Here is a 288,358-nt window from a genome sequence, read left to right as displayed (position 1 = left end):
GGGTTGTCCTTTCGGAATTAGGACCAGATGAGCTGAAGTGTAGCTTCTAGGGAGATAACCGCCTGAGAAAAAATCTTTAACCGCCTCCCACACATCGGTTCCCACAATGTCCCAGCAAGCTATGAAAAAATACCAAGAGAAACCGTCGGGGCCAGGAGCACTGTCCAAAGAGAGATCCAAAACTGCTTTCTTCACTTCAGTCAATGATGGGGATGCCACTAAAAGCATGTTATCCTCCTTGGAAATTAATTGAGGGATGCTGTCTAACAGGTCTTCATCATTCTGGATGCCTTGTGATGAAAAAATCTCAGCAAAATATCTCACAGCTTCATCCGCCACCCCCGCATCACCCTTAACCCAAGAGTCATTGCCATCTTTTATTTGATCCACACCTTTGTATCATCTCTTGGCATTAACCAAAGCATGAAAATTTTTTGTGTCTTTCAAACATTTCACTCTGGATTTTTGCCTCCAGGATATTTCCTCCTGCAAAAGAACATCATGGAGATTCTTCTTAGCTTCAGCAAGGATCCCCCTTGTGATGTTAGTTGGATCTTGATCAAAAGTAATCTTCGCACTGCTCACCCCATCCTCCGCATTACGAATATTTTGGTGTGTGTTTCCAAAAACTGACCTATTCCCGGTACGAAGATGAGCACGAAGGATTTTTAATTTGGAGTAAAGAATATGGAGGAGAGAACTGAATACCGGAGTCAACCAGCATTTACTGACAGTGACCATGAATTCTGGATGGGATAACCACATTTGCTGGAATTTGAATGATGAAACCCTAGCTGCAGCCTACGAAGAGTATTCTAGGAGAATAGGAGAATGATCTGAGCAGGATCTATTAAGATGCTCCATCTGAGACACCAAAAAGTCTGTGGCCCATTGGTTGTTAAACAAAAACCGATCTAATCTTGCCAAAATTTGCTACCTTCCTGATTGTTTGTCCAGGTGAACGAGCTTCCATTAAAACCCCCATAAAAAAGACCTGCTACATTCACAAAGTTACCAAAGTCTTTCAAAGAAGAAGAACAAGCCAATCTCCCACCAATTTTCTCAGAAGGGCTAAGGATTGCATTAAAATCACCCCCAATGGCCCAAGGTAAGTCATTGGAGGCTGCATCCTCTAAAAGCTAGCCCAGAGGTTCTTACGATCTCCTGTAGAACAAAAAGCATGCCAAAAAGTATTGAGAACTCTAACTGAAGGTTGCCCGAAACATTCCAAAGAAATATATTGGAGATGATTTTTCACCACTGTGACTTGAACCTCACTTTTCCAAAAAACCCAAATTCTATCACCATTATCCGCTCCATTAGAACATACATAATTCATTCCAAGTTTTTGCATGATTCTTAAAGCTTTGACAAAGTGAACTTTTGGCTCGGCTATAGCCACAACATCCACCTTAGAGGTAGAAAGAATGAACTTCAAATGCCTAATGGAAGGCTTATTCCCCAACCCCTGAATATTTCAATAGAAGACAATCATGAAAACTATTGAGAGGTAGATTAAGCAGTCCCCATGGACTTTGTTACCTGACGTGAATTCTTAAAACTATGCTTCTCAGATTGCTTTGTTTTTCCACAAGCAGATTTTCCATTTGAGCTTTCTTGTTGTTCCACTACATCGTTTGTTTAATGCCTTTTATCATGTATTATATTTGGTCTATCATGTGTCGTGTTGTGCTGGTACCCAGGTGCTAGATGGTATGGGATGTTGATGCACCCGGAATACCTCTCAATACGATAGTGTCATATATTCATTCACGGATTGGGGTTGTACAGTGTGATACTAGGTGGATTATGTGTATTGTACGTGGAACTGAGATGGGTACATTAAAAGCGATTAGGGGACCGATGATGTGTTCCAGTACCGTGATCACCTTAGTGATTAACCCAATCTGGGGATTGATGATGTGTTCCAGTACCGTGGTTTGGGATTAATAGAGTTTTGTGTCTCAGCAAGGGATCTGGGGATCGAGGGTATGCTCTAGTACTATAACTTGGGATTATTGAAGGTTTTTTGGGAGACTGACGATGTGTTCCGAGACATCGTTATCATTGGTGGTATGGGACACCAATGATGTTTGCTCATTATGTTCGGCTTGCTGTCAATCAATTGTATGTTTGTGTGTGTGATTCAATTTTCTACTCATTGGGCTTAGTGGAGCTCACCCCTTGTAGAACCATCTTTTTAGAATGTGTTATAGGTAGTACTATACTAAAAGGCGATGGAGGACTTGGTAGAGGATGCGGATACGAAAGTTAGACTATGGCTGTTGATACTTTAAATGCTTTCTTTATTTCTTGTTGCATTTGTTAATACATTTTGATGTAGTGTTCCCTTCATTTCCCTGTATCCTCAAATCATCTTTTAATGTAATGATTTTTAGATTAAGTAATTTACTCAAGGATAATCTTTTATATATGTAATATCACTGTAGTTATCCCCTAAATGAGAATCAATGATATTTATTATAAGTCTTCCACTACTCTGATAGTAGTTCTGATTCTCGTTTGTGTGACTGTGGGGTAAGCCACAGTGTCTGTGATCCTAGAGGCGATTTAGGATGATGGTAAGCATCCTAGTTACATCAAAACCCTAGGGTGGGGTGTCACACCCCAAACCACCCCTTGGGAGGATTAGGTAGGTGACCCGACTTGCACGGTAGCAATCCGCCAAACACCAAGGATCCAAAAGCTGTTAATACCATTCACAAACAGCTTAGGTATGGCCAAAGAGTGCCACTGAGATTCGAAGTTTCTTAGGTTTGGTCGGGTATTACCACTGGTTTATTGAGAATTTCTTGCGCATCTCGGCACCCATGACAAAACTTACAAAGAAGGGAGTCAAATTTGAATGGAATGAAGCATGCGAGAAAAGTTTTCAAGAATTGAGAAACCGATTGGTGACAGCTCCAGTCTTGACCATTCCGGATGGCACCGGAGGAACAGTGGTGTATACTGATGCATCCAAGACAGGATTGGGTGGCGTCCTGATGCAGAAAGGTAAAGTAGTCGCCTAAGCCTCCAGACAATTAAAGGAACACGAAAAGACCTGCCCCACTCATGACTTAGAGTTGGCAGCGGTGGTCTTCGTGTTAAAGATATGGCGGCATTAGCTATATGGTGAAAAGAGTGAAATCTTCAGCGATCATAAAAGTCTGAAGTATTTCTTCACCCAGAAGGAGCTAAACATGAGACAGAGGCGGTGGTTAGAATTGGTGAAAGATTATGACTGTGAAATCCAGTACCACCCTGTTAAGGCCAACGTTGTTGCTGATGCGTTAAGCAGAAAATCTCAGACTGCATCTCTTGCTTCCTTAGTCGTAAGCGAGTAGTTGGTAGAAGAAGCTCAAAAGTTTGATCTAAAACTCATGATCGAAGGAACGGCTATACAATTAGCCGCTATGGATCTACAACCATTGATACGAGAAGAGGTAATTGCGAAGCAACCATTGGACCCCGAGCTGGTCAAGATTATTTGGGAAGTACAACAAGGAGTCCATAAGGACCCAGATTTTTCTTTGGCCTATGATGGTGCATTGAAGTTTCAAGACAGATTGTGCGTGTGTCACACCCCTATCCCGACAAGGGATAAAATACAATATCAGGGTATGATTGGGGTGACACGCGTCATCCCACCTCACCGCCAGGATCTCGATGCAGTGGCCAACTCACAGTCATAAACCAATATTACAATACAATAATATCAGAGTGCGAAAGATAAAGGAATATTACATTTCCAACGATCATAAAATAAGCGGAAGCGTTTACAGTAGTTACCTCATGTTCACACGGCTAAGTGATACATAAATAGTTTGGATGGATATCCTGAATGACCATAGCATAACTACCCCAAAACAAGTATAATAATAAATATTTATACAAGGCACGTGGCCTCAAAAAAAAAACAAAAGAAGGGAACAAGTCCCAAGTATCAATACAGCCCGTAGGCACAATCATCATGGGCAACCATCGCCATGATCCTCAGTCACGGTCTCTGGCTCCACAGTAATCATCTGCATCAAAATCTAAAAAGAATGTGTACACGGGGGTTAGCTCCACCGAGCTAGTGAGAGAGAAAAGGGGATGCACAATTCACACAATCACAAATAGTCCATGGTGCATGCTATTATTAATTCATTTACCACCTAACACACAATGCTAAGTCAATGGGTATATGCTACTGCAATAACTCGGGAAGACATTGTGGATCCTTCCATTCTCACCACAATGCAACCTCAATTATTACTATGGAGCCCGCGCCGGTCGTAGTCATCACCACCCAGAGGCAGACCCCGATAACCATTACTACCCCTGGCCTGGCCTCTCTAACTCTCCACAGGCAAGGGTGCTCTGGCTACCCAACACCTAAACCCCTGTTGGTAAGGGTCGTAGCATAGGGAACTGAGCCTAACCACAGATATACTACATGAATCCTATCGTGTTGAGAGGTACATCCGGGTGTGTCAACGTCCCATTCCATCTAACCCCCGGGTACCAGCACAACACGGCGCATACAGGTAAGAATGAGATGCAATATACAATTCCACGTAATCCGGGGGTTCCGGTGCCAGTACTTCCCGGCACCGTAACCCAACACAAATCCATATCATCCAAATCATCATCATCGAATAAGAATAAATGCAAATATGCAATCATGCTTGAATGATAATGTCACAATATAATTCATAAATGCATGAATAAGCAATAGTAAACAAGCTCAAACAGTCACCCAAACCCACTCACCAATTACTTCAAATGGAATTTGTATAAGCGCAACGATTCCCGCTCAAAATCACCCCATTGCACATATGTTGGCGCCTATGGAAGTGAATAAGAGTGTGAGAGAGTGTAGGGGAGGCCTCATAGAGAAACCCCACCGTTTACATAAGTTATAAGCCTTAAAAACTGCATCGGAGGCAACGTCGGACTCAGCAGGCTTGCCTCCGACCTTGCCTCCGACCTTCCCTGCAGGCTCAGGACACATCGGAGGCAAACATCGGACTCACGCAGTCTTGCCTCCGATGCAACCCAAGCGTGATTTCAAGGTCTTTAAAAGCCCAGGGTTGTCCCATTTGGTTCTCTAAGCCTCAAGGGACAAGGGAGGGGTGTCTTGGAGTCTATTTGGGTCTTAGAAACACCCAACATTCAAAGATTTAAGGGGTTTAAAGGATCAAAAGCTCAAAAATCCAGATTTGGGGTTTTCTTTGGTGGTTGAAGCTTTAGAATCAAATAGATTCAGCAAGAGGTCAAAATAGAGGTCTTTATAGGATTGTAATGAAAGTAGGAAAGCATCCTACAAGGGGAAACTACACATGACTCGAGCTAACCCTTTGGGTTTCAAAAGAAATCCCCATCTTGGGGCTGCAACCAACGAACCACCCAAGCTCAAACGAGCAAGGGGGAAGAGAGAAAAAGGGGGGAAAAGGGCACTTGGCTTACCTGGTTTGAGGTACACACGATGTACCCTCTTTAAAGCTCCAAACCCAGCAACCGTTTCCTTCTTCTTCTTCCCTTCCTTCTCCTTCTTCTCCTCCTTGCTGCCTCCTCTCTTCAAAGCTCTCCTCTCCTTTCACGATTTGGTTAGGAAAGAGAAAGAAAAAGAAAGACTAAGGAATAGTCTTACCCCTCTCTCTCATATAGAAAATCACTTTTAATGGCCTGTTTGGATAAGGCCTCATAAGTGTAACCTAGGGTCTATTTGGGTAGGGTCAAACATGGCAGGACACCCATAGCACCTTAGCCATAGGGTCTCACCCACAAGAGTCCTTGTCAGCAGCATTGGATGCAGGGTCGGAGGCAGCCAGTAACCTTGCATCCGATGCGAGTAGGAAGGTGGTTCCCACCATAAGAGGTCAGGGCCTTTGGACCACACTTCGAGGGCTTTGAGAGGGCAGTAAGCACACAATAAAATTTGGTCAACTACTTACCCCTGACACGTCAAGGGGCAACCTCCATGGTCCCGACTAGTTTCCACAGGCAACCTCGTACTATGGTCAATATAGCTGGGTTTGACCACCAGTGAGAACAACTCACCGGCATACGTGGTAGTGATAACTACACGTCACGGGGAAGAATTAATAATTAATTATACTCCCGGGGTGCGGGTATAACATTCTCCCCACCTTACAAGAAATTTCGTCCCCAAAATTTGAGGCAGCTAGGGTCTCAAGTGATAAGGGCTGTTGGATAACAACATCCCAAGTCACCCACATCTTAAACTAAGTCAAAGGTCGGGTCAAGATGAGGCAGTGCCTACATGTCACAGCAAGTCAGGTTCCACAATTCTCTTTTCCTTACAGGGTCACATTACCACCGGGGTGTGGTTCACAATAACCCTAGGAAAACAGGGTTCCAACTACTAAGTTAAGTCTCAAGGAACAAAGGTTCCCTAGATCTTCCAGATCGGGTGATACCACTCTAGCCTTCAGTACTCTGGTCATTCTTGGGTTACAGGATTTAACCTGTCCATGACCCAACATAGGGTTTACATTCTGAAGGCTTTCACATCTGGTTGTCTCATTACCTAACCCAACTTTCGAATGATTTAGAATATTGATGGAATCTCCTATTGTTCACTCCCAGTACGGAGGGAACGCATTTGGTGATCCATTACTCCATTCATATCTGTCGTTGGAGAAGGTCTTGTTACATCCCTCAGTTTTAGCTTTCACAACCTTTAAACCTACTACACAGTTATCCCACAAGGAAGAGTCCACATCAGTCCTCTTTCGAGAACCAATAACCTTTTAATAGTTTTGGTCCAAGTCAACTCTTCAAGCAAGTCTCAATAAATTAACCTACTCGGTCATTAAATTCATTATTCATTACCCTAAGGTTTGGTCAACCAAGGTCAGGGCTCCAACTAGTTTCACAGCAAGGTCGAGGTAAGTCATACTTGTAGTACCAGAGAATCACTCTAGTCACACAAGTCCAAGGTTCTAAGGGATATCTATATATATATATATATATATATATATATATATATTTATCACACCAATATGTAGGCATAGATTCAATAATTACATTCAAATCCCTATGGACATATCTGTCATCTAGGTCAATCCACCAGAACAAGAAGTTCTCAGGTACGGTTCGCTAAGTCCTTTCTTTGGAAAGTCGAATCACGGTGTAGGACTTTCTCTATGAGTCTAAACAAGGTTTGGATGGACCAAGTAAAGTCCAAATAGAGTCATCACTAGCTTGAGGTGTTATGAGTGACTTCCAAATACACGTGACCTTCATGGCTTACTCAAATAAACAGCCCAAACCAGCCTATTACTTTCCTTTCCTAGTACCTACCCACAGGTTTAGATTCTACGCACCCCATTAAGGGTCTCTACCCGCATAGATTTAGGTTTCCCTATCCATAAGGTTTGAGTCCTTACATTCATAGGGTCTAAGGATCTTCATCCTCAAGGTAACTTTTATCCTTTCATGTAAGAGAGGAGTCACAGCGATTACCAATGCCTGCTAGTTCTTATTAGCGGGCCCAGTCGGGTACAAGTCGTAACCTCTTTCAATTTAAAAGTATTAACTAGACTTAAGTGGTCCCCACAAATGGGTCACACAACAGGGGTGGTCGATCTAGGGTATAGGCACATGATCATCACATATAGGCGTGGTCAAAAGGTCTCCAAAATAGGCTCAAAATCTTAAAAGAAATCGGGTGGACTCACAAGCGACGTCAGCATTCCGGGTGCGTTCGTGACTCCTTCGTGACAATATGTAGAGCGGATTAACGGGCGGATGTGGAATGTAAATCCGTTCATTCGTCCGGTCTCAGAAGTCTCAAAGGCAGAGAGAGTTGAAGTCAAACGGATCTACGAATGGATGCATGAGTGTGGATCTGTTCGTTGATCCGCACAGTTTTAAAATGATAATTTCGAGTTTTGTGCGGAGCGGATTCACGACAAGTGGATCCGTTCGTTCGTTTGTTCGTAGAATTTTAACAAAACAGAGCCACGAGTTTTAAAACTCATTTTTGGCTCCAAAGAAAAGGACATAACCGCAGGGAGAAAAAGCTCTACAGGGACTTTCGTTCAAGCTCCCCTTAGGTGATTTTCTTGTAATCTTAAGCCTCAAGGTTCAACTCTTACTTGTTCATGATATGACTTTCTTCTCATTCCTACTTTCTCTTTCTTGGATTTGGGATGAATCATCTCAAGTTGTGATCATGTCTTGATTTTGCTTGTAATCCCATGGCCATGTACACCAAATTCATATCAAACCGATTGGTCGGAACTAGGGTTTTTAGGTGTAAATCAAGCCCTATTTGATCGATGACACTAAGTTGTTGGATCCTTGTTTGATTATTGCATCTTTTATAAATTTTCAAGTCTTTGCAAGCATTTTAGAGATTGTTGCTATGTTTATTAAGTCTAGTTGAATTTTACTAGGATTATGTTCAGGTTTTGATTGTGGTAAAGTTCTCAATTCACAATATTCTGGGAAAACTCTCCAAGTTCAAATCTAATTCTTTTACATGCCATAAAATCTCATAGAAAATTATCACATTGTCTTATCTTCAAACATATTTTCTTGTATACATGATTGTTGATAAAATCCTTAAAATCTTTCCTCTTCTCTTTTGCCATATTTGATTCGGTCTTACTAGATAGGGCTTAGCTTACATTCTCTGAGTTGTCACAAACCATATTTACTTGTTTCCTAAGATTCAAACTTCCAACCACAAAATCTGAAAATTTTCTTTGAAGTTCAAGGCATGCTCCATGATTGAATAAACCTATTTCTTCCTTGAACCCATTGTTTTGTATAAAATATTACTTTCTAGGCATAATATGGCCATTAACCTCTATCATGTATGATTGCATTCACATAGTGGCCATGCATTCCCTTTTTCCCCAACTTCTTAGATCACAATTTGATAAAAAAATCAGAAATTTCTAGCCTAAGAATCCTGCTGTAATTTAATTTGCTTTGAAAGGGAAAATCAAGGGCTAGGTTTTAAACCTCATAACCTTACATTGATCATCTACTCAGGCCTTAGCATTCAAGGTATTAATTTGCTATCTACTTGGCTTTTGGCTGCAGGTTAAAACAATCAATGGCTCCAAGAACACGACGTGCATGCGTTGAACAAATTGCACCAACTGTCCTAGATCCACTATGGTTCCAAAAGATAGAGGACCAAGAGCTTTACCGAGACTACTTCCGCTTCAGAAATATAATGGAAGGGCGGGATGTAGTGTTGGATGATCTCAAGCTTACAAGGTGGGGCAGAGATTTGAGGCATTGGGGTGGACCAATATTCTCAACCTTCCTGAACCATACTACTTGAAACTCATTCGCCATTTCTATACAAATCTGGACACCGAGAACCCGGGCATACAAAATTATCGGGTTGTCTCATATGTCAAGGGGGTTCCTATAGCCTTCACTGCAGCACAGTTGGTCGGCGTTATCAACATGTCCATTGGAGGAGCAAAGACCTATTGTTCACCTAGAAGGAATCCCTATACCTTCATCAGGTGGGAGGTATTGACATTCAGACGACCATCAGGCGGCTGAACCTGCGAGTGGTGGAAGGCTTCGATAAGGTCACGAAGCAACTCTTCGACCAGACTCGGCGCCTAGAGGGTATCGAGAGAGGGGTAGATGACATCAACACCTTTCTTGGTCGCGATGGTGGCGGTGGTGCAAATGACTATCCCAACTTTCTCTCAACAAATTGAAGTTATCCCGGATCAGTTCTTCTAGTTCTTGTCTTAGGATGAACAACTGGGAACTTTTAGAAATGGTAGACTTGTATATTTAATTTGAGATAACCATAATCAAAAGTTTCGAATTGGAACAAATGGGGTCTTGCGTTCTGAGTTGGGAAAGGCACAGTTATGCCCAAACAGAGAATCTGGAACAATTATGGTGTTTAGATTGGTATCTCTTGATTGAGCAGGATGGAGTCATATGTTTTTGTTGGAATGGATGAAATCATGAATGTTGAAATGGGAAGGATATGATTGCCTCCCAAGAAGATTTGGAACAATTAGATATTTGTAATTAATCTTATAAGTATCTCGATGTATTTGCTTAATTCTCTCTTGTTTAAATCATTGTTGATATTTGTACTTGGTTATGATTGATTCATTATTGTTTATGAATTTTAACATATAGTTGCTCATTTATGACCTACTTAAGACTCAACTAAGCAATTACTTAGTTGTAGCTTAACAGCCTATGGTTCAAGTCCTAAGTTTCATGTTGCCTATTATCTTCTAAGTTCTTGTTTCACCACAATCAGTCTTCTCCTATGTCTGCACATAATCATTTATGTTCTTGAAGATTTTTAGTTTAGAACCTAATTGTGGAGAGTAAATTAAGAGTCCGCGAGACTATGGTTGGTGCAGAGCATCATTGCTCTGATACCATGTTGTCACACCCCTATCCCGACAAGGGATAAAATACAATATCAGGGTATGATTGGGGTGACACGCGTCATCCCACCTCACCGCCAGGATCTCGATGCAGTGGCCAACTCACAGTCATAAACCAATATTACAATACAATAATATCAGAGTGCGAAAGATAAAGGAATATTACATTTCCAACGATCATAAAATAAGCGGAAGCGTTTACAGTAGTTACCTCATGTTCACACGGCTAAGTGATACATAAATAGTTTGGATGGACATCCTGAATGACCATAGCATAACTACCCCAAAACAAGTATAATAATAAATATTTATACAAGGCACGTGGCCCCAAAAAAAAAACAAAAGAAGGGAACAAGTCCCAAGTATCAATACAGCCCGTAGGCACAATCATCATGGGCAACCATCGCCATGATCCTCAGTCACGGTCTCTGGCTCCACAGTAATCATCTGCATCAAAATCTAAAAAGAATGTGTACACGGGGGTTAGCTCCACCGAGCTAGTGAGAGAGAAAAGGGGATGCACAATCACACAATCACAAATAGTCCATGGTGCATGCTATTATTAATTCATTTACCACCTAACACACAATGCTAAGTCAATGGGTATATGCTACTGCAATAACTCGGGAAGACATTGTGGATCCTTCCATTCTCACCACAATGCAACCTCAATTATTACTATGGAGCCCGCGCCGGTCGTAGTCATCACCACCCAGAGGCAGACCCCGATAACCATTACTACCCCTGGCCTGGCCTCTCTAACTCTCCACAGGCAGCAGGTGCTCTGGCTACCCAACACCTAAACCCCTGTTGGTAAGGGTCGTAGCATAGGGAACTGAGCCTAACCACAGATATACTACATGAATCCTATCGTGTTGAGAGGTACATCCGGGTGTGTCAACGTCCCATTCCATCTAACCCCCAGGTACCAGCACAACACGGCGCATACAGGTAAGAATGAGATGCAATATACAATTCCACGTAATCCGGGGGTTCCGGTTCCAGTACTTCCCGACACCGTAACCCAACACAAATCCATATCATCCAAATCATCATCATCGAATAAGAATAAATGCAAATATGCAATCATGCTTGAATGATAATGTCACAATATAATTCATAAATGCATGAATAAGCAATAGTAAACAAGCTCAAACAGTCACCCAAACCCACTCACCAATTACTTCAAATGGAATTTGTATAAGCGCAACGATTCCCGCTCAAAATCACCCCATTGCACATATGTTGGCGCCTATGGAAGTGAATAAGAGTGTGAGAGAGTGTAGGGGAGGCCTCATAGAGAAACCCCACCGTTTACATAAGTTATAAGCCTTAAAAACTGCATCGGAGGCAACGTCGGACTCAGCAGGCTTGCCTCCGACCTTGCCTCCGACCTTCCCTGCAGGCTCAGGACACATCGGAGGCAAACATCGGACTCACGCAGTCTTGCCTCCGATGCAACCCAAGCGTGATTTCAAGGTCTTTAAAAGCCCAGGGTTGTCCCATTTGGTTCTCTAAGCCTCAAGGGACAAGGGAGGGGTGTCTTGGAGTCTATTTGGGTCTTAGAAACACCCAACATTCAAAGATTTAAGGGGTTTAAAGGATCAAAAGCTCAAAAATCCAGATTTGGGGTTTTCTTTGGTGGTTGAAGCTTTAGAATCAAATAGATTCAGCAAGAGGTCAAAATAGAGGTCTTTATAGGATTGTAATGAAAGTAGGAAAGCATCCTACAAGGGGAAACTACACATGACTCGAGCTAACCCTTTGGGTTTCAAAAGAAATCCCCATCTTGGGGCTGCAACCAACGAACCACCCAAGCTCAAACGAGCAAGGGGGAAGAGAGAAAAATGGGGGAAAAGGGCACTTGGCTTACCTGGTTTGAGGTACACACGATGTACCCTCTTTAAAGCTCCAAACCCAGCAACCGTTTCCTTCTTCTTCTTCCCTTCCTTCTCCTTCTTCTCCTCCTTGCTGCCTCCTCTCTTCAAAGCTCTCCTCTCCTTTCACGATTTGGTTAGGAAAGAGAAAGAAAAAGAAAGACTAAGGAATAGTCTTACCCCTCTCTCTCATATAGAAAATCACTTTTAATGGCCTGTTTGGATAAGGCCTCATAAGTGTAACCTAGGGTCTATTTGGGTAGGGTCAAACATGGCAGGACACCCATAGCACCTTAGCCATAGGGTCTCACCCACAAGAGTCCTTGTCGGCAGCATTGGATGCAGGGTCGGAGGCAGCCAGTAACCTTGCATCCGATGCGAGTAGGAAGGTGGTTCCCACCATAAGAGGTCAGGGCCTTTGGACCACACTTCGAGGGCTTTGAGAGGGCAGTAAGCACACAATAAAATTTGGTCAACTACCTACCCCTGACACATCAAGGGGCAACCTCCATGGTCCCGACTAGTTTCCACAGGCAACCTCGTACTATGGTCAATATAGCTGGGTTTGACCACCAGTGAGAACAACTCACCGGCATACGTGGTAGTGATAACTACACGTCACGGGGAAGAATTAATAATTAATTATACTCTCGGGGTGCGGGTATAACAGCGTGCCTGATGATTATGATGTCCAAGACTGAATCCTTAAAGAGGCGCACAACTCACCCTATATAATTCACCCCGAAAGTACGAAGATGTACAAGGATTTGAAGAAGTATTACTGGTGGATGGGAATGAAAGAGACCATAGCAATATACGTGTCCAAGTGCCTCACCTGTCAACAGATAAAAGCAGAGAGACACCGACCATATGGATTATTGCAACCACTTTCCATACCTGAATGGAAGTGGGAAAGGATCACTATGGATTTCGTGACAAATCTGCCCAACACTAGGAAGGGCATGAATGCGATTTGGGTGATCATGGACGGACTAACAAAGGCAGCTCACTTCGTACCAATCAAGATAAGTTATTCTATGGAGAAGCTCACCCAACTATATATAGAAAATATAGTCGACTTACACGACGTGCCTGTCAGTATTGTGTCTGACAGAGATCCTTGGTTTACCTCAAGGTTTTGAAGGAGTTTACAAAAGGCATTGGGATCTCAACTGAATCTTAGTACAACTTTCCATCCGTAGACGGACGAACAGTCAGAAAGAACTATTCAGACTCTGGAGGATTTGCTCCGAGCCTGTGTTTTGGAAATGAACAATAGTTGGGATGCTCACATACCTCTAGTGGAATTTGCATACAATAACAGTTATCACTCCACCATTGGCATGGCACCATTTGAAGCTCTTTATGGACAGAAATGTCGAACTCCACTATATTGGGATGAAGTTGGTGAACGGAAATATCTCAGACCAGAAATGATACAAGCAACCTGTGACAAGGTGGATATCATAAGAGAGAAGATTAAGGCAGCCCAGTTAAGATAGAAAAGTTATGCGGATAATCGAAGGAAAGACATTGAATTTGAAGTCGGAGGAAAAGTGTTCCTTTGAGTGTCTCTGACTAAAGGATAGCTACGTTTCAACAAGAAGGGCAAGTTGAGCCCAAGATTCATCGGTCCTTTTGAAATTCTTAACAAAGTGGGACCCGTAGCATACCAACTGGCATTACCACCATCCTTGTTGGGCGTCCACGATGTTTTCCATGTGTCGATACTAAGAAAGTACATCAACAACTTGACACATGTACTATCAACTGAACCTGAACAGTTGGACGTGGATATGACCTACGAAGAGCAACCTACGAAGATATTGGATAGAAAGGAGCATAACCTCCGCAACCGCACGGTCGCCTTTGTGAAGGTTCAATGGGGGAAATAACCCGATAGAAGAAGCTTCATGGGAGCATGAAGAGGAAATGAAAGAAAGGTATCCCCAACTCTTCAAATTGCAAGGTAAGCAAATTTTGAGGACGAAATTTTTGTAAGGTGGGGAGCAATGTCAAACCCTGCCCCTGACTGACTGGAATTTTGGTTGAAGGACAGGAACCCCTGACCAGGCAACCAAGTACACTGTGGAGTGTCACTCCAATGATTTGGATTGATGAAGAAACCCTGTGCATGTCTTCCTACATACCTGTCAGAAGATGGATAGTTGATCCCTGCAACTGCACAGCTCACAGTATAATGTACTGCCTGGATCCTAGGTAATCTCTCTCCTCTCCATAATTATGGGACCCACCTCTAGAAATGTGTGTAAAAGGCTCTAATTGGCATATGGGGACAATGCCCTAACCATGGGTCAAACCCCTGTGCAAGCCCACTGAGATTCAGCCTTGCTGAAATCTCTGGGTGATGCAGACAAAGCCCAGAGACATTGCCTAGAGTGCAAAATAGCATATTTAAAGGATTTTAAATTATGGGGACCACTCATATTGGACATCGGCACCCTCCATAGGTTGAGGGGAGTCTGAGGAACCACCTCATACCCCTGGACCACTGTGGACCCCACCAGTGTGCTCAAAATCACTGAGAATCAATCTAAAAACTCATTTTGAAAAAGGGCCTTAACCAGCTTAATAGGCCTTAGTCAGGCTGGGCCTATAAATAGATGTACCTCAGCTCATTTTAGAGCTCTTGGTACTGCTCTAATCGTGGGAGAGAAAAAGAAGAGAGAAAAGAAAGAAAAGAGAGGAAGAAGGAAGGGAGGAGAAGCACCCCTAGACCCCTGGGATCAAATTTTGTGTCTCCTCAGCTCTGCTCAGGTATAAACATATGTGAACATACCTGCTGCCCTCTTTGATTCATGTATTTTTGATGAGTTTCTGCTCTTTGGTAGCCCAGAACAGCTGGGAACTGCCAAGGACTGCTCCAGATCTGCCATGCAAGTATGAAGCATGGAAGATCTGGGGATTTCATGTAATTTTACAGGTTTGTTATGCTGGTCTTGGAATCGAAACCTGGCTGTGCATAGCTGCACTGCCCAGTTTCACTGTTAATTGGCTATTTAGAGCCCTGGAGGCAAGCCCTGGCTACATGGGATCTAGCCCTAGGTGGCAACAGCCCTAGATTACCATTTGATATGTAAATCCAGCCTTGGATGTGGCAAAAATCCAGATCTGCAACTAAAGAGAACCCTGTGACACTATTTACTGGGCTGTCTGGGCAGCCTCTGGTAGCCAAGTGGTGGGTCCAGTGGAAAATCCACATGGACCAAAGTGAAGATCACCACTGGGGTCACCTAACACCCTAACATGCATAGGGGAAGGATTTGATCACTGCCCAAAACTAGCAACCTTGGAAACTCAGCCAAATCTCATTTTGAAATCTCTGGGCGATGTACCCAACGCCCAGAGACATCGCCCAGTGAATGAATTACTGTTGTTTTGATGTTCTGACTTGGGGAACCTCATCCATTGGCCATGGTACTATGTGGGAAGGTGTAAAATGACCTAAATGCCCCTTCCCACATTTGTCCATATGAGGGAATGATTGGGAACCCAAGTGGGCAAAGCAGGACTTGGAAACCCTGCCTATGATTGGTCCTGCAGTACTATCAAGTTGAGGACAGCATTGTAAGCCTATTGTGACCTAGGGTCAGGTGCTAATACTATAAATGACCATTTTACCCTAGGCCACCATCTCTGGATGATGCACCGGGACATAGACCCAAGGCCCAGTGCAAGGCCCGGAGAATTCCAAGTGAAGATCAACTATACACCGGGTCAACCCAGTGAGCTTAGATCAACCCTAGGACCTCCAAAGATAGATTGGAATATTAAAATGATAATTTCTTATTTATATCTAGGATTTGATCCCGCGCTCGAGGCCTACAACCAGGCTGCAGTTGGAACTGAATTTGCAACCGAGTTCTTAGAACCAGACCCAGGTGAGTGAAGTATTATCATATATGTATGTGTAACTATGTTACTATGCCGGCAGTTAAGAATCTTAAATTATAAATGCTATGTTATCCAATTTTATTCAATTACTCAAATTACTACATATTGACTGTCTGTTGATCAACATTGTGAATCTTATCTGATGATTGTGAATGTTAGATTAGATGCCGTAGTTGGCTTGGAAATGAGGCCGGTGGTAGCCCGTAATATGGGATACGGTTGACAGCGCTCGACTCATACGATGCCATATAGACATGGGGCTAGAGTTTCATCACCAGTGCTACGTACCCTTGCCAACAGGGGTTAAGGTGTTGGATGCCTGTGAGGGTGACCATATGTATATTTGAGAAAATGAAAGAAATATGTTTGCACTGGAATGGTGAATATGGGCAATAAGCCATAAAAGAAAAGAAAAGAGAAAAGGGATGGATTGCCCCATAGGTTAATCATAGAGGGCTGGTCGGGCTGACCTTGGTGAATGGATACGGGAGCTGACTGGTCCTCTTTGACAACTCAATGGGTGTATCGCGGGAAGGGGTAACCAAGCCCATACCAGGGATACATGTATTGGGGTTTGTAGTAGCACTAACCTGACTTAGTTGTATTGCTAGGTGGATAATAATTAATTTGGACTTGCATATCATGTAGGATTATGTGGATTGTGGTTGCACGTGCATGCATGATGATATGTTCCGCTCACGAGCTCAGTGGGGCTCACACGCTATTATACATTGTTTTTCTTTAGATGATTTTGCAGATCGATGCCGCTGTGGCATGGAGGCTCATTATGAGGAGGAGAGCCCTGGTTATTATCATGATATTGGTGTGGACCCCGACGGAGGTCGTGCCAATGATGCGTGCATTCTCGGTGGTCATTGATGAAGACCAGTGAAGAGTGTACCTGATGCTTTTTGTCTTGGGGACTCCTTTTTGTTTTTGATAGGAGTTTATTCCCGTCTTGCTTGTGGTGAAGTTTTAGTTTTCTTTTCTTTTTGGGGTTGAGTTATCTCATCCTGTATATATATGTATGTATGTATTTCTGTCTTTCAGCTTTCGCCAGCTTGTTTCTCTTTATGGGTTGTATCTAGGTGGGAATGTTTCAGAACACTTTGTATATATATGTATATCACCTCATTCCCGTATTGCTACGCTTTCTCTTTGAATATTATAATTTTAGTTTATCTGTAGCACTCTGATCTTACCTATAGTAATGTGATGAATGTGGGTCCGTGAATGTATTAACTGCTTCTAGATCCGTGGGATTTGGCAGATTGCCGTTATGCAATTCGGGTCACCTACCTAATCCTCCCAGGGGTGGTTTGGGGTGTGACAGAGCTTGGTATCAGAGCGTGAGGCTCTTCTTACATTCACGGAGTGCAGATTAGGGTTAATAAGCTACCAACATTAAAACATGTAATAATTAAAAGCTACACGGGAGGAAGATGCAATAAAAGATGCACAATTTCCATTAAATTTAAAGTCAACTGTGGCTGAGCCACTACATAAGTTTGATTGAAAGTATTACTTCAAATATTCATATAAGCTGATGAAAAAAAAAACTACATACATCTCGAACAAAAAAAAGTACATAAGCTAAAAAAAGAGATATGTTTGAACCACGTAGCATTGAGTCAGATGATGGCTGGAAGAACTACTCCGGCCGAGGCAAGTCGCCCGATGGAGGCTGTGTCTAAACCACGTAGCACTGAGATTAGTTGCTATTTCAGTTCCAGCTGCGGTCTGGCGGTGAACCTCGAGCGCAGGATCAAATCCTAAGTATAAATAAAAAATATGTCATTTAATATGCCAAACTATTTTTGGATGTCGCAATGTTGATCTAGGCTCATTGGTTTGACTCGGTGCACAATCGGACATCGCTTGGAATTCTCTGGGCCTTGCACTGGGCTTTAGGTCTAAGTCCCGTGCATCATCCGGAGAATGTGATCTAGGGGCAGAATGGTAATTTACCACTATAGTACATGATTCTTAGGTCACAACAACCTTACAACACAGTCCCTAAGTTAGCAGTGCTGCAGGACCAACACAGGCAGGGTTTCCAAGCCCTGCGGGCCCACTTGGGTACCCATGGTGTTCAGAATTATGGACAGATGTGAGGAGGGGTATTTTGGTCATTTACCACCTCCTTACACTGTTTACAGTCCATATGTGGAGGTCCCAAACTTAGATCTGCCCTATCAGCCATTTTAATTCTCTGGGTGATATCTCTGGGTGATGTGTGCATCGCCCAGTCCTATCACCCAGAGCCTATTTAGAACGTGAATAGGCTCCAATTCCAAGGTTTTGCACCATAGGCAGTGCCTTGATCAACCCTACATGCATGTTAGGTCAGTGTGGACCCCATGTGGTGTGGTTTGCACTGATCCACTTGGATTTTGACCTAGGCCCACCTCTTGGCTGCCAGGAGCTACCCAGACAACCTAGTGAATAATAACCCAGCTAAGTTCCAGCTGCTGGTCACGATTTGGGTTGCATGCAAGGCTGTTCCTACGTACGTGGAGTAGGTTGGTCTAGGGCTGCTGCAACACATGGCTAAGTTGGATGCAACCTGTGTGCACAGATCTGAGCCCAGACTGCCTGTTCTTGGTGCAATAGTGCAGTATAGTTTGGCACATGCATGGATTTCAGTCTTAGGAATAAAACAGCAGCAAAACTTCATAAACAAAGCTCAGATCCTTAATGCAATCGGTTTGCATGTTGGATTTGAAGCAGCACATGGCAGCCCGTTAGTGTTTTGGGCAGACCATGACCAAAAATACATCAAAACTGTAGGGATCCTTGGAGAAAAATGATAAACAGCAGCAAGGCATTATTTTGGTATAGTTTTTATACCTTAGCTGATTGAGATATGGCTACAGGAGCTGAGCTTGATGCACAGGTATGCCTTTCCCCCTCTCTTCTCCTTCTCTTCCTCTCTTTTCTCACTTCTTTCTCTCCCACGGTTTCAGTAGCAACTAGAGCTCTAAAATAAGCTGGGGTCCTCTATTTATAGGCCAGCCCTCTACTAAGGCCTGTTTGGCTGCTTAGGCCACTTTTCAAAATGTGTTTTTAAACTAATTCTCAGTCATTCCGGGCACTCTGGTGGGGTCCATAGGGGTCCAAGGGTATGAGGTGGTTCCTTAGACTCCTTTCAACCTATGGAGGGTGCCCATGGCCAGTATGGGTGGTCCCCACACATCTGCAGATTAAAATATTGATTTTTCCCACTCTGGGCGATGTCTCTGGGTGATGTGTGCATCGCCCAGTGCATCACCCAGAGAATACAACAAAGCTGTTTCTCAATGGGGCTTGCATAGGGGTTTGGCCCAGGGTCTTGGCCTTACACCTACACCTCACCCAGGGTCTAATGCACCAATTTTTAGGTGTGGGCCCCACATTTATGGGGAGGAGAGAGAATACTTGGAGTCCATGCAATACATTATGCTGTGGGCAGTGCAACTGCAAGGGTCTGCAATCCATCTTCTGACAGGTATGTAGGAGGACATCCTCGGGGGTTCTCCATTAAATTTAGTCACTGGAGTGATACTCCATAGTGTGCTTGGATGCCATGTCAGGGGTTCCTGTCCTTCATTCAAATTCCCAGCCTGTTAGGGGTAGGCTTGACATTTCTCCCCACCTTACAAAAATTTTGTCCTTGAAATTTACTTACCTTGTAGCTCGAAGAGTTGGGGACACTTTTCTTGCATTTCCTCTTCGCGTTCCCACGATGCTTCCTCTATGGAACTGTTTCCCCATCGAACCTTAACGAATACAACCGTGCGGTTACGGAGGTTATGTTCTTTTCTGTCCAATATCTCCGTAGGCTGTTCTTCAAAGGTCATATCCACGTCTAACTGTTCAGGTTCGGCTGAGAGTACATGTGCCGGGTTGTTGATGTACTTTCTTAACATCGACACATGAAAAACATCATGGCCGCCTTGCAAGGATGGCGGTAATGCCAGTTGGTATGCTATGGGTCCCACTCTGTTGAGGATCTCATAGGGACCAATGAATCTTGGGCTTAGCTTGCCCTTCTTGTTGAAACGTAGCAATCCCTTCATTGAAGACACTCGGAGGAATACCTTCTCTCTAACTCTAAATTCAATTTTCTTCCTCCGATGATTAGCATAACTCTTCTGTCTTGATTGGGCCACTTTAATCTTCTCTCTAATGATATACATCTTCTTATAGGTTGCCTGTATCATCTCGGGCCCAAGATACTTCCATTCTCCTACTTCGTTCCAATACAACGGGGTCCGGCACTTTCGATAATAAAGTGCTTCATACGGTGCCATGCCAATGGTGGAGTGGTAGCTATTGTTGTATGCAAATTCCACCAAAGGTATGTGGGCGTCCCAACTGTCATTCATTTCCAATATATAGGCTCTAAGCATGTCCTCCAGAGTCTGGATTGTTCTTTTGGACTGTCCGTCTATTTGAGGATGGAAAGCCATACTGAGATTTAGCTGAGACCCTCATGCCTTCTGTAGACTTCTCCAAAACCTTGAGGTAAATCAAGGATCCCTATCAGATATAATGCTGATAGGCACATCATGTAAGCGGACTATATTCTCAATATATAGTTGGGCGAGCTTCTCCATCGAATAGTTTATTATGATGGGGATGAAGTGAGCTGCCTTCGTCAGTCCGTCTACAGTCACCCAGATTGCATTCATCCCTTTCCTGGTGTTGGGTAGATTTGTCACAAAATCCATGGTAATTCTTTCCCATTTCCATTCAGGTATAGGGAGTGGCTGCAACAATCCATACGATCGATGTCTCTCTGCCTTTATTTTCTGGCAGGTGAGGCATTCGGACACGTATATTGCTATAGTCTCCTTCATCCCAATCCACCAATAGTACTTCTTCAGATCTTTGTACATCTCCGTGCTTCTAAGGCGGATTGAATAGGGTGAGTTGTGTGCCTTTCTAAGGATTCAGTCTTGTACCTCATAATCATCAGGCACGCATAGTCTATCTCTGAACTTCAATGCCCCATCATGGGCCAATGAAAAGTCTAGGTCCTTGTGGACACCATGCTGTACTTCCCAAATTATCTTGGCTAATTCAGGGTCAAGAGGTTGCTTCTCAACTATCTCTGTTAGTTATTGATGGTTGTATATCCATAGCTACTAACTGCAAAGCCATTCCTTCGATCATAAGTTCTAAATCAAACTTCCGGGCTTCTTCTAACAACTGCTCGCTTACAACCAAGGAAGCGAGGGATGTAGTCTGAGATTTCCTGCTTAACGCATCCGCTGCAACATTGGCCTTGCCAGGGTGGTACTGGATCTCGCAATCATAATCTTTCACCAATTCTAACCACCATCTTTGTCTCATATTCAGCTCCTTTTGGGTGAAGAAATTCTTTAGACTCTTGTGATCGCTGAAGATTTTTCTCTTTTCACCTTATAGGTAATGTCACCATATCTTCAACGCGAAGGCTATCGCTGCCAACTCTAAGGCATGAGTGGGGTAGTTCTTTTCATGTTCCTTTAGTTATCTTGACCATAGGCGACCACTTTATCTTTCTGCATTAAGACGCCACCCAATCCTATTCTGGATGCATCGGCGTATACCACCATTCCTCCAGTGCCATCCGAAATGGTCAAAACTGGTGCCCTCACTAACCGGTTTCTCAACTCTTGGAAACTTTTCTCGTAAGCCTCATTCCATACAAACTTTGTGCCCTTCTTCGTTAGCTTCGTCATGGGCGCCGAGATGCGCGAGAAATTCTCAATAAACCGGCGGTAATATCCGACCAAACCCAAGAAACTTTGGATCTCAGTGGCATTCTTTGGGGTCTCCCACTCGAGAACGGCCTTTACTTTACCTGGGTCTACCTTGATGCCGTCCTTGGTAACGATATGCCCTAGGAATCCAATTTGGTGAAGCCAAAATTCACACTTGCTGAACTTGGCATACAACTGGTGTTCCCGCAACCGTTGCAACACGAAGGTAAAGTGTCGAGCGTGTTCTTCTTCACTCTTGGAGTACACCAGAATGTCGTTAATAAATATGATGATGAACTTATCCAACACGTCATGGAATACTCTATTCATCATGTCCATGAACGCTGTCGGGGCGTTAGTTAACCCGAACGATAATACTAGGAATTCATAATGTTTGTATCGAGTTCTAAATGTCATTTTATGAATATCGCCACTCTTGATCTTCAACTGGTGGTATCCAGACCTAAGATCGATCTTGGAGAATACTCTTGCTCCCTATAGTTGATCAAATAGGTCATCAATGCGTGGCAACAGGTATCAATTCTTGATTGTCAGTTTATTTAATTCACAATAGTCGATATACAACCGCATGCTACCATCCTTCTTCTTCATGAATAGCACGGGTGCTCCCCAAGGAGACACGCTAGGTCGTATAAAACCTTTCTTCAGCAAGTCTTGTAGTTGGGCCTGCAGTTCTTTCAACCCGATAGGTGCCATTCGATATGGTGCCTTGGATACCAATGCTGCACCAGGGGTCAGATCAATCGCAAACTCTGTCTCGCGATCAGGCGGTAGCTGGGTCAGATCTTCTGGAAAAACATCAGGAAATTATTTGACGATGTCAAGTTCCTCCAAGGGCTTTATCTTTGCCTCAGTGTCCATCACAGTGGCCAAAAAGCCTTGACATCCTTCACCCAGCAACTTCCGTGCCTGGAGGGCGGATAAGGTTATTCTCCTATGCTTCCTGATCGGCTCACTTTGGTAGGTGTAAACTGACCCATCATCTAACTTGAATATAATCTTCTTCTCTGCACACATGACGTTTGCTCTATAGGCAGATAGCCAATCCATGCCTAATATTACGTCAAAGTCCTTCATATCAAACTTTATCAGACGTGCAGTCAGGTTCTCCCCATAAATCTCTACTTGACAAGGGTCATAAACTTCCTTCAGGCTCACAACACTACCCATCGGCGTGCTGACTACTAAATCGTGCCCGATGTCCCTCAGTTGGTCAATCTTCCTACTCGCAAAGGTAGTAGAAACGAAAGAGTGGGATGCGCACGAGTTGAACAGTACTCACGCGGGAATGGTTGAGACAGGGTACCTAGGGTTTTGTATATAGTTTAGGTTACACATATACATAGGTTATTCCCTACAATTTAGTAGTGTTTCATGGACTTACCTATCATTACATCGGGGTTCGCCTCCGCTTCTTCCTTTGTCAGTGCGAACACCTTTCCTCGCTTTCGATTGTCCCATGGCTGAAAAGGTCTAGCGTAGGACTGATTTGGTGAGTAATTATTGTATCTGCGGTGCCTGCATTCTCTAGCCATGTGCCCTTCTTTGTTGCACACGTAGCACTTATTGGGCAGAACAGCCGGTGTTGAGGCTTGGCTCACTTGGCTTGTAGCTGGTCGGGTTGGCGAAGCTACCGTTGTTGCTTGACTCGTAGTTGGTTGACTAGGTCGACTATAAGTGGGGCAGAAAGGGTTTTGACCCACATCTGGCCTACGGTACGGAGTCGGATTGGGGCTTAAACTAGTTCCTCAAAAAACCTTATTCAGCCAACTAATGTTCAGCTAGTTATTTGGCCTCTTGCCCAATCCAGGAGACGTTGTAGCTTTCTCTTTTTCCTTCTCCTTCAATCCATCCTCCATAGTCTTTGCCTTGTTGACCATCTGAGCATAATCCCGAATGTCCATAATTGATAAGACTAACCCGATTTCAGGTTTAAGTCCCTTCTCAAACTTCTTCGTCTTACTGACTTCCCCTTTCAGGTGCTCTGGGGCGAAGTGGAACAGATCTTTGAACCGTTGCTGATAGTCCAGCACTGACTTGGTTCCTTGCACAAGCGCAAAGAACTCAGCTTCCTTTCTGTCCCTAAAGCTCTTAGGGAAGTAGTTCTTGAAGAAAACCTCTTTAAACTGCTCCCACGTAGGATTCGGATGAGCGGCTTCCAAATTTGGCTTAGTAGCCTTCCACCAGGCTTCAGCCTTGTTCTGTAGCTGATAACCCTCACATATCAGCTTTTGCGCATCCGTACATTTAAGTACATCAAATGCCTTCTCTAGGGCGCTAATCCACCATTCCGGCTACATGGCCTCTGAGTTCAACTTGGAGAACATGGGTGGCTGAAGTTTCTTGAATCTCTCCATCACCTTTGCTGTGGAGTTTTCTGTTAGGTGTTGAGGTACAGGTGGTGGAAAGAGTACGGGCTGGTTGGGTGGTGGAGGTGGTACTGCACGCTCTTGCATCATGGCCTCAAATTGCATAGACTTTTGGCCCAGCAATTCTTATTGTTGTTGCATGGTCCACATCATGGTGGTCATAAAGGCATTCACCTCACCGGCTGCTATACCTGACTGAGGTGCTGCAGCAATGGCTTGAGCAGCCATTGGTGGCCTCGGCGAAGTAGCCGACGCTTCAGAATTTTGAGCTTCGGTCCCTTTTAGCAGCTCAACCTTTGGAATAATTTGAGGGCATCTTCCTCGTCGACCACCTCGATTAGTTCTTGTGTTGACCATGGCTGCTTTTCTAGAAAAAGCAACTCTTTCAATAATCCAACACTTCTTACCGTGGTCAACAGACAGATCCTTGTTAACACATGTACATTCCTATTCCACATTCCTAGTGAAATCATGTAGTCATCCCAACAAGGTGTGTTTTATTTGCTTATTTATTCTGTTCTTGTTCTTTTTATTTTTTTTATGTCATGTTATGCATGATATTATCTTGAATTTTTTAATTTTTAAATAGTAACCTTCCTGGTGAAAACAGTCTGCACGTAAAGATAGGCTATGTCACCTCTAACCTCGTCTGCTAGGGATAGGTAAACGGCTCGACCCACGGGTCCACTAGTGTCTGCAAGGGCTAAGTAAACTACCAACTGGTTCTCAGCATGGGCTTGTATCTCATGTATCCGGATCAGTTTCCTCCTCAGTTGCCTAATGTATCGCATGTTGCTGGGGTCTCCAAGCCCGAACAACACAGTAAGGTCCTGCTATGAAGAAGTTCTAAGCATCAGGCCACTATGGTCACTTAATGTAAAAAATTAACTACAACCCCAAAGGTAAATTAAATAGTAGGGACAGGAAGATAAATAGGTTGGCTCGAGGTATCTTAGTACCTATAGGGTTCAACTTTCACTTGATAACCTAACGGAACCTATTCTTGGTTGAGCTAGGTTGTGGGTATGATGAGACCTACGCTCCCCAAAATCCCATAAATACGTAATACAACATACCTACATACCTATGTTCGAGTTTGCATAGCATAACTCAACCACGGTTTGTACACACATGGCAATAGGCACATAATATTTAATATTTAAGTACACTCTATTTATTTATAGATATATACATTTTTACTTATTCTCAAGCATCTACGTAAAAGAGAGAAAATCCTAAAACCCCTATGCCTTTTATTTCACTTTGACAGCCCACTTGTATTGTCTTGTTTAGCCAAAATGCACGTTATTATTTAATTATTTAATTTAAAATTTTATTATTATTATATTATTTCTTTTTATATTCACATATTTGTTTAGTTTGGGTTTCTATGTCTATTATGCTATTTCTAGGTGAAACCCACATGTCCATATGTTCCTATGTAAAAATAGCAAAAACCTGCAGAAATTCATTCTCTGGGTGTTGTCTCTGGGCGTTGGACACATCGCCCAGTGCTATCACCCAGAGAATCGGGGCCCAGTATATAACAGTTCGAGATAAGTCCTTTTCACTCCATTTGCTTTCTACAGCCTTCCAAACACCTAGGGCAGTGCTCCAAGGCCTAGTGTGACCTCTTCCACACCAAGTCCACCCATTTTCACTGGTCCCCCGCGATCCTACACGATCTAGGGTAAGTTTCTTTGGATTTTTCTCTTGTTTTAGGTTGCTGTCCACGTTTTTCCTTTCTTTGGCTCAAATTTTACAGCTTTTTCTTGCCCTAACTTCTTTTATTCTTTCCTTTTTATAGCACCATGTCCACGAGACATAGCACGGCAAAGAAATCCGTAGCACAAAAGAGGCTGCGGTCCGATTCCGAGCATTCCTCGTCCTCTTCTGTGCCACCTACCTCATCGGGAGAGGATTCTTCCTCCAAGGAGCCAGTTTTCGACCGATTCTTATTTTCTAGGTATGAGCACTCCAAAGACTGGGTCAAGTTCAGTTCCAAAAGCATAGTGAATGGGAGATTGGTGAAGGTGGATGACTTCCACCAATACAGTTTGTATTCTAGGTTTAACACCCTAGGCTGGGCATCCATGTTGTCACCCACCGAGCCATGTTACCTGAACTTGGTTCGGTATTTCTACTGTAACCTAGTGCCATCTGGGGCACGGGAGTTTGGGTTGGAGAGTAGAATAAAGGGCGTGGACATTAGAATCACCACTGCCATCTTGGCAGAGATCCTTGGGTTGCCTGACACAGGTGAGAGATGTTACTACAAGCCCAGGGTGGATATCTCAGATATGTTTTCCTTGGAGACTAGGGGAAGGGTCTTCAAGGCCTTGGTTGGTTCGGAGAGGGTTCCTGAATCTGAGGCTAACTATAAGCCTAGTGCGAGGATTATCAGTAGATGTATTTCATATAACATCTACCCAAAGGGCGGGAATAGGGGGAGTATTTCTATGTTGAGGGCCTACATTAGCTACTGTCTACTGGGAGCCGGTAAGGGGGGTCCAGTGATCAACCTCCCATAGCTACTACTACAGGGCATGTTGTACCATGCCCAAAACCCTTCTGATGGGAACTTACCGTATGGGAAGTTCCTAACCTTGGTGTTTAGACATTTTGGTGTTCCTCTGGATGGAGAGTACATGGATAGGGATAGGTCTAGACCTATCAGTAAGACCGCGATCCTGAAGATGAAGGTGCACAAGGGGAACCTGAAGGCGATCCAGAGGAGGGAGATCTGATGGAGCAGGGACAAGAGCAGGGAGTTTACCTAGAGGAGCAGGGCGACTTAAAGGGGATTGGAGCGCAGTTCACTGACTTGCCCTTGTATGAGGCGACCAGTGCCACCATTTCACAAGTGCCAGAGTCCTACGAGTGGTCTGACATGATGTCGCAGTTCCAGGGCCTCCGCACCCAACTCACCGACATATCTACTAGGATGGATTGGGGCTTCTCATCCCTGGAGAGTAGAGTGGGATCAGTAGAGTGACACCTGGACTTCTGGGACACATACTATCGCGTCGACTCACGACAAACTCAGCCTCCATCGAGCAACTTACCTCCACCAAAGTAGCATTCCAGCTCGAGCTTCTTTATGTTCAGTCCGACTTATCTGATCTAGTTCTGAATTTTGTCTCTTTTTATTTTTATTTTTATCATGGCTTATGTACTAGTTTTTTTTTTATCCTAGCAGTTGTAATTTGGAAGTAGTACTTCCACTAAAAGCTTATGTAGTGGCTTCGGCCATAGTTAACCTTTTTATTAATGTAAATATGCATTGTCTTTTAATTACATTTACCTCCTGTGTTGCTTTTAATTATAGCATGTTTTATTATTGGTAATTTATTATTCCTATTCTGCCATCTGTGAATGTAGAAAAAGCTTCACGCTCTGATACCAAGCTCTGTCACACCCTAAACCACCCCCTGGGAGGATTAGGTAGGTGACCCGAATTGCATAACAGCAATCCGCCAAATCCCACGGATCTAGAAGTGGTTAATACACTCACAGACACACATCCATAACATTACCACAAGTAAAATCAAAGTGCTACAAATAATCTACATTTATAAAGGAAGAAAGAAGAAAGCGTAGGGATACGGGAAATGATTTTTATATACATAAGTAAAGTTGTTCATTTCCCCCATACAACCCACAAATAGAACAGTAATATCTAACTTATACATAAGCAGAAATAAAAGTAAATATGTACAGGGTGAGATAACTCAACCCCAAAAAGAAGAAAACTAAAAACTAGAAGCAAGAACGGGGATAAACTCCTGACAAAGTAAAAAAAGAGTCCCCAAGACAAAAAGCATCAAGAGCACCCTTTATGGATCATCTTCAGTAACCACTGAGAATGCTCGCATCAATAGCACGACCTCCTTTGGGGTCCATACCAATATCGTCATAACTACCATGGCTCTCCTCCGTGTAATGAGCCTCCACGCCACAGTGGCATCCACCTATACAATCATCTAATAGAAAAGCATATATAATAGAGTGTGAGCCCCACTGAGCCTGTGAGTAAAATATATCATCATGCATGCATATGCAACCACATTCCACATGATCCTACAGGATATGCAGGTCCAGTTATTTATTAGCCACCTATCAATACAACTAAGGCAGGTTAGTGCTACTACAATCCCCAAAACATATATCCCTGGTGCTGGCTTTTAACCCCTTCTCATGATACACCCATTGAGTTATCGGAGAGGACCAATCAGCTCCAGCATTCACACCCTTGGACAGCCCGACCAGCCCTCTGTGATTAACCTGTGAGTTAACCGTCTCTTTTTTTTTTCTCTTTTCTTTTCTTTTTTTCTTGTTTGGCTTATAGCCATAATTCACCTTTTAGGTGTTATAATATTTCTTTTCTTCCCGGCGTATCGCTCGAGGTTTTACGGTCGCTCTCACAGGCATCCAACACCTTAACCCCTGTTGGTAAGGGTGCGTAGCATAGGTGATGAAACTCTATCCCCATGTCTATATGGCATCGTATGAGTTAGGCGGTGTCAACCGTATCCCATTCTACGAGCTACCACAGGCCTCATTTCTAAGCCGGCTATGGCATCTAGTCTAGCATTCACATTCATCATGAAGTATTCAAGCAGAATTGATCAACAGTCACACAGTGTGTAATAGTTATAAGATTCGAATTTGATCTTGTAACACAGTATCATTATTATAGGAATTTAAATTTCAGCATATTATTATATTACATGTACATACACGATAACATTTCACTCACCTGGGTCTGGTTTTATGAGATCAGTTGTTGTTTCAGTTCCAGCTGCGGTCTGGTAGTGTACCTCGAGCATGAGATCAAATCCTAAGTATAAATCAGAAATATGTCATTTAGTATTCCAAACTATTTTTGGATGTCCTAGTGTTGATCTAGGCTCACTGGTTTGACTCGGTGCACAGTCGAACATCACTTGGAATTCTCTGGGCCTTGCACTGGGCTTTAGGTCTAAGTCCCGGTGCATCATCTGGAGAATGTGGTCTAGGGGCAGAATGGTAGTTTACCATAGTAGTACATGATTCTTAGGTCACAACAGCCTTACAACACAGTCCCTAAGTCAGCAGTGCTGCAGGACCAACACAGGCAAAGTTTCCAAGCCCTGCGAGGCCCACTTGGGTACCCAAGGTGTTCAAAATTATGGACAGATGTGAGGAGGGGTATTTTGGTCATTTACCACCTCCTTACACTGTTTATAGTCATATGTGGAGGTCCCAAACTTAGATCTGCAATATCAGCCATTTTAATTCTCTGGGTGATGTGTGCATCGCCCAGTGCTATCACCCAGAGCCTGTTTAGAATGTGAACAGGCTCCAATTCCAAGGTTTTGCACCATAGGCAATGCCTTGATCGACCCTACATGCATGTTAGGTCATTGTGGACCCCATGTGGTGTGGTTTGCACTGGTCCACTTGGATTTTGACCTGGGCCCACCTCTTGGCTGCCAGGAGCTGCCCAGACAACCCAGTAAATAGTAACCCAGCTGAGTTCCAGCTGCTGGTCACGATTTAGGTTGCATGCAAGGCTGTTCCTACGTGGTGTAGGGTGGTCTAGGGCTACTGCAACACATGGCTAAGCTGGATGCAGGCTATGTGCACAGATCTGAGCCCAGACTATCTGTTATTGGTGCAATAGTGCAATGCAGTTTGGCACATGCATGGATTTCAGTCTTAGGAACAAAACAACAGCAAAACTTCATAAACAAAGCTCAGATCCTCCATGCAATCGATTTTCATGTTGGATCTGAAGCAGCACATGGCAGCCCCTTAGTGTTTTGGGCAGACCATGACCAAAAATACATCAAAACTGCAGGGATCCATGGAGAAAAATGATAAACATCAGCATGGCAGTATTTTGGTATAATTTTTATACCTTGGCTGACTGAGATATGGCTGTAGGAGCTGAGCTTGATGCATAGGTATGCCTTTCCCCCTCTCTTCTCCTTCTTCCTTCTTCTTCTCCTTCTCTTCCTCTCTTTTCTCTCTTCTTTCTCTCCCACTCTGGTGGGGTCCACAGGGGTCAAAGGGTATGAGGTGGTTCCCTAGACTCCCTTCAACCTGTGGAGGGTGCCCATGGCCAGTATGGGTGGTCCCCATACATCTGCAGATTAAAATACTGATTTTTCCCACTCTGGGCGATGTCTCTGGGTGATGTGTGCATCGCCCAGAGAATACAATAAAGTTGTTTCTCAATGGGGCTTGCATAGGGGTTTGGCCCAGGGTCTTGGCCTTACACCTACACCTCACCCAGGGTCTAATGCACCTATTTTTAGGTGTGGGCCCCACATTTATGGGAGGAGAGAGAATACCTGGAGTCCATGCAGTACATTATGCTGTGGATAGTGTAACTGCAAGGGTCTGCAATCCATCTTCTGACAGGTATGTAGCAATCCGCCAAACTCCAAGGATCCAAAAGCTGTTAATACCATTCACAAACACACACACCCCTAAAAATGGATAAAGATAGAGACACAGAGTGCAACGGCAGCTAATATTTACAATAAACCATCAAAATAAAAATATTTACAATATTGATCTTGTACTTATTCACTCACCACAATCACCGGCAATCCCAACTCTTCCAACCAAAAGCTTTACAAAACAAACGAAAGGGGCAAGACAACCTGGGCCTCGAATAAAGCTGTACAAAAGGGGATTGATTAGTAGATTCCTATCTACATCAAAAGAATCCCAAGGTTGGACGAAAGTCAGTTACCCGCCCTTCAAGGGCCATCTTCAACAATCACTGAAAACAACCGCACCAGAGGAATGACCTCCGACCGGGTCCAAACCCACACAGTCATAACAAGCATGGCTCTCCTGCTCGAGATGAGCCTCCCCGCTATCATAACATCCACTTGCAATATCATCTAACAAAAAGACATATACAAGAGTGTGAGCTCCACCGAGGCCGTGAATGAAACATAACCATGCATGCACATGCAGGCTCAACCAAATGAGTCCTGCATGCAATGCAGTCCATTTTATTAATTGGCCACCTAACGTCATAACTAAGGTAGGTAAAAGTGCTACTACAATCCCCGATACATGTATCCCTGGTGAGGGCTTCTAACCCCTTCCCACGATACACCCATTGAGTTGTCGGAGAGGACCAGTCAACTCCCGCATCAATCACCAAGGTCAGCCCGACCAATCCTCTAGGATTAGTTTGTGAAATCAACCTTCACCATTCTGGTATAACATTTCTTTCTTTGGCATTCAGCCACATAATCACCTTTTTGGTATAACACAATTCTATTCCTTTTTCTCTTTGATATAAGTTCTCCCACAGACATCCAACACCTTAACCCTATTGTCAAGGGTTCGTAGCACTGGTGATGATACTCTAGCCCAATGCATTCTATATGGCATAGTATGAGTTGGGTGGTGTCAACTGCATCTCATTCTACGGACTACCATAGGCTTCATTTCTAAGCCGGCTACGACATCTAATCTTGCAATTCCACATACAAGCATCATCATCTATTCTCAATGTTCATCATATGAGAATTCAGTATTTAGAAAAAACATAAAGCAATTAAAGTAATTGAAGATAGTAAATATTGTTGTCGTAGTTGTCATCACCCATTATTCATGTTACACCTACACTTGTGGTGTAATTCCACTCACCTTGCAATAGTCCCGCTTGTTCTACTGTCAACTCGATTATGGCTAGTATCCGACACTGCACTTTGAGCTCAGGGTCAAAACCTAAGTTAACCGGACCATTAAAATATATCAAACATGGTTCAAATGCAAGTTACTATCCTAGGGTTGGTCTAGGTTTAGTTGGATTCAGCTTTGAATACATAAGTATTATTTCTAATTCTCTAGGACTTGCACTAGGCCTTTGGGTCAAACTCCCAATGCATCATCCAGAGATGCAGAGCTCATCCTTTATGAGTTTTTATAGCAAGGTTTTCCTAAACATAGCCCTATCCATCCCATAAAATAGTACCAAGGTTCCCAGTTCATGTTGGGCTAGTCTGTGTGTGGGTTCCTGGCTCTGTGGGGTCCACTTGAGCATCTACGGTGTGGATGACAGTAGGGATTAATGGGATAGGGTTATCAGGTCATTTACTCGCTCTCCAAACTATTCTGGACCTATTGGTGCTGGTCCAAAAGGCTAGAAGTAGATCTGAGCTCAAAAGACATCACTGGGTGTTTGGGTCGATCGCCCAGTGCATCGCTCAGTACCTGTTAAGCACGAGTTTTGGCTCCAAAACCAGAATTTGGCTGCTGGTTTGGCCAAGATTTCGACCATGGATGATCTCAGGGGGACTATAACACTTAAATGGAGCTAAATGGAATGAGATTAAGGGATTCAAGGTTTGGTGAATCATTTGGGAGTTGGTTTGGGTTCTGACATCACAGAGAATGGCCAGACATGGCTGTGATCAAGCTTTGAATTCAAAATTTACAACATGTAGAGCATGGATTACCTATGTACATCTAAAACAGACTTTGTTTTAAGCTAAAACATGAAGAAAGTCACATGCATGTTAGGATCTAAGCTTACACTGCATGATCTAAGTGTTAATACCATGGTTTGGCTTATCACCATGGCTGAATCCTATTTCTTTCTTTATAACAGATTTCAAATCCCATTTAGATGGTTAGATCATGCATATAATGTACATGCATGCATGATCCAAAGCTTCCCTAAGCACCTAGGTGTTGTTCTTAGCATTACTAGTTAAAAAACTCAACTTATAATCATATGGACAGCAATATTTTACACTATATAAGCTGTGTTTTATTACCTTCAAGTTATGGAGATGCTCAAATCCAAACCCAAATCAGGTTCTCTACTCCTTCTTCCTCTTTCTTTTCTTTCCTTCTCTTCTTCTTCCTTCTCCCTCCCTTGCTTTCTTTCTCTTTACTGCTGGAAACAGTAGAAACGAAATAAGAGGATTGGGCCCTCCTATTTATAGGTCCCATGGCCTTAAGGCCCATTTGGCCCTGCTGTCCCCTCTTTCAAAATGCATTTTTAACTACATTCTGGCCCATTTCAGCTACATAGGTGGGGCCCACATGGTTCCAAAGATGGGTATTGGTTTCTAAAATCCCCATCTACCTCTAGGGGTGTTTACAATCAATATGCATTGTTCCCATTTGTTTGGAATCCAAAATACAGGTTTCAGCCACTCTGTGCATTTCACTGGGCATTTGGGTCAATCGCCCAGTGCATCGCCCAGAGAATGAATCTCTGTTGTTTTTGTTGTGGCCTTGCACAAGGGTTGAGGCTTCCACTTGGGCACCTCACCAATACCATTTCCAAGGCAAAATGAACATTTGAATGGGCATGGCCCCCATGTACTTATCAGAGAAAGAGATTACCTGGAGTTGGAGCTATACATCGGGCTGTGGGCTGAGCAGCTGCATGGGTCTGCAACCCATCTCCTCACAGGCAACATAGATGACATCCTTGGGGGTTCTCCATTGAGTTTAACCACAGGGGTGACACACCACAATGTGCTTGGGTGGTTGGTCTCAGGCTTATATCCTTCAAGTAAAGATCCTGTCAGTTTGGGGCAGGTTTAACATTCTCCCCACCTTACAAAAATTTTATCCCCGAAATTGGCTTACCTAGTAGCTTGAAGATTTGAGGATATTTATCTTGCCTTTCTTCCTTGCGTTCCCATGATGCTTCCTTTGTTGGGCAGTTTCCCCATCGAACCTTAACGAATACGATTGTGCGGTTACGGAGTTTATGCTCCTTTCTATCTAGTATCTTCGTCGGCTGTTCCTCATAGGTTATATCAGCATCCAGCTGCTCAGGTTTGGCCGAGAGCACATGTGTCGGGTTGTTGATATATCTCCTTAGCATCGACACATGGAAGACATCATGGACAGCTTGTAAGGATGGCGGTAGGGCCAGTCAATAAGCTACTGGTCCAATCCTCTTCAGGACTTCATATAGGTCGATATATCTTGGGCTCAGTTTACCCCTCTTGTTAAAACGCAGTAACCCCTTTTGTTGGAGAACCTTGAAGAAATACCTTGTCATCGACTCCAAATTCAATGTCCTTCCTTCGATTGTCGGCATAACTCTTCTGTCTGGACTGAGCCGCTCTGATATTTTCCCTGATCACGTCTACCTTTTCACAAGTTACTTGTATCCTCTCAGGGCCTAGATACTTTTGTTCTCCAACTTTATCCCAGTATAATGGTGTGCGGCACTTTCGGCCATATAAAGCTTCATATGGTGCCATGCCGATGGTGGAGTGGTAGCTGTTATTGTAAGCAAATTCCACTAAGGGAATGTGGGCATCCCAACTATCCTCATTTCTAATATGCAGGCTCTGAGCATATCTTCCAGAGTCTGAATGGTTCTTTCTGATTGTCCGTCCGTTTGGGGATGGAAAGCCGTGCTGAGATTTAGTCTGCTTACATTGAGATAAACACTGAGAATATAGTTCGCCCAACTATACACTGAGAATAAACTATTCGATGGAAAAGCTCACTTCATTCCCATCAGAATAAACTATTCGATGGAAAAGCTCGCCCAACTATACACTGAGAATATAGTCCGCTTACATGGTGTGTCTGTCAGCGTTGTATCTGATAGGGATCCCCGATTTACTTCAAGAATTTGGAAAAGTCTGCAGAAGGCACTGCGATCTCAACTAAATCTCAGCACGGCTTTCCATCTGCAGACGAACGGACAGTCTGAAAGAACAATCCAGACTTTGGAGGATATGCTCAGAGCCTGTATATTGGAAATGAACGATAGTTGGGATGGTGTTACAAAGGTTGAGAGAGAAGAAGTTGTATGCTAAGTTTAGCAAATGTGAATTTTGGCTCACATAAGTTGCCTTCTTGGGTCATGTAGTATCAGCCAAAGGAATCAAAGTTCACCCAGGGAAGGTGAAGGCAGTAATGGAATGGGAAGCTCCCAAGAATGCGGGGGAAATTTGTAGTTTTTGGGATTGGCTGGTTACTATAGACATTTTATCGAAAACTTCTCACAAATATCAACCCCCATGACCAAGTTGACTCGAAAGGGAGTGAAGTTTGTCCAATGAATGTGAGAAGAGTTTTCAAGAGTTGAAAAAGAAGTTGAGCACAACTCTAGTTCTAACCTTACCTGATGGCACTGGGGGAATGACTGTCTATAGTGATGCCTCAAGATTGAGATTGGAATGTGTATTGATGTAGAATGAAAAGGTGGTGGCCTATGCATTGAGGTAATTGAAAGACTATGAGAAGAACTACACTACTCAAGACCTTGAGTTGGCGGCAGTTGTTTTTGCACTAAAGATATGGTGCCGCTATCTATATGGTGAGAAGAGTGAGATTTATAGTGACCATAAGAGCCTAAATACTTCTTCACACAAAAGGAGTTAAACATGAGGCAGAGGCGGTGGCTAGAATTGATGAAGGACTATGACTGTATGATCCACTACCACCCCAATAAGGCAAATATGGTAGCAGATGCTCTTAGCCAGAAATCTCAGACGGTATCTTTAGCGGCATTGACTTCGTGCAAGCAGTTGGTTGAAGAAGCACGATGGATGGATTTGGAGATATTGATTAATTATACCATTGCATCCTTAGCAACTCTCATGGTATAACCAACTTTGATCGAGAGAATCAAGGAGGCCCAACCCATTGATCCTGAGCTACAAGCGTTGATGGATAGAGTTCGGACAAGTGATCAGCCGGATTCAGACTTCACTATATCTGAGGATGGTATACTTAGATTCTGGGGCAGGATTTGTTTACCCAGTGATGAGGAGTTGAGGAAAGAAGTGTTGAGCATGGCCCATAGTTCACCATACTCAGTGCATCCTGGTAGCACCAAGATGTACACAGATTTAAAAAGGAACTATTGCCGAGACCCAAGATTCACATCGAGGTTTTGGGAAGGCTTTCAGAAGGCCATGAGCTCTTTGTTTACCCTCAGAACGATGGGCAGTCGGAGTGTATAATTAAAAAATTGGAAGATATGCTTAGGACATGTGCCATCAACATGCAAGGGTGTTGGGATGAACATATTTTGCTCATCGAATTAGCCTACAACAACAGCAACCAAGCATCCATTGGCATGGTACCATTCGAGGCTCAATATGGTAGATGATATTGTACGCCACTATATTAGGATGAGGTAGGTGAGTGGCATATATTGGGACCAGAAATGATTCAGGGCACTTGTGAGAAGGTGGATTTGATACGAGAGCGTATTAAGGTGGTTTGAGATAGAAGAGCTATGCCGATGTCCGACAGAAGGATTTAGAGTTTGCAGTTGGAGATAAGGTCTTCTTTCGTGTGACACCCACCAAAGGGGTGATGAGATTTGGAAAGAAAGGGAAATTGAGTCCAAGATTCATTGGACCATATCAGATCTTGGCACGCATTGGACAGGTGGCTTATAGGTTGGCACTACCTCTCACCTTAGTAGGGGTACACAATGTGTTCCACGTGTCCATGTTAAGGAAGTATGTTTTTGATCCAACCCATGTGCTATTTCAAAAATTGCCAGAGCTCACAAAAGTTCTAACCTATGAGGAAACCAATTGTAGTTTTAAATCATAAGGTACTTCACCTCCACAACTGTCCTATCCCTTATGTGAAGGTGAAGTGGAGCAACCATTCCGATAAGGAAGCATCTTGGGAGGCAGAAGTTTCTGGAATTCTTCAGCCTATCAGGTACATAAAGTTGGAAAAACTCCTAACTGATAACTCAAACAAGGTGGCCCAAATTAGAAAGTCCTAACAGATGATATTATATCGACCTAGTTCTTCGGCACTTTATAAAATAGACGCAACTTGGGCCCACCCTTAACATTAAAATGCAAACACGCGGTCCTCTATTGGTCAGAAATATGTGCACCATTTTCCGGTTGACTATGTAGGCATTGCCTCTATCACAGCCACCTTGCAATGGTTATGCGGGCATCACCTTACTTTGTCAATCGTATGGTGAGAAGAAATTGACCAAAGGGGAGTACGATATTCGCACTTCTATGGAGATGATGGAACCTTGAAGTTCTATTGGTAACCGAAGAACTATGGTAAGATAATACTATCTGTTGTAGGAGTTCCAAGTTGGACCTCAAACAATAGTTACGTTAGTTGTGTCGTTCCTAAGTTCCAAAACTATGTCCCTACATGATGCATGCTGAAATATGCAAGGCTGAAAAAAATGGGTCCCCTTGATAAGGAGCACCAGTATACCCGTCACAATTGTGTCCGTAGGTACGGTGGCACTTCCTCTTTATATACCACTTTAGGGAACAACTTGATCAAATCAGTTGAAATGTACCGTAATGCCTTTTGGGGTACACCTAAATGTATGTCCCAAAGATCATTAGGTAGCACTTCAATCAATTAGATAAGTTGAAAACTAAAGTGGTACGATAACAAGGTTTGTGATGCCAATGAGGCCGGCCCAAATCTTCATAAGGGACCCTGGCAGTGACACCACGGGGGTATAGAAGCAGACCATGCAGTGAACGTGTGTGGAAAAGTGCGCAATATGGAAAAATAAATTAACATAGCTAGCCCTAAATAGAGATTTGTTTTGCAAAAAAGGGTTTAATTAGGAGATTGACAAATCCCCAGTGAAGTTGCCATTGTAGAGACACAGTCCCCAAAATCCAATGGGCGCATCCATTAAGTCTAAAGAAATAGTCTGGGATCGTACCGCATGGTCATATGCGATGCAAAAGGGTTTGCCTATGAAATGGGCTACTCTGATGCCATAAGACGGCCCATCGAGCCAAAGAAGGGGAAGCCGCCACCTAGGTTAGAGGGCCTAGGCCCAAAAAGTGTCTCTCTTCTTTTAGAGGAGAGAAGACTAGTGACTCGAGAATGGATAAGGCACTTTGATTGTTCCCAGAACTCTGGGTGGGTGTCAAGTTACAAGTTGGGAAGGTATTAGGCACCCAACCTGCCCGATCAAAAGGTCAGTCTCCCTATTGTTGCTAGACCCTAAACTATTCTCCAAAATAAGGCACTTTTCCTAGGCTAGATATATGCTATGGTAATGTGTTGTCCTAGGCCAAATTGCTATGTTTTTCTATCCTATCATTTGAGGGCAATAAAGTAAAGATAACGACAGATTATAAGCTAGACTACCGAAAATAGGCTAAAGAGAGGACACATCAAATATACAATATATAATTGTAAGACAAGAATCATAAATAATGTATGTGATATAGGACGATAGGCCGGTCAAGGATACATTTAGCCATCTCTGGATGACTAGTTGAAAGGGCATTGGGTACCCAAATCCATACACTCAACTCCCAACGTGGTACCACATACTAATCTATACATCTTCGCTCGGGGCCTTGGTTTGGAAGGCTATAACTCCCCACACTCACGATTTGACCTAACTTGGGTTGGACAAACTGGATACAACTAAGAGGGACTCGAATTGGAGACAAAATACAAAAAAAAAAAAAAGATTTGAAAAGAGAAACCCAACTCGTATGGACAAGTTGGGAATGTACGGCCCTAGGGGAGTCCGTATATTGGACTAGCCAATATAGGATGACTGGAACATAGAATGTAACTCAACCTTATCATAATGCAGCTCAGCGTACAGACCAACTCCGAATGGGAAGACATGCATCAAAAGAGATGATTTTAGAAAAGAAAATCGATTGGGTTCAGGCTTGAACCCCATCACTTTGTTGGCTTGTTCGAAAGCCAAAATTGGATGTAGACTCGAATGTTGATGGGGGGCTTGATAGAAGCCTCATGGCATGATTCAGGGATTCGATATCCCTAGGTCTTATGAGCTTGACTTGAGATACAATTCGACTAAAAGGGATTTCCTAGGGCCGATTGATATAAGCCAAGTGGTTTGGATCGAAGATCAAGGATGATCTCAACCATTCACCGATGGCTATGAAAAGAAAACAATTTTTGACATCAAAAATTATTTTTGGGTTTTATCGAAAACAATTTAAGAATACAAAATTCAAAAAGAGAAAAGAAAAGAATTTAAAACAAATTCTGATGGGCCTGACTGGGCCTCAATTGAACAAAAGACAGACCTGACTTGGGGGCTGGCCCCTAAATGGATTATGACAAATCTCTGATGGGCCTGACTAGGCCTCGATCGATTAAAAGTAAATTTGGTTTAGGGATTGGATCCCAAATGGATTATAACAAAAATCTGATGGGCCTAACTGGGCCTCGATCGATTAAAGGTAAATCTGGTTTGGGGATTGGACCCCAAATGGATTATAGCAGAATGTCAAATGGGCCTGAGGCCAGGAAATTGACACTTTGTAATGATGTCTGACTCGAAATATATATTACTGTATTGGGCCTAATCAACAACATGGATCAAAAGTCGATTGATGGTCTTGGTAACCAATGATGGGCCTAGTCAAAATGAGCTAGAATCAACGGGGAATTATAATGACTCAGAATGGGCCTAAAAGCTAGGCCAAACCTGGGCCAATGACCTTGACAATTCATAACAGATTTAATTGAAATGGGCCGATAGCGAGCTGGCCTTGAAATTAGATTGGGAAGCATTTATGTCGAAAAATGGCCCTTGGGGAGGGTGACCTAGTCTAGATTGGTTTGAACCCTCCACGCATCCCGAAGAAACTAGTTAAGATTTTATCCAATTGTAATTATGGGTCCGATGCTTGAATTAATTAAGCCCATTGATCCAGAATCACAAATCATAGCTTCGATCAAAGCAATTTGATGATAATAGCCCAAAATCTGATTTTTTTGGTACTAAAACCATATGCTGCTACCACACCAAAATGATTCGATGGTGATGGATACAGATCTGAGTTATCTTGTACTCATATGATGCCACATAAAAAATGATTCAATTAATAATGGACTCAAGTCTGAATTAAGATGTTAAAATCATATGATGCCACATAAAAAAAAATGACTCAGATTGAACAGTAAAACAAGGTCCATAAGGAAAACCACTGCAGGGGGTAGGGATCATGCTCAGGACAAAATGTAGATTTAGGGTACGTTTGGTAATGGTCTGAACAAAGAACATCCATTTTTGACTAGAAACGTTCTTTGGTGTTTCTGGTCTGGAACAGTGTTTTGGGACCGAAAATGAACATTTGGTAACGGTCTCAAGAACGTGTTCAAAACAAAAATGGTGTTTGGTAAAACCTGTTCTTCCCTATTTGATATTAATTACAATAATACCATCCGTACCAAAAAATACATGTCTCTCTTACATAGAAAACATAAATTAAAAATATCTCATAAATTTTCATATTTAATATAAATTAAAATATCTAATAAATAACCAACCTTAACATAAATTAAAATAATTAAATTTGAAATTACAACTTTAACAACCTAAAACTTGTTTCTTCAAGTCTAACTTGGTAAGACCTTCAAGGATGCCTTTGAACATCTTGGCATGATTCTCTGAGGATGTGATTGCACTCTTGCAATAATCTTTCAGAAATTTTGATGTTGGTGTAGCGCATACAGCTGTTGAGCTTGAGGGACAAACCCTTTAGACATTAGTCTGTTGGCTAGAAGATGAGGTCATGCCTTTTTTTATCCATTGGAAAAATCCACAGTCGCGATTATCACTCTGTAAATACATGTAAGTTACGAGGATCATCTATAATATATAAATCAATGGGAAAATAGGTAAAATAAATTTTAAAAAATGATTACATGGCAAGACCAACTTTGATTTTCTTTTTGATTCTGATGAAGTAGCCATAATATCTGAATAACACATGAATTATGTGTAACAAACATTATGAAAGAAAAAAGCAATTGAGAAGTTTAAATAGCTATAACACATGGATTGCATAGGTGTTTCTGCATTGTTGGAGACTTCAACCACTTTCCCATTCATGTTCTTGTATTTAACTTATAATCAATATACGAAGTTAGAATTCTTTAGCATTTTTTTTAATTCAATTTCATAAAAAGAAAAGAGAAATACAAAATTAATGACTTGGTTTAGTTGTTCAAGAAATCAATCATAAACATACCCACAGATCATACAAAATCCATAAAATCTATACCTAAAATAGAGACAGAGACAGTCATAGAACCGGTGTAAAAGAAAATTAGTAATTGGTTCTAATTGCAAATGAACTTGGTGTAAAAGATCCATTAACATCTCATAGTAAGAACCAAGTGCATTTACCTGGACTAATTTGGTTGAATATCTCACTGCAGTAGTACTGTAATCAAGGATTGATTGATGTGAGTGTGTGTGTGTTTGAGAGAGAAGAGAGAGAGAGTCTAAATGGGTAAAAACTCCACACACTGGTTAAGAGATGAGATTGGTAGCTATATCACAACAGATCAAGTAAATCCCAACAAGTTCATGCAGGGAGAAATGCTTATTGGTAGCTATATCACAACAGAAAACCCAACATAGGCAAAATAAATAGGTAATCTTTTGAATAGCAGCAGTTCTACACAGATCACACAAAATCCATAAAATCAGAAACCTAAAAAATATATATATATATATTAGAGAGAGAGAGAGAGAGAGAGAGAGAGAGAGAGAGAGAGAGAGAGAGAGACCCCTAAAATCCCTAACATCCATACCTAAAAATCAAATTTAGGTAACAGTAGCTAACAAGGAAATCCCTAAAACCCATACCTAAAAATCAAATTTGCTCAAGAAATCTCTAAACTCCATACCTTTTCGGTTAAATCCTTCTAATTATAGGGATGGTGATCCAATTCCTGAGACACAATGGGAGACAAAATAAAGATATTGTCAGATCTTCATACTACAGGGACTACCACGCTAGAGAGAGAGAGAGATTGAGACAGAGAGTGAGAGAGAGTGCATGAGAGAGCAAAGGTGATCTTGTCCCCACTTGTACCACTATGGGTTGGCATGCTTGTATTGATTATCGAAAGTTGAACTAGATCACCCGCAAAGACCACTTTCCTCTGCTCTTCATTGATCAGATTTTAGAGAAATTGGCTGGGTAGAGCTACTTTTGTTTGCTTGATGGTCATTCGGGATACAATCAAGTCCCTATTTGTCCGAGTGACCAAGAGAAAATGACCTTCACTTGCCCCTTTGGTACATTTGCATTCAGATGCATGCTCTTTGGGTTGTGCAATGCTTTGCCCACCTTTCAAAGGTGCATGATGGCAATCTTTTCTAACATGATTGCCCAATCTTTAGAGGTTTTATGGATGATTTCTCTATCTTTGGGTCATCTTTCAATGAGTGTCTCCACCGGTTATCTCAGGTTCTTAAACGGTGTGTGGAGACCAACCTCATTCTTAGTTGGGAGAAGAGCCATTTCATAGTTCAAAAGGGTATTGTCCTTGGCCACATTGTTTTTGCATGAGGCATTGAGGTTGACCCGACCAAGGTTGATTTGATTGCTAAGTTACTCCCTCCCACTTCTGTTCGGCAGGTCCGTTCCTTTTTGGGCTTTCTATAGGCATTTTATCAAAGACGTTAGCTTGATGTCTAGGCCCTTGTGAAGTCTGCTTGCAAAGGATGCCTCTTTTATCTTTAATGATAAATACCTTCATGCTTTCCATACCCTTCGTGATTCATTGTGTAAAGCACCCATTATGAGGTCACCTGATTAGTCTCTCCCCTTAGAGATCATGTGTGATGCATCCGATTATACTGTTGGTGTTGTTTTAGGCCAAAGAGTTGATGGAAAGCCTGTTGTAGTTTACTATGTTAGTAAGACCCTCTCTGATGCTCAGATGAATTACACCACTATTGAGAAGGAGTTACTAGCAGTAGTTTTTGCCCTTGATAATTTTAGATCATATCTTTTGGGCTCGAAGGTGATTGCCCATTCGGATCACCCAGCTCTTCGGCATCTCCTATCCAAGGGTGACGCTAAGCCGAGGCTCATCCGATGGATTCTCCTCCTTCAAGAGTTTGACCTGGAAATTCAAGATAAGAAAGGGTCAGAAAATGTTGTCGCAGACCATTTATCTTGTATTCCCATTGATCCTTCCACTTCTGAGTTGGCTCGGGAAACCTTTCCCGATGAGTAGTTATTTGTTGTATCTTCTAAACCGGCTCCTTGGTATGCTTACATTGTTAACTACTTTGCTAGTAGGAAGATTCCTTCTGATTGGGATAAATTATTTAAGGATCGCTTCTTCTCATCACTAAAGGATTACTATTGGGAGAATCCTGAGTTGTTTCAATACTGATCGGATCAGGTCATTAGACGTTGTGTCCCTGAGAGTGAGTTCTAGAGTATATTATCTTTTTGTCATACTCTCGCCTGTGGGGGACACTTTAGTGGTAATAGGACTACAACCAAGGTGCTGTAGAGTGGCTTCTATTGGCTTACTTTGTTTTAGGATGAGCATGTTTTCTATAAAACGTGTGTTAGATGCCAACAAGTTGGTAATCTTTCCCAATGAGACATGATGCCCCTCAATCCTATTTTGGTCGTTGAGATTTTTTATGTTTGGGGGATTGATTTCATGGGCCCATTTCCTGCTTTGTTTGGTCATGAGTACATCCTAGTGGCAGTTGACTATGTTTCGAAATGGGTTGAGGCTAAAGCAACCAGAACCAATGACCATAAGGTTGTTATGTCTTTTGTTCGGAATCACATTTTTAGCCGCTTTGGTTTCCCTAGAGCTATCATCAATGACGGTGGCTTTCATTTCAAGCATTGGAGAGTTGGAGCCTTGTTGAAAAAGTACTCCATCACTCACAAGGTTGCTACTCCCTACGATCCACAAACATCTGGTCAAGTGAAGGTTTCTAACTAAGAGATAAAGCGAATCTTGGAGAAGATGGTTAGACTTGACCGTAAGGATTGGTCTACTTGCCTAGATGACGCTTTATGGGCTTACTGGACAGTTTATAAAACTCCTATTGGTATGTCTCCATATCGATTAGTTTTTGGTAAAGCCTGTCATCTCCCAGTTGAGTTGGAGCATCGGGCATTTTGGCCTATCAAGACATTTAATTTTGACATGTCCGAAGCTGGCTCTACTCGTCGTTGCTAGTTATCTGAATTGGATGAATTGCGCAATGATGCTTATGACAACTCACGCCTCTATAAGGACCGGACTCAAGCTTTTCATGCTAAACATATAGTTCAAAAGTCCTTTGAGCCCAATCAACGAGTGTGGTTATTTAACTCCAAGTTGCGCTTATTCCCTGGAGAGCTTACATCTCGGTGGTATGGCCCTTTTGTGGTAGTGAATGTTTCCCCTCATGGTGTTGTGGAGGTTTGTAACCCTCAAACTGGGCATATCTTTAAAGTTAATGGTCAACGACTGAAGCCGTATGTGGATGGCCTTGCTGATGGCCAACTTATTGAGTCTTTGGAGTTACGTGATTTGATCCTTAACTCTCCGTGAGCCTCATTTTTAGTTTGGCTGAAGACTCTAAACTTAGCGATTTGTGGGAGGCAACCCACCATTTTCCTTTAGACCTTTGTTTTCTTGTGGTTGTTTTTTTTTTTTTAGGTAGTTGTTACAGATTGATGGATGCACTACTTTGCCGTATCTTGATGATTGCTACTATTGGGTATTTTCCCTCCATTATCCTTGTTCTTTATTTTCTGCATGCATTCAGGCCACTGCATAATTTAAGTGTTGGGGAGGGGGTGTGAGCTTGATTGGCAGATGTTTATTTTGGCTTTTGGTAATAGTTACATGTCTTTTTGTTACTTTGATGCGAAGCGCGGGAGAGAGAGACTTAGGAACCCTAATCTGAAGTAATGAAAATCCTATTGAGAGGAAGGTAGCTAGTGTGTATCTTGAGGTGGGATTTGACTCAAACAATAAGAGACACATCTTGTCTGAATGGACGGACCACCTGTCTGTCTTGTGATTCCTTGAGCTTTTGGTTAGGAGCTGAGACCAAGTTTTGGCATGACATAAAATAAATAAATAAATAAATAAAGAAATAAAGAAAGAAGATAATAAAAGTAAGGGTTGAATTCCTTGGAGCTAGATAGGGCACTCCGCCTCAAGAAATGAGGTGACTTGATCGACACTCCTTGGGATGAAACTTCTATAAAAGAACTCTAGCATCACTATCCTTGTGGATATATGCACGAAGGAAAGCTACCAAGTAACTCGGGTGTCTTATATAGTGACCCTGCATGGCATTTGAGGAAGAGTAGTGGAGTAACAAATGGAGTTCAGTGACTCAACAAAAAAAAAAAAAAAAAAAAAAGAGAAGAGAAAGAAAGAAATGTCATTGCCTTGGTACAATTGTATGGTAAAAAATGCTCTGAAACTTAAGTCCTTGGTTCCCTTCACATCTTGAGTGGTTTTACCTTAGGTGAGGTGGTGTTTGGAAGCTATGAGGATATTCCCTAATTAAGATGCATACTTGTTGCTAGAATCAATACTAGGTAATAAGAGCTCAAGTGTGGGGGTACCTTTGCCGTCTTGATCTTAAGTAGATTACCTTGGTTTCGGATTTGGTGTGTGCTTCATACCCTTTGTCAAAGTTTAAATTTGCAATATTTTTGGAATCATGAAATTTGTATATTTATTCATTGCAAACACTCACGAGACACAACTTGTCCACTAGGGGTAACCTAGGGGTTTAAAGGCTTGTTGCACATGCTAAGTGCAACCGTGATTCCTACGAGAGTGAGTTAGGGTTTTTGTTTTCTTTATTTTCTTTTTGCTCGAGGGCTAGAAAAATCTAAGTGTGGGGGTATTTGATGAGCACATTTATGTGTAAAAATTTTCATTTAATTCTACATTTTTATCTGCTTAGAATGGAGCTATTCGGGTACTTTTTTGTATTTTCAAGGTATAGGGGTATTTTTGGCATATTGAAAATATTGGACGACAAGTGCATTTTCGGAGTCTAAGCTGAGAAAACCAAGTTAGAGGAGTTCAATGCTACTCAAGTCCGGCCCAATGAAGACCTCTTGTATTTTTGAGTTCAGGGGGTGGTCCCACCTAGCTCCACCGAATTTGATCTCAAGGGTATATTGATCATTTTGCATGAGGATCATGCAAGCAAAGTCAAGCTTAATTTTGTGGGTCAGATGTAGTTTTAGAAGTTTTGGAGGAGAAAAATGTAAAAAAGGAATAATTTTAAGTGTAAGGGCAAAAAGGGGAATTGGAGTTTGAAGAGAAGAGAAGCCACGTGCTGCCCACATTCTCCTATATCTCCTAAAACTTCTCTCTAAAATCTCTCTTTATTTTATCTCTCCCACCTCCTCCACGTGCTCTCGCCTTCCCATCTCTCCTGCTTCTCTCAATTCTCTTTTCTCTCTCTCTCCTATTTCTTCTCTCATTCCTAAAATCTCTCTGTCCTAATTAATATTTCTCCCTCCATATCTCTCTCCTATTCCTTTTAAACTCCTTCCACGTGATCTTTCTCCTATCTCTTTTCCTTAAATCCCATTCCTTTCCTAATTGCTACCCACGACTCTCTCCCCTCTCTCCTAAAAATCCAAAAATCCCATCACCACTTTCTCTCTTTGATGTTATCCCATTTCCCTCACAAACTCTCTCTCTCTTGATTTTCTCTCCATCTCTCATGCTCTCTCTTTTCTTTTTCCATTATTATTTCCTTTTAAGGGGGGGGCTAGACCCTTCCATTGTTCCAGAATTTTTTTTGGCTTCCAATTCCTTTCTCCTCTACAGGTTTTTCTGGACATCATTGCGCAGAGATCAACACCATCATTAGTTGCCACACCATCGTTTCTACAGCCTCTGCCTCCATCAACATTGCATCACCATTCACCTGTGCATTGTGTTCCATGGAAGATTGTCATCACCATTGCTGTCCCCTGTCTCTTAGAGCCTTGAGCGGTTAAGTATTCTCTATCTTTAGGTGTAGATGAACTAATGGTAGTTGTTGTTTAAAATCTGGTTTGCATTCTTAATTGCTTGATGTTGAGACTCCATCCCTACTTGGATGATTTTTAATTGATGCACTTAGTTGAAGAATTTTGATTCTGTGATTCATTATTCTTTCATTTGAGCAATAGTATTCTTTTCTTATGTGGTTGTACCAATGATGGATTATACCTGAACGAACTAATCGTACCAAGCCCTTAAGTAAAGGATGACAGTACTCGTCAAGATAATCCATACCTAGGAGGAACCCTACATTTTGTGGTATTATTAGACCTGTGATTGCAATAAATTGAAGCATGCATCAAAAATGAATAATAATTCCATTGCGATTTCGCACCCTAAAGATAGCCTTCTTCCCATAACTTCATATCCTCGTTAATTTAGTTTTGTTTCTTTTATTATTAGCTTAATTCAGATTTATTGCGATTTAAATTCCACCACTTCCATCTTATTATCTTAGTTAATTCAGCCTTCCAGTTCCCTGTAGTTCGATCCCTTTCTTACCACTATATTGCTAGTTGTGGTTTTAGGGTTTATTTTTTATCACTTAACGATACGATCACTGGACAATGAGAAGATGAAAGGAGGTCAAAATATTCTCACCTATTCGAATCCCCAGACACACCAAATTTTGAAGAAGAAATTTCTTGTAAGGTTGGGGGACCGCCAAAAATACACCCTAATTTTTTGGGTTAATTTGAATTTCATTGGTAGGTGTTGCAATGTTGCCAACTGTTGACACCTGTGACCTTGGGTCGTGGTAGTCAAGGGGAAGGCTTGAAAAAAAGGATGGGAATCACGCCTTGACGAGTAATGAGACCACTCAAAGGTATGTTTTTAATCCTAAATATCATGTGTATATGCCCTCTTTGAAGTCCTCGAAGTGTGGGACAAAGCCAGGGGCATTTAGGGTGAAAACAACCCACTTTGCTAGGATGGTTTTTCATACGGTTCCTGGTGCTGAGAGAAACCGGCCGTAAAACCACCTAGGCTAAAACGACTGCAAAGGGGTTGTTTTGTTATGGGGCCCACTTGCCTCATAATTTGGGCAAAGAGTTGTTGTCCTCGAATGTGGTGGATCCCATCCCCAACTTTCCATACCATGTGGGGTTCAGTTGTTGGGCCCACGTTGTCTATCTTGGTTTTTAAATGATTTTAAACCCTTTATGGCCTAACCAAATGGGCGTTTTTAAGTTATATAAACCCATAAGCTCTATAGTTCATTTCATTTTCTCCTCCAACCTAAAACCGTGGTAGAGAGTGAGGAGAAGAAGAGGAAGAAGGGGAAGAAAGGAGGAGGGAAAGGGAAGCTACCTCTTGCTGTCCTCCTCCCTTGAAGCTCATGTCATCCTCCTCTCTTGAAGGCCAAGCCAAGAGAGGAAGCTGCAGAAGGAAAGGAAGAAGGAGAAGAAGAAAAGAAACGAAAAGAAGAGAAGGAAAGAGATCACAGGGGCTCACCTAGCCCTAGTTCCTACTCCCTCCATTGGTGAGTATTCTTCCCACCTCTCCTTCTCAATTTCTCTATTTTAGTTCTAGGGTTTTGGTTTTTGGGGGAAAAACCCAAGTTGAGGTGGGTAATCCAGGTAAGACCATGGATGCCTTGATTCTTGGTGCCATTTGGGTTAATAGGACCCCAATGAACCTTAGAAGCTTTCCCCTCAAACCCTTAAAGCCTTAGAATCAAAGAAAAAATGAATTTTTGGAGGTCGAGATCTCAAATTTTCGGAGTTTGAGTCAGGTGGCTTTTCACTCGGTTTCAGTCTGGTAAAACCTCATAAAAAATTGTAGGGCTCAGATGTCACGCCCCTATCCCGATGTAAGATATTTTGCCACAATAGGGGGTGACTAGGACAACACGTGTCATCCCAATACCTACCAGGATCACAGATACAGTGTCCGGAGCCACAGTCCACCCTGTCATCACATATTGATAACAGAAAGAGACGTATCAAAGCGGAATAAGTCATCCCAATTACAGAGTTAGCGGAAGTGAAATTATAGAGCATAGGTTCTGTAATGATAACACATAGTACACTTTTAATATTTGTAACCATTCAATCTCTCCTTATAAATAAACATATAATTTATACATGAATATGGAATGAAGATAGAAATTAAATAGTAAATAATTGCCCCAAGTGCACCAATCTTAGGTGTACATCTACATCCAAGTCACAGCTACTGGTTCCACCTGATTCGCATCCAACGATGCTCATCAAGAGTAGTACCTCCTGTATAACAACTAAAAAGGGGTTGCGCAACGGGGTTAACTACACTAGCTAGTGAGGGAGCAAGGGGAATGCACATACATCATACAATCAATATCAAGCAGAATGATGCATGCTAATGTTAGATTCATTTTCCACCTAGCACACAATTCTATCGGTCAAGTGTATGCTACTGTGATAACTCGAGAGACACTGAGGGTCACTTATCCTATCACCCTAGTGAAACCTCAATTATCATGAGGGGACCTACACCGGTAGAAGCTATCATGACCACCGAGTGGCAGACCCCGATAGCCATCACTACCCCTGACTTGGCCTCTCCTACCTCCACAGCCATCAGGTGCTCCGACTATCCAACACATAAACCCCTGTTGGCAAGGGTCATAGCATAGGGGAACAAGCATCCTAACCACAGATATACTATATGCAAGTCCTATCGTCCTGAGAGGTATTCTTGATGCATCAACGTCCCATTCCATCTAGTACCGGGGTACCAGCACGGCACGGCACATACAAATTAGGATGGCATATAACAATTTTTATAATTAAATAAATTAGGATTTTGGTACCGGCGCACCCGACACCGTAGCCCGATACAATGGTAAGAATACTATCACATTCATAACAGTTGACATTTGAATAATAATGCAATGCGCACAATGCTTATAACTATACAATAGCATGCTTAAGATATATTCAAACCCAACAAAGTCACCTAGAACCCACTCACCTAACACGGGTGTCACCGTGTGTGGTTGAGATGAATCTCACCTGGGCTTCCCGCTATCCATCGAGTTGGGCAGCCTAAGAATACAAAAATAATCATTAAAGCATGTATAGGTGGGTCCGATGCTAGGCCCCCAAGGTTAAAATCAAGTTTCAGCCAAGACAGCACGAGCGGACTCACGGACGGTTTCAGCAGAGGTGAGTTCGTCCCTGACTCTGTTCAGGCCAAAAGTAAAAATAGATCTAGTGGATCCACAAACGAAACTCCTTATTTGGATCCGATCGTGCGTCCGTTCAACCTCTGAGACACACCCGAGAGCGAGCGGAGCCACGGGCGGATGTGCTTCCTTAGCCCGCCCATGTATCCAGTCAATCCTTGAGACATACCCGAGAGTGAACAGCCTTCGGGCGGATGCAACAGACTTGAGTCCATTCCTTCATCCGTCCAGGCCAATTCACAGAGATTACACTGGGCGAACTCGTGGACGGTACCACGATTGGTGGATCCGATCATGCATCCGCCGACAATCTAGCCCGAGATTTCAAAGGGCTTTTGCTCCAGCTTTAAGCTTGGAGCTCCCTTGGCTCTCAAGGTCATGGAGGGGGTGTCTAAGCCTCCCTAGGGTCATTAGAGCCTAGGTTCACCTCTTGGATCCAAGATCCTACAAGGGTTTGGTCTCAATTGGTCCAAGGGTTAGGGGTTAGGTTTCAAAGTTCAAAACCAAAGCTTCACCAACCACGGCTGCAATGCATCAAAATTAGGTCTCAAATGGGGTTTAGTCTGCATTATTAGGACTCCCAAATTAGGGCCAAGCATCACCTTGAGTCCCAAGTGGAACCCTAGGTTAGCCCTAGCTCAAGAAACTATCAAAATACAAAAATGGAAATGGAGAGAGATATACCAAGCTTGGAGTCTTACCTTGGTGAGATTCTCCTTCCAACCATCCTCTCCATCTCTTTTCCTTCACCTTCTTCTTCCCCCTTAGTCCGGTCATCAAGAGAAGGAGATATGGGGCAGCTAGCCATTTTGGCATAGCTCCCATCTTCTTCCCTTCTCCTCCTATTCCTCTCCTACTTCTACTTCTTCTTCTTCCTTCCTCCTTCTCCTCCTTTCCTTGTCTCTTCTCCTCCACAGTTTGCTTGGGAGGGGGAGAGATAAGTGAATGAGAGGGGTTTTCTTATCTTTAAGGGGTTAAATGGGCCTTAGGTTGTGTTTGGTTAGGGGTCCTTAGAATGTAGTTAAGCCCTTGGGCTTTAAATGGGTTTTAGTTAGGTCTTAGGGCTTGTTTGGCCCAAGTCTTAGACCATTAGGTCCATTTGGTTAGTTGGGTCTTGTTTGGGTTGCACCCTAAGTCCATAGGACCTAATTGTCCCTTAAGGTCTATTTGGTTTAGGTTAGGATATATAAAATCCATTTATTCTTTAAGGTCGGCCTTGTGGGCCCACTTCATGGTTCAATTAACCATCTAATGGTGAGGGTAGGGGTCCATATGGTCCAAAGATCCAATTATAGTGTCTGGGATATGGGGATGTGGGTCCCACAAGAAGAATTACCAAAAGGGCAAGTAACAGCACAGGCGGATCCTCGAGCCGATTCAATTTGAGTGAGTCCATTAGTGACTCCAGTGCTGCTGTCAAGGCCCAAACTTCAAGAAAAGTTGCGGGCTTTGGCCCACACTTCTAGGACTTCGAGGGGGGTACTTAATATAATATTTTAAGTCTGAGGTTACAGGTGTTGGCCAGTGCCACCGTGGCATTGCCCCTTGGGTAAAGGTCTAAACTGCCCCAGGTATAAGGGTATATTTGGGTGCGGGTGTAACATCCCCCCAACCTTATAAAAATTTTATCCTTGAAATTTGAGGCAACTCGGTCTCAAGGGTGAGAACTTGTTGGATAAACAACATCTCAATTACCCACTACTTGGACTAATTTAAAGGTAGGGTCAAAATAAGGCAGTGCCTATCTGACACAATAGGTCAAGTTCTAAACTTCCTTTTCCTTATAGGGCACATTACCACAGAAGGTATGGTTCACAATAACCCTGGGCTCCATTAAGTTAAGGGTCGGTGGTAATATTCCAATGGGTAACATAAGGTTGCACACACTAAACTAAGCCATCAGGAACAGAAAGTTCCCTAGATCTTCCAGATCAGGTGATACCACTCAAGCCTTCACTATTTTGGTTACTCTTGGGTTACAGGACTGAATCTATCTAGTCCGCAACATAGGGTTTACATTTGAGTGCCTTCATTTCTGGTTATCTCATTACCTAACCCAACTTTAGAATGATTTGGAATATTGGTGGAATCTCCTATTGTTCACTCCCAGTACAGAGGGGACGCATTTGGTGATCCATTACCCCATTCATATCTATTGTTGGAGAAGGTGTTGTTACATCATTCAGTTTCAGCTTTCACAGCCTTTAAACGTACTGCATAGTTATCCCGCAGGGAAAAGTCCATATCAGTCCTCTTTCGAGAACCAAACAATTCTTTAATAGTCTTCGGTCCAAGTCAATTTCTTTTAAGTAGGTTCCAAAATTAATCTATCCGGTCGTCATTAAACTCATTTCCTAATAACTTAGGGTTTAGTTAACTAGGGTCGGGGCTCAAACTAGCTACCATGATAAGGTCAAACTAAGGTCACACTGGTGGCTCAGAGGAACTAATCTAGCCACACATCAGGGTTCAAGGGATATACTTATATATTTATTTTCACACCAATCATAGGTATAAATTTAATAATTACATTCATATCCCTATGGATATATCTGTCATCTAGGTCAATCCACAAGAACAAAAGTCCTCAAGTACGGTTTGCTAAATCTTTTTGGAGGGTCAACTCACGGTGTAGGACTCCCTCTATGAGTCTATACAAGGTTTGGATGAACCAAGTAAAGTGCAAATAGAGTCGTCACTAACTTAAGGTATCATGAATGACCACCAAACACCTGTGGCCTTTATGGCTCATTTAAATGAACCAGTCTAAGCCAGTCCATTACTTTCCTTTCTTAATACCTACCCACAAGTTTAGGCTTCCTATCCATAAGGTTTGGGTCCTTCAAATCACATGATCTAATGATCTCTATCCCCAAGAGTAACTCTCCTCCCTTTTAGGTAAGAGGGGAGTCACGACGGTCATCAATGCCTACCATTTCTTATTAGTTGGCCCAGTCGTCGGGTACAAGTTCTAATCTCCTTCAGTTCAAGGTATTGACTGGACTTAGGTGGCCCCCACAATTAGACCACGCAACAAGGGTGTTCAATCTAGGGCATAGGCACAAAATCAACACATATGGGGGTGGTCGAAAAGTCTCAAAAGTCTAGGGTCAAAACTCTAAAAGAAAATTGGGCAGACTCACGAGCGGTATCAGCACTCTGGTTCCGTTCGTGGTTCCTCCGCAAGATAAGGAGAGCGGACTAATGGGCGGATGCGGAATGTTAATCCATTCTCAGAAGGTCGACAGTCGAGGGGATTTGAATCAAACGGATCTACGGACGGACTCATGGATGTGGATCTGTTCGTTGATCCGATCAGTTTGGAATAACAAGTTTTTTCAAATTTGTGCAGGGCGGATTAATGGGCAGAATCACGATAAGTGGGTCCGTTCGTTCATCCATTTGTAGAATTTTAACAAAAATAGAGCCGTGAGTTTAAAACTCACTTTTGGCTCCAAGAGGAAACAACCGCAGAGGGGGGGGGAAAGCTCTACAGGGTTTACTTGGGTGGATTCCTTGCAAATCTCAAGCCTCAAAGATCACTCCTCACTTAATCAGGGTAAGATTTCTCTTCTCTTTTCTCCTGTCCATTCTCTTTTTCTTCTCATTGTAGGATTTTGCTTGTGTCTTTTCATATTCTCTTTCCTTTCTTCTTGGATTTGTGATGAATCATTCCAAGTGTGTGATCCTGTCTTGATTTTGTCTGCACTTTCATGGCCATGTACACCAAGTCCATGCCAAAATCGATTTAGGCTAAGATTTTTGGATTTCGATCAAACTCTATTGATCAATGCCACTATAGGGGCGGATTCTTACTTGTTCATTGCATCTTTGATAGATTTCAGAAGTCTTTGCAAGCAATTTAGAAATTGTTTATTATATTTAGTTAATTTACTTGGATTGGTTCTAAATTTTGATTGGATAAACTCTTCAAATCCTTCATGCTTTAGGAAAACCCGTCAAGTCCATGTTTTATCCATTGTATGCATCTAAATTTCATAGATATCATTCCATTGTCTTATCCTCAAGTACATACTCATATTCATATTGTTGTTAATAATTCCTGAGTACTTATCCCCTTTTTCTTCAAGTAAATTAGTTCTTGTCTCTTATTGGGGTACTTCATTTAATCACTTGCCTGTTTGGCGTCGGTTGGGATATAAGATAATCAAAAGCACACATTGTTTACATCAACCTCACTTCTTCACACCCACACACTAGGGATTTCATATAAACTTCATGTGCAAATTTATCTTATCTCTTTCCCTTTATTCCTAACACATCTCCAATGGTATCCATATCATACATTACATACATAGTATTATTATTTTTTGATCTTCATCATGTATAGTCTTCTCTTCAACCATTTCCATATTATATAGACATTTTACTTCTCTAATTCTATTTTTCAATCATATGCCATTATTCCAATTTGGCTTACGTTTGTTATGTAGGTGACTAGCCATGGCTTCCAAAAGAAAGAGGGACCTTGCCATTGTGCCTTCCATCCTTATCGCCTACAATGTACACCGATTTACATCAGAAAAGACTGAAGGCATCTTTAGAGAGCACTTGATAACAGAAAGATTCCTGTGGAGAGGGATGTGACAGTAGAGGAGTTACTGGCATACAAGGTGGGTGCCAGGTTTAAGAGTATGGAATGGAGCAACATGTTGGTTCAACACGAGCTTTATTACCCCACCTTGGTCAGGGAATTTTACTCTAACCTATTACTGGTTAAGGGAGAGGATGATGAGTTCAGGCTGACTTCCCTGGTGAAGGGAGTTGTCATTAGCTTCACAGCAGTGGAATTGGGAATTCTTCTTGATATTTCTTTAGAGGGTAAGAAGGTGTATTATCCCCCAGGCAGTCATCCAGACAAGTGTTTACATCCAGATGAGGGCAGGGAGTTATTTAAGGTTCTAACAAATGACAAATATAAAGAAAATATTGATTTGTCCAAGTTTCCTCCTTCTTAGCGGGTTCTCATCTTCATTGCCAGGACCAATCTGACTCCTTCTAAGGGACACATCACTCTTCCTCCTTTGATGTCTACAGTCCTAGCCCATTCTTTGTACACTCGCCAACTTATTTGCCTGCCCTATGTGATCATGCAGCACATGGCTCGTGCAGTACTGAATCTTGCTTGCAATAACACTCTGCCCTATGGTCGGCTGCTCACTAGGATCTACTTGTTCTTTGGGGTTGATCTGGACCTTGAGCCCAAGGAATCAAGCACTGAGGAGCCTATTGGGTTCAATGCACTGCAAAAGATGAACTTGTACTATGATTATGACAGTGCAGGGGAGCAAGTTCAGTACGGGGATGGTAGAGGGGCCAGAGATGATGAGGATGACAGTGATGATGACCTCGAGTTCATGGGTTCTGAACCATCTGCAGCAGGATCTTCAGGTGCACTAGGGGGAGGGAGTGACATCTTGATGGCCATCAGGCGGCTGAGCCTGAGGGTGGTGGATGGCTTCGATGGAGTCAAAAAGCAACTCATTGCTCAAGCTTGGTGTCTTGAGGCCATAGAGCGAGGAGTAGATGACATCAATGCCTTCCTTTGTCGCAGTGGTGGCGACAGTGCAGATGACTAGCCCAGTTCTTTCCTCCAACAAATTAAAGTTGTTTTATCAGTTCTTTTGGCTTCTTGCATTTGATAGACAGTTGTGGAACTATCTTCTTATTTTGCTTTGCCTTTAGCTTTCTTGCATTTCTCTTTTCTTTCTTTTGATCAGTTGGTTTGAACAATCTGGGAACCTTTGGAATTAATGAATGTATATATTGATCTTAGGTGGTTAAAATCAGGTGTTTTGGGTCGAAACAGGTGAAATCTGATATTTTGGGTTGGAGAGGGCACAGTTATGCCCAAACAGGAATTCGGTACAATCATGGTTGGATTTGCATAATTTGAATTGGACAGGATAGAATCATAGGTGTTAAATTGTGATGGACATAGTTGGCTTTAGGAAGGGTTTAGAACCATTGGACTAGTTATATTTAGCTTTATATATATATATATATATATATATATATATATATATATATATATATACATATATTTATATTTTGTTTAATTCCCTCTTTTAGATCATTGTTCATAATTGTGGGTTGGTTGTATTTAATTCATTATCGATCAGGGATATTCAATTGTAATTATCCAATCTTTATCCAATTAACACCCAACAAACAATTTCATATTTATATCCACAGCCTACATTTCAAGTACAAAATTTTCATGTTGCCTATTATCTTCTAGGTTCTTGTTTCACCACAATCAGTCTTCTCCCTATGTCTGCACACAATCATTTATGTTTCTTGAGATTTTTAATTTAGAACCTAATTTGTGGAGAGTAAATCAAGAGGTTAAGTCCAGACTGTGGTTGGTGCAGAGCATCATTGCTCTGATACCACTTTGTCACGCCCCCATCCCGATGCAAGATATTTTATCATAATAGGGGATAACTGGGACAACACGTGTCATCCCAATACCTACCAGGATCACAGATACAGTGTCCCGAACCATAGTGCACCCTATCATCACATATTGATAACAGAAAGGGATGTATCAAAGCGAATAAGTCATCCCAATTACAGAGTTACGGGAAGCGAAATTAAATTAAATCATGTGAAATTATAGAGCATCGGTTCTCTAATGATAACACATAGTACACTTTCAATATTTGTAACCATTCAATCTCTCCTTATAAATAAACATATAATTTATACATGATTATGGAATGAAGACAGAAATTAAATAGTAAATAATTACCCCAAGGGCACCAATCTTGGGTGTACATCTACATCCAAGTCACAGCTACCGGCTCCACTTGATTCGCATCCAACGGTGCTCATCAAGAGTAGTACCTCCTGCATAACAACTAAAAAGGGGTTGTGCAATGGGGTTAGCTACACTATCTAGTGAGGGAGCAACGGGAATGCACATACATCATACAATCAATATCAAGCAGAATGATGCACGCTAATGTTAGATTCATTTTCTACCTAGCACATAATTCTATCGGTCAAGTGTATGCTACTATGATAACTTGGGAGACACTGAGGGTCACTTATCCTATCGCCCTAGTAAAACCTTAATTATCACGAGGAGACCTATGCCGGTAGAAGCCATCATGACCACCTAGTGGCAGACCCAGATAGCCATCACTACCCCTGACCTGGCGTCTCCCGCTTCCACAGCCATCAGGTGCTTCGACTATTCAACACATAAACCTCTGTTGGCAAGGGTCGTAGCATAGGGGAACAAGCATCCTAACCACAGATATACTATATGCAAGTCCTATCGTCCCGAGAGGTATTCCGAGTGCATCAACGTCTCATTCTATCTAGTACCCGGGAACCAGCACGGCACGACACATACAGATCTGGATGGCATATAATAATTTTCATAATTAAATAAATTGAGGTTCTGGTACCGGCGCACCCGGCATCATAGCCCGATACAATGGTGAGAATACTATCACATTCATAACAGTTCACATTTGAATAATAATACAATGCGCACAATGCTTATAACTATATAATAGCATGCTTAAGATTGTCAATATATATATTTTCAAACCCAACAAAGTCACCCAGAACCCACTCACCTAACACCGGTGTCACCGTGTGTGGTTGACATGAATCTCACCTGGGCTTCCTGCAATCCATCGAGCTGGGTAGCCTAAGAATATAAAAATAATCATTAAAGCATGTATAAGTGGGTCCAATGCTAGGCCCCCAAGGTTAAATAAAGTTTCAGCCAAGATAGCACGAGCGGACTCACAGACAATTTCAATAGAGGTGAGTCCATCCTTGACTCCGTTCAGGCCAAAAGTAAAAACAGAGCGAGCATATCCATAGATAGAACTCCTTATTTGGATCCGGTCGTGCATCTGTTCAACCTCTGAGACACACCCGAGAGTGAACGGACCCACGGGCGGATGTGCTTCCTTAGTCCACCCCTGCATCCGGTCGTGCATCTGTTCAACCTCTGAGACACACCCGAGAGTGAGCGGACCCACGGGCGGATGTGCTTCCTTAGTCCACCCCTGTATCCGGTCGATCCCTGAGACATACCCGAGAGTGAACTGCCTTTGGGTTGATGTAACAGACTTGAGTCTGTTCCTTCATCCGTCTAGGCCAATTCACAGAGATTACACTGGGCGGACTCGTGGACGGTACCATGATTGGTGGACCCGGTCGTGCATCCATTGGTAATCTAGCCCGAGATTTCAAAGGGCTTTTGCTCCAGCTTGAAGCTTGGAGCTCCCTTGGCTCTCAAGGTCATGGAGGGGGTGTTTAAGCCTCCCTAGGGTCACTAGAGCCTAGGTTCACCTCTTGGATCCAAGATCCTACAAGGGTTTGGTCTCAATTGGTCTAAGGGTTAGGTTTCAAGGTTCAAAACCAAAGCTTCACCAACCATGGCTACAATGTAACACAATTAGGTCTCAAATGGGGTTTGGTGTGCATTATTAGGACTCCCAAATTAGGGCCAAGCATCACCTTGAGTCCCAAGTGGAACCCTAGGTTAGCCCTAGCTCAAGAAACCATCAAAATACAAAAATGGAAATGGAGAGAGAGATACCAAGCTTGGAGTCTTACCTTAGTGAGATTCTCCTTCCAACCATCCTCTCCATCTCTTCTCCTTCACTTTCTTCTTCCCCCTTAGTCCGGTCATCAAGAGAAGGAGATGTGGGGCAGCTAGCCATTTTGGCATGGCTCCCATCTTCGTCCCTTCCCCTCCTATTCCTCTCCTACTTTTACTTCTTCTTCCTTCCTCCTTCTCCTCCTTTCCTTGTCTCTTCTCCTCCACGGTTTGCTTGGGAGGGGGAGAGATAAGTGAATGCGAAGGGTTTTCTTATCTTTAAGGGGTTAAATGGGCCTTAGGTTGTGTTTGGTTAGGGGTCCTTAGAATGTAGTTAAGCCCTTGGGCTTTAAATGGGTTTTAGTTAGGTCTTAGGGCTTGTTTGGCCCAAGTCTTAGACCATTAGGTCCATTTGGTTAGTTGGGTCTTGTTTGGATTGCACCCTAAGTCCATAAGACCTAATTGCCCCTTAAGGTCTGTTTGGTTTAGGTGAGGGTATATAAAACCCATTTATTCTTTAAGTTAGGCCTTATGGGCCCACTTCATGGTCCAATTAACCATCTAATGATAAGGGTAGGGGTCCATATGGTCCAAATGTCCAATTATAGTGTCCGGGACATGGGGATGTGGGTCCCACAGGAAGAATTACCAAAAGGGCAAGTAATAGCACGGGCAGATCCTCAAGCAGATTCAATTCGAGTGAGTCCGTTTGTGACTTCGGTGCTGCTGTCAAGGCCCAAACTTCAAGAAAAGTTGCAGGGCTTTGGCCCACACTTCTAGGACTTCGAGGGGGTACTTAATATAATATTTTAAGTCTGAGGTTACAGGTGTTGGCCAGTGCCACCGTGGCATTATCCCTTGGGTAAAGGTCTAAACTGCCTCGGGGTATAAGGGTATATTTGGGGTGCGGGTGTAACATCAAAAGCCTCTGATGAGAGCGGTTTTTCACCTAGTTTCTTAGACCTATGCCCGCTGTTTTGGTCATAACTTTGTCTATACATATTGTGTTGATGCAATTCAAGTTGCATTGTAAACTAGACTTAAAAGGCTACATTTTTATGAAGCAATGTCAAACCTGCCCCTGACTGACTGGGATGTTGAGTGAAGGATAGGAACTAGTGACCAGTCACCTAAACACACTGTGGAGCATCACTCCAGTGGTTGAACTCAATAGAGAACCCCCGAGGATGTCATGCTATATGCCTATTAGGAGATGGGTTGTAGACCCATGTAACTGTACTGCTTACAGCCTGATGTATAGCTTAAACTTCAGGTACTCTCTCTCCTACCCAAATATGTGGGGCCCACACCTGTTCAGATGTGTGTTAAACCTTGGAAGAGGTGTTGGTGTAATGTCCAAGCCATAGGCCAAGCACCTGTGCAAGCCCAAGGCCAAAACAACTATGATGTATTCTCTGGGCGATGCACTAGGCGATTGCCCAGAGGCCCAGAGAATCCCCCAGAGTGGCTGAAACTGTTCATTTGGACTCCAGACATCTAGGAACCACCCATATAGACCATGAACACCCTCTAGGGGTAAATGGAATTTTAGGAACCATTACCCACCCCTAGAACCATGTGGACCCCACCAGTGCAGCCAGAATGGCCCAGAATGCACTTAAATATGCATTCTTGAGAAATGGAACCTAAGGCCAAACAGACCTTAGTCAGCCTGGCACTATAAATAGAGGGGACTGGCTCCTATTTCGTCCTTATTACTGTAGCTGAAATAGAAAGAGAGAAAGAGAAGGAGAAGGAAGAAGAAGAGAAGGAAAGGGAAGAGAGAAGAAGGAAGGGGGGACCTATGCTGCATATTGGGCACTGATTCAGTTGCATACAAACTCTAGGTAATAAGCTCAACTACTGTATGCTGCTGTTCCCCATGTTTGATCCCTGATCTTTGCTCTGGGTGATGTGTCTCTGGCCTGTAATGCCTAGAACATCACTGGGATGTCTTGGGAAGCATCATATCTAGCATGCATAACCATTGCATGCATGATATGGTCATAAAATATCAAGATATGCTGTTGTTTCTGCAGCTGAGGCTGAAGTCAATCTCTGTTCTTGACTTCATTGCATAGTTGCACCCAGAACAGGCAGTTTGGGCATGGATCTCTGCATGCAAGGTGATCTTTGAATATCTTATCATAGGATTAGTATCATACTATGTAAATACACGTAAAACAAGCCCTGCATGCAGCGCAAGCTGAATCCATGAGCTTGAGCTCAGTCTGGACAACTGTTCTCTGTGCCGTCAGAGCACCCCCTAGATCCCAAATGGGAAAACCAAACCCAAATCTGATTAGACCAATGAAATCTACCCTAATTATGGTCTATGATAATTCCCTTAGCATCCCTGCTCGAGATCATGGCAGCCCCTGCTGCAAAATCCATGAAAATCAGCCCAAACTGGTGTTAAACAGGCTCTGGGCGATGTCAATCGCCCAGTGAAACGCCCAGAGATATCAATTGGGCTCAGTTTGTGTTCTGCCTTTTTGGACCCTCACCAGTTGACTTTGGGTAGTGTGATGGGGTAGTAAATGACCAAAATGCTCCTCTCCACTTGTCCTTGCTGTCATCCATACCCTGGATGCTCAAGTGGGCCTCACAGGATGCCCAAGATTGGTTTTAGCTGGGCTGTTGACCTTGGCATTGGTTTGAGTGGTTGTTGGGACCATGTATTGGCAGATTATGCTGTTGATGTACCAAGTCAGGTAAATCTCATATCTTTGGATGATGCACCGGGAGATAGACCTGAAAACCTAGTGCAAGACCCAGGGAAATTCCAAGTAACACTAGTGTAAATACAAAGTTAGTCCAATTAAGCCTAGACCAACTCTAGGACATTAATGTAACTTTAAATATTAATTGATATACTTTTATGATCTGATAAATTAGGTTTTGATCCCGCCCTCGAGGTGCACAGTCAGATACCAACCAGGACCGAACCGACAGCTGAACCAATAGGTCTAGAATAAGGTGAGTGAAATTACACCGTGTGTGTAAATGCAACATGGCTAACAAGTCAAGAAAGTTATAACCATACTATATACTCTGTTTATTTATTTCAAATACTGTATGTTTTGTTAAGAAATGCTTGGCCGGTGAATACTGTGAATGAATAATGAATGTTTGTATGTGAATTGCTAGACTAGATGCCATAGTCGGCTTGGAAATGAGGCCTGTAGTAGCCCGTAGACCCGTAGAATGGGATGCGGTTGACACCACCCGACTCAAGCTATGCCATATAGAAGCATTGGGCTAGAGTATCATCGCTTGTGCTACACACCCTTGTCAATAGGGGTTAAGGTGCTAGATGCCTGCGAGAGTGACCATATGAAAGAGAAAAAGAAAAAAAATGAAAAGAGAAAAGCAAATAGAAATGTTATGCACGAAAAGGGTGGTTATGGGGCTATAAGCCGGAAAAAGAAATATGATATGTCAAAAGAGGATGGATGCCTCACAGGTTAATCCTAGAGGGCTGGTCGGGTTGACCTTGGTGACTGATGCAGGAGCTGATCGGTCCTCTCCGACAGCTTAATGGGTGTATCGTGGGAAGGGGTTAAAAGCCCGCACTAGGGATACATGTATTGGGGATTGTAGTAGCACTTACCCGCCTTAGTTGTGATGTTAGGTGGCTAATAAATAAAATGAACTGCACTTCATGTAGGACTCATATGGTTGTGCTTGCATGTGCATGCATGGTGATATTTCATTCACGGGCTCGGTGGAGCTCACACTTTGTTGTATATGTTTTGTTAGATGATCCTGCAGATGGATGTCACTGTGGCGGGGAGGCTTGTCTCCCAGAGATAGGCTATGGTTGTTATGACGATATTGGTATGGACCCGGACGAAGGTCATACCGCTGGTATAAGTATTTTTTGTGGTAGCTGAGGAAGACCCGTGAGGGGTGCAGCTGACTTTGTTTTACTGTGGCACTCCTTTATGTTTTTGTTGGAGTTTCCCTCTTTTGTACAGCTTTGTTTTAGGGCTCGGGATGCCTTGCCCTATTTATATTCTTTTGTAGAGCTGTGTCGAATAGAGTTAGGATTGCAGATGTTCTGAGAAGAGAGAGTGAAATAAAAACAATGCTTTTGTATATATTTGTCTTCTTTTATTTTCTTTCAAGTTTAATGTAAATATAGCTTTTCGCAACACTCTGTGTTTTACATCTTGTATTATTGTGGATGTGTGTGTCTATGAATGGACTAACAACTTCTAGATCCTTGGGATTTTGCGGATTGCTATAGTGTAATTCGGGTCACCTACCTAATCCTCCCAGGGGGTGGTTTGGGGTGTGACAAGCAACCTTTGACCCAATCAGTGAGGAAGGACCTATAAAGTGGGACCAAACCTTGCTGATGTGTTTTGACGGCAATGTTAGGACTGAAATCATTTACCCCAGTGACCTTGCTTCTTCGTGGTTGTTTTGGTAGGCTTTTGAAGGTTTTAATGGGGTTACCTACAACCGATAATGACTGCTAAATATAGTAATTAGGTGACCTAAGGTGGTGCTAAGGGCTACCCCTTGATGCCCAAACTATCTCCCTTAACCCTATTTGGAAGCCTAGGGTTGCAACCACTTAAACCCTAGTTTTGGATCCATCCTTGGTTCCACCCTTAAATCCTTGATTCATTGGGTTGAATATGTTGGTAGTAACCTATAAGACCCTAGGACACTTCCCCTCTTATCCCTAGAGTCTTTGAGTCCAAGGGGGGGTGGATTTTGAGGTTAAGACCTCAAGATCTTGGAGCTGGAACTGGGCAGTTTTACCCCCAGCTGCATACTCTGGTAAAATCGCAAGGCCTAAAAACTCCTGTCCAAGATGGTTTCTCATACAGTTTTAGGTACTATGAGAAACCGGCCAAGAAACTGCCTCAACCCTGAAAGCCCTACTCTTGGGCAGTTCAAAGGGTACCTTTTTGGACCTCCCCTACTATCATTTAATACTTATCTCATGCTTTCCTAGGCATTAAAACACCTACGAACCATAACTTTGGATTACGAATTATATTGTGAGTGGGGATTGGATCTTGTTTTATTTTGAGTGTTCTATGTTTAAATGTTATGCTTGATGCATTCATGTTATATGATGTACTTCATGCACAAATAAATGTTTGCATTACTTATCTATGAATGTGTTCATGCGTGTGATAATTGATGACTATGCATTGCAAATATGGTTGTAAATGAATGAGATGGTATAATGTGGTTTGTTTAATGCCTTTTTTTTTGTTTTTATAACCCGAATATTCTTTGGGACCCGAGCAGGCCCCTAGAATTTTATTAAAGATAAAAAAGAATCAATAAAGAGAGTACAAGGGGGGGACTAACCCGCCTTACCCCAGCCTAAAAAAACAATGGTACACAATCGCTCACCGACCAAACTCGCTCCCATACAAAAGATCCCCATAAAAAAAGAATTACTTCCTCAGAATCGGGATTCCAATCGAGTCCTCTCGGGTGATGCGGAGGAGACTTGAAGGAAGATTATTTTCCCTTTTTTTTGGTAAGTGAAGGAAGATTATTTTCTAGTCTAAACAGAGTGCTAACTGCCAATGTGCAAGCATAATTTTCCATTCAATCCGCCGCCCTATTGCCCTCCCTAAAAGTAAATGCAATTCGCTACCAGAGAGCATCAATCAAACGCTCAATGTCATTGAACCAGTACCACAACTTCCAAATGTTGCATCTCCCTATGGTAACACAATGCACCGTAAATGCCGAATTAGAACTCACATTGAACTCTCAAAATCCTATCTCTGTGAAATGCTGGAGACCATCTCTCAAAGCTCTAAATTTTGCAATAGAGTTTGTACATTGTCCATAGAAATTGGCGAAGGCTACTAAAACACCCCCTTCTTGGTTCCTTATCACTCCTCCTCCACCCCCTACCCCTAGGTTCCCCTTGCATGTCCCATCAGCATTTAGCTTTACCGCATTGAAGGGGGGGATACCAGAAGACCGTAATAGGCGGTTTTTGACGTGTGGGGGGGGGGGGGAGTGTGAGCAAGGTTAAAAATTTAAAGAATCAAATTTTCTCTTAGAGATGGCTGTTTAGAGTACGAGCCAAAATATGGAACTTTTTTCACCCAATTTTTTATCGACTCTATGATCAAGTAAGCCGAACAAGGTTCCCCATCGTGTCTTCTATAGTTTCTTTCCTTCCAAAGTTCCCAAATAATGAAAGATGGAATTAAGCCTACAATAATCCCACATAAATTCCTTCCATTGGTGTGACTTTGCCAGAACAGTAACCTACTCCTCACATCCTGCCAATGAATTATTTCTAAATAAAAAATTCTTGAGAAGAATCCCCATACCATTGTCATAGTTTTCCCCTCCACCAAATAGTGAGAAGTTGATTCGTAAGTTGGGTTGCCACAACAATGACATTTAGACACTATGAGGATGCCCAACACCTTTAAAGCATCGTTTGTGGAAATTCTACCACTCATGATTTGCTATGTGAAAAACCAGTCTTAGTGGGTAACGTCCAATTCCAGCACCACCTAGAGAAAGGCTTGATCTCAGATCGAATTCGAATTTTATTCAAAACTGATTTGATGGAGAATTTTCCATTACTAGTCATAGTCCACACAAGATTGTCCTCCTTGTTAGATAAACAGAAAGGATTCCCAAGAATATCATCTTGCACTGCCCGGGAATCAATCTAGGCAAAATAGTCTTGATTCCATGAACCATCACCATTCAAAATATCACTAACCCGAGTGTCTAGATCAAGATTAAAACCTTCATTAACAAAGTCAATAAGTGGTCCCCATCCCGACCAGTTATCCAGTCAAAATAGAATCTCACCCTTACCATAGCCATTGTGAGTTAGATATGAGGATTTCTTTGTCTAGAAGTGCTCTTCTCCAAGAAACTGAGCCTACACTTCTCACCCTGACAAAGGAGATGTGCTCATGTTTAAATTACTTTGCTTAAAAGAAAAAACACCAAAGAGAGTTTTCAGTCATAATTCTCCATAGCCCTTTTAATCTCAACGCTCTACTAATATCTTAAAGGAAGCAAATACCCAAACCTCCCTCTACTTCTGGTCGAGTGACTTTGTTCCACCCCACCCAGTGATGGCGTTTTCCCCACTCTGATTGACCCCACAAAAAGTCAACACAAATGGAGTTGAATTTTTTAATCACAGCCTTGGGGAGATCCAACGTGGATATGATATGAATGGGCATCGATGAGAGAACATGCTTCAATAAAATAACTCCCCCTCCCGCAGACAGTAATTTGCCTTTCCATCTTGCCACTTTAAAGTGCATTTTTGCCAAAAAGTCATCAAAAAAATTAATGTGGAGCCTACCTGCATATAATGGGGTACCTAGGTAAGTGATCGACAGTTCTTTCCTGGTGAATCTAGTAACTCTTTCCACCATCCAACATTTGGCTTCATCAGCTTTATTACCAACCACAAAATAGCTCTTCTACTTGTTAACAAGCTACCTGGAAACATCTTCATATCTGCTAATTAACCCAATAATCTGCTTTAAAGAGTTTTTTTAAGAATTTCGAGAAAATAATTATGTTGTCAATGAAGAAACGGTGGGAGATTCCTGGGCATCCCTTGGGGAGGTGGAAGTATTCGGCTCTCTCCTCTAGAAAAAGACTACTAAGATCTCTACTAAGAAACTCCTCAAAAATTATAAATAAAGATGGAGACATAGGATCTCCTTGCTGAACTCCCTTGGTAGATTTGTAGAAGCCTGTGGTCCCCCATTCAAAACAATGGAAAAAGAAATTTTCCATGGTTTTTTTTAATAAGATTGATCCACTGTATTGAAAAACCAAAATTTTCCAGCACTTTATACAAAAATCCCCACTCAAGCCGATCATACGCCTTGGCCATGTCCAGCTTAAGGATTAAGTTCCTACCTCTCGTTTTCCTGTTTATATCTTGCGCCACCTCTTGCACAAGGGAAATATTATCATGGTTGCTACGGCCTTGAACAAAACCTTATTGTTCCTCTGAAATGATGACAGGAAGAAGAGATGCCAGGTGAGTAGATAAAACTTTAGCAATAATTTTATAGGAAAATTGCAAAGACTAATGGGACGAAAATCAGACATTACCTCTGGGTTGTCCTTTCGGAATTAGGACTAGATGAGCTGAAGTGTAGCTTCTAGGGAGATAACCGCCCAAGAAAAAATCTTTAACCGCCTCCCACACATCGGTTCCCATAATGTCCCAGCAAGCTGTGAAAAAATGCCAAGAGAAATCGTCGGGGCCAGGAGCACCGTCCAAAGAGAGATCCAAAACTGCTTTCTTCACTTCAGTCAATGATGGGGATGCCAATAAAAGCATGTTATCCTCCTTGGAAATTAATTAAGGGATGCTGTCTAACAGGTCTTCATCATTCTGGATGCCTTGTGATGAAAAAATCTTATCAAAATATCTCACAGCTTCATCCGCCACCCCTGCATCACCCGTAACCCAAGAGTCATTGCCATCTTTTATTTGATCCACACCTTTGTATCATCGCCTGGCATTAACCAAAGCATGAAAATTTTTTGTATCTTTCAAACATTTCACTCTGGATTTTTGCCTCCAGGATATTTCCTCCTGCAAAAGAACATCATGGAGATTTTTCTTAGCTTCAGCAAGGATCCCCCTTGTGATGTCAGTTGGATCTTGATCAAAAGTAATCTTCGCATTGCTCACCCTATCCTTCGCATTGCGAATATTTTGGTGTATGTTTCCAAAAACTGACCTATTCGAAGTATGAAGATGAGCACGAAGGATTTTTAATTTGGAGTAAAGAATATGGAGGAGAGAACTAAATACCGGAGTCGACTAGCACTTACTGACAGTGACCATGAATTCTAGATGGGATGACCACATTTGCTGGAATTTGAATGATGAAACCCTAGCTACAGCCTACGAAGAGTATTCTGGGAGAATAGGAGAATGATCTGAGCAGGATCTATTAAGATGCTCCACCCAAGACACCGAAAAGTCTGTGGCCCACTGGTTGTTAAACAAAAACCGATCTAATCTTGCCAAAATTTGCCACCTTCCTGATTGTTTGTCCAAGTGAATGAGCTTCCATTAAAACCCCCATAAAAAAGACTTGCTACATTCACAAAGTTACCAAAGTCTTTTAAAGAAGAAGAACAAGCCAATCTCCCACCAATTTCTTAGAAGGGCTAAGGATTGCATTAAAATCACCCCCAATGGCCCAAGGTAAGTCATTGGAGGCTGCATCCTCTAAAAGCTAGCCCAGAGGTTCTTATGATCTCCTGTAGAACAAAAAGCATGCCAAAAAGTATTGAGAACTCTAACTGAAGGTTGCCCAAAACATTCCAAAGAAATATATTGGAGATGATTTTTCACCACTATGACTTGAACCTCATTTTTCCAAAAAACCCAAATTCTATCACCATTATCCGCTCCATTAGAACATACATAATTCATTCCAAGTTTTTGCATGATTCTTAAAGCTTTGACAAACTGAATTTTTGGCTCAACTATAGCCACAACATCCACCTTAGAGGTAGAAAGAATGGACTTCAAATGCCTAATGGAAGGCTTATTCCCCAACCCCTGAATATTTCAATAGAAGACAATCATGAAAACTATTGAGCGGTAGATTAAGCAGTCCCCATGGACTTTGTTACCTGACGCGAATTCTCCACACTACGCTTCTCGGATTGCTTTGTTTTTCCACAAGCAGATTTTCCATTTGAGCTTTCTCATTGTTCCACTACATCGTTTGTTTAATGCCTTTTATCATGTATTATATTTGGTCTGTCATGTGTCGTGTCGTGCTGGTACCCGGGTGCTAGATGGTATGGGACGTTGATGCACCCGGAATATCTCTCAATACGATAGTGTCATATATTAATTCACGGATTGGGGTTGTACAATGTGATACTAGGTGGATTATGTGTATTGTACGTGGAAATGAGATGGGAAAGTTAAAAGAGATTCGGGGACCGATGATGTGTTCTAGTACCGTGATCACCTTAGTGATTAACCCAATCCGGGGATCGATGATGTGTTTCAGTACCGTGGTTTGGGATTAATAGAGTTTTATGTTTCAGCAAGGGATCTGGGGATCGAGGGTATGCTCTAGTACTGTAACTTGGGATTATCGAAGGTTTTTTGGGAGACTGACGATGTGTTCCGAGACATCGTTATCATTGGTGGTATGGGACGCCAATGATGTTTGCTCATCATGTTCAGCTTGCGGTCAATCAATTGTATGTTTGTGTGTGATTCAATTTTCTGCTCATTGGGCTTAGTGGAGCTCATCCCTTTTAGAACCATCTTTTTAGAATGTGTTGCAGGTAGTACTATACTAAAAGGCAATGGAGGACTTGGTAGAGGATGCAGATACGAAAGCTAGACTATGACTGTTGATACTTTAAATGCTTTCTTTATTTCTTGTTGCATTTGTTAATGCATTTTGATGTAGTGTTCCCTTCATTTCCCTGTATCCTCAAATCATCTTTTAATGTAATGATTTTTAGATTAAGTAATTTACTCAAGGATAATCTTTTATATATGTAATATCACTATAGTTATCCCCTAAATGAGAATCAACGATATTTATTATAAGTCTTCCGCTACTCTGATAGTAGTTCTGATTCTCGTTTGTGTGACTATGGGGTAAGCCACAGTGCTCGTGATCCTAGAGGCGATTTAGGATGATGGTAAGCATCCTAGTTACATCAAAACAGGTTGGGGTGTCACACCCCAAACCACCCCCTGGGAGGATTAGGTAGGTGACCCGAATTACACGATAGCAATCCACCAAACCCCAAGGAACCAAAAGCTGTTAATACCATTCATAAACACACACACCCCTAAAAATGGATAAAGATAGAGACATAGAGTGTTGCGGAAGCTAATATTTACAAAAAACCATCAAAATAAAAATATTTAGAACATTGCTCTTGTACTTGTTCACTCACCACAATCACCGGCAGTCCCAACTGTCACACCCCAAACCACCCCCTGGGAGGATTAGGTAGGTGACCCAAATTGCATAATGGCAATCCGCCAAATCCCACGGATCTAGAAGCGGTTAATATACTCATAGACACACATCCATAACATTACCACAAGTAAAATCATAGTGCTGCAGATAATCTACATTTATAAAGGAAGAAAGAAGAAAGTGTAGCGATATGGAAAATGATTGTTATATATACATAAGTAAAGTTGTTCAGTTCCCCCATACAACCCATAGACAAAATAGTAAGATCTAACTTATATATAAGCAAAAATAAAAGTAAATATGTACAGGGCGAGATAACTCAACCCCAAAAAGAAGAAAACTAGAAACTAGAAGCAAGAATGGGGATAAACTCCTGACAAAGTCAAAAAGGAGTCCCCAAGACAAAAAGCATCAAGAGCACCCTTCACGGGTCATCTTCAGTAAGCACTAAAAATGCTCGAACCAACGGCACGACCTCTGTCGGGGCCCATACCAATATCATCATAACCACCATGGCTCTCCTCCACGTAATGAGCCTCCGTGCCACTGTGGCATCCACCTGTACAATCATCTAATAGAAAAGCATATATAATAGAGTGTGAGCCCCACTGAGCCCGTGAGTAAAACATATCATCATGCATGCATATGCAACCACATTCCACATGATCCCACATGATATGCAGGTCCATTTATTTATTAGACACCTATCAATACAACAAAGGCAGATTAGTGCTACTATAATCCCCAATACATGTATCCCTAGTGCGGGCTTTTAACCCCTTTCCGCGATACACCCATTGAGTTGTTGGAGAGGACCAATCAGCTCCTGCATTCATACCGTGGGTTAGCCCGACCAGCCCTCTGTGATTAACCTATGAGGTAACCGTCTCTTTTTTTTTTTCCCTTTTCTTTTCTTTTTTTCTTGTTTGGCTTATAGCCATAATTCACCTTTTCAGTGTTATAATATTTCTTTTCTTCCCGGCGTATCGCTCGAGGTTTTATGGTCGCTCTCACAGGCATCCAACACCTTAACCCCTATTGGTAAGGGTGCGTAGCACGGGTGATGAAACTCTAACCCCATGTCTATATGGCATCGTATGAGTCAGGCTGTGTCAACCGTATCCCATTCTATGGGCTACCACAGGCCTCATTTCCAAGTCGGCTACGGCATCTAGTCTAGCATTCACATTCATCATGAAGTATTCAAGCAGAATTGATCAATAGTCACACAGTCTGTAATAGTTATAAGATTTGAATTTGATCATATAACATAGTATCATTATTATAGGAATTTAAATTTCAGAATATTATTACGTTACACGTACATACACTATAACTGTCAAATCCTGCCCCTGACTGACTGGAATTTTTGTTGAAGGACAGGAACCCCTGACCAAGAAACCAAGTACACTGTGGAGTATCACTCCAGTGATTTGGATTGATGAAGAAACCCTGTGCATGTCTTCCTACATACCTATCAGAAGATGGATAGCTGATCCCTACAACTGCACAGCTCACAGTATAATGTACTGCCTGGATCCCAGGTAATCTCTCTCCTCTCCATAACTATGGGACCCACCTCTAGAAATGTGTGTAAAAGGCTCTAATTGGCATATGGGGACAATGCCCTAACCATGGGTCAAGCCCCTGTGCAAGCCCACTGAGATTCAGCCTTGTTGAAATCTCTAGGCGATGCAGACAAGCCCAGAGACATCGCCTAGAGTGCAAAACAACATACTTAAATGAATTTAAATTATGGGGACGACTCATATTGGACATGGGCACCCTCCATAGGTTGAGGGGAGTCTGAGGGACCACCTCATACCCCTGGACCACTGTGGACCCCACCAGTGTGCCCAAAATCACTGAGAATCAGTCTAAAAACTCATTTTGAAAAAGGGCCTTAACCAGCCAAACAGGCCTTAGTTAGGCTGGGCCTATAAATAGATGTACCTCAGCTCATTTTAGAACTCTTGGTACTGCTCTAATCGTGGAAGAGAAAAAGAAGAGAGAAAAGAGAGGAAGAAGAAGAAGAAAAGGGAAGAAGGAAGGGAGGAGAAGCACCCCTACACCTCTGGGATCAGATTTCATGCCTCCTCAGCTCTGCTCAGGTATAAACATAAATGCACATACCTGCTGCCCTCTTTGATTCATGTATTTTTGATGAGTTTATGCTCTTTGGCAGCCCAGAACAGCTGGGAACTGCCAAGGACTGCTCCAGATCTGCCATGCAAGTATGAAGCATGGAAGATCTATGGATTTCATGTAATTTTACAGGTCTGTTATGCTGGTCTTGGAACCAAAACCTGGCTGTACATAGCTGCACTCCCAGTTTCACTGTTAATTGGCTATTTGGAGCCCTGGATGCAAGCCCTAGCTGCATGGGACCTAGTCCTAGGTGGTAACAGACCTAGATTACCATTTCATATGTAAATCCAGCCTTACATGTGGTAAAAATCCAGATCTGCAACTGAAGAGAACCCTGTGACACTATTTACTAGGCTGTCTGGGCAGCCTCTGGCAGCCAAGTGGTGGGCCCAGTGGAAAATCCACATGGACCAAAGTGAAGATCTCCCCTGGGGTCACCTAATACCCTAACATGCATAGGGGAAGGATTTGATCACTGCCCATAACCAGCAACCTTGGAAACTCAGCCAAATTTCGTTTTGAAATCTCTGGGCGATGCACCCAACGCCCAGAGACATCGCCCAGTGAATGAATTGCTGCTGTTTTGATGTTCTGACTTGGGGAACTTCATCCATTAGCCATGGTACTATGTGGGAAGGTGGAAAATGACCTAAATGCCCCTCCCCACATCTATCCATACGAGGGAATGCTTGGGAACCCAAGTGGGCGCTATAGGACTTGGAAACCCTACCTATGATTGGTCCTACAGTACTATCAAGTTGAGCACAGCACTGTAAGCCTATTGTAACTTAGGGTCAGGTACTAATACTGTAAATGGCCATTTTACCCTAGGACACCATCTCTGGATGGTGCACTGGGACATAGACCCAAGGCCCAGTGCAAGGCCCGGAGAATTCCAAGTGAAGACCAATTGTACACCTGGTCAACCCAGCGAGCTTAGATCAACCCTAGGACCTCCAAAGATAGATTGGAATATTAAAATGACAATTTCTGATTTATATCTAGGATTTGATCCAGCGCTCGAGGCCTACAACCAGACTGCAGTTGGAACTGAATTTGCAACCGAGTTCTTAGAACTAGACCCAGGTGAGTGAAGTATTATCATATATTTATGTGTAACTGTGTTACTATGCTGGCAGTTAAGAATATTAAATTATAAATGTTGTGTTATCCAATTTTATTCAATTACTCAAATTACTACATATTGACTGTCTGTTGATCAACATTGTGAATCTTATCTGATGATTGTGAATGTTAGACTAAATGCCATAGTCGGCTTGGAAATGAGGCCGGTGGTAGCCCGTAGTATGGGATACGGTTGACACCCGCCCGACTCATACTATGCCATATAGACATGGGGCTAGAGTTTCATCACCAGTGCTACGCGCCCTTGCCAACAGGGGTTAAGGTGTTGGATGCCTGTGAGGGTGACCATATGTATATTTGAGAAAAGAAAAGAAATGAAAAGAAAAGAAATACATTTGCACCGGAATGGTGAATATGGGCTATAAGCTAGAAAAGAAAAGAAAAGAGAAAAGGGATGGATTGCCCCACAGGTTAATCACAGAGGGCTAGTCAGGCTGACCTTGGTGAATGGATGCGGGAGCTGACTGGTCCTCTCCGACAACTCAATGGGTGTATCGTGGGAAGGGGTAACCAAGCCCATATCAGGGATACATGTATTGGGGATTATAGTAGCACTAACTTGACTTAGTTGTATTGCTAGATGGCTAATATTTAATTTGGACTTGCATATCATGTAGGATCATGTGGATTGTGGTTGCACGTGCATGCATGATGATATGTTCCGATCACGAGCTCAGTGGGGCTCACACTCTGTTATACATTGGTTTTCTTTAGATGATTTTGCAGATCGATGCTGCTGTGGCATGGAGGCTCATTACGAGGAGGAGAGCCCTGGTTATTATGATGATATTGGTGTGGACCTCGATGGAGGTTGTGCGAATGATGCATGCATTCTCGGTGGTCATTAATGAAGACCAGTGAAGAGTGTACCTGATGCTTTTTATCTTGGGGACTGCTTTTTGTTTTTGATAGGAGTTTATCCCCATCTTGCTTGTGGTGCAATTTTAGTTTTCTTTTCTTTTTGGGGTTGAGTTATCTCACCCTGTATATATATATCTATGTATGTATTTCTGTCTTTAAGCTTTCGCCAGCTTGTTTCTCTTTGTGGGTTGTATCTGGGTGGGAACGTTTCAGAACACTTTGTATATATATGTATATCACCTCATTCCCGTATTGCTACACTTTCTCTTTGAATATTATAATTTTATTTTATCTGCAGCACTCTGATCTTACCTGTAGTAATGTGATGAATGTGGGTCCGTGAATGTATTAACTGCTTCTAGTAATGTGATGAATGTGGGTCACCTACCTAATCCTCCCAGGGGGTGGTTTGGCGGATTGCCGTTACATAATTCGGGTCACCTACCTAATCCTCCCAGGGGGTGTGACAAAGCTTGGTATCAGAGCCTGAGGCTATTCTTACATTCACAGAGTACAAATTAGGGTTAATAAGCTACCAACATTAAAACATGTAATAATTAAAAGCTACAGGGGAGGTAGATGTAATTAAATAAAAGATGCACAATTTCCATTAAATTTAAAGTCAATTGTGGCTAAGCCACTACATAAGTTTGATTGAATGTATTACTTCAAATATTCATATAAGCTGACGGAAAAAAAAACTACATACATCTCGAACAAAAAAAAGTACATAAGCTAAAAAAAGAGATATGTCTGAAACCACCCCCTGGGAGGGTTAGGTAGGTGACCAGGAGCTGCCCAAACAGCCCAATGAATAATAACCCAGCTGAGTTCCAGCTGCTGGTCACGATTTGGGTTGCATGCAAGGCTATTCCTACGTATGTGGAGTAGGGTGGTCTAGGGCTGTTGCAACACATGGCTAAGCTGGATGCAGCCTGTGTGCACAGATCTGAGCCCATACTGCTTATTCTTGGTGTAATAGTGCAGTGTAGTTTGGCACATGCATGGATTTCAGTCTTAGGAATAAAATAGCAGCAAAACTTCATAAACAAAGCTCAAATCCTCATTGCAATCGGTTTGCATGTTGGATTTGAAGCAGCACATGGCAGCTCCTTAGTGTTTTGGGCAGACCATGACAAAAAATACATCAAAACTGTAGGGATCCAAGGAGAAAAATGATAAATAGCAGCAAGGCAGTATTTTGGTATAGTTTTTATACCTTAGCTGACTGAGATATGGCTGCAGGAGCTGAGCTTGATGCACAGGTATGCCTTTCCCCCTCTCTTCTCCTTCTTCCTTCTTCTTGTCCTTCTCTTCCTCTCTTTTCTCTCTTCTTTCTCTCCCACGGTTTTAGTAGCAACTAGAGCTCTAAAATAAGCTGGGGTCCTCTATTTATAGGCCAGCCCTCTACTAAGGCCTGTTTGGCTGCTTAGGCCACTTTTCAAAATGTGTTTTTAGACTGATTCTTAGTCATTCCGGGCACTCTGGTGGGGTCCATAGGGGTCCAAGGGTATGAGGTGGTTCCTTAGACTCCTTTCAACCTGTGGAGGGTGCCCATGGCCAGTATGGGTGGTCCCCACACATCTACAGAGTAAAATACTGATTTTTCCCACTCTGGGCGATGTCTCTGGGTGATGTGTGCATTGCCCAGTGCATTACCCAGAGAATACAACAAAGTTGTTTCTCAATGGGGCTTGCATAGGGGTTTGGCCCAGGGTCTTGGCCTTACACCTACACCTCACCTAGGGTCTAATGCACCTATTTTTAGGTGTGGGCCCCACATTTATGGGGAGGAGAGAGAATACCTGGAGTCCATGCAGTACATTATGTTGTGGGCAGTGCAACTGCAAGGGTCTGCAATCCATCTTCTGACAGGTATGTAGGAGGACATCCTCAGGGGTTCTCCATTAAATTTAGTCATTGGAGTGATACTACACAGTGTGCTTAGATGCCATGTCAGGGGTTCCTGTCCTTCATTCAAATTCCCAGCCAGTTAGGGGTAGGTTTGACATTTCTCCCCACCTTACAAAAATTTTGTCCTCGAAATTTGCTTACCTTATAGCTCGAAGAGTTGGGGATACTTTTCCTGCATTTCCTCTTCACGTTCCCACGATGCTTCCTTTATGGAACTGTTTCCCCATCGAACCTTGATGAATGCAACCGTGTGGTTACGGAGGTTATGTTCTTTTCTGTCCAATATCTCTGTAGGCTGTTCTTCATAGGTCATATCCACGTCTAACTGTTCAGGTTCGATTGAGAGTACATGTGCTAGGTTGTTGATGTACTTTCTTAACATCGACACATGGAAAACATCATGGACGCCTTGCAAGGATGGCGGTAATGCCAGCTAGTATGCTATGGGTCCCACTCTATTGAGGATCTCATAGGGACCAATGAATCTTGGGCTTTATTTGCCGTTCTTGTTGAAACGTAGCAATCCCTTCGTTGGAGATACTCGGAGGAATACCTTCTCTCCGACTCTAAAGTCAATTTTCTTCCTCCGATGATTAGCATAACTCTTCTATCTTGATTGGGCCACTTTAATCTTCTCTCTAATGATATACATCTTCTTATAGGTTGCCTATATCATCTCGGGCCCAAGATACTTCCATTCTCCTACTTCATTCCAATAGAACGGGGTCCGGCACTTCCGAAAATAAAGTGCTTCATATGGTGCCGTGCCAATGGTGGAGTGGTAGCTATTGTTGTATGAAAATTCCACCAAAGGTATCTGGGCGTCCCAACTATCAGTCATTTCCAATATATAGGCTCTAAGCATGTCCTCCAGAGTCTGGATTGTTCTTTTGGACTGTCCGTCTGTTTGTGGATGGAAAGCCGTATTGAGATTTAGCCGAGACCCCAGTGCCTTTTGTAGACTTCTCCAAAACCTTGAGGTAAATTGAGGATCCCTATCAGATACAATCCTGACAGGCATGTCGTGTAAGCAGACTATATTCTCAATATATAGTTGGGTGAGCTTCTCCATCGAATAGTTTATTATGATGGGGATGAAGTGAGCTGCCTTCGTCAGTCCCTCTATAGTTACCCAGATTGCATTCATCCCTTTCCTAGTGTTGGGTAGATTTGTCACAAAATCCATGGTAATTCTTTCCCATTTCCATTCAGGTATAGGGAGTGGCTGCAATAATCTATACAGTCGGTGTCTCTCTGCCTTTATTTGCTGGCAGGTGAGGCATTCGGACACGTATATTGCTATGGTCTCCTTCATCCCAATCCACCAATAGTACTTCTTCAGATCTTTGTACATCTTCATGCTTCTAAGGTGGATTGAATAGGATGAGTTGTGTGCCTCTCTAAGGATTCGGTCTTATACCACGCAATCATCTGGTACCCACAGTCTATCTCTGAACTTCAATGCCCCGTCATGGGCCAGTGAAAAGTCTGGGTCCTTGTGGACACCATGCTCTACTTCCCAAATTATCTTGGCCAATTCAGGATCAAGAGGTTGCTTCTCAATTATCTCTGTTAGGTATCGACGGTATTATATCCATAGCTGCTAACTGCATAGCCATTCCTTCGATCACGAGTTCTAAATCAAACTTCCGGGCTTCTTCTAACAACTGCTCGCTTACAACCAAGGAAGCAAGGGATGCAGTTTGAGATTTCCTGCCTAACGCATCCGCTATAACATTGGCCTTGCCAGGGTGGTACTGGATCTCGCAATCATAATCTTTCACCAATTCTAACCGCCGTCTTTGTCTCATATTCAGCTCCTTTTGGGTGAAGAAATACTTCAGACTCTTGTGATCGCTAAAGATTTTGCTCTTTTCACCATATAGGTAATGTCGCCATATCTTTAACGTGAAGGCTACCGCTGCCAACTCTAAGTCATAAGTGGGGTAGTTCTTTTCGTGTTCCTTCAGTTATCTTGAGGCATAGGTGACCACTTTACCTTTCTGCATTAAGACGCCACCCAATCCTATTCTGGATGCGTCGGTGTATACCACCATTCCTCCAGTGCCATCCGGAATGGTCAAAACTGGTGCCGTCACTAACCGGTTTCTCAACTCTTGGAAACTTTTCTCACAAGCCTCATTCCATACAAACTTTGCGCCCTTCTTTGTTAGCTTTGCCATGGGCGCCGAGATGCGCGAGAAATTCTTAATAAATCGACGGTAATATCCGGCCATACCCAAGAAACTTCAGATCTCAGTAGCATTCTTTGGGGTCTCCCACTTGAGAACGGCCTTTACTTTACCTGGGTCTATCTTGATGCCGTCCTTGGTGACGATATGCCCTAGGAATCCAATTTGGTGAAGCTAAAATTCACACTTGCTGAACTTGGCATACAGCTGGTGTTCCCGCAACCGCTGCAACACGAAGGTAAGGTGTTGAGCGTGCTCTTCTTCACTCTTGGAGTACACCAGAATATCTTTAATAAATATGATGATGAACTTATCCAACACGTCATGGAATACTCTATTCATCATGTCCATGAATGCTGTTGGGGCGTTAGTTAACCTGAACGATTATACTAGGAATTCATAATGTCCGTATCAAGTTCTAAACGCCGTTTTATGAATATCGCCACTCTTGATCTTCAACTGGTGCTATCCAGACCTAAGATCGATCTTGGAGAATACTCTTGCTCCCTATAGTTGATCAAATAGGTCATCAATGCGCGGCAATGGGTATCGATTCTTGATTGTCAGTTTATTTAATTAACGATAGTCGATATACAGCCGCATGCTACCATCCTTCTTCTTCACGAATAGCACGGGTGCTCCCCAAGGAGACACGCTAGGTCGTATAAAACCTTTCTTCAGCAAGTCTTGTAGTTGGACCTGCAGTTCTTTCAACTCGATAGGTGCCATTCGATATGGTGCCTTGGATACCGGTGTTGCACCAGGGGTCAGATCTATAGCGAACTCCGTCTCGCAATCAGGCGGTAGCTGGGTCAGATCTTCTGGAAAAACATCAGGAAATTCTTTGACGATGTCAAGTTCCTCCAAGGGCTTTATCTTTGCCTCGGTGTCCATCACAGTGGCCAAAAAGCCTTGACATCCTTCACCCAACAACTTCCGTACCTGGAGGGCGGATAAGGTTATTCTCCTATGCTTCCTCATCGGCTCACTTTGGTAGGTGTAAATCGACCCATCATCTAACCTGAATATAATCTTCTTCTCTGCACACATGACGTTTGCTCCATAGGCGGATAGCCAATCCATGCCTATTATTACGTCAAAGTCCTTCATATCAAACTTTATCAAACGTGCAATCAGCTTCTGGTGAGTAATTGTTGTATCTACGGTGCCTGCATTCTCTGGCCATGTGCCCTTCTTTGTTGCACATGTAGCACTTACTGGGCAGAACAGCCAGTGTTGAGGCTTGGGTCACTTGGCTTGTAGCTGGTCGGGCTGGCGAAGCTGCCGTTATTACTTGACTCGTAGTTGGTTGAGTAGGTCAACTATAAGTGGGGCGGAAAGTGTTTTGACCCACATCTGGCCTACAGTAAAGAGTCGGATTAGGGCTTGAACTAGTTCCTCGGAAAACCTTATTCAGCCAACTAATGTTCTGGTAGTTATTTGGCCTCTTGCCCAATCCGGGCGACGTTGTAGCTTTCTCTTTTTCCTTCTCCTTCAATCTATCCTCCATAGTCTTTGCCTTGTCGACCATCTGAGCATAATCCCGAATGTCCATAATTGACAAGACTGACCCAATTTCAGTCTTAGGAACAAAACAGCAGCAAAACTTCATAAACAAAGCTCAGATCCTCCATGCAATCGATTTGCATGTTGGATTTGAAGCAGCACATGGCAGCCCCTTAGTGTTTTGGGCAGACCATGACCAAAAATACATCAAAACTGCAGGGATCCATGGAGAAAAATGATAAACATCAGCAAGGCAGTATTTTGGTATAATTTTTATACCTTAGCTGACTGAGATATGGCTATAGGAGCTGAGCTTGATGCACAGGTATGCCTTTCCCCCTCTCTTCTCCTTCTTCCTTTTTCTTCTCCTTCTCTTCCTCTCTTTTCTCTCTTCTTTCTCTCCCACGGTTTCAGTAGGAACTAGAGCTCTAAAATGGGCTGGGGTCCTCTATTTATAGGCCAACCCTCTGCTAAGGCCTGTTTGGCTACTTAGGCCACTTCTCAAAATGAGTTCTCAGTCATTCCGGGCACTCTGGTGGGGTCCACAGGGGTCCAAGGGTATGAGGTGGTTCCCTAGACTCCCTTCAACCTGTGGAGGGTGCCCATGGCCAGTATGGGTGGTCCCCACACATCTGCAGATTAAAATACTGATTTTTCCCACTCTGGGTGATGTGTGCATCGCCCAGTGCATCACCCAGAGAATATAGCAAAGTTGTTTCTCAATAGGGCTTGCATAGGGGTTTGGCCCAGGGTCTTGGCCTTACACCTACACCTCACCCAGGGTCTAATGCACCTATTTTTAGATGTGGGCCCCACATTTTTGGGAGGAGAGAGAATACCTGGAGTCTATGCAGTACATTATGCTGTGGATAGTGCAACTGCAAGGGTCTGCAATCCATCTTCTGACAAGTATGTAGCAATCCGCCAAACCCCAAGGATCCAAAAGCTGTTAATACCATTCACAAACACACACACCCCTAAAAATGGATAAAGATAGTGACACAGAGTGCAGCGAAAGCTAATATTTACAACATTGCTCTTGTACTTATTCACTCACCACAATCACCGGCAGTCCCAACTCTTCCAACCAAAAGCTTTACAAAACAAACAAAAGGGGTAAGACAACCTGGGCCTTGAATAAAGCTATACAAAAGGGGATTGGTTAGTAGATTCCTATCTATAACAAAAGAATCCCAAGGTTGGATGAAAGTCAGTTACCCGCCCTTCAAGGGCCATCTTCAACAATCACTGAAAACAACCGCTCCAGAGGAATGACCTCCGACCGGGTCCAAACCCACACAGTCATAACAAGCATGGCCCTCCTGCTCGAGATGAGCCTCCCTGCTATCATAACATCCACCTACAACATCATCCAACAAAAAGACATATACAAGAGTGTGAGCTCCACCGAGGCCATGAATGAAACATAACCATGCATGCACATGCAAACGCAACCAAATGAGTCCTACATGCAATGCAGTCCATTTTATTAATTGGCCACCTAACATCACAACTAAGGTAGGTAAAAGTGCTACTACAATCCTCGATACATGTATCCCTAGTCTGGGCTTCTAACCCCTTCCCACGATACACCCATTGAGTTGTCGGAGAGGACCAGTCAACTCCCGCATCAATCACCAAGGTCAGCCCGACCAACCCTCTAGGATTAGTCTGTGAAATCATCCTTCACCATTCTGGTATAACATTTCTTTCTCTGGCATTCAGCCACATAATCACCTTTTCGGTGTAACACAATTCTATTCCTTTTTCTCTTTGATATAAGTTCTCCCACAGACATCCAACACCTTAACCCCTGTTGGCAACGGTTCGTAGCACTGCTGATGATACTCTAGCCCAATGCATTCTATATGGCATAGTATGAGTCGGGTGGTGTCAACTGCATCTCATTCTACGGGCTACTACAGGCTTCATTTCCAAGCCGGCTATGACATCTAATCTTGCAATTCCACATACAAGCATCATCATCCATTCCCAATGTTCATCAGATGAGAATTCAGCATTTAGACAGAACATAAAGCAATTAAAGTATTTGAAGATAGTAAATATTGTTGTCATAGTTGTCATCACCCATTATTCATGTTACACCTACACCCGTGGTGTAATTCCACTTACCTTGCAATAGTCCCGCTTGCTCTGCTGTCAACTCGGTTATGGTTGGTATCAAACACTGCACTTCGAGCTCAAGGTCAAAACCTAAGTTAACCGGACCGTTAAAATATATCAAACATGGTTCAAATGCAAGTTACTGTCCTAGGGTTGGTCTAGGTTTAGTTGGATTCAGCTTTGAATACATAAGTATTATTTATAATTCTCTAGGACTTGCACTGGGCCTTCGGGTCAAACTCCCAATGCATCATCCAGAGATGCAGAGCTCATCCTTTATGAGTTTTTATAGCAAGGTTTGCCTAAACATAGCCCTATCAATCCCATAAAATAGTACCAAGGTTCCCAGTTCATGTTGGGCTAGTCTATGTGTGGGTTCTTGTCTCTGTGGGGTCCACTTGAGCATCTACGGTGTGGATGACAGCAGGGATTAATGGGGTAGGGTTATCAGGTCATTTACATGCTCTCAAAACTATTCTAGACCTATTGGTGCTGGTCCAAAAGGTTGGAGGTAGATCTGAGCTCAAAAGACATCACTGGGCGTTTGGGTCAATCACCAAGTGCCTGTTAAGCACGTGTTTTGGCTCCAAAACCAGAATTTGGCTACTAGTTTAGCCAAGATTTTGACCATGGATGATCTCAGGGGGACTATAACACTTAAATGGAGCTAAATGGAATGAGATTAAGGGATTCAAGGTTTGGTGAATCATTTGGGAGTTGGTTTGGGTTCTGACATCACAGAGAATGGCTAGACATGGCTGTGATCAAGCTTTGAATTCAAAATTTACAACATGTAGAGCATGGATTACCTGTGTACATCTAAGACAGACTTTGTTTTAAGCTAAAACATGAAGAAAGTCACATGCATGTTAGGATCTAAGCTTACACTACATGATCTAAGTGTTAATACCATGGTTTGGCTTATCACCATGGCTGAATCCTATTTCTTTCTTTATAACAGATTTCAAATCCCATTTAGATGGTTAGATCATGCATGTAATGTACATGCATGCATGATCCAAAGCTTCCCTAAGCACCTAGGTGTTGTTCTTAGCATTACTAGTTAAAAAACTCAACTTATAATCATATGGACAGCAATATTTTACACTACATAAGCTGTGTTTTATTACCTTCAAGTTATGGAGATGCTCAAATCCAAACCCAAATCAGGTTCTCTACTTCTTCTTCCTCTTTCTTCTCTTTCGTTCTCTTCTTCTTCCTTCTCCCTCTCTTTCTTTCTTTCTCTTTACTGCTGGAAACAGTAGAAAAGAAATAAGAGGGATGGGCCCTCCTATTTATAGGTCCCATGGCCTTAAGGTCCATTTGGCCCTGCTGTCCCCTCTTTCAAAATGCATTTTAACTACATTCTGGCCCATTTCAGCTACATAGGTGGGGCCCACATGGTTCCAAAGATGGGTATTGGTTTCTAAAATTCCCATCTACCTCTAGGGGTGTTTACAATCAATATGCATTGTTCCCATTTGTTTGGAATCCAAAATATAGGTTTCAGCCACTCTGTGCGTTTTACTGTGTGTTTGGGTCAATCGTCCAGTGCATTGCCCAGAGAATGGATCTCTGTTGTTTTTGCTGTGGCCATGCACAAGGGTTGAGGCTTCCACTTGGGCACCTCACTAATACCATTTCCAAGGCAAAATGAACATCTGAATGTGCATGGCCCCCATGTACTTATCAGAGAAAGAGATTACCTGGAGTGGGAGCTATACATCGGGCTGTGGGCTGAGCAGCTGCATGGGTCTGCAACCCATCTCCTCACAGGCAACATAGATGACATCTTTGGGGGTTCTCCATTGAGTTTAACCATAGGGGTGACACACCATAATGTGCTTGGGTGGTTGGTCTCAGGCTTATATCCTTCAAGTAAAGTTCCAGTCAGTTTGGGGCAGGTTTAACATTCTCCCCACCTTACAAAAATTTTGCCCCCGAATTGGCTTACCTAGTAGCTCGAAGATTTGAGGATATTTATCTTGCATTTCTTCCTTGTGTTCCCATGATGCTTCCTTTATTGGGCAATTTCCCCATCGAACCTTAAGGAATGCGATTGTGCAGTTACAGAGTTTATGCTCCTTTCTATCTAGTATCTCCGTCGACTGTTCCTCATAGGTTATATCAGCATCCAGCTGCTCAGGTTTGGCCGAGAGCGCATGTGTCGGGTTGTTGATATATCTCCTTAGCATCAACACATGGAATACATCATGGACACCTTGTAAGGATGGCGGTAAGGCCAGCCGATAAGCTACTGGTCCAATCCTCTTCAGGACTCATATGGGTCGATATATCTTGGGCTCAGTTTACCCCTCTTGTTAAAACGCAGTAACCCCTTTTGTTGAAGAAACTCGAAGAAATACCTTCTCACCGACTCCAAATTCAATGTCCTTCCTTCGATTGTTGGCATAACTCTTCGGTCTGGACTGAGCCGCTCTGATCTTTTCCCTGATCACATCTACCTTTTCACAAGTTACTTGTATCCTCTCGGGGCCTAGATACTTTCGTTCTCCAACTTCGTCCCAGTATAACGGTGTGCGGCACTTTCTGCCATATAAAGCTTCATATGGTGCCATGCCGATGGTGGAGTGGTAGCTGTTATTGTAAGAAAATTCCACCAAGGGAATGTGGGCATCCCAATTGTCCTTCATTTCTAATATGCAGGCTCTGAGCATATCTTCTAGAGTCTGAATGGTTCTTTCTGATTGTCCGTCCGTCTGGGGATGGAAAGTCGTGCTGAGATTTAGCTGGGATCCCAGTGCCTGCTACAGACTCTTCCAAAATCTTGACGTGAATCGGGGGTCCCTGTCCGACATGATGCTGACGGGTACACAATTCAGGCGAATCACATTCTCAACGTAAAGCTGGGTGAGCTTTTCCAATGAAGAAGTTATCTTGATGGGAATAGAGTGAGCTGCCTTTATTAACCCATCAACTATCACCCAGATTGCACTTATTCCTTTTCTGGTGTTGGGTAAGTTGGTCACGAAGTCTATGGTAATCCTTTCCCATTTTTATTTTGGAATAGGAAGTGGTTGCAATAATCCATAAGGTCTGTGTCTCTCCGCCTTTATCTGCTAGCAGGTGAGGCATTCAGACACATACAATGCTATGGTTTGCTTCATTCCGATCCACGAATAGTACTTCTTTAGATCTTTATACATTTTGGTGCTTCCAGGGTGTATTGAATAAGGTGAATTGCGCATCATGGCCGCGAACTGTGTAGACATTTGGCCCAACAACTCCTGTTATTGCTGCATGGTTCGCATCAAGGTAGTCATGATGGTGTTCACCTCTCCAGCTGCCATACATGGCTGGGGTGCAGCTAGGGCAGCTACTGGTACTGAATTTGGGATGACTCGGGGTAGCCTCAGTGAAGTAACCGACACTTCAAAGTTTTGAGCTTCGGCTCTATCCGGTAGCTTAACTTCTGGAATGAATCGAGGGCCTCTTCCACGGCGACCACCCCGGTTGGATCTTATGTTGACCATGATTGATTTCTGAAAGGAACTTTGTGTTCAATATCTCCACACCTCTTGGCGAGGGAAAGTTATAGTTCAGCTGAAGCATGTAGGCTATCATTTCTATACTTTTAAGGATAACATTCCTCTAGGTTGCAGTTTGTTGGCAATTTCATATATCAAAGAAGTTTTATGACATGGAGGATCATATAAGATGACTGAACAAGTTTTATTTTTATTTTTAGGAAGAACAACTATTTGGTCATACCTGTATCTAGCAAGCGAGTTGCTCCAATCTCTTTCCCATTAGATAGGCCTGTATGTGCAGGTACCCTAGGTCACTCCTAACCCGTCTACTAATGCAAGGTAAATGACGCGGTCCTCCGCGCGACTAGTGTCAGCAAGTGCCAGGTATACAACTAAGTGCTTTTCTACCTGGGATTTAATTCTTTAGATCCGAGCTAGTCTCTTTCTTAACCACCTAATGTAAAGCATGTTGTTGGGTTCTTCCAAGCCCGAACAACACAATCAAACCTTGCCACGGAGAAATTTTGGGCATTAGACTCCTAAGATTGCCTTAATTTGGTGAACATACTTAACACTACATGAACTTAAACAATATGATCATGAATCTTAAATGGAATACTCGAGGACATACACAGAACAATAGTACTCTACAGAATCTAACATAGCATTCAGGTACGGGCATGTGTAGAGAATGAAACTAACCATACCCTTCTATATTTTCTATATTAAACAATGAACCAGGTTAGGCCACTGACAAGATATGTTCCTAATGCAAGTGAAGTGATATTGGTGGGGGTTAATTTTTCTATAAATGACGTAGGTGCCCCTAGCCATAACATTCCTATTTATCTATATTTGAATTTCAACACACATCACTCATACACAAGTTCATACACCCATGCTTATATACATTGTTTATGTATTGGCACTTATACACACAATAGGTTTCCCTTTTTAAAATTTATCTTGCATTAATATGCTTATTATATATATATATATATATATATATATATATATTATTTATTATATTTTTTTCATATGTTTTTTTTAAAAAAAATACCCATAATGACCATTTAAGTGTCTTAGAGGGTCCATAATACACTTTTGGTCCAAATTATTATAAGCCCAATCACCAAAATCTCATTTCTTGCTGTCAGCCATTCTCTGGGCGTTTAGCTCAATCGCCCAGTGCATCGCCCAGAGAATTGGGTGTTGCTTTTTATACAGTTCAAGACTCATTTCTGTTATTCCTTTCTTCAATTTTAGAGCTCTGGACCTCCTAGGCAGCATCCAAAGGAGTTTGTAGGCTAACCCCCCATCATTCCAAGGCATTCCCTCACCATTTCTTCCCACACACTCGTGCCCTAGGTAAGTTCCAATGGATTTCTCCTCTTCTTTATTCATTTCTATTTTTTTTTTTTTAATTTCAGTTTGCAAAACCTAATCTCTCTATTCTCTTTTCTCTTTGCTATGTTGCAACAATGTCTACTAGTGGGAAGCACAATACGGCAAGGAAAGCGGTGGCCCGCAAGCGTCTATGGTCTGATCCGTCACCGCCATCACCATCGATCGTGCCATCTCCTCTTTCTAGAGATGATTCTTCATCTGAAGACCACGAGTTTGACCAATATTGATTCTCACGTTATGAGCATGCACGTGATTAGGAGAGGTTCTCTTCTAAAAACATTGTGAATGGAAGGGTGGTGCAAGTGGAAGACTTCCACCAGTTCAAACTTTTTACGAGGTTCAATGCCCTAGGTTGGGCACCGATGCTATCTCCAACTCTTCCTTGCTATCCAAATCTGGTTTGGTACTTCTATTGCAATCTTGTACCAGCTTCTAGGGTACAAGGCTTCGGACTTGAGAGTAGAGTGAAAGGGGTGGACATGAAGTTCACTCCAGCTATTTTGGCAGAGATTCTGGGGATACCTGATAGTGGCGATAGATGCTATTACAAGCCCAGGGTAGACATCTCAGATCAGTTCTCACTGGACACTAGGAGGATGGTGTTTAAGGCTCTTACAGGATTTGAAAGGACTCCAAAATCTGAGGGGACTACAAGCCTACAGCTAGGATTCTGACTATGTGCATCTCCTACAACATCTGTCCCAAAGGTGGGAATTGGGGCAGCATGTCTATGCTACGGGCATACATCACTTACTATTTGATGAGGCCAGGCAAGGGGGTCCGATGATCAACCTACCCTATCTACTTATGCAGGTTATGCTCTACCATGCCTAGAACCCTACTAATGGGAACCTGCCATATGGGAGATGTCTTACCCAGGTCTTTGTGCATTTTGGAGTTTCCCTTAGTGGGGAATATGAGGGAGGTGATGGTTTGAAGCCTATCAGTAAGACCTCCATCAAGAAGACGAAGATTCTGGGTGAGCCTGAGAGCACCTCAGAGTATGAGGGTGAGGATGAAGAGATAGAGGAGCGAGATGAGGTAGCTGAGGGAGCTAGAGATGGTGTGATCAGGAGGGCGATCCAATGGATCCAGCCACACAGTTCGGTGATCTCCCCGCTTATGATCCTACAGAGGCTTCTGGTTTGCAGGTACCACCTCCAACATCTGAGACGTATGGTTGGGTGGATATGATGGCACAGTTCAGAGGCTTACATACCCAGCTTGCCCAAATGTCGTCGAGGATGGACCATGGTTTTACTTCCCTGGAGGGGAGAGTGGATTCTATTGAGCAGCGCCTAGACTTCTGCGACTCCTATTACCAGGTTAACTCGTGTTAGGCTCAGCCTCCACGGAGCGGTGATCCACCTCAAGAGTAGTTTCTCCAGTTCTGGTGCTTTAGATCTGGGAATCCATGTCTTACTTACCAGCTCTACTTTATGTATTTTTTTTTCTAGTCCTGCTTTATGCAGTTTCCTATTATTAGTCCCATTTCTTTTCCTACTAAGTTGTAACTGGAAGTAGTACTTCCAACAGAAACAAGATGTATTGGCCTTCACCAAATTTTGGAACTTATAGAATCTTGTTTTACTAGTGTTATGTCAATCCTTATGGTGCATTATCTATAATTTATCTCATGTTTGTTAAATTTTCTATTTAGTTAGCTTTCTATTATTTGTTATCCTATTCCGCTGTTTGTGAATGTAGAAAGAGCTTCTCGCTCTAATACCAAGCTCTGTCACACCCTAAACCACTCCCTAGGAGGATTAGGTAGGTGACCCGAATTGCATGGTAGCAATCCGCCAAACACCAAGGATCCAGAAGCTGTTAATACCATTCACAAACACACACACCCCTAACAATGGATAAAGATAGAGACACAGAGTGTTGCAGAAGCTAATATTTAAAATCAACCATCAAAATAAAAATATATACAACATAGCTCTTATACTTGTTCACTCACCACAATCACTAGCAGTCCCAATTCTTCCAACCAAAAGCTTTACAAAACAAACAAAAGGGGCAAGACAACTTGGGCCCTGAATAATGCTATACAAAAGGGGATCGGTTAGTAGATTCTATCTACATAAAAAGAATCCCAAGGTTAGAAGAAAGTCAACTGCCCGCCCTTCAAGGACCATCTTTAACAATCGTTGAAAACACTCGCACCAGAGGAATGACCTCCGACTGGGTCCAAATGCACATAATCATAACAAGCATGGCCCTCCTGCTCGAGATGAGCCTCCCCGCTATCATAACATCTAACAAAAAGACATACACAAGAGTGTGAGCTCCACCGAGCCTGTGAATGAAACATAACCATGCATGCACATGCAAGTACAACCAAATTAGTCCCACATGCAATGCAGTCCATTTTATTAATTAGCCACCTAACATCACAACTAAGGCAGGTAAAAGTACTACTACAATCCTCAATACATGTATTCTTGGTGCGGGCTTCTAACTGCTTCCCGCAATACACCCATTGAGTTATCGGAGAGGACCAGTCAACTCCCGCATCAATCACCAAGGTCAGCCCGACCAACCCTCTAGGATTAGTCTGTGAAATCACCCTTCACCATTCCGGTATAACATTTCTTTCTCTGGCATTCAGCCACATAATCACCTTTTCGGTGTAACACAATTCTATTCCTTTTTTTCTTTTCCTTTTTCTCTTTGATATAGGTTCTCCCACAGACATCTAAAACCTTAACCCCTGTTGGCAAGGGTTCGTTGATGATACTCTAGCCCAATACATTCTATATGGCATAGTATGAGTAGGGTGATGTCAATCGCATCCCATTCTACGGGCTACCACTGACCTCATTTGCAAGCCGACTACGGCATCTAATCTAGCAATTCCACATATAAGCATCATCATCCATTCCCAATGTTCATCAGATGAGAATTCAGTATTTAGATAAAACATAAAGCAATTAAAGTAATTGAAGAGAGTAAATATTGTTGTTGTAGTTGTCATGAGCCATTAGTCATGTTACACCTACACCCTTGGTGTAATTCCACTCACCTTGCACTAGTCCCGCTTGCTCTACTGTTAGCTTGGTCCTGGCCGATATCTGACACTGCACTTTGAGCTAGGGGTCAAAACCCAAGTTTACCAGACCATTAAAATATGTCAAACATGGTTCAAATTCAAGTTACTATCCTAGGGTTGGTCTAGGTTTAGTTGGATTTAGCTTTGAATACACAAGTATAATTTATAATTATCTAGGACTTGCACTAGGACTTCATGTCAAACTCTCAGTGCATCATCCAAAGGTGCAGAGCTCATCCTTTATGAGTTTTTACAGCAAGATTTGCCTAAACATAGCCCTATCAATCCCATAAATAGTACCAAGGTTCCCAGTTCATGTTGGGCTAGTCTGTGTGTGGGTTCTTGGCTCTGTGGGGTCCACTTGAGCATCCGAGGTGTGGATGACAGCAGGGATTAATGGGGTAGGGTTATCCGGTCATTTATATGCTCTCCAAACTATTCTAGACCTGTTGGTGCTGGTCCAAAAGGCTGGAAGTAGATTTGAGCTCAAAAGACATCACTGGGCATTTGACTGCGCATTTGGGTCAATCGCCCAGTGCCTGTTAAACATGAGTTTTGGCTCCAAAACCAGAATTTGGTTGTTGGTGGCCAAGATTTCGGCCATGGATGATCTCAGGGGGGCTATAACACTTAAATGGAGCTAAATGAAATGGGATTAAGGGATTCAAGGTTTGGTGAATCATTTGGGAGTTGGTTTGGGTTCTGACATCACAGAGAATGGCCAGACCTGGTTGTGATCAAGCTTTGAATTCGAAAATTACAGCATGTAGTCTGTGTACATCTAAAACCGACTTGGTTTTAAGCTAAAACATGAAGAAAGTCACATGCATGTTAGGATCTAAGCTTACACTGTATGATCTAAGCGTTAATACCATGGTTTGGCTTATCACCATGGCTGAATCCTATTTCTTTCTATATAACAGATTTCACATCCCATTTAGAAGGTTAGATCATGCATGAAATGTACATGCATGCATCATCAAGTTCTCTACTCCTTCCTCTTTCTTCTCTTTCCTTCTCTTCTTCTTTCTCCCTCTCTTTCTTTCTTTCTCTTAACTGTTGGAAATAGTAGAAACGAAATAAGAGGGCCGGGCCCTCCTATTTATAGGTCCCATGTCCTTAAGGCCCATTTGGCCCTGTTGTCCCCTCTTTCAAAATGCATTTTTATATGCATTCTGGCCCATTTCAGCTACATAGGTGGGGCCCCACATGGTTCCAAAGATGGGTATTGGTTTCTAAAATTCCCATCTACCTCTAGGGGGTGTTTACAATCAATATGCATTGTTCCCATTTGTTTGGAATCCAAAATATAGGTTTCAGCCACTCTGGGCGTTTGGGTCTATCGCTCAGAGAATGGATCTCTGCTGTTTTTATTGTAGCCTTGCACAAGGGTCGAGGCTTCCACTTGAGCACCTCACCAATACCATTTCCAAGGAATGTTTGAATGGGCATGGCCCCCATGTACTTATTAGAGAGAGATTACCTGGAGTTGGAGTTGTACATCAGGCAGTGAGCTGAGCAGTTGCATGGGTCTGCAACCGATCTCCTCACTGGCAACATGGATGACATCCTTGGCGGTTCTCCACTGAATTTAACCATAGGGGTGACACACCACAATGTGCTTGAGTGGCTGGTCTTAGGCTCATATCCTTCAAGCAAAGTTCCAGGCAGTTTGGGGCAGGTTTAATATGGGGTTTGGGGTGTGACAATCATTTTGACCAACTATACAACCTCAGCGTAGCCTTGAGCTTTATGAGCTACTAAAGTAGAGTCGATTGAAGGCCTCAATCTATCTTCAAACTTTCTTGCTTTTGCATCATCAATTCTCAGGTGTTCAGGAATAAAGAAGAAAAGTTGTTCGAATTTCTACTGATATTCTATAACCGACTTAGGTCCTTATGTTACACCCGCACCCAAAATATACCCATACACCCCAGGGTAATTTAGACATTTACCAAAGGGTAATGCCATGGTGGCAATGGTCAACATTAATGACCTTGAACCTAGTATTTTATTATAGGTGTCCCCTTAAAGTCTTGGGAGTACGGGTCAAAGCCCCGTAACTTTCCTTGAAGTTTGGGCCCTGACAACAACACCGGAGTCACGAACGGACTCACTCGAACTGAATCCGCTCGAGGATCCGCCCGTGCTGTTATCTACCTTTTTGGTTTATTTTTCTATGGGACCCACATTCCCATGTCCCGGACACTATAATCAAACCCTTGGATCAGATGGACCCCCACCCTTACCTTCTTTTGCATTTTGAACCTTGTATGTGGGCCCACAAGTCCCAAATATGATTTTAATGAGTTTTAGTGTAAAAGGCCTAAACCAAATAAGACTTAAGACCTTAGCACTTGAGGTTTAATGAGAAACCAAACGGACCTTAAGGCCCATGTTTTATTTAAAAAAAAAAACTAGCTTTAGATGTATTTCTTGTTAAATGAACTTTTAAGCTACCCTACCCAAACAAGCCTTAAGTTATAACTAAGAGACCCTAGCCAAACAAGCCCAAGACTAAAACATACTTTTGGGCCTTAAGCTAGGCCAAACATACCCTAACTAATTGGACCTAAGAACCTTAGCCAAACTGGCCCCAAGGCCCATCTTGAGTTAAAATAGGTTTTGGGATTTAAGGACCTAGGCAAACAGGCCCTAAGGTCCATTAGAGTTATTTATGGGTATGAGCTCTTTAGCTCATTCCCATTTCTCCCAATTTCTGAAACCGTAGAAGAGAGAAAAGAAGAAGAAGAAGAAGAAGGAGGAGGAGGAAGGGGGAAAGGGAACTCCCTCACTCACACTCTCTCCCTCCCCTCTTGCTGTTCGGATAAAGAAAGAAGAAAAGGAAGGAAAAGAAGGGAGAAGGAGAAGAAGCAAAGGAAAGAAAAGAAGAGGAGAAGTAGAAGGAAGGAGGTTAAAGAAGGCTCACCTAGCCTTGGACCTTGTTCTCCACTGGAGGTGAGTGAACCTTCCATCTCTCTCTCTCTATTTCTCTATTTATTAGCTTAGGGTTTTGGATTTTGGGATTGGGGATGACCTTGGATTCCACTTGGAATTCAATGCCCTTGTGTGGGGTTTGTTCTTGGTCCCTTTGGGATGCCTTTGCACACCTTTGCACCTCTATTTGAAGTGCCATTGAACCAAACCTTGAAAACCTAGGGATTTCACCCCAAAACCCAAGTTTAGGTTGAGGAATTGGATATAAACCATATATGGATTAATTCTTTATGCCATTAGGGTTATTAGGACCCTAATGAGCCTTAGAAGTCATCCCTACAAGCCCTTGAAGCCATTGGGGGCTTTGGGAACCAATTTAGATGATGTTCGGAGTTGAAAAACTCATTCCTGCTGCGAGCGGACTAAGCGACGGACTCTGAATTGTTCATCCGTCCGTGGATCTGCCCTTCTCAGGTGTGTCTCAGGGTTTGAACGGATGCACGGGTAAACTCACACAAGTGAATCCGTTGGTGAATCCGCGTGCCTGCAATTTACAGCATGACTGTTGTTCAGTATTTTGACCATAACTTTGTCTATACATATCGTATCGACACATTTTAAGTTGTGTTGTAAAATAGACTCAAAGGGATACATTTTATATGAAGGAATCATGGACCCAATACGAATAAAAGACCCTCAAAAGCGGTCCCAAACCCAGCTGATATATTTTGATAGCAACTTAGGAACATGATTGTAATCCGATAACCTCGCCCACATTATGGCTGCTTGTGTAAGACTTAATAAATCTTATTGGAGTTTAATTACCACCTAAAATGCTCCCTAAATATATTAATTAATTGGCCTAATGAGCTACCAAGGTCTACCCTTGATGCCCTCAAAACCCCCTTGCTGTCCTAAGGGACTTGTGACCTCACCCTAGAATTAGAAAATCCTAAAGTGATTGCCAACCTGTGAATCCCAAGACTAATGCTTAGAATAGGCCTTGGTGGTCTTGTTGGACCTTGAAGTGATCCTTTTAGGATCCTAAAATCCATCACACCTATAGGGGTGAAGGTTGAAAGTGATTGAATTAGGGAGTTGTGTTGTATTTAGTCAAACTTAACAATAATAACACTTGGGGAAAACCTTAGAGTTGGATCCAATCCCTTGAATCCTCTAAGTACTATAAAGGGCTAGATGTTTAGGACCTCCAATGAAGGACTGAACTCACCTCCCCAACCCTAAGACCTCTATAGTTCCATGGATGAAGGGCTAGAGGTGGAGATCTTCGCAGCTTTCAAAGGATTGGCGACGGACGAACGATTGGACTCACTGTCGTGTATCCGCCCGTTAGTCAGTTCAGTCTAACCTAGCTATGTAGCCTGGGGCGGAGCCATGAGCAAACCCACTTAGTGAATCCATCTGTAGCTCAGGTCACTCTTGGGAAAATCTCAGGGTTTGGATGGATGCACAAGTGGATCCATGTTCCACATCCGCCCGTGAGCCCGTTCCATATGTTTTCAAAGTTTGGCCTAGACGGATCCACAACCGGACTCACCTGGCTGCCTCCGTTCCTGCATCCACCCTTACTGTCTTGACCCAAACTTTAATTAAATTGTTGGGACCCCTCATGGGACCTACCTATACACTTTTAACAATATTCTCACGCATGCTCAGACTTTGTAACTGGTACGGGAGTACGTGCACCAAGGTAAATCTTACCGAACACATCGAACGATATCCAAATTATTGTGAGTGGGTTTTGGGTGATGTTTGGGCTTGTGATATATATATATATATATATATTATTATATAGATCATATAATTGTGTTATGCTGCATCCATTCTTAACATGTTGCATCCTTGGATATAAACTATGTTGGATATGAATTGATGAATTGTGGATATGTTGCTTTACTTCATTATATTGGGTTACGGTGCCGGGTATGCCGGTGTCAAAACCCTGAGATTATTATTATTATTATATTCATTGCTTGCCATCCTGGTCTATATACGCCGTGCCGTGTTGGTACCCGGGTACTAGATGGAATGGGACATTGATGCACCCGAAATACCTCTCGGGACAATAAGATTTGTATGTAGTGTATCAGTGGCTAGGATTTATGTTCCCTTATGCTACGACCCTTACCAACAGGGGTTTATGTGTTGGATAGTTTGAGCACCTAATGTCTGTGGAGGCGGAAGAGGCCAGGTCAGGGATAGTGATGGCTATCGGGGTCTGCCACTGGGTGGTCATGATGGCTTCTATCGGTGTAAGTCCCTTCGTGATAATTGAGGTTTCACTGGGGCGATAGGATAAGTGACCCTCAGTGTCTCCCAAGTTATCACAGTAGCATATACCATGACTTAGATTGTTTGTTAGGTGAAAAATCTATTAACATTTACATGTATCATGGACTATATGTGAATTGTATGTTTTTGTATTCCCCATCCTCTCACTGGGCTCAGTGGAACTTAACCCCGTTACGCAACCCCTTTTTAGCTATATATAGATGATGAATGTTGGTGATCCTTTTAATGTGGACTGATCGGAGCCCGTGATTTTGGACCTTGATGATAGCGTACACTCATGGTCTGCGCCATTGGGGCACAATTATATCTTTTTATTTTATTCATCATGAGTATTGTATATATTTGGTAGTATTTCTACTGTTTCAATTTTTAGTTAATCCTTTTGGGTCAAAATGTAAAACATTAAACTATCTATCACGGAGACTTAAATCATTTGTATTTGTAACGCTTCCGCTCATTTCTGATCCTTTGGAATGAAATATTCCTCTACTTTCTGCGTTATGATATTACAGTAATTTAATATTAGTGTAAGACTGTGCGTTGGTCACTGCATCGAGATCCTGGTAGTGGTTAGGATGTTGGTAAGCATCCTATCATAGCCCTTTTATAGTATTTTATCCTTTATTGGGATGGGGGTGTGACAGAGTGGTATCAGAGCTGTGATGCTCTGCACCAATCACAGTCTAGCGGAGACCCTTGATTTATTCTACACAATTAGGTTCAAAACTTAAAAGCTTTCAAAACAATAAGTTGATAAGTACACAACCTAGGTAGAAGACTAGTTAGGAGTGAAAACCGATAACATCGATAATAAACAAGTAACAAGGCACAATAATGAAGAAACAACTATTCGGTCATAATTTCAGCTGAATTTCTTGAGCTCTTACATAAATGGGGAAAGAAATAAACTACTTCTACTTGAACTAAACTAAACTAAAGAGCATAAAATGTAAGAAAACATAAAAGAACTATAGACCCTAAGCTTAGGATTCTATGTCACTGTTACTGCCATTTTTTGTGTTTGAATGTAGATTTTTGGATGGTTGATCAGACGATTTTATAATCTATTTGCAACTTGCACTTCAACCATCCAAGCCTACTGTGGAATTTTTGACTAGCTTTCTTTGGCCAATCCAATTCTAACTCATATTATGTTTTCCCATCACTTATGACTTGTCATGCATGCATATGTGTGTGGGAACTCATTAACTTAAACTCCTTTTTTATACTTTGATGTTTTGAGGTAATTATGTTGAGGGTGGCAAATGAGCAGGTACTTGAAATGGTCTATACCCCGTACTAGTGGGAATCGTTCCCCTCCCTATGATGAGGCCGTGGACTCCTCAGGTGCGGTTCTGTTAGAGACACCTCCTGTTCAAAATGATGCGGAGGTTACCGCAATGCTGGGGAACACGTTGCAAGCTATGCTACAAGATCAGCAAGCTATGCAACAAGAACAAAACTTATTCATGCAAACCCTGAATGCCCTGCTTCAAGCAATAGTAGGGGAAAGGCAGCAAGTGCCCCCATCGCAGGTGCCACCACCTGTACCTCCCTTGGAACCTGCTACCACTGGTGCACAGGGCAATCCACCCCCTACACCTGCTACACAACCCTCCCTCATTGCTCATGATGTCACCATTATAGTGAATGATATGATGAGAAGTTTCCTTCGACGCCAAGATGATATTTTGAAGGACATGTTCTTAGATATGCTAAAAGACCTTCAACAACGTCAAGAACTATTCATGAATGAGGTAACTATTGCAGTACAACATAAGCAGCAACAGTTCATGGCTAGTCTGAATGCACAGTTTCACACTGCACAGCGGGTACAAGCTATACCAGGGACTCCTCCAGTGCCCGATACGTATCCTGTACCTAATAAGTCTGAGAAGGATGAACAAGGGGAGGAATACGTAACTCAGCCAAGATCTGGAAAGAGACCTACAAGTCCACAGGAACCAATAGGACCCAACAAGAATTTTAAAGGGGCCTACCCTGGTTCAACTCCGGTGCAGCCCAGGAGACGGAATGCAACTCCACATGATCGATCATCATGATCTACCAATACCCCTCAGGCTTGTGATCCGAATATTACTTGCTACGGATGCAGCGAGCGGGGGCATATGCTTAGGAATTTCCCATACCGTAAGGCCAAGTACATGTCGTATCTGAATGTCTTGTATCCCAAGGAGTCACAACAGGACAGTGGATCCTAAGGCAACGTCTCACCATGATTCTAGAGTGGACAGAGTCACCATTGAGCATAGTGACAGGTATCTTATTCTTAATGCCTGGCATGCATTGTTTTCTTCACATTGCTAACATGACTTTAAGATGAAGTTCATTGTGTCAGGTACCATATGTTCATACCTATTACATGCATATGCTCTATTTTTGTTTAGAACTTTGAACTCAATTTTAGTTGCCGACCGTTGCTGTAGGAATTCCTTAGTGCTTAGCCTACTGTCGGTGAGAGACTCACCAAAGGACTTATTATATAGTCTAACGATTAGAAGGGGGGTTGTTCTTTTCTTTTCTTTTGTTTTCTTATGGCCTTAGTGAGTGGCCCCGGTTTCTTTGGGAGATATCTGTAGTGTTGAGATTTGCCCTGAATACCCTTGGGTGTGCTTATTCTTAGCCTTGTTTGACCCTAAGTATCACTTAGGAGTATCAGATGGAGATTTCGGTATCAGCCCTGAGCGATCCTTGGGAGAGCGGCTTGGATCTTGCCTAAGCTTAAGTATCACTCGGGATTATTAGATGGAGATCTCGGCGTCGGCCCTGAGTGACCTCATGAGAGCTGATTCTTGAATCTTGCCTGAGCCTGAGTACCACTTGAGAGTGTTAGATGGAGATTTTGGTCTCAGCCCTGAGTGATCCTTGGGAGAGCGGCTTGGATCTTGCCTGAGCCTGAGTACCACTCAGGAGTATTAGATGGAGATTTCGGTGTCAGCTCTGAGCGACCTCATGAGAGCTGATTCTTAAATCTTGCCTGACCCCGAGCACTGCTTAAGATTGTTAGATGGAGATTTCGGTATTAGCCCTGAGTGTACCTCAAGAGAGCTGATTCTTAAATCTTGCCTGACCTTGAGCATCACTTAGGTGAGTCGATCGAGTTTGAGCATCGGCCCCATGCGTCCCTTTGGGAGTGCTATTCTTAGAACTCATTAGTGACCATACTGGAAGTACTGGGGGTGGTCTTGAGTGCTCTAGAGTGAGCATGTGGCACTCGTGTCACTTGGGAGTGCCATTCCTAGGACTTATCGGTAACCCTACGGGAAATGCTGGGAATGACTTGGTATATAGGCCTCGTCCATGGACCTTGTCCTGTAGGATCCCAGATGTGTGTCTAAATTTCAGAGGGGTGGTGAAAGACTATAAGGTGTAGTGAAGAGTTAATATGGTTGTTCACCCACAACCGAAGGATGGTTAGGAGAGGTAGTCTAGACCAGAGGTAAAGAAGTCGGTAACAGCTTTTGGGATGGAAGTTGGTGTAGAATATTCTGTCGGGAGTTGGTCTTGTAGTCTTGCATGGTTGAATGACTTTGAAAAATGGAACTGAAGGATTTGACAGAATTTTACTCAACTATAGTTATGAGTGGAGTAATGGGTCACCAATACGTTCCCTCCGTATTGGGAGTGAACAAATAGGAGATTCCATCAATATTCCAATTAATTCTAAAGTTGAGTTAAGTATTGGAGAATCAGAAGTGAGAGTCTTTAGAGCAAAAGCCTTGTAAGAAAAGGGTAGTATAGACTTATACCTTACAACCCAAAACCTCAGGAATATAGACATTGGGCGTGTCACATAGAGATAGTTAAATCTGTTGATTCTCGAGGATTATTCAAAGTCGATCCTCCCAGATCCCTAGATATGTTGAACATAGATCAATCAAACTCAGAGAATTTTAGACCACCGGTGTAAGGATGGTTATCATTAAAGAGAGGATTTTGGACTGTTGAAAGAAGGTACCGCTAGATCATTTACAACTTTAATGGTACAATCATCATTGATGGAGAAGATCAGAGAAGCCTGACCGACTGATGCGGCATTACTAAAGTCGATAGATGTATTTGAGAAGAGAAATAGTAGGAGCGAAGCCAAAGTGTACGGGTGGGTACTGTTACCATCCTTGATAGGTAATTATGATGTGTTCTATATACCGATGTCGAGAAAGTACACTCCCAGCCCGACGCTTGTCTTAACTGGTGAGCCGCATTAGCTTGTCGTTGACTTGACAATGAAGAGTTATATCCCTACAAGAAGGGAGGACCTGGAGTTTGCCGTAGGAGACGATGTGTTACTTCAGGTATCACCAACCAAATGGGTGATGAGGTTCAGTAAGAATGAGAGTTGAGAAGATCATCAACCAAAGACGTAAAGGTTGGCACTACCTTTAATTGGCAGGAGTCCATGATGTATTCCATACATTGATACTGAGGAGGTACATCCTAGACTCAGCTAATGTTTGATTTGGGAATGACCTGAACTTGTCGCCGTCTTGACCTATGGTGAGGACCTGAAGAGAACCTGGGGTGCAACAAGCTCAGTCTCCACAACCATACTATCTCATTATGAAGGTACCGTGGAGTAAGCATCTTGATCAAGGAGCATCTGGGTGACGAGAAGATGAAAGGTAGTCGGAGTATCCTCATCTATTCGGAACCCCAGACATGTCAAATTTCGAGGACGAAATTTTTTATAAGGTTGGGGGGATGTTACACCGCACCCAAAAAATATCCTTGCACCCCGGGGTAATTTAGACCTTTACCAAAGGGTAATGCCATAGTGGCAATGGTCAACATTAATGACCTTGAACCTAGTATTTTATTATAGGTGTCCCCTTAAAGTCTTGGGAGTATGGGTCAAAGCCCCATAACTTTTCTTGAAGTTTGGGCCCTGACAGCAGCAACGGAGTCACGAACTCACTCACTCAAACTGAATTCGCTCGAGAATCCGCCCGTGCTGTTACCTGCCCTTTTGGTTTATTTTCCTGTGGGACCCACATTCCCATGTCCCGGACACTATAATCAAACCCTTGGACCAGATGGACCCCCACCCTTGCCTTCTTTTGTATTTTGAACCTTGTATGTGGGCCCACAAGGCCCAAATATGATTTTAATGAGTTTTAGTGTAAAAGGCCTAAACCAAATAAGACTTAAGACCTTTAGCACTTGAGGTTTAATGAGAAATCAAACGGACCTTCAGGCCCATGTTTTATTTTAAAAAACTAGCTTTAGATGTATTTCTTGTTAAATGCACTTTTAAGCTACCCTACCCAAACAAGCCTTAAGTTATAACTAAGAGACCCTAGCCAAACAAGCCCTAGACTAAAACACACTTTTGAGCCTTAAGCTAGGCCAAACATACCCTAACTAATTGGACCTAAGAACCTTAGCCAAACTGGTCCCAAGGCCCATCTTGAGTTAAAATAGGTTTTGGGATTTAAGGACCAAGGCAAATAGGCCCTAAGGCCCATTAGAGTTATTTATGGGTATGAGCTCTTTAGCTCATTCCCATTTCTCCCAATTGCTGAAACCGTAGAAGAGAGAAAAGAAGAAGAAGAAGAAGAAGAAGAAGAAGAAGAAGGAGGAGGAGGAAGGGGGAAAGGGAACTCCCTCACTCACACTCTCTCCCTCCCCTCTTGCTGTCCGGATAAAGAAAGAAGAAAAGGAAGGAAAAGAAGGGAGAAGGAGAAGAATAAAAGGAAAGAAAAGAAGAGGAGAAGTAGAAGGAATGAGGTTAAAGAAGGCTCACCTAGCCTTGGATCTTGTTCTCCATTGGAGGTGAGTGAACCTTCCATCTCTCCCTCTCTATTTCTCTATTTATTAGCTTAGGGTTTTGGATTTTTGGATTGGGGTTGACCTTGAAGTCCACTTGGGACTCAATGCCTTTGTGTGGGGTTTGTTCTTGGTCCCTTTGGGATGCCTTTGCACACCTTTGCACTTCTATTTGAAGTGCCATTGAACCAAACCTTGAAAACCTAGGGATTTCACCCAAAAATCCAAGTTTGGTTGAGGAATTGGATATAGACCATAGATGGCTTAATGCTTTGTGCCATTAGGGTTATTAGGACCCTAATGAGCCTTAGAAGTCATCCCTTCAAGCCCTTGAAGCCAATGGGGGCCTTGGGAACCAATTTGGATGAAGTTCGGAGTTGAAAAACTCATTCCTGCTGCGAGCGAACTCAGTGTCGGACTCTAAATCGTGCATCTGCCCATGGATCCGCCCTTCTTGGGTGTGTCTCGGGTGTGTCTCATGGTTTGAACGGATGCACGGGCGGACTCACACAAGTGGATATGTTCATGAATCCGCCCATAGTTTACAGCATGAATGCTATTCAGTATTTTGACCATAACTTTGTGTATATATATCGTATCGATGTAATTCAACTTGAGTTGTAAAATAGACTCAAAGGGATACATTTTATATAACGGAGACATGGACCCAATCCAAACAAAAGACCCTCAAAAGTGATCCCAAACCCAGATGATATATTTTGACAGTAACTTAGGAACATGATTGTAATCCAGTAACCTCACCCACATTGTGGCTGCTTGTGTAAGACTTAATAAATCTTATTGGGGATTAATTAACACCTAAAGTGCTCCCTAAATATATTAATTAATTGGCCTATTGGGGTACCAAGGTCTACCCTTGATGCCCTTGCTGTCCTAAGGGACTTGTGACCTCACCCTAGAATTAGAAAATCCTAAAGTGATTCCCACCCCGTGAATCCCAAGACTAATGCTTAGACTAGGCCTTGGTGGTCTTATTGGACCTCGAAGTGATCCTTTTAGGGTCCTAAAAGCCATAACACCTATAGGGGTGAAGGTTGAAAGTGATTGAATAAGGAAGTTGTGTTGTATTTTGTCAAACTTAACAATAATAACACTTGGGAAGACCTTAGAGTTGGATCCAATCCCTTGAATCCTCTAAGTACTATAAAGGGCTAGATGTTTAGGACCTCCAACGAAGGACTAAACTCACCTCCCCAACCTTAGGACCTCTATAGTTCCATGGATGAAGGGCTGGAGGTGGTGATCTTCACAGCTTTCAAAGGATTGGCGACGGACGAACGACCGGACTCATTGTCATGTATCCGCCTGTTAGTCCGTTCAGTCTAACCTAGCTGTTTAGCCTAGGGCGGAGCCACGAGCGGACCCACTTAGTGAATCCGTCAGTAGCTCAAGTCGCTCTCAAGAAAATCTCAAGGTTTGGACGGATGCACGAGCGGATCCATGTTCCACATCCGCCCGTGAGTCCGTTCCATATGTTTTTAGAGTTTGGCCTGGACGGATCCACGATCGGACTCACCTGGCTGCCTCCGTTCCAGCATCTGCCCTTGCTGTCTTGACCCAAACTTTAATTAAATTATTGGGACCTCTCATGGTGTCACACCCCGGCCTGGTTCATAAGGGCCAAGTGTGCCAGGATGTCCTTGACATCCAACCAAGACCACCATGCAATTCTCTATTCGCAATTTCAGTCACAATATAATTAAATCAAGAGCAGCGGAAGCAATTTAATATGAAATAAGACAGTAATTAAAGGAAACTAGTGATAATAGTTGTATTGATATATATATGAACATGCTTTTACATCAGGGTTACATAGTTAGTTCATAGAAGGTGCAACACTAACTAAGCCAAAAGGGTTATATCCATAAGTGCTACAAAAAGTAATATAAACAAAAGGAAGGGAGGAGCCTGATTAGTCTGGGAGATCAAGAGAATGAGCAGTCGTCGCAGGAGCACGAAGCATCATGCTCCACTAGAACATAAGGACTAGCTCCGCGATCAATAGGAGAATCCTGAACAGTAGGAGTCCCCAAAGGAGCACAAACAGCAGCGATAGTCTCATTTGTAAAAATAGAGTGATCACGAGGGGTGAGCTCTCAACTGAGCCCAATAAGGGAATGCATGCAAACATATCACAGCAATTATGATGAATGTCCTAAGTAGCATGTCCTAACATGGATACTAAGTCACATGTGGTATAAGTACTACTGTAGTAGATGCTAACCTCGAAGAGAACCTGCCAGGAAAGCATGACACAAGGCAGCTAACCCAACAGACCCCCAATTACCAACCGAAAAACATGACACCAGGCAATTCCAGACATCGGTCACCCAAGCGAAACCATTCTACCACGGTGAGGACCCGCTAGGAAAGCATATGACCAGGCAGTTAACCCAACAGACCCTCAATGACCAACCCTACTGTTTGTTCCCACAGCGGAGTACTCACACTAACATGGGACAGTGAATGGTACCCCGGCATACCCTTCAGCTGTACCACGGGTTGTCCAACACCTTACCCCCTGTTGGTAAGGGGCGTAGTACTAGGTTATGATAAAACAACCTAGCCCAATGCAATCTATGCATGGTAACACATGTATGTATAGCTAAATTTAATTAGAACAGTATTTTTCCAATAATAGAAATTAGTAACAAGTAATATCAGTGTAAATGCAAGATGCTAGTGCAACCTAAATCACATGCAGATTCTAATGCAGTAAGTAAAAGCTAATAAACTATATGAACAGGATAATTTCGATGATGTATGATATGACATTCAGAACAAAAACAAATTAGGATGATAAACACTCCAAAATTAAAGTTAGAATTCCCTTACCTGTCTCTGTAGGTAAGGTCTAAATGATTACCCTCCAAAATAGCCCAAAGAAATGCAGACAAACCAAAGCAAGAACAGACCGAAACATCCCTATCAGCAGAAAATTGGCAATGTTTGGAGGTTAGAGCATAGCCAGAGATCAGTCAAAGGCATCAGGGGTATTTTGGTCACAAATGGCTGAACCGGCTGAACCGACTGTCCGGTTCAAGGGCAAAATTGGGGGTTTTACTTTAAATGGGCAGATCTTAACATGCACAGTCCCAATTTTTTATTTCAGATAATAATTAAGGTGGGTCATTTCACTAATTTGTTGAATTTCAGATCTAAATACTTAAATTAGGGATTTAGGTTAATTGCTTCTCAAATTAATGATTTAGGTTTATAAATTGGTTCATGGAACCTGAAATTGGGTTCAGCAGAGAAACAACCCTGAAATTTCAGGTATAACTGACTAAAATTGACCTAATTTCAGGTTGTGTAAGTGAATTTCCTATGGTATAAGCTTAAGTCAGCAGGCTTTAATGGCAGCAACATATAGGTTGCAATCTTGGGGAAAATTAGGGAAGAAATAGGCAAGAAGAGATGGGGACTGCAAGAATCAAGGCTTACCTAGATATGTAGCAGCAAGGATTGGAAGTGCAACCTTCAATTTCAGCTCCAAACTTCTCAAATGAGGATTTCCAGCTTCAACTAAGACCCAATTCGATGCTTCCCAAGTCTGGTTCTCCTTTCCTTTCTTCCCTTCTCTATTTTCTCCCCAAAATTCTCTTAAGACTGAAGTTTCGATTCTCCTTATATCTAGGTAGGATTGAGAAATAGAAATAGTAAAAGGGGTTATGTATATATATCACTTAAGCACTAAGGGGTAGGATAGTAATTTGAGTCATAAATATTTCTAAAACTGATTTCTAACTTCTTACACTAATGAATAGTGAAGCTGGTTTCTATTTATAGTGGTTAAGTTACTTAAGGCATGTTTGGTCTTTTAATGTAAAATCAGCTTTTAAAACTAATTTTTAAAATTGTTTTTAACCAGAATTTTGTACTTATTACCTTAATCTAACTATAGGATGATGTCATATGACATCATGGGTAAACTGGGTACGGGTAATTACCTGGAATTGAAATCTCCACTGGGGATGTGGGTCCTACAGGGATAAAATGACCAGAATACCCCTAAAAGTATAATTGGTCATATAATCGGCATACGAATACACAAATAAGTTCATACTTACAATAAGTTAGTTAAGGGATAGGTTCTGCATCCCCTCCCGGTAGCATATCTGACACAGGTAGCTCAGATGCGGAACCCCACCAGGGTTCTCTGACTCTAGAAGGGCAGGTTGAGAAGACTCCTCCCCAGAATCCTCCATAGGTGTGTCAGATGGTTGGTCTAGTACCTCGACCGATGCAGCCCATAACATTGAAGCAAGCATCGACACAGGACTGGAACCTAAAATCACACAAGTTCCAAGAATTTAAATTTATTATGGATTTTACACATGGGACCCACCTATACACTTCTAACAATATTTTCACACATCCTCAGACTTCGTAACTGGTACAGGAGTGCATGCACCAAAGCAAATCTTACCGAACACATCGAACGATATCCGAATTATTGTGAGTGGATTTTGGGTGATGTTTGGGCTTGTTATATATATATATATTTCTTTGACAAGTTTTTTGATATTTTGAATGGCAGTAGTTTGGTCAGTTGTCCAAGGAGTAGGGTTTTTTTCAAGTCTATACTATAAATTTTTACAGATATGATTTGGGGAATGAAATCTCGTACATAGTTGAGACTTCCCAAAAATCTTTGGAGCTTTTTTTTGTCAAGAATTTGATCAGGGAAATTGTCTGCAAAAGCAATTGATCTTTCAATCTGGATAACTTGGCCCTGAAAGATATAGTGTCCTAGAAAGCGGATCTTTGTTTGGAACAATTCCATTTTCTTTTGAGAGAAGACTAAGCCACTAATCTTCATACTGTGATAGAAGCTTTTTAAATGTTTGAAGTGTTGTTCAATGGATGTTGAAAATATTAGGACATCATCGATGTAGACTATTATAAAATTGCCAAACGGATTTAGAATGTCATTCATAAAGTGCTAGAAGGAGAGAGATATTGAGGCCTTCTTTGTGGAGAGGTTTAATGGCCACTTGGATGAGTCCTATATGGATATAATTGTAATATTTTTTAAGTTTGTTAAGATTTGAGGGGTCTAGAAGTTGGATCTCTTCCATATCAGGAGAATAATTGATAGTTTGTTCAACAGTTTTAATAGTTTCACAAAAATTGTACCAATCTTATTTGTAGACTTCTTTGGTAGGGACTTTAGGTATATATTATATTAAAGGAGATCTTGAATTACAAACATGAAACAAAGAGAACTTGATGCAAGCATAGGACTTGAAACTTGGATGGACACCAGAGGGGTAACTTACAAGTATGAGGATGAACACTTGAAAGCTTGAGATAAAAGCTTATGGAACTTGGGACGAACACTTGGATAATATTACAAACACTTGATTCTTGTTGGAGGCATTCGAGTACTTGAATTACAAAATTAAAATTTGAAAATTAAAATTTGCAGAGGATCTACTTAGATCCTTTTGGTGTATGAAGAACTTTGAAGAGATGAGTTGTAGAGGATCTGCCTTCGTTTCTCTCCTAAATTCCCCTCCCCTTTGTTTTGAGACGAAGAGGGCTTTATATAGAGAACTTGTTGCTCTTCAACGAAAAAGAAATCTTATCCGGAAGCAATCTTGGACAGAGAGCACATGGGCTTGTCGGTTGCTTTTGACTTCTGAGGCCAGTGGAGCCTACACGCCGAAAGAAGAGATGGAAACTTTTGACTTTCGAGGTAAAAGGCACTGAAAGTAAATTTGGATTGGAGTGTTACAGTAAAATTGACTTTTTTACTATTTATCATTGTGTCGACGGAGATTTGAGCTGTGGATCTTGGAGAATCTTCAAAAACCGCACCGAGGCATTCCAAGTGTAAAAACACTATTTTCCTCATTGGTTTGGTTTAGAGAAATCACTGTATTAGAATGGGCCCAGTGGTGGCTTGACTATCTATGATCAGAGATAGTGGCTGAGACACGTCTTTAGAAATCAGCCGCGTGTCAATTGCTGAGCCATTTGTTTGTTGTCGTCATGGCTGACGATTTTCCAAAATCAGGGCTTGGAAACTAGCTCTTGGGTTGATGACTTCTTGGATGTTTGGCCTATCTGGCCCATGGACCTTCTAGTGGATCTTGCAGAAGAGGAGGAAAATTGTTGGCTTATAAAGTCTAGCCCTTCATCAGGATCTTGGGCAAATTGCCCTTCATGGAGGTGAGGTGTGATGGACCCAATGCTGGATCTTGCATCATCTTCATCATCCTCTTCAGTGTCCAGCGCTGCAAGCTGGGCCTCAATCTCAGCCTATTTGGCCTTAAGTTGAAGGCGCTTACTGTCTCTAGATTTGTCGGATAAAGTAATTTGGGGTTTAGGTTTGATTGTGGTTAAGGCTTTGATAAAAGTCTCTTTGGAACACTTGCTGAGGTCACATTTGTCCCACCATTTTACTTTGAATCCTCTGATAAATATAGGGATAGAGTATTCAAGAGTTTTATCCTATTCAATGGCATACTCCCAATACATAATCCATGTCAGACGACATTGGATAAAGAAACGGAGGAGGTCTGGCTGTTCAGGGATCTGTTTAGTATGTTGGCAAAAAATGTGAAAGGCTTCAAACACTGGATCTGGAAGGATATCAATAATTGGCCTAAAGCCGGCCCACCATCTGGGGAACCAATGGGGAATTGGACTAGAAAACTTACAGTCAAAACAAAAGAACTAGGAATGTTGATTCTTACTATTTTGGTAGAAGAATGCATGGTGCCAAGCATCCATGTAGTCAAAATAATGATAGTCTTGGGGTTGGTAATTTTGTGAGAATCTTTTTGTAGTGAGAGGGTGAGTAGCCCAATCTTTTGGGCTAAGGATTTGAAGGATTGTTACGGAAGTATGGGAGACTAAAAGGGGATCATTTTTATCAAAGTTCTGTTTTCTACGAACAGAGTCCGTATCAACAAGGATAAATTCATAGAACTCTTGGGTTTTGGTATTATTTGGGGAATAGAAATGCCAGCCTTGGTAGAAAACTCTTTGGGCAACATCAAGAGGAGATTTACATCCTTTGGTGAATTGTTCATCAAGGGTAAAAAGGTCTTGGTAAAAGGATTTTTGGACATATTGGCTTCGAGGAATATTTTGAGAGGGGGCTGGTTTGGAAACTGTAGTGGAAGAACTTGGTCGAGTAATGGATTGTGATGATCTGGTAGCTGGGACTAGTTGGGTCAAACTGGTTGCTACAATTTGGCTGAAAGGAATATGTGGGGTGACTTATTTGGAAGGAGAGACTTTGATCAATTGGTTAGAAGGGGCAGACTTTGCATAGGAATCTTTGGATTTGACTGTGGGTTTAGGAGGCTCCTTAGGAGCCATAATGAGAGAAATGATGTTTGGGCCCTACAGGAATTCACGAGTGAGGAAATCAGGAATGGAATTCATATCTTCTTTTATATAAGTTATGTCAAAATCAAAACTGGATAAAAGTGCTTGCCAACGAGCAAAAATCTGTTTGGAAGCAATATTTTGAACATCATTTTTTAAAACTTGTTTTGCTGCACTACAATCAACTCGAACAAGAAATTTTTTATTTAATAAATCTCCTTGAAATTTTTGGATGCAAAGAACGACGGATAAAACTTCCTTTTTAATAGTGCTACAATTTTGTTGAGCATGATTCCATAAACCAGAAGTGTATTGGACAAGTTGTTTTTTATCATCCTGGACCTGTTTAAGTATACCCCCATAGCCTAATTCTGAAGCATCAGTTTCGACTATCTTGAATAAGGTAGGATCAGCAAGGTGGAGACAAGGGATTTCTTTGACAAGTTTTTTGATATGTTGAATGGCAGTAGTTTGGTCAGTTGTCCAAGGAGTAGGGTTTTTTTTAAGTCTATAATATAAATTTTTGTAGATATGACTGATTTGGGGACTGAAATCTCGTACATAGTTGAGACTTCCCAAAAATCTTTGGAGCTGTTTTTTCTCAAGAATTTGATCAGAGAATTTGTCTGCAAAAGCAATTGATCTTTCAATCGGGATAATTTGGCCCTGAAAGATATAGTGTCCTAGAAAAAGGATCTTTGTTTGGAACAATTCCATTTTCTTTTGAGAGAGTACTAAGCCACTAATCTTCATAGTGTGATAGAAGCTTTTTAAATGTTTGAAGTGTTGTTCAATGGATGTGGAAAATATTAGGACATCATCGATGTAGACTATTATAAAATTACAAACGGGTTTAGAATGTCATTCATAATGTTTTGGAATTTGCTGGGAGCATTTTTTAGGCCGAACGGCATGACATTCCATTCATAATGGCCAAATGGTGTAGTAAAAGTTGTTTTATACCGGTTGTCTTTGTGGATTTGGACTTGCCAGAATCCGGACTTCATGTCAAATTTGAAAAATATAGTAGCTTGGTAAAGTTTTTCGAGCAGGTCTTTCTTATTAGGTATAGGATATCGAATCCATTGTAGAGCATCATTTAGGGGTTTATAATTCACGACTAACCTAGGAGTTCCTCTTTCAATTTCAGCATTTTTATTGACATAAAAGGCTGCACAATTCTAGGGAGATTTGCTTTTTTTGATTAATTTTTTGTCAAGGAGGTCTTGTATTTCTTTTTTACAAGTTTCTTGGAGTTCTTGGTCCATTTGAATAGGTCTTGCTTTGGTAGGGATGTTTTTCTCAATAAAATTTGGTTCATAAGGCAACCTAACAATATGTTTTTGTCGAAACCAAAAAGCATCAGGAAATTCGGAACAAAGGTCTTTTTCAAATCGTTCTTTGATATTAGATATTTGTTTTTGTACGTCTTTGTCGTAGAGTTTTTGTTCAACGTGTCTATGTGCTACTTCTTGTTTTAGGTAATTAAGATGCTTTTGTTTGGTATTGATTAAATTAATAGTTGGTTGTGTGGAAAGAGCAACAGATTTGAGAAGGTCAATTTGTTTTGTTTGGGCTGGTTCTAAGAATCCAAAATTAACTTGTCTTCTTAAGATTTGGGTTGAAATTCCTTGGTTGGTTATTGTAAAAGGCTTACTGAGTTCGAGGAATGGTTGTCCTAAGATTAAATTCAGGAGTTTTGGCCTGTTCAATGGCATACTCCCAATACATAATCCATGCCAGACGACATTGGATAAAGAAATGGAGGAGGTCTGGCTGTTCAGGGATCTGTTCAGTATGTTGGCAAGAAATGTGAAAGGCTTCAAACACTGGATCTGGAAGGATATCAATAATTGGTCCAAAGCTTGCCCACCATCTGGGGAACCAATGGGGAATTGGACTAGAAAACTTATAGTCAAAACAAAAGAACCAGGAATGTTGGTTATTACTATTTTGGAAGAAGAATGCATGGTGCCAAGCATCCATGTAGTCAAAATAATGATAGTCTTGGGGTTGGTAATTTTGTGAGAATCTTTTTGTAGTGAGAGGGTGAGTAGCCCAATCTTTTGGGCTAAGGATTTGAAGGATTGTTACAGAAGTATGGGAGACTAAAAGGGGGTCATTTTTATCAAAATTCTATTTTATACGAACAAAGTCTGTATCAACAAGGATAAATTCATAGAACTCTTGGGTTTTGGTGTTATTTGGGGAATAGAAATGCCAGCCTTGGTAGAAAACTCTTTGGGCAACTTCAAGAGGAGATTTACATCCTTTGGTGAATTTTTCATCAAGGGTAAAAAGGTCTTGGTAAAAGGATTTTTGGACATATTGGCTTTGAGGAATATTTTGAGAGGGGGCTGGTTTGGAAACTGTAGTGGAAGAACTTGGTCGAGTAAATCCCATGTCTCCATCTTGCTGATCCTACCTTATTCAAGATAGTCGAAACTGATGCTTCAGAATTAGGCTATGGGGGTATACTTAAACAGGTCCAGGCTGATAAAGAACAACTTGTCCAGTACACTTCTAGTTTATGGAATCATGCTCAACAAAATTACAGCACTATTAAAAAGGAAGTTTTATCCATCGTTCTTTGCATCCAAAAATTTCAAGGAGATTTATTAAATAAAAAATTTCTTGTTCGAGTTGATTGTAGTGCAGCAAAACAAGTTTTAAAAAATGATGTTCAAAATATTGCTTCCAAACAGATTTTTGCTCGTTGGCAAGCACTTTTATCCAGTTTTGATTTTGACATAACTTATATAAAAGGAGATATGAATTCTATTTCTGATTTCCTCACTCGTGAATTCCTGCAGGGCCCAAAAACCATTTCTGTCATTATGGCTCCTAAGGAGCCTCCTAAACCCACAGTCAAATCCAAAGATTCCTATCCAAAGTCTGCCCCTTCTAACCAATTGATCAAAGTCTCTCCTTCCAAACAAGCCACCCCACATATTCCTTTCAGCCAAATTGTAGCAACCAGTTCTACCCAACTAGTCCCAGCTACCAGTCCTGGTTAACCTACTGGTATTAGAGCCAAGTCCTATTTCGCCGATGACTGATTATTAATCCTATTCCTCTTTTTCCATCCTTTTTTTACCATCCTCTGGGAGTTGCGTCGGGGAGTTCAGTTGCTTTCTGGAGCCGTGTAGGGCAGATGAGTGTAAGTCCCGCTATCGATTGTTAGCACTGAATCACCCTTCACCCTTTGGTGGATGAAAGTGTGTTTCTATATGGGGGGATAATACCGATAACCATGAGTCAACTAAATAGGTCTATGTCTTCGCGACTTGTAGGCAAACTTAGTTCGTACAATAACATCATCAGTAATGAAGTTTTCACGGGTGACCTTGACCAGTCCCTCCAAAATTAGCAAATGCCTAAAGTCCCTACCAAAGAAGTCTACAAACAAGATTGGTACAATTTTTGTGAAACTATTAAAACTATTGAACAAACTGTCAATTATTCTCCTGATATGGAAGAGATCCAACTTCTAGACCCCTCAAATCTTAACAAACTTAAAAAAGATTTCAATTATATCCATATAGGACTCATCCAAGTGGCCATTAAACCTCTTCACAGAGAAGGCCTCAATATCTCTCTCCTTCTAGCAGTCAGAGACCAAAGATTTATAGACTTTGAAGACTCTCTTTTATGAATGCTAGAAACAAGTCTTTGTAAAGGACCAGTCTATTTCAACTATTACCCTGATATCAATCTCCCTCTTAGTGATGCCAACCTTCTTGATGCCTTAAAAGTTAACATTAACACAAGTGGTTATAAAATGAAGAAGGGATCTATCCCCATTGCAATAGTTCACCGCATCCAGTATAAAACCATAAAGACCATAAGATCCAGAGCCCTTAAGAGAACCACTAAAGGCCAGAGTACATTTATAGAAACTGACTTCGTTCATTCTCGAACCATCCCACCAAAAACCATCAGTTGGAAAGATGTTAAGTTTCCACCCAAATGGTGTCTTCAGTGTCCTTGTCCTAAACCACCCATTGAACCTCATTCTGAAGTCGAGTCCATAAACCAAAGCCATGATGGAACTGTTACAATCACTTTCCAACAAAACAAAGACAAAGCAAAACCTAACCTTGAGGAATTTGAAAACCTCAGCCAGGTACCTAGCCATGCTTCAACATCCAATGCATCTGCTTCTACCTTAGCCAGTCTACATCTAGAAAACCAAAGGTTACATGAACAATTGAAGACTTTCAAACCATTAGGATTACAGACACACAGTAATGTTGCCCAAGGATTTTATGAAAATCAATCTAGCCCTCATAACCCAACCTCACCAACACAAACTGATATACAACATGATGCACGTGTTAGTGTCATCTCTTTAGAAGACTTCCAAATTGATAAACCAAGACTCCGGCAAGATTTTGCTCTCCCCAAGAACAAAGAAAAAAGAGATTGGTTTTGTAGTTATTTCTCTGAAACACAGCAACAGCAGATTAAAAATCTTTGGTATGAGAAAATGAATGCTATTAAAACCAATATCATGTTCTTCACATATCAAGATATTTATACAAGTAATAGAAATATTAATTATCCTTTTACAAACATTAGTGTGAATAAAAAGTCTTCCGTACCTACACTACGGCAGAAGATAAGACCATTGAATCAATCCACGCTCCAACCTCAAACATAAAACTGAAGGTCAATAATGGTGAAATTCTTGCAACACCTTTCAGGTCTATTGAAGGAGTAAATGATGGATCAAAAAAGGTTATTGAACAAGTAAATTATACAAACCAATATTTACAAACTATAGGAAACCAGCTTGTCCGAATAGAAAATCTTGTCCAGAAAGATTTCCATACTGAGTCCCCGTCTGATACAAATAAAAATTCCTCAACAACTACATTGTTCAAACCCTTTACCATATCAAATAAAAGTCTAAAAAATCTCAACACCATAGAAGGAAAAAATTTCTTAGACCAAGTTTCCACAAGACTATCTTCTTTAGTTATCCCTGACACACCCCAAAAGGAATCACAGGGCAGCACTGTTGCTACCATACAACAACAATCTTCCTCTAAAACTTCAAGTGATGATGAGGAACATGTTAATGCCATAACCAGCTCCTACATGTCCCCAAACTACTATCCCAGACCTACTTACCCAGATCTCCAACTTGAAAATAGGAAAGACTTCTCCCAAGCAAATTATCAAAGCGGCATCATCTGTGAATGGAACATAGATGGAATGTCTGATTACAATTTAGCCAATAAACTTCAAGAAATGACCATGGTCAGTAATGCCCATCGTATCAAAGAAATACCTGACCAAGCCGTTGCAGAAATACTTATTTCTGGATTTACTGGTCAACTCAAGGGATGGTGGGATAATGTTCTTAGCCCAGTAGAAAAAGAATCAATATTAAATGCAATACAAATTACTGAAATAGGCCTTCCTATCATAGTCCATAATCAACCAATAGGAGATGCTGTTAATACTCTTATTTTCAGTATCACTAAGTATTTCCTAGGAGATCCTATCAGACTCAAGGATAGGTCCTCCGAACAATTATCAAATCTCAAATGTCAAAAACTCCATGATTTCAAATGGTATAAAGACACGTTTATGACAAAAGTCTTAACTAGAGAAGATGCAAATCTTCCACGTTGAAAAGAAAAATTTATCACAGGACTTCCCAGTCTGTTTTCTAAAAAATTAAAACAAAAACTAAGAGATGAAAACAATGGCGATATTCCTTATCAAAACCTTACATATGGAGATCTTATAAGTCTAGTTCACAAAGAAGGACTAGCCTTGTGTACAGACATTAGGCTCAGAAAACAAATTAGAAAAGAATCTAAATCCTACAAAAAAGAGCTAGGAGGATTTTGTGAACAATTTGGGCTTGCATCCAAAGAAACTTCACATAAAAGGCATAAAACCCATCGCCATATTAGAAAATCTAGACATAGGTTTTACAAGAAAGAGCAAACGCCAAAGAAAGATTCTGATAATAAGAGCAATCTAAAAAATCATTCCAAAAACCAAAACCCACTCAAAAACCTGGATGTTACAATTGTGGTAAACCAGGACACATTGCCAAATACTGCAGGCTTGCCAAAAAGATAAATTCTCTAATTATGCCTGATGATACTAAAATCCAACTTTTAGCAGAAATCAAATTTGACTCAGAAACTGAACCTGAAGACAATGAAATTAATCAAGTAGAATCAGACAATGAAGAAAAAATCTCCCCTTGCACCTGTAGCCAAGGAATATTTTGCGATAATTGTAACGATTCTGAAGATTCCAAATCTATTAACATGATCCACACAAGTCTAGGAATGAAGACTTTTGATAAGCCAGAAGTTCTTAATTTTGTTGATCAAATCAAAGATAAGAATACCAAAAAACTATATCTTCAACATACCCAAGAACTTATACAGCAATTATCAACAACTAATACCCAAACTAAAGCCACTTCTTATGATATCAAACAAATTTATAAGAGATTTGGAAAAACTCCCATTACCTCGTAAACTTCTGATCATACACGAATGACAAACCTTGAAGCAACCACTAATTATCTTAAAACTGAAATTAAAAATATCAAAGCCGGCATAGCAAAACTGAAGAAAATTCAACAATCCATTGAGATAGGAGAAGAAGAACCACAAACGAACAATGAAACAAACAATGGAAAGGAATTCATTGATATTATCAACAAGGTTTCCTGCCAACAATGGTATGTAAATATAACACTTGTAATATCTTCTTCCCATAAAATAAGCACTGTTGCATTAATAGATTTAGGAGCCCAATTAAACTGTATATTAGAAGGATTAGTCCCTACACAATATTTTGAAAAATCAACACAAAAACTTACAGGAGCAAATGGATCTAGACTTAATGTCAATTATAAACTCTCTAACATCTACAACTGTAACCAAGGAACCTATCTTAAACATGTCTTTATCTTAGTAAAAGATCTAAATACTGAAGTAATCTTAGGACAACCATTCCTCGAACTCATTAAGCCTTTTACAATAACCAACCAAGGAATTTCAACCCAAATCTTAGGAAGACAAGTTAATTTTGAATTCTTAGAACCAGCCCAAACAAAACAAATTGACCTTCTCAAATTTGTTGCTCTTTCCACACAATCGACTGTTAATTTAATCAATAGCAAACAAAAGCATCTTAATTACCTAAAACAAGAAGTAGCACATAGATACGTTGAACAAAAACTCTGCAACAAAGACGTACAAAAACAAATATCTAATATCAAAGAATGATTTGAAAAAGACCTTTGTTCCGAATTTCCTGATGCTTTTTCGTTTCGACAAAAACATATTGTTAGGTTGCCTTATGAACCAGATTTTATTGAGAAAAACATCCCTACCAAAGCAAGACCTATTCAAATGAACCAAGAACTCCAAGAAACTTGTAAAAAAGAAATACAAGACCTCCTTGACAAAAAATTAATCAGTAAAAGCAAATCTCCCTGGAGTTGTGCAGCCTTTTATGTCAATAAAAATGCTGAAATTGAAAGAGGAACTCCTAGGTTAGTCATCAATTATAAACCCCTAAATGATGCTCTACAATGGATTTGATATCCTATACCTAATAAGAAAGACCTGCTTCAAAAACTTTACCAAGCTACTATATTTTCCAAATTTGACATGAAGTCCGGATTCTGGCATGTCCAAATCCATAAAGACGATAGGTATAAAATAGCTTTTACTACACCATTTGGCCATTATGAATGGAATGTCATGCCGTTCGGCTTAAAAAATGCTCCCAGCAAATTCCAAAACATTATGAATGACATTCTAAATCCGTTTGGCAATTTGATAATAGTCTACATTAATGATGTCCTAATATTTTCCATATCCATTAAACAACACTTCAAACATTTAAAAAACTTCTATCACACTATGATGATTAGTGGCTTAGTCCTCTCTCAAAAGAAAATGGAATTGTTCCAAACAAAGATCCGCTTTCTAGGACACTATATCTTTCAGAGCCAAATTATCCCGATTGAAAGATCAATTGCTTTTGCAGACAAATTCCCTGATCAAATTCTTGACAAAAAACAGCTCCAAAGATTTTTGGGAAGTCTCAACTATGTACGAGATTTCATTCCCCAAATCAGTCATATCTACAAAAATTTATATTATAGACTTAAGAAAAACCCTACTCCTTGGACAACTGCCCAAATTACTGCTGTTCAAATTATCAAAAAACTTGTTAAAGAAATCCCCTGTCTCCATCTTGTTGATCCTGCCTTATTCAGGATAGTCGAAACTGATGCTTCAGAATTAGGCTATGGGGGTATACTTAAACAGGTACAGGATGATAAAGAACAACTTGTCCAGTATACTTCTGGTTTATGGAATCATGCTTAACAAAATTACAGCACTATTAAAAAGGAAGTTTTATTCGTCGTTCTTTACATCCAAAAATTTCAAGGAGATTTATTAAATAAAAAATTTCTTGTTCGAGTTGATTGTAGTGCAGCAAAGTAAGTTTTAAAAAATGATGTTCAAAACATTGCTTCCAAACAGATTTTTGCTCGTTGGCATTCCTGATTTCCTCACTCGTGAATTCCTGCAGGGCCCAAAAACCATTTCTGTCATTATGGCTCCTAAGGAGCCTCCTAAACCCACAGTCAAATCCAAAGATTCCTATGCAAAGTCTGCCCCTTCTAACCAATTGATCAAAGTCTCTCCTTCCAAACAAGTCACCCCACATATTCCTTTCAGCCAAATTATAGCAACTAGTTCTACCCAACTAGTCCCAGCTACCAGATCCTCACAATCCATTACTCGACCAAGTTCTTCCACTATAGTTTCCAAACCAACCCCCTCTCAAAATATTCCTCGAAGCCAGTATATCCAAAAATCCTTTTACCAAGACCTTTTTACCCTTGATGAACAATTCACCAAAGGGTGTAAATCTCCTCTTGAAGTTGCCCAAAGAGTTTTCTACCAAGGCTGGCATTTCTATTCCCCAAATAATACCAAAACCAAGGAGTTCTATGAGTTTATCCTTGTTGATACGGACTATGTTCGTATAAAATAGAACTTTGATAAAAATGACCCCCTTTTAGTCTCCCATACTTCCGTAACAATCCTTTAAATCCATAGCCCAAAAGATTGGGGTACTCACCCTCTCACTACAAAAAGATTCTCACAAAATTACCAACCCCAAGACTATCATTATTTTGACCACATGGATGCTTGGCACCATGCATTCTTCTACCAAAATAGTAAGAATCAACATTCCTGGTTCTTTTATTTTAACTATAAGTTTTCTAGTCCAATTCTCCATTGTTTCCCCAGATGGTGGGTCGGGTTTGGGCCAATTATTGAAATCCTTCCAGATCCAGTGTTTAAAGCCTTTCACATTTTTTGCCAACATACTGAACAGATCCCTGAACAGCCAGACCTCCTCCGTTTCTTTATCCAATGTCGTCTGGTATGGATTATGTATTGGGAGTATGCCATTGAACAGGCCGAAACTCTTGAATACTCTATCCCTATACTTATCAAAGGATTCAAAGTAAAATGGTGGGACAAATGTAACCTCAGCAAGTGTTCCAAAGAGACTCTTATCAAAGCCTTAACCACAATCAAACCTAAACCCAAATTACTTTATCCGACAAATCTAGCGATAGTGAGCGCCTTCAACTTAAGGCCAAACAGGCTGAGATTGAGGCCCAACTTGCAGCGCTGGACACTGAAGAGGATGATGAAGATGATGCAAGATCCAGCATTGGGTCCATCACACCTCACCTCCATGAAGGGAAATTTGCCCAAGATCCTGATGAAGGGCTAGACTTTATAAGCCAACAATTTTCCTCCTCTTCTGCAAGATCCACTAGAAGGTCTATGGGCCAGATAGGCCAAACATCCAAGAAGTCATCAACCCAAGGGCTAGTTTCCAAGCCCTGATTTTGGAAAATCGTCAGCCATGACGACAATAAACAAATGGCTCAGCAATTGACACGCGGCTGATTTCTAAAGACGTGTCTCAGCCACTATCTGATCATAGATAGTCAAGCCACCACTGGGCCCATTCTAATACAGTGATTTCTCTAAACCAAACCAATGTGAAAAATAGTGTTTTTACACGTGGAATGCATCGGTGTGGTTTTTGAAGATTCTCCAAGATCCACGGCTCAAATCTCCACCAACACAATGATGAATAGTAAAAAAGTCAATTTTACTGTAACACTCCAGTCTAAATTTACTTTCGGTGCCTTTTGCCTCAAAAGTCAAAAGTTTCCATCTCTTCTTTCGGCGTGTAGGCTCCACTAGCCTCAGAAGTCAAAAGCAACCGACAAGCCCATGTGCTCTCTGTCCAAGATTCCTTTCAGATAAGATTTCTTATTCATTGAAGAGCAACAAGTTCTCTATATAAAGCCCTCTTCATCCCAAAACAAAGGGGAGGAGAATTTAGGAGAGAAACAAAGGCAGATCCTCTACAACTCATCTCTTCAAAGTTCTTCATACACCAAAAGGATCTAAGTAGATCCTCTGCAAATTTTCATTTTGTAATTCAAGTACTCGAATGCCTGCAACAAGAATCAAGTGTTTGTAATATTATCCAAGTGTTCGTCCCAAGTTCCATAAGCTTTTATCTCAAGCTTTCAAGTGTTCGTCCTCATACTTGTAAGTTACCCCTCTGGTGTCCATCCAAGTTTCAAGTCCTATGCTTGCATCAAGTTCTCTTTGTTTCATGTTTGTAATTTAAGATCTCCTTTAATATAATATATCAAATTTTCTTATTTTAATATCTCATATCTACTTGGCCGGCTCAGCCGCCTATTCAAATCACAGCGGAAGACTACCTGCGAAACAGTAGATCGCTAAGGGTTACCCCCTCTGAGTGTGAAAAAGGATCCATCTCTGGATCATCAGCACCTGCTTTGCACACAGGACACTTTTACAATATTTCATTTCTGTATAATTTTATTGAGCATATCCTGGTTAACCTACTGATTATATATATATATAGATCAGATAATTGTGTTTATACTGCATCCATTCTTAACATGTTGCATCCTTGCATATAAACTATGTTGGATATGAATTGATGAATTATGGATATGTTGCTTTACTTTATTATATTGGGTTACAGTGCCGGGTATGCCGATGTCAAAACTCAGAGATTATTATTATTATTATATTCATTACTTGACATCCTGGTCTGTATGCGCCGTGCCGTGCTAGTACCCGGGTACTAGATGGAACGGGACGTTGATGCACCTGGAATACCTCTCGGGACGATAGGATTTGCGTGTAGTATATTTGTGGCTAGGATTTATGTTCCCTTATGCTATGACCCTTGCCAACAGGGGTTTATGTGTTGGATAGTCTGAGCACCTGATGTCTGTGGAGGCGGGAGAGGCCAGGTTAGGGGTAGTGATGGCTATCGGGGTCTGCCACTGGGTGCTCATGATGGCTTCTACCAGCGTAGGTCCCCTCGTGATAATTGTGGTTTCACTGGGGTGATAGGATAAGTGACCCTCAGTGTCTCCCGAGTTATCACAGTAGCCTATACCATGACTTCGATTGTTTGTTAGGTGGATAATCTATTAACATTTACATGCATCATGGACTATGTGTGAATTGTATGTTTATGCATTCTCTGTTTGAGTTTAAAATAATACCGTAAGCGTACTGATCAATCGTAGCTACGGGTCAAACACGAGGAGGTCAACCTTGAATAAATTTTCACTTTTAATTAACGCGAAGTGTACAACTTACTAAATATGGAAACAACCTATGTATGAAAACTATCGATTATGGAAACTAGCAAATATAGAAGCAACTAAATTACCAAAGATAACAAATTAAAAATAGAAACTAGGGCAACCGCTAAGGGAATGGATGAATTAAAAGTAAGAAAGTCACTTGGGAATGGGTTCCACCATGAGAATTAGGGCAGATCAATGACTAGCATATTAGGGCAAAGCATGCATACGGCCTAGGTCTATAAGAAATGCGGCACGGCTCATATACGGCTAACATATCCTATGAAAATAGTGCTCATACAACATACAATGTAAACAAAAAAAAATTCATGAACATAATGGTGTCACAATGGATACGGCTAACGAATATGTATATAGTTCCCCTTGGAATGACATACAAGCTGTGGGTGGTCATCCATTGTAAGTCCAATATTGATCATGTCCATTAATCACATAAACAATGCTAGCCATCAATTTTTCCTTCTCTCATGTTTTCACCCACTCCCAAGAGGAGAGGTTTAGCTAGCCATGAAAGCAATGAAGAGGGAAGAAAGGATTGATGGAGAAAAAGACATAGAAATTACTAAAACTAAAATTTATAAGAAGAAGAACTTAGCTAATTAAGGAGGTTGCACAATCCAATGAAGATGACTCTGTCACTCTAGCCCATCACTTGAATTCGCTGCACCCCGATAACGAAGAACAAATTACAAAAGTGCTTAAATAAAATTACACATATGATCTTAGGGGAAGGGAGATAAAATTCTTTTTTAACAATAAGAAGAACAAAATAATAGAATGGAAAAAAATTGCAGAACTTGAAGAAAATAGAATGGCTTTGAATTGAATCTTCAAATCTTCAATAACTCCACAAACTTGAATGTCGATTATAGCCCCACTCAGAAATCAGAATTGCTTAATAGACAAAGAGACTAGAACATAAAAGAATAAAACCAAAAAAACTAAAGAAGTAGAAAAACCAGATGGGAGAGAAAAAGCTTCCGTCCGTTTCTCCTCTCCCCTTTTATATCTTTTTCCTAAGATAAAAGGGCAAGAAGAAAAATAAAAAAAAAGCTAAAGAAGAACCACCCAAATCGTGGTTGAATCCCACCCTAAATACAACTCTCCCCTTTGTTCTAAAATACAAAGATAAACTAAAATTCCTAGAACTTATAAACCTAACCTATTTAGAAGACTAAAGATAAAGGACTAGGAGTCTTCAATCTTGAAAAACCATTCTGATTAGGAGTCTTGCACAAAAAACGTCGCCCATAACCATAGCCGAGTGTTATCACATGAGAAAGAGAGTGAGAGTTTTTTTTTTTCCTTTTTTTTTTAATTCTATTATTTCATCATAAATGTCAACTTCACTAACAATCATTTTTGGGCTATATCTTTTTATCCTGGGTCCAGATGGAATCAGCCCTAGAATTAAAGTTGCACCATTTTAAATTCCAGATGATATGAGCCCAATATCCAATATTTTCTGAAAGATTCCCAATTTGCCAAAATTACCCTTATGCCCCTATGCTTGATCTTACTCTCTACTTTTTCTAAACTCGAATCGACTCTAACCAAGTGACTTTCGACATTACGCATTGGAAAGCTATCCCGGCTGAATTCTTCAACCTTATAACTTGGTGTTTGGTGGTCCAATTAGACATGTATTCTCCATTTTGACAAAATGTCCCTAAACCTGAAAAATGACAAAAAGTACCCGAGTAGCACTGTTCAATGTGGTAAAATGCATGCTTTATACCCTAAGATTTCACACATAAATGTGCTCATCATTCCCCATCCCCTCACTGGGCTCAGTGAAGCTTACCCCCGTTGCGCAACCCCTTTTTAGCTGTATGCAGGTGATGAATGTTGGTGATCCTTTTGATGTGGACTGATCGGAGCCCGTGATTTTGGACCTTGATGATAGCGTACACTCATGGTCTGTGCCATTGGGGCACAATTATATCTTTTTATTTTATTCATCATGAGTATTGTATATATTTAGTAGTATGTCTACTATTTTAGTTTTTAGTTAATCCATTTGGGTCAAAATGTAAAACATTAAATTATCTATCACGTAGACTTGAATCCTTTGTATTTGTAACGCTTCAGCTCATTTTTTATCTTTTGGAATGAAATATTACTCTACTTTTCGCATTTTGATATTACTGTAATTTAATATTAGTGTAAGACTGTGCGTTGGCCACTGCATCGAGATCCTAATAGTGGTTAGGATGTTGGTAAGCATCCTATCATACCCCTTTTATAGTATTTTATCCTTTATTGGGATGGGGCTATGACACCTTAAGTCAGTTCTGTGAGTTTTGCTTCCTTCTTGCTTCTAACACTATTTGGGAAATAATTCTCAAAGAATGCTTCTTTGAAAATATCCCATGTCAAATTGGGATGTGCAACAACAAGAATAGGCCAAGTGGTTTGCCACCATGCTTCAGCTTAATGTTGGAGCTTGTACCTGGAACACAAGATTTTCTGTGCTTTGGCACAACCCAAAATCTCAAAGGCCTTCTCCATATCCTTAATCCATTTGATTGGTTGTAAGGGATCCTTAGAAATCCCAGCAAAGGTAAGAGGTTGTATTGTTAGGAATCTCTTCATCAATTGGGTTGTAGCATCATTAGCCGATTTAGTTGGAGTTATGGGAACAACTGGTACGACATTTGTTGCAGCATTTTCCTAGTGAGGTTGCATCGTTCGCATTGCAGCTTGTAGTTGGTTTGTCATGGTAGCCATAAATTGGTGATGTTGTTGCTACATGTTCTGAAGCAGCCCTCCCATCTGCTATTGTTGCTAATGCAACATGCTATCCATGATGGTGGTAACATCATGGGCAATGAGTATTAGAGGAGCGTTAGGTACACCCATCTCTGGTTGACCCTCTATAATAGGATCAGATGTAAAGGTTGCATTCATACGTGTTCGTGTATTCATATGAGAATGGGCGTTTCGTCGAGGCCATACCATGATTGATTTATGGGGAAAGAAATCCAACTATTAATACCCATAGTTATATAGATTGATTTGTACTAATAGCTGAAATACATGGTTGTAATGATTATGAAGCAGTGTTAAGAAAGACATACACTTGAGTACCCTATCTCAAACACGGGACTTGGTCCGCTTATCGGTTGAGTATGCTCTCGATATGGGTTGTATAGGTTTGAAGGTATTCTACTCTTCTTTCAATCATATTGGATCCATAGTCAATAAGGTTTAGTTATGGTACATTTGAGTTTGAAGATACTTTCGATCATTGATCATCATTTTTAGCTTACCATCCAACTCATGAATGTTGTTTTCATCATAGTAATATTCTATGATTCATCTCAAGGTATAACTCATTGGCAACCATTGATGGTGAAAACTCACCATCGAATTACGATGACGTGTTGCATAGTCATCCCCGACTCCTAAGGAAGACACTGAAGTTAGTATGCATTTACAACTTCCTTCCTTTATACTAACGGATTATGGGGCCCACCCCAAATAAACTTTTAAAATTGGAAATTGAATCCCCTGTTTCGACCCTCCAGATGATGAGGACCGGATGGTGGTAACCGTCCGAAGGCCATAATGGATGGTCTACCCGAGAGGCCTTAAAGTTTACAGCCTCAGGTGTGACCACCAGATGGTAGGGACCGGATGGTGGTGACTATCTGGAGGCAATAACGGTGCTCTACTCGGAAGGCCTTAATATTTACAGGCTCAGGTATGACCACCGGATGGTGGGGACCGGATGGTTAAAATTAGAGGACCGGTCGTCCGATCATCAACATCGCAACATATAAAAAGAGCTCGTGGCCCACTTTTAACATTTCAAAACCACTCCATCTCTTCTCTAAACACTCAAGCACACTCAAGAAGGAGTCTAAGAACATTCTAACACCTTTTGTCACACCCCCATTCCAATAAAGAATATAATAATATATAAAGGGGTGACTGGGATGATACACGTCATTTCAAACGCTACTGGGATCACAGATACAGTATCCCAATCTATAGTCCTAAACTAACATCAATGTCACATCAATATCAGAGTGCCAAAAAAAATTAAATATTACATTCTCAATCATCAAATGTATAAGCGAAAGCATATAAAAAGGATAGTAGTTACAGTATGTTCAACCGACTAATGATACATAATATAATTATGTTACCGTCACCGACTGACCATGACATAATTACACAAAATATAGTATAACCTGAATGTTTATATAAGGTTCGAGGCCAAAAATCAACAAAAGAGAACCATATCCCAAGAATCACCCAGGTCCATAGGCATAATCATCATACGGGCATCCATCGTCGTGTTCCTCGATCATAGTCTCTAGATCCTTAGTGCCAATATCATCATATCCCAAGGGTTCAACCTCGAGACTAGTAAGATAGCCAGTACCTGTATCATCATCTAAAAAGATTGTGTACAAAGGGGTTAGCTTCACTGAGCCAGTGAGGAGATGGGGATGCACATACACACAATAACACAAATATTCCATGGTGCATGCTAATATTAATCCAACTACCACCTAACATACAATGCTAAGTCAATAAACATATGCGTCTATGATAATTCAGGAATACACTATGAGTCCTTCCTTTCGATGCCATAATGCAACCTCAATTACCACATTTGAGCTCGCGTCGATCGTAGTCATCATCACCCAGAGACAGACCCTGATAACCATTACTACCCCTAACCTGGCCTCTCTAATACTCCACAGGTATCAAGTGCTCTGGTTACCCAACACCTAAACCCTGTTGGTAAGGGTCATAGCATAGGGAACGAAGTCCTAACCACAGATATACTACATACTTTCTATCGTGTCGAGAGATATTCCGAGTGTATCAACATCCCATTCCATCTAATACCCGGGTACCAGCACAACACGGCATATACCGGCCATCATGACATATAATAGAAATTCCTAATCCTGGGTCCTAGTGCCGGTTTGACCCGACGTCGAAACCCACATGCCCATACAATTCAAATCACATCATATACATTTCATAATCCATATCATCAGTGTCCAAAAAGAGATAGATACAATAATGCAAGCATGATCATAATTGTAATACCCATACCCAAAATACACGGGTAATTTAGACTTTTCACCTTGTGTGCAGAATTTGTACCAGTGGTGGACCAATGAAAGGTGGAATTTTTATTTGTTTAGCACACTAGAGGTATATACCTTACTAGTATTTTATTAGTGTAGCATATGCTTGTTTAGTTATTTCCTTGGCATGATTATATATAATTGTTATTTAAATATATTTATTTCTAAGCCTATTAATATGTAAGTTGGTTAGCCTAGTGGTTAGGATCTTATAAATAATAAAAGAGTTTTAAGGATCAATTCTGGATGGAAGCAATTAAAATGTAATTTTTATAGTTTTTATCTTGCGTTTATAGGTGGGCCCAATTGATATGCTAATATAAAATTAAATAAAAATAAAAGAAAACCATGGGAGAAGAGCTCAACCACGTGAAAGATAGAGTGAAACCTAGAATCTAGGAAGAGAGAAAAAAAAAGGAGATCGTGGTGAGTAGGAGAGAGAAAGAAAGAAATAAGGAGAGGGAGAGAATCATGGAGTCAAAGAAGAAATAGGAAAGAGCTAGAATCTAGGAAGAGAGAAAAAAAAAAGGAGATTGTGTTGAGTAGGAGAGAGAAAGAAGGAAACAAGGAGAAAAGAATCATGGAGTCAAAGAAGAAATAGGAAAGAGGGGGAGTTGGAGTGAAAAAAGGAATATAGGGAGGAGAGAATATAAGATAGCATGAGAGGGGATTGGAAGATTAATAGGAAATCCATGGGCAGTAAGTGTGAAATAAAAAGAAAGAGAGAGAAGAAGTTAGAGTTTGCATCCTACCCAAATCGTGGAGGAGAGAAAGGGATAAGAGAAGTTTGTTGGGAAGGATTCTCCCTACTTTAAAAAAAAAAAAAAAAAGTAGAAGAAAAAAAGGATTCATTATATTGCCACATCTTCTTCCTTGGAGTTTTATCCTTGCAGATTCTTAGGAGGTTTGAGAAGAGAGAAAGAGGAGCACTTTGTTGCTGTTGCTATGAGTTTGTTCAGCAGATTTGTCTTGAAGAAATATTATAAAAGAGCAAGAATAGTAGGAGTGGAGCTGAATCTTCCAAAAGAGGTATGTTGAACTACACCATGTTCCAATTAAATTTTTTACATGCAACATGGGGGTAGACTAAGGTTAATGCTTAAGGTTATATTAAGAACTTCTCATGGATGAATACATCATGATTTTATAAGTATAATTGTAGCCTCATGATTTGGATCATGATTCCAAAACAATCAAATTCGGATTTGGGAGGTGATGAGAGAGAAATAGGATTTTTGCATGTGAAATGTATTTTCTGTGTTGGCCAAAATAGTAATCCGAAATCTTTCATGTTATTGACAATATTTAGAAGCTGTTTCAAGGTCTGAAAAATTTATTGGGGATGTATATATGGGTTTAGATGATCTCCTAAAAATTTCATTAATTTTAAAATTTAATTGGTATGTCAAATAATTCGTGTACTCGGATAGGTTGCTGCCAGGGCAGTTTTCTGTACCCAAATTCGACAATGAGAGAAGACATATTTAGAAAGGGTATTTTGATATGAAATTTTTACTGTAACAAAATTTAGGAGTCTTATAACTATTCTCATTGGTTTGACCTTAATTGAATTCGGGAAAGGGAAGATATAAATTTTACAATTTAATGACTCAGATTCTGTCTCAGTCAGAAACACTATGTTAAAGTGATTGGAGAGTTAACTTGGCGAATGTTTTGTGATGAGATTTCATTATGGTATTGAGATATATGTGTTGTATTTTAAAGGAAATAAACAAAATTCACTTTCGAGTTCCAAAAGTATTTCTTTTGTATTTTTCTTTCGCTATGGATAGAACAATGTTACAGCAGAATTTTGAGATCTAATGGTATAATATAGAATGGAGAGGGAAGGGATATATGCGTGATAAGATAGGGTTAAATAAAGAGTAATACTGATGTTGAATATCTATATACACATGTTTAAAGACACATGACTTGTATGGGGAGGATCATCAGAGAATCGAGGTGGCCATTGAATTATATTGGCATTGACGAGATCGTTAACTTAGGAGTCATCAAGGTGAGTGAGACTACACAATTCCCTTATATATTATTTTTTATAAATCTTTATAATTTACTGTTATATGAGAAAATTATGATTTGAATGGTATGCATGATGTTTCTAAACATGTTTTAAATTGAGACAATGCATTAATGATTTTACCTTATGATTCGATTTCCTATCATTAAAGCATGGTGATTTAAGCATGATATTTAAAGTATGATGAGACCTATGGTTTTATGGTTTTATGAACTATGGACGGAATAATATTGTTGGATTGCGATCCTTCCAATAGGGGGTTGTGTTGTTGGGATGGAATGTTAAGCATAGGAGTGAGGCAAGAGCGTGATGTTAAGGACTTTATTCCAATTCCGGGAGCCAAGAGCTTGACGCTCACATTTTCATTTTTGTGGGTATGTGAACTGGGGGTGAAGCAAGAGCATACGTTAAGGAATGTGTTTTCCCCGCCATAGGAACACGGTATTCGATTATGTGAGCCAAGAGCCTAAGTTTCTTCCCAGTGTTTGATTTGATATATTATATGAGATAGCAGTACCATTTTGAGACTCTTATGAGTGAGAAAATTAACTATGAAATATGGATTGTGTTACATAGACTTTTGATGCTCAAAAGGCATGATTTAAAATCTATTTTATATGATAAATTGCATGATTTGAAATACTTCTTTTATCTTGAAAAGCATGTGTTTTATCGCTATTATGTGGATAATGTTCCCCTCATTCGCTAAGCTTTCCCGAGCTTACCCCATAGTATTTTTCAGATGAGGTTGTTGAGCAGGAGCCATGAGTGTTTGGTGAATATTGAGGATGATGGTGATACTATTGAAGAGGATCGCTGAAGACTTTGATTTAGCATTGATGATTTCATTTATTTTAGTTTGTATAGATTGAAATTTGATAGCATTTGGAGTTTTAAGATGATACTAATTTTTATCTTTGAATTTTCAAGGGTTGTAATAGAGACTTAGTAGTTACTTTTATCTTTACTTTGTGGTGCCACCAGCACATTGAACCATAGATTTGCAGATCCTAATGAGATTTATTGATAATTAAGACTTCCACTGCATTTATTTTAAGACTTGATGATGTGAGATGATCTTTAGAGATGATTGGTGGTTTATCATTGTTCACAATTATAACCCGTATTTCGATCTTGGTTATTGTAATGATCCATACTCCTAGGGTGGGTTTTGGGGCATTACAATAATGAGTGCAAGCAGTATTATTAAATGTATAGATGCATATAGGCAAACCCAAACAAAGCCCAAACACACTCACTTATTGTCCACGTATTATTCGGTGACTTTTATACGGATTGCTCAGATACATGTTCCCCAGTACTAGGGATGTCACACCCCAAACCACCCCCTGGGAGGATTAGGTAGGTGACCCGAATTGCATGACAGCAATCCGCCAAATCCCACGGATCTAGAAGCAGTTACTCCATTCACAGACATACACATCCACCATAATACATCATGTAAAACTCAGAGTGCTGCGAAAAGCTATATTTACGTTAAAACATTTAAAGAGAGTAGCAGTACAGGAAATGAAAATATATACAGTACTATGTTTGTTCATTCTTTCTCTCACTCCCACAGAGAAAACAGTAGTACCTATCTCTACCATATACAGCTCTTAATAAACGAAATATATACAGGGCAAGGTAGCCCGAGCCCCTAAAGAAAGCTGAAAAGTAAAATGGGGAAAAACTCCGACAAAAACAAAAGGAGTCCCCAAGACAAAAAGTGTCAGCAGCAATACCCTTTACGGGTCATCCTCAGCTATCACTGAGAACACACGCACCAGCAGTATGACCTCCATCTAGGTCCATACCAATATAGTCATAACCACCAAAGCTCGCCTCTGGGAGATAAGTCTCCCTACCACAGTAACATCCACCTGTAGGATCATCTAATAGAAAAACATATATAACAAAGTGTGAGCTCCACCGAGCCCGTGAGGGGACACTTGTTACCTTTCCCTCACAATGTCCTGGAGTTGGTCGGTCATTTTCTACTTGAAGAGACATTGCTCCTGTTGTCCATCTCTGTGCTCTTGTTGCATGACCCGGAGCATATTACTTAGTAATGCGGCGGCGGCCGCATTGTTGTTGATTGGAGGTGGCACCGGTAAGGCCGTGTTTGAGGCATCACCGGCATCATCTTTGGGAGGAGAGTGGTTCCTGTTTTGGGTGTTAACCATGGCGGACACCTGTTCATGTTCAAGTTGTTTGGTATGTTTAAAACAGAAGTCAACCAGAAGTCGTAAGATATATCTCAGTCAATAAGCACAAGTACTAAAAGAGGTTGCATAAAATAGGGGCGACATACAACAAGGGGAAAGTGGGGGTACAAAATTTTGTGCAAAATGGCCTTTAAAACTTGAATAGAACTACGGACGGAAGCAGTCCTATGAGTCCGTTCATTGTTCCATTTTGAGAATTTGCAGATTGGGAAGGATAGACTCACGGATGGAATCAACTCTATGGCTCCGTTCGTTACTCCGCCGTAACTAAGTTTTTACCGAGCAAAATGGAACATCATACAGAACTTCGATCTTGGTTCCATTTGATAATCTGCCCAATTCAAAAGTTTGATTTGCTCAACCATTACACTCGGCGGATGATCGGATGGAAGCACGATGACTGGTTCCGTTTGATCGTCCGTTCGTGAAATTTCATAAGTAACTCTACCACGAGTTCTAAAATCATTTTAGCCTTTTTGTCTTAGACGGAGCTTGGAGCAAGGAGAGGTAGCAATACGACCGTTCGACCTTCCACCCCAAAGCTTGGTACTTGGGAGCTCTCAACTTGATCCAATCACACTCTCATCTTCCGTAGGTATGATTTCTTCTTCTCTTTCTCTGTTTTCCAGACTTCTTATGGCTTAGTTTTCTAGGATTTTTTATTCCTCTTCTTCTTCTCTTCTTTCCATACTTATTAGGCATATAAGGGATGTTCAAAATGGGTAATTGCTTAGTTCTATTATTGCTAACCACAATGCACACTAAACACCTTCCACCATGTCAGAATTGAACTAGGGCTTGGAAGAGTCAAGCCCAAATCAAAATTTTTTCCTTACTGTCTAAGGGAAAACAGTAGTGAAGCTTGAATATACCTCCCATTTCTCCCTTTTTACACTTCCTATGCTTTAAGCATTATGTAGGCTCATGATGTGAGGACTAGTACATAAGCCACAACTTCCAGTTTGGGAGTAGTCATTTTTTTTTTTGAAATTGTCTACCCTGTTTTAGATGACTGGTGGAATAGGGCTTTCCATTGCATTTCCCTCTTTGATTGCCTTGGATTGACATGTACATGTGAGGGTTAATCTTCTCTTCATTTTAGGCATACCCCCATGTATAATGTATGTCATTGGGGTCTTGCTCACTTGGTTGTGTAAAGTACTTGTTCATACCCCCAAAGTTAGGTACTTGCTTTTGGGGAGTAGAGGGTATGCATAAACACATATATTGGTCTATCCCCAATGCTTGTCCCTCACTCTTGTTCAAGCTTATTAAGGAATCTAGAATCCCCCTTTGGTTGTGTTGTACTTGGGAGTGGTTATGTGTTAACCTCTATGGTCTTATTATACTCCATGTAGTCTGTAATTTATCCTCCTCTTTTTGTTAATGATTCATGGTTTACTCAACTAACTCGACATTCTCTGTTTCTTTTGTCTCCTTGTGTATAGGTGAAATGTCAAAATGGTTAGGGGAAGGAGGAATGCCCCAGCTGTGCCACCACCACCGCCTCCATTCAATGCAAATAGGTTTGTCTCTGCAGAAGCTGAGGAGAGGTTCAACCAATTCCTCCACAACAATAAGATTCTCACTGGGAGGGATGTGGTGGTGGATGAGTTGATTGCCTTCAAGGTGGGGTAAAGGTTTGATAGGTTGGGATGGTTCAACATGCTTTTGTTTCCCACCTACTACTATCTGACATTGGTCAGGGAGTTCTACTCCAACCTAGTTCTTATCCACAAGGGCGAGGTGAAGCGCAAGATCACTTCCTTCGTGAAGGGAGTACCCATTACCTTCGATGAGGTGGAGTTGGGAGCGGTGCTTGACGTGTCCCATGAGGGAAACAGAGTCTCACCCGCCAGGCAGAGACCTTAATACCTGCCTCTTCAAGACAGCTTACAAGAACCTGTACAAGGTCCTTGCAGATAGTAAGTTCACTTACTGGGAGAATCTCACCACATTTAGCCCTTCCCAGAGAGTCTTGACTACATCTCCAAAACCAACCTGGTTCCAGTCAAGGGGCACAACACAGAACCCTCACCCATGACAGCCTCCTTGGCCTATTCTTTGTATATGGGTGAGCAGATATGCCTGCCCTATGCCATCATCAGGCACATGGCCCAGGCAGTCTCCAAACCCCAGCGTAAGGTCACACTGCCTTATGGGAGGCTGCTTACCCGAGTCTTCCTGCATTTTGGAGTGGACTTGGGTAGTGAGGCTGCATCAGAGAGCTTTGAGGAGCCATTTGGCTACAACGCTCTCGCTAGGATGCATATACAGTACCACGTTTTCAATGATAGGGAGCCAGTTTACCCCGAGGCAGAGGGTGAGGATGATCAGGCGGAGGAGGATGAGGAAGAAGAGCATGTGGAGACAGTACAGCCCGCTGTAAGGGCCTCCAGCTCAAGGACTAGGGCCTCCAGCTCAGGGACTACCGACATGGGTATAGTTCTTGCTGCTATCGATCAATTGGGTACCAGTATGGCCCAGCTCAACACTAGCATGACACAGGGATTTGCTGACATCAGGGATCAATTTGCTACTTATGACAGGAGGTTCGAGAGGATTGAGAAAGACATTCATGACATCAATGCCTATCTCTACTACGAAGGCAATGATGAGGAGGAGGACGAGGAGTACAGTGATGACATGGAGGATTAGGTTCCATAGGATCAGGATTATCTCTTTTTTTGTTTCTTTTCTTGTTTCAGTGTTGTGGTTGTTTTCCACTTTTGGTTTTCAGCCTGTGTATGGACTTATGATATCAGCTGTAATTTTTTAATTTTGCTTGGGTTTCGAACTTGATGTATTCACATCCAAGGGAGGTTTTTATGTATTAGCTGACTTATTGAATGAATATATGTGTCCTTTCCTTCTGTTGTTGTTCCCTATTATTTGTTATGTCATCGTCTTTCACACCTAGCTAGTCCTCTTCCTATGTTCGCACACACATCTATTATTGTATTGAAAGCTTTTAAATTAACCCTAATTGTGTAGAGTAAATCAAGAGTCTCTACTAGACTATGGTTGGTGCAAAGCATCATGCTCTGATACCATGTTGTCACACCCCCATTCTAATACGAAATATAATAATATATAAAGGGGCGGCTGGGACGATACACGTCATCCCAAACACTACCAGGATCACAGATACAGTGTCCCAATCCAAAGTCCTAAACTAACATCAATGTCACATCAATATCAAAGTACAGAAAGGAATTAAATATTACATTCCCAATCATCAAATGTATAAGCTGAAGCGTTTAAAAAGGGTAGTAGTTATAGTATGTTCAACCGGCTAATGATACATAATACAGTTCTGTTACCGTCATCGACTGACCATAACATAACTACACAAAATATAGTATAACATGAATGTTTATACAAGGCTCGAGGCCCAAAAATCAACAAAAGGGGATCATGTCCCAAGAATCACCACAGCCCGTAGGCACAATCATCACACGGGCATCTGTCGTCGTGTTCCTCGATCACAGTCTCCGGATCCCTAGTGCCAATATCATCATATCCCGAGGGTTCAACCTCGAGACTAGCAAGACAGCCAATACCTGTATCATCATCTAAATAGATTGTATACATGGGGGTTAGCTCCATTGAGTCAGTAAGGGGATGGGGATGCACATACACACAATAACACAAATAGTATATGGTGCATGCTAATATTAATCCAATTACCACCTAACACACAATGTTAAGTCAATAGGCATATGCTACTATGGTAATTCGGGAATACACTGTGGGTCCTTCCTTTCGATGCTATAATGCAACCTCAATTACCACATTGGAGCCCGCACCGGCCATAGTCATAACCACCTAAAGGCAGACCCCGATAACCATTACTACCCCTAACCTGGCCTCTCTAACTCTCCACAGGTATCAGGTGCTCTGGTTACCCAATACCTAGCCCCTGTTGGTAAGGGTTGTAGCATAGGGAATGAAGTCCTAACCACAGATATACTACATGCTTCCTATCATGTCGAGAGGTATTCCATCTAACACCTGGGTACCAGCACAACACGGCACATACAGTGTCACACCCCAAACCACCCCCTAAGAGGATTAGGTAGGTGACCCGAATTGTATGGTAGCAATCCGCCAAACCCCAAGGATCTAGAAGTTGTTAATCAATTCACAAACACACACATCCACAATAATGAAAGATATAGATCACAGAGTGCTGCGAAAACTAATATTTACATTAAACATTAGAGAAACTAAAGAAAAAGTATTTATATAACCATCATTGTTTCAGTTCTCTCTCTCTCTCAGATCAACAGCAGTCCCAACTCCTTCCAACTAAGCTTTACAAAAGAATATAAATAGGGTAAGGCGACCTGACCCCAAAATAAAGCTGTACAAAAGAGGGATCCCTAATACAACAAAAAAGAATCCCATGGTTAGAAGTAGAGTCAGCTACCTATCCATCACGGGTCATCATCAGCTATCACAGAAAAGACTTGCACCAGAGGTATGACCTCCGTTCGGGTCCACACCAACACAGTTATAATAACCATGGCCCGTCTCCACGAGATGAGCCTCCCTGCCATTGAATCATCCACCTGCAGGATCATCTAACAAAAGCATATACAAAAGAGTGTGAGCTCCACCGAGCCCGTGATTGAAACATAACCATGCATGCACATGTAAGCACAACCATATGGGTCCTATATGAAATGCAGTTCATTTTATTTATTTGCCACCTAATATCACAACTAAGGCAGGTAAAAGTGCTACTACAATCCCCAATACATGTATCCCTGGTGCGAGCTTTTAACCCCTTCCCGTGATACACCCATTGAGTTGTCAGAGAGGACCGATCAGTTCCCGCATCAGTCACCAAGGTCAGCTCGACCAATCCTCTAGGATTAACCTGTGAGGCACCCATCCTTATTTCAATATAACATATTTCTTTTGCTGGCATATAGCCACATAATCACCTTTTCAGTGCAACACATTTCTGTTTCCTTTTTCTTTTTTTCTTTTTCTCTTTCATATAGGTACTCTCATAGACATCCAACACCTTAACCCCTGTTGGCAAAGGTGCGTAGCACATGTGATGATACTCTAGCCTAATGCATTCTATATGGAATAATATGAGTCGGGTGGTGTCAACCGCATCCCATTCTACGGGTTACCACAGGCCTCATTTCCAAGCTGGCTACGACATCTAATCTAGCAGTTCACATACAAGCATTCATTATTCATTCTCAACATCCATCAATCAAGCATTCCATAATTTTGTAGAATATAAAGCTATTGAAATAAGTGAATAGAGTAAACAAAATTATTGTAATTACCATGACTCGTTAGTCATGTTGCATTTACACACACGGTACAATTTCACTCACCGTGTTCTAGTCCTATTTGCTCAATTGTCAGCTCGGTCTCGACCGGTATCTAACACTGCACCTCGAGCTCTTGATCAAAACCTATTTAATCGAATCATAAAGTGTGTCAAATAAAGTGTAAGATTACATTAGTATCCTAGAGTTGGTCTAGGCTTAATTAGACTGACTCTGTACTTATATGGGTTATACTTAGAATTCTCTGGGTCTTGCACTGGGCTTTCAGGTCCATCTCCCGGTGCATCATCTAAAGATGTAGGATTCATCTGTCTCAGTATTTCCATAGCATGGTCTTTCTATGCATGGCTCTATCAACCTCATAAACTAGTTCCAGGGTTTACAGCCTAACTGAAACTAGTTCTGTGTATGGTTACCTGGCCTTGTGGGGCCCACTTAAGCACCCGAGGTATGGATGACAACAAGGACCAATGGGGAAGGGTATTTTGGTCATTTGCATCCTCCCCATGCTGCCCCAGGCCCATTGGTGAAGGTCCAAAAAGTAGAATTTATATCTAAGCCGAAATACCATCTCTGGGCATTTCACTGGGCGTTTGGGTCAATTGCCCAGAGACTGTTTAACAAGAGTTTCAACTCAATTTCTTGGATTTAACTGCAGGCCTGGGCATGATTTCGATCAAGGAAGCTAGTAGGATGATCATGGACCTAAGTTAGGGATAAATGGATTGGTCCTAATGGATTCAAGGTTAGGTTACTCATTTGGAAGCTGGGGTGAGCTTTGATAGCACAGAGAATGGTTGTCCAGGCTGAGCTCAGGCTTTGGATCCAGCTTTGGCTGCATGCAAGGCATGAATTACATGTATTTACTCAAAACAAGTCTGGTCTTATGCTAAGGTGTGAAGAAACCCCTTTGCATGCAGAGATCCATGCCCATACAGCATGTTCTGGGTGCAAGTCTATAATGCAGCTCATCTCAGAGACTGACTTCGATCTCTACTGTAGTAGCAGCATCAGATCAGCTCATTAGATGGTCAGATCTTGCATGCAATGCACATGAATGCAAGATCCAGAGCTTCCTAAGGCATTCAGGTGGTGTTCTGAGCACTACTGGTCAGAGACACACCAGTCTGGCATAAGAACAGGGATCTAACATAGTGAATAGCAGTGTATAGGGACTGTAGTCTTACCTCTGATCTTGTCTGGAGGCTAAGAACAATGTCCAAACCAGCCTTGGTCTCGTCTTCCTCCCTTGTCCTTCTCTTTCTTTCTCTTCTTCTTCCTTTTCCTTCTCTTTCTTTCTTTCTATTTCAATAAAGGCAGTAAAAACGAATGAGAGGGTTGGTCCCTCCTATTTATAACTTTAGACCACTTAAGGCCTATTTGGCCATGGGTCCCTACTCCCAAGAATGCATTTTTGAGTGCATTCTGGGCCATTCCAGATGCACTGGTGGGATCCACATGATTTCAGAGGTGGGTAATGGTTTCTAAAATTCCCATCTACCTCTAGAGGGTGTTCACAGGTTGTATGCATGGTTCCCATGTGTCTGGAGTCCAAAATGTCAGTTTCAGACACTCTGGGCATTTCACTGGGCCTTTAGGTCAATCGCCCAGTGCATCGCCCAGAGAATGTAATTTTGCTATTTTTGCCTTGAGCCTGCATAGGGGTTAGGCCTATCACTTGGGCACTCCACCAATACCCCTTCCAAGGCCAATTACACATCTGAACAGGTGTGGTCCCCACATATTTGGGTAGGAGAGAGATTACCTAGAGTTGGAGCTATACATCAGGTTGTGGACAGAGTAGCTGAATGGGTCTGCAACCCATCTTCTCACAGGTATACTAGATGACATCTTCGGAGGTTCTCCACTAAGGTGATACTCCACAGTGTGTTTGGGTGACTAGTCACAGGCTCCTGTTCTTCAAGTAAAATCCCAATCAGTCTAGGGCAGGTTTAACATACAGGCCATCATGACATGCAATAGAAATTCCCAATCCTGGGTCCAAGTGCCGGTTTGACCCGACACCGAAACCCACATGCCCGTACAATTCGAATAACATCACATGCATTTCATAATCCATATCATCAGTATCCAAAAATAGATAGATACAATAATGCAAGCAGTATTATTAAATGTATAGATGCATATAGGCAAACCTAAACAAAGCCCAAACCCACTCACTTATCATCCACGTATTGTTATGTTTGATACGAATTGCCCAGATACATGCCCCCCCCTTACTAGTTAGATCACCTAGGGATGTATGAACATGGTTAGAAGGTGTAGGAGGGGCCCCAAGAGGAGTCCCCCAAAATAACTATTAATTTCATTAAGCACAACACGAACGGATTCAGGGGGTGGAGGCAGCAAGGTGAGTTTGTCCCTGGATCCGCCCAGGCATTTGGACTCAAATAGGTGGAACGGAATGCCAGACGAAACCTACCACTGGTTCCATTTGTCAGTCCGCCCATGACTAAGACCAAACTGAGAGGAACGGAACATCGGACGGAATCACTCTTATGGTTCTGTTCGTTGTTCCGCCCAGGACTGAGGCCTAGCCAGGAGGAACGGAATCACTCCTTGGATCCGTTCATCGTTCCACCTGACCATGTTACCCAATTTACATGGAACAGAACCACGGACGGAAGCACGATAACTGGTTCCATTTGTTGTTGCGTTCTAGGCAACACAGGCATTCTGTGGATTTCCATCTCCTAGCCTTTTCCTTGGGATTCATCAGCCACAAGGGCTAGGAGGGGGTGTCCTAAGCCTTCCTAGGGTCACAATGATCCTAACCTTTCATTGGTTCTAAGGCTCACAAGCATTTGGCTCCCATTTGTCTATTTCTAGGGTTTTAAAGTTGGGGGAGCCATTGGACAACATTTAGTTTGAAATGGGGCTTTATAGGGTTGTAATTGGGGTGTAGAACCCATTGCTCATCTAGGTTCATATCCTTGGGTTCCAAATGGAACCCTATGTCAAATACATCCCTTAGAAGATTTTCCCCAAACCCAAAATAGAGTAGAGAGGGAGAGAAAGAGAGGTGCAAGCTTACCTAAGTGGTTGGAAGTCCAATGCTCAACCTCCAAATCAATAAGCCTTAATTGCCTCCACCTTCCACTCTCTCCTTCCTTCTCCTTCTCCAATCAGTTGGTGGTTTTGTTATAATGGCCAACCAATAGCCACTAGCCTTATTTAAGTCAAGTGACCCTAAGGCCCTGTTTGGTTTACTCTTAAGTCATAAAACTCACTTATTTATTAAGTTGGGCCCTATGGGCCCGCCTATATGGCCCAACAAAAGTAAGTAAAGGCCAAGGGTGGGGTTTACTATACTCGGGGGCATGGATACTATGTCCAGAGTGCGGGGTTATGGGTCCTATGCATAAAAATTCCCAAAACAACCCTGACAGCTTGAACGGACGATCCAGTAGTGGTTCTGTTCGTTGTTCCGTTACTACTATCAAATCTGAATAAGCCAAGAAATGTCATGGGCTTTAACCCGCACTCCAAGGGCTTCGAGGAGGGTCCAACCATGTGAGTGTTGGGGTAAGGGCTATGCCCATGGTATTTCTCACCTTTCATCCAAGCTTAGTTCCCAGACCCCGAACAGCAGTCTCTTCTCAATGCATGCGGCACAGAGGCACCACTTGTTGATGCACGCGGCCACTGGGTTCTCCTTGCGATCCTCTTCGCTTTTGGGACAAGTGCTAGGAGGGCAATCTAGGAAACCACCATCCACGAACCTTCCCCAGTCTCGGTTAAGGAACCTCTCTTCAACCGGGAGTCCGTTGCTTTGGTCAACGATCTTATGAGTTGGCTTGACGACCATCGCAAATAATTCACCAGCGTATGCTGCTGCCTCGCCTACGTAGCACAACATTAAAATTTTATATTAGGGTTCTGGGTGTGGTTGTAACACCTTTGGGAACAATCTATTGTAAGCTTGCACTCAACAAATCATCAATGTAAGTGATCTAACCTTAAAATTTACCCAAAATCAGATTTCTTCATATGTTTGACCTAGGTTTCTTCTATTTGTCCAGGTTTTTTTTTATCTTTCCTAGATTTTGTATAATGCAATGTGATTAATACCTAATTTGCACACTTCTGCTATGATTTCTTCTTTGCTTACATCTTTTCCTTCATGTACGTTGTAGTTGTCTTTTTCTTTTCTTTCTTTTTTTTTTTTTTTTAATTTCCCACTATAGAAATCATCATTCTTGCAAACTCTAAGCTATGCATACCATGTGTTTGTGAAAATGTCTGTATGAACTTTTCTTGTTTAATCTTTGGTTCTTTGTAACACTAATACATTCCAAACTCTTCTCTTCATTATATGACTTTCAATAGTCTTTAAATTAGTTGGTTATATGCACCTCGGGCTCCTGCACTGTATAGTCACTATCAGTGGCAAACTTTGAAACATCACCCACCAACTCTGGGTCGTCACTACCTACAAAATCATCTAAAAAGAATGAATTCCATGGGGGTGAGTTCCATTGAGCCCAATGTGGGAGAATAACATACAAGCAGTAACTAATAGTCTATGATGCATGACTTTACTCCATTATGCTACTATCAACAGATCTAAGTCTCATGAGGTTTAGTGCTACTATTACAAGTATTGTATTCCAAGTTCCGGAATCATGCATCAGACCCTGACAATACAACCCCATTACGGTGGAAGTTTGTCAGTACTGGAATCATCCATCAGTCCCTAGCAAACCCCCGAAGTTAACCCTACTGCACCACCCATTTCGGAATTCCGATTAGATCTGAGGGTGCAATGAATAACATTCCAGAATTCCTCATCAGACCTGCCATGGGTTATCCAACACCTCACCTTGTTGGCATGGGTTGTAGCACAGGATTATGAAATCCTAGCCAAAATTGCTATCTACTATAGATGACATGAAAGCTTGCTTAATTAAAGATAATCAATTCATACTCACACCATCCATAACTCTCTTTCTTGATGAACATATTCCAAATTCATCTCATCATCACAAATCCAGAATGAACAAAACATATCATGAGTTGAAATGCATTAATAAGCATGATGCATAGTTATAAATTAAATGCAACCTAGCATCAAGTCATATTATCTAAATGTAAGGATTATAATATATGTTATCATGATGCATGCTGAAAAGTGCAGCAGTCAATGTAAGTTTAAGATCAAGAAACACTCTTAAAATTAAGCCAAGATCCCCACTCACATTGAGTTGAAAGGATTATTCAAACTAGAAGAAGAATCCACCCATCGATAAGCCTCACCAAATGAGTATTTCTACCCTATTTTAATAGTACAAAATATTAGTTAGGCCATTAGATAGGTTAGAAACAAAACCCAAACCAATTGGGGAAAACCAGAGTCAATAGGGCAGACTAGATGGTCAAGTAGACCATAGACCGGTCGTCCACAGTGGGACAAGCCTGACCATCTAGTGGTTTCTACAGGGCTCGAATTTGAGGAATTCTTTTATGAATCTTGCCACACTCTGCTCCTAAAGCTAGAATTAGCTTAGGGGAGGTGAAGAGTATATCAATTGGGTTAAATCAACCCAACTACAAGCTGAGTTTGAAGATCAATAATCTATTTGAAATTAAATTTGGGTTTTGGTTTAATGGGTTGAATGAATTCGATTAACTCAAGGAGAAAAGAGAATAGGGAGTTTGAGGGTCTACAAGCCTACCTGAAGTGTCCAGGTACGAGAGGTAGTAGCAAATTTGTATTCTAACCGATTTCTTCATTCTTTTTTTACCAAATAAATCGGCATCTTGTTCTGAGTCTATCTTAGAATTTAATTTTTTTTCAGCCTACTTTCTTGTAGAAGAAAGTGGCTATGCAGCAGATTCCTGCCGTCCATGCCCCTTGCTCGGTGTCGACCAATAGAGGCATAGTTTCTAGCTAGAAAATAAACTAACGACCAGGCAAAACATCAGCAACAAGGCTGGTACATGAAAAATGCCCCTTGACGATGGGTTACGGCTTTTCGGTGTATTTGCGGTCTCTATCTTTTATAAGACCGATCTTCCTTTGCCTTCCAATCGGTCCCATTAAATCTAAATCCCGAGTTCTTATCCATTTCTTGTTAGATCCTGGTTCCCTTGCATATGGACCCTGTCTCTCGCTTAGTCCTCTAAGATCGAAGCCCCAAGCCATTATCCAGTTTCTATTAGGCCATGGCTCCCAACCATACTTCATTTGCTCCTAGTTAGCATGTTTCTCATTAACAACATTGCTTGTGTTCTTCGATTGGCAGCGGCTTGTGCTTGCATAATGGTCACGCGACAAGAGGTTAACTCATTGTTCGAGTTTGGATTTTCCAATTGTTTCGTCCCATTGTCTTGATTCAGGGGTTGATTACTGATCAAAAGGTGTTCGCATTGATGAACCCAAATTCACACTGACCAATCAGAAGTCGCCACGTGTTTCGGCGCAGACCCTCTAAGGGGCGCAACCCCCTACGGGCGCGGCCCTCTATGGGAGTGACCCCCTACGGGCGTGGACCTCAGACGGGCGAGGCCCTGAACGCGGGCCCTGGATACAGATCGGACCCTAGACGTAGACCTTGATCCAAGATCAGGCCACTACCGCCGCCATCAACAAGACATGCACCATCTCAAGGACTCAAGGCCATCGCCTACCAGTCACGGAGTCCCTGACAGACTCAAACACCACGGACCTTATCAAACACGCTCAAGCGTCTATCTATTAAGCTCATCAACCCTACTGGAACGCTACCTCCCGTAGGAGGCAACCAACCAAGGAAGAACCCTACTACCCAGGGACTCTATCAACTACGAGGAGCATTCATCATCAACCAGGACTCTCCACACCACCACACTCCACTATAAATGCGAAGGTATTCCACCCCATCAACCCATCCTGAATTCTATCATTCATCTGTTTGCTCAAAGAGATCTAATTTAGGCATCGGAGAGTCATAGGCCGGAACCACACTGGTTCTCCTTTGTCACCCTGGTCCTTTTGCAGGTTTCGGCACTCGAGGGACCACCAAACGATTTCTTGATGCAATAGATTGGCGTCGTCTGTGGGAACGATGCTAGCCATTATATCTACCAGCTCGATTCCACAACTACTCAATGGCATCGCGGGGTGAGAAGATCGCTCCCTCCACCAACAATGCTGCGAGGGAGGGGAACGGATCACCTCCTCCAGAGAGCTCCCGTCGCAGAGCCAATGACCATGTCTATCAGAAGAGGGAGGTCCCAGAGAACAAACAGGTTGAGGTAGTCGACCTCAACCCCAAAGCAACCATGGAGCCAGTACCTGACCCTAATGCACCAGCGACTGTGGGTCAGATCAATGACTTGCAGCAGCAGATCCTCAATGACCAATAACTCTTTTGAGACAACCTAAGGCAGCGCGCGATGTCCCACCGTCGTAGGGTGTCGCCACCACCAAGGACAGACCCTATCCCTCGACAGGAGCAGAGCCCTAGGGGGTCATCTCCCATGGGTGAAAGGTCAGAGAGATCCACTAGGCGTGCAAGTCCCACTCGCCAGCAAGGGGACCCTTTCCAGCATCTCAGGAGAACGGCGGACCTCCCAGTACGTAGGACGACACCAACACACAAGTCCATGGTACCTAGCCCAGAAGGTTCGATCAGGAGGTCGGTGTTCCAAGGTCGACTAGGAGGAAGTCGCGCATAGTGGCAGAGCAGGACCTACCGAGAAGAAAGCCCCTCACATTTACGCCAAGATTCATCGCAACATGACCGTTCACCATCCCACCAATACTCAGGGCGGGAGGAGACTTCAAGGAGAGGACGAGAACGAGGTCACGGTGAACGTCCGGCCAAACGTGAGGGACAGCCACGAGAAGAGGAGTTGGACAAAAGACTCCAGGATTTGGATGAGAAGTTGGAAGGATTAAAGAAACAGACCAAGGGTGAGACCCACTCGGTACCCGGGCTACACCCATTCTCGACAGAGATCACGGCAGCTACACTCCCCTCCAAGTTCAGGTTACCGACCTTTGAACTCTACAGTGGCACCACGGACCCCAATGACCACATCAACTACTTCAATAGGATGATGACCCTATACGGGGGATCAAACATGGTCTCTTGCCAAGCGTTCCCTGTATCCCTCAAGGGTGCAGCTACCTCATGGTTTTCCAAACTACGACCGAGGTCAATAAGTTCATTCGTAAAGTTGTGTGAACAGTTCATCACCCAATTCCAGAGCAGTGTCAAGCAGAAGAAGACCACGGTCAATCTACTGAACGTGGTACAGAACCCTGGGGAGTCCCTCGGCGAGTACGTCACTAGGTTCACCAAGGAGTTCTTGGAGGTTCGAGACTTAGATGACTAAACCCAATATGCAGCCTTGGCTGGGGGCATCAGAGACCTGGACTTGATCAAGGGCATGGAACGACATGAGACCAGGACCATGAAGGAGCTTTTGGAGTGGTGTAAGTCTCCTGGCTCGAAAGTAGGCGATCGAGGCTAAGCCACAAGATAACAAGAGGTCGGCATTGGATGACCGCAAAGAAAGCAAGAGGTCAAGCACCGAGCGTCGACAGGAGAAGGGAAACCGCCCATCAGAAAGGATCGACCGTCGCCCAAAGAGGGGCGAGCGAGCAAGCAGCCTAGAGTTCACACCCCCGAACACCACCAGATCCCAAATCCTTATGCAAATCCAAGACCGTGACCTACTCTGGTGGCCACGACCTATGCTAGCAGGACCTGAGAAGCGTAACCCTAATAATACTGTCTCTTCCACAAGGATAATGGGCATGACATAGAAGACTGCTTCCAACTGAAGAGGGAGATAGAACAACTTGTAAGGATAGGGATCTTGAACAAGTATGTGAAAGGAAGACATGACGGCCGTTCGAGCCAAGGAGACAGAGGTCGTGACCGAGAAAGAGAAGAACCAATAAGGGAAGCAAGGAAGACGGACCGAGAGAGAGACCACCCAGAAGAGAGGAGGGACGTAGCAAAGCCCAGTGGCACCAAGGGAGCCCCCATCCTCACCATACTAGGAGGACCTGGGCAGGAGTCCACCAGGAAGGCCAAATCCCATGCCAGGTTCATGGTAGTAGCAGAGAAGCTAAGTAAGATGGCCAAGACTGAGACGGTAATCACCTTCTCAGATGCAGACTTGGAAGGAGTGAGCCTTCCACATGAGCACGCCCTTGTAGTACAGGTGGAGATAGCTAACAGACCAGTACATAGAGTGCTGATAGACACAGGGGTGTCCGTGGATGTGCTCTCATTGGAAGACTACCGCCAGTTTGGATTCGGTGACTACCAACTCAAACCAGAGTCGACCTATCTCCATGGGTTCTCGGGCGCCATCGCCACCATTAGAGGTACCATAGAATTGCCCGTCACCTTCGGAGAACACCCTCGATAAGTGACCATCATGGTGAATTCCATGGTCGTGAGCTCTGTGGTATCCTTCAACGGCCTCCTAGGGCATCCGTCTCTCACAGCCCTTCGAGGAGTGGTATCACCCATACATATAAAGATGAAGTTCCCCATAGAGGATAGGGTGGACGAGGTCCAAGGAGATCAGAAGAAAGCCAGGGAGTGCTATGCCACATTCGTCAGAAAGAACAATGGCAACATCTGCAGAATGACACAGTGCATAGAGAATCTGGTCAGCGACCAGAGAGATGAACAAACAAAGAGAAGAGGAAGACCAGTGGAGGACCTCGTCCCATGTCCACTTAGCCAGGACGATCCATCCAAGGTAGTACAGGTCGGCTCACTGCTGAGCAAGGAACAGAAGGATGAGCTTGGGCGTCTCCTCCAAGCAAACATGGATGTCTTCGCATGGTCGACCTCTGACATGCCTAGCATACCTAGATCCATAGCAGAGCACAGGCTACACGTAGACCCAACCAGGAAGCCCGTCCAATAGAAGAGATGGAATTTCACCCTCGACCGATAGGCAACTATCAAGGAAGAGGTTAAGAAGTTGAGCCGATCAGGGTTCATCAGAGAAGAAAAGTTTCCCACCTGGCTCGCGACCGTGGTCATGGTACCAAAGCCCAGTGGGAAGTGGAGAATGTGCGTCGACTACACGGACCTGAACAAGGCATGCCCAAAGGATGAGTACCCACTCCACAGGATCGACCTGTTGATTGATGCTAGTGCTGGCTATGAGATGTTGAGCTTCATGGATACCTATTCTGGGTACAACCAGATCCTCATGCATGAGGATGATGAGTCCTACATCGCATTCTGGACGGATAAGGAGAACTACTGCTATTACGTCATGCCGTTCGGACTGAAGAACACAGGAGCCACCTACCAGAGGATGGTCAACAAGATGTTCAAGGAACAGATCGGATGCAACATGGAGGTGTACATGGGTGATATGCTCATGAAGAGCATCCAAGCCCACCAACACCCAATCGACCTAGAGGAAGCATTCACAGTACTGAGAAGGAACCAGATGAGGCTAAACCCCGCAAAGTGCACCTTCAGTGTAACATCAAGGAAGTTCCTGGGTTTCATGGTCTCAGTATGTGGAATAGAAGCCAACCCATCTAAGATCAAGGCCATCCAAGAGATGGCACCACCTCAGACGGTCAGGGAAGTGCAGAGTTTGAATGGAAGGGTTGCAACCCTTTCAAGGTTCATGTCATGGTCGGGAGACAAGTGCCAACCGTTCTTCAAGACATTGAAGAACCTCCGAAATCCTAAAGACTTTGCATGGACAAAAGAGTGCTAAAAGGCGTTCGAAGAACTGAAGGAGTACCTGGAGAGTCCACCATTGCTTGGGTGACCAGAACCCAAGGAAGAGCTGTAGATCTACCTGGCCGCCACTCCAGTCGCGGTGAGCGCAGTACTGTTAAGGGAAGAGGGTAAAATACAGAGACCCATCTATTACGTTAGCCATGTCCTGATTGACGCAGAGACTAGGTACACAAGGATTAAGAAGGTAGCCTACACACTAGTGATCGCGGCTAGGAAGCTAAGACCATACTTCTAATCCCACACTATCATAGTGCTCACCGACCCACCCCTAAAGAAGGTGCTACACAAACCAGATGTCTCTGGACCATTGATAGCCTAGGTAGTAGAGTTGAGTGAGCATGACATTAGATTCTAACCTCGGACAACCATAAAGGGTCAAGCTTTGGCGGACTTTGTGGCTGAATGCATCCTATCTGAGATCGAGCCAGAAGCAGAAGAACCAGAGGAGCATGATCGTGGATCGTGGGTGATGTTCGTAGATGGTTTGAGTAACGCAGTAGGAAGCAGGGCTAGCTTCATACTCACCAGTCCCAAGGGTTTCCGGATCCAGTATGCTCTCCAATTCACCTTCCAAACATCCAACAATGAAGCAGAGTACGAGGCATTACTAGCTGGACTCTGGGTGGCCAAGGCCATCCAAGTCACACATCTATCCATCCGGAGTGACTCCCAGCTTGTAGTGAATCAGGTGAATGGAGAGTATGAGGCAAAGGTCGAGCAAATGGCATCATACCTAGCACGTGCTCGAGAAATGAACAGGGAGTTCGAGAAGTTCGAGTTCCCAGGATCGAGAATGCCACCGCCGACGCCTTATCCAGGCTAGTGAACGAGGAGCTCTGAAACCTGGCCAGTGCCATCTATGTTGAAATACTGTATGAGCCAACGTACCAGGAGAAGCAGGTCAATGAAATTAAAGAGGGGCCAAGCTGGATGGACCCCATAATCAACTACCCACAGAATGATGTCCTACTAGAGGACAAGGTCGAGGCAAGGAAGATAAGGATGAGAGCTGCAAAGTACACTGTCCTCGACGGAGTACTATACAAGAGAGGGGTCACGACACCACTACTCAGATGTCTAAGACCCAAGGGAGCCAAGTACGCCCTGGCAGAGGTTCATGAGGGGATATACGGAAGCCATATGGGAGGGCAAGCTCTAGCCTACAAGGTCCTCCGCCAGGGGTTCTATTGGCGATGGATGCAAGAAGAGGTCATACAGTATGTCAAAACCTACGAGCAATGTCAATTGTTTGTCCCATTACCCCATCTACCTGCCACCAAATTGACATCAATCCTTAACCCCATCCCCTTTGCCATGTGGGGGGTGGACATCCTAGATGATTTCACAGTAGCATCCGGCAACCGCAAATACTTGGTGGTCGCCATAGACTACTTCACCAAATGGGCCGAGGCTAAGCCATTGGCCAAGATAACAGAGAATGAAATGGAGAAGTTTGTCCGTGATGACATCATCTATAGGTTCGGGGTACCAAGGATCTTAATCTCAGACAACGGGAAGCAGTTCAACAACCCCAAGTTCAAAGCCTTCTGCCAGAGCTACAACATTGACTATCGGCCTGTCTCGATAGCTTACCCACAGGCCAATGGTCAAGTGGAGATGATGAACAGAACATTGCTAGAAGGAGTCAAGAAAAGGCTAGAAGGAGCCAAGGGGAAGTGGGTTGAGGAACTACCAAGTGTTCTATGGGCATACTGAACCACAGTAAGGACACCCACAGGAGAAAGCCCATTCCGCCTAGCATACAGGACAGAGGCATTGGCACCAGTAGAGGTCCTCGCCATATCCCATAGAGTCCTATACTTCAACGAGCGCACCCACGACGATGAACTCTGAGCAAACCTGGACTTCTTGGATGAGGTTCGTGAGAAGGCTCTCATAAGGAACGTGGCATACCAACAGCGAACAGCCGAGTACTACAATGCCAGGGTTAGAGAACGGCTCTTCCACCAGGGAGACCTAGTCCTAAGGCGACCCAGCGCATCACAGCCACGGAAGGAAGGGAAATTGTCAGGCAACTGGGAAGGACCTTACATAGTTTCCAAGCAGATACGTCCAGGGACCTACCGCTTGAAAACTCTGGGGGGCAAGAAGATAGATTGCACTTGGAATTCAAAACACCTAAAGAAGTACTACCAGTAAGAGTTGCAGTAGCAGTAGTAGTGCTGAAGAAGTAATACCAGTAAGAGTAGTAGTAATAGTAGCAGTAGCATAGTCGGCTGTCAGCCATGGTACACAATAGGATACATTACACTTTTCAAGGATAATTTGAAATTTTATTTGAGATTTGAAGTACATATTTGATTTTGGGATACATTCGTCTATTCTACCCATTGGTCGAACACCTCCAAAGCACCATGGTCTACGGACCACCTCTAAAGCACCATAGTCTACGGACCACCTCCAAAGCACCAAGGTCTCCGGACCACCGAGGCTCAATGCCACCAAGGCGTAAGGCCACCCAGGTCCACGGACCACTAAGGCGTAATGCCACCAAGGTCTTCGGACCACCGAGGCTCAATGCCACCAAGGCGTAAGGCCACCCAGGTCCACGGACCACCAAGGCGTAACGCCACCAAGGTCTCCGGACCACCGAGGCTTAATGCCACCAAGGCGTAAAGCCACCCAGGTCCACGGACCACCAAGGCGTAATGCCACCAAGGTCTTCAGACCACCGAGACTCAATGCCACCAAGGCGTAAGGCCACCCAGGTTCACGGACCACCAAGTGGTAATGCCACCATGGTCTCCAGACCACCGAGGCTCAATGCCACCAAGGAGTAAGGCCACCCAGGTCCACGGACCACCGGGGCATAATGCCACCAAGGTCTCTAGACCAGCAAGGCGTAATGCCACCAAGACGCAAAGGCCACCGAGGTACACGGACCACAAAGGTCCATAGACCAACAAAGACCTAGAACCAATAAGACTAAAAGCCGACGAGATTGAATGGCTACCAAGGCCAATTGGCCATATCCGCGAACAATGAAAAACAAGTATGCAAGAAAGATAAGAATTTAACCACAAGTATTAAGTGTAGAGAGTCATGATATTTACAACCCAAGTTTTGAATCCAACATGAAAAGGAAGTACACATAGAAAGTCAAGAAGTGTCCGCTGGGGGAGTCACATCCTCTTTGTAGGCGAAGCCATCTTAGCCTCAGGTGGGCGAGCCACACCCTCCTCAGGAAGAGCAGCGCCCTCCTCAGGCACCACAACACTCACCCCCACAGGAACATCGACTGCTATAGCTGCTACCGAGGTCAATGCCACAACGCCCGCGAACCGAGAGAAGTCATAACCCGGAGTCTCCTCAAGAACATAAGCTGCTAGGTCCTGGATCCCCGCATCGTATATCTCCTGGTTATACTGATAGAACAGATCCGTGAGCACCAAGGATTTTTGAAACTCTACCACAACCCACTCACCGGCCTCGGCCAACTCAACCTCATGACTCCGCCTCATGCTAAGGAGCTCCTTCTCCAAGGCATGGATCTTGGCCGAACTCTAGGCCTCCATAGCCACGCTCTGAGAAGACATGACCCTTAGCTCCTCAGCCATCCTCCTCTCGGGGGCAACGACCTCCTCTCGAGTAACCCTATGCTCCTCGAGCTCCCTCTTTATACTCCGTAGCTTGCGAGTCTGCTGGATCTCCTGGAAAGCAAAATGCTTAAGGCGGAGCACCACCTCTGTAGTTCGATGCTGGACCTGCAACCGACGTGATCGTTAAAAACCCTCCAGAGTACAAAACACAAAGCAATGCCAAAAGTAATGGATCAAAAGGTATGACCTACCGAAGCCATGTCCTGATAGAGGGACTGCACTAGAACTGAGTGGCTCATCCCCTGTAAGGCCGAACGCTCAGTAGGGAGCCTCCCCATGTCCAACCACTCCCACGACACACCATGGAAAGTCAAGACTGCACCCTCCTGGAGTTCCCAGGGAAGCACCAAAGGAGAGGGAGTTGACGGGTCAGCAGTCACACCAGCAGAAGAAGAAGCCACTCCCTTGCCTCCGGCGGAAGGAGGAGTGGAAGGCCTCAGTGTAGCAGCGGCAGGACTCTGTCGCTGAAGCCTAACCTATGGGGAGATCCTCACAGTACCAAGAGGATCGGGACCACCCTTCCGCTTGGCACTGACAGCCACAGTAGAAGAAGGTGTAGAGACTGAAGGAGCGCCAGCATCCACAACCCCAGTAGAAGGACCATCCACAGGGGGCCGGCCTAAGCCACATCCCTCTGAGCAGCCCTCTTCCGCAAGTTGGCGTGGAAGACACCAATGTCTGGTTGTAGATCCACTACACAACGACACCAAGCAAAGACAACAGATAAGTCAGCAGCGGATACACTAAAAGAAAAATACAAGTACAAATATTAAATACAGAGAACCAAAAATCTTACCAGGACTCAACTTCCAAAGTTATAGGAAGGCCTCGGAGTCCAGCTCATGGACGTTGAATGGATCACGTCCCTGACACTGCTTGAGGGAGTCGCTCTCGAAGTCACTCAACTTAAGACAGCGGTTCATCCTCTTGAGATCGACAACCTCCCAAGTAGTCCGCAGAGAACATCAGGGGACCGTAGCAAAGAAGAAGCGATCCCTCCAATACTTCACCAAACTAGTGATCCCCTCACGAAGGTCGAAGTCGGCGAAAGGCCCCCTGGGGATGCGGCAAGCGAAATGGTAGCATCCACCATCCCCGTTCTTCAACATATAAAAGTGCGAGAACAGGGGAACGGTGGCGGCACGCCCCATCCGAGCAAAAAATACATAATAGCCCAGAATGACCCTCCAGGAGTTGGGCAATACCTGCCGGGGGGTAAGATGCCAGTGGTCTAACACCAACTCAATAAAGTGGGAAATAGGAAAGCGAAGACCATAGGAGAAGAAAATACGGTAAAGACAGATCTTGTCTGCTCGGTGAGAGAAGGCACGATCATCAGGCCCAGAGACGCGAAGTACGACCTCGGAAGGTATGTCGAACTCTGGGCGAAGTGACGCCAAGTCCGAAGCAATCATGACACTGGGGATCTGAGCCAACCTACTGGTAAGGTCAGCGATAGAAGTCGCCGTCCCAGAAGTACTAGGACCAAAGTCACTGGAAGCTCCCTCCTCCTCATCGCCAACAGTAGGGGAAGGTAATGAGGGGAGAGAGGAAGACGATCCCGAAGAAGGCTCCTCAGAAGACCCAACCACAACAGTGGCAAGATTAGAATCACTAGACGACGACATGAATAATGATAAAGCAGACTACTTACTCAGAATAGTATTCTCCCAAGGTCACAAGTGGCTGACACAGGAAAGCGGAAGACAAGCTGCAACGACCAACAAGCAAATCCATAAGGAAAGAAAAAAAAAAACAAAAAAAACAAAAAAGAAGAGCACACACATACCAGAAGAGGTGACTGACAAGCACGGACTCTCCCATGGGCGCGACCCCCTAGGGCGCAGACTCCCATGGGTGCGGACTCCCCCTACAGGTGTGGACTCCCCCACTGGCAATCCTCTAGGGCGCCGACTCCCACGTGTGCGGACTCCCCCTACGGGTGCGGACTCCCCCTACGGGCGCAGACCCCCTTACAGGCACGAACTTCCCACACGGGTGCGAACTCCCCGTGGGCGCGGTCCCCTACAGGCATGGACTCCCTACAAGCGTGGACTAGACAACAGGCGCGATGGACAGAGGCATTAGGTCGAAGCACGAGTGATGGGCATGAGGTCGAGGCACGAGCGACGAGCACGAGCACAAAGGGCATAAGGCTAGACGAGCCACCAAAACCAATGCTAATGACCAAGAGGGAACAAGGAGGCAAACAAGAGGCCACACTATTCTTTGCCACCTAAAAGCAAACACTTGGGGGGCACCAAAAATCAAAGGCTAAGTACAAAAAGGGAGAAGGTTTCAAAAAGCAAAAGTGGAAAGCAAAAAGCAAGAGAGAGATGAGAAAAAGTGAGAGGTGAAAAGTGAAAAAGAATGAGGAGAGAGGAAGGAAGATATATCTACAAGAAAGAGAAAGAAAGGAGGAAAGGACAAAAAAGGTGTAAGGGAAGAGGTTTGAACCCACAACCTTTCCCACTCACCAAGGGATTTGCAGGTACACCCTCCAAGAAGAGTTTAATTGCCACAAACTTGCTTAAATTACACAAAAGTGCAAGGGATACTCTCTTGAACACTCCGTTCCAAGAGAGTGGGGGGCAAATGATGAATCCAAATTCACACTGACTAATCAGAAGCCGCCATGTGTTCCGGTCTAGGGAGGTGGGCTGTCTCAGGACTAGTGGAGAAACAGACAGGCGCGGACTACCCAGGCGCGGACCCCCTACGGGCGCGACCCCCTACGGGCTTGGCCCTCTATGGGCGCGACCCCCTACGGATGCGGACCCCCTAAGGGCGTGGACCTCAGACGGGCACGGCCCCGAATGCGGACCCCGGATACAGATCGGACCCTGGATGTAGACCCTGTTCCAAGACCAGGCCACTACCGCTGCCATCAACAAGACATGCACTATCTCAAGAACTCTAGGCCACCGCCTACCAGTCACGGAGTCCTTGACAGACTCAAACACCACAGACCTTATCAAACACGCTCAAGCGTCTATCTATTAAGCGCATCAACCCTACTAGAACACTACCTCCCGTAGGAGGCAACCAACCAAGGAAGAACCCTACTACCTAGGGACTCTATCAACTATGAGGACCATTCGGCATCAACCAGGACTCTCCACGCCGCCACACTCCACCATAAATGCGAAGGTATTCCACCTCATCAACCCATCCTGAATTCTATCATTCATCTGTTTGCTCAGAGAGATTTAACTTAGGCATCGGAGAGTCCTAGGCCAGAACCACACCGGTTCTCCTTTGTCACCCTGATCCTTTTGCAGGTTTCGGCACTCGAGGGACCACCGAACAATTTCTTAACGCAACACGCACCCTTTGGACAACTTAACTTCATTTGTTGTTATTGGCTGAAGTGGAGCTCTACTAAATGGGTTTGGCTGGTCATGTTTGAAATTCTCCCTTTGGGCCATAGAAGAACGTTGATGCCCCTGACTGAATTTTGGTAAAGAATGATTGACAAGAATCATTTTGTTGTGGAGCAACAACCTTGACCCTTGTTTGTTCATTACCCTTGGTGGAACAAGAGGTAACTCCTACAATAGGGAAACTTAGTTGGTCCATAGTGGAACGTTGATGCCCCTGATTGAATAAATGATTTGGCAATTGACAAAAATTACCTTTTTGTGGGGCAGAAAGCATGAGCCATCCCTTGGGTGGTGGTAGGCCAAAATCATTCTGTTGTGGTAAAATCAATGGAGGCAACCCAACCTTGGATCGCCCTAGAGCCTCCAATTGCTCTAACTGGTGATTCTTTTTTTTTTTGATGAAAACGGGTGATTCTGAACTTCGTTAGAAGCGGCTACCGCTGCCTTCAACTTATACATGCTATGCATCATATGTTGCATTACATTATGCATCTTAGTAGCCATTTGATTGGGGCGTATATTTGCAATTGCTCTAAACTAGGCATCAAGTTGAATAACCTACATGTTTCGTTTACAGTATCCCACAGAGCGTGCCAAAAATTGTTTGGCTCTTTTTCCAGATCGATCAAACAATTGGTAAAATATAAGATTGGTCTACCTTAACAAATAATGATAGTGAAGAATGCGATCGTGCCAGAGTCCTCAAGACTCAATATAAGAGAAGTTTTATAACTTCTGACTTCTATCAGGCTATGTGGATTACCCTCCTGTCTCGATTGCTCCAAGGACTTTCTAGAATAAAGACCGTATTGCAATAATCATAGGAAAAGAGGAAAATCAGTAAAAATGATAGTGGGGAAAAGAAACCGAGATCCTCTATTGATTCTTGGTAAAAATACATCCAAAGGAAGTATTGTTATTATAGAAAATTACAGAAGAACTTGACAAGGGGGAGAAAGAAAGAATGATCACAAGCATCAGAGGGAGAAGAGATTTGCGCTAAAGGAAATGTAAATGCATAAAGAAACATAAGAGATAAGTGAGTTACAGGTATGTTTGTTGATCGAAAGATGTCCCCTTCCTCTGAAATTCTGGTTTTTATGAACATTCTTGGTAGCTTTAGGTGGTTCCTAGCAGTTTTTTCCAGCAACTTCAACTCCTCATTTGAATTTGAACATCCCAAGTGGTTGAGTAACCACCCAGAAACTCCTATCTTACATAACTACCTTACCACAATTTTTTTAAATTCACAAAGGGACCCTTGCATGACACGTGCACTGCACGGTCTTAAAGTATACATGGTATAATCATGGTGTAAAAATAGGGTGGAAACAGTTTTCTTCTGCTACAATCACATAATAATCATTTGTTAACAAAAATAGAAGTAAAGGATATAGACCCTCTTAACACATAAGAACACATCAAGACTTACAAGGCAATCTTTCACACCATTATCATGTATCTACAAAAAGCTTGAGGTTTATTTACAACGTACCAAGAAGTATACTTGTTACAATGTGGTAGATACAAAAGGAACAGCACATGGGAATGCATATACAATATAATTAAGTGGGGAGGTTTGGCACCAGGATGGCTATGTTTATTCAATTACCATGCTTGTTGGAGATTTATCTCGTCTACAAATATAAGCAGAGGGAAACCATCCAGCCTTGCCCTCATTCTCACCTTCAGACCAGCCATTAGGAGCTACCTGGTGAACATCACATGAAGTAATAATATAAAAAAAAAAATAAACTCCAAGAAGCCGATGTCAAAGAAAGGACCTAGCCTTCCATCTAAAAGTATCTTCAAATGTTTACAGATTGATAGAACAAAATTAATTCACTCAGTACCAGTCCAGAAAGAAGGATCAGGTTCCAACCTAACCACAATAAACCTAAACTGATCTTCAGGTCAACTTGGGCTGGCATTTTCAAGCACAAAAAGGCTGGGGATGGGCCAAGGAACAACCTGACTCAACCCAATGTATCTAAGATGTCCCACATTTCAACTTAATTTTCATTTTACGCATTCATGATGTAGTTCAGACATGACTTTCCCAGACCGATCAAAACCAATAGGTTAATGATTAAATTAGACCCACTCAAGTTTGGATAGAACCTAGGATTATGAATCATGGGCTGGGTTTGATTAAGAGTTGACTATTCATTTTGTGGGGTTGACTTTGGTCAGTTATATATACAACTGTCCATCCTAATAACTTAAGCTATTAGATGGAGAAGCTCACCTGGTATTTGAAGGCATCCAAGGTCCTAGAGTTAGTCAACAATGGGACTATAACCAACACTCACACCTGGCGTGTTGCCCCTCTTTTGGATGGCAGTACATGTGGTACGTGTGGCCCCTCTTTTGGATGGTCGTACACGAGTGAATCATTAATATAGTGGGAGTGGTGGTTATAATAATAATATGTTCAAGTATCCAAACCAAAAACTTAAGCTATTAAGTGAAGAATCCCAACTGGTATATGAAGGCATCCAAGGTCTCATAGTTAGTCAATGTGGGATTTTCCCCAACACTAACCCTCCCCTTTGAAGCTGCTTCCAATCTTCAGGTCATAGCAAATTAATACTGGCGGTTCCTATTGAGATAGAAATTACATGATACGTGCTTTGCCAGTACAGTAGTATAGACACATGCAGCAGCCACTAATATTGGCAGCCTAAATTTACGTAATGGAACGATTTTGTGCTCGACAAACTGACACTACACATCTAAGCTCAATAATAAATGTATATGAAATATCTGGTATGTACAACATAAGGACAACTTTTTTGATGAAAGACGAAAAGCAATTTTTTTTAGCAAAGAGCAACTATTGAACAATATATGTACAACATATGGACAGCTTCATTGCCTCTTCTTTAACAGGCCACGATCCAAAACAAATCAATTAGAAGAACCCAAACTGGCCAATTCAGTATCAGAACTTAGGCCTGATTTGGTATGATTTCTATTTCAATTTCAAGGGGTGATTTCAATTTGAGAAATTGTTTGGTTTGATTTTTGCACCTTATTTCGGTGAAATAGTAATCAAATGGAATATAAATTCTCAAATAGTTGAGGAGCTGTTTCACAAATTTCTATTTTATTTGATTTCACTCTGGCTCTTTAATGAGCACATGGTTAATTTGATGGGCAAAGTAGTAATTTCATGCTAAAAATAAAACGCTACCCTTCTCTTAATTATCACCCCACCACCCCCCCACCCCCACCATCACTCCACCACCGTCACCACCACCGCTTCCATGCCACTACCACCATCACCACCACCCTCCTTCCCAAAGAAATATAGAGAATCTATTCTCAGAAATTGTACTAAATGGATTTTTTTATTCTTGAAATATTTCATATTGATACACAAAAGCAATTTGAATTTGTTGACTATTTCATGAAATCAATCCAAAATTGAAATAGAAATCATACCAAATCTGGCATTAGACAGTTGCGGGGGGAAGAGTTAATAAATGAGAAGAGAAACCCTGCACCAAAAAAGCGCTTCAACATGGATACAAGAAGTTTTTAGTACCTGGCGAACCACAACATAGTCACCAACAAAGAGACTTAACTCCCCATCTGCTTGGGCATCAAATGGGTGTATTACCTACATGAAGAACAGTTGAGAGCTATCACCCAAGAAAGAATTGGTTGAAAGAACATAAGATGGGAAGCAAAACAAATTTGGAAGGGGGAGATGCAATAATCATTGGTTCTTAACAGAACCTTCGTGTTTTAAAGATTCTTAGAACATATAGCCCTTCAAATTTGCATAATAAGCTGGGTTCAAGGTAGCAGATTAGTTTAGAGGTATGCAGATGACATCAATTGGTAAATGCAGAGATAGTTTAACCCATCATTGTGGTCTATCTACATAGGTAGTTTACACTTGAACCTTAGCCTTTCAACTGGTACAACAGTTACATATTACTCATCCAAGTAAATTTGGGGAAGTGGAAGTTATTGAAACTCGACCACATCCTATAATTGCTGGTACTGATAGCCTTTCAACCTGGAAGAGTCATAAGACGGCAGGGACCCACATTGTAATGTTGTGGCCCTGTTTTCCATACCATTTAAGGCTGGTAGAATTAAGACTTATAATGTGCAATGAACCCATATTGGAAGAGTATTCTGAATGCACATGAGAAACTGAATTATGGTCTGCTGAAGAGCTTCTTATGCATAGTGATTTGGAGGCCTATCTAAATTTTCCCAGTCTATTCCTTGTATAGCATCCGTACAGGGGCAGAGTCATCCCCCTTATTTCAGACACTTGATTGATCTGTTCAATATTCAGATAGTAGCAATCCAGTTTCCTCATGTAATAAGATCCCATTAAAATGAAAGGTAACAAGCTTTACAAAGCGATGACTGCATTTATCATGTAACATTAAATGGAAAAGATATAATGCATAAATTTATTCATGCCTTATACTACAGTAATATAAGGCATTATGATACATTTCTTAAGCTTTATCCCTGTTCAGTAAAATAGCCCATATGCACATGGAAGAAGGACATGTAAGTGTGGTATAGAGCATTGTTGGGAAGCTAGAAAAGTAAGTGGCCCTCATCAAGTATGTGTGTGCTTTCAAGAATACAATGAATCAGAAAGAAGAAATCTTGGCTATACTTGTTTCAAGGTTGTGGGTTAGATCGCACATCAAGTTTGGAGAGACGAGTGACTGGGTAATTTCTAGGGGAGCTACTCAGGCAATAGCGACTTGGGCCAGTTTGGCATCAGCCCTAGCTCAGCCTTAGGGTGCAAGCCCCTAACGCTAATTCAGTCTAGCACAATCAGGTTGGGCCTAAACTGGCCTGTGGGAGGAAACACAATGTTCCCAAAGCAGACTGGGCTGGGTCAATCTAATCTGATCCACTATGCCTTATGGCTAAGATGAATTATAAACTTGCTGAAAACTTTGAGCTATATTCTGAATTGTTGGAATATGTAATCCAGAATACCGTGGGGGTATTCTGGTCCTTTTGGGGTAGTTTTATTCCTATGTTATTAGGTTTAAGTGGCTACTCTTATAGAGTCAGCTAGTTAGGGGTAATTATGTCTACAGTAGGCTATGTGGGTTTAGTCCCACATCGCCTAGTTCAGTCCTTTCTAACTTTCCCCTCTATTTATAATAGAGGGGCTAACCTATCCATAAAATATAACATTATTATTCCATTCTCGCATTCTCTCTTTCTAACCCACGATTATTCTAACATGGTATCAGAGCAGGTCTAATCTAGGTTAGAAAGAAAGGAAAAACCCACCTTCTTCTCTTCAATCAACTTCTCTCTTTCTCGGCTTCTCCTTCTTCTGGTATTCTTCTTCTCATCCTTGTAAGGGGGCAGCACTAATGAGATAAAAACCTTAACCAATGATTTAGTTGTTGCCCTCCTCCATTCAATCTCTTTTTTCAATTAAAATTCTGCTGGAACCATCTTTGCAAATTGGAGCTTTCCAGAATTTTTTGGAGATCAACTTCCTATCACTATTGAAGGCTGACCTTCCACCATTGGAGCTCCCTTTGCTTTCTTTTCCAGCACCTTCCTACCCTATTTAAATGACCTCCTTCCCTTTTTTTCTATTTCTCCATCATTCATTAACCTTTTCAGCCCCTACCCTAATCGATCTCAACTTATCAGGGTTTTTCAAAACCCTGACTCCAATCGATTTTAGGTTTTCCCTTTTCAGATGCAGCTGACATTTTGGGGGTGATTCCCTACTACTACAAACCCTACTCGACCTAAGTATGGACCCTTTCTGATGGCTGGATTTGTTTCTACATCAAAAACTTTCTTAACCTGCTAAAAACCCTGAAATTACCCCGACTCCAATCGAAATTAGGGTTACAGGTTTCAGCTTTTGCTGATTTTTGGAGGGCTGATTACTTCCATTACTAGGACCACTCGACCTCAATCTTGCACCTATCCAAGTTTTCTAGAAGACCCTTCCTGATGCAGCTCCAAGAAGGAAGAAGAAGAAGAAGAAACCCTGAACTTAGGGTTTGAATAGGGAGCCGTAGGTTAGGATTTATATTTTTCCCATACTTAGTTATTTTTCTGTTTTTTAGATTGAACTGGTTTAGAATTGGTTGCATCCAATTGGTTCAATGGGTCTAATGGGTCTAATGGGTCTAATTTAAGTGAAGAGCTCCTATTGGTTAATAGGTTCTTATATCCTATTGGCTAATATGGAATCTTCTTTTAAATTAGTTGTTTTAAGTTAAAGTCTTTTAATTTAAGTTAATAATGGTAGTTGGGACGTTTTACTATTTTAAAGTAAGTAAATTAGAGTAGAATTCTTCCTTCCACGATTTTAGAAGGAAGAGACCTTAATTTGTACTAGGATTTGGCTTAGGCCTTTATTATAAATATATTGGATCGTGGGAGGCTCCCCGACATATTGATATTTGAAAAAAAAAAGACTGTTATTGCTGCTGGCCGATTGCTGCTGCGGCTCCTTGCTCTTCAAGAGTGTTTGCATCCTTGTGGGTACATCAAGGTGGAAGGGTAGGTGGAATCCTGCGACTCCTTACGCCGTGACGGCTGGGAGGGTCTCTCATTCGAAGGTGGTTTCATCCTTCTTCAATCAAGCTGTAAGTTTGAACCTTAATCTCTGTTTTTCATTCATCCTCCCTCCCCATCATGCCCCCTTTTGTTTTATTTGAAGCCTATCGGTTTTCCTTAAACCCTAGATCATCTAGGTTATCTTGAACACTCATCCCTCATCTGAATTCAATCAGATTCAGGCCATAGCCCCCTCACACCCCTGCCTACACTCGATCCCAGCGGCTGCCCCTTCCCATCACTCTAAACCCTAATTCCCCATTAATCACCATAAACCCAAGAAACCCTAATTTCTGTTTAGGCATATTCAGCCATAAAAAATTCCCCATATTGCAGCCGAACCTTCCCCCTAATCCCTCTAACACACGACCTCAACCCCAGCCCCTGAATCCTACTTTAAACCCTAGTTTCGGCTATTTTCCTTAATTTTAAAACCCGAAACCCTAACACTAATTTCTGCAGGAATTTAAAACCAATCCAAATTCAGATATTTTTATATCATAATGACCCCCTAAACCTGTAGATTAAAACCATATAAACCCCATTCCCAAATTCCCATCCTAAACCCTAATTTTGCCCTAAAACAGCCCCTAATCAGCCCAAACAGCAGGATTAACCAGAGCTTGATTCTACTTGGCTCCTAGTGGGAATATCTCCTATTCTAGGACTACATTATTTTGGTATCAGAGCCATGGATGAACATGGCAACCCGGTGCTGCCACAACCACCCGACCCTATGGCAGCAATGTTAGAGATGTTTCAGAAATTTACTGCTGACCAGAAGACCTTGTTTGAAGACTTTAGAGCTGAACATAGAGCTATGGCTGAAAGGCTGCAAGTAATTGAGCATAGACAGCCTACACTTAATGGGGACAGTAATGTACCCATAGAAGAAGACAGGTACCAACTCCATTCAGTGGTACAGAGGCTGCATGACAGAGATGGAAGCCCCAGAGATGACTACAGGGGTTATAGAGATGGACACATAGGTCACAGGGACAGATTCAGAGCTGACCGAGATGACAGGGATGATAGAGATCATTACAGAGATTGTCGGGACAGACCTAGAAATGCCCGTGAACCTTCTCGGGAACACAAAGATCACCCCCGAGGCTACAGAGACAGAGATAGAGAAGACCGGGATAGAGACAGAGGTCGGCAGCCTACTTTTGAAGAGTATATGAGGTCCTACTTCACTGGAGACCAGGGTACTAATCGACGACATACAAGCAACCAAAAGGTGAAGCTTGAGCTGAAAGAATTAGATGGTAACTCTAACCCCCAGGTGTTTTATGATTGGCTTGCTGCAATAGAAGACTATTTTGACTGGTATGATCTATCTGAAGAAGGGAAAATAAAGTTAGTCCGTGCTAAGCTTGTCGGACCTGCACGTGAGTGGTGGAGAACTGCTAAAGGAGAGATGGACTTCAATGGTATTGCACCCCGCACTTGGGAAGACATGAAATATGACCTGAGCAGGCAATACTTACCAAGGCACTTCAGGTCTCAAATGCAGGATAAATTCAACTCCCTCCGCCAAGGAACCATGACTGTAACTGAGTACATGAGGCAATTCAATGCCCTTTCTTCCCGCACTGGTATTAGGGAGGAAGGCATCCAAATGCTTTCCAGGTTCAGATTGGGTCTATCAAGTGAGATCAACAGGACAATTGGAGTGGTTGACGTGGTAGATGTTCGCGATTGTTTTGAGAAGGCCTTGAAGGCAGAGGAGTTATCAGCTTCATGTAAACAGCTGGGTTCTACTTCCAAGCCGGCCTATATCAACAATAGCACCTCCAAACAAGGTTCCTCTACAAGCAACACCTCTCGCCCTGTTGTTCCCCCAAGTGTGGATGACAAGGGCAAGGCTCCTATGGGCCGAAATGACCCTTTCACTTGTTACTACTGTTAAGACAAAGGACACATTGCTAGGGACTGCCCACATAAGAAGAAGCCCATCAACGTGGCTGAAAAGGAAGAAGTTCAAGGAGAAGACGACGACCAAGGCGCAAATTGCATTCACCCACTCCCTCCTGATGATGAGTATGATGTGGCTAATTATCTTGATGATGATGAGTTAGGAGGTGTTCATGTGGTATGTCAAAAGGCTGCTGTCCAGCCAGAACTGCAACCTTCTTCATCCTCCAAAGAGCTGCTCTCTGCATACAAGATTGCACCATCCGCTGAAGATGAACTCAAGCAACTCGATCCTGATTTGGAAGACAATTCTGTGATCTCCAGTCATTCATCGGGGATGAATGCTTTCAAGACGGGGAGAGTTGATGCAACTCCAAGAAGGAAGAAGAAGAAGAAGAAACCCTGAACTTAGGGTTTGAATAGGGAGCCATAGGTTAGGATTTATATTTTTCCCATACTTTGTTATTTTTCTGTTTTTTAGATTGAACCGGTTTAGAATTGGTTGCATCCAATTGGTTCAATGGGTCTAATTTAAGTGAAGAGCTCCTATTGGTTAATAGGTTCTTATATCCTATTGGCTAATATGGAATCTTCTTTTAAATTAGTTGTTTTAAGTTAAAGTCTTTTAATTTAAGTTAATAAGGGTAGTTAGGACATTTTACTGTTTTAAAGTAAGTAAATTAGAGTAGAACTCTTCCTTCCACGATTTTAGAAGGAAGAGACCTTAATTTGTACTAGGATTTGGCTTAGGCCTTTATTATAAATATATTGGATCGTGGGAGGCTCCCCGACATATTGATATTTGAAAAAAAAAGACTGTTATTGCTGCTAGCCGATTGCTGCTGCTGCTCCTTGCTCTTCAAGAGTGTTTGCATCCTTGTGGGTAACATCAAGGTGGAAGGGTGGGTGGAATCCTGTGACTCCTTATGGCATGACGGCTGGGAGGGTCTCTCATTCGAAGGTGGTTTCATCCTTCGTCAATCAAGCTGTAAGTTTGAACCTTAATCTCTGTTTTTCATTCATCCTCCCTCCCCATCATTCCCCTTTTGTTTTATTTGAAGCCTATCGGTTTTCCTTATACCCTAGATCATCTAGGTTATCTTGAACACTCATCCCTCATCTGAATTCAATCAGATTCAGGCCACAGCCCCCTCACACCCCTGCCTACACTCGATCCCAGCGGCTGCCCCTTCCCATCACTCTAAACCCTAATTCCCCATTAATCACCATAAACCCAAGAAACCCTAATTTCTGTTTAGGCATATTCAGCCATCAGAAATTCCCCATATTGCAGCCGAACCTTCCCCCTAATCCCTCTAACACTCGACCTCAACCCCAGCCCCTGAATCCTACTTTAAACCCTAGTTTCGGCTATTTTCCTTAATTTTAAAACCCGAAACCCTAACACTAATTTCTGCAGGAATTTAAAACCAATCCAAATTCAGATATTTTTATATCATAATGACCCCCTAAACCTGCAGATTAAAACCATATAAACCCCATTCCCAAATTCCCATCCTAAACCCTAATTTTGCCCTAAAACAGCCCCTAATCAGCCCAAACAGCAGGCATAACCAGAGCTTGATTCTACTTGGCTCCTAGTGGGAATATCTCCTATTCTAGGACTACATTATTTCCCCAATCGATCTCTATTTTTCAAGGTTTTCCAAACCCTGACATTAATCGATTTTTTGGGTTAGGGTTACCTGCTGCTTCTGGAGTTTTTGGAGGTGTTTCTACCATCAAGAGAGGCAATCTACTTCAATTATTCATGGCTTAAAGAAGTATTTTACCTAAGATAGCTGCTGCCCTATTTTTTCTGCACTTTTTGGTGTTTCTCCCACTTGAAGATCAAGTCTCAAATCCTACAAGAGATTGGTTGTTCGTATTGGAGATCCATTCCAGCAACTGTGGACAACATCTATGCCAAAAAATCATCACACTTTGACAAGCATCAACAGATTTTTGAAGTCCCCTTCCCCTAATCGATCTCAATTTAGGGTTTTCCAAAACCCTGATAAAAATCGATTTTAAGGTTAGGGCTGTCTTGTCAAGCTGATTTTTTGAGGGGAGTCTTATACATACCAGAGGAGTTCTCAACCAAAGTTTCAGCATCATTCATGGATTTATTTTGAAAAAATTCAGGTTCACTCTTATGGCTCGATTTCATCAACTATCAACCTATTTTTTTTTTCTAGTTCCTATGTGGCTGGCTGCTTCAAATACCTATGGATCTGTCGGGTTATTTATCTTATATTTGCTGGTTCTATTGAGCATTACTACATACCTTGCTGGTTCAATTGATTGCCTTCTGTAAGCATGACTGGTTGACATGTTACTGCTACCTTTATGAGGACTACTGTTGTCCTATTATTGAGACTGAGTATCCTACTATTGGAGATTGAATTTCTTTCATTATTGAAGACTCGAATCTACTACCCTGGAGATCAACTTATTTGGGATTACAACAGTGTGTTCCATGGTTATTGGTTGTAACTACGAATCTATTCAGTTATGTGAAGCTTTTCTAGTTCATACCCGGCTTACTTTGGAGCTTGATCCTAGCATTGTTCACTAATTCAGATCTGATCCAAGTTTTTTTGTCGAAGCTTCTTACATCAATTGCTGTCCAGATATCTTCGTCAGTCCTATTTCGCATGTGGGAGTTTATAAATTGGAGTTTTGCACACTTGTTCTTCCTTGTTTGAAGATTGATCAAGCCTTGAAGATTGGAGCTTTTCCTTCAAATCAGATCTGTATACTAATCAGATTTGAATATTGGAGTTAGGAGCTTCTTCCCTGTAGGAGTTTCCATCAAAAGTGTTTGTTTGATCGTTTGTAGAAGGTTGAAAATTTTTATGTTGAATTGTTTTACTTCGTAATTCATTATCCGATTGCTCTTTTCACTTCACCACCTCCCAAAACATACCTTTGGCATATACGATAACCACTTCGGACGATAATGGTATTCTTTAATTTGCCATTTCTTCCTTTTCCATTACCCTTAGCACCTTTTGGAATATTCTGGAATATTATCCTTTTGCACTATCTCATTCATCATCTCTGTTATGTCCATGTGTACTACTACACGTGAGGGGGAGATTATGTATAGTACACCTATAGACATTGTAGAAGCAGAACTTGTAGGAACACTTGGTGCAAAATATAGAGGATCAGAGTTTCCACCATTGCCATTGGGTATTGTGAAAACCACTATAAATTTGAACTTTGGAACTTGTGTGATTTCAGGTTATCGGTTCAGTGTCCATGTTTGCCTTAATGCTATGCTGTGGGCTGCATCGGTGGAGGATTCGGATCAACTCCTCGATTCACCTATGGAAGATTCTGGGGAGCCAACATAGTTAGCCATCTTGGAATCCGAAGGCCCTGCCGGGTCCCTGCATCTGAGCTACATGTGTCAAACGTGCTTGGATGCACACATACAGAAACTCTCAATCTCTTAGGTCGGATTGTAGGTAAAAACCTGTTCTTATATGTTTATATATAGTATAATTGCTTAATTTATGTATTAGGGGCAGAATGGCAATTACCACTTGTGGGACCCACATCCCCAATGCGGAATCCAACTTCCCGTAGTCTACCCCAACTGGATTCCCGCTTATGTCACATGACATCACCCTTATGACTTAGATATAGCTAATTATGTAGTTATTTCTATATATAATCAGATTTGAAAAACACATTATTAAAACTGATTTTAACCAACCAAGGCAAACATGCCTTAGTAAGGCATTACTATATAAGAGATCCTTAGCCTTACAATTCATTCTTTCCAAAGCTGAACACCAAAACCGATTCTGCTCTTTAGGGGAAGAGAAAAGAAAGAAGAAGGAAGAAGAGAGAAGGGGGCCTAGGGTTTGAGATTGTTGTTTATTGAAAGCTAGGACTTGGAGCTTGAAGTAGGGGCTGCCAACATCATTTACAAACAGAAATTCAGGTAGGAATCCAACCCCCAGTTCTGTTTAGATTGAATTCTCTCCCTTTTCCTTCAATCCTTTGAGTTTACAACTCAATTCAGCCCAACTTAGGTAACCTAGTAATGATTTTAGATAAACCCCCAAATTGGACCATGATTTTGGGTTTAAATGACCCAGTACCCACCTTAATTGTACACTCTCCCATCAAATTGAGCCCATGCATGTGAAGATCCATGCAATTCCAGCCAAAAACCCCAATTCTATTTTGGGCAGCCGGATGGAGTTGCAGGTACCAGGCGGACGTCTGGCCCCTATGCCAGACTCCATCCGCCTCCCTCCCTGCTGTGTTTGATTAGTTTGGCTTGTTAGGGGTTTGACCTAGGGTTTCCTTCAGTACTTAATACATATTATTTATTATTTATTTAGGACTGTAAGGCCAAATAGTGAGGTTGTTGTTGTGGGTTGGAAGCTATTTTGATTTGGATACTCATCCAACCTTAGGTAAGGGGATTTTGACCTTAATTTCAACGTGTTTGTGTATTTAATTTCTGTTTGTTATGGTTGCCATGTCATGCATCATCCTTTTTTTTTTGGGTGAATAAAGGAATTCATTACCAAGGAAAGAAAGAAAACCAGGGGCCCCCAAAGGGGGAATTACAAAAGCCCACGGCTAAACAAGGCTTCAGCTAGAGGAAACTGAAGCAGGAAAAGTAACATTAGGGAGACCCCAGGAGACAACAATAAGCCTGTTCCTTGAGGTGTCAGTACAAAAGGAGGGAAGGGCTGACAATAGTTTGGAGGAGATTTCAAAGGAAATGGAATCCCAAATCTGTTGAAAGGAACGAGAATTGGGGGTCCATTTCCTGATATTTTGCTCCATCCATACATGGTTGAGGGCAGCACAAAAAGCCATCTTTCCCACAGCGTCGCAGATAGAGGAGCCATCGAAGGTCATATCAACCCAAATCCATTCTCTAGAGAAAGGGAGAATTCTTCTTTGGGCAGGCCAGAACTTGGACAGAATACCTTTCCAGATGGCTCGAGAGGTAGGGCACTCAAAGAATAGGTGAGTTGAGTCTTCAATGTTGCTCCAGCAAAGACAGCAAGCATTTGAAACTTGGATCTGACGCCTGCGGAGGAAAGCTTGAGTAGGAAGACAATTGGTGAAGACTCTCCAAGCAGTGAAGCAATGGCGGGGAATGTGATGCTTGAACCAGAGGAGGTTCCTCCAAACAGCCGTCGAGCCTTTGAAACGGATAAGGTTCCAAGCTGCCTTTGAAGAGAAATTCAGCAATCCATTTTCTGTCCAAGAGACACAATCACCCCTAGAAGGCAGTCTTCTTTGGATGGTCTGAAGATCATTCCAAATAAGAGAGAGAGGCAGGGATGAGGTAGGGGGGCCCAATCATCCTGATGGAGGATGTCCGCAACAAGAGCCATCCTATGAAGACCTGAAGCATAGATCATCCTTGGGGTGACAAGATATAATAATATCCCTTTAGGGTGCCAGTGATCCAACCAAAGGGAAGTGGAGAGACCATCACCAATGTGTGAGTGGATGGAGTGGAGAACAATGTGGCGGGACTCGAGGATCTTACGCCAAACCCAAGAAGCATCAGTAGAGACAGATGCAGTCCAAATGGAGTCTTGCCAGAGAAGACCCGAATAGACCCAATCAACCCAAATGCTCTTCTTTTTTGAAGCTATCTTCCAGATCAGCTTGATAATACCGGCCTTGTTGACTTCTTTGATTCTTCTAATACCCAGACCACCCTCCTTTTTTAGGAGGCACACTGAAGCCCAAGTAATGGGATGGAGAAACTTGGAGGACTTAGCTCCCTTCTAAAGGAAAGAGGTTAACAGAGATTCCAAGGACTTGATGGTAGCTTGCGGGAGCCCATAAATACCAGACCAGTAGATATAAGAGGCCTCTAGGACAGATTTAATAAGAACCAGCTTGCCTGCATAAGATAGAAGCTTGTCTTTCCACAACTGGAGTTTTTTCCTTATGAGGTCCAGCATGGGGGTGCAATGATGAGCAGATAGTCTGGCCGGGATCAAAGGGAGCCCCAGGTACTTGACAGGCAGGTGCCCCTCTTGGAAGCCAGATTTCTTAAGAAAATCCACTTTTTGAAGCTTTGAAAGCCCTGCAAAGAAGATAAGGGACTTGGAGGGGTTGATGCGAAGACCCGATAGCTTATGAAATTGCTGCAGACAAAGCAAGATGCTCTCAAGGGAGACGATGGAGGCCTTTGAAAAAATATCAAGTCATCAGTAAAAGCAAGATGGGTAAGCTTTAAAGCTTTGCACTTGGGCATAGGAGCAATAAGCTGTTGATCAGTACAAATCTGACTTTGCCTAGAGAGGACTTCCAAGGCCAAGGTGAACAGGTAAGGGGATAGAGGGCATCCTTGACGAATCCCCACAAAAGCTCTAAAATAACCCGCAGGGCTGCCATTGATTAAAACCGAGAACTTTGGGGAGGAGATGCAATAGCTGATCTAGTGAACAAAAGGCACAGGGAATCCCATCTTGAGCATGACTTGGGATATATAGTCCCACCTTAGGGAATCAAAAGCCTTGTGAATGTCGATCTCCAAAAGAATAGACGGGGCATGATTCTTCTTGTCAAACCCTTTGACTATATCATTGCAAAGGAGAATATTGTCCGAGATGTTCCTGCCTAGGATAAAAGCTGATTGGTTGTCGCTGACTAGCAAATCCACAACACTCTTGAGTCTTCTGGCTAGGATCTTAGCAATAAACTTGTAGAGAATATTGCATAAGGCAATGGGCCTAAAGTCATTCATAGCAGAAGCACCATCCTTCTTAGGGATAAGGCAAAGAAAAGTGTGGTTGACTCCTTTGATCTGGCTGGGGTTGAAGAAGCTTTCAATGGCAGCAATGAGGTCCACTTTGATGATATCCCAGGTAGCAAGAAAGAAACCCATGCTGAACCCATCAGGCCCTGGAGCACCAGACACCTTAAGGGAATGAATAGCTTCCAAGTCTCTCTTTGCATTCAGTGAGGGGGAAACCTGTCCAACGAAGGTCATTAACCCCAATGTCATCAATGCATTCATTAAAATTGTCCATAGCCTCCAAGTCAAGCTGATTACCACCCTGTTTTTCAGAACTGAAACGGATGGCATTGAAGTCACCTCCCAACCCCCAAGGGAGAGACCCAATGCTGTTGGCAATGGAGCGCAAATCATCCCAGAGAAGAGTCCTTTGAATGGAACAGTTGAGAGCATAGATAACAGAGAAGAAAAAGGAAGCATGGCCAAGGCAATCAGAAAAGCAGAGATGGATGAATTGCGAGGAAGAGGAAAGGAGGGAGATGGAGATTTTGCGAGGGTCCCAGAGGACCCAAATACGCCCATTAGGATGGGAGTAGTAGTTAGACAACAGGGACCAGCCAGGGGCAAAAGACATGAGAATTTTAGCCGAGTTTTGCTCCTTGATGTGAGTTTCAAGAAAACAGCAGAAAGCAGACCGAGAAGAACGAAGCCTGGAACGAATGGAAGCTTGCTTCGAGGCAGAATTTAAGCCTCAAACATTCCAAATGAAGTCTTGGATCATTGAGAGAGAGGGAGAAGGGGCAATGGGGACTCCAAGAGTCTAGCCATAACAGACTGGGATCTGGTTTCACTGCGGTGTCGCCGCTTGTAGGAGCAGTGGCGAGAAGAGTCCAGAGCATGGTTGCAGGAAGTTTGCTGCCCCAGAGTAGCAGGGGTGTCGGGTGAAGGAGAAGGAGCAGCTGGGTTTTGGGGCGATGTTTGGTTAGGGAAAGAACCCGACCCGAGAGAAGCAGAAGGAGCAAGGTCGGTTGGCCTAGGAACCGAAATGGTCAAGTGAAGCTGGTCCAGACTTGAAGGGGCTACATTCGAGTGAACCAAAATGCGATTGGGAGGACTGTCACAAGGTGTGGGACCCAATGAAGACTTGGCTAAAAAGCCAGACGAGGAGTTTAACTCCAAAATGCCTTGAAGAGATGAGGCCCGATATAAAGTCGTAGCAGCAGCCGAAGGCAAAGGGGGGTTTCCTAAAGGGATCAGCGATGGCAGAGTAGCAGTCGCAGAGGAAGTACCAACGCAAGAGCTGGAAATGGGGATTTCAGATGCTGGATCTTTCGACATTCGGGACCTGCTATGAGGCAAGACATCAAAATGGAGCTTTACGGGGCAATCGAGGGGCTCAAAGTCGTCACCGTCAGCCAAAAGGCTGAATCTGTTCTGAGTTAGAGCAGGCTGCTTGGAACTCCTGATTGGATCGTTGTTATTGTCCACTGGCAACGTCGGAGGACTACGAGTATTCCGGTGGGTAGATCTTGTTCTTCTCCTACCACGAGACTTGCATCTGTGACGAGAAGGGTTTTAATGAGGGAGCACCTCGCCGGCAGTCGAAGGAAGAACAGCATCAGACGTCTCCACACCAACTGCAGAGGTCTCGACCGAGGGAGGGGAGCAGAGCTTGGAGTCATGCCCAAAGGTTTTGCAGATTGAGCAGTGTAGAGGCTTCCAGTCATAATGGATTTCTTGCTCAAAGGAGTAGTCATCTCCTTCTTTGACAGTGATGAAGGTGGGAAGCTCATCTTGCGCAGACACTCCCACACAAAGCCTAGCAAAAGCCAGCCTATCCTTGCGTCTGGTCCTCACATCGGTGAACAATGGCTTGCCCAAGACAGATCCCAGGGAGCTCAGACCATCCGAACACCAGTAATGAAGAGGCAGGCCAGGCAGGGTAATCCATAGGGGAATCGAAGAAAGGTCCAATCGCCGGAGCTGCAGGTGACGATGCAACTGCCGGAGAAAAATTGGTTTCCTACCAACTAGCCAGGGGCCTCCTTCTAAAGCACGAACCTTGTCTGCAACGGAGGAGAACTTGAATAAAAAGAAGCCATTATCCAAGAGTGAAACGTCCAAGGTTCCCTGAGGTCTCCACTGCTTGGAGAGAGAAGCTTTGACAATATGGAATGGCGGGCGGGAGCCGAGAAAGTTTCCTACCAAGCTGTTTTCCTAAAGCTTAACTTCAAATTCCAGAACATCAGACGGGCAGAGGGCCACCTTGGTCAAGCCATCCATGGCAGGGGGAACAAAAGGAGGGGAAGTCCATCGGAGGAGGAAGTAGAGCTAGGGTTAAAAAGGGAAGTCCAAGGAGCAGGTGAGGTGAGTTGGGGAGCAGGAGAAGTGGGGCAAGGGGATGGAGGAGAAACAGGGTTGCGAGAGGAAGACGGCATCCCAGTGATAGAGGCAGCAAGGAGTGTCAGTCAGGTTGGCCAGAAGGGCCGGCAAGAACTCAGGTGAGTGACAAGCAGGGACATGTCAGAGCGGAATTCTCGCTATTGTTAAGGTTTGCATTCAACCTGCTTTATAACTTCATTGCTTAGATCATTAAAATCAGACTTAAGGCTATTGTGGACCTCGTCATGCATCATACTAATAACACTGATCATGCACTTTTATAACTTTATCTTCTTTGCATTAGTTGTGCATGATTTTAGGTTGCATTTCCATACTGCATTTACATTTATTACTTGATTCTTGAAATTTATTATGATGTTGATATTGTGGGACAGAATTGTTGTACTATCTATTATGATTCATATGCCATCATATGGTTAGGATTGGCATGAACCCAATGCTACGACCCTTATCAACAGGGGTTGAGGTGTTGGATAACCAGTGGTAGATCCGATGTGTAATACTAGGATGTCATTCACTCTTCTAGGTCCGATGTGTAATACCGGAATGGGTAATTCAGTAGGGTTAGCATTGGGGGTTCGTTGGCGTCAGATGCATAATACCTGAGCTGGCGGGTCCCCACCATTGTAGAGTGGTATGGCTCGGGTGACCGAGGTCTGGTTATGTGTTTCCGGAACCAAGGATATCATACCTACTACAGCAGCTCTTATACCCCTATGAGACTTTGTATCTGATGCTAGAAGCATACTTAGATTTAGGTCATTCATCATGAACTATATGCATTTGCTTGTGTGTTTCCCTTGCTGGGCTCAGTGGAGCTCACTCCTGCGGTTAACCTTATTTTTCAGATGACTTGGTTGTTTCCGCTGATGCTTCCTCTGGGTGCTGCTCCCGCCTTGGATCTCCCGTCTGATGGTGGTTTTGTGGCTCAGGAGTATGTGGTGTACGATGCCTTGTGCACATGTGATGATTGTGCTTTCTCCTGAACCTATCCTGGCAGTCTAGGCTTCTCCCCCATTCTTTTGTATTTATAAATCACTTTTATATAGATATAGTATAGTTTCTTATTTAGTTCTATCATGTGGTACTTTTGTAAACTATATAGCTGTAACACAAGTTTTATCATTAATACAAATACTTTATCACTTAGTTCCCTTCAATTATTGATTTTATCTTATTACTTAATCTCTTCCGCTGCGTATGATTACTGTATTTGTGATATATGTTCGTAAATGGAGTACTGCACTTGCGATCCTTGGGATTGGTTGGATGTCAGAGACATCCAGTCACCCTTGGCCCTTATTAACCGGGCCGGGGTGTGACAATTAAGTGGTAAGAGAGCAATCGTGCTCTACTCCTATCTACAATCAAAATTCACAGTACAGTAGCTCCTTAGACTCACTTGATCTGAAGGTGAGTCTGCTTTAGGTTGAAATAAAACCTACAACTAAAAGTTACAAACTAAAATAAAATTTGATTGTAAAACACAAGAAATAAGAAACTAAAAACTTTATATATATATATTCAAGTTGTTGATTACAAAATTTTAGCATTAACTACTGATTGAATTACAACTTTGTGGGAAAACACCCAACAAAAAGTATGAGTTCTTCAGACCAAAAACTAAAAGACTAAACTAAATTAAAACCAAAGAAAGGAACAACCAGGCACCACTGCTACTGTGGTGGTGGTCCATTGACCCAACTCAGTCTCCACGGCTTTCACACGGCCGCTAACTTGAGTAAAGTCCCTTCTCATGCCTTCAAACCCCTGCGCCATAGACCTCTCTAGGCCCTCGAACCGGCTAAAGAGTTGTCCCTAAGGCATACCATCTGCTGGGATAGGTGGGACAGCAGATGAAGAAGCACCAGCATGTCCAAAAGATGCTGCAGGCAGAGGAGGTATGGGTAAGTCTCTGTGCACCTCTACATGCCCTCCCTCTTCAGCTCCGTCTGCATCAATGGGCTGCCCCACCTCAATGTAGTCAGGATGACCAAGCTCAGGTGAGAAAGGTGGAAACTCGATGCTCATCTTCGCCAAGGTGACTCGGTTGATGTTCACAGTCTTCTTGATGGAAGGTTCCTCATTCCTCAGGTTAACCCCAAACCTAGGAAAGATCTTCGTGAGCAATTTCCCAAAGAGTAAATTCCCACGCCTTGGGTGGTCATGTAAATGTGCCACGGTACGCATAATAGTGTAGGGCAGACAGATCTGATAACCTGTATAGAGACAGTAGGTGGTAAGGATCTGCATGGTTGAGAGCTCTGTGTGGTGGCCTGACTTGGGGACAACATTATACCCACAGATCCTCGACAGTACTCGAGCTGAAGGAAGGAGATCCAACTTTGACTTCACTCGGTCATGAAACTTCCCATCTGTAAGCACTGAGTACAACCACTCCTACTCAATGTTGGCAAAGAAATATAAGGCCTCTGAGCTTGGAGGACAGTACCTCCACTCTCCCTCATTGGAAATCTCCAATATCTCAGCTAAATAGGAAGTGTTGAAGGTGATTGGCATATCCTTCACATATGAATTGATAATGAAATCTCCCCCTTCGGGCCGGTAGGTGAGGTTGCTCAAGAAGAGCCGAACCAAGCGTGGGTAACAATATCTTTTCCGCTGAAGCATAGGCAGCCAGCCTAGGCTCTCAAACCTTTCTTGAACCTTGAAAGGGGTTAAGTCAGCTATTATCACCTCAGGCTCCTCCTCCACCTTCCAATCCATAAACCATATCCCATATCTTTCTTCTTCTTCCACGTTTTGGAAGAACCTAGGATTAAACTCAGCGACGGGTGCAGCTGCACCTCTCCCTCTCCCTCCACGGCCTCAGGCTGCAGCCATTTGTGATCAAATGTTGCAATTTTAAAGAAGGAAAATTAGTATAAATTGAACTAGGACAGCAACAAATGAAGGAGAGAATACAATGCCTTAATAAATGTTAAGGTATTATGTTTTTAATAATAAGACTATGTATATTAGATATATAGGAATGTATTAGAATAATATAGAATCCATTTGGTTTCCAAAATAAATAGAAATAGATACAAAAAAAAAAAAAAATGCTTATAGAAGTATTTCCTTTACAATCACATAATGGACATAGCCAAGGTTTAAAGTATCGATATCGGGTATCGTATTGGTCAGGCGATTTTAAGAGACGTATCGTATCATATCGTATCCTATCGGAGAAACGTATCGATCGGTGCAGAAACGCATGAAAATGAGCAAAATACACATGGAAATACACTTTTGGACACAAAAAACAATATAAACAAGCAATTTATGTCATATATCATGCATATATACTAAGAATTGTGAATAATCAATAACCAGACAAGTGCGGCACTTTGAAATTGTTATAAAAGATTAAAAGATGAGATTTCTTACATGTAGAGTCACTCTATTGCCATGAAGAATATCGGGGTGGATCAAAGTCATGTCTGTAAGGGTCAACAAGAATAGGAGCGACTAGGATGATGTTGTGTACTGACCGAACATAAGCACAATATTGAGCCCAGTCGAAATATTGATGGTAGTGACACTCCCACTCATAGTAGAATCGTGTGTACTGCTTTGGAGTGGCTAATGTCGTGAAAGCACTAGGTTGTGGTTGTGGTTGTGCCTCTCCATATCCATAACTTCCATACCCTACAGAAGCCCCATGTCCATAGCCCGAAGAAGAACCTGATGCATAACGCCCATGGCCTGATGAAGCACCAACATGATCAGAACTAATGCTAAGTGACTCCATGCCACTCATAAGCACATCACTATCATATGGATTGTGGGAACGCTTGCTAGCCTTGCCCTTCCGGCTATAAGTCTTATGGCGAGCACCATGATGAGTATCTTGGGTAGTGTGTATCCTGCCTCACATGTGAACTGAAACCCAGCATAATGTTGTGAAGCCTCATGGCTACCACCACCAGCACCACCACTACCTCTAGCACCACCACCACGACCACCATGGCCACCACCACCACCACTACCATCATCATCATCATCATCATCATTAGCAGCAGCAACATAACCACAACCACCACCACTACCACCACCACCATCACCATCGTCGCCTTCATCCTCATCATCAACATCTTGTTGAGTTCCACCATACGGATGACCTGACCTCGTCCTCTTAATTAAACCTTCTTCAGGGCTACTATCATCCTCTTCAACATTAAGATAAAGATCTTGTGATGGTGCCTATGTCTCATCATCATCATCCATCTGTCGAATGATGTTCTCTATGACTGGATCAGGTTTGGTTGTCTGGCGATCCTCACTTAATTGATCCATCACCAATACCTTATTGGTATCCTCTATCCATGCTCTAACTGGATCTTCATCATCAAGTAGGTGGTTGATGTCGATTGGGTCAACATCTACATCATCCCCTTCTCTTTCCAACTCTAAATATTTAAGCTTCAGCTTCATGTTGTAACGGACATACAATAGCTTCTCCAACTTTGAATAACTGAGACGATTCCGGGGTTTGGTGTGTATCAACCCGAATGTACTCCAGTTACGTTCACAGCCACTAGAGGATGCCGTCAGGGATAACACTCAAATTGCAATTCGAGTTAAGTGTGGAGCACTAGTAACCCCATAATTGAGCCACCAATCAGCTGCACAATAATAAATGAAATATTAAAAGGCAAAAAACCTTAAAACAAATTTTAAATGACATAATAAATTAGGTAAACCTAACTTACCTGGGCGTTGTGTGTCCCTAACATGGATAGCCATTCTATCAGCAAAACCACGAATGGCCTCCCGAAAATACTTAGCCTAGAGAGGTATTAAAAATTAAAATATTAGTTCTACCAATCACCACTGAAACTGTTATTTGACGTATTCTTTGTTTCAATCATTTATACAACTAATTTAGCTCTAACCTCTTCCATGGCAAGTGTGGCCTTGGCCACATCTGGGTCCATTCTGTTCACAACATTCCTTAGGGCACGCAATAGATCCGGTCTACACCCTACATCATTGGTGTATTAGATATCCGGATTCAAATAATATGCTGCACATGGTTTGTAATTGATGGTTAGAAACCTAGAAATTCTAATAATAAATAAATAAATAGTAACTTAGTAAGTGTTTAAAATGAAACCAAAGTCATCTACTTATAAGATAACCTGCCCAATGAACATCTTGAACCAGCATCTTTTCCCATCGATCGGTTATAATCTTCAAATACTTCTTGTTTGCTGTTAGGCTATTGTCATGTATTTTTTTCTTCACTACTCCCATGGCCTCTATCATCTTGCCCATGGTTTGCTCTTTATCCCCATCAACCTCTCGAAGCAGACAAAAGAGTGGCATCATAACATTATAAAGTCAACTCATCGTAGCCCAAAACTGTGAGGAGGTGACAAGATCTTGAACAAATCTCCCAATTTCAGACCTTACATAATTGCTAGTCAACCACTCAGAAGAGGTGAACATCTTTAGCAGCCCATGCTTTCGGAAAATGAGGCTAACAATTGCAATGTAATTTGTTGCAAATCTTGTTGTTGCAGGCCTCACAAAATCCATTTGTGTGTAACTGTTCATCAATGCCAAAACCCAACTATAGTTATAAATAAAGTTGGTGATTTTCCTTGCATCACCAACCAACCATTGGACCTTGGGCAATTCTCCTATGTCCTTGAACATCAAATCTATACAATAAGCCGCACATGGTGTCCAAAATAGATGTTGCCTCTTTAACATAAGTAACTGACCAGCCTTTTTAAAATTTGTTGCATTGTCAGTTACTATTTGGGCAACATTTTCTTCTCCTATCTCCTCCACAACTTCATCCATTAACTTATACAAGTAATGGGTATCTTTGATTTCACTAGAAGCATTGACCGACTTGTGGAAGATAGGATAATCTTGTTGGTCCACTCCATCACATGATGGTCACTCCATATAATGGCCACTTCTCCTTGAACCTCTCAACATACTCATGTACCTCTTGGACAATATCATCCAAGTAAGGCCCAACAATCTCATAAGGTGTGGCTTAACATTTTTCCCACATTGCTGAATCTCCTTTACCATGGCCTTAAAGTGGGGATCTTGGCCTTATGTGGTGGAATCATAGAACTGTGGAACCATCTGGAGATTCCTCTGCCTATCCTTTTACTAAGTGTTTTGGGTTGAAAGCTTTCTTCAATCTTCTATTGGCCAGCATCCCTTGGTCTGTAGACATTAAGATCCATGTCTCTGATACCTGGGCTCTTCTTTCTCTTACCCTTACCACTCTTTGTAAACCTGTCAAACATTCCCTTGATACTGGTTGCTCTACTAAGGCCAACAGGCTCCTTACCCTTACCTACAAATGGACGACAAGAGGAGCCAACACCAATATCTATAGGGCCCTAGCTTTAGGGTCGAGCTGATTGACTTCTGATCAATTGCTCAGCTCTCCACTGTTCCTCTCTTGCTTCATGTCTTGATTGTCTCATCGCCCATGCCAACTCTGAGTCCCCCTCTGCTTCCATATCCGATCCTTCATAACCTTCCAAATTTTCCATCAAATTTTCCACCAAAACATCATCATCCTCATGTGCTTGCTTGGATTTTTTTTTTTTGAATCTCTAAGGTGTTTTTGCATTGTCCTGCTTAACTCTATAGGGCACTTTGTACACTTGGCAACATTTCCATATCCTCCTGCCACGTGTTCTTTTTGCCGAGTTACCCCACCTCCAAGATGTTGAGTATCATAGAAGTTGCACTGTGTATGCAATCTGTTGTTGTTTATCTTGGTACAATAAGACCACCCAATGTCTTGTTGTTGCGGCATCGTCCTAAACGCCAAACAAAAGTAGATAACTGTATAAGTATTAAACTATATTAAAATCCACACATCAATAATTTATACAAGTATATGTCTATATGATCCATGTCATGCATTGCATCATTTGCATGTACTTACTACTTAGCAAAGTTTCCCTAAGCAAAATTTAAATATTTTTATATTTTCTACAATTAGTTTCAAATTATTTAATTTTTCAAATAATGAAAAAAAATGACGTAATAATCTAATATACTACATTAGCATACAAATAATATGAATCTAACTCTTCTCTTCTATTTCAGCCATTGATACATTTTATCAAACTATAATGAAAGAGTAAAGATGAAAAAATCATGATTTTTTGCATTTTTTTTAAGTATTTTATAATTTCAGAAAATAGCAAAAATAAAATAAAAATACAGATTTTAGGGTAAAAATATATTCTTCATGGAATGTGATAGATCTATACATAATGTTGTACATATATTATATACATTAGCATATGTTTTAATTTTTGGAAGAAATAAAAAAATTCATTTTATGGAAGCAATTTTTGGTCTTGGGTAAGAGTTCAAATCTTTGTAAATGTATACAAAGAATGCAATACTAAGTTAGTTTAACATATTCCCTTTGAATCGTAGCAAAAAAAAGACCAAAAATCAAAGATTTTAACAAAAAAATCAAGTTTTTTTCAAAAAACCTACCTTTCCCTTCAAGAACACCTTTTGATTTCGAATGTGGGTTGTTGGATGCAGCAAATGCTCAGATTTCAGTTCCTTTAGGATCGTTTTTTACTAAGGAATCAAAGCCCTAAAAAAATCTGCTCGAAAAACTGGGTTTGAATAAGGATTTTGAGGGTTTTCTTAAGGCTGGAACTGCCTTTTTTCCGCCAAGCAGCTCCTGTGTCGTGTTTCTGCGGCTAAGAATGAGTCACATGTGTTTTTTTAAGTTGGTCAAGACGTCTCGATACGTATCGATATGTATTGGTACGTATCGATATGTATCGACCGATACATATCGCGATACACTAAAAATATTAAAAAAATGGGTCAAAAGGACGTCTCATCTATATTGATACGAATCAACCATATCGTATCGTATCGATATGTATCAGTCAATACATACCGATACAGTCGAGACATTTAATTTTTTTTTAAAATAGAGACAGATCAGCCTGTCTCGTCTCGACATCGACCGATACAATACGAGATGGACCGACACTTAATTCCTTGGACATAGCTTAGTAGAAATTAGTGGTACAAACAAATGTAAGAGAAACAATAAGATTGAGTGATATATAAGAGAGAAAGTAATGAAATGAAACCAAAATGCACTAGGACAGCATTAGGTTTAAAAAGAACCCTTCATAACAACCTTGGAAAAATTTTAAAATGGCTTGGCATGCACATTTGGTATAAAGATAGGCATGCAAGTCATAGGACAAGATTAGAACTTAAGAAGAACAGTATTGGAATAGAACAACACTATATTAGCACCACATTAGGCTTAAAATGAACAAAAAATAAATAGTTACAAGACGTAGCATGTACAGTTAGTGAAAGGCAAAAATGAAGAGTGTACACAAAGCTAGAACTTAAATAGAAGAGAGGAAGATGAAGAAAATACATAAACCAAACAAAGAAATAAGAGGAACACATGTGAAGGAAGTAAAAGAACATACATTTGCTTAAAAAAGAACCCTAGGAAAAAGGTTAAGATTTAGATAGGTTTTTGAAAGGAAGAAGAAAAATGAAAAAAATTGAGTTTTTGAGCACTTACATGTGATTAGATTAGTCGATCTTGAGATTAAACCCTTCAAGGGTGTTAGGGAACCCTAGAATAGTCTTAGGAGAAGTTAGAAAGGGCTAGGGAAGAGAAAGAAAGGAATTTGAACGTGTTTGGAGTGGGACCCGATGGGTTTTATAAGGCCAGTTACTGCTAGGCGGACGTCTGGTTAGGTTGGTGGTTCAATCCGGCTGGGCCAAAACAATGAATAAAAATAAAAATAAAACATAATAATTAATATATTATATACTACATATACATTATTTAAAATAATAATAGTAGGTATATAATACAATAATAAAATAGAACCTAAGTATACATCAAAATAATAAAATAAGATTAAACATGTACATTGTATATAAATGTGTATATAAATATTATGAATATCTATTAATGTAGTAAGTGTAAATAGAGAAAGAAATTAAATACCTGTAATACTAAAACATATATTCTTGTATTATTATTGTTATTAATAATGCATATATTGTAAGACTTAATTGCCTATATAATATAATATAAATAATGTGTTATGTAATGTGATGTTTCTTCATAGGACTTGAAGATGTTTGCTTGGGGTTAAGGCAACTCAAGGATGAGCTATACGCTTAAACCAATCGATGATTATGGTTATGATGTTGATAACATCGATGACTTGAATCGCAAGCTTGAGTTAATCATCCATGACCGGAAATATCTTCAAACGGTAATGAGAGACAACAAAACCTTGTTGACAAGGGATTTCAATGTGATTGATCGAAGGGTGGAATACCTTCAATTCCATACTACCCGCATTGAAAGTATCCTCCACAGATGGGCGGATATACTCCAAGGTCTTTGAACGAGAGATTTCAATGTATGATGAGGCTTAACTGTGATATAAGTTGCTGCATTCATACTGTATATATATCTACTCCTGTTACCAAACTATAAATGCATATATTAATAGTTTGATTTCTTCCTCAGCTGAACAACAATGCTAGGCCAACATCCTAACACCTACCAGAGGATGAATACTAGGGGGCATGCTAATGCACCCTCTTCCTCCAACCCTACTAATACTGATCAGCCAGCGGAGGGTACACAAGGAAACCCCCTAACCTCACCATTAATGATGTTAACAATCTAGTGGATAACATTATGGACAGGCAGCAGCAACAGATGCAACAATTCATGACTACCATGGCCACTCAGTTCCAAACAGCTATGGGGGCTATCCATCCTCCACAAGCTGCCCCTGCTGCTCTTATCCCTCCAGTAGTGCCAGCAGCCCCTCCTGCACCTCATAATGATGCAAATGGCCGCTTACTAGAGAGAATTTTGAAGATCCAACCGCTTACATTTGCGGGAATTCCGAAGGACACGTTGCAGCCTGTCAAATGGATAAAGGAGCTGGAGAAAGCCTTTAATTCCTTGGGCTGTACTGAGGAACAAAAGCTAGCATGTGCCGGGTACAAGCTTCAGGACGAAGCAGAGGCTTGGTGGGACACTACAAGGCCACTTGATTCAGCTTGACATGACCGACTTCGATGTCATATTAGGGATGGATTAGTTGGCGGCACACAAGGTGACTGTACTATGCAGAAAGGAAAACTGTCTTCAAGCCAAGAGATGAGAAGGGATTCATCTTTGTGGGTAATAAGAGGAGAAGACCCAAGAAGATGGTCATATCAGCACTTAAAATGAAGAAGTTTCTTAATAAGTGTTCCCAGGGATGCCTTATGTCAGTGATGGATACTAGGACACAGGTTAGGCCTATGTCGGAAATCCCTATTGTAGGGAGTTTCCTGACGTTTTCCCTGATGACTTAACTAGTCCACCTCCATCTAGGGAAACGGAGTTTGTAATTGATTTGCTTCCTAGGGTGGCGCCAGTATCTTAGGCACCTTACAGAATGGCGTCAAGTGAACTGAAAGAGTTACAAGCTCAATTGCAAGACCTTTTGAAGAAAGGGTTTATAAGGCCAAGTATTTCACCTTGGGGAGCACCAATCTTGTTTGTGAAGAAGAAGGATGGCTCTATGCGGATGTGCATTGACTACAGAGACCTGAACAAGTTGACAATAAAGAATCGGTACCCGTTGCCAAGGATTGATGATCTCTTTAATCAACTTCAGGGTGCCAAAGTCTTTTCGAAGATTGATCTCAGATCCGGGTACCATCAGCTTCGAGTTAAGGAAGCCAACACTAGTAAAACAGCTTTCCAGACTCGATATGGACATTACGAGTTCTTGGTAAAGTCTTTTGGCCTTACAGATGCTCCGGCAGCTTTTATGGACTTGATGAATAGGGTATTCCATGATGTTCTAGACAAGTTCGTTATAGTTTTTATTGATGACATCTTGGTTTACTCCAAGAGCGAAGAAGAGCATGCCGAACACTTGAGATTTGTATTGCAAAGATTGAGAGAGAAGCAACTGTATGCAAAATTCAGCAAATGCGAATTTTGGCTACCTCAAGTGGGATTTCTAGGCCATGTAATCTCAGCCAAGGGGATTGAAGTGGATCCAGGCAAGGTGGAAGCAGTGGTGAACTGGGAAAGTCCCAAGATAGTTACAGAAATCAGAAGTTTTCTGGGGTTAGCTGGATATTACAGAAGGTTCATTGAGAAGTTCTCCAAAATAGCTATACCCATGACTCAGCTTACAAAGAAAGGTACCAAGTTCGAGTGGTCTGAAGACTATGAGAAGAACTTTCAGGATTAAAACAAAGCCTAGTAACAGCCCCAATTCTTATTGTTCCTGATGGTACTGAGGGAATGGTTGTATATATTGATGCCTCTTAAACAAGGCTGGTTTGTGAATTGATGCAACAAGGGAAAGTTGCTGCTTATGCTTCTCGACAGCTGAAAGAATATGAGAAGAACTACCCTACACATGATCTGGAATTGGCAGCAGTGGTTTTTGCCTTAAAAATGTGGAGGCATTACCTATATGGTGAGAAAATTGAAATTTTCACTGATCACAAAAGCCTTAAATACTTCTTCACTCAGAAAGAGTTGAACATGAGGCAGAGGAGATGGCTTGAGCTTATGACTGACTATGGCTGTGAGATCCAGTATCACCCAGGTAAAGCCAATGTAGTGGCAGATGCTCTCAGTAGGAAGTCACTAGACTGGGCAACGGGCAAAATTATGATTGAGGATCAAGTAATGAAAGACATACAGGAATTGAATATGGTAATTGTACTCGGGGAGACTACTGAATTACTCTCGGTATTGATGGTACAGCCGTCACTGCGAGCACAAATCGTTGCAGCCCAATCTACTAATGAGGAGTTTCACGACATAATGAGTAACCTTCGTGCTGGAACGCAGAAGGATTCAGATTGCTCACTGACGACTGATGGGGTTCTTATGTTTAGAGACAGATTGTGTATGCCTACAGGTGGTGACTTGAAGAACCAAGTTTTACAAGAGGCCCACCAATCTCCTTTCTCTATGCATCCAGGTGGTACAAAAATGTACAGAGACCTGAAGCAATACTTTTGGTGGTATGGAATGAAGAATGATGTGGCAGCCTATGTATCCAAATGTTCAGCTTTTTTTTTTTTTTTCCTTTTCAAACCCGAATATTACTTGGGACCCGGGCTAGCCCCTAAGCTTTTATTAAAATCAAATAAAAAAATAAAGAATACAGGGGGGACGTTCCGCCTTACCCCAACCCACGACATGAAGAAGACCCTCCACTCTAAAAACCTGACCCACCCTTACAAAAGCTAGAAACAAGCTTTAAAACCGTAGGACTGGCAGCCCAGCCTTGTCCTCCCGAAGGATGACCTGGAATCGTCCCAAAGGGATGTCACCAGGAAGAAACCTAGCTGTAGCCTCTGTGTCACATGCCAAATTTGCCAACCAGTCAGCGGCTCTGTTGCTTTCCCGAAAGGCAAAAGAAACACATGCCCAAGTGGCGACCATTAACCCCTGGATCTCCATATAGAAATACCATCCTCTCCACAGACTACACCTCTTCCCATTAATTACTTTTACAGTTGCCTCTGAGTCACAATTCACCACCACATCCCTAAAGCCCATCTCCTCACACACCTTCAGCCCATCCCTTAAAGCCCTCATCTCCGCCAGAGAATTCGTGGAAGGGCCATAAAAGTGAGAGAAAGCAGTCAAGACTTCCCCTTTTCAGCTCCTAACAATCCCTCCCCTGCCACCTAGGCCAGGATTACCACGACAAGCGCCATCCACATTCGGCTTAACCAAGAAAAACGGGGGGCACCAGTACACCGGCATAGGGCGCTTCATCTTGGGGGCAATTATCGACAACCCAAGACACTGCAGGACTAACCCATCTCTGGCAGACCCGTGGGAGCCAACCTTGGCCGGATAGTATAGTTCCCTCACCCAAGCTTTAACGCGTTCTATTATGGAGGTAGCTGTCCGCCTCTTCTCATCATGTCTTCTATTGTTCCTTTCCTTCCACAGCTCCCAGATGAGCAAAGATGGCACAATTCCAGTAACATAGGCACTGAGACAATGACCTCCCGCCAGGCCCTGCCTAAGCAACACCCTACTCCTTGCTGTCTGGGTGGGGAGCTGGGCAATGTCAAACACATGGGAGAAGTAGTCCCAAACTCTAGTCGCCGTGCCTCCAGCAACAAGGCAATGATCCGTCGTCTCCCTCCTCGGCCTTCCACAACAAACACACTTGGAGACCAGAGGTATGCCCAAAGACATCAAAGAGTCGTCGGTGGGTATCTTCCCATTCAATAGCTGCCACGAAAAGAAACCCACTTTCACCGGGAGAGATTGGTTCCAGATCCACCTCGCATAAGGCGCCGAAGGGGCTTCACCTCGCACCACCTTCCAAATCACCTTGGTAGAGAATAAGCCATCGCTAGAGGGTGTCCAAACCAAGACATCCTCTCGATCCGACAAGAAGAAAGAGCTCGACGAAAGACACTCTCTAATGGCATCAGAATCTATGTTGTCCAGCACTTCCTGCCTCCAGGATCCATCCTCCCAAATGGCATCCTTCACTCGCAGCCCCAACTCAACCATAAGCCCATTATCCATTGTGTCGGTAAGCGGGCCGTAACTTGTCCAGTTATCCAGCCAAAACGAAATGTTACCAGCCCCTAGCAACCATCTGGAACTGTTCAACAGGAGGCCCTTGTGCTCCAGGGTGTTCCCCCAAGACTTTGACCCAGTCCCAGACGCCTCAGAAAGTGTCACATGCTGGTTTTTAAAGAACTTGGCCTTAAAGAAATCACTCCATAGTGACTGCTCCGTCTTAACCCTCCATAGGCCCTTTAGCCTGAGGGAAAGGCCAACATCCTCCAGAAGTCTAATCCCCAGCCCTCCTTCCTCAATCGGCCTGCAAACCTTCTACCAACCAACCCAGTGCTTTCTCTTCCCCCATTCCGAGCTTCCCCAAAGGAAATCAGCAAAAACACCATAAATTCGTCTTGTGACCGCTTTAGGCGGCAACATCGTTGCAAGGACATGTATAGGGATCGAAGAAAGAACATGCTTTAAAAGAGTGACCCTACCTCCTGCGAACAGCAACCTCCCTTGCCAGCCTGCAACTTTACTTCTCACCTTAGCAATCAACCCCTTAAACAGACAGATCTTCAGCCTTCCCGAATGGAGAGGAGCTCCCAAGTATGTAATAGGGAGAGACTTTCTAGAAAATCCTGTAATTTCCCCTACCAGGCGGGCCTTGGCCGGAGAGGCCACCCCACTCAACACAAAACAACTCTTTTGCCTGTTGACAAGCTAACCCGAGAATCCTTCGTATCTGGTTAGAAACCCCATAATCTGCTTCAGCGATCCCTTCAGCGCCCTGGAGAAAATAATAGTGTTGTCTGCAAACAAGTAATGAGAAACCCCAGGGCAGCCCCTCGGAAGCTTGTAGAAGGAAGCTTGCCCCTCTAAAAACAAGTTTTTGATGCCCCTACTGAGGACCTCCTCTGCAATAACGAAAAGGGCTCGAGAAAGCGGGTCGCCCTGCCTCACCCCTCTAGTTGACTTGAAGAAGCTTGATTGTCTTCCCCCTAGCACCGTTGAGAACCAACAATTAACCACCATCTTCTTGATTAAATTGATCCAGGCCTCGCAAAAACCAAACCTAGAGAGCACCTCCCAAAGGAAGCCCCATTCCAGTCAATCATAGGCATTAGCCATGTCAAGCTTCAGGATGACATTGCCCCCCTAGTTTTTCTGTTGATATCCTGGGCTATCTTTTGGACAATGGAGATAGAATCATGAATGTTTCTGCCCTGCCAAACGCCCCTTGCTCCTCTGCAATGACAGCAGGCAGGATACCAGTTAACCTGGTTGCAAAAATCTTGGCAATAACCTTGTAAGCAAAATTGCAAAGGCTAATAGGGCGGAGGTCAGCCATTACCTCTGGGTTCTCCTTCATGGGGATGAGCACCAAGTTGGCTGAAGTGAAGCTTCTGGGGTAACTCGCCACCTGTGAAAAAGTCCTGGACTGCAGCCCAGACATCCTTACCCACCACGTCCCAGCAGGAAGTAAAAAAAAAATCCTAAGAAACCATCAGGGCCCGACGCACTATCACACGACAAATTGAAAACTGCCCCCCCTGACCTCATCCAAGGTAGGCACCTCAAGAAGCACTACATTATCCGCCTCCGAAACAACCTGAGGGATTACCGAAAGTAGGTCCACATCCACCACACAGCCCTGCGAGGCAAAAATGTCTGAGAAGTGTCTCGCCGCCTCCGCCTGAATCCCCTCTGGGTCAGTAATCCATTCACCATCTCCCCTTTTAATTCTCTGAATACTGGCCTGTCTCCTGGGAAAATTCACCATAGAGTGAAAAAACTTAGTACTACGGTCCCCCTCCTTAAGCCAAGTGACCCTGGACTTTTGCCTCCAGAAAATTTCCTCCTGTAGCAACATCTCCTATAGGTTTTCCTTGGCAGCCAGTAACACATCCCTAGAATCATCAAACACCTGCTGGTCAAAAGCAACCTCTGCCCTGCACACTGAATCCTCCGCTCCCTCACCTTTTGGTGGATGTTGCCGAACACCTCCTTATTCCACTTCCGTAGTACACCGCGAAGTAACTTTAACTTCATAAACAGAATGAAAAGGGGCAATCCCAACACTGGTCGGGCCCACTGGTCCCTAATAAACTCCTGAAAGCTTGGGTGTCACAGCCACATCTGCTGAAATTTGAACACTGAGAAGGAGAATTGTCTAGTTGCTGCGAAAGAGAGCCAAATGGGCGCATGGTCCGAGCATGTCCTGTTAAAATGGGTTACAGTGCTCCTGGGGAAAGCATTAAGCCATGCAGCATTAACCAAGAACCTGTCCATTCTAGCCAGCACCCTGGCAGCTCCTGCTTGATTATTTGACCAAGTCATCATGTTACCAACATAACCCACATCCAACAGTCCCGCCCTACTCGCAAAGGCCCCAAACTCTTCAAGAGAGAGTGAGCAAGCTGGTCTACCTCCCAATTTCTCCAAAGGCGTCATCACAGCATTAAGGTCACCCCCCACCACCCAGGGATGAGCAACTCCTCCAGAGAAAGCCTCTAGCCTTTCCCACAACTCCCTTCTCTCCATGGTTAAGCAACGGCTATGGACAAACGTAACTAAGAACGTCCCCCTGCTGGTATCCTCACATTCAAGAGTAACAAATTGGTCATGTTCCTCCACCACCCTGACATTGAGCGAGGCCCTCCAAAACACCCAAAACCTGTCCAGCAAATGTAAAGCATCCAGCCCAAATGTTCGACTTGCCAACAAATTAAGGCTATCAGACAACGACCTCAAGGGCTGCTACAACCATTAGCTATACCGGAATGGAAGTGGGACACTATCACTATGGACTTTGTCACAAGTCTTCCTCGCATTAGGAGGGGTATGGATACCATTTGGGTGCTTGTGGATAGATTGACCAAAACCACTTCATTCTGACGAAGATTACTATCAACAAAACAGGAATTTCGTGAATGGCTTGAATGATCAATGAGATCAGTCAAGCTCTCTATTTATAATAATAATAATAATAAAAGAGTTTACAAAGGAAACACTGTTCACGATACTGTTCATGTGAACAGTGTCACAGCCCAAATTACAATTCTACCCATGTTCAAAAGTACATAAATAAAGCATAAATAAAATACCAAAAATACCCTTATAATATCGGGTAACACATCTCAACACTCCCCCTCAAGTTGGGGCATAGATATCACACATGCCCAACTTGACTAGACTAGGATAAAACAACTTCCCACTCAACCCTTTGGTGAAGACATCAGCCAGTTGATCTCCAGACTTCATAAAAGGGATACAAATCTGCCCACTCTCTAACTTCTCCTTGATGAAGTGTCTGTCAATCTCCACATGTTTGGTACGGTCATGCTGCACTGGATTGTGGGCAATGCAAATTGCTGCTTTGTTGTCACAGTACAACATCATTGGAAGATGAACAGAACCACGGATATCAAGGAGTAAACTTTGAAGCCACAGTAACTCACATATGCCCTGGGCCATAGCACGGAATTCAGCTTCAGCACTAGATCATGCCACAACATTTTGCTTTATACTCCGCCATGTGACCAGATTTCCTCTAACAAAAGTACAATAGCCAGAGGTAGATTTCCTGTCAGGGTTACCACCCCAGTCAGCATCTGTGTAAGCCTCAAAGCGAAGATGGTCATGAGGAGACAAAAGGATCCCATTTCCTGGAGCTGACTTCAAGTAATGGAGAATACGAAGAACAGCAGCCATGTGAGTAGAATAAGGATCATGCATGAACTGGCTCACAAGACTCACAGCAATGGCAATATCTGGTCTGGTGTAGGAGAGATAAATCAGCTTGCCCACCAATCGTTGATATCTGTCCTTATCAACAAGTTCACCATCCTTCTCTTGCAGACGGGTAGTAGCTTCCAAGGGAGTGTCACAAGGATGACAACCAAGCAAACCAGTCTCTGATAGTAAATCTAGAACATACTTTCTCTGGGAGAGAAAGATGCCTTTTGGAGAACGGGCAACTTCAATCCCAAGAAAATATCTTAGCTGTCCTAGATCTTTTATGTCAAATTCCCGTCCCAAGAAAGCCCTCAGGTGAGAAACTTCATCTGTATCATTACCAATCACAACTATGTCATCAACATAAACTATGAGAAGAGTGACCTTTTTTCCCTTTCGCTTGATGAACAGAGTGTGATCAGCATTACTTTGTTTGTATCCACAGGAGACCATGGCTTTATGAAACCTACCAAACCATGCCCGTGGAGATTGCTTCAACCCATAGAGTGCCTGTTTGAGCCTACAAACTTTCGCATGGGTCTTGTCGAGGAAAAACACGGAGGAACATCCATATAAACCTCCTCTTCCAACTCCCCATGAAGAAATGCATTTTTACATCCAATCGTCAGTAGGTCCCACCAAAGTTGACAGACAAGACAAGAAGACCCGGACGTGTTCAACTTCGCAACAGGGGCAAATGTCTCCTGGTAGTCGATCCCATAAGTCTAAGTGAAGCCTTTGGCCACAAGCCTGGCTTTATATCTATCCACTGTTCCATCTGGCTTCTGCTTGACAACAAATACCCATTTGCACCCGACAGGTTTCTTACCCGAAGGAAGAACAACTAGCTCCCATGTCTCATTTTTAAGTAAGGCCGTTATTTCTTCCATCATGGCTGCTTTCCACTTTGGATCTGCAATCGCCTCCTGCCATTTCTGAGGAATAGAAACAGAGGAAAGAGAAGAAACAAATGCACGATAGGAAGGAGATAAAGCATCATAGGAAACAACATTGGAGATGGGGTGTTGGGTGCATGACCTAACGCCTTTACGAACAGCGATAGGTAAGTCAAGGGAAGGATCCTTACCAGATGATGTAGCAGGGTCTGGATCTGGATCAAGTGCAGACGATTGTGTAGGTGGTATGGTGGTGGTGGTAGTCTCAAATTGTCCTGTGCGCTCCCGGGTATATACCTTATCAACAGGGATTTGACTGACTGGTCTACGCTCCCCCTGAATAGGAGCCACTGTAGGAGCTGAAGTTACAGAGGGCTCCCCCTGAATAGATGCTGGAAGAATAGCAGACACATCTTCAAAACCCTGATCCTGCTCCCCTTGAAGAGGTGTCTGGGAATAATATGACAAGGACTCATAGAAGACAATATCCATGGAGACAAAAGTACGACGTGAAGGTGGATGGTAACACTTGTATCCTTTCTGGGTCGCAGAATAGCCCAGAAAAATACACCGAATGCTCCGTAGATCAAATTTCCCATGAGGATGATGATTGCGGACATAGCAAACACGACCAAAAACTTTGGGGGGAACCACAAAGGAGGAGGAACCCTGGAGGAGATCAACGAGGGAACGACCATCAAGGACACGGGTAGGCACACGATTGATGAGATAAGCAGCGGTAAGAATGGCATCACCCCAGTAGCGAGAAGGAACCTGCCGTGCAAACATATGGCCCAGGCTACGTCAAAGAGATGTCTATTTTTCCTTTCAAAGAACCCCATTCTGGCAGTGTCAACACAATGTCCGATGGACAATACCATGTCGCGCCAAATAAAGTTGGAACTGACCCTCCATGTACTCTCTGCCATTATCACTGCGTAAAATGCGCAAGGTGGCATTGAATTGGGTCTGGATCATAAGATGAAATAACTGAAAATAGCGGAAGACCTCACTTTTATGGCTCATCATGTACACCCAAGTGGCACGAGTATAACAATCAATAAACGAGACAAACCATCGATGACCAGAAAGGGAAGTACAACGGGCAAGGCCCCACACATCAGAATGAACCAAAGCAAAAGGAGTCTCACTTCTTTTATTTAATGAAGAATAACTGGAGCGAGTCCGTTTGACCAAAACACAAGCCTCACATAAAAACTCATTCCTATTACAATGCTTAATCAAACGCGGAAACAAAAGAGACAAAGTACTAAGGGATGGATGACTAAGCCGACAGTGCCAGAGATGAAGGTCAAGGGACGAGGTGGACTGTAAATGATGAGCTGTAGAGGAAGCCGAATGCAAAGTAGAAGGCTGACCCGGGTCAAGTAAGTAGAGACCACCCTGCATCTTACCACCCCCAATCGTGCGCCCCGTCTCCAGATCTTGTATAACACAATGAGAAGGGAACAAAGTCAGTTTGCAATTCAGATCTCTAGTTAGACTACTAATAGAGAGAAGGTTGGTAGAAAAGGACGGAACATGCAAAACAGATTTTAATGAAAGGGTAGGTGAGCAGCGTATGGAACCCTTCCCACTAATAGTAGAAAGGGAACCATTAGCTACTCGAAAACTGTCTTTGCCAGAAGATGGAGAATAAAGATGAAATACATGGGAGGAGCCAGTCATGTGGTCAGTGGCACCGGAATCTATAATCCAAGGACTGGATACAGCCGATGCACACGTATCACTCGACCGGAGTACTTGAGACAAAATTAGAACCAGGAGGGGCAGCAGTGCGGATGCCGAGCGGAGGCAGCGGAAGAGGCTCAGTAGCATGCGACGGAAAGCTAGGAGCTCATCCCGAGTAAGCCCAATGTCGATGAAGGGCAGCAGCAGTGAGTAAGAGAATCAGCCATATGAGCCTTGGGCTTAAACTTCCCACGGGCTTTATTTTCCTCAAAATCAGCAGGCTTCCCATGGAGCTTCCAGCATTGAGCCTTAGTATGATAGAGCCTGTTGCAGTGTTCACACTTGACAGGACCTTTAGGGACAGCAGTACCACTATCAATAGTGGTAAGAGAAGGAGTATTGGAAGCAACTTGCAAGGCGGATTGATCAACAGTAGAGGAATGCAGCATAGCAGCCCGACGAGATTCTTCATTATGAACCAAGGCAAAGGCCTGCTCTAGGGATGGAAAAAGGGACTGCCCAAGTACTTGCACCCGAATAGGATCAAACTCCATATTTAGTCCAGCCAAAAAATCATAGACACGTATTTTGTCAACGTGTTTATGATAGGTAGCCAGATCAGTAGCAGTAGAGGGCTGATAGTCGGAGTAATGATCCAATTGCTGCCACATGTTCTCGAGGGTAGCATAGTATTTGGAGACAGAGAGCTCCTGTTGGGTAGTGGCATTAGCCTTCTTTCTAATCTCATAGACCTGTGCATCATTCCCCGTGCGACCATAAGTCTCTTTGGCACCATTCCAGATAGTATGGGCTATGTCCAGTAGAAGAAAATTGTCTGAGATATCCCCTTGCATAGAATGGATCAAGTAAGACATCACCATCGCATCATTAGATAACCACTTGTTGAGCTGAGAACCCTCGTCCACTGGTTTAGTTGTTGTCCCAAGAAGATGGCCAGTGAGGCCACGGCCAACTACTGTCAAATAGGTAGACCGAGACCACTTCAGGTAGTTAGAGCCATCAAGTTTGATTGGGGCAGCAAGGGGAAGAAAATCAGTCCGGGGTTGGCCATCAATGCCAGAATCGAAGAAGAATCTGAACCAGTCATTGCAGCAGGTAACCAATCTTCAATGAAGCAGTAAACAGCCAAAAAATATCCAAAAAAAAAAATTCTGGAATCGACCCCCAATAGAAGAGGGCTGTATTGGAGCGAAAAATCTCACATATGTAGGTTGGGAATGATGTCGAATGAAGGCAGCAGAGTGCCAATCAGATGCAGTAGGAACCAGGAGCCCAACCCCAAGATCGATTAATGTCAGGGTTTTGAAAAAAACCCTGAGAAGAGAGATCGATAAGGGGCTGGGGTCTTCAACCAATCTGATGAAGTGAATAGGAGCTGAGAACAATATCAAATAAAGATCCCACAATAGAAGATGCAGCCGAAAGAGATGTAGAGGCCTGATCTCCAAAAAAAATTAGGAATCTTCAAATTGCAGACAGTTCTTCAGCTCTACTCGATCTAAAAAAAAAGGGCAGAAAAAGGAGGTATGTTGGGGCAGCAGCTAGATCATTACGATCACCTCAGTAGTGTTGCCCTAATGGGAGAAGAAGAACCAAAAGAAAGGAAGAAAGAAGAAGGGAAGAAGCTTGATGGAGGGAAGGAGAAAAAAAATTGAAGGGAGGGAGGTGGGTTTTGAAAACCTAGATCAGAGTGTATTTGGCTCTGATGCCATGTTAACAAAACAGGAATTTCGTGAATGGCTTGAATGATCAATGAGATCAGTCAAGCTCTCTATTTATAATAATAATAATAAAAGAGATTACAAAGGAAACACTGTTCACGACACTGTTCATGATACTGTTCACGTGAACAGTGTCACAACCCAAATTACAATTCTACCCTTGTTCAAAAGTACATAAATAAAGCATAAATAAAATACCAAAAATACCCTTATAATATCGGGTAACACAGCTCATCAATTACCTATTCCATGGATCAACTGGCTAAACTGTATATTGATAACATTGTTAGATTGCATGGAGTACCAGCAAGTATAGTGTCTGACAGGGACTCCAGATTTACATCTAGATTCTGGAGTAGTCTACAAAGAGCAATGGGCACATTTAAATCACAGTTCAACACATCATCCTAAAACTGATGGACAGTCAGAAAGAAAAATTCAAACCTTGGAGGACATGCTCAGGGCATGTGTGTTAGAAATGAGTGGCAGCTGGGATGAACACCTATTTTTAAGACTTTAGATGAGTTTGCCTACAATAACAGCTACCACGCATCTATTGACATGACTCCTTTCAAGGCACTATATGGAAAGAATTGTCGTACATCATTATATTGGGATGAAGTTGGTGAGCAGCGTATATTGGGCCCAGAATTAATCCAGACCACTTATGAGAAAGTAGACATCATTAAGGAGAAAATCAAGGCTGCTTAGTCCCGACAGAAAAGTTATGCTGATAAAAGAAGACAGCATGTTCAGTTTAAAGTTGGAGAGAAGGTTTTCCTGAAGGTATCCCCAACCATAGGTGTTGTATGGTTTGGTAAGAGAGGGAAGTTGAATCCAAGGTACATTGACCCTTTTGAGATTCTAGCTAGAGTTGGTGTAGTGGCCTACAAGCTTGCACTGCCCCCATCACTTGCTGGTGCACATTATGTGTTCCACGTCTCCATGCTGAGGCAGTATATCCATGATTCGACACATCTCCTACCTCAGCAGCCGGCTAAACTCATTGCCGATCTGACTTATGAGGAGGTACCTGAAGAAATCCTTGATAGAAGGGAGCACAACCTCAGGAACCATACCATCTCTTATGCTAAGGTCAGATGGGGTAACCACTCCTCAGCTGAAGCATCTTGGGAGCGGGAAGACTTGATGAAAGAAAGATAATCTACCAGGTACGTCAATTTCGAGGACGAAATTCTTATAAGGAGGGGGGAATGTGAAATCCATTATAAATTTGAACTTTGGAACTTGTGTGATTTCAGGTTCTGGTTCAGTGTCCATGTTTGCCTCAATGCTGTAGGCTGCATCAGTGGAGGATTCGGATCAACTCCTCGACTCACCTATGGAAGATTCTGGGGAGCCAACACATTTAGCCATCTTGGAATCCGAAGGCCCTGTCGGGTCCCTGCATCTGAGCTATATGTGTCAAACGTGCTTGGATGCACACATGCAGAAACTCTCAATCTCTTAGGTCGGATTATAGGTAAAAACCTGTCCTTATATGTTTATATATAGTAGTATAATTGCTTAATTTATGTATTAGGGGCAGAATGGTAATTACTACTTGTGGGACCCACATCCCCAATGCGGAATCCAACTTTCTGTAGTCTACCCCAGCTGGATTCCCGCTTATGTCACATAACATCACCCTTATGACATAGATTTAGCTAATTATGTAGTTATTTCTATATATAATCAGATTTGAAAAACACATTATTAAAACTGATTTTAACTAACCAAGGCAAACATGCCTTAGTAAGGCATTCCTATATAAGAGATCCTTAGCCTTACAATTCATTCTTTCCAAAGCTGAACACTAAAACCGATTCTGCTCTTAAGGGGAAGAGAAGAGAAAGAAGAAGGAAGAAGAGAGAAGGGGGCCTAGGGTTTGAGATTGCTGTCTATTGAAAGCTAGGACTTGGAGCTTGAAGTAGGGGCTACCAACATCATCTATAAACAAAAATTCTGGTAGGAATCCAACCCCAGTTCTGTTTAGATTGAATTCTCTCCCTTTTTGCTTTAGTCCTTTGAGTTTACAACTCAGTTCAGCCCAACTTAGGTAACCTAGTAATGATTTTGGATAAACCCCCAAATTAGACCATGATTTTGGGTTTAAATGACCCAATTCATTGTACCCACCTTAATTGTACACTCTCCCATCAAATTGAGCCCATGCATGTGAAGATCTATGCAATTCGAGCCAAAAACCCCAATTCTGTTTTGGGCAGCCGGATAGAGTTGTAGGTACTGGGCGGATGTCTGGCCCCTGTGCCAGACTCCATCCGCCTCCCACCCTGCTGTGTTTGATTGGTTTGGCTTGTTAGGGGTTTGACCTAGGGTTTCCTGCTGTACTTAATACATATTATTTATTGTTTATTTAGGACTGTAAGGCCAAATAGTGAGGTTGTTGTTGTGGGTTGGAAGCTATTTTGGTTTGGATACTCATCCAACCTTAGGTAAGGGGATTTTGACCTTAATTTCGGCGTGTTTGTGTATTTAATTTCTGTTTGTTATGGTTGCCATGTCATGCATCATACTTTTTTCTAGCTTTATTTTCTTTGCATTAGTTGTGCATGATTTTAAGTTGTATTTCCAATTGCATTTGCATTTATTACATGATTCTTGAAATTTATTATGATGTTGATGTTGTTGGCATGAACCCAATGCTACGACCCTTAGCAACAGGGGTTGAGGTGTTGGATAACCCGTGGTAGCTCCGATGTGTAATATTAGGATGCTATTCACTATTCTAGGTCTGATGTGTAATACTGGAATGGGTAATTCAGTAGGGTTAGCATTGGGGGATCGTTGGCGTCAGACGCATAATACCTGAGCTGGCGGGTCCCCACCGTGGTAGAGTGGTATGGCTCGGGTGACCGATGTCTGGTTATGTGTTTCCGAGACCGAGGATATCATACCTACTACAGTAGCTCTTATACCCCCATGAGACTTAGTATCTGATGCTAGAAGCATATTTAGATTTAGGTCATTCATCATGGAATATATGCATTTGCTTATGTGTTTCCCTTGCTGGGCTCAGTGGAGCTCACTCCTATGGTTAACCTTATTTTTCAGATGACTTGGTTGTTTCCACTGACGCTCCTCCGGGTGCTGCTTCTGCTTTTGGTGTACGATGCCTCGTGCATATGTGATGATTGTGCTTTCTCCTGAACCTGGCCTGGTAGTCTAGGCTTCTCCCCTACTCTTTTGTATTTATAAATCACTTTTGTATAGACATAGTATAGTTTCTTATTTAGTTCTATCTTGTGGTACTTTTGTAAACTGTATAGCTGTAACACAAGTTTTATCATTAATACATATGCTTTATCACTTAGTTCCCTTTAATTATTGATGTTATCTTATTGCTTAATCTCTTCTGCTGCGTTTGATTACTGTATTTGCAATATATGTTTGTAAATGGAGCACTGTACTTGCGATCCTTGGGATTGGTTGGATGTTAGAGACATCTAGTCACTTGGCCATTATTAACCGGGTCGGGGTGTGACAGGTATCTCCTTTGTTATTAGGTTGAGTATGCCGTAAGGGGGAGATTGAAGTATTAAAGTATTGAAGATGTTTGGTTATTGCCTGCCTATATGAGGTTCTACAGTTGTGTTGATCATTTCTGCTGCCTGATTTATTTGTTTCCACTGCTTGTTGCTCTAGTTGCTTATCATCAAGATTATTAGTCAAAAATTCATCACTGGACAATTGTTGAAGATTGGTCAAAGTATGCTGATCAAGGCTGCCAAGGTTTTGGAGATCAATTATTTCAAATTCTTGAAGGTTTATTTGGGAGCTGCATTCATATATCAAGTTGGATTCTACTGCAACTTAGTTTCTTCCCATTTTGTTCAAGTTGGGCATTAGTACCTTGTATGCGGCAACTTGAGGAGGAGTGTTAGCATTATTATGGAGTTCTATTTTTATTTAATTCAAGCTGGATTTTCCTTCTCTTATTTGTATAATCCAGCTTGAGGGGGAGTGTTGGAAAATGTAATCCAGAATACTGTGGGGGTATTCTGGTCCTTTTGGGGTAATTTTATTCCTATGTTATTAGGTTTAAGTGGCTGCTCTTATAGAGTCAGCTAGTTAGGGGTAATTATGTCTACAGTTGACTATGTGGGTTTAGTCCCACATTGCCTAGTTCAGTCCTTTGTAACTTTCCCCTCTATTATAAATAGAGGGACTTACCTATCAATGAAATATAACATTATTATTCCATTCTTTCATTCTCTCTTTCTAACCCACTATTCTTCTAACATGAATATACTTATAGAAAATTAGAATATATTGTTTTAAATGATAACAAATCAGTCTGTTCAGATTAACCCTAACTCAGCCCAGCCAACTGCAAATTAGATTGAGTGCAATCAAGCATCTGACCCCTACTGCATAGATGGCTAGAGGATACAGTTCAACAGAGGAGGGTTTTAAGTATCGGAAGGTATTGTATCGGTATCGGTGGGTATCGATACATTACTTACCGACACAATACTTATTTACAAAAAAAAGTTTGTATAGACTGATACAGTCCGATTCAAGTCCAATACAATCTAATACGGTCCCATAAAGTTAAGATACACTTGACACACCTCCACCTCCTTTAAACCTGCAAAACAGAAACCGGGAGTGAGATATGCTAGAAGTATCGAGTGGGACCCATAGAGATTAGCGCCTGATGTATTTTTATCTTCTCCAGATTTGCCCCTAACCCTATTTATATAGTATCTTCTTCATTATTGAGAGAATAACAAGTTACGGCTGCAGTTCTGTTCCTTCCTTCTCTGGTTTCATTAATTACATGGTATCAGAGCTTGGTTACTAGAACTGCTACACAACCGTACGCAATCCCCTTTTCTCTTCTCTTTCTTTTCTTCCCTTTTCTCATTTCTTTTCTGCGATTTCTGGTAATCTAACCAGAGGCTTGCGATCTTAAGAAAAGGGGTGGTTCCACCCCTCTTTTTTGTTGGTTCGTTGATTGTGGATTCGATTGTTGAGGTTATGGATTAAATCTGCTACTTACTTCTACATCAACCAAAAAAAAAGAGCAGATTTCTGAAGTTTTTGGTTTTGGTGATGTGGTGAGAGGTTTGATGGCAGCAAGGTACTAATTTGCTGTGTGTTTGATTTATGGTGATTCGATTGGAATTGGTGGTAGCATATTTTTCAGGTTAGTGGCAGCCGGTTACTTTTTGGTGCATCTCGATTTATTTTTTGTGTTTCTCGATTTTTGTAGGGTGGTGAAATTGGTTCCTTCTTCAACAAACCAGCATGGGTGATGATAATAAAAAAAACATGGTTACGGGAGTTGTTTCCTCATCCTCCACTCGAATCACGGAGAAGAAACTTGAAGGGTGTTACAAACTTCCAGCAATGGAGGAAAATTGTGAACCTTGTCTTTACTGGTCGTGATCAACAGGCAGTTGAAACTCAAAGGTAGATCGAATCTGGTAAGAGAAGAAGTTTACAGCAAGAAGAAGAAGAAGGAGAGAAGAGAGAAGAAGAAGAGAAGAGAATGGGAGAATCGATTGTGTGTGTTGAGAGTGATTCTCAACACACATATTAGCTTCATTCATTAAGTCTTCCAAATTACACAAGCCTCCCTAGGGAGGTAAGGAGAAATAAGACAATAAAGAAAAAATACAACTTAGTCATGTCTTATAACTAGACAATGACAGAACTACCCCTATACAAGATATTCTAACAACTCTAACACTCCCCCTCAAGCTGGAGAATAAATGTCATACATTCCCAGCTTGCACAATAGAGTACTAAATAAACTAGAAGAGAGACCCCTGGTGAAGATATCTGCTACTTGATCACCTGTCTTCACAAAGGGAGTACAAATGCACCCAGAATCCAACTTCTCTTTGATGAAGTGACGATCGACCTCAATATGCTTGGTTCGATCATGTTGAACCGGATTATGGGCAATACTTATGGCAGCTTTGTTGTCACAATAAAGTCTCATTGGCCCTTCAGTTTCAAAGCTCAAATCGTGAAGAAGTCGTTTTAGCCATATAAGCTCACATACTCCATGGGCCATGGCCCTAAACTCAGCCTCAGCACTAGATCGAGCAACAACTGGTTGTTTCTTGCTCCTCCAGGTAACTAGATTACCACCCAAGAAGGTACAATACCCAGAAGTAGATCTCCTGTCAGAGACTGAACCAGCCCAATCAGCATCTGTGTAGCCTTCAATCTGCAAATAGTCATGCCTGGCAAATAGAAGGCCCTTTCCTGGACAGGATTTCAAGTATTTGATGATGCGATATACTGCATCCAGATGTCCACCCCTGGGAGCATGCATGAACTGACTCACCACTCCAACTGCATAAGAGATGTCTGGTCGAGTTAAGGAGAGGTAGATTAGTTTCCCAACTAACCTCTGGTACTTGCTTGCATCTATAAGAGAAGAACCACATTCATCACCAAGTTTATGATTCGGATCAATGGGGGAAGTGGCTGGTTTGCACCCCATCATCCCAGTCTCTTTCAGAAGATCCAAGACAAATTTCCTTTGGCAAATGTTGATCCCTTTCCTTGATCTAGATACCTCAATACCTAAGAAGTATTTTAAGATTCCAAGGTCTTTGATCTCAAACTGTTTAGCCAGATAAGACTTCAATCTATCTATCTCAGCAACATCATTCCCAGTCACCACAATGTCATCAACATAGACAATGAGAGCTGTAACTGTACCATTACCTCTCTTGATAAACAAAGTGTGGTCAGCTTGACTCTGGGAATACCCATTCTTCAGAATGGCTTGTCTAAATCTCTCAAACCAGGCCTTAGGAGACTGCTTTAGGCCATAGAGAGCTTTCTTCAACAAACATACTTTCCCTTCAGCTGAGGGACACTTAAAACCAGGTGGAGGCTGCATGTACACAACTTCTGCTAAATCTCCATGAAGAAATGCATTCTTCACATCTAATTGGTACATAGGCCAATCTTTATTGGCTGCTACTGAAAGAAGAACCCTGATGGAGTTATGCTTGGCTACAGGGGCAAAAGTCTCCTGGTAGTCAATGCCATACACCTGACTATACCCTTTTGCAACCAGCCGAGCTTTGTACCTTTCCACTGTACCATTGGATCTATACTTGATTGTATAAACCCATTTACATCCAACTGGAGTTCTCCCCCTGGGAAGATCAACAAGTGTCCAAGTATTGTTCTTCTCTAGAGCCACCATTTCCTCAGTCATTGCTTGCATCCATTTTGGATTGGATAAGGCCTCTGTGACATTTTTGGGAATAGAAGAAGACTCAAGAGCAGTGGAAAAAGCAACACCTGTAGGAGAAATGGAGTCATAGGAAACAAACTGGGCTATGGGATTAGTACAGGTTCTCTTCCCCTTTCTAATAGCAATGGGAAGATCTAATTTAGAAGGAGAGAGATTACCTGACTGAAGAGGATGAGACTGAGGATGTGGATCCAAAGAGGGGTTTTGGCAGGGTCGCTTGTACCATGGTTGCTTCCCTTTTTCCTTCAACAAGCATTCACCTCTTGTGAATACACCATCTTCTTTGAATCTTATTCCCTTGTATTCCTTTTGTCTGCTAGCATCACCATCACCAATACCATCAACATTAGCATCATCCACAACATCCACTTCTTTGTACTTTCCAATATCAAATAGAAAAGGGGAAGTGGAGGTAGGCAAGGGAGATAGGAAGGGAATGACATCCGCATTCTATTCACTATTAATACTCTCCCCCTGAACAGAATGGTGAGGGGAAGAAGAAAAAAAAGGAATAGACTCAAAGAAGGTGACATCTTTGGAGAGAAATCGCCTTCGGGAAGAAGGATGGTAGCACTTATACCCTTTAGTGGAATCAGAATAGCCTAAGAAGATGCACTTGAGAGCTTTGGGATCAAGCTTGGTGCGGGCTGATTTGTTGACATGTACATAACAAACACAACCAAAGACGCGTGGAGACAAGGAAAAAACTGAGGATTGAGGAGAAAGAAGAGTCAAGGGGGATTTGGAGCCAAGGAGTGGACTTGGCATCCGGTTAATAAGAAAGGCAGCGGTAAGAAGGGCATCAGACCAGAAGGTCTTAGGCACGTGCATACCAAAGAGAAGACCCCTGGTGATTTCCAGCAAATGGCGGTTTTTGCGTTCAGCCACCCCATTTTGCTGTGGGGTGTCAACACAAGCCAGTTGATGGATGATGCCCTTATCAGAAAAGAACTGTTGGAGCCCCCCATACATGTACTCACCCCCCTTATCAGATCTAACAATTTTGATGTGAGTACCAAACTGAGTATTGATAAAGTGATAAAACTCCTTAAAAGCATCACAAACATCACTCTTTTGTTTTAACAAAACAGTCCAAGTAGGCCGAGAATAGTCATCCACAAATGAAACAAAATAACGAAAACCAGATAAGGAAGTAGTAGGAGAAGGCCCCCAAACATCAGTATGAACAAGGGAAAAAGGTGCAGTAGATCTATTACCACGATAAGGATAAGATGTGCGACAATGTTTAGCAAAAATACAAGATTCACACTGAAAACCATAAGATGCAGGAAAAGAAGTAAACAAGTGGGGTAAGTGTCTCCTCATAACAACAAAAGAGGGATGACCCAAACGTTGATGCCAAAGCATAACAGACTCCAAAGCACTCCGGTCATGCCGACCACAAACATAAGTGCGTGATGATGAAGCGGTGGCTGTGGCTTAAGAAGATAGAGTCCTCCTTTCTCGGTCCCACGCATAACCCTCTTTGTCTCCAAATCTGAAAGACACAATAAGAAGGAAAGAAAGTGACACAACAATGTAAGGATTTGGTTAGGTGACTCACGATAATAGGTTAGTAGCAAAGTCGGGAACATGAAGGACAGACTCAAGGGAAATAGAAGGAGTAACCCGCACATTACCCTTACCAGAGACAGAGGAAAGGGAACCATCAGCAACCCTTACCTTGTCCCGGCCAGAACAAATGGAATAGGAATCATAGTACTGGGACATACCAGCCACATGTGATCGGAGGCTCCAGAGTCAATGATCCAAGCGGTGCAAGAGGGGTAGCGTATGAGACTCGGCAGAGCCGAGGCGTAGTAGTCAACCCTCCAGGCTAGAACCAGTAGCCGACCCTCCAAGGTGAGACATCAACCGACGTAGGGCTGCAATATCATCCTGTGAGAGGGAATCAAGAGCAGGCTGCGGTCCAGGTGGCTCGGACTCAGATGTCACAAAATGAGCCTTAGCTCCCCCTCGCTTGCCTCCACGGGCATGAGATGAACTACCACGCATACCAGGGGGCTGCCCATGAAGATCCCAACACCGGTCCTTGGTATGTCCAAGCTTGCCACAATGGTCACATTTGTATCTCTCACGGCCTTTCCCCCCACTTTTCCAGTCTTTTTGGGAACTGGAAATAAGAGCAGACCTCTCTATTGATGGTACAATATCCATAGTGGTCCTCCGGGTTTCCTCACTTTGCAAATAACTGCACACATCATCCAGAGATGGAAATGGAGACCTCCCTAAGATTTGCAGGCGAAGGGGCTCATATTCAGAGTTAAGACCACCAAGCAAAATAAGGATCCTTTCCTTTTCTTGGCTCCTATAGACTTTTGCCTGATCCTCAGCATTGGACAACTGGAGATTGGTATAATGATCATACTCCTCCCACAAGCTAATAACAGAGTTGTAGTACTCAGATATACTCCTATCACCCTGTTTCATATGAATGATTTTTTGGAGAATTTGATACACTTTTGTGGAATCTCCAACTCTATCAAAAATTCTGGATACACCGTCCCAAATCTCTTTAGCAGTCTCCTTACTCATAAATCTCCGACCTATCTCAGGTTTCATGGAAAAGATCAGCCAAGTCATGACAGTGGAGTTTTCAGTCTCCCACTTGAGATAGCCTGCATCAGTAGTAGTAGGAGCTGTGATAGACCCAGTAATGTACCCCAACTTCCCCCTACTACGTAAGGACAACTTCACGGAACGGGACCAATCCAAATAGTTGGTATTGTCCAACTTCACAGCTGAGATCTGGGTGTTGGGATTATCAAAGGAAGCCATGGTTGGGAAACCACCACTTGGGCTGCCGGCTGTAATTGGTCCACTGACCTCAGAATCTTGTCCAGACACAGTGGACATAATAGGCAAATACTTCAACAATCAATATAAATTGTTTGCGCAAGTGGGGAGTATACTCAACCCAAAACAAGGAGACAGACCAATACAAAAAATGGTCCCAAATCAACCAAACCACAAGGCTGAGGCCAAGCCTAAAAAACAGCAAGCATATGAAGAGAACAAACTTGCATAACTCAAACCAAATTCTGCTACTAGCCAAGAACCTTTAGTCCATAACACCCAATAAGTGTATTAAGATGTAATACTATCACATTCAGCCATCCAATACAGCGACCTCGGAGAAACAAAAAACGAGAGCGGCCGATACATGTAGCAGCGAAAAAAAACATAGCAGTCCTTTGACCCTCCACCTTCAAGGGCAGGCTCTTAGGGCTTCAAAAAGCACTCCCATACGACACAAATGGGACAAGTTCCAAGGTCATCCAAGCTGCCAAAGGCAGAATCGAAACCGAGACACTCCTAGGTGGCGGAAAAACAGAGCCTGGTTTCAAGTCTTCAAAACATCTAGCAGCAGGCAGCATTTCTTTTTCAACAAACAAGAGCTTTGGGGTCTGAAACAACACCCCTAGGCGATGCAACTCCAATAGGTCTCATGCCAAGATGTGGAGAAGAGAAGGAGAACCAAGAAGAAGCTTCACAAGCTGGTGGTAACTTGCCAGTCTTCCTCCATAGCTTCAAGTCACCTTCAGCAGCTCCGAAACTCTCTCCAACTTAGGGAATACCACTCCCAAGACTGTAAGGAGTATAGGTTTCACATATACAGCCTCCAATGGAACCCCCTTTACATTTATAGGGTTCCAAAGAGAGGAGAAGATGAGGACTGAGCTCAGCCGACTCTCAAACCAGAGATGTTGGCTTTGATACCAAGTTGAAACTCAAAGGTAGATCGAATCTGGTAAGAGAAGAAGTTTACAGCAAGAAGAAGAAGAAGGAGAGAAGAGAATGGGAGAATCGATTGTGTGTGTTGAGAGTGATTCTCAACACACATATTAGCTTCATTCATTAAGTCTTCCAAATTACACAAGCCTCCCTAGGGAGGTAAGGAGAAATAAGACAATAAAGTAAAAATACAACTTAGTCATGTCTTATAACTAGACAATGACAGAACTACCCCTATACAAGATATTCTAACAACTCTAACACAGGCACCAAACCTACCGATGATACGACTTGGGATACTATCGATGCTAGGATTCTTGGTCAGATGTTGAACTCGATGGAGATCCAAATAGTCATAGTGGATTTGGTTACTCACATCGATACAGTTAAGGAATTATGGGAGTATCTGGAGTTTTATATTCTGGTCAGGATAGTTTGTATCGAATTTATGAGTTATCTCAGGACTTGTATTGGACAGAGAGGAAGGGGCGGTCTATCACTCAGTATTTTGCTGATTTCAAAAGAATGTATGAGGAGCTAAACTCCCTCCTTCCTATCTCTTCTGATGTGAAACAGATGCAAAATCAAAGGAAACAATTGGATGTTATGGGTTTCTTGGGAGGCCTTGGACACGAGTATGAATCGGTTAGATCACAGATCCTTGGTGGTGAGACTGTTGCATCACTCACAGATACACTTTCGCAACTGCTTTGTGTATCTTGTGAGAGTTCTTGTGATGCTGCTCCTGTAGTTGAGAGTTCAGCCTGGTATCACAAACAGGGGCTGGAAAATTGGACGTGGAGAAGGTGGAAGTCGTGGGGGAGGCCGTGGCACAGGAAGGGGTCAAAATCAGTAGGGTTCTGGCCAATCTGGTACATCTTCTGATGGATTGGGTATTGTACGGACTTGTCACCATTGTGGCTAACCTGAACATATTTAGAGGTTTTGTTGGAAGCTCCATTGGAAACCAGCACAATAGCAACAGTTTGCAAATTCAGCTACTACTTTGGATTCAGCCCCTTAGTCTCAACCATCCAAGGGTAAGGTGGTTGTTACGTCAGAGGAGGAGTATGCCCGGTACAATCAGTTCCAGATCTCACAGCCCACTTCTTGCACTGCTATTTTAGGTTGCAACCCACGACGAGAATGTTGGCGGGTGTAGGTTTGAATAACAGGTGGTGGAATAACAATAGGTTGAATTTCCTGTGGAATGGAAGAGTCCCCCTGAACCAAAGAAATAGGAAGAGATGTTACAGGCATATCGGTACTAACCAGCTCACCCCCTTGACAAGATGCCACATCATAAAAAGGTACAGCTTCATTAAAAATAACATCCATGGTCAGAAACATCTTACGAGAAGGAGGATGGTAGCATTGGCAGCTTTTTTGGGTAGGAGAATATCCCACAAAAATACACTTGAAGCCCCGAGGTTCTAATTTACTGGGATGGTGGTGGTTTCGAACATAACACACAGAGCCAAAAACTTTGGGTGGAATGATAAAGGTGGTGGAGCCTTGAAGAACCTGAATGGGAGAGTTAAAGTCAAGGACGCGGGCAGACATGCGGTTAATCAAATATGCAGTAGTTATAACAGCTTATCCCCAAAAATGAGAAGGGACATTCATTTCAAAGGGAAGGGCACGGGCAACTTCCAGGAGGTGGCGATTTTTATGTTCAGCCACTCCATTCTGAGCCGGTGTGTCCACCCAACTGGTTTGATGTAAAATACCATGGGAAGCAAGATATGCCTGGAATGCTCCATCCAAGTATTCTCCCATTATCACTACGGAGAGTTTTTATGTGAGCATCATATTAGGTTCGAACAAAAGAATGGAAGTTTTTAAAACAAGAAAAAACCTCATTTTTATAATGCATCAAATAAATCCAAGTGCAACGGGTATAGCAATCAATAAAAGAAACAACCATTTATACCCAGAAAGAGAAGAACAATGGGTAGGGCCCCACACATTAGAATGAATTAGCATAAAAGGCGAAGTACTTCTAGAATTTAAAGGAGAATATGAAGAACGAGTTTGCTTGGCTAAAACACAAGCATCACAAAAAATATCCTTCAGTTTACAACCAGAAAGTAAATGTGGAAAAGTTTTAACTAAAGTTCCCATAGGTGGGTGGCCTAAACGGCGATGCCAAAGCAATAACTCAAGAGAATCAGATGACTCAACAACGGTGGGATGAGCATGTCAAAATGAAGAGGAAGCAACATCCAGAAAATAAAGTCCTCCATCAGCTTTACCAAATCTAATCGTTTCTCCCGTTACCAAATCCTGAAACATCCTAAAGCTTCCAAAAAAATTCCTTGGTATGCCTCTCCTTTCCATAGTAATCACATTTAATAGGTTCTTTTTCAGAACGATCATTGGGGCGAGAAGAGTTACCTTTAGGTGGTGTAGGGGAACCAGATACAAGAGCCGATCTCTCCTGGGAAGAAGGAGGCATCATTGCATTGCGTTAACTATCCTCCAGTTGGATTAGTGAATATGCCTGCTCCAAAGTGGAAAAGGGCTCCCGGCTAAGAACCTGGGCACGGAGTTGATCGTACTCTACATTCAGCCCAGCAAGAAAATCATACACCCTGAATTTATCTTCCCTTTTTTGAACTTGATCACATCTTTGGGTGTAGAAGCCTGAAAAGTGTCATAGAAATCTAGCTCCTGCCACAAGCTTCGCAATTCTGAATAATAATGGGACAGGCTGAGATCTTTCTACTTGGTCTCATGAAGTTTCTTCCTCAATTCATAGACCTGGGCATCATTCCCAACCTGAGAGTAAGTTTCCTAGGCGGCCTTCCAAATTTTTGTAGTAGTGCCTAGCAACAAATAACCACGAGCAAGTTGTGACGTCATGTTGGAGAGCAAATAAGACATCACAAGGGAGTTGGAAGAACTCCATTTGTCTTGTTCAGGACCTGCAGTGAGGGGCTTCTCTTTTGCACCAGTGAGATAGCCCACAAAGCCCCGAGAATCGATGTTGAGATAACAAGATCTGGATAACATCAAATAGTTGGTGCCATCTAGTCGAACGGCACAAGCAGGGAAAGTGGGAAAACCATCGTGAGGACCACGAACAGGCATCTCAATAGTAGATGTGGCAGAGGAAGTAGAGTCTCCCATCGTAGCAAAGGGAGGAAAAAAAGTTCAACCACAGATCAGAAAAATTGGAAAAAAATCAGATCATAAATAGATCTGAGAAAAAAGGGTTGGCAAAAAAAAAAAACAGATCGCAGCCTATTTAGATCATGAATAGAGGCTGGAATCAAACAAAGAGGGGAAAAAAGGACCTTGGTGATGAAAACAACACCACTAAGGGGTGGCGGAGCAAAGGAGACACGACTCCCTGCCTCTCGGTGGCGCTAGAAGAGAAACCGAGAGAGAGAGAGAGGATCGCAAGAGAGAGGCGATGGCAGCGGTAGGTGGTTGCGACTACGGTAGGTGGCAGTGGTGTTAGGGAAAGAAGAAAGGAGAAAGGAGGAGAGAAAGAGAGATGGCGGCGGTAGTGGGAAACCCTAGGTCGACTCCCGCTCTGATACCATCATACCATGATAACTTTGGGAATTGTGACTTGTGTCAATGAGACACAATCACATGTCTATTTATAATAAAAGCTTTCAGAGTTCAAGGACAGAAATGCCCCTAGGGCAACATAACATAAACACCTAGGACAATTCTACCCTTATATCCCATATTACAACAAGAACCATGCATGGAAGAAGGATGAGGCAAATCTGACCGTTGAATTTTTTGGGAATTGCCTTGCTGCCCACATGTCAAATTTCTGCCTCCAATTCAATCGTATACCCTTCCATCTAATGGCAATATGGCATACCCTCCCGTGAATATCCATCCACCCCATAGTTGTCAAGGCGTCGCCTAGGCGTCCAAGCACCTTGACTGCCCTGAATGCCTTGATCGCCTAGGCGGGTGCGTTGTTCGTGTCACCTTGCTTCCGGACCCCCTCCAACTCCTTGGGTCACCTCAGCACCGTGGCAACTATGATCCACCCTACTGTAGTCCAATCATTTTTGCCATATGGAAAACTCCAATCAGGCAGAAACTGAATTAGGGTTGGTGTGATCTGAGCTGCTACGTACCAGAATCAGTGCCATGGTTATAATCTTTGTAACCAATGTGATTACATGTAGAAGCTCCCAAATTTAGAATAGGATTACTCGTAGAAGCTCCCAAATTTAAAATATGAAAGATGATAGTGCTAAAAATCGGTTTTTTTTCCTGTATCCAAATGTGCACCTGTACATATATGAAGATTTTCAAGTCATGTCGCTTCCTCAAAGAATGAGTTTCTACAAAGAATTAGATCATTTGAGAGATGTGAATCTTACTTCTGCAACAAAATATGTCTCTTTTTCAGCTGAAGGTACATCACCAGATCTGTTGGTAATAGTATCTGAATGTGGAAGTGGAAAATCCACATCTGTTACTGAACTAGGTGGCGGAAATATAGATTCACTGTGCTGCTTCTCCAGAACCATCTATTTTCAGAAATTAAAATTTGTTTAATTTTTTTCTCATATGCAAACAAGTAAATAATGCAATACTTTCAGCTAATAGATAATCCCTGAGATACCACTAAGAAAACCAGCTGCAGCTGTATCTCCTGGTTTAAGTGCTAACTAAGGTAATAAGGTTCACTGTTACAAACCTCAGCATAGAGTTTCTCTAGAATTGCAGAAACACTCTTGTGGAAAGATCTCTCGGCATCTACCTGGAAGGTAAGCTCATGTAAGGTTCAGCAACCATGAAAATTACAATTAGAAAACTATATATGACTTCTTAGATGAATAACATATAAATGTAGTCCATCACAAATTCCATTAATTAAATCTGCTGTGGAAAGTGTTTATTAGACCTGAATGCGTTTAGGTTGGCCATGGCATAAGTTGGTTTTTTGTTTTTAACGGTATCTTTGTAATGGGCCTGATTTAAAAGCCCATAATTGGGGGTTTTATTTAGAATACGAGATTGAAGGCAGAATTTCAATTTTCTTTTTAATTTTGAGTAAGATCGAGTCATGGGTGCATAGGAGTTTTATTTTCTTTATCTAAGATTTAGTTTAGAAGTCGGCTTATGTCTAATGCTTTTAGAATTTAAGTAGAGTTAGAATTTTAGTCTTTATATAAAATTGAATTGTACCCCACGAATTTAGTTGTTGATTGGAATGAAATTGGATTTTTCTTAAAGTGGTTTTGGCCGTTACAAATTATCAGTTGTGACCGAAGGTATCTTCTATGATCTCTCCTTATCTTCCCATCGATCTCACTTATTCTTCTCTATATTCTCTTCTTCATCCCTTGAATCTATCATACTGTGTTTCTCAATCTTCTATACTTTCTTTCTGCTACTTATTTCCTGCTACTTTTGTAAACTGAAATTCTTGTTTCTTCTCTTTTCTATTCAAGTTATGCTCTGTGGTTCCTTATAGGTCAGATCTATCATATTCTAAATGTTTTTTTTTTAATAGGTAAAAATGATGTATTAATAGAGAGAAAATTACAAGGCGGCAGCATCCTTTAAGAACCCTGACGAAGAGAGGAAAAGGATCCAAAATCAGGCTGGACAGGCCCCACCGAACAAACAAGAATCATCGAAAAAGAAAGATATAAATCCAATTATATTCGATAGTAAACAACAAAATCAGCATCCCTTTTTATGAGCACTTGGAGATCAACAGGGAATTAAGGGGGATGCCAAATAGTCTCTACCAAACCACCCGGGATGGAGGCCATGTAATCGGCAGATTGGTTCTACTCCCTCCAAATGTGTTAGAATTCCTTACTTCATAGCAAAGAGGACTGATATAGGATTTTGCTTTTGATAACCTGCATATTCCAAGGACCACAGATCTTCCCATTAATAATATCAATTGCCAACAATGAATCAGATCTGATAGAAACCTCCAAGAGACCTCTATCAATGCAGAAAGAAACTCTTTTATGAATAGCTAACATCTCCATGCCAAGGACTGATAGCTCCTCTCCCAATCCTGCATAAGCAATGATAGGATCTCCATAGGTATCACGAATCAGCCCCCCCATAAGCAGCTCTGACTCCAGAAAGGGGACCATCATAGTGAAGGGAAACCATATAAGAAGGCAGAGTAAACCAACAGCAAGCTTTTGGAATCTTACTAATCCAATTAACTTGTAACCCCCAACTAGCTGCAATGAATTGATTGTCAGAACTCGGGTCACCTGTTAGTGGAATAGAAGAACACCTAGCAATAACATTGTTGTAATATGGGTACAAGGGTAGTATTGTCCATAGGGGTATTTTGGTCTTGTACTCATTCCAGAACATTCTTATTCATATTATAAATAAAGCTGTGCCTGTGTCACATCGACACAAGTCATTCTCCCAATTCCCAGGACTGATTCCAACATGGTATCTAGAGCCAAGAGGAGTCGATATACGGATTCGAGTCCTAATGCCTGAAAAACTAGTAGCCCTCCTTCCGATTGCAGCACCACCACCACTGTAGCCAACACCACATCCGCCTCCCTCTCCGCCACTCCATCTCTCTCTGTCTCTCTCTGTCTCTCTCTCTCTCTCTCGCGACTCTCCTTTTCTCGCCTCTACTGTCTTGCGAGAACCACCACCACCACCACTGCCGTTAACTCCCTTCACCATCACCTACTTCCGCCACTTCCCTTACCGCCCGACACTCTCGACCCTCTTTTTCTCGGTTTTATAGGGTCGCCCTTTTGTTCTCCGCCTTCTCTTTCCCTTGGTGGTGAGTTTATCCCACCAAGGGCTCTTTTGTGTTCACCTACTATGATTTAAATCTCCCTTTCTTTTCTTGAGGATTGTTTATGTGTTGTATCCATTTTTTGGATTAAGAACGTCACCTTCTACAATCAGCGGATATGTCGGACGACGACAATTCTACACTTTCCTTTGGACAAGGTGGATCTGTGCCTCATGAGCGGGATTTTCCAACCTTCCGGATGAACTTTGTCAAGCTCGATGGGAACACTTACCTTTTTTTTTTGGTGATTAAAAAAACTATAATACCAAACCCTGAGAAGGGCAGGGAAGAAAAAAGGGGGGCGGGAGAAAACAACCCCAGACCAACTAAGTGGGGGCCGTAAAATAGAAACATCTAATCCCCAGGAGATAACAATATGCCTATTCCTTGGGGAGTCAAAAATGGGCTTGTGAGGAAGAGAGTTGAGCTTTGTGGAGACATCAAGGAGATGGCTTTCCAAATCAAGTCGAAAGACCTAGAGTTGGAAGTCCATCTAAGGTTCCTCTCCATCCAAATGTGATAAAGAACAGTGCCAACGCTAACTTTCCAATCGTATCACAGATAGAGCAGCCAGGGTAAGTCATGAGCATCCAGAGCCACTCTCTAGCAAAGGGGATGGATCGCCTGTTGCGAGGCCAGATAAAAGAAAGGGCTTTTTCCAGATTGTTGAGGAAAAGGGACAAGAAAAGAAGAGGTGGCCAGTGTCTTCAGATCCGTTCCAACAGAAGGTACAGGTCGGGGAGACGGGGATACTACGGTGGAGGAGAAAAGTTTGGGTAGGAAGGCAATAGTTAAGGGTTCTCCAGGTTGTGAAGCTATGGCGGGGGATATGACCTTTCAACCAAACAAGATTGTGCCAAAGGACTGTAGGGGCTTGGGGTTTAACAAAGTTCCAGGCAGAGCTGAAACTAAAAAGGCCATAGTGGGATGGGAGCCAAACAACCTTATCCGCATGAGAAGGGGGGGAGGGGAAGGGAGCGGGGGAAGGAAGGATAAGATCTGGGAGAGGATGGGAATAGGGGGGAGGGGGGACCAGGAACCAAGAGATATAATGGAGGAGAGGGGGGCAGACTTACGGATGCCAGAGGAGTAGATCAAACTGGCCCCAAACAGATTATAGAGGACCCCGTGGTGGTGCCAAGGATCGAGCCAGAGGGAGATGGAGGAACCATCGACAATAGAGGAGGAGGTGGCACAGAGGGCAAGGGGACGGAGGAGGAGAATTTTACGCCAAACCCAGGAGGAATCAGCAGGAATGGGGACTGTCCAAATGCAATAACCTCCAAATATCAATGAGATCAAATGAAGTTGAAGTACCAGGATACCAATCTGCATCTCTTATAATTTCCTCAACCAAAGCAAGATGAGAAGCAAGACGGTAATAACAAACATCATAAAAGATTTTGTCCCCAAATCGATTAATCAATATTCCTAAGGGATGCCATTTATCTAACCAAAGATTGATGGATCTCCCATCTCCAATGAAAGTTCAGACATAAGATTCAACGGTTCAACCTTATCCCTATATTTCAATATTTTTCTCCATACCCAAGAGCAATTTTGGAGAGCCTTCACCTTCCATATAGAATCATGCTTCAAATATCTGTTATAGATCCAATCATAGTGGTCAAGGCATCGCCTAGACGCCGCTTAGGCGTCCAGGTGTTTTTGTTGGGGCCTAGGCGACAGCTGCCTTATTGCAAAGCGCCTTGCACTGGTTTTTTATTGGTATCGAACCCAGAATTGGCCCTTATTTATGCCAAATATCATTTTATTTACTTAAGATATTATTCGTAAATAAGCAAATACCCCCTATTTGAATCCAACAAAAATAGTTAAAAAATCAAATTCCAAAAAGATAAAAAGTCACCTCCCAGTTCAAGAAAAAAAACTGAATTTTCGACGGTAGATGAAATTTTCAACTTTAAAATGCTAGGTTTTTCTCAAATCTAAAAATTCTATAAATCTTAATATGGTAAAACTTTGCTAAAAACCAAAAGTGCGGTAAAATATTCATTTGTTTTGATATATAAAAAAAAATATTTTCATTCAGAACGATTTTGATAGTGTTGAGAAATGAACCCAATAAGGGTATTTTGGGTATTTTATCTGTTTTGTTTATTTGTTTCCCAAGTTTACTTTTGAATATTATAAATAATAGAAGGCTTGGGATGGAGTTCGAATCATCCAAGCATTGTGTTCTCAACAGCCTTCTTCCATCTTCTCTTCTCTCTTTCTCCTCTCTAAAGTTACTGATTACAGGTCCTAGGTTTTCAACAGATAGCATTCGCGTAGACCAAATAAGGTTTGACCGAAACATAACTTCTTCAATATAAATCAGATTTAAGCAATTTTGGATTTGTTGGAAAGCTGGTTTTGTGCTCTAACTAATACAAAAAGTCTCATGTAAAAATAAAATCATTTGACTAGTCAAACTTCTTAGAGAGAAAGAACATCTCTCTAAATCGAGAGCAATTTAATTACTTATAGATAAAATCATATTTTCTAAGAACAATATAAACCAAATGTATGTTTTGATTGTTTCAAACTTCCAATAGCTTCCTTCTACAGTTCTGCAGTCTTCTAGTTCTATGCTGATTTTTGATGACTTGATGTGGCTTAATATTGATTTTTAATGACTTAATGTTATTTTTGATGACTTGATGTGGCTTAATGTTGATTTTTTATCACTAGGGGTGACTTAATGTTCATTTTTTATGACTTGAGGCTTAATGTTGATTTTTTATGATATAAGGTATATATTGTAGCATACTAAAATATTATAGCATACTAAATAATGTTAGAAAAAGGGGGAAATAAAAAATAACAATTGAGGGCGCCTTGGTCACCTAGGCAGGCACCTTGTCGCCTAAGCGCTTAGGCACCTCTCGACCGCCTTGGATCACCTTGCTGCCTTACCAACTATGGATCCAATTGACCCATAGACTTTCCTTCTTGGAAGCTATCCACCAAACTTGCTTCATAATTCCAGCTGAATTCATATCCTTGATGCATTTAATTCCAAGACCACCTTCATGTTTTGGCCTACATATCGCATCCCATGCAATAAAATGCATTTTCCTTTCAAGAGATAGACGACTATGAGAAGTTAGAGAAAGGAGATTCTAACTTGTAAACAAGATTACCTTGAAGCCCAAAAATAGAAGACTAGTATATATAGCTTCCTTGAAGTACCGAAGAAATGAGCTGCAATCTTCTTGCGTATGATATAAATCTCGCCTTCCAGCCCTCCAATCTTCGTTTCACCAAGTCCAGATAGGACTGCACTCCATCATGGTAAGTCTTCCTGAAATGAGAGGAATGCCAAGATACCTAATAGGTAATTTAGTTTCAGTGAAACCCGTCAATTCAAAAAGTTGCAGCCTACTAGTTTGGGTAAGGCCCCCTAAAATAATAGAGGACTTAGCTCTATTGAGATGCAACTCAGAGAGGGCAGTAAACTCAGTTAGAGCTCTCAAACAAGCCAAACCAGACTCACGAATGGCCTTCACAAAGATCATTAGCTCATCCACAAAAATGAGGTGAGACAAATGAGATGTTTCACATCTAGGAAGCAACCGGATCTTGCCGTCAACCTCCAATCTTCTCATAATACCAAAGAAAGCTTCCATAGCCATAGTAACAAATAGGGAGAAAGAGGATACCCTTGTCTTATACCTCTACCTCCAGAAAAGTAGCCAGCAGGACTTCCATTGATAAGAAAAGAAAACATGGGGAAGGTAACACAAGCCCTTAACCAACCAAGAAATTTTCCTGGAAATCCCATTCTCTCCATTACTTCAAAGAGAAATTTCCTACTCAAGGAGTCATAGGCTTTATGTAAATCAACCTTAAGAATAGCAGTGGGGGAGGCAGCTTTCTGATCAATACCTCTAACAATATTATGACAAAGTAGGATGTTATCCATAATCAACCGGCCCTTGATGAAAGCAGATTGATTTTGACTAACAACACAACCAATCACTTGCTGAATTCTGTTTGAGATGATCTTAATGATTATCTGGTAAAACAGATTACAAAGTGCAATGGGACGGCATCCAACAAAAGTAGAGACATCACAGCTCTCTGGGATAAGAATGATAAACGTTGCATTCACAGAGTTCGGCATTACTGGATTACCAAAAACCACATGACAGCCTTTGTCAAATCCTCCCCACTAACATCCCACTAGTATTTATATAACTTAAACCGAAACCATCTGGCCCTAGAGCCTTGGAATCCTTCATAGAAAAAACCACACCCTTCAGTTCCTCCATTGTTACTTCCTCCTCCAATCCAAGCTACTGATTTTATGTTAACACCCTACATAGGAATAGAATTAGGACAAGAACCAGTATCCTCATAGTCTGAACCAAAATGATTTTTATAAAGGGTAACAGCCTCCTCTTTGATTAATTTGGGATCATCTACAATGCTACCATCTTGCCGTTTAATTTCCAAAATTTGATTTCTATTGTGGAGACAATTCATAGATTTATGAAAAAAAACTATTATTCCCATCACCAAGCTGAAGCCACTTAACCCTGGATTTTTTCTTTAAGAATTTCTCCTCCATTTGTAGAGCTGTCCATAACGTTCCCTTAGCTTGCTTTTCCAAAGAACAAGGTTATGATCAAGAAGAGAGGATGCTAAATCCTGCCGAATGTGCTGCAGCTCCGATTCAGCAATTTTAATGGCTTGGTGTACATCCCCAAAGATTTCCTTATTCCAACACTTGAGCTCTTTTTTAACATTTTTAAGCTTGGCAACAAAGTTTAAGAGAGGGTTCAAATTATACTGAATCGGCTGGCTCCATCCCTTCTTGACAACATCATCATAGTCCCTATGCAAAGTCCAGACTTCAAAGAACTTAAAAGGTTTTGGCCCAGAATTGTTATCCTCCAAAATTTTGAGCATGATCGGACTATGATCCGAAACACCTGGACAAAGAAACATTGCCTCTGAAATTTTCATTTTGTTCATCTAGGAGTTATTAACTAGAACCAGTCAAGCTTACACCAAATTCTGTTCGCCCCACTTTGATTATTGTTCCAGGTAAAAAACTCCCCCTTCCATTTAAGATCAATCAGCTCCGCATTGAAAATACAGGAATTGAATTCCTCCACAGCAGCTTGCCTAATTTCCTCCGCACCTAACTTCTCATTTTGATGCCGAACAATATTATAATCTCCAACAAGAGTCTACGGATCAGAAATTCCAGTCGCAAGATCTAATATATCCCTCCACAACTCCATTCAGCCATCCATAAAATTAAATGCATAAATTGTCAAACAGAGATAGCCCCTGGAGGTCCCAATAATATTCTCTCATATGAATAAGCTGAGTAGTCACCTTGAGAACCTCCACCTTTAAGAAACTTGGATCCCATCTAACCCAAATTCTAGTAGGCAAATCACGGTCACAAATATGAATAAACTTCCTGGAATTTCTCGCCCTCATCCACTACCGATAGGATGTTCAAATAAGATGCGTTCATAGCTGCTTCCAAATCTGCTGAACTGTCCATACCCATACTAACAATAGCAATTTGATCACCTTCTAAAATAGAGTCCACTCCTCCAATTACTTCCACCGAGTCTACCTCCAAATTGGCAAGTAATTCAAAAGAATTACTGTTTATAACAGATTACCCTTTTTCTTTGCCTCCAATATTATTGCGAGATCTTGAACCTTTTGAATATTAAATTCAGTCAACCTGATTCTCCACATCACCACCTTGGTCAGACATCGGAACTGCAGGACCTAACTACAGCCTACATTCTTAAAAGGGTGCCTTCACAGTCAGTTCCATCCACCCCTATGAATTATAGAAAGGCGCAAAGCCCAACTTGGGGCATATGCGACCATGGGGATGTGTCAGTTATGTTCATGGTACCTCCCATAAGTTTGGGAAGCTTGGGCTAGAGCTAGAAAACATATCTTTATTAGATACTCTGACAGCTCAAAAGGTTATGTCATGTACGGTGAACACCCTGATGGAGGAATGACAAAGATAGAGTCACGCGATGTAGACTATGCTAGTCCATGTTAGGAACTTGGGATTACGGCGAGTTTGATATGCATTTTTTCTTTGGACACTTTTTGGATGGACATTTATTTGTATCACTCCTCTTTTATATATATTCTTTAAATAATTAATTCGTGTACACATTTGTTTATTTTTGTAAATATGTCACGAGGCTTGAATTGACCTATTCACACGGGTGATTCGCCTTGGCGCTTGGATATAGCGAGCAACATGAGCCGATGAGCATTTGTGTTTAGTGGCACCTTAGTCAGAACTTAGATGAGACCTATTATGGTTGAACATGGAAGATTCCACACTTCTATGTAGCCTGCATAGAGCCGAATGTGAGATTTCAAACAGAAGCCATTAGGGTGACTGTGCTAGAAACTCCGGTTTGGTGCTTGTTTTAGCGACTGAACCTAGTTAGCTAGATTCGTATGGCGTTTATTTTATGAGTGACATGCCCATTTCAATGAGAGTTACACCATAGCATACATATCATACTGTATGTGCTAGTCCGACCGTGAGTTGGAGTGACTGAATGGATCCCTGCTTCGTCACTATGTGAGCCACATGGATGATATCTAGTTGGTCATATTGATACCCTTATTACCTGAGACCATGTCATGAAAAGGACGCTCAACGTCGCTACTTTATCATACTCCTTAGGATCATTAATGATGTAGTGTGGTGGGACTTTACTAGGAAAGCGGTTGAGAATAGTCGGATTGACATGTAGGGGTTCAAGTAAAACCATTCGATAATACACCTTTGTTTTGTGACTCATTGCCCGGGCAACTTGTCGTATTCGTTTTCGATATAGTCATGAGTATATTACATATTAGGGGTTAGCACTGCTCATCACGGAGGATCGAGAGTATTGAATCTGGTGTAGCTGGATTGTATGGGGTATTTCGAGATTAATTGTGAGTGATGTGCTATGTTGGTTTTAGATGGAAGCTTGATATAGCACTCCTACCTTGTTCTCTCTCATTAGGTTGCACGCCACATTTCCAGTTGTTGTTATATGGGTACAAGGGTATAATAGTCCAGTAGGGTTTAGTTTGTGTTGCCCTAAGGGTATTATTGTAAACTTGTACTTTCATCATAATATTATAAATTATGAGGACCTGTGTCTCATTGACACAAGTTCAATTCCCCAAATATTCCATCATGGTATCAGATCTAAGGAGAAGAATCGTCCATGGGAATTGAAAGCCTAAACATCAAGCCGCCGCCACCTTTCTCTCTTTCTCGCCTCCCTTCCGCCTTCTCTCTCTTTTGCGGAAGCAACCCCACACAGCCACCTCGCCTCCGCCTCTTTCTCTCTCTCATGGCAGACCTCCACCACTGCCACTTCCTTTGCCTCCCCTTCTCGGCTCCTTTTACCGCAGCATTGCTGTCCCGTCTTCTTCTCCCTTGGTGGTTAGGTGTTTCTCCCACCAAGGGTTCTTCTTTGCCCTTCCTATGATCTAGATGGTCTTCTAACTTTTTGAAGACTTCATGCGGTGATTTTTTTCCTATTTTTTTAAGCACATCAACCATTATGTCAGATCAAGACGAGTCTACCATAACGCGACTATCCTTCGCTCTATTCCAATTCTGTCAAGCTTGATGGCAGTAATTATCTGATGTGGTCAATATCTTATTCTCTGGATGTAGGTTCTCGTGGTCTTAAGGGACATATCACTGGAACCACTGTGAAGCCATCTGTTGATGGTCCTGCTCTCAACAAAAGGGAAATCGATGAATGCTTGGTCATGTCTTATCTCCTTCAATCTATCGATCCCAATATTACCCAAGCCTACCTTCTTCTTGATTTTGCTGCTGCTATACGGAGCGTTGCAAAGGCTTGTATATTCTCAGGTGGGCAATGATGCCCAATATTATGATATCTAGCAAAAAATCCATAATCTGCAACAGAAGGATCTCTCCCTTTCCAAGTATTACAACACCCTGTATGGTTATTGGCAAGCCTTGGACTTTTAAGGGAAATTTTCTGCTACATGTGAGACGGATGCTGTTGCCTTTTGCAAGTGGGAAGATAAGCTACGGGTCAATGATTTTTTAGCGGGGCTTAATATTGAGTTTGATCAGATTCGGGCTCATGTGCTCAATCGTGGTCCCTTTCCCTCTCTTGAGCAAGCATATGCTATCATAGCTTCTGAAGATAGCCATCGTAGTGCGATGGTTCACACCATTCCCCATGGAAAAATCTGCCCTTTACACCTTTGGAAATTCTTCCCTTGGAACTGTTACTCCGGGATCTTTTGCCCGTAGGACCGATGGATCATCTTCTGACAAGCCTCCTTAGAAATGTGACTACTGTGGGAAGGAGAGGCATACTCGAGATCGCTGCTGGAAGTTACATGGTAAACCTCCTCCCACCCATAGTGGTCGTGGACAATATACAGCTGCAGCTCATCTCACGACTTCTGATGAGCCAACCAAAGATGCTCCCCTCTCTTCTGATGAGCTTCTTCACCTTCGTCGCTTGATGACCAGGTTGGAGACTACTTCTTCTGGAGCTTCTCCCAGTGCCAGTGCTGCCTCTGCTACTCTTCTTCCTGTGCCACCGTCCCATGACTCCTCAGGTATTTCTTTCGGTGGCCAGTGTTCCTAGGATGGTTTTCCTAACTCTTGGATAATTGATTCTAGGGCCACTGATCACATGACCGGCTCACCCTCCAATTTTTTCCAATATTCTCCATTGTCAGGTACTTACCGGGTTCGTGTAGCTAATGGATCCCTTTCCTCGGTTTCAGGAAAAGGGTCCATTAAATGTTCTCCTAATATTTCTCTTTTTTCAGTTCTCCATGTCCTTAAATTCTTTACTAATCTCTTGTCTATTAGTAGCCTTACTCGGGATTTAAACTGCAAAGTAACTATCTATCCTTCTCATTGTATGTTTTAGGACCTGAACACAGGCAATGTGATTGGCAATGGTAGGATGACTGGTGGTCTTTATCTGCTGGATAGTCCTTCTGCATTATCTACTATGGCTTCTTGATGTTCTTATAGGATCTTTCTCATTTGTTGTTCCTCCAAATGTGTTTGGATGTGGCCTTTGCTTGCTGTTAACAAAACAGAATATGGAGAATGGCTTGAATGATCAATGTGATCACCAAGCATCTTTATTTATAGCTTTAAGAAGTGGGCAGAATTACAAATTAACCCCTACATAGCCAACTCTACTAGCTATGGGGAACAAACAAAAAATACCCAAAATACCCCTTCGGGTGTTACATAACTCAACACTCCCCCCAAGTTGGTGCATAGATATCACACATGCCCAACTTGACCAAACTAGGATGAAACATCTTTCCACTCAGCCCTTTAGTGAAGATATCAACTAGCTGATCACTTGACTTCACAAAGGTACAAATCTGTCCACTCTCTAACTTCTCCTTGATGAAGTGTACGTTAATCTCCACGTGCTTGATACTGTCATGCTGCACTGGGTTGTGGGCAATGCTAATTGTGGCTTTGCTGTCATAGTACAACATTGGAAGATGAACAGAACCACTAAGATCTTGAAGCAAACTCTGAAGCCACAATAACTCACAGATTCCTTAAGCCATGGCACGGAACTCTGCTTCAGCATTGGACCTTGCCACATTTTGTTTTTTACTATGCCATGTAACAAGATTTCCTCCAACAAACGTGCAATAACCCAAAGTAGATTTCCTATCAGGATTGCCACCCCAGTCAGCATCTGTGTAAGCCTCAATACGAAGATTATGAAGAACAGCAGCCATATGATTGAAGTAGGGATCATGCATGAACTGACTGACCAAACTTACTACAAATGCAATGTCTGGTCTAGTGTGGGAGAGATAAATCAATTTTCCCACCAATCGTTGATAACTCCCCTTATCAACAGGATCACCATCTTTCTCTTTCAGACGAGTATTAGCTTCCAGAGGAGTATCACAAGGATGACACCCTAACAATCCAGTCTCTGAGAGTAAGTCCAGAACATACTTCCTTTGAGAGAGAAAAATGCCTTTCGAAGAACGGGCAACTTCAATCCCAAGGAAATACCTTAGCTGTCCTAGATCCCTTATTTGAAATTCTCATCCCAAAAAAAGCTTTAGCTGAGAAACTTCATCAGCATCATTACCAGTCACAACTATATCATCAACATAGACTATAAGAAGAGTGATCTTTTCTCCAAGACGCTTAATGAACAAAGTGTGGTCAGCATTACTCTATTTGTACCCTACAGAGATCATGGCTTTATGGAATCTACCAAACCAAGCCCTAGACGACTGCTTCAGCCCATATAATGCCCGCTTCAGTCTGCAAACCTTCCTATGAGTCTTCTCAGAAGAAAAACCTGGAGGAATCTCCATATAAACTTCCTCTTCCAGCTCTCCATGAAGGAAGGGCATTTTTTACATCCAATTGCTGCAAATCCTAGCCCAGATTGACAGCATATGATAATAGAACCGGCAACAGTATTCAACTTTGCAACTGGGGCAAAAGTCTCCTGGTAGTCAATCCCATAGGTTTGAGTAAACCCCTTAGCCACAAGTCTAGCCTTGTGATGCAAATTCATCATCGAAATGGGCTTATTTCTTTAGAAATAAGTCTAGGGTTGGGATATATATGTTGGGCCTTTGATCCCAAGGGTTCTTTATGTAATAGGCCACTTTAATAGGCCTAAACTAGGGGTACATAGGTTGCATACGGGATTAGACCAATACTTAGTTTATTTTTATGTTTTTTAATTGAACCGGTTTAAATTGGTTATATCCAATTGGTTCAATTTAAGTGATTTAATTAAGTGTCTTTTGTTTTAAGTTATTAGGGGTAAATAGGTCTTTAAACTTTTAAAATTTTAAGTTGTTGTAATTAGGTTCCCCCCCCCCCCTCCACGATTTAAGTGAGGGAAGAATTTAAATTGTATTAGGATTTGTCCTATGGCCTTTTATTATAAAAGTTAAATCGTGGGAGGCTCCCTCACAAGTTTTATGAATTAAAAAAATCATGTTTGCTGCCATCGTTGCTGCTGCTGCTCCTTGTGAGTGTTTGCCTTGTGGTTCTATCAAGGAAGAAAGGGTAGGTGGATCTCCTACGACTTCTTACACCGTGACGGCCAGGAGGGTCCCTAAGATTGAAGGTGGTTCTATCCTTCTCTGCTGTCCAAGCTTGCTACCAGAGGATTCTACTGTAAGTTTGAGACCTAATTCTGTTTCTAACCCTCTTATTTCCCCCCCCCCCCCCCAATCGATTCCCCTTTGTTTTTGTTTGAAATTCATAAACCCTAATCACCCTTAACCCTGTCCAGCATTAACCCCTCATTAGCTTTCAACCAAATTCAGACCACAGCTCCCTCATACCATCTCTCTACTCGACCTAGCCTACAGCCCCAATTATCCATTAAAACCCTAGCTTCCATTAACCTCCATTAAAACCCCACGAACCCTAAAATTCCCACAGCCTAATCTAACCATCAGAACAAACCCAAACTTGGTTCGAACGTCCCTCCCATTGTCCCCTACACTCAATCCAAAGCCCTGCCCCAAAATCCCATCTTTTTTCCGGGCTGGTCCCTAAGCTTTTATTAGAATATTGAAAAATAATAAAGAATACAGGGGGGGACATTCCGCCTTACCCCAACCCACGACATTAATAGGACATACAAGAGTAAAAAGCAAAAAAAAAAAGAAGCCATTAACCTCGAAAGACAGGCAAACCAGCCTTGTCCTCGCGGAGAATGGTTTGGAACTGTCCCAAAGGCATGCTCCTAGGCTGAAACCTGGCAGATGTCTCCGTTTCACAGGAATACTTGGCTAACCAGTCAGCTGCTCTGTTGCTCTCCTGGTACGCGAACACTACACTGGCCCGTGTAGAAGCCACTAACTCTTGAATCTCCTTGTAATAGTACCATCCTCCCCACAGGCTGCACCTCTTCTGATTTACTACCTTGACAGTTGCCTCTGAGTCACAGTTAACCACCACATCCTTTAAGCCCATCAACTTGCACAAACTCAGTCCATCCCTCAAGGCCCGTAGCTCCGCCAATGAGTTCGTGCACGGGCCATAAAAGCTAGCAAAAGCAGCCAGGTTGCCCCAAAATCCCATCTTAAACCCTAGTTTTGGCTGTTTTCCTAATTTTCAAAACCCGAAACTCAAACCCTAATTTCTGAAATTTGAAATTTTATTCAAACCTACACTATTAGCTTCTCCTAGACCTGCCTATTAAAACCATATAAGATTTAACCCCATTCTCATAAACCTAACCCTAAAAATTGACCTAAAATCCTAATTTTGCCCATTCGAACCAATAGCCCCTCTTAGATCCTGTTGCTTGGCCTCTAGTAGGATTCTTCTCCAATCTAGAGCTACATTACCTTGTATCTCTCGACTGACCCATCCACCTTCTGCTTGACAACAAATACCCATATACAGCTTACTGGTTTCTTACCCGGAGGAAGAACCTCTAGCTCCCACGTCTCATTTTTGGATAAGGCTTTCATCACTTCCGTCATGGCTACTTTCCACTTTGGATCTGCAATTGCCTGCTGCCACTTTTTTGGGATAGAAACAGCGGAAAGAGAATATACAAATGCACGATAGGAAAAAGACAAAGAATAATAGGAAACAACATTGGAGATGGGATGTTGGGTACAAGACCTAATGCCTTTACGAACAGCAATAGGTAATTCAAGAAAAGGATCCTTACCAGATGGTGAAGCAGGCTCTGGATCAAGTTACAACGATTGGAGAAGAGGTACAACCTCAACTTGCTCCTTGTGCTTCCGGGTATAAACTTTATCGACAGGGATCCGACTTACAGGTCTACGCTCCCCCTGAACAGGAACCAAACTAGATGCTGGAGTGGGGACTGGAGGAGATGGCTCCCCTCGAATAAGAACTGGTAGTATAGCAGGCACATCTTCAAACACTAGATCATGCTCCCCCTGAAGAGGTGGCGGAGAATAATAAGCCAGGGATTCATGGAAGATAATATCCATAGTAACCAGAGTGTGCCGAGTCGGAGGATGATAGCACTTGTATCCTTCATGGGTAGCGGAAAAGCCCAAAAAAATACATCTAATTCTACGAGGGTCAAACTTGCCATGAGGATGATGGTTGCGAGCATAACAAACACAGCCAAATATTTTGGGTAGCACCACAAAGGAAGGACCCTCGAGGATGTCAATAGGAGAACGCTATCAAGAACACGGATAGGCATGCGGTTTATGAGGTAGGCAACGGCAAGGACAGCATCACTCCAGTACAGAGAAGGGACCTGCCGGGCAAACATAATAGCCCGAGCAACCTCCAAAAGATGTCAATTCTTTCATTCAGCCACGCCATTCTGAGTAGGAGTGTCAATATAGCTGGTCTGATGAAGAATCCCATTTTCAGCCAAATATGCTTGGAACTAACCCTCCAAGTACTCCCTACCATTGTCACTACGCAGAATTTTTAGGGTAGCATTGAACTGGGATTGAATCATACGATGAAAGAGCCGAAAATAGTGAAAAACCTTGCTCTTGTGTTCATGGTATAAAATCTCGCGAAATATCGGCGATATATCGCGATATTTCGTGAATCTCGACATGACCGAGATACGAAACAAGGTCGAAATAAAAAAGTACAATAACTCGTCGATATATCGAGATATTTCGACGATATATCGTGGAACTCACGATATATCGCGAGATATCACGATATATCGCGAGATATTGTAAAGTGACAATAGTGTCACATTCAAAATCCTTATAAATTGCATATTTCGCAGCTCTTGGTCGATATTTCGACCGAGAGCTGCTGAAAATGAAATTTTCTCTCTTCTTCCTCCCTTCCAAGCCTCATTGAAGCTCCTTGTCGCCGGGAAGACGTCGGAGGGTCATCTAAGCTCATCATCCAAGCCTAATTTCATTATTTAAGGTAAATTATATTTCTCTAAAACAATTTTTTTTAAAAAAACTTTGTACAAATGTTGTTGGATGTTGATGATATTAATATATGTTAGACAGGAGGCCGATCTACACCTCACGGTGTCGAAATTTTTCCCATATGTATTTTTTTTATTTTTTTTCTGGTTTTAAAAATTCATTTTCCTACAACTAAAATAGGAAATAATTAGGGGTAATATGACTTAGATGGTAATGAATTAAATATATGTTAGACACCAATGGCCGATCTACGGCTTCACGATGTCGGTTTATTTTTCTGCTCTTAAATAATTCTTTTAATTTTCGAAAATTAAGAAAAATATATAAAAAATTAAAAAAACAGAAATAAATAAGGAAAAATATGAGTTTTAAGTTTAAAAAATAATGAAAAAATATGAAAGTTATTTCTATATGTTTTGAGATGCATTACATGTATATTATGTTTACTAATTCATAGTTTTGTTGTGTTAGGTCAATACTTATATTAACATTATATATAAAAAATTGGTTTTAATTTTGTGAAAAATATAAGGGTTAGGGGAAAAATATTAAATAACTATACAAGTGTATTAGTAATCTAAAAGTGTCAATTGAAGTGCATCTACATTAAGTTTTTTAATTATTTGTGTTACTTACATTGCAGTAAACAAGTATCATTATGGCGGATCGTGATAGACAACGTGCGAGGGGCAAGCAAAAGGTGGGGGAAAGTAGTCAACAAAGGGGGCGGACGGAACAAAGAGAACAGAGGGAACAAGAGAGACCAACCAGCCAGCATAGGGGTGACATTGCATGGTTACATGGTACTCCCATTGATGGGGATAAGAGAAAATCTATATGTAATTATTGTCACATGCAATTTATGGGAGGTGGGTCCAGTAGACTTAAACAACATCATGATGGAGGATCTAAAGATGTTGTAGGTTGTCATATGGTCCCTCTTGAAGTAGCCGGGAGATTGGTGATAGTTTGAGGGGAAGAAAGAAGAGGAAGGCTGACAAGCAAAGGATAAGAGAACAACTTGAGGATACAGTGAGGAGTTCGATGGGAGGAGGAAGACGATACAATGATGATGATGACTCCTCCTCCTCCTCGATGATGACATTGCAGTGCGATGACATACAAACAGCGAGGAGGCTAGGGATTTTAGGCGGACTGTTTCAAGGAGTAGAGGAAGTTTTCAAGATGATCGGAGAGCAAAGAGTAGGGGTAGTGGAGGAGTGGCGATTCGGAGGTCCTAAAACTTTGAATCCTTTTAAAAGATCACAAAGTGTGAGGGCAACCCCAACACCTCTACCGATGCAGTACCACCATCAACATCGATCCTAAATTGCATAAGAAGAAAGGAAGCGATCGACCCAGAATCAAAGGAGCATGGAAGGGGATGAAGGGATTGGTTAAAGAATCGATAGCTAAGTGGATGCTATACCATACCATCCCAGCAAACACTGCACAAGGCCCCCATTATGATACCATGATAGATACCATTGCAGAGGCTGGCCCAGGATTCAAGGGCCCCACCCCATATGAGGTAATGAATGTTTATCTACCTCAACAAAAGAGTGAGATTGATGAGTACATTAGTGAGATGAAGAATATGTGGGAGACATATGGGGTGACTATAATGGCGAGATGGATGGATGGGCTACTGAGAAAGTCCATCATCAATTTCATGATTTATTGTGATGGGAGGGCGGTGTTCCTCAAATGCGTGGATGCATCCAAAGAGATAAAGGATGCAAAATATATTTCTGATTGTTAAAGGAAGTAGTGGAAAAAGATGTGGGTATTGAGAATGTTGTCCAGTTGTAGCAGACAATGGAAGTAACTTCAAGCTGGCGGTGAGAAGATGATGAACAATAATAAGTACCGGCTCTTCGGACTCCTTGTGCAGCCCATTGCATTGACTTAATGCTAAAAGATATGGGAAAGTTAAAGTTGGTGAAGACTGTGGTTGAAAGTGCAAGACAAGTCACCAACTTTGTATACAACCACTCCTATGCACTCAATCTATTGAGGGAAAAATGTGGGGGGTGACTTGGTTAGGCCTGGCATCACAAGATTTGCCACCAACTACATTGCCCTCAAAAGCATTGAGACAAAGAAGGCCGGGCTGAGAAGCATGTTTGCTTCGAGGAGTGGTTTCAATGGAAGGGTTCCAAGGCGCAAATGGGAGGAAGCACAAACAACGATGTCATCGAGGACTTACGGACCAAACTAAGCAAAGTGGTGAAAGTTTTAGAGCCGAATTCAAGTTCTACATGTTGCGACTCCGCTCTGAAGGGCGACCATGCCAGTCCTATATCTTGCAATAGACTTGATGAAAGATAGTGTCTATAGTGTGGGTCCTCGCAGATGAAACACTTCTTAGATATCATAAATGCTCATTGGGAGAATCAACTTATGCATCCATTGCATAAAATTTGGTGAGTAAATTTGTTTTATGTTTACTAATTCATAGTATTATTATTTACTAATTACCTATGCATTTGACAATACCTCTATTCTATATGTGTCATATTTCAGCATACTACTTCAACCCTAAGTATCAATATAACAATAGGCTTGGGTTGGAAACTCAACTTATTGATGCTGTGAAACAAGTAGTGAAGAAGTTGGAGCCGGATGGTGCGCTCTACAAGCAATTTGCAACAATGAAGTGAGTTCATTTGGAAACTCAACTTATTGATGCTTTCAAATAAGTAGTGAAGAAGTACTTACTAATTTTCCACATGGGTATAGATCAAGGTATTTAGGGATGCATTGGGAAGTTTTGGAACCGAGGCTGCGATCTGGCGAGCACGTGGTGATCTTTGGTAATTCTTTTAAGTTTTAAATTACATATGTATTGAAATTTGAAAGTTGAAAGTTGAAACAACATTTGACACATGTCTTTTTTGTTGTAAACTTGTAATGCAGCTGAATGGTGGGTGTTGTATGGGGAATCGGCTGAAAACTTAAGAAGAATAGCAATTAAAGTCCTTGCCCAAACATGTTCTGCATCTGGTTGTGAGAGGAACGGGAGTACCTTTGCACTCATCCACTCCAAGAGGCGCAGCAGATTGGGGTCTCAACGTTTATCGACATGGTGTATGTGCTCAACTTGAGGCTGAAAGCGCAACACATACGCATGGGACATGAGGGACGAGGGGCACCATTGATCTAGCGACATCTTTCAAGTTGACTCGGCGATGAGGACCCTATTGTGGATTGGGTGAGGGATAGAGGTGAGCCGTGTTGGATGAGGAGGGAGGTAGGCCCGACCCCATGATAGCTTCTGAGATTGGTGCTGATGTGGACGAGTATATGGCTGACGAGGGTCAGATACATGCAAGGGAAGCCTCACCCATACCATTCCAGCCCACTGGTGGCAATGTTGCTGATGATGAAGACTGGTCTAAGTCCTCAAATGATGATGATGGTGATGATGGTGATGTTGGTGGTGGTGATGGTGATGCTGGTGGTGGTGATGTTGGTGGTGGTGATGCTGGTGAAGAATATGACGGCATGCGAGAGCGTTATGTGGTAGGCCAGGAGGCCCAGGATTCGGCACTGTAGACCCACTCCGATTCACCGGAGAGACACGGTTTGATCATGCCACACAAGATACGGACACGAGCACGTGCCCCGCACCCCCACCCTCGAGAGGCCCCCTACATACATACAACAGAAGCGTAGGGTCGACAAACACGATTCAACCTGATCAAATGGACATTGATAACCTATCTAGCTCTGTTGGTGGTTTGAGTATGGGTGATAGGGAGGGGAGGACCGATGGACATTGGCGTGCCCCATCTTTTGACGCACATGCCACTCCATTGGCATCGGATTATGGTGCATCACAACCTTACGGTGGATATGGATATGGATCATCATCATATGGGCATCATGTACACCCTGGTAGTACAAATATAACAGTCAAGAGACCAACCATTTATGACCAGAAATATAAGCACGATGGGCAGGGCCCCATACATCAGTATGAACTAAAGCAAAAGGGGAAATACTTTTATTTAAAGGAAAATAACTGGAACAAGTCTGTTTGGCCAAAACACAGGCCTCACATAAAAACTCGTCCGTTTTACAAGCTTTGACTAACTGAGGAAATAAAAGAGCTAAAGTTCTAAGGGGAGGATGACCAAGCCGACAATGCCAAAGATGAAGGTCAGGGGACGTAGCTGAAAGCAACTAATGGCCTGGAGATGAAGCGGGTGGAAGAGAAGGCTAACCCATGTCGAGTAAGTAGAGACCACCATGTACCTTACCCCCACCAATCGTTATCCCTGTCACCAGATCCTATATGACATAGTGAGAAGGGAAAAATGTTACTTTGCAGTTTAAATTTTGTGTAAGACTACTAATTGAAAGAAGATTAGTAGAAAAGGAGGGAACATGCAAAACAGAATTTAATGTAAGGGAAGGACAAAGAATGGAACCCTTTCCAGATATAGGAGAAAGGGAGCCATTAGCTACTCGAACAGTGTCTTGCTGAGAAGGAGAATACTGGTGAAAAATATGGGAGGAACCAGTCATGTGGTAAGTAGCACCGGAGTCAATAATACAGGGACTGGAGAAAGCCGATGCACAATGACTACTGACTGGAATACCTGAAGCAAAGTGAGAAACAGAAAGGACAGCAGGTGCAGATGCATTAGTAGGTGCAGTGAAAGAGGCCTGGAGCATGCGACGGAAAGCTAGAAGTTCATCCGGAGTGAGACATGGAATTGCTTGAATGTGGCTTATGAACAATGTGCCCACAACCTCTTTATTTATAATCAAAGATCAATACAATAAAGGAAATAAAATCACAGCCAAATCACATGTACAACATGTGCATAATGAACCTAAACACTTTAATGTATCCGGGTCTGGATCCAAGTCTAGGTCACGGGTAATCCGTGAACATTCTACACTCCCCCTCAAGTTGGTGCATATATATCATGCATGCCCAACTTGCTAATTATAGAAGAAAAGGACTTATGACAAAGACTTTTAGTAAGGACATCTGCTAGTTGATCACTAGACTACACAAACGGAACACATATAACTCCTTGCTCCAGCTTTTCCCTGATGAAGTGCCTATCAACCTGCACATGTTTGGTACGGTCATGCTGGACTGGGTTGTGTGCTATACTAATGGCAGATTTGCTGTCACAGTAAAGATGCATGGGAAGAGCTGTGGGAAGGTATAGGTCATGTAGAAGACCTTGTAACCATAGTAACTCACAAACTCCATGTGCCATGGCTCTGAATTCAGCTTCAGCACTTGATCGAGCAACAACAGATTGCTTCTTGCTCCTCCAAGTGACTAAGTGCCCTCCAACAAAATTACAGTACCCTAATGTAGACCTCCTGTCATGAGGGCAACCAGCCCAGTCAGCATTTGTATAAGATTCTACTCGAGTATGGCTGTGAGGAGAATATAAAACTCCTTTTCCTGGTGAAGACTTCAAGTACCACAAGATTCTGTAGGCAGCCTCCAAATGAGAAGAGTGAGGGTCATGCATATATTGACTGACCAAGCTCACGGCAAATGCTATGTCAAGTCGAGTATGAGATAAGTATATCAACCGACCAACTAATCTGTGATAGCTGCCTTTATCAACTGGATTTCCTTCCTTACTCTTCAGATGAGTATTAGGCTCCAGTGGTGTGTCTGCAGGCTTACATCCTAGCATTCCCGTTTTAATGAGCAGATCAAGGGTATACTTTCGTTGAGACAGAGAGATGCCACGTGCTAAGTGGGCAACCTCAATTCCCAAGAAGTATCTAAGTTTCCCTAGATCCTTTACTTTAAATTCAGTCCCCAAGTACTTCTTCAACCCCTTTACTTCTTTGCTCAGTTGGTGAGCCGTGGTGTGCTTCATGCCCATGCTCACCAAGAGGTCTTGAGTTCGAGTCTCTTGGCTGGTATCTTATCCCCTCCCTGGTTCGATCCCCCCCCCCTTCTATCAAACTATATATGTAAAGCTCCCAATTAACCAAAAAAATAATTAATTGGTCATGCAAACATATACTTGCAATTCCTAACAGAATAATCAACTAACTCGGCGCACGTTAAGCTCTAGTGGCACAGGCTAGGGTTTTGGCGTTTTGCGAAGTGACTGGCCATGGAGGGTCCTCCATCTCGAGAGGAGCACCCCCCCTGATCCCTCTCCTTGTGGGGTCCCAGCGGGTGGCCCGGCTCCTTTGTTTGCAGCCGTGGTCTCGCGTTCTTTAGCCCCTGTTTTCTATACAGGGCCTCGCACAGTGATCCCCGTGAAGAAGCCTTCATCCTTTTACGGTGGCCCTGCGGTTTTTTTCTCCGAAGAGGAGACCGAGATGTCAGAGCAGGCCTTTGCGACCTCGCTGATCGCTAAATGCAGCCATGGAAGGCCCTCCCTGCACGCAATCAAGACTTATCTTCAGAAGTCCCTCTTCGTGCAAAGCGATGTGATCGTCTCGACGCTAGACCCGCGACACGTCCTTCTGCGATTCTCGACACCGTCGGATTTCGTCAAGGTCTGGCTGAAAGAACAGGTGTATATTCAGGGGTTCCTGCTAGGATTTCTTAAATGGTCCTCTGATTTCGTCTCAGGGTGGGAGTCCCCCCTCGCCCCGGTGTGGGTCTCACTGCCAGGGCTGCCGGTGAACTTTTACCAAGGAAACTTTCTGATTTAGATCGCCGGAGCGATAGGCAGGTTCTTGAAGGTGGATGGCGCCACCGCTGCAGCTACTCGTACTGTGGAAGCCAGGTTCTGAGTGGAGGTTGATCTCAGGCATGATTTACCATCGAACATTTGGATAGGATGTGGGGCAGAGGGTTTTTACCAGAAGATAGTCTACGAAAGGCTCCCAATGTATTGTACATGTTGTTCGAAACTGGGCCATGCAAAGGAGAGTTGCAGGAAGTTGAGAACTTCATGTGCATCCAAGCCGAAGGAGCATCGTGAAGGGGAAGCTGTGCAGCCAAGTCTTAACGCCGACAGAGATGACAATGGAGTTTACATTCCTGCTGGAGAGGGGTCTTCGCGAGGAATGGCTGGGAGGTTGGCTTCGACTATTCAGCGACAGGAGGGCACTCGCCGGGGGGGTCGTTGGATGCTAGCTGGGCAAAAGGCGAGGGGTAATGCTGTGGAAGGGCCTGCGGGAGGCGCAGGGGAGGAGGTTAGAGAAAGGGAGCACCAAGTTCCAGTGGCAGCTCCAGGCTGCAACGACCAGAGGTTAACTGAGGGAGTGAGGGATGATGGTGTAGTCCTGCCTGAGACGGAGATGGGTTCAGAGACTCTGGTGTTAGAAGAGGGAGAAATTCCACATGTTGACGCTGTTCTCGACAGAGGAGAGGAGGATGTGGACCGTGGCTTTACGCTGGTGGCGTAAGCTCAGGAGGGGCTGGAGGTGTGTTCTGAAATAGTAGCAGGGGATCTTCGACCCAACTGCACTAGCGTGGATGGTTCGCAGACAATGAGGGAGAGCTCGGCACCTTTCTTCCAGCAAAGGGACCAATCAAGGCGTACCAGGGACGACTCACAGGTGGCGGAAATGGCTGCACCTACCTTGGACTTTGAGGCTCTCTTGGAGAGCTTTAGAAGTTTTAACGCCACTCTCGCGAGAAGGGTCATGCGAATAGTTGATAGGCTGGGGGAGGTAGAAAGGGCGCCAGTGCCTGCGAGGGCGCGACCAGGAAGACGGTCCAAACAGGTTGCGGCTCGCGCTTCCTTGCTTAGTACGGAGAAGTTCTACAAGAGGAAGAAGCTCAAAAAGGCCAGACGGGGAAGGACTGTCAGGGAGGGGCCTAGCCAGCGCATCACGAGATCCATGGGATCGGTAGAGGCTTCACAAACTGTTCCTAGATGAATTACTATTTTGGAACACAAGGGGGATAGGCAACAAGCCTACTTCAAGGCGATTGAAAGCCATAGTGAGTTAGCACAAGATTGACATTGTTGCAATTGCGGAGCCTAAGGCGCAGGCCACAAAGGGTCGGAGGATCATGCGAAGGGTTGGGTTGGACTCGATGCATATGCAGGAAAGGTTGTGGATTTTTTGGAGGGGCTCGGTGCAGGTATCGGTTGTGGAGGAGCATCACCAGTTTGTCACCCTGGGGTGTGTGGATGCAAGAGTGGGGACTTTTTTTATTACATTTGTGCATGGCCTATGCTCGGCGGTGGAGAGGAGGGAGATGTGGGAGAAGCTAGAGGTGTTTTCCAGAACAGTAGACTGCCCGTGGGCGGTAGGGGGAGATTTCAATGTTGTGGGGGCCCCAATGGAAAAGGCTTGGGGCCGGCCTGGTTGCTCTCACCCGTTAGAGGAGTTTGGCAACTTTGTGAATGGGGCTGGTCTCTTAGATGCTGGGTACACGGGCAGTGTCTTCACCTGGTCAAACAACCAAGAAGGTGCTAGGCGGGTTTTGGCCAGGTTAGACCGTTTCTTGGTCAGGAGACAGTGCCCCGGGTCTAGAAGGCTTCTCAGGGATTTTTTTCATGGCCTGCTGGGAGCTGGTGGGCCATGATGTTTGGGCAGCTATGCAAGAGTTCTTCACAGGAGGGGTACTCCCAAGAAGCTTCACGTCTGCCAACCTGGTGCTCATCCCCAAGAAGGACAACCCCGAGGTAATGGCACATTTCCGGCCTATTAGTTTGTGTAATTTCTCATATAAGATCCTTGCAAAGATTATTACTTCGAGATTGGCAAGACTCCTTCCATCCTTAGTGGCGGAAGAGCAAGGTGCTTTTGTGCAGGGTAGGTGCATTCATGACAACATTGCCATTGCCCAGGAGATGGTGCAAGAGTTGAACCGGAAGACAAGGGGTGGAAATGTTGTACTCAAGCTAGATATGGCCAAAGCCTATGACCGGCTGGAATGGGAGTTCCTCTGGTTGGTTCTGGACAGGTTTGGTTTTGGTGAGGCATGGATTTCTTTGATCAGAAAGACGGTGGAGAACTGCTGGTTTTCTATTGTGTTGGGGGGCAAGCAGTCTGGTTTCTTTAAATCCACTAGGGGAGTGCGACAGGGGGACCCCCTATCTCCGGCCCTATTTATCTTGGCTGAGGAAGTGCTTAGCAGGGGTTTAAAAAGGCTTTTCGCAGAAGGGCATGCAGCTTACTACAGACTTCCAAGGGGATGCCCAGGAGTCTCACATTGCCTGTTTGCAGACGACACCATTATTTTTGCCAGAGGCTTGAAGAACTCCCTCAAGAAAATCATGGGCTTCATCACCAGGTATGAAGGTTTTTCAGGGCAGCTTGTCAATAGGCAGAAAAACTGCTATGTGCTAGGGGATAAAGCCACGATGGCTACAGCTTGCATGGTGGGGGTGGTTACAGGATTTCCCAGGAAGGCCCTCCCTATCACCTACCTGGGAGCTCCACTACATTCGGGCAGGATGAAGATTTGTTTCTTTGATGGGCTAATTGAAAGGATTAGAAATAAGGTGGCAGGATGGAAGGGAAGGCTCCTGTCTTCTGGTGGTCGCGTGACGCTCCTGAGGCATGTTCTCTCATGCATGCCGATCCATGTCCTGGCCACATTGGATCCGCCAAAGGCTGTCTTTCGCAGACTGTACAGGGTTTTTGCTAACTTTCTTTGGGGCAGCTCTGAATGGGGCAACCGCAGGCACTGGGTGAACTGGCAGAAAGTTTGTAGGCCTCTGGAGGAAGGGGGGCTAGGCGTTCGGCTTCTTGAGGATGTGGGCCTCTCCCTCAGACTGAAAGGGCTGTGGAAAGTATTGTCAAGGCACTCTCTGTGGGGCGACTTTTTCAGGACCAAGTACTTCAAAAACATTCATGAGTCTCTGGCTGGGCCAGTTGGGATTGGTTCTAAATCATGGCGCAACACTTTGGAGTTCAAGGGGTTCGTGATGGAGAGATCAAGATGGCTACTTGGGGCTGGCAATATCTCCTTCTGGCTAGACAATTGGGTGGGGGTTGGCCCATTGATTGACTTTGTGGACAATGGGCTTCTAGTGAATCTGAATCTGTGTCAAGGATGCGGTCGATGAGATAGGGAATTGGAGGGAGGATATTTTAGACCTTATCGATTCCGAAGTAGTAAAGGACAGCATCACTCACGGGAATTTTGTGCTTTCAGACAGTGATGATGTTTTGGTCTGGACTCCGGCGAGTGATGGCTGATTCTCTTCTAGATCGGCTTGGAACCAGGTTCGGCACAGGGCACCTAGAATGGCCTTTGCGAAATGGATTTGGAACCAAACGGTGCCCCTAAAAGTAGCCTTTTTCTCGTGGCAGCTGTTGATGGGCAGGATCCCCACTGATGATTCTCTGATGACCCTAGGCATCCCTTTGGCCTCTAGATGCAATTGTTGTGGTCAACCACAAAGGGAAACGACAAATCACTGCTTGGGCTTTGGCGGCACGGCTTCTAAGGTTTGGGAATTTTTTTCACAGCTTCTAGACATACCCTTTCTGCTCTCTCAGGATGTCAGAAGCCGGATGGTGCTCTGGCAAGAGTCAGGGAGCTGCAAAAATCTTAGCGATTACATCATTGGAATCATGCCTAGTTTGATTGTTTGGGAACTCTGGAAACAGAGGAACAACAGAAGGCATGGGGAGAGGTGTCGCAGTGCTTCTACCATTATTGAGCGCATCAAAGGTTAGGTTTGTGAAGTTCAAATGCCCTCCAAGCTTGGCAGGCTGGTGTCCCCTAGGAATACTTTGATCCTATAATGCTTTGGAATGAAGGCCCCAGCTGCAAAGCTGAAACAGCCTCTTCCCATCTATTGGTGTCCCCCTTTCCATTCTGTTAAGCTTAATGATGGGGCCAGCAAGGGGAACCCCGGACTTGGTGGTGGGGGAGGGGTGATCAGGAATCAGAACGGAGAGGTGCTGGCAGCCTTTGCAAATTTCTATGAGGAATGCACTAACTCCATAGCTGAACTCAGGGCGCTCAGGAATGGCTTGAGTCTTTGCAAGGAGCTGGGTCTTGCGGAGGTAATAGTAAGCTCAGATTCGGTGACCACGGTCAGTATGGTCAACCTACAGAGATGTAACTTATGGAAGGGATGGTACTAGTTCCGAGAGGTCTTGGGACTTATCTCTCTAATGCAGGCTAATGTATCTTTTGCATTTCGGGAAAGCAACAGAGCGGCGGATTGGCTGGCTAACCACGCTTGTGAAACGGGATCGTCTTTCACTTTCCACCAAGACAGTCTGCCTGGGGGAGGCTTTTCTAGTATTATTCGGGAAGACAAGGCAGGAATGCCGGTCTTCAGGGTCTAGCAGTGCTTGCTTGTAAGGGGAATTTCCTAAGAGAATCTTTGAGCGATTGTGTGAACGGGTTTGGGGTAAGGCGGTAGGTCCCCCCCTTGTGTTCTTTGATTCTTTGATTCTTTGGATATAAATAAAATTCTAGGGGCTTACCTGGGTCCCAGGTAATATTCGGGCCAAAAAAAAACCCCTTCACTTCTTTAGTATCACTTCCAGTGATCACAATACCATCAACATAGACAATCAACATTGTGATATGCTGTCCCAATTTCTTTATAAATAATGTGTGATCAACATTACTCTACTTGTAGTCATTTTAAACCATAGCTTTGTGAAATCTCCCAAACCAAGCTCTTGGTGATTGCTTCAAGCCATACAATGCTTTCTTCAAATGACAAACTTTTCCCTCTGTCTTTGAATAGCAAACCCAGGTGGAATCTCCATGTAGATTTTCTCTTCCAAATCACCATGGAGGAAGGCATTCTTTTTGTCTAGTTGCTGAAGTTCCCAGCCTTGGTTAACACCACAGGAGATTATCACTCTAACTATATTCATCTTCGTAATTGGGGCGAATGTTTCTTGGTAATCAATACCGTGGGTTTGTGTAAACCCTTTTGCGACTAATCTGGCCTTGTACCTCTCAATAGACCCATCTGCCTTCTGCTTGATGGCAAAGACCCATTTGCAACCAATTGGTTTCTTCCCTGGTGGAAGAGATGTCAATTCCCAGGTTTTGTTCTTTCCCAGAGCATTCATCTCCTCATTCATTGCTTCTTTCCACTTCTGTTCGGCAATAGCTTCCTGCCAAGAGTTAGGAATAGAGACAGAAAATAGGGAGGAAACAAATGCTTTAAAGGAAGGAGATAGAGAACCATAAAACACAAAATTAGAGATGGGATGTTGAGTATAACTCCTTTAGGATTTCCTAGTACCAATAGGAAAATCAAGACTAGGATCATAGACAGGCTTACCAAAAGTAGAGTTTGGAGCAGGTTGAGTAGAACTTGGAGCCGGTAGTACAAGTGGAGGTGGGTCAGTGGTGGTAGTCTTTTTGTGCCACGTTCCTCTAGCAAGTGTTTCTTTGTAGTAAGGATATTTTCCAATCTCCCCCTGAATAATAGGCTGCTCCTTAAGCTCCCCCTGATCCTGTTTTTGCCTAGTGATCCCATCTTGAAGCTCTAATTGTGTAGATGGTTCTTCAATAGTTGGAATCTCAACCTCCAATGGTTCTATGAGAGGAGACACATCTTCACTCCTAGACTCCCCCTGAAGAGGTGTAGTGGGTGAAAAATATGCCTCAGATTCACGAAAAACAATGTCCATCGTAACAAGCATCCCCCGCGTAGGAGGATGCTAGCACTTATAGCCCTTCTGAGTGGCCAAATATCCCAAGAAAACAAATTGAAGACCACGATGATCTAGTTTGTCAATGTGATTATAATTGCGGGCAAAAATCACACACCCAAACACCTTTGGAGGTACAATAAAGCAGGAATTACTCAGAAGGACTTCAAGCGGGCAGCGAGCATCCAAGACCCGAGAAGGCAGGCGATTAATGAGATAGGAGGCAGCAAGCACAACATCTCCCCAAAACCGTGCAAGGACATTCATGGTAAACATGAGAGAGCAAGCAACCTCCAAGAGATGGCGGTTTTTTTCGCTCGGCAACACCATTTTGAGCTAGTATGTCAACACACGAGGCCTGATGTATAATCCCATGAGCGTCAAAGTAGGTCTGAAGACGGCCGTCCATATACTCCTTTTCATTGTCAGTGCGCACAGTCTTCACTCAGGCAGCAAATTGAGTTTCGACCATTTTATGAAACAATTGAAAACAAGTAAATACGTCACTCTTCTGATTCATCAAATAAACCCATGTGATCCGACTAAAGCAGTCAATGAAAATAACGAACAAACGAAATCCAGAAGTAGACACACACCGGGCAGGGCCCACACATCCGAATGAATCAAGCCAAAAGGAACTAGGCTTCTTTTATCAAAAATTGGAAAAATTGCTCTAGTTTGTTTAGCAAATGTGCAAGCATCACACCTAATATTGTTCAGATTACATCTCTTAATCAAAGATGGAAATAAAGTAGTTAAAACCCCAAGAGAGGGTTAGCCAAGACGACGATGCTAAGTATGAAGCTCATCAAGAGCAGAAGCAGAAGTAGAGCCCCGGGAAACCAAAGCAATAGAATTTGTAGAAGAAGACCCGGCAAGCACATAGAGACCACCGACCATCTTACCACTACCAATCGTACGACCCGTGTCCAAGTCCTGAAACAAGCAGTGAGAAGGAAAAAAGGTGACTTTGCATCTCAAATCCATAGGAAGACTACTAATAGATAAGAGATTAGTAGAGAATTGAGGAACATGCAAGACAGAGGAAAGACGCATGGAAGGCAAACACTGCACAGTCCCCTTTCTAGAGATAGGGGAAAGGGAACCGTTAGCAACACGAACTTCGGAATTAACAGGTAAAGGAGAACAAGTTAGAAACTTAGAAGGAGAACTTGTCATGTGATCAGTTGCGCCAAACTCAATCACCCAGGAGGTGGAATCAACAGAGGAGCAACTACCACTAAAAGAAATACCTGAACCAGAATTCTCGGGCAAGGAAATGACAGAGGCAGCCATAGAAGAAGCAGAGAAAGCGTTAGTGTACAGCCTGGTCATCAAAGTGCGGAGGTGTTGCATCTCATCATGAGAAAGAGGGTCAGTCGGATCAGAAAAATGGTCATCAGAAATAGCCTGATTTGCCCAGGAAGAACGATTGGAACCATGTCCCCGGGTCTTTGCTAGATGGCCGTGAAGCTTCCAACAACGGTCCTTTGTATGACACTCCCTACCACAGTAATCACACTTGACTGGAGGCCAATCATTGCTCGAACGATCAGTTCCAGTACTATGGGCAGAATTCCCACGGGTACAAGGGCCAGAGAGAAGAGCAGATCGTTCCTGGGTAGCAGGCGGAATCATTGCTACCAGGCGATCATCTTCAACAGCAACAAGAGAATATGCTTGTTCCAGAGAGGGAAGAGGGTCTCTGTCACACCCCGGCCTGGTTTATAAGGGCCAAGTGTGACTGAATGTGTCTCACATCCAACCAACCCACCAGGATCGCAAGTGTTGTACTCTATTCGCAATCATATTCATAAATACAGAATTTAAATGGAGCGGAAGCAATTAAATATATAAATAAGGCAGTAAATAAGGAAGAACTAGTAATAACAGCTGTATATATATATTCAAGTGAAATTGAGTTACATTAGAAGTTCACAAAAGTAACCCAAAACCTAAAAAGACTTATCTACATTAGTCTATACAAAAGTGAAATACAAAAAAAAGAAAGGAAAGAAGTAGCTTATCAGCCAGGCGGTTCAAGAGAAAGCACAGTCGTCGCATGAGCACGAAGCATCGTGCTCCACCGAGTGAGGAATGTCAACTCCGAGAGCTGAACTAGCGTCCTGTGTAGAGGAGACTCTCACAGAAGCAGCAACAATATCATCTGAAAAATATAAGGATCTACGGGGATGAGCTCCACTGAGCCCAATAAGGAAATACATGCAAACATAGCACAGCAGTCCATGATGAATGTCCTAAGTAAGCATGCTCTTAACATGGATACTAAGTCGCATGACGTATAAGTACTACTGTAATAGAATACTAGCCTCGGTCCCGGAAACACATAACCAGACATCGGTCACCCGAGCGAAAGCATTCTACTACAGTGGAGACCCGGCAGCTCAGGCATCATACATCTGACGCTAACGGACCCCCAGTGACTAACCCTACTGTTTGTTCCCAAAGCGGAGTACACACGCTAACATAAGACAGTGAATGGCATTCCGGAATCATCCCTTCGGACCTACCACGGGTTATCCAACACCTCTTTCCCTATTGGTAAGGGATGTAGTACTGGATAATGAAGCATCCTAACCCAATGCAATCTAGTCATGATGGCATATGTATGTACAGTTCAATTATAAAGTAACAGTACATCATAAACATCAATTGTACAGTATCAAGTAATATCAATGCAATGCAGTATGCCTATGCAACCTAATTCACATGCAGTCTAATGCAAAGAGTTTAAAGCTAGCAAACTGTATGATCAGAATAGTATCAATGATGCATGGCATGGCATATTGAACAAGAAGAAATTAAGATAATAAACACACTGAAATTAAGCCAAAGTCCCTTACCTAGCGATGATAGACTAGCCTAGGGTGGTAAAACTCCAGTAATCAGGCAAGGACAGGCAAGAACAGATCAAACACAGTCCTAAAACATTGGAAAACATCAAGTATTAGGGTCAGGAGAGGGGATAAGGTTCAACCAAGGTTCAAGGGGCATTTTGGTCCAAAACAACTGAACCGGATTCAGAGGTCAGACCAACCGGTCGACCGGTTCAAACCCTGCATCTGCATCCGATTGGTAAGTCAGAATTGGGGGTTTTGCTTGTAAGCCCCAGATCCTGACATGCATGGGTCCATTTGGTGTTTTAACCGTATTCTAAGACGGGTCAATTCAATTAGGGGTTCAATTTCATAATCTAATCTCAATTTGGGGTTTTTAACAAATAAACCCAAATTAGTTATCTAGGGTTTGTAAATTTAGGAATTCAGCTGTGAATTAAATCCCTTAGATATAAATCTTAGGTCACAGCCACATCTAAACCACTATTTGGTTCAAAATTAGTGTTTATTTACTGAATTTAGTCTAATAAACCTATAAATTCTAGGTTTAAATGGCAGAATTTTATTAACAAAGCTTGGTTTATAAGCTTTAATGGCTGCCATAAGTTTAGGTTAAAATTAGACTGAAATTAGAGAAGAATGAGATGGGAGCACCAGGGATTTTGAGGCTTACCTGAGATTAGTAGGTAGCACCCTTGAAATGTGCAGCAAGGTCCCCAATTTCAGTCCAAAGGCTTTGGTTTCAGGTAGAGAGAACCAGCCCCAAGTTTCAGCCTTCTTTTCCCTCTTCTTCTTCTCTCTTCTCCTTTCTTCTTTCTTCTCTAGGCTGGAATCGATTCTAATAGCTTAGGACTTATGAATAGTGAATATCTTTATGTTTATATAGTTAGTTAACTAAGGCTTGTTTGCCTAATTAAAGCTAGAATCTGATTTTAGAAATTAGTTCTTAAATCTAATTTTTTATAGAATTTCGTACCTAATTAGCTTATTCTAATTATATAATGATGTCATATGACATCAGGGGTAATCAGGGTTCGGGTAACTACTGAAAATAGGATTCTCCACTGGGGATGAGGGTCCCATAGGGATAAATTACTAAATTGCCCCTATTAACTCTAACTGATCAGTACAACACATTATAAAATACAAGTCATTTATACTTACAATGGTTTTAGTTGATGGAGAGGTTCTGCATGCTATCCAGCCAGTAGATCCGACACAGGTAACTTTGGCGCGGGGTTCCATCAGGGTCTTCTGACTCCAGAAGGGCAAGTTGGGAAGAATCCCTGGAATCCTCCATAGGTGTGTCGAGGGATTGATCCACATCCTCAACCGACGCAGCCCATAGCATCGAAGCAACCATGGACTCAATACTAGAAACCTAAAATCACACAAGTTCCAAAGTTTAAATTTATTGCGGTTTTCACAGTCTCGATTGAGGACGGAAGCCCGAATCTAATCAAACTCAATATTAAATCCAGCAAGAAAAGCAAAAACACGTAAGTCTTCTTCCATTTCTGAAACGCAGTAGTATCCACATCACAAGTAGCAGTAAAAGTCCCATAAAAATCCAATTGTTGCCATAGGGTACACAACTTGGAGTAATACTGGGAAAGAGACAACTCGAGTTGCTTGGTCTGAAGAATTTTTTGACGAAGCTCATACCGAGCAGCAGCATTGCCAACCTTAAAGCATGAATCCTTGGCTATCTTCCAAATCTTCGCAGCCGTGTAAAGAAGAAGATAATGCCCAGCGATTTCTTGTTCCATAGAGTTGACAAGGTATGACATGACAAGAAAATTGGAAGTCACTCACTTGTCAAGTGCAGAACCAGCCTCAGCTGGTTTGGCTACCGTTCTAGTTATATACCCAGAGAGACCACGGGAATCGATAGCAAAGAGACAGGAATGAGACCACAACAAATAATTGCTACTATTCAATTTAATGGAGCTAGTCTGGAACGAAAGGAAATCACGCTGAATCGCTCCTCCGTGTCTAGAGGAAGCAGTGGTAATGTCGGAATCTCCTGGCATGGTGGCTGGGTTGAAAAGAAATCACCGGGAAGGGAGAAAAAAATTCTACAGAATGAATTTAAGTCATAAAGTGCCCAAACACACCTTGGTGGGAGTCGACTCAACACCAAGGGTGAAGAAAGGATGGCGGAAACAAGGAGAAGGGAGAAATCCTTTTGCGAGAAAAAAAGGAAGGGACGGAAGGGTCTAGGGATGTGGAAAAATGGGAGGGAAGGGGAGGCAGAAAAAACTGGTGGTGGCCGAAGGGTGTGGGGGGCGGAAAAAAGGAAGGCAAAAGAGGTGGGAGGTGGGAGAGGGGCTGGCGGTGGTGGTTGGTGGCAGTAGTGGTGGTGGGGCTAGGGCTCAATCGCGAGAAAGAGAGAAAAAAAAACAAAAAAAAAATTATCTCCAAGATCCTCGGATGGATTCCGCTCTGATGCCATGTGGAATTGTGTGCCCACAACCTCTTTATTTATAATCAGAGATCAATACAATTAAGGAAATAAAATCACAGCCAAATCACATATGCAACATGTGCAAAATGTGCATAATGAACCTGGACACTTTAATGTATCCGGGTCTGGATCTGGGTCTGGGTCACAGGTAATCTATGAACTTTCTACAAAGACCAATCTCTATAGAAGGGGCAGCAGTAGCAGCAACAGTAGTTTCAGAATGATTAGCCTTGGATTTGGGCTTCCCACAACCACGTTTAGCCTCAAAGTCAGCAAGCTTCCCATGTAATTTCCAGCATTGAGCCTTAGTGTGATAGGGTTTGTTGCAGTGTTCACACTTCACAGGCTCTTTGGAGGCAGCATTACAACCATCAGTAATGGTAACAGAAGTAGGGCTGGAAGTAGCTTGCAATGCAGATCTCTCAACAGTAGAAGGATGCAACAAGCAGCCCGACGAGTCTCCTCTATATGAACCAAAGCAAAGAACTGCTCTAGGGTAGGAAATGGAGACCGGCTAAGAACTTGCACTCGAATAGTATCATACTCCATATTCAAACCTGCCAAGAAGTCATACACATGGATTTTTTCGACGTGTTTGGCGATAGGCAGCAATATCAATATCAGTAGAGGGCTGAAAATCAGAGTAATGATCCAATTGCTGCCATAAACTTTTGAGGGCAGCATAGTACTGAGATACGTAAAGCTCCTTCTGAATGGTGCCATGAACCTTCTTGCGAATCTCATACACATGAGCATCATTACTGACCTGGCCGTAAGTTTCCTTGGCAGCACTCCAGATTTGATGGGCTGTTTCAAGAAGCAAGTAGTTGCAGGAGAGGTCCGATTGCATAGAATGGAGCAAATAGGACATTGCCATAGCATCAAGAGACATCTCAGCCCACGATTCAGGGGGAGTCATCTCAGCCCATGGTCCTTTCTCCTTTGAAGGTGTTTGTTCGTACTAAAAAGAAGAAAAGCAAGGAGCAGAATACTAAGACCACCACGATCTCTCCTCACCAATCGTACTTCCCAAATTCAGGTCAACCATGTGTTCCAAATGTGCCTAGTAAGTCCATTTCTCCTAGTGATCCGTCCTTTGATTTACCCATTGCTGTTAGAAAACCAAAAAGGTCTTGTCCTATGACTCTTTGTCTCCTTCCTTTCATGCCTTTGTTTCTTCTCTGCTGTCTCTTTCTATTCCTAACACGTGGCAAGATGCACTGGCTCATTCAAAATGGAAAGAGGATATGAATGAAGAAATGCAAGCTCTTGGAAAAAATAATACATGGACTCTGGTTCCTCTTTCTTCAAGGAAGAAAGCGTTAGGGTGCAAATGGGTGTTTGTTGTGAAGCACAAAGCTGATGGGACTGTAGATAGATACAAAGCCCGGATGGTTGCCAGAGGATTTACCCCGACTTATGGGATTGACTATCAGGAGACTTTTGCACCTATGGCCAAAATGAACACTGTAAGAGTGATTTTGTCATATGCTATGAATCAAGGATGGGACCTTCAACAACTTCTTGTAAAAAATGCATTCGTGCATGGTGAACTGAAAGAAGAGGTCAACATGGATATCCCTCCAGGTTTTGCTTCTCAGCAGACTCAAGGAAAGGTATGCAAACTTAACCATGCCCTATATGGCTTGAAGCAATCTCCCAAAGTGTGGTTTGGGAGGTTCCATAAGGCAATGGTGTCAATCGGATTCAAGCAAAGCAATGCATATCACACTCTCTTCATCAAGAGAACTCCTACACATGTCACTATTTTGATAGTTTATATAGATGACATTGTTATCATTGGGAGTAGTGTTGAAGAAATCTCTTCATTGAAGCAGTTCTTGAGCAAGGAGCTTGAAATCAAAGACTTAGGAAAATTGAGATACTTCCTGGGTATAGAAGTGACACATTCTGCAAAGGGTATTTCTCTCTCTCAAAGGAAATACACCATTGATCTGTTGACTGATGCAGGAATGTTGGGCTGCTAGCCTGTTGACACCCCTGTAGAGCCTAATTCTCATCTTCGAAGTAAGGAAGGAGAAGCAGTTGATAGACCAGCTATCAGAGGCTAGTTAGGACTTAGGAGACTCATTTATTTGTCTCATACACATCCAAATATTGCATTTGCTGTGAGTATGGTGAGTCAATATATGCATGATCCTCATTCAAGTCATTTGGATGCAGTGTATTGGATTTTGCGCTATATGAAGGCTGCCCCTGGAAAAGGTGTTCTCATCTCATCTCACAATCACCTTCGTATTGAGTCTTATACAGATGTTGATTGGGCAAGCTGTCCTGATGATAGGGGGTCTACTTCTGGCTACTGCACCTATGTTGGTGGCAATCTTGTCACTTGGAGTAAGAAGCAGTCCGTCGTGGCTCGTTCTAGTGCCGAAGCAGAATTTAGAGCCATGGCCCATGGCATTTGTGAGTTACTTTGGTTGAAGGGTTTACTTCAGGATCTTGGAGTTTCACCTGAATTGCCTATGGGTCTCTACTCTGATAGTAAATCTGTGATCAGCATTGCCCATAACCCAGTTCAACATGTCCACACCAAACATGTGGAGATTGATCATCTCTTCATCAAGGAGAAACTTGAACAGGGTCTTGTTTGTATTTCCTTTGTCCCTGCAAGGGACCAGTTGGCTGATGTACTTACTAAGCGTTTACCTAGTAGAAACTTTGTTTCAGTTGTTAGCAAGTTGGGCATGGTTGATATTTATGCACCAACTTGAGGGGGAGTATTGTAATATAGGTGCAAGGGTATAATAGTCCAGTAGGGTATAGTCTGTGTTGCCCTAAGGGTGTTATTGTAAACTTGTACTTTCATCATAATATTATAAATTAAGAGGACCTGTGTCTCATTGACACAAGTTCATTTCCCTGAATATTCCATCACCTGTATAAAGAGATACACGTATGAGAGAGGATTAGATGAATGACTGAGTTGCTACGCCCTGTGTGGGCGAGTGGCAGATGTAACTGGACCGGGCATGACCCGATCCGGGCGCCCACCAAGGGCTGGCCGCGGGTCCTAGAACCTGCTAGGGTTTGAGTAAGGAGCGGCCACTTAGTATGGCCCCCTAATTCTATTCCTTGTGTGAATGGGAAAGGAGCTATATATATGATTACCTCAATATCCCTAAACCTGAAGTTGAAATTTGACATTCTCACTCTCAGTCTTGGTTCTTACTCCATATCTCTACTAGTGTTGTGTTCTCTATGGGAATCCAAGTGACACCCACCTCTAAACTGAGCCTATTTGAACTTATGTGATTTCATAGTTCTGGTTCAACAACCATGTATGCCTCAATGTTGTGGGTTTTATCGGCTGAGGAATCGAGCCAATCTTCCAGTTCCCCCTAATGATGGATTCTGAAGAATCGGCTGATGTAGCTATTTTGGAACTTGAGGAACCGGACGGGACCTCGCATATAAGTTTTGCATGCGATAAATGCTGGGTGGAGCATATACAAAACCTGTCAATCTCCTAGGCCGGATCATAGGTAAGAACCCATTGGTAATGATTATATAAACTAATGTATTATTTGCATAATATAGAATGAAATGTAATTTTTCTCTGTGGGACCCATATACCCCCGACTGGTTTGAGCTACCCACATATCATTACGGCCGGGCTCTTATTTATGTCACGGGATATCACTCCCGAGACTTAATTATAAGTCCTTTATGGGTTATATCCTTTAAACACTTAGAAGAATCAGATTTTACAAACTAATTCTAATATGGCCAAACCAAACAGACCTCAGTAGCCTTACCTATATAAGGAAGACTTAACTTAGAACCTCATTTCTAACTCAAACAGAATCTGATATCTGCTCTGGAGAAAAGAGAAAAGAGAGAGAAGCTCTGGAGAAGTGGGAACTGGAGAGAGAAAGTCTGGGAAAAGCTGGCCGGCTGAGATTGCTACTGATCTCTGCTAATGAGTACCTCAGCTAGGCTTTTAAACCCTTTCTAATCTGCCCAATTCTTCTTCTCCCTTGAAATTCTGCTGAGTTCATAACTCATCTCAGCCCAAGCTTAGAGAATTAGGCAAAATGGTTCTAAAACCTTAAACCCAACATGCATTTGGGTTGATTTGACCCAAATACTATGTTCTTCACTCCCTTGAAGCCTTTTTATGATTTTGGTACCGTGCATGTCAATATCCATGAAAATAAACCCCAAACCCCTACTTTGTTTTGACCATCGGATGCAAAGGCTGACCCTCCTGTGGTCATCCGATCCCTGTACTGGTCTGAATCCGGTCCTCCTCTGTTGTCTTAGATTTGTCCTAAATGGTTGGGACTTGTTCTGGTTTGTCCTGTTAACCTAATTAGTATTGTGTATTGTTAAATTAGGCTGTAATCTACCTCGGTGAGGTCTATTTGTGAGTTGGAACATCTACTTTCTTGTGCAACTCTTCCAACCCAACGTGAGTGGATTTAACCTTAATTTGTGAATGTTTATTATTGTTTCTTCTGTTCATGCTTGCTGCACCTGTTCATTCATCATGATAGAAGCTATGTTCATATAGGTTTATAGTTTTTCTTTTGCATTAAATGTATGCATGATGTTAGGATGCATTCCATATTGCATATGCATAACCATTATTGTGATTTATGAATGATGTGTTTGAGAAACGATGTTGGAACTGATTACTTTACTATCTACTGTTGAATCATATGACATCCATATTAAAAATGCATATGGTTAGGCTATCATAAACCCAATGCTACGACCCTTACCAATAGGGGTAAGGTGTTGGATAACCCGTGGTAGGTCCGAAGGGATAATTCCAGAATGCCATTCACTGTCCTAGGTCTGAAGAGTATTTCCAGAATGGGAACAAACGGTAGGGTTAACATTGAGGGTTCGTTGGGGTCCGATGCATAATTCCGGAACTGGCGGGTCTTCACCGTAGTAGAGTGGTATTCTCAGGTAACCGATGTATTGTGTATGTTTTTGGGACCGAGAATATCATACCTATTACAGTAGCAATCAAACCTCATGAGACCTAGATCTGTTGCTAGTTACATGTTAGCTTTAAGACATGCATCATGGACTATTTGCTGTTTGCATGTTTTCCCTCACTAGGCTCAATGGAGCTCATCCCTCGGTATACCTTTATTTTAGATATAGCAGCTAGCATGATGTTGTTGGATGTGGAGCAGGATGGGCATAAAGATGTACGTGATGATGATAGTTGTACTTATTGGTTACTGCTTGAAGTGCTGGGTGATGGATTATGTGTTGATCAACATATGAGATTTCCTTTTATGTAAGTTAACCTTTTCAGATATTATGCCTATATATATATAAGGTTGTAGAGCTTAAATCAACAATATGGATAAGTAAATACTTATGTTATCATTTAGTATTCTGTTACTTATGTTTATAATAGTATTTTGATCTTCCGTTACATTTTCTGATACCCTTATTGATCATTATGATTTTTAACTGTGAGGTAGGCCACTGAACTAAGATCCTGGTGGTTTTGGGAATGTCTGGGGACATTCAGTCACATAACCCGGGTTAGTCTTGTGGAGAAACCTAACGGGTATCTGGAGATCGAAGAAGATTCGTGAAGTTCGTGTGGCTCATAACCTTACCTGCTCGTGATCCTCTTCCGCTGCATTCGTCACCATATCAGGTAACACCCGAATGGTGTGATGTTTTATTTACACAGATGAAGACTTTTTTAGCTCCTGGTCTGTGGTATCCGACAATCAAAACTTTTACCAATAAAAAGGAGCACCCACACGAGAGAGAGAGAGAGAGAGCATTGTTTGAAAACAGCATCTTGATTCAGAAAGCAGTAGCATTCACAGGTCACACACAGTCAGCAGATCAAACCGGAAAATACATTGAGAAGCAATTTATTAAAGCATACATATGAAAGTTAATCTACCCAAATCATGAAATTAATTAACAGTTAACAAATTTAATGTCACTGAAGGATCAAGGGAAGACCTAATGACAGTGGATCATAAGGTTCCAATGTAAATAAAATACATGATTAATTTCTTAGAAAGTATTTTGCGTAAATTTTGGAGGTTCAGGATAGACTAGAGGATCCCTATTAAAGCCTTATCAAGAAGTCCATGTGCTGCATAGGTAAATAAATAAGTATTTCAAAAATATCATCAGTTTTTAAGGAAAATTAAAGACGCATATAAAATGGTTTTACCATTGTAAAAAGTTTTTGCAAAGTGATTCGCTGCTGTTGCGCCTCAACTGATGACATTGCTGCTGTTGCTTCTCTCCCCAGTGCCATCATAGCAGATTTAAGCTCAGACAATTTTGCTTCTGCATTTTGAAACTTTGCATCACTCTCAGGAGGAACTCCAGCTTCCTTTAACTTTGACTGCCGCCTTAAAACTTCAGCCGCCTGATGAGTACATAATCAATATGCATTTCACCCTTCATCATTTGTACTGCTTATTTCATGTACACGAAGTGGATAATAATACCTGAGCTTCCACCTCTTGGCGGATTTTTTCAAAACGATGAGTTAGGTGCCGAGCATCCTCCAGTGGAGCTCCTGTTACTAATGCCCGTAGTGGCTCAGAAATCTAGGCAGAGAAAATTTCTAAGAGTTAAAAACAAATAGGGGGAATGCAATAACAAACCATAAAAATAAAGACACCAGAATGCTTGAAAAACCACTGAGTGACTAATGTTTCCATGAAGTGATCAGCCAAAACAGATGCATAGAGCTTGGCCAAATAAACCAACCTCATGAAAATACAAACCTTACCTATGTTTTTCGAATTAGGGTGCCTAAAGCAAAGAAAGCTTTGAAGAAGATGAAGATACGAAAGCATTAGAACCAGACGGTATAGGTATGGAAGGGATGAAAATTGCTGGGATAATTTGGTTAACAAAGTTGTTTAATAAGATGAGCACAAGAACAATGCCAACTGAATTGAGAAGAAGCATTGTGGTATGTATTTATAAGAAAAGAGGTTATTTTCAAAGTTGTTATAACCATAGGGGGGACAAAACTTATGAGATATACTATGAAACTTTGAAAGAGAGTAATTAAAAACCAATTGAGACAAGACTCTAGTATTTCCGATAACTAATTTGATATCATGCCAGAGAAATCAACAACTGAAGCAATTTATTTGTTTAAGAGGGTAATGGAAAGATTAGGAGAATGTAGGAAAGATCTCCACATGGTGTTTATTAACTTAGAAAATTTTGTGGAGTACCTCGAGAACAATTTGGTGGGTGCTAGAGGAAAAAGTGTTTCTAATGAATGCATAAACACACTTACTGATGGAATTAAGAATAATGGCTTGTGACATTATGTTCCCAGCCCACTTTATTTATAATAGACTAGAGAATGTTCTAGAATAGGTACAAGTACAAGAATACTCCTAAGGGAATAAAATAAGACAAAACTGCCCTTGTCCACATATTACAACACTCCCCCTCAAGTTGGTGCATAGATATCAATCATGCCCAACTTGGAAATTATTGGATGAAAAACATTGCCAGGAAGACCCTTTGTAAACAGAAACTGCCAATTGCTCTGCAAATGTAATAAATGACGATCAATCTCAACATGCTTCGTCCGATTATGCTGGACCGGATTATGAGCAATATTGATGGCGGATTTACAGTCACAAAAGAACTGCATGGGAAGTTGAAGAGTAACACACAAATCCTGAAGAAGACCGTGGAGCAAAAGAAGTTTATAAATACTGTGGGCCATAGCCGTAAACTCAGCCTTTGCACTAGAACGAGCAACCACTTCCTGTTTCTTACTCCGTCAAGTAACAAGATTTCCAACACGAGTATAGTAGCCGAAGGTAAACGTCTATCATCGAGAGAGATCCTGCCCAATCAGCATCAATGTAAGCCTCAATGCGCAAATGATCATGGGGAGAAAAAAGAATTCCGTGGCCAAGAGCAGACTTCAAGTACCACAAGATCCAATAGACGGCCTCCAAGTGTCCAGAATATGGATCATGCATGTACTGGCTGACCATGCAAACGGCACATGCAATATCTGGCCTGGTGTGAGAGATATAAATCAATCGCCCAACTAATCTCTGATAACCTCTTTTGTCCATAGGTTCACGTGAGAATTTGCCTCAAGAGGTGTATCAATCGGTTTGCATCCTTTTTTTTTTTTTGGCCCGAATATTACCTGGGACCCGGGTAAGCCCCTAGAATTTTATTGCTCTCAAAGAAGAAAACAAATAATACACGGGGGGGACATTCCGCCTTACCCCTTCCCAAAACATTTAACTCTCACAGGCTGAAACCACTCAACGCCCTTACAAAACACCAAAAAGAACCTACTTCTTAAGGACCGGCAGTCCAGCCTTGTCTTCCCTAAGAATTACCTGAAGCTTACCTGTGGGAATACAGTCTTGATGGAAGGTGCAAGACACACCTAAGTCACAGGCTTGATTAGCTAGCCAGTCAGCTGCCCTGTTACTCTCCTGAAAAGCAAAGGTCACAGAGGTTCGGCCATCCGACACCATAGTCAAAATCTCCTGAAACCAATACCAGCCCTTCCACAAGTTGCACCTTTTCTAGGTTATCATTCTGACCATTGAAGCAAAGTCCGAGTTAACCACCACATCCCTATAGCCCAAGGCCTGACATAGGGTTAAGCCATCTCTCAAGGCTCTCAGCTCAGCAATAGAATTCGTGCAGCTACCATAAAAATTAGAGAAAGCTGCCAGAGCCTCTCCTTTCGAGTTCCAAATTACACCTCCACCCCCTCCTAGACCGGGGTTGCCCCTAGAAGCGCCATCCACGTTAAGCTTGACTGAGTACAGCGGAAGACACCAATACACCGGAGTGGGGCGGGACAGCCTGGGTGCGGGTTCCCCAATGCCAAAACACTGAAGAATCAAGCCGTTTCTGACCGAGCCTTGTCTACCAAGCTTAGTAGGTAGCTGAATCTCATTAACCCAGGCTTTAATGCTCTCTATCACCGAGTTAGCAGTGCGACGTCTTTCCCTATGCCTTCTAGAGTTCCTCTCCTTCCAAAGCTCCCAAACTATCAGGGAAGGAAGGATGCCAGTTATAAAAGCACTTGCACTGTTGGAGCTGGCCGACTCCTGCCAAAGGCGGATACGACTGCGAGTGTCTTGGGAGGGGATAGCCGGGATGTCGAAGAGCCTAGAGAAGAACCCCCAAACCTTGGTTGCCAGGACACCCGACACAAGGCAATGGTTGGCGGTCTCGGTCCTAGGACTTCCACAACAATTACACTTGGATGCCAAAGGGATTCCTACCGACATTAAGGAATCATCGGTGGGGATCCTTCCATTGAAAATCTGCCAAGAAAAGAAAGCCACTTTCAGGGGGACCGACTGGTTCCAGATCCATCCTGCATATGGAGCCTCCGAAGCAACACTTCTCACTTCATTCCACACAGATTTGGTGCTGAACTTCCCATCAGAAGAGGGGGTCCAGGCAAGCACATCATGCGTACAAGAGGGAATAAACTTTTGGAGGGATACACAATCCCTGGCAGCCTCTGAGTCAATGGTATCCAAAATCTCTTGCTTCCACCCTCCGACCTCGTCCAAAGCCTCCTTGACCCTCAAGCTCAAATCTATCTGTAGTGCGTTGTTGACATGATCAAGAAGAGGGCTTCCACCTGTCCAATCGTCCAGCCAGAAGTAGATTTCCCCCGAGCCTAGCAACCATATGGACCTGCTCAGCATAAACTCCTTGAAGGCCAATGTACTACGCCAGGAATTCGACCCCACACCTTGAATCCCAGCCAGCACCGCATGAGAGTTCCTAAAGAATTTTGCCTTGAAAAAATCACTCCACAGAGAACTCTTAGTGAACACTTTCCAAAGCCCCTTGAGGCGAAGTGAGAGCCCCACATCTTCCAGCCGCCGAATCCCCAAGCCCCCTTCCTGGTGGGGCCTGCAGACCTTCTGCCAGCACACCCAATGTCTTCGCTTCCCCCATTCTGAGCAGCCCCAAAGGAAATCAGCAAAGATCCTGTAGAGTCTTTTAATGACAGCCTTGGGAGGATTAATAGTTGCCAAGACGTGTATGGGAATAGAGGCGAGGACATGCTTAAGGAGCATAACTCGACCTCCAACAGAGAGAAGCCTTCCCTTCCAGCCTACGACTTTATTTCTAATTTTTCCAACCAGAGCATCAAAAAAACAAATCTTAAGCCTGCCTGCTAAAAGAGGAGCTCCCAGATAAGTGATTGGGAGCGTCTTTCTAGGGAAACCAGTCACCATCCCGATCATGTGAGCCCTTGCCAATGAGGCCTTGTTACCCACCACAAAACAGCTTTTTTGCCTATTAACTAGCTGCCCTGAGAATTCTTCATACCTGCCTATGAAGCCCATGATTTGCTTGAGAGAACTTGAGAGAGTTCTTTAGGCCCCTGATGAAGATGATGGTGTCATCCGCAAAAAGACTATGCGAAATCCCAGGGCAACCCCTTGGTAGCCTGTAGTAAGCTGCTTGCCCCTCCACAAAAAGATTTTTGAGGCCCCTGCTTAACACCTCCTTTGCCAGTATAAAAAGAGCTGGGGACAAAGGATCCCCCTGTCTCACCCCCCTCGTGGAATTGAAGTACCCAGACTGCTTGCCACCCAAAACAATTGAGAACCAGCAGTTCTCCACTGCCTTCCTGATCAATCTGATCCAGTTTTCACTAAAGCCAAACCTAGAGAGGACGAGCCAAACAAATTTCCATTCTAACCAGTCATAGGCCTTGGCCATATTAAGCTTGAGGATCACACTACCACCCCGAGTCTTTCTGTTAAGGTCCTGAGCCACCTCTTGGACAATGGATATACTGTCATGGATACACTTGCCCTGCACAAAAGCACCATGTTCCGTTTCCACTAGGGCCGGAAGCAAGCTTGCCAAACGAGAAACAATAATCTTTGCAATAATCTTATAAGAAAAGTTACACAGGCTTATAGGGCGAAGATCAGCCATTACCTCAGGGTTCTCCTTCTTGGGGATTAGCACAAGATTAGCTGAAGTGTAGCTTCTAGGGAGGGCCCCACCCTCGAAGAAATCCACACCTGCAGCCCATACATGATGACTGACCACCTCCCAGCAAGCTGTGAAAAAGTAACCTGAGAAGCCGTCAGACTCGGCGCATCGTCACAAGACAATGAAAAAACAGCCTCTTTAATCTCCTCCAAAGAAGGCGGCAATAATAAGGCAAGATTGTCCTCCTCCGTAATAACAAAGCTGGGAATCAGATCAACAGTTCTTCATCTACCAAGCTGCCCCGAGTAGCAAAAATGTCGAGAAATGACGCACTGCCTCAGCCTGCACCCCTTCCGGGTCATGGATCCATTCCCCGTCCATCCCTTTTATCTTATCCACTCTAGCATGTCTTCTTCTGATGTTAACCATGGAGTGGAAGAATTTAGTATTACAGTCCCCCTCCTTAAGCCAAGTAACCTTGGATTTTTGTTTCCAGAAAATTTCCTCCTGAAGAAGTGCCCCTTCCAAGGCTTTCCTGGCCTCTCCGAGCTCCTCCTTAGCCCCCTCAGTCGGGTACTGGTCATAGGCTACCTCCATTCTGTTAACAGAATCTTCGGCATCCTTAACCTTCTGGTGCACATTCTCAAACACCTCCCTGTTCCACTTTCGGAGAGCACCCCGGAGTCTTTTTAGTTTCAGGAATAAAACAATGAGAGGGGAGCCCGCCACCGGTTCCTCCCACACCATCTTGACAAACTGCATGAAGCCCGAATGAAGCAACCACATTTGCTGGAATTTAAAGGTTGTAACAGGACGGGCTCAAGAAGCTAAAAAAGAGAGCCACAAAGGAGAATGGTCTAAACATGTCCTGTTAAGATGTACCACCTCACACCTGGGGAAGGCTGCTAACCAAGTTGGGCTTACCAAGAAGCAGTCCAATCTGGCCAAGACTCTGCTCACACCTGTGCGGTTGTTAGTCCTAGTGAAAATATTGCCAGCATAGCCTGCATCTACAAGGCCCGCATTGCTCACAAACCCACCAAACTCATCTAAAGAAATCGAGCAAGCAGGGCTGCCCCCAATTTTCTCCGAGGGGGAAGTCACCGCATTAAAATCCCCTCCCACCGCCCAAGGGAGCGTGTTTGAAGCAAAAAACATAACCAGCCTCTCCCACACCTCCCTCCTCTCTCCCACTGCGTAGAGACCATGAATGAAAGTGACAATGAAGGACCCTGCTCTGGCATGCTCACACTTCAAAGTCAGGAATTGCCGATGCTCTTCTAACACAGAAATCTGCATAAAGGCACTCCAAAACACCCAGATACGCTCCCCAGTGTGCACCGAATCCAAACCGATTCGCCTCAGGACTATCTGCGCCTTAGAAACTTGAGCCTTAGGCTCTGCAATAGCCACAAGGTCTACCTTATGTAATTGTAAAATAGCTTTTAACCGACTAGTAGTAGGCTTATTACCAATTCCGCGTGCGTTCCAAAATAAACAACTCATGTAGGAACATTCCCAGAGGACCCTAGCGATCTCATCGATCTTGTAACACGCCTTGAGGGACCCTCGTTAGCTGGTCTCCCCCTTTTGCTTTTTTTTATTTTCTTTCTTTTATAGACATTGGCAGCACTCCAAAAATGCGCCCGGGAGGCCTGTCTCCTCCCTCCTCGCGGGCCTGGCGCAGCCGGGATGGCATCTTTCTCCCTAATCCTATCCAGAGTTTTGCAGATCCGACCTTCAATAGCAGCATTAAAGCTTCTGAAACTTTCTAGCAGCTCTTCACGGCTTACAGAAAGTGTCTCTGGCCTGCAAGGCACATGGGTGTCATCCTTAACCTTAACCCCCAAGGACACGCCTTCAAAGAAGGGAGAGTGACCATCTGACAGGGACTGCGAACAGCTTTCAGTCAAAGCACCAACTGTCGCAGCCTCAATAGCCTCACTATTTCTCATCTCCCACCCGTGAGCACCCTGCGCCACTTGCACTTCAGCCTCGCTGACACCAGATGGTTCAAGAGGCAGCAAAGCTCTACCAGTCGAAACTTCGCCCTCTTCTAAGTCTTGCGCTAAGTCCCCTGACAGAGAAAGCACAACAGTACGAGAAACATCCTGTTCCAAAACAGCCAACGCACCATTTAGAGCCAATGGAGCAACCGCACCCAAGCCATTGCCTGCCACCTCCTTTTTAGCCAAGATCACAGACCGTGGTTCCTCCGCAAGCACAGTCACACCTGCGGATCCTTCGACTGGGTCAACGAGAGCCCCTAAAGACCGGAGACCACGTCTTGACCCCCTGCAGTTTTCCATCGTCCCCGACGGGTCACAGGCGACGCTTGACCAGCTGTAATAATCAACCTGCCATCGCCACGCGAGGTGCCCTCGCCATACGGAACAAAAATCCCATCTCTATCACGAGCCTCATCGTTGACTCAGCATCCAGGCTGCCCACTTCTTCCCGGTGCTGCAGGGCAGTCCTGAGCCGGAACCTCGAGCCCTCCGGCAGCCACAGGCTTTCCAGCACCTCCCTTCCTCTGCAATAGCTTTCTACAGATATCTTGCGAATGGCCAATCTTCGAACACGACACACAGTAGGAGGGCAGACGTTCATACACCACCTTTTGATGGAATCCTTCTGGACCACAGCCCACCCACACCCTAAAGGGCAGCGCCTTTCTCATGTCAACTTCGACACAGAATCTGGCTTCCACGGTACAAGTACAATTGGCCGTGGCCCCATCTACTTTGAGAAACCTTCCAATTGTCCCAACAATGGAGACCAGGAAGTTGCCTTGGTAGAAGTTAATAGGAAGCCCAGGCAGCGACACCCATACTGGAGCAAGGGGAGATTCCCAACCAAGAACGAAGCCAGATGACCAGCGCATGAACCACAGGCGAAAACCTTGAACAAATACCTGTTCTTTCAGCCAAACCTTGACGAAATCTGCCGGCATCAAGAATCGCAGGAGGACGTGTCTTGGATCCATTGTCGATAGCACAACTTCACCTTGTAGGAACAGGTTCTTAGTTAAGAAAGCCTTGATCGAGTAGAGTGAAGGCCTTCCATGGCTGCCTTTGGCAATCAGCGTCCATTCGAAAGCTTTCTCATCCTAGCATCCTAGCATCCTAGCATCCTAGTGTTAGATAAAAGATCAAGAGTATACTTCCGCTAAGAAAGGAAGATACCTTGATCAAACCTCAATTCCATGGAAGTATCCAACTTTCCCAAGTCTTTAATTTCAAATTCGGTACCCAAGAAAGTCTTCAGTCGAGCTATTTCAGCAAGTGTCACTCCTGTAACCACAATGTCATCGATATATACACTAAGGACAATAATTAGCTCACCATTCTTCTTAATGAACAGAGTATGATCAGCATTACTCTGTTTGTAACCCACAGACATCATAGCTTTATGAAAACGCCCAAACCACACTCAAGGAGATTGCTTCAGTCCATACAACGCTCGTTTTAATTTGCATACCTTACCATGGGTTTTCTAAATAGAGAAACTGGGAGGAACACCCATGTACACCTCCTCTTCAAGTTCCCCATGAAGAAATGCATTTTTTACATCTAGTTGTTGCAACTCCCATCCCAAGTTGACTGCACTTGAGAGAATCACTCAAACAATATTCAACTTGGCCACCGGAGCAAATGTCTCCTAACACCCTAAGTCCAAGCTTCTTTGTGGGTAGCTCCTGTGTCTATCATGGCACGCGTGGGCTTCCCATTGACATGCGTCTCTACATACATCAACCCCTTATAAGGAGTAGTGGGCTTGGCCGTGATGGCACCAAATTGCATTAAGGACCCCCTATGATTCAGCTCTTCTTTTTTACTCTTTTGCTCGATTAGGGCACTTAAGGCCTTCCTCTTTAGGTAGTCCCTAGTCCAATGTGGCCCATCGCGAAGGTGGCACATATCCTTGGGTGTGAACTTGTTTCTCTTATCGTACCTTAGCTTGCCCTCCTTACCCGAAGGAGTTTCGCTAGTATCTTCCCTAGAATGATGAGCATTGGAAACTTGGTCTCCCATACCCTTCTCATCATTGCTCTTCCTTGGCATGTCTTCTCTTTGGAACTCCATCAATGATTCTGCCACTGCTATAGCTAAAGCAAGGTCTTGCATGCCACGACGTTGTAGTTCTTGTGCAGCCTAGTTTTGGAGGCCATCCATGAAGTTAAACAATAATTCTTTATCGGTCATACTCGGGACATCGAGCACAAGTGCCGTGAACTCCTTTACGTAGTCCCACATAGACCCGTATGGTTGAGCCTTTTGATGCTCCTCCTTGCCAAGAAAGCAGAATTCTCGGGATAGAATTGCCTTTTAAGTTCCTTCTTAAAGCTACCCAATGTATCTATGGTGCACGTACCTCTTTTGATGTCGACATAACTCTTATGCCACCATAGAGTAGTTGTATCGGTGAGGTAGAGTTTGGTGGTCCGTACCTTAGTTGCCTCATCATCGAGGTGTCATCGCTTTGAAGTACCTCTCCTGTGCCACAAGAAGTTATCAACCTAGCGAGCGTCTCTCTTCCGTCGAATGGCTTGTGTAACACCTCACAAGCAGGTCATGAATATATTGTAATTTAATATAGGATAAATTACACGTACCTCCCCTGAGGTATGACCTAATTACACTTTCACCCATGAGGTTTGGGAAATTTCATGTAGCTCCCCTAAGGTTTGACCTAAGTAACAATAACACCCACTCCGTTAACTGTACATGTTAGTTGCTAACAGTAGGAATTTTTAAGCCTTTTATGACCATTATACTCTTGATGGGGTAAATACCCAATACCACCGCCACCCACCATCACTGCTGTGCAGCTCCATTCCACACCATCCTCTTCTCATTACATGCTCTGCACTCATTACACATTCACCAAGCAAGTATTCCAAGCACTTCCCCTTCCCAGATAACTCATTTATCAAAAGCCCTTCAAACGGATACTTAAACAGTGATATATAATGCATAAAAACCCAATACTTTGGCATTCCACTCTTCGGTATAAAATACCCAGAAAACAAAAAAAGGAACCCATCACCCCTGAAATCTCAGAGTTTCCAACTATAAAATTCGGCATCAACTAGGTAGGGGTTGCTGGGTCTACCAGAAAACCCAACTCAGAGAGTATTCTGTATATCTTTTTCTTCCTTTTTATCTTGTGGTAGTTTAGTCCTACTGTTAGTCTTCTCTCCCTGTCTCTCTGATTTATTTCTTTGCCAGCTCAGAGATTGAAAAGAGGAAACTGGAGGGTTGTTGAGGCCTTAAAAGGTTTTAATCATCATGTTTATTTCTTCAATTCAATGTAATCATTAGTATTATTATTAGTAATTTAAGGGGAAACAGAGATGAAACCCTAAAAAAAGGAGGTGAAGGGGAAGAAAGAGGAACACTGTTCTACCCAACTCTCACCTTCGATGAACATGGCTTCTGCAGCTAACGTTCCTCTCACCAACCCAGAGTTCATTGAAATCATCTCCGGGAATTCTCAAATGGTTACTGATTCTGAAACTAATCATCTGAACAAATTGAAGCCACATGATCTGAAATTCAGAAATTGAAATTAGAGCTAGACAAAGAAATTGCGGTAGCAGAGAACTTGAAGATTCAATTCGCAGGTTCTTGAGGATGATGAATTTCGATCAAATCACTGCAACTTTGATCATGGTGTCCTCAAGAATGAAGACCGAAAGATCTTTAGAGCTTTGTCGCTCCCAAATCACGAAGAAAGTGAGTGAGTTGTGGTTGGAATTGGAAGAAAGAAGCGAGGCTATGGCTAGGTTTTAGTAGCAGGTTCAACCACGGATTCGTGATTCAGTTTTTCGAAGAAGAAAACCCTCTCCCAGACATGTTCCACATCTGGCTGTGAACGGAACTAGAGTACGTTTTTGCTCATCCACTCTAAGAGGCCAAACAGATTGGGTTCCCAACGTCTATCTGACTTGGTGTATGTGCACTACAATTTGAGGCTAAAGATGCAACACATACACATGGGACAGGAGGGTAACAGGGACACTATCAATCTCGTCGACATTTTCCAGGTGAATTCAGACGATGAAGATCCTATTTTGAATTGGGTGAGGGATAGAGGTGAGCCGGTGTTGGATCAGGATGGAGGTAGGTCTGACCCCATGATAGCCAAATAGATGGGTGCTGATGTGGATAAGTTCATGGCTGAAGAGAGTCAGGTATACACATGGGAAGCGTCACCCATACCGTTCCAGTATACAGGTAGCAATGCTGATGAGAAAGATGATTGGTCCATGTCCTTAGGTGGTAGGACTCAGACTCACAGATCTCCACCAATTACTCATACTGGTGGAGATGATGATGATGATGGAGGTGATGGTGGTGGTGCTGGTGGCGGTGATGCATATGACGGAATTCGAGAGTAGTATATGATAGAGCAGCAGGAGCTGGCCGCAGAGCCGATCCAATTCACCGAAAAAAAACAGTTTGATCTTGCCACACAGGATATAGTCTACGTTGCTCGTACCCCCACAACGGCCACAAGTAAGGGTTACTCGAGAGTGCCTCGTGCCCAATTCCGTCCTAGTAGGCAGGCTGATCTTATGGACATTGATACCTTATCTAGCTCTGTTGGTGGATTGAGTATTGGCGACAAGGACACCAAATCAAGTAGGCATTGGCATGCCCCATCTTTTGGTGGAGAGAGCAATCCATCTCCAACACCATCAGAGTACAGTGCATCACATTCACATCCATATGGGCAGTTCACTGGGGTGGGGGAGCATATATCTTCTTTATCTATTCCCAGTTTTGAGTACGACTCCCACTCATAGGGATGTAGTGGATCGTCTTTTGTGGACGACATCTTCTCCTATCCTACCCACTAGTCGTACCTGTACATGCTCCCAGAGGCATCATATCACAGTGGATTAGTTGGTCAATGGGTAGTCTTCACAGTTTTATGACCCATATTCTAGGATAGGTTACCTTCAGTCTGTTGACGATGCAATTTACATGGCAACTGTGGAGGACTATACTCGTTTCTTCTCCCAAACTATGACGTGGCATTCATATGGCCTACAGTTAGAGGACAATGCATGTCGACTCCATCGGACTATGAGTGGGACCAATCTTGGATGGCGCAGTAATTATTATTAGTTGACACTTGACTTGTATTAGAAGAGTATATTGATGTCATCCAAATTATGTACTTAATATTATGACTTATGAGTCTTTTTTTTTTATCCCTCTGGGACCCGGGCCAACCCCTAAAATTTTATTAATTCAAATCCGAATAAAAATAAATACAAGGGGGGGACATACCCGCCTAACCCCAAACCCAAGGAGTACAGACATCACTCCACTCTAGAATAAACCTCACACTCCCAATCCATACAAATCTCATCATTTCCTTAAAACCGGGAAACCAAGTGCATCCTCGCGAGTGATCCGACGCAGCTCCCTTGGTAAAGCAATCTCTCCGGAGAACATAGCGTCCATCAATGAAGTGCACGCCAAATTTGCCAACCAGTCGGCCGCCCTTTTTCCTTCTCTATACGTAAAGGAAATCAAAGGTCTAATTCGATCCACCAGATTCAGAGTTTCTTGAAACCAGTACCAACATCTCCAAGATCCGCAACCCCTTTCTGATATGCAGTGAATTGTTGCCTTCGAATCAGAGTTAGCACAGACCTTCATATAGCTCAGATCCGCACATAACTTAAGACCATCTCTTAAAGCCCTAAGCCCCGCCACAGAATTTGTACACTCCACATAGAACCGCGCAAACGCAGTAATGACCGCACCCTCTTTGTTACGGATGATTCCCCCACCCCCACCCACTCCTGGGTTTCCTTTGCAAGCACCATCCACATTAAGCTTCACCATATCAAATGGGGGGCACCAGTAAATCGGAATAGGCGATCTCTGAATGGGAGGATGATGTGAAATTCTAAAGAATTGGAGAATGAGAGATTCTTTCAAAAAGGGGGTGTTCACAAATGACGCATAAATGGGAACCTCACCAATCCATTTTCTAACAACTTCCACAATGCAGCTTGCCGACCTCGCTTTCTCGTCATGCCTTCTGTTATTTCTTTCTTTCCAAAGCTCCCATATAACAAAAGAGGGGACCAAACCTGTGATATCACCACATAGACTTTTCCAATTAGCCTGCCCTTACCAGAGCAGAATTTACTTCTCACAGTTTGTAAAGGAACGTCTTCCACCTCCAGCAACCTAGAGAAGAACGACCATACTTTAGAGGGAGTCCCTCCCCACACCAGGCAGTGGGATGTCGTTTCACATGTTGGAATGCCACAGCATAGGCACTTAGACACTAATGAGATCCCCATTCCCATGATGGCATCCTCCGTGGCTAACCATCCACATAAAATCTGCCACGAAAAAAAACCAATCTTGGTTGGGATTGTGCGATTCCACACCCATCTCGTAAAAGAAATTTCATCCAAGGCAGCTCTAATCACATTCCACACCGACTTCGATGAAAAAACCTCATTCCTCGCTGGAGCCCACTCCAATTTATCCTCCTTGTCAGAGATGAAAAATTTCCTTCAAGCACACTTTTGCGCACTACATCAGATTCTATTTTGAGAATTTCCCCCCGGTTCCAACTTCCGTCCGTGCTCAAGACGTCCTTCACCTTGATGTTGAGATCTAACTGCATCGCCCCATCGGCTCGATCAACTAGAGCTCCCCACCCAGTCTAATTATCGAGCCAAAAATTAACCTCTCCTTTACCAACCAGCCAGCAGGAATTGGAGAGCAGCAAGTCTTTATGCACCAGCGCCCAACACCAAGAAATCGATCCAGACGGCTTCGGCATTGTCAACGCTATGTGCTCATTCCTAAGGTACTTCGCCCTGAAAAAGGAAGCCCACGACGAATTCGATGACATTATTTGCCATAGCTCTTTTAGTCTCAACGCCATACTGACATCCTCAAGCCGACGAATGCCCAACCCTCCTTCTAAAATTGGTTTACACACCTTTGACCAGCTCACCAGCTCACCCAATGATGGTGATAACCCCATTCCGACTGTCCCAACAAAACATGTGCACAGATACTATCAAAGCTTCTAACCACAGTCCTTGGAATATCCACCGTTGAAATGATGTGAATTGAATTGAAGGAAAGCACATGTTTTAGTAAGGTGACTCTCCCCCCAGAGGATAACAGCATATCCTTCCAACCTACAATTTTCCTACGTACCTTAGCCAAAAAGTCATCAAAAAAATTAACACGTAACCGCCCTGAATAGAGAGGTGCTCCAAGATATGTAATAGGCAATTTCTTTCTTGTGAAGCTAGTAATCAACTCAATTATGCAGCATCTATGATCAGCGGCCTTATCACATACGACAAAACAGCTCTTGTTTTTATTCACTAGCTGCCCGGACATGCTTTCATATCTGCTAATGAACCCCATGATCTGCTTCAAAGAAGACTTCAACCCTCTTGCAAAGATAATAGTATCGTCAGCAAACAAGTTGTGCGATATCCCTGGGCACCCTCTTGGAAGCTGAAAGAATTTGGCCCTACCCTCTACAAAGAGAGAACGTTAACCTCTACTCAAAACTTCCTCAGCAATGATAAAAAGTCACCTTTGATGTCACGCCCCCATTCCAATAATGAATATAATAATGAGTAAAGGGATGACTGGGATGATACACGTCATCCCACTAAGCTACCAGGATCACAGATACAGTGTCCCAATCCACAATCCTAAACTAACATCAATGTCTCATCAATATCAGAGTGTAGAAAGGAAATAAATATTACATTCCCAAGTATCAAATGTATAAGCGAAAGCATATAGAGATAATAGTTACAGTATGTTCAACCGGCTAATAATACATAATACAGTTCTGTTACTGTCACTGACTGACCATGACATAACTACACAAAATATGGTATAACAATAAATGTTTGTACAAAGCTCGAGACCCAAAAGTCAACAAAAGGGGACCACATCCTAAGAATCATCAAGGCCCGTAGGCACAATCATCACACGGGCATCCGTCGCCGTGTTCCTCGATCACAGTCTCCAGATCCCCAGTTCCGATATTATTATATCCCGAGGATTCAACCTCGTGACCAGAAAGACAACCAATACCTGTATCATCATCTAAAAGGATTGTGCACACGAGAGTTAGCTCCACTGAGCCAGTGAGGGGATGGGGATGCACATACACACAACAACACAAATAGTCCATGGTGCATACCATTATTAATTCATTTACCACCTAACACACAATGCAAAGTCAATGGGTATATGCTACTGCAATAACTCGGGAAGACACTGCGGATCCTTCCATTTTCACCACAATGCAACCTCAGTTATTACCATGGGGCCCGCGCCGGTCATAGCCATCACCAACCAGAGGCAGATCCCGATAACCATTACTACCCCTGGCTTGGCCTCTCTAACTCTCCACAGACATCAGGTGCTCTGGTTACCCAACACTTAAACCCCTGTTGGTAAGGGTCGTAGCATAGGGAACGAAGTCCTAACCGCAGTTATACTACATGCTTCCTATCATGTCGAGAGGTATTCCGGGTGTATTAATGTCCCATTCCATCTAACACCCGGGTACCAGCACAACACGGCGCATACAGGCCATCATAACATGCAATAGTAGTTCCCAATCCTGGGTCCCAGTGTCGGTATGTCCCGACACCGAAACCCACATACAAGCATAACTCCAGTCACATCTCATGTATATCATAATCCAATTCATCAGTATCAAATAGAAATAGATGTAATGATGCAAACATGATCATAAGGATGCAATCAATAGTATTAGATGTATAGATGCATATAGGCAAACCCAAACAAAGCCCAAACCCACTCACTTGTCGTCCACGTATTGTTCGGTGCGATTGTTACGGATTGCCCTGATACACACTCCCCCGTATTAATTAGATCACCTAGGGATGCGTGAACATGGTTAGAAGGTGTAGGAGGGGCCCCAAGGGAAGTCCCCCAAAATAGCTATTGATTCTTGAAAATACAGTACGAACGGATTCTGGGGCGGAGGCAGCAGGGTGAGTCTGTCCCTGGATCCGCCCAAGCATTTAGGCTCAAACAGGTGGAACGGAACCACGGACAGAACCTACCATTGGGTCCGTTCGTCCGTCCGCCCATGACTGAGACTGTACCGAGGGGAACGGAACATCGGACGGAATCAATCCTATGGTTCCGTTCGTTGTTCTGCCCAGAGTTGAGGTCTTACCGGGAGGAACGAAACCACGGACAAAATCACTCCTTGGATCCGTTCGTTGTTCCGCCCGGCCATGTTACCCAATTTACATGGAACGGATCTACGGTCGGAAGCACGATAACTGGTTCCATTCGTTGATCCGTTCGAGGCAACACAGGCATTCCGTAGGTTTCCATCTCCCAGCCTTTTTCCTTGGGATCCAACAGCTACAAGGGCTAGGAGAGAGTGTCCGAAACCTCTCTAAGGTCACTAACACCAGGTTACACCATTGGCCTTGGAGAATCCATGGATTTGTTTCTCACAAGATTGATTTTTAGGGTTAGGGTTGAAGGGATCATTGGACAGCAACAAGGTTGCAAATAGGACTCCAAGGGGGTTGAATGTAGAGGGTGGAACCCATTGGTGAGGCTTATTGCATAGCTTAGCCCAAACCTTGGGTACTTGGAACCCTAGGTGAAATCCATTCCCAAAAAGATCCCCAAACCCAAAATAGAATAGAGGGAAAGAGAGAGGAAGGGTGTTTACCTCAATCAATGTAGGAGTTAATGCAAATCTCCCCCAAGTTGGCAAGCATTCAAGCCTTCCTCCACCTTCTCCACCTTCTCTTCTCTTTAATGCTCCAATGGATTGTGGTTGGAATGAGTAATGGCCAATAAGGCCAAGGGTCTTCTTTAATGCAAATGGCCCTAAGGCCCTGTTTGGTTTAGCCCCAAGTTATAAAATTCACCTTTTTATCCAAGTTTACCCTTGTGGGCCCACCTACATGGCCCAACAATGTATGTGAAGGTCAAGAGTGGGACCTACCACTCCCGGGGGCATAGATACTATGTCCGGAGTGCAGGGTTGTGGGTCCCACGCACAAACTCCCAAAACAACCCTGACAACTCGAACGGATGATCAAACAGACTCACCAGCAATGGTTCCGTTCATTGTTCCGTTCCTGCTGTTAAGGCTGAATCAGCCAAGAAATGCCATGGGCTTTGACCCACACTTCAAGGGCTTCGACCCACACTTCAAGGGCTTCGAGGAGGGTCCGACCACGTGAGTATTAGAATAGGGACCATGCCTATGGTATTTGCTCACCTTTCATCCAAGCTCAGTTCCCGAACCCCGAACAACAATCTCTTTTCAATGCACACGGCACAGAGGCACCACTTGTTGATGCAAGCGGCCACCGGATTCTCCTTGCGATCCTCTTCGCTCTTGGGACTGGTGTTATGAGGGCAATCTAGGAAATCACCTTCCATAAACCTTCCCCAGTCTCGGTTAAGGAATCTCTCTTCAACTGGGAGTCCGGTGCTTCGGTCGACGATCTTATGAGTTCGCTTGACGACCATCGCAAATAATTCACCGGCGTATACTGCTACATCGCCTACGTGGCACAATGTTACAATTTTATATTAGGGCTCTGGGTGCGGTTATAACATTTGAAGTACTGGTGTCAAGTGTCAACAGGCTAGGCTGACTGTGGCTTGTTGCTGCCTAGGTCTGCTGTACAGCCCCAGTAATGGCTGTAATAATTATACTGACCACCTCTTCTCGGTCCATCAAATTACCCTACACAGGTGTTGCAGATGTACTCTCATCTAGCTGTGGGGCTGGTACCTCTTCCTTGTTCGGTAATGGCCGAGGTAACAAATTCCTTCTCCTAAATGCCATGATATTCCTTGACAATCCAAAACATAAAATTTCATTAGACTAAAACAATTAAAATTTGTCTAAACCAATGAATCCTATAAGCAAGAATCCAGTTATGCATTTAATCTAATTATGTTTCCTATGCCACCAGTTTCTAAGTTCTCATGACCTCAGAGCTAAATTTTGCTCGGATACCATTCTGTAATGTCCCAACCCGGACAGGGTACAAGACATCATCCTCACAAGCGTCGACCCTTAAGGTCACACACAATCACGTAAACAAACTAACAAAGTCCCAGATAACACATAAACATAGCGGAAGCATTGTAACACAGACCATTTACAAACACTGGAGGCTACAAGTTTTACTGCCCTGTATATAACAAAAAGATTAATTTACATAACTACTCAGTCATACACCAGATTACACAAACTGTTCCATCATCCATTATATTGTTCACAAAACTATCATACACAGTCTTCAAAATAGATCCCAAAGATTCTAAATCCTAGATCAGGGCTCTCCATTCTCAACTCCTGGAGCTGTGAATACCTCCTCTCCTATGTCTTCATCTATAAGATATCAACTCATATAGGGTGAGCTTACGCACAGTGAGGTACACAAGATTTTATACACATAAGCATTCAAAAGTGCAATAAAAGAACAGAGAAATAAATGAGACAAATCATAGAATTTCAATCCTCAATTAACTAGGTCGGATTTTGGCTGTTTAGTGAACTACCATAGTGCTCCAACTGTTGAGCGTGGTTGTCGACTACATACATTCCCAGGCATTGTAGCCCAACATTATAGATGCGCTCTACTCCCATGTGTCCAGGCACCGTAGCCCTGGGGGAGGACCCCTCATCTATTCTCTTTCTCTTTCAAGACCTTCATCCAATACTTAACCCCCTACTGGAAAGGGGTGGTAGCCATTGGGGTATTTAACACAATTACTTTAACCAAGCATACGTACATCTCTTTTCTTCCATTTACTTCTTTTCTTTCTTTCTCTTTCTTTCTCTTTCTTTCTGTTTTCATACTTCACTTTCACATGACATGATAAACAAAATCATTTCATTACATTATTCATTACATAACTCATATCTGATTTCATTCCATGTTTGACTCAATAGTACATGAATGTTGAATGTTGTGTGTTGTATAGTGTTCATATGAAATGATACAATGCTAATAACAGAATGATACTAATCACATCATACATCAATTTTTCATTTCTTTCATATAACATGCATGTACTTCAATGTAATACATAACCATGCTATTAATAAACTATCAAAATGATACAAGGTCTGCCGTAGAAGTCCTAAACAGAAACCCCAAAATTCCCTTCGTAATCTATATTTTCTCTCTTGATCCCGGGTTTTCAGCCCAGTTCCACCCCTGTTCGACTCCTCTGTTCTAAGGGCCTATTAAACTCTTTAATAAAGATACAAATCACCTCTGTACACTCTCTACTTCGTGTACTAACAGCATCATAAACCAGATCTAAAATAATCTAACTTGTGCTTGAATAACTCACCTTAATCCTCTGAAATTCTGGAATTCCTCTGCAATTCTTTGCATACAGAAGCTCCAACACTTAATCCCAATTTTGAAATTTAATCCTTCATAGACAATGTAATTCAACTCAGTCACAAAACTTACACTGTCTAAAAATCAAAATCTTCCATCAACACTGTTTAATCCTTACCTTCATAAACTTGTTGTAACCCAGATCAAACACTCGGTTTAGTGGCAAAGCTCAATGGTACATCACTTTAAAGATACAATCTCATGTTTGCTTCCACCAATTCATCAATTGCCAACCCCTAAATGCTCTTCCACTTCCTTTCTTCTTCTTTTCTTCTTTTTTTTTCCTTAGTACAGAATCAGCTTGCCCAAATGATAGACTAGTAGCAATTTCCTTGTTCTTTCCCTATTCCTTCAGCAACTAGTTGATGGTTTTAGTTTCATTCCATTCTTCTTTCTTCTTCTCCTGCTTCTCTAACTTAGGATTCCAGCAGAATTGCATAGCTCAATTGAGCCCAGCACATCGGAAGAAACTCAGCTAAATGGGGTATGTGACATGGATCCTTGCCCTCCAATCAGCTCTGTCCGAGGTCATACTTGGAACAAGACCTAGACTATGCACGTCCTTCCTCACCACTTCTCCTATGGACATTTAGGTCTGCCCCAAGCTCTTTTAGCTCCTTCAATCCGGTACCGTATTCGCCATACTCAGTTGGATGTGTAATGCTTGAGGAAACGGGAGGGCAGTATTGCCAAGGCATGGTTCCAATACTGTGATCGCCGGCCTTAAGCAGATATGTATATATGTGACATATTGCCATGTAGAATGACATGTGGTTAGGATAATTGACCCTGTGCTACGACCCCTTTCCAACAAGGGAATATGTGTTGGATAACCCTTGTGGTAGGTTTTATGAGATTTTCCGAAATACCACTTCTGCAATACGATGTGATTATAGCCGAAGGCGGACCGAGCCCGGGTGACCAATGTATGATTCCGGGACTGTGGCGCCAGGAAGGGGTTATGGGGGCTTGTCGGGTCACCAATATCGCATTCCGGGACTGGCAGGTTCCCTTTGCAACTAGGGTTTGTATCATTGGATGACCGATGGTGGATTCCGGGACCAGGGATATTGCCTATTGTGTTGCAGTAATACTATTGACCTATGACTTAGTTTTGCTACATAGGTTGATAATAAAATGAACGCATGCATTCGCATCATGGACTATTTGTGTATGCTTGCATGCACCCATCCCCTCACTGAGCTTAATGAAGCTCACACCACGTGTGTGTTTCTTTTTAGATGATGATGCAGGTTCAGCTGTATCGTTGGGCACTGATGTCCCTTCCCTATAGCTGAGTGCGGTGGTAACTGGTGGACTCCAGAGTCTGAGGAGCATGGCATCGGTTGCATTTGTGATGACTATGCATATAGTGCACCGTGACCAATGACATGGTATCTCCCATTGTCATTTTAAGATTTATTATCTTTTTGTTGTACTTATACTTTTTTCATAGTTCAAGAACTCGCGAGATCTCGGCGAGTTTCTCGGTTTTTTGAGAAACTGAGACGAGTTGGAATACGAGTTGAAAAAGTGCAACAACTCGATCAAGATCTCGAGATCTCGCTGAGTTCTCGAGATCTCGAGAATCTCGACCCAAACTCCTTTATATGAGTGCCAGATCTCGAGATCTTGGTGGAAAATCTTGGTATACAGACACCTATGTATGCAAACCTTGGTATACAGACACTTATTTATGCGAGGAACCAAGACAGACGTTTATTTATGCCTAATATCATTTAAGTAAATGTTTTTACTTAAGATATTATTCATAAATAAGCAAATAACCCCCTATTTGAATCCAATAAAAATAGTTAAAAAATTAAATTCCAAAAGGAAAAAAGTCAACCCCCAGTTCAAGAACAAAAACTGGATTTTCGGTGGTAGGTGCAATTTTCAACTTTCTAATGCCAGGGTTTTTCTCAAATCTAAAAATTCCATAAATCTTAATATGGTAAAACATTGCTAAAACCAAAAGTGCAATAAAATATTCATTTGTTTTGATGTCCAAAAAAATATACTCATTCAGAGCGATATTGACAGCATTCGCGCACACCAAATTAAGTTTGACCGGTACATAACTCCTTCAATATAAATCAGATTTAAGCAATCTTGCACACCAAATTAAGTTTGACCGGTACAATCTTGCACACCAAATTAAGTTTGACAGGTACAATCTTGGACAAATTGTACCTATTCTGGAATGTTCTCCAGCTCATTATAAATAAAGAGGGGTTGTGACCATATTGTCACAAGCCATTATTCCTATTCTCAACACTAATAGATAATTATACAGCTACAACATCCATAATTTCTACAAACTCAACAAATAGAGCACTAAGATATTATGTGAATAAACATACAAGATAACCGTCATGCCCTTATCCTGGTCATAATTTTACAGTATTGATTTTGTAAGGGAAATATGTCATGGTAATCATATCGGATCTAATATAGGCATCTATGTATACTAAATAACTGAACCATATATGGATTCTATCAGGATCTGGTCCATTGACAGCATACATTAATTGTTTAGTCTTCTCAAAGGTGGAGAGAGAGAGAGAGAAAGAGTAAACAAAAGATAATGTGCCAACTGCCAAAGTGAGGAAAGACAATGAAATGTTTTCATTGGCTATCTCAACATAAATTATTCAATATTGTCACGAGATCTTTCCCTTGTTTTATTGTGAAGATTATTGTTCATGTGTATAAGCATTAACATGTTCTAGCAAGCAAGAGAAATGTCATACAGAAATCATTTCCGGAATACCAGAAGCACAGACTTGCATCTCAATAATGCTTCTTTGATAAATTGAGCAGTAAAAAAATATTACCTGATCACCAAGAACTCTAAGCAAATTCTCTCTCTCTTTCTCCATTGAACTGTGTGAAATACCAAACTTACAAGAGGCCCTAGCAAGAGAAGAATCAGATCCCTGATTCTCATTTCCATATCTGCAACAATCTTCGGCCAATTTTCTCACTAGGAATGCAATATGAAGATGTACATGTCAGCTTGCTAATAAAGAGGACATCCATGCAATTGTGAACCAGAATGATGCTCACCTATTTCCATTTGCTTTGAACTAGTTGTAATAAAACCTTCAACACCCCTAACAATATCTTTCTGGAAGTGCTGAATAAAATTAAGAACAAAAAGTGAGAATGTGCTTATGGTTTCTCATAAATCAGGTGATTGCAATTGGAACCAAGGTAATAAATCTTGGTTTAGAGGCCGGTTTCAGGCTGCCCGAAACCAAGACGTGTCAGATCTCGTTTTGAGGTTTCAACACTGGGTTTCATGAAACCGAGGGTCGAACCTTGTTTCGTTTCGGCCAGGCCCAAAACCGAGACAAATCAAAGATTTCGGTCAATTTCAACCGAGATTTAGTTCCATGATTGGAACAAATTTACCAGAAACTTGTCCAATTCAAGGAACCCAGGATCCATTGACAAAAAGATTTGATGACTTACCTTAGCTGATCTGGTAGAATTATATAGATTCTGAAGTTTTTGGTGGCACTGAATTTCCGCTTCATCAGGTATAACAGCTTCATTAACTGGGTGTCCCAATTGCTTCAGAACGGCCTACAAAGTAATGAAAACCTAAGTTTTACTGCATGATTTTGGACAAAACCTCAAAAGAAACATGAGAATCTATGCAGGAAAACTAAAATTGGTGAACATACTCATTCTGCTTCAATGGAATCTGCAAATTGAAACATAACAATAGCAACAAGCACCAAAAAAACATATCGATAGAAAGCGAGATCCATTTCATTATTCATGATTATATGATCATCTTAAAGTAATTTTCATTTCCGAATTCCACAATACTAGCAATGGTTAGCGTAACATATCATGTCTCTCATAGCAATAGATAATAACAAATGCTAGGAAATTCAGCAGGAGTATTCTCTTTGGAGAAAAAAGCACAATGGCCAGAATTCTCCCAGTGATCTATCCAAGCCCTTAAATATTCGGCTATTCAATACATCACATATGCTCCAAAGACCACCAATATAGATATCCTCCACGGTACTGCTGCCAAACAACATTCCTTTACTTCCTCAACCTATCCAGCTAGCCATCACTGATCAAAGATATATGTATTGTGATCTACTGATTCACTAGGTGGGTTGATTTAGATGAAAGGGAGTATGGTTAAATACTGCCTTACATCTTATAACATGAGGGCACGCCCCTGCTTACTAAATGGAATATCTCCATGAACCAGAGAGGTTGTGGTGAGGGGAATGTTGCAGGCAGTCCAAGTTGCAAGAAAACATGTAACAAAAGTGAAGAAAGAAGAAAAGAATGGAAGAGAAGAGAAGAAGAGGATGCATAAGAAAGAGTTTTTGAGATAAGTGTAGAGAGAATTATCGATCTTTCTCCAGCAAAAATATTAGAGATTTAATCTATAGTTCCAGATATACCCTTACATAATAATATATCTCCCCATAAGACAATACTACACATAGTTCCAGGCCTGGAGAACCCTCAATCTGTAGCTCCCCCCCCCCCCCCACAACCCCCAACAAGTCGCCATCCTCTCCCTGCTTCTGTGACTTGCCCTTTGCAATCTGCACTTAAGGCCTCCCCCCTTTCAGTCTGCCTGCTCCTTCAATGCCTCTATCTCCCTCGATGTCTTCTCTTTCTGCTTCGATGTGTTTTTCGCCTCTCCTCCTTACCCCCCTCTAACCACTTCCAGTCGCTTCTTCTGGATTGGGGTCCACTACACTTCGGATCCTTATACTTCTGGATAGCGCGTTTTTGTCAGAGGTTGGGTCTGGTTGCCATGTTGTGGCCCGGATGTTTTCATGGACCCCCCCCCCCAAAAAAAAAAAAAAACTGAGACAATTGAAAAGACAATTATAGCAGTAAAAATAACTGAGAAATTCAAACTACACAATAAGCATGCCAATAAGAAGCTGTAGAGAGAGAGACAAAGATGGAAACAGAGAGAACTACAAATGTGGGGTCAGATTCCAAAAAATAATGTGGTTGAACAGTAGTCTTAGACTCTTAGGACAGTCCTCATATCCAGCTAAGATATAATTTTGGTAAAATTGAGCTTGTCAAGAAGTGATTGTATGATCCTTGAAGGGATCATACATGGAAGAAACTACCATTTGTATCTCCTCCCCCCCCCCCCTTTAGACAATGAATTGCAGAATACGATTCAAACAAGAGGGAAAATTGAATAGGCACCCAAACCTATGGAACAACAAAAAGTATAATATGGAATAAACAGGGGGAAAAGATATAGTGGTATAAGTGTCACCGTCATGCAATTGCCCCTATATCACTGCCAACAAGGGTTTGAAGTATTGGGTGTGGAAGCCAAGAATCTATAATCTTGATAAAACTTGAAAATGTTAGGGATCTGAACTTGGAGTTCACTTCACCTCAATTAAAACACAAGATACAATTTGGAAGGAACAATGCAATGCTGAGATGTCTCATTCAATCCCATCTATGCATCCAAAGTATGCTGTTTTGATCTATATTTCCTTCACTAGTGGATTCCTCTACTCCTCACCTCTGATTCCTTTTTTCTTTTTTCTCCTTTTCTTCTTTTTGGAGGCAATAGAAAAAATAACTATCATTGATATAAGCAGAAAAATTTTTAGGCACCTTAATAAACAGAAGACAGCTACAAAATAATTGTCCAATTTGTAATACTTAATCTATACATTTCAAACAAACTGACGTGTCAAGAGAGAACCAGATTCCACAATTTGTTTTAGAAAGATGCTGTTTGTAGAGAAACAAATCCACCAGATGAACATGTCCCGTTGGCAGCATATCGAAAAGGAATCCATATATGAATAGAGCCATCAGGTGGATATAATTTTATTGTCACATGCTCTGTGGTTACACTCATCTAAACCCCCATTAAATTGCATCTGGAACCATCCTCCATAACTGAAACCCTTTTTCACCCAAATAAACAGAAGACCATGAATTGAAAATATTAAACTCCACTAACACCCCCCCCATCCAGCGCACACTCAAAGAGATCCATAAAGGTGCACCAGATGACATCCACCTCTTCACAGTACAAGAAAAAGGTGATCAGATGACTCTCTTAAACTACTCTTAACATTTGGTACCACACAGAAATTTAGTTGTGCACCCTCCCCAAATCTTGGCTCCATTATCTGTTTACCTCCAAACTTTCACAGAGAATTCAAAAATACGATTTGACTGTAAATAGTCCTTTTGCTCCATCCTTCCATACTCGCACCTGAAAATCTCACTTCCCCATTCCCCACTCTCATCTAATTTGACCGTAAAAGTGAGTATGCAATTGCACGCTGTTCTTTTACATCCCAACAACTGTAACAGCATCCACAGTATCCAAAACCCTGCTCCTTGCTATCTTTTGAAGCTCTAATACAATTTGGATTTCCCCCTTTATATTGGCCTCTCTCCTAGGTGCTGCTTTGCACCTGCATTTCCTTTAGCAGCTTGCAAGTTCTGCATACACATTATAGTCACTGCCTCAATGTCCATCTATTGTCCTACACCTCTTCTGCTGACTGCTGGTGCAGAAATTGTGTTATGATTTGGATTTTGTATATACATGATAAGCATGTATATACCATTTGCTTCAATAAGATTTTTTTAAGATGCCATAGTTGCTCCCAAAAGCTTGCATCATATATTCTCCATCATTTATGAACTACGGCCAAGATACCAATGTCTCCCTGTTCTTCTTTAACCTACTAAAAACCCAACTACGTACTTTGGAGTATCTCAAGCCGCCGAGAAAGTTCGCATGGAACTTGTTCTTCTGAAGTGGTCACAAGCACAGATCACAGAGTTCATTTCGTACAATGATCCTTATCTGCAGTATTACCTATGCATGTAGACTTGCTTATTTCAATCCAAAAATTTTTTAGTTACAATAGTGAATTTAACAATTGTTTTGGTGCTTTGTTGCAGAAGGACTAGTCATTATGAACTTCTCAATAAAGTAAACATTTCACTAAAACAACTGCACAATTGCCCACCTTTACATCCTTTCAAACAATTTCATTTACTATCTTAGAACTGATTTAAACTCAAAATCTTGTTAAATACCTCTAAATAGGACCATTGTAGCAAAATCAATCTATCAAACTTTTCTCTTGATACGAAAGTTCTGGTCATAGACTATAACATTTGTTTTTAGATTGCAGGACTAAGGCACTATATTGTACATGTAAATATCACTATCTACGATAAGAAGACAAAAAAAAAAAGTAATGCAGCAATAAGGAAGTCCTCAAATAATGGTATAATATGCTTTTAGGATTTTTTTTTCAAAGAATTAATTCCATTCCTTAGTCAAAATAAATTGAAATATGGAAAAGTTGTTGAATTATCCGACCTAAAAGCGTAAACTATTAGGTGGAAATGCCCAACTAGTAGTGTTACTAGAATATGTTGTGTGTGAGTGGGTGTTTGTGTGGGGGTAAGTAATTAGTAGAACACTAGAGACCCCAAATAGTTGGGTGAAGCTTTGTGGAGTAGAATAGGTGAAGCATTGTTCCCAACATAACTGCTAAATTCATCTTGGATTCCAAACCTTTGAGAAATTCATGTATTCCTACTAAAAAACTGCTCTTTTCTACATCAGGATAAGGCACATAAGCCCTTATAATTTCCTTTTTCTTTTTCTTTAATAAAACAGAAACTACAAAAGCCCTTATAATTAATCACCAAAGTAGTTACTTGAATTTCCAGAAGCAAGATCCATCAAGACAACTAAAGTGACTAAGCTCGTGTAGTTAACATCTTCAAAAAGAAAAAACAGAACAAGAAAAAAAGAACTCATAAGGAAAATACGCCATACACATATAGCTCCCTTTCCTTTAGAAGTGCTAATATTATTTTTAAAATATAAAAAGGGCTCAAAAATCACAAATTACATTCACCAAACAGATATTACCAAACAAAAAAAAAAAAAAACATTCACCAAACAGAAAAGGGGGCAAATAGAATTTCATAAAAACAAACAGGGGAGACTAAAAGAAGACATCTTACACTACTATCAAAGTATCAAACAGGTAAGAGAAGTTGAAGACAACAAATAAAATTATTTCCTTTGCTAAACAAAAAGAAAGAGGAAAAAATCCAAAATCAGAATGTACATGAACCAAGCTGTAAAGGGAGATTGTGAAAGCAACAAGAACTCCTAATTGGATAAAAATTACTAACAAGAGAAAGAAAAAGCACACCCTTACGCCAACCAATTTACCAAACCGAATTATCATTTCAATTGGAAAGCCCAAAGCAAGCCATAAAAAGAGTACCAGCTGCTGTTTTGCGACTTGTTCTCTGAGCTTGCTTGCTTGCTTCCTGATGGCCTCCATGGTAGAACTCTATCACTTCTTCAGCTCAGAACAAAGCGATATCGATCGAAAGAGCAAAGAGACAGAACAGATTCAGATCAAAATCATCGTCATTAACTCTCAATTCTTACCAAAATTTCGGTTCTTTTTTTTTTTTTTTTTTTTTTTTTGGATAAGATACTAAAATTTCAGTTCAGAAAATCTGAACATAAGACTATCATCGAATTCATACATTAAATGATAGAAGTTGTAGAAGAACCCTAAATATACGATCTCGAATCAAAGTTCATGTTGCACAGTGAATGTTTTCTGATTTCTTTTTCGGATGTAAATCATTTCGCAAACTGTAACGGTTGATTGGGTGGTGAAACCTTAAACTGTGGAACTGTGGGGACTCTTTCTTTTTTTTTTTGGTAGAAATGGAACTGTGGGGACTCTAGCGCTGGCATCAAGACTCCAAGAATAGTACATTGCACGTGCGGTAGGAAAAGCCGACGGAAAAAACAAAGTTGGTGAAAAGGATTGGGAAAAGAAGGCTGCCGCCTGCGCCCAATCCAGGAAGGGCGAAATGACTGCTCCCCCCTTATTCTACAAGAGAGATTTCTGAAAAAATATTGATATAACACAACCATAACAATCCAAGGAGTCCGGAATTCCACACAAAGTTAGAGATAAATTTATCAATTTTATCGGTATGGTTCCAAGTATCTATCGATGTCGAGATATAATACTCATGAAGAGATGGGATCTAAGGATCAATCCAGAAGAAGGTAGAACTTCCATTCCCAATTGATAAACCAAAAATACACTAGCCAATCGCCAGACGACACATGGCCATCCAAGGTCGAGCCATAAAACTCGGTTCTTATGGGGGCTGGACATCGGTCCACCTCGGGCAATGGATCAACCCTAAGGCAACCCCCTCAGGGCCAGAAAGCGGTATAATCAGAGGGTCGGCTTTACAGCCAACCCCACCAAGGTCGGCCACGTGGCTGAGGCCACAGCACTCGGCATTGTGGTCGAGCCCCCCATGGTCAGCCGCACGCCCGAGGCCACTATGTTCGGCATTGTGGCCAAGCCCCCCATGGTTGGTCGCACGGCCGAACCCGTCGCACTCGGTAGAATGGTTGAGCCCTCCACAACAGGCAATCGTCCGACCCCTATGTAGGCGGCATTGTGGCCAGATCCTCCTAGCGTCCGACCTCTCCTTGGTCAATAGAACGATCGAGTCCATCGCAGTCAGTAGCATGGCCGACTCTCTATGGCCGGCCACCAGGCTGATATCTCACTGGTCAGGACAAAACCAATTGCACAACGATTGGCCTACCAGACGAGCCTCCATGGTTGGTAACTCCGGTGACTCAATCGAAGCTACATTATCGACAAATAGCCGAGCATACAGTGTTCAGCGCCCGGATAAGTTTTACACGTTCAGATGTCAAGTCCAAAATAAGCACCCAAAACACCTCTAAGACCAAAGGGTCGGATATGCCAGGCCGAGCCCTAGGACGAAACGATAATGGCAACTCGCCTAAATCACGTAACCACGTCAACACATCTCAATGATCATGGGATACGCTGAGTCAACCATTATCTAATGACGGAATCGTATCACATTCAAATAAGGATTCTTACCAAGCAAAGAGTCCCCTTCCAAATATGACTCCCTCTGGAAGACTCCTACCAAAAATAGGACTCTTCCCATACGAGGACTCCTCTCCGCCACCCTATCCTCACTCTATAAATACCCAGGTATGAAACCTAAATGCCATCTCACTTTTTTGAACTGCTGTTAAAACGGAGACTTGACTTAGGCATTGGAGAATCCTCGGTCGGAGCCACACCGGCTCTTTCGTGCTCATTCGCTTTTTTGCAGTTTCATCCAAGGTGTATCAGACTGAAGGTTTCCTGAATCAATAGATTTTGCACCGTCTATGGGAACGATGTCAACAAAGCACAGTCGTTTCTACCAACTACAATAGCAAGAGCAATGGTGAACACGAGATCCATGTCAGCTCTTCATAGAGGTACATCTCACGGGGGAAGAGGCACGGCACAATGGAGGCGCAAGGAATTCACCTCCACCTGAGACTTCTCGCCAAGGAGCAGTCGAACGGCCTCCCCGCGGAGGTGTTCTACCGGGTATTGACAAGACAAACATGATTTTTCCCAAGAACGGTGTTTACAAAAGAAACGCCGCACTAGAGGGTCAGCCACAAAACGGACAAGTTGGCACTGGAGTGAATTTGCCACCTCCGCCATCGGAGAGCCTAGATTCGGATGCCCCAACAATCGACAAGTTCAAGATATTCAGTTACAAGTACTCTGCACCAATTAGATGCTCCAAAATCTAATGGCTCAGATGACCCGAGGAGGGAACTTAGGCCAACTCCTGGCAGCGCTTCTGCCACCACCAGCACCCGTGGTTGAAATACCGCGGCAAGTGATTGACCAAACGAGAAGAGAAGTGAGTCGGGTTGCTTCATCAAGACCCCATCCTCAGAATTCTCCCCGTCGGTCAGGGGCAATGACCGATCACCAAGGACGAGTTTGCCGATCCAAGCCCGAAGGAGGAGCCAAAGTTGACTGGATCTGGAACAGTCTGTGGCCAGAAGATCGGTCCTTTTCGAAAGCCTCGGTCGGCTAGATCAGCCAAGAGGCCGGCAGAGCCATCATGACAACCCTCATAGAAGATCTCCTCATCGGGAAGTGTGTCACCTTAGTCCCCCATGCCGAAGTCCGACACGTCGGGTGGATCATCAACATAGTTCCCGGAGGGCTGGTACTAGAGAACGGTCGAGCCGGTCAGAATGGCCAACCACGTTCTGATGAGCAGAATGGCCGACTATGAAATAATAAGCGAGAAGGCCGAAAGCAGGAGATAGATGTGGAGAGGCAAGGGTGGGAGCTCGACGAGCAACTTAAAGGCCTGAAGAAACAAGCACCAAGGGATGCGTACTCGCTGCTTGGGCAGCATCCTTATCCCCCCGAGATCATGAACGTGCCACTCCCGCTGGTTTTTAAACCTCCCTCCTTTGACAGATATGACGGGACGACTGCCCCTATTGACCATGTCAATTACTTCAACTCCATGATGACCATGTACGGAGGGTGGAGATCATTTTTTGCCGAGCATTCTCGGCATCTCTTAAGGGTGCATCTACTTCTTGGTTCTCATGGCTAAGGTCGAATTCGATCATAAGCTTTTTTGAGCTCTGTAAAGCCTTCGTCATGCATTTCTAGAGTAGCATGAAGCATAAGAAGACGACGGTCAATCTTTTGAGCGTGAAGCAAAAATTCGACGAGTCCATACGAGCCTTCGTCTCTCGCTTCAATAAAGAATCGTTGGACATCAAGGATCTGGATGAGGCTACGGCTCACACGGCAATGAGTAATGGCCTCTCAGACATGGACCAACATGGCGAAAGTGCTACAGGCTCGGAAAGCTAGCGAGAAGAAGAGTGAGAAGAAGAGATCGGCGACAAATGACTGCAAAGAAGACAAGTGCACCAAGACTGATCGCCGACCCGAGAAGGCAGATCGACTTCAAAGCCCATACTACACACCCTTAAATATGTCTTGAAAGGAAATTTTGAAGCAAATCCAGGATGAGGGCTACATACGCCGATCGGTCGATGCAAGCAGGGTCATCCCGGAACCCAAACAAATACTATCAATTTCACAAAGACATTAGCCATGATACCGAAGATTGTTTTTAGCTGAAAAGAGAGATTGAAGAGTTAATAAAGGCAAGGCACTTGAAGCGCTAGAGAAGCGAACACCAAGGTCAGAAGAAAGACGAGCCAAAACACGACGAGAGGAGGACCGAGTGTGTGTTGTGTTAAATTTCCTTCGGCCAAAAAGTTATGTCCGGAATGAGGACAGATACCCTGTTACGTCACGAAGATCTGGAGCTCTACTCGTGGCCCGGTAATCCGAGGACTTCTCAAAGACAGCAAAACAAAGAGAACTGGAAATGGATGGAAATTGCACGTTAATTATTCGAAGTCAACAATCTACTGTGTAAAGCTTAAGGGTGCATAAAGCAAAAAAGAAAAACCTTAAGTTCACATCATTTTGAGGGATAAGTAAAACAGTGCAAGAAAGTAAAGATAAGTAAATGCAGGTTTGATGTGTGTTTGATTGATGCCTCTCTTTTGCTTCACTTGCTTATTTTATGTGGTAGAAGTAACCATGAGAATGGTCTCTTTATTTGTCGGCCACTATCCCAACCACGTCTAGGGTAGTGCATCACCTACGTCTTACTTGCTGAAAATCATTTTGACATTACCTGACTGATTCCTGGCCGATGAATCCAGCCTTGCTCCATCTGACCGAAAAGTGCAATGGTGTCTCGGTCATGGCCCCTTGGTCGAGTCAAACTATGGCCGAGTACTTCCATTTGGTCGTCAAGGGGTTGAGTGAAATCTAGGTGTAAACAATGCCCCTCACGAGTCGGGAGGTCGATTGAGGGAGCCCTCGGGACTCGTGCCCTCTCTAGTTTCACTCAAAAAAAATATCTTCTAAAGTGTCGTATGCTGATGTGATCAAAACTCACAAAAAAATGCTGGCTGGGACACGCGGCCCAATTGTAAATCGGCGCTTATGTCTTTTGGGTTATCCTCGCCGTTTCCCAAGGCAGTAATCATTCCTCCTTTCATCCTGAGTTTCAAAAATCCTTTTTAAACCTCCTTTACGACTCCAACCTTATCTGCACAAAAATCCTCACATCTTCTTCCTTCACAAACCCTCTCATCCTCTTCCTTAGACCACTGCAACTTGCGCCTTGATCCTCTGTAATTCAAAGAAAAGATGAGCCAAAAAGAAGACGCAGGCGGTTCTAAGACTATATCTTATCGTCTCCAAGAAAGGTGCGCTGGTTTGCACCCTGCTGTGAACCTAGAGGTACTTATCCCTCACTCTGGTCAATTTACCCTAGGTCCTATCTTTAAGGACCCCTACGCCAGTTAGTCTATTAGGAATTTCCCATCTCACCCAGATGATCACCCCTTATTCCGAAAGGGAATTCCTACCACCCTGAAGTACAAACCCGCCACCGTTAAACGACATTGGGCTGCTGAGTATTATGAGTGGATTGACTGGGTGAAGCGGATATCCTCTGCCAACGAAAAATCTTGAAAAGAACTCGGCATTTATAATGCCATCCATATGTCAACCATCCACTACCCCTACGACGTTGATCTCCTTCACACCGCTCTCCATTTCTGGTCTCGTTCGACCAACTCCTTCCACTTTAGTTATGGGGTGATGAGCCCCACTCTTCTTGATGTAGGGGCTCTCCTAGGCCTTAAGGCTGAAGGGGAAGAAATTAATGGCAGCTCTGATTGCTCTCAAGTGGATTGGGACTTAAACCTCACCAAGAATGCCAATTACACCTCCTACCTTTCCCAGTATCAGAAATAGAATGGCCAGGTGAACAAACAAGAATATATAGCTTTCCTGCTCTCCTGGATCTGTCGTTGCCTTATATGTACCTGGCCCGATAAGATCACCAAAGCCTACCTCGGTCTTACAAACACCTTAGCTATTGACCGACTTGTCAATCTTGTCGCTTTTGTACTCTCTTCCTTGTACCGGGGTTGTAATGACCTCGTGGAATCTGGTTTTGCTAGTGGTGGAGGCCCATTCTGGGTTCTACAACTGTGGTTGAGTGCTTATTTTCCTGAAATCAGCCCTTCCCCGTTGACCGATGACTTTTTCGCCGTTAGCTTTAAGTTACTTCGCCCGCCGATGGATCGATCTTTGACAGATTCTTTTGAATTCGTCTTTGCTCTCAAGGAGATGTGCTCTTCTGCTTCTTGTACCCCTTTTCATTCTTCAAAAAGTTTATCTAACTGGCTAGCTGAAGCCTTCAAAGATCCGCTCAAACATGGGGATCTTTGGGCCTCTTTCCTCATATGTCGAGATCTTCACTCTGGGGTGTATCTTGAGCATAAAAAAACCAACATGTGTAGCACAGAACCCTACAATCCCCAGTTCTTGGCTCACCAGTTTGGCTTAGTACAGGCCATTCTAGTCCCTTGCTTCTTTTCAATCTCTAATGGTGGGCCCGATCGGCAGCTCCTGAAAGATTATGATAGTATTGGGGATGTATCCCTCATGAGTGGCATGGCCTTGTCCACCTTTCGGCCACATTACTTCACTCCTTTACCTGCCACTACTAAGAGCTTTGATGTTTGGTGGTCCCAATACTACTTCCCGTCCAACAATACTACTTCCCGTCCAACGATGATGGCGCTGATTCTTTTGAGGATCGCCAATCCTCCACTTCTGGCCAGGTTGATTAATCTAACAAGTTTTCTGGCTTACCGTAGAAATCAAAGAAATAGTCAACAACAGGTGAATGTAACGCTGATTCTTATCTCTTCCAGACCATTGTGAAATACGAAGAGTTTTTCAAAACCAAGTACCACCTAGACTAGCTTGTCATGAATGAAAGACATCATGGCGCCGTGCGTCACCTGAGGGAAAGCCAGCTTCGGGACTATGAATCACATTCGGAGAATGCCAACTGAAGGATAAAGGGCTTGCGAGTGGACATGAAGTGCTTTGAGAAGGAGTTTGCTAGGTTAATGGACTGACAACCTCCTCGGCCTAAATCCCACTTTGCAATAGCTGACTTGGTTCGGCCGATGTCTTTCATTGCTACCAAAGACATCTCTCTCTCCGGTCTCTATGCCTTAGATCATGAATCTCAATCAGACATACAATATATTAAAATTCTTCGGTATCACGAGTCTTTAAGTATCCCGGACTCCTTTTGCTTCCACTATCTGATTTTTTACTCTATTTTCTAACTTTCTACTACAGATGTGCTTCTTTTTGTGATTCAACAAGCTGTGACCTTGGACTCAAAGAGTGAAGAAAAAGGAGAAGAAGAACAGTCGCTTCTCAAATGGCTCGCTGAGGGACTGCAAGCTGTTCCAAGAAGGCCAAGAGTGTAGAGGCTGTCGACAGCGAGGATCTCGTGCCTCTGAAAGTTTTAATGACCCATCGCTCGTTGGCCAAGCCTGACTCTCAGCCAAATCAATCGAAGATAAAAAAGTAACAAGATGATAAAGCTAACAAAGTTATTCTGTCCAAGCTTTCTCAATCAAGTTCAAGTAAGTCCACGTCTTCCATCCTGAAGTCTGATGCGCCCACCAAAGGGTTTTCCGAAATCGGCCGCCCGTCTCTCTCCCTCGGTCAAATTAGACCTTAGGGCGGCCTCCCTCGTGAAGTCTGTTGGGAAAAAAAGTCCATTAAAGAGAAGCCTACCGGAGCAGGTGCCACAAGTCGCCGCTCCCAGTGAATCTGATAACCAGCTTGCCATCGTTGTACACACCGCTAAGCCAGCCCCCTTTGATGCAGCAATTAGTGTGAATGCCCAAGCACCCTCTGCTCCAGAGGTAAGTCAAATGCCCAAGCTAACCCCAATTCGGGAAGAAGAAGAAAGTCAAGCCACACCTCCAACAGGATCTGTGCCACAGGTATCTCTGCTGTCTTTATCCTGGTAGTGGTAGTAACTACTGTTCTAACCTTCAAAATTTTTGTAGGAGGATCTGGACCTAGTGGCCACGCTGCTTGATTCTCTGGATGATCTTCTTATCGTGGGATCATCTGCTGCTCTCACTCTTGAAGAAGCTAAACTCTCGCCGCCAGACTCCCCTGAAGTAGCAACGGCTTGGAAATTCCTGGGCAAGAACAACAACCTCTCGGTTGAACAGATTCTAGATCAGAATCGAGCAAACCCCATGATTGACGCCCTCCAGACCATTGTGGCCTACCCAAGCTCCAGCCTCGATCAGAGCAATGCAGCCCAGATTTTTATGGAATTGCTTCACTATAAAGGACGAAGAGGAGAATTCGAGGCTGAAGACTGCGAAATAGAAACACCTTGCGATCATTGCATCTGAGCTGCATGGGTTCCAATTGAAGGTGAAGCAGCTTGAGGCCGAACTGGCCGATCTGGAAAATCGGAGGAACGCTGTCTTGGAGGGCTAGGTCAATCCAAAGGTCCTCTTGCAACTGGGGCTACCTTGACCACCGCTGAGAAGGAAGTTTGTCAAACAATCCTAACTATGGAGGAAAAGCTATCGCGCCAGGTGGTCTGTGCTTGGGCAGAAATAGCCAAAGTTCAAAAGCTGCTTGAACAAGTTAGGGAAGACCTGGAAGACAAGCCTGAGAAAGTATGAAGTTTGCAAGTTCTTTTCCCCATGGCCAATCCATTGTGATTTGGCCTTTTGACTTTGTAATTTTGTGGCCGATTTGTTTTCAGCTAGAATAATTCTCCCCTCTTTGTTTGTATGGCCATTACTTGGCCTAGAAGTCTATCACTTTTGCTTCCCACATTGTTGGGTGATATTGCTTTAAGTACTTGCCGTTTAATGGCCATAACTGCACTTGACCGTCCAACGTTCTTAAATGATTGGCTCCACCCTTTAAGACCTGATGCACTTGAAATGGCCCTTCCCAGGTAGGCGACCATTTCCCATACCTGGGGTCCTTGCGGCCAATTGGTAGTACGGACTTAAGTACCAGATCTGATTCAACGAACGCCTTAGGCTTGACTCTCTTGTTATATGCCTTGGCCACCTTGACTTTTTGGGCCTGAATTCGATCGAGAGCTAATAACCTCTCCTCATCCAAATTCTCAAGCTCAGTCATCATGGAGTCAGAATACTCTAAGGGAGTTAGCTGCTACTGCCTTGCCACCCACAGAGACTTCACAGTCAGCTCCATTGGTAGAACAACGTTGTGACCAAAAGTTAGTGCATAGGAGTAGTTCCTATTGCCATCCTCTTTGAAGTCCTAAAGGCCCAAAGAACCTCCGACAACACTTCTGCCCAAGACCTTGGGTTATCGTCGATAACCTTTGACAAAATTGCCTTGATTACCTTATTACTAGCCTCAGCCTAACCGTTACCCTGTGCGTAATAAGGTGTTGAAAAGGTAACAGTCATACCATACTCCCGTGCGAATTGAGCTACCTCTCCTCTAGAGAAGACTGACCCATTATCACAAGTAAGGGTTTCAGGCAAGCCAAAGTGGTGTATTATCTTTCATTTCAAGAACCTGATCATATCGGCCTGACTGACCGACTTCATTGGTACAGCTTCCACCCATTTGATGAAGTAGCCAGTGGCTACGATGACAAATGTGTGGCCTTGAGCTGAGGGAGGAGTTACTTTCCCAATCAAATCAAGAGCCCATCCTCTAAATGGCCACGGCTTTACTATACGGTGGATCTGCGTTGTAGGTACTCCTTGCATAGGGGCGTGCCTTTGACAAGCTTGGCACCCTTTTGCATATCTGATGCAATCCTGCAGGATGGTTGGCCAATAGTAGATGTGTCCCAAAAACTTCTGAAGCTCCTTCTTGTTTCGGGGAGCTGGTGTCTGCATGATTGCCTTGGTTTTATTTCTATCTACCTTAATCCCTTTCTGGTGGACGAGAAAACCAAGGAAATTCCCTACTGATACCCCAAAGGCGCACTTAAGGGGATTCATCTTCAGACCGTGCCGTCTCATTTGGTCAAAAGATTTACGAAGATGACCGAGGTGCTCATCCTGGCTCATAGACTTGACCATCACATCGTCGATATACACCTCTAAGAACTACTCAATCATGTCATGGAAAATGAGGTTCATGCCCCTTTGGTAGGTGGCCCTAGCATTCTTCAACCCGAAAGGCATCACAACCCACTCAAATGTTCCAAGGGCCCTAAGGCACCTAAAGGCCATCTTAGAGACGTCCTCTTCTGCAATAAATATTTGGTTGTAACCCGAATAACCATCCATGAATGATAGAATCTGGTGCTTCGCGGCCGAATCGATTAACATATCAGCCATTAGCATTAGGTACTCATCCTTGGGTGTGGCTATATTCAGGTCTCAAAAATCTATATAGACCCTTAATTTCCCATTCTTTTTAAGGACGGGCATGACGTTTGCTAGCTATTGGACATAACAAGTTGGTCAAATGAATCCTACTTTAAGGAGTCTCTCAATCTCGTCCTTTACTTTCGCCACCACCTTAGACGCCATGCACCTTGGGAGCTGTTTAACCGGTTTATACCCTTCTAAGATAGGAAAATGATGTTCCACAAGGTTACGGTCTAAGCCGGGCAACTCAGAGTAGTCCCAAGTGAAACAGTCTTTATATTCTACTAACAAGCTTATAATTGACACTCGAAAATTTGAATCTAGAAGGCTACTAATAAAAGTTGGCCTCTTCGTATTTCCAAAGCCTAAATCAATTTCTTTAAGTGGATCTTGAACTTCGGCCAATGTCTCCTCCATCTTGGGTGCTGCTGGCCATAAATGCTTCAATTCCAAGCCTTTACTAGAGCCCTCGCCATCAATAGAACACTCAGCCATATGAGCCTGAGCAGGAACTGGTCGTTGTTCTAGACTATAGAGGGATAGCTTCTTTATTATATCTGCTGCTACACTTTCCTCTCTAGCCTTATTATCCATCGAACTTGATCTTGTTTAGTAAAGGCCCGTCAAAGCCTGACGGCCTGAAAAGCTCAAAGAGGACATAACTCAACTACTCAACATCTTCTGCCACTATTGAAGCAGTCGCCATAGCCGTCAGTCTTTTGTTCTCATCTTGACTAACGAACGTGATGGGAGTGATCTCTCCACCATAAAGCTTTGCTTTTGTGTGATTCGCATTCACAAGGAAAGGCCTGTTGTCAGCACTCACCATTCAATCTTTCCTTTGTCATTCCAGAAGACCAGAACTTGATGCAGAGACGATGGGATGCAACTGTTGGCATGGATCCACTCTCGTCGAAGCAAGGCATTGTAATTGGCGTCGACGTCCATAACAAAGAAAGCAGTCAGGGACTCTTTTCCCCCAATCTTTAAATCGATGGGGAGGATGCCCTTAGGCTTAGATGCTCTACCCAAAAAGTTGGTGACCGAGATGTTTGCCAACAAAAGTTTGGCCTCTTCATGGCTTAGGCGCTTCATCATCCTTGAGGGGAGTATGTTGGCTGCGGCTCCATTGTCTACCAATACCCGTGAAACAGACTTACCGTTCATCAAGACGTTAATGTACAGAGGCTTCAAGTGCTGAGTCGTCTCCCTACTCGGCCTCTCAAAACTCTCGCTCGACTGGGTGGATTGTTGCCCCTGGGATAACAGCTCTAGGTTGGCCACACCCACTGACAACAAGCCGTGGGAAATAAGACTTTCAATCATGCATTCTGGGTCTATTCCCATAATTAAGGGACTACCATCTTCCTCCTCAAACTCTTCATCAACAACATCTATCACCTCACAGCTTGACTGGTATATTTGAGGTAAGATATAAACCATATTGACTAGGGCCTTCATCATGACTGGGGTTTTGATCGGAACTGTACCAATCATCGTCTTAACATACCGTTAGAGCTCAGAATTGTTAGTGTACTCCTGTTCCAAATAATTGGACATTCCTTTCTCGAGAGAGGAAAATTCCAATCCGGTCATGGCCCCTTCCTCCTGTGCCGAAGTGAGGTACCCTGAAGCCATCTGCTGATCCACTTTGAAACTCGTTTCAGGCTCTTACCTTGTTCTGGGGATTCAGGCTCTGGCTCAGTCAACATTTTCTCCTTCCCCTTCGTTGGAGTCACGACTTTTTGCCACCCAGCTCTTCCAACGGTCTTAGGATCCTCCACTATGAATGAGGCACTCACCTGGTTATTGTTTCCTTTTGGGACCCTAGGCGTTCGTTGTTTCTGCCCCTCTCTAGGTGAAAACTTTTTCGTCCATCCGGGTGGATCCTCGAGCTGGCGTCGTGCCGTCGCTTGCTGCCTTTGTAATCTGCGTTTCTGAGTCTTGGTCATCCTCCTACCTTGATCGAAAGGGAACTTTGGATGCCTAATAATGCTCCAATGGTGATCCCTTTCTGCTCTTGCCTTGGGAATCACCATCCTAGGTGGATCAGGAGCAGAAAGGCTTCTCGACGTGCCTTCCTAAGCCTCTTGTTCAGGAATGGTAACAGCAAATTGCAATTATACTGGGGCTAAAGCTGACGGCCTTGCTAATCGGTCTTTAACCGAAGGTCACGACAACGACTTTCTCTTTCGTCTGTTGGCTGAGCGCTGGTTCAGATGCTCCTCTACAAACTGCCTTTTCGACCTCACCCTTGGTTGATGTTGAGGTTCAACTAATCGATTTCGATCATGACCAAGAGCATGATGCCCCGATCTATCTTGCCTTAAAGGCCTCGAAGCCCATGTAATTTCGCTCCTCTTTCACCTGGCCGATCATCCAACGAGGGGGCATCTGCTTCCGCTTGAGGTTTGTTTTTGAATAACTTCTTACAGTGCACACCCCCCCAATTAAAACTGTTGGTTTGGTAGTGGCTCAATGGCTTTGAAGTCCACCCCTTTTTCCTTCTCTTCGGCCAGGTGTTGAAGATGCTTTAATATGACTAGCGGTTCCTTCCTCTTAAGCAAGCGCAAGTTTGACAGGTCTGCATCCACCATGTTGACCGGCGGAAAAGGGTTCTCATCCACTAACATGATGCCTTTCCCCTTATCCGAAAACTTTAAGCATCCGTCATTAATAGCTTTCTATAATGCCATTCAAATAACAATACAACCATTAGTGTTATGGGTAAATGAATTATGGCATTTACAGTACCTTTTGTCCTTGATCTCATTGGCCAAAGGTATACGATGTCCCTCGGACTTGGCGATCGAAGGAGGTGATCAAAGATTGATTCGGCCTTGGATATGTTGTAGGAATAGCTGGTCCTACTATCAAAGTTTCTGGCCAGAGTCGACTTTGATGGTGGACTGGGACCTATCCGTTCGACAACTGGAGATAAATCCTTACAAACATAAGGTTTCCCTGAAACAATTTTGGCAATTCTAACCTCACATTCCTCATCAGCCTCAAAATCTGAAAAGTTGACAAAACTGGGATTAGCAGCCCCCATAATTGCCAAAGCCGGGTGTTTGTAATAAGTCCCTAGAGATGAGGCTCTACGATCTTCCTCTTCTTTGAGGAGTAACTCATAACTAGTTGCTTGGGCCACAAGATGGCCGAGGTCTGGGAATTCTTATCCAGTGCAGTGCTTTCGCAACTCAAAGGAAAGCCCTCCCAGAGCCATTTTGGCATACTCCGACTGTTGCAGAATGGTCGGGCGCTTACATCATGCCAGCTTGCACCTATTCACAAACTTGGCAACTGACTTGTCAGATAATTGGCACATTCGTGCCAAGTCTACTATTACGACCGTAGGTTCGGTTTGGTAAAACTGAACGTGGAACTGATCTTCCATCTTGCACCATGTTTGGATAGAATTGGCCAATAAGTTAATGTACCAAGTGAATGCCGATCCGGTCAGGGAATTTGGGAACAACCTAAGCTTCATTACTTCATTGGTCTTGAGGTTTCCGCACTGGACGATAAAC

The 288,358-nt window shown here is 42.7% G+C and overlaps 1 protein-coding gene across 4 annotated transcripts; it reads right to left on the bottom strand.

Moving 5' to 3' along the window:
* Positions 1 to 153,635: 153,635 nt before the first annotated feature.
* On the bottom strand, positions 153,636 to 275,083 carry LOC122665214 (SH3 domain-containing protein 1-like). Of its 4 annotated transcripts, none has more exons than XR_006333455.1 (10): positions 274,906 to 275,083; positions 270,077 to 270,190; positions 269,669 to 269,738; positions 269,437 to 269,585; positions 247,668 to 247,769; positions 247,385 to 247,585; positions 207,277 to 207,339; positions 206,957 to 207,106; positions 155,847 to 155,943; positions 153,636 to 154,007 (listed from the first exon to the last, which is right to left on the bottom strand). XR_006333455.1 is itself a non-coding variant. In XM_043861304.1 (10 exons), exons 1-10 carry the CDS (start codon positions 274,963 to 274,965, stop codon positions 153,897 to 153,899), a joined length of 1,095 nt encoding a protein of 364 aa, XP_043717239.1. In that variant the 5' UTR covers positions 274,966 to 275,083; the 3' UTR covers positions 153,636 to 153,896. The 4 variants fall into 4 exon arrangements, 3 of the variants coding, with proteins under 3 accessions (XP_043717239.1, XP_043717240.1, XP_043717241.1); XM_043861304.1 differs by having other exon boundaries at positions 155,847 to 155,921; XM_043861305.1 differs by having other exon boundaries at positions 155,847 to 155,921; positions 269,669 to 269,748; positions 274,906 to 275,035.
* Positions 275,084 to 288,358: the final 13,275 nt, after the last annotated feature.

Source organism: Telopea speciosissima, chromosome 6 (genome assembly GCF_018873765.1).
Source record: "Telopea speciosissima isolate NSW1024214 ecotype Mountain lineage chromosome 6, Tspe_v1, whole genome shotgun sequence".
Lineage (NCBI taxonomy): Eukaryota > Viridiplantae > Streptophyta > Magnoliopsida > Proteales > Proteaceae > Telopea > Telopea speciosissima.
The sequence above is the reverse complement of the archived record's forward strand: the minus strand, read 5'-3'. Positions and strand labels throughout refer to the sequence as shown.

Excerpts from the sequence above, each read along its gene's own strand:
- LOC122665214 (XM_043861304.1), bottom strand. The coding sequence starts at position 274,965 with ATGGAGGCCATCAGGAAGCAAGCAAGCAAGCTCAGAGAACAAGTCGCA. Across the intron at positions 270,191-274,905 it reads AAGTCGCAAAACAGCAGCTG|GCCGTTCTGAAGCAATTGGG; the intron begins GTACTCTTTTTA and ends ATTACTTTGTAG. Across the intron at positions 207,107-207,276 it reads TAGAGAAACTCTATGCTGAG|ATGGTTCTGGAGAAGCAGCA; the intron begins GTTTGTAACAGT and ends TTCTGAAAATAG.